At 39.5% G+C, this 235,358-nt stretch overlaps 2 protein-coding genes across 2 annotated transcripts; one reads left to right on the top strand and one right to left on the bottom strand.

The window, feature by feature from the left end:
* Positions 1-56,869: 56,869 nt before the first annotated feature.
* LOC137501899 (uncharacterized) lies at positions 56,870-58,135 on the bottom strand. The gene is made up of 4 exons (XM_068229052.1): positions 57,792-58,135; positions 57,591-57,661; positions 57,303-57,464; positions 56,870-57,088 (listed from the first exon to the last, which is right to left on the bottom strand). Exons 1-4 carry the CDS (start codon positions 58,078-58,080, stop codon positions 56,870-56,872), a joined length of 741 nt encoding a protein of 246 aa, XP_068085153.1. The 5' UTR covers positions 58,081-58,135.
* Positions 58,136-105,781: 47,646 nt separating this feature from the next.
* On the top strand, positions 105,782-213,554 carry TM9SF3 (transmembrane 9 superfamily protein member 3). Its single transcript, XM_067152358.2, has 11 exons — positions 105,782-106,249; positions 106,670-106,865; positions 141,952-142,074; positions 142,200-142,444; positions 151,833-151,964; positions 165,775-165,941; positions 184,908-185,133; positions 194,783-194,991; positions 195,094-195,240; positions 208,604-208,687; positions 212,598-213,554. The coding sequence occupies exons 1-11, from the start codon at positions 106,178-106,180 to the stop codon at positions 212,740-212,742; spliced, it is 1,746 nt and encodes a 581-aa protein (XP_067008459.1). The 5' UTR covers positions 105,782-106,177; the 3' UTR covers positions 212,743-213,554.
* Positions 213,555-235,358: the final 21,804 nt, after the last annotated feature.

Genomic DNA, 235,358 nt, shown 5'->3' with positions numbered 1-235,358 from the left:
ACGGTTTTCTTTTTCCTCTATTTTTGTAATGGTGGCTGGAAGAAATGAAAAATTTGCCTCAATATACGCAATGTCTCTCTGAACACTGGAACAATCACTTAACAGCTCTTTGCCAGACAACACACATGCAGAGTTGTCCGTTAAAGACAAATTGTCTATCACAGTCATGATTTCCTCAAGATGTTCTGCATAATACAGGCCAGCTTCCATCCAGGAACCCCAACGGGTGATGATTGGGTGTGGTGAAAGGGGAATAGAAGAGAGTTTCTCTCGAAAGATGGCTATTCTTGATGGAGCCTTACAGAACGCTTTCTTCATTGTTGAAATGAGAGAATTTACTGCAGGAAACTCGGCCCTAACTGTTTCTGTGAGTCTATGCAAGTCATGGGCCATGCAAGTAACATGAATTATAGAAGGATAGAAAGTTTTGAGGAGAGGTGCAGTGGCAATCATGTAGGAAGCAGCATCGGAGACAAGGAGGACTTTAGAATCAACAACACTCCCAGGATACAACAATTGCAACCCCTTGTTGATGAAATATGCAATGCTTTGACTATTGACTTTCTCAAGCTGCTTACAGCAAAGAAGGTGAGCGGTAGATGCCTGATTGGGTTCCAGTTTTCCTACTATAAGGTTAGCAATGTACCTGCCCACAGAGTCGGTGGTTCCGTCCACACAAAACCATATGCAAGACTCCCCAATATCCTCCCTGATTGACAGAATGATCTCATTGTAACAAATATCTAAGTAGTTTTTCTTTAACGTAGATGCTGATGGGATGTGCTGCTTGTTGTATTTCTGTAAACAATCTCTGAAAACCGGATTATGCACAGCATTCCAGGGGATATTTGCTGCAACTAGGGCTCTACACATATCAGCATATAAACCATTATGGGTTGTAGGAGATATAGTTCGTGTGTGTTGAGTCTGTCTAATGTTACTTTTCATGGCTGCTTTCGCTTTGTGACTGGCAGTATCTGCAAGCTGCTGAAGGTGGCATTTTTTTCTCCTGTCAAATCTAAAACACAATAAAGTGATGCCAATTAAAGATTAAGATGAGGAATAGAAAAGGTGAGCTATTGAATAAAATTTGTAATTTTGAACTATTTAAATTAAGCCATTATTACTCTAAAGATAATTAAGAACAAGAACACTACACTCCCCGAAGGGCCTTGTCTTTCAATAACGGTTGCTGCCCAGCTAATGGCCTGTAGATATTGGGTGGCGTGTGATCAACACGATACATCCCTCAGCCGTATTGCCTTACCTCCGTGACCCCTGCCCACTGTAGCTTCTCATTTGTCCTCACGATGCTGGGTCAACACTGTTACAGACCTCATAGATTTCTAAATTACTGCCGGTACTGGAAATCGAACCCAGGTCGCCTGGACTTGGTCTGTACAATTAATTAGAGGAGCCAATATCAAAACCTTAGTTTTAGATTAATAAGAAATTTAAGATACATGCACATACCTGTTTAATGCAGTACTGGCAAAAAATAATCTTGCCATCAAAAGTCATCCCTGGAAATTGTACAAGCCATTGTTGTATAAGCGCACTCTTAGATGATTTCGTTTTAGGCATGATGAACTATATTCACTTAAACAGATGTTCTTTCACTGGCGACTTGACACAGTATGTCCCTTCTTACTACCTGCTCCTTGTTCTTCCTAGATAATCCTCCCCCTCACCCCGTCACTCGACGCAGTACATCCTTTACTACCTGCTCGTTTTTCTGAGCTAATTCTCCACCTCCACTCTTCACTCAGCATTCCTTTGGTGACACTTGTCTGGGAAGAGCACATTTCTGTGAAAAACCCACCCTCTGCTGTTCTGCTTGTTCCAGGGATGTCCATTGTGTGATTGTAAAAATTACAGATGTTGACTTTTATTTTAAGTGTAGAAAATAGGCATTTTAGGCACTAAAATAGTAAAATAGGCTCTAAAGGTCCAAATAGGCATTTAGGGCACTATAAAACTCTATTAATGTAAGGGATTTATCATGAAATGTCGACATATTTTAAAAATATCATGTTATTTCGTAAGGAATGAAATAGGCATTTGCCTTAAAATCCCAGGTCTACTTATGACATAATCTTCATTTCGAGCAGACTTTGATATCAGGAGTCATATTTTTATTTCGTAGGTCCTGCCTACGAATCGCATGCAACCAATTTTTACGGAAAGGATCTCGCTTAGGAAATTGATGGTATGAATACGGTCGACCTTGATTTTGGGACATTGGGACACAGCAATAGTCAGGCATCACAATTTTCTTGTTGTCTTTCTTGTCGTAACGATATATTAAATCTTTAACTTCACCATTTAACTAGGTAACTTCCATTAAAAACACATACAAACAAATGACGATCGACAAGTGCATACCGGGTACTACACGTGAGACATCTATCGGTAGTGTTTCAGTACATCCCTATTATTCCTTTTCTTTCCGCCAGTTTTGAACTTAGCCAATCCCTAATTTTTCTAATTAATTTCCAACCAATTCCGTATTTCTTCTTCACCTTGTATCTGCCAATAAAAATTAAGAGGGCGTGTCCTGATTCCTCTTGAATGATCTCGAACCTTACCTGGGGGTTTATAAACTGCGGCTTTTCACGTTTCTTGGTCAACTGATCGTCATCTTACTGGGTGTGTTTGTCAAAGTAGGAGGCCACATAACTTCTTTCTTGCTTGCTTCCTCCGCAGTTTAACCCGAGGGTAAGGTCCGACTCTTTTGTTATGTAACCAGCTTTTTCTAAAATGTAACTTCTTCCGGCTAATGTAAAAACTTCATGAAATCTTTAACTGTAAATCGGGGATAGAGAGCGAATTACCTTCTCGAGCTCCCCTTCATCTTGGTTTGAGGTGACTACGTTTTTATAACTGTTTTTCATTCTGTAATGTGGTAAAGTAATTTCTATACAAGTCACCTCAGTAGTTTGGAAATAGCCCCTGTTTCATCGGCCTAGAACTCCTTAGGTTGATTTAGTGCTCATATCTAGGAGTGCAAGTATACGCCTCCATTCATTTTGTGTTTGGGCCATTAATTTAACCTGTTATACTTATTCCACGAAGATCCCGTAGGTTGGTTATTATCTACCCCTGTAAAAATAAGTCAAATTTGTAAATGGTGGTTTGAGAGACCAGAGATTGATGTAATGTTGCCCTGAGTAGGCAGTAAGAAACTAAGAGCCGGTTAGCACTTTTTCTAGTTTGTAATTGTAACAAGTGCCTTTGGAAGGCTAGATATTGTATTTTGGGTGCAAGTGCTCTATGAATTAAGGGATTTCTGCCCTTAACAAAATAATTCTTCTTCCATTTGTAAAATTGTAAAACTAGGGGATTAAAGCCCAAAAGTGTTAAGGTTCTGAATCTTGAATTTCCCCAATCTTGTTTAATGATTGCTACTTGTACCTGTAATATTGTCATGAAAAAATCGTTAAGTTTGAAGTTCTGAAAATACAACCTTCAGTTTAAGCTTTAAATTAATTTTGATGTTGTAGATATACCCATTCACCCCGGCACCTTATTTCACCTCTGCTACCTCGGTACTAGACCTCTCTCTGAAACCATATTGCCCTTTATAGAAGAAATGTTTTGTTTAGAAAAGCCAAACGTCTTTTCTTCACAACTGTTTCCATAATTTTGGAAACAGTTGATAAAATCGAGATTGGTCTATAATCACTTGGATTTAGTCTATTCCCTCCCTGAAACACTGGAATCGCTTTAGCTATCTTTAGTTTATTGGGTAGTACACCGGTAGTCACGAAGTCATTAATGATCTCTACGAGTAATCCTTTTTTAATAGTGAGGTAGTAATGGCATCTATTCCGTAGCTATTCATACTTTTAAGGTTAGATATGATGGACTTTACTTCTGCTACATCCGTTGGGTACAGGGAAAGGGATTCAAGAATAGTAAATTCACTGAAAGGTACAGTATTATGTTCAGGAATACTTAGAGCTAGGTTTTTGACAATGTTTATAAAAAGGAATTGAATGAGTCACACAGAACCTGTTTATAAGTTAGTACTTTGCCTTCAATTTCAAGTGTGGTACACGAGACATTCGTTACTTTTTTATTATGAATGATTTCGTTCATTAATTTCCATGTCTGTTTTGGATTGTTAATATGAGATTTGAAAAGGTTTGAATAGTAGTCATGTTTGAGTCTTCTTTTTAAGTTAGTTACTGTATTTCTACACCTGCAGTATTCTTGTGAGTAGGATGTTTGAGTTTTGCATGCAAGCAGTCTCGTCTCCTTATAAGTGTAAGAAGATCATTAGTAACCCAAGGAATTTTCCTGGGTTTGTTTAAGCCCTTTAATGTTGTACTTTGTTTATTAGGACAGCTCGTATAATTATCCTTATGAATCACACAATATATCTATGTGGCAACTGTTTGCATGATATGTATCTGTGTTGTGTACACAGGTGTTCATGTAGGTATTGGTCGATTCATTCTCCTTACACCTACTAGGTATTGCAGAAATATTTGTGTGAGGAGATGTTAGGTGAGTGTTTTGGTTTGGCCATAGTATGTCAAAAACTAAAATATTATGGTCACTCAAGTCATTAATATTTGATACTGTATAGCATAATTCAGAATTATTCACTGATATGTGGTCAAGTAAGGTGCTAGCAGAGTCACTTATTCGGGTTGGATATGTTCTATTGCATTGAACAATACCATAGCAAGTTTGCAATAGGTACTTTCTTTTTAATTGGACACTGGATAAAACATCAATATTGACATCACTTAGGAACAAACACAGCTTGTTAGGCCTATTAGGCTGACTGAGAAATTGTTCAAGAGAACTCAGGAATGGAACGGCACTATTCCGGTTAGGATTGTATCCGGTAATAATGTTAATGTGATTGCAACCTTTACTCAATCCACAACAAGCTATGATTCAACTTACATTTTGATATCAAGTTTACTTTCCAACTATGCGATACGTAAATAGCCACTGCACCTCCCTCTCTTTGACTTCCAGATTTTCCCGATGAATATTCCTTATCCATTTCTTCCGTAAAGATCTATCTTTAGGGAACTTAAAAGTTGAAGTATCCGCAACGGTATAATTTGATCTACAACTACGAACTCAGCACAAACGATCCATTTTGTGACATGTTACAGCACGGCAATTTAAACACTATTATACACTAGAAATATAATCACATATGTTCTAAAAATACACCATACTAATATATTGTTATAGATTACTATTTCACCAGATGTATAAGTTATTCTTCAATGACTCGATCAAAATAACACTTATTAACACAATGTAAACATAGATATGAACTACTCACATGTCTCAAACGTTCACCCACTAAGGCACCATTTAATCCAAATCGATAGTAGCATTAAGGTCAGATATATATTGAATCCTACTTTACCCAATCGATTGATCTTGTTCGATCCCACTCATATCGATCAAGACCGACTCAAATCCTCATACCAAGACCAACTACAACCTATAATATTGTAGTTGGTTGTAGTTGGTCTTGCTCAGATGAAGGGGTGTGGACAGGACGACTGCGATCACCACGACATCATGCGATGATATTTTTGTCTTCTGCTGTGTAATGGCGAAAAGGTGTGTGTGTGTCCGAACAGCTGTTTTCTAGCCAGCAGTCACTTAAGTGCGGCCAGTATTCAGTTTTCGGGAGATAGTGGGTTCGAACCCTACTGTCGGCAGCCCTGAAATTGGTTTTCCGCGGTTTCCCATTTTCACACCAGACAAATGCTGGGCTTGTACTTTAATTGAGACCATGGCCGCTTCCTTCCCAATCCTAGTCCTTTCTTATCTCATCGTCGCCATAAGACTTATCTGTGTCGATGCGACATAAGAAACGACTTGTAATTGTTTTCTAGTCAAGGTATCTCCCGTCTGTCATAAGAGGTCACCAAAAGGGGCGCAGTGGCTCTTAACTTGGGAGACTGGGGCGGTGACCACAGGCCCCTTAGCCGAATCCTGGCATTGCTTCCACTCACTTGTGATAGACTACATTGACAACTTCCTGTACAGTGTGGTGATTTCAATTAATGTGTCGATTTCAACGAGTGTTCAATGAATGTTATTCAAGACTGTACATATAACCTACTGTACATTGGCATTTATCTGCACAGGTGGTGGTTGTAGTTTTTATTTTAAGAGGAAGTACAACTAGGCAACTATCCTCTAGTAACAAAAATCAGAGAGAGAATTGGAAGGGGTCTGACACTTTGAGAAATGAAGGTATCACCTAAAGAAAGACAACGGCGTGAACATGAAAGACACCCTGGGCTTCGCGAACATAATACAGTCCGGGTTGGAAAATAACAAGAGCTGACCAAGGGAGGTGAGATACGATAAAGACCGATCTCGGTAGCTGCAGTCACTTAAGTGCGGACCAGTATCCAGTAGGTTCGAAACCCACGGTAAACAGCCCTGAAGATGGTTTTCCGTGGTTTCCCATTTTTACACCAGGCAAATCCTAGGTCTGAACCTTAATTAAAACCACGGCCGATTCCTTCCCACTCCTTTCTTATCTCATCGTCGCCATAAAGCCTATCTGTGGCAGTGTGATGTAAAGCAACTTCTCTAAAATATTTTAAAAAGTACGATAGATGAAAGTGAGGAACCTGGCACAAGTGGGTGGAAGCAATACCAGGATTCGGCCAAATTGACTGTGGTCGCCAAACCAGTCTCCCAAGTTACGAGCCACTGGCGCCCCTTTAGATGGCCTCTTATGGCAGGCAGGAGATACCGTGGGTATTAATTCTACCGCCCACCCCCCACACAGGGAGATTTTCCTGCACAGTGTTTTTATTTATATGAATGTAATTAAACACTGTGCATCTAGCTTAAATTGACATGTTTCTGTACAGTGTGCTGATTTCAATGAATGTCCGGCTCTATGGTTAAATGGTTAGCGTGCTGGCCTTTGGTGCAAGGGGTCGCGGGTTCGACTCCCGACTGGGATGGCGATTTTAAACTTCATTGTTTAATTCCGATTGTTCGGCGTTTGAGTACGTGTCCCTTGGGGCTCCATCCTCACAGACGCGCAGGTCGCCTATCAGATGTCAAATCGAAAGACCTGCACCAGGCCTCTTCGGAGGCCACCCGCCATTTTTTATTTATTTCAATGAATTGTATTATTAAATATTGTACACCTCGTTTAATTGGACATGTTTCTGTACAGTGTTCTTATGTTGATGAATGTTATTAAATACTGGTACCGGTACTGTACGTATAGCCTACTTTGACGTTTTTCTGTACAGTCTGCCGATTTCAATATGTTATTAAATACTCTGTTGGTACAAAGAAAATAACCTAAGTCGTATCCCATTTACCTAATCGCCTCCCCTCACACAAAACATGTGCTCTAATTAAAAAGACGGTACAAACAATATATTTTATACAACCAAGTGTTCCGAACACGATTTTTATAACATTTTATTATCTCACATAATTTAGACCAATTTCGTTGTGTAAATCAAAGGAATATGTGATTACACAATTTTATCACGGTGAGTTTTATACTACACGGCTTGAAAACAACTGTTCAAAGACACGTCCCTTACCGCCATTACACAGCTTAAGATAAAAAGTTAATCACAAAATGTCGCGGTGCTCGAAGCTGTCCTGTCCAGACCGCTTCGTCAATCCAATACCAACTACAACCTACCACAGTGTCCTGCGAGCATTCAACTGTAGCAGATTGTTGGTATTGTTCGCTGTTTTTGACTGGTGGTGAACTGTTCGGTGTGTTTGCAGCGGCTACGTCCTGTCACTGGCTGCCGATAGATAAGCCGTAGAGTGAATAATTTGAGGGATGTCTGTAGATAGTGGAGGTATGATTCGACCTCCAGATCCGATATCTAATGAAAATATAATCTTGGAACAAGTGTCTTTAGATGGGATGATAGTTGATAAAGAGTTACCTAATCAAGAACTTATGGGTAGAGATAGGATTAATAATAATGCATGGTCTCATATTGAGAAAATGAACACCTATACAGAAACTCATATAAGACCGTATATTTTATATGTCGAATTGGAAGATCCGGATAGAAAAATAGGATATCTACGCCCTATGGCTTTAGGCAGACCTTTTTTTATGAATGGCAGGTTTCTAACATAAAAGACATTCACGAAAAGGGCCTAAAGGTAATTCAGATTACTTTCAGCTATCGACAGGCTGCTAATAATTTCATTTCCAATCCGATTCTTCAAGAAAAATGCCTGAAAGCTTTCGTACCATCATCAAATATAAATAGAGTTGGTTTGATGAATGGGTTGATACCTGTTTATCAGGGTCAGAACTCTTACAGTATATAGATTCACCCAGGCAGTAAAGAATACAGGGAGATGGCTTGGAGCTCTGAGAGTGAAGCCCGTTGACAGTGGTCTAAATAGGCTGCGTGGTCGTAAATAGGCGCGAGAACGCATGCTATTTTTTGATAGTCAAATCTATCACAGCTCATTTAAGTGAATACGGTGTACGCAAATTGTAATTGCAGGAATTTTCTGATGCAAACACTGTACGACCCGCTAAAATGTAAAAGAGATAGTAATATTTAGTTGTAGCTGTTACAATGTCGTGTTGTGCATACGGTTGCAAGAATCGGAAATCCCAAAATATTCCTGGAATAACATCTCACAGATAGGATTCTAAGTATGGCTTGTAATATGTAGTATGCCTACAGTACATTGTATTACCTCCATTGTATTTCGTAGTCTCAGAAGCACCGTCCACTTTTTGTAAGAATTTTTAGGTTAGACTTGTTGTTTATCGTCAATTTTTCCTGAGGTTTCCTGTTCGTGAAGAAATGAGAGCAGAGTGGATTAAGGCCATTGGAAGGGAACATTGGATACCTTCTCCTTACACCAGAATATGTTCAGCACATTTCAAACCGGAATAATTTGATCGGTCCAGTGCCGGATTAAGGTGTTTGGGGGCCCTAGGCTATTTAAAAATGTGGGGCCCCTTCTTCATGATATCACGTAAGACTAGCACACTGAAGTCGTTATAGAACGACTTCCACTTAAATTGATGAATAGGGAAGTGTTGGAATAGACTACAATTTTTCTCGATTTTTCATGTTAATATTTCATAATGCCAAGACATATTTTACATTTGTCTCATCATCACTATCAAATCGACATACAAAACAGAACTTACTACGATCTCATTCCCATTATCTTATTGGCATTACATGAATTTAAAATCTAAAATTTAAAACTAAATCAACATTTAAAAAGCTAGCACAAGTGGTATTATGAGATAACGAAGGACATTGTAGTATTATCGCTTGTACTACTTTTTTACAAGTCATAATACTACATGTCCTTCGTTATATCATTGGCAAACTCATTCCTGTATGCAGTAAAGTATTGATTTTCCGAATGTCGATCAATAGAAGTATCGGCTAACAGAAAGTGTCCCAGTCAGCAAATTCAAATATCTGCGTTATGTATATCCACAAGTGCTGTGAAAAAAATAATGTTTTTCCCTTCCTACGTCAGCAGCCTCGCATCCAAAAATACAGAAATATCGTTAAAATATATTATAATGGTAATCTAGGTCCATTTCACCGAATTGCAAATCTTTTCATCCAAAGCTTACATATTTCTTACTCCGACAAAGTTAACAATACTGCCGTTGCCTTCAATGGTGCATGAGTCTTCGTTTGTGGCAGGTATTGAAATGGAATGAATGACTGTACAGTTCGCAATGACGTCTAAAGGAACACAGGTCATTTTCTGTTTTTCAGATAAATTTAAAATAGACTAGTTAAAGATGGTGTTGGCGGATCAAGATTAGTTCAAGAATTTGGAGCTGGAAGGACACAGTAACAAACATTTAAATCGAGAGTGATACCTAATCGAAAATTGTAAGTGCATTTGACAATAAGGACAGAAGCTTAAAACAGAAAAACTTCGAAAGTGGTCAGCATCACTGCATTGCTCTTATGGCGTAGGAGCAGACTTTTCGCAAATGATCGGCTGCCCGAAAACTAACTTATCTGATCTTTCCCATTCCCGAATTCTTTCAGATAATCGTTGCTGTACTGAACTGACCAAATTGGTAGTTGAATAACTTTTACATTAAACATGTATTTTTCCTTGCCTTCAGATTCGCAAATGACTGTAAAACATCATCGAATGACAACTCGTTTGTTATGTCATGTTCTAAAGACATGATAGTCAAACCGTCCAGTCTTGGTTGAAGCCTGGTTGACCGTAATTTATTTTTGATTAGTGCCAGTTTAGAGAAAGAACGCTCTGCTTCGCAATTGGTTATTGGAATTACCAAATACAATTTCAATACCACAAATACACTTGTAAATACACTAATCAAATCATTTTCGTATATGTATTTAGCTGTCTCCTGGCAAGTAACTACATCTACACTTTTAACGAAACCATAAAAATGTTTAATTTCAAGTTTCAAGGATTCATCGAGATCATCTCGGTAAAATCGTAAACAGTTATTAAGAGAAGTTTCATCCACAGTACATGAAGCCTTGCAGTCTACTAGAAACTGTAACAACGACTGAAATGTTTTGTAAGACTGGAGACGATTATTAAGTCCACTACAATAACTATCAATTATCACCAAAAATGTTACTACTTCAAATTCATTTCTTCCTTTCAAAATAGTTCCGTGAAGGGCATTACCATCATCATATCTCTTCTTTGATTGTCTTTCAGATGTGTGCTCAAAACCTGTGAGATATTTTTCAAATAAACTATTAGCTTCCCCTTCATATTTGTCAAACTTACCTCCTTCATTGCCTGTAAATGTAACCAGAGACTCCAGAAGTTCACAACCTGTTAACAAGTCTAGTATACATTTCTGTAAACTCACACTAAATATATCAAATCTTTCCAAAATTTCATGCCAAAAGACAACCATAAAAGCCGATTCAAATTTCATGAACTTATTTTTCAGTGATTTTGCTTCTCTCCCGGACTCATGTTTTTCTTCAGAATTCTCACATATAATATCTAATACACACAAAATATTGCCATAGTTTAGCAAGGCTTTCAATGCTCCATAATGACAGCACCATCTGGTTTGACTCAAACTCTTCAGGTGAAGAAGTTTGAAATTTAAGTGCGGTTCCAAATTTCTCAACAACATAGCCCATTTACGAGGAGAGTTTGAGAAATAAACATACAGTCCTTGCAAGTAGGCGAGAAACTTCAAAGCTTCACGACAGGATTCAACAGCAGTTACTCCGACTAAATTTAATGAGTGTCCTGCACAAGGCACGAACGGCATAAATTTATTTTCCTTCTTTTGTTGTGCCTGAAACCCATTGTACTGGCCAGACATAATCGCCGCGTTATCACAAGAAAGACCTCTACATTGACTCAACGGTATGCTTTTGCTATCCAAAAATGATTTTACTTCATTAAACAATGAGTTTTCTGTATGACTTTCTATAGCCTTAAAACAAAGGAAACTTTCTTTGACTTCCCCAGAATGCAGATGTCTACATACAATTGACAATTGGTCTACATGAGCACAATCCGGCGAAGAGTCTACTTTTTTTTTTTTTGCTAGTTGCCTTACGTCGCACCGACACAGATAGGTCTTACGGCGACGATGGGAGAGGAAAGGGCTAGGAGTGGGAAAGAAACGGCTGTGGCCTTAATTAAGGTACAGCCTCAGCATTTTCCTGGTGTGAAAATGGGAAACCACGGAAAACCATCTTCAGGGCTGCCAATAGTGGGGTTCAAACCTACTATCTCCCGAATACTGGATACTGGCCGCACTTAAGCGACTGCAGTATCGAGCTCGGTAAAGAGTCTACTATCAGTGAATAGTAATTTGATGATTGTATTTCACTTAGGATTGTATTTAACACATTTCCCCCCCCCCATTAAATGAATCTGTTCTTCGGCAATTGTTTTTTGATAAATACGAAGGCTTCCCTTTTCCTTCATTACCGTGTTTTGAAATGTGCTCCTTCAGAAAAGGGTCAAACTGGGAAGTTAGTTCAAGGATTCCTAAGTAATTCCCATTATTATACACTCTAAAAATCTCATTTTCTCCACAAAATGCTAGTCCTCGCACACACAGAAATTTTATGACTGCCACAATTCGTTTAAACACCTCGCCCCAGTACTGGGACTCTAAAATTGTCTGTTTATCTATCTGACTATCAACTCGTGAGAAAATTTTCTTCCTATACAGCCAAACAGCCAAGAATTTATTGCATTCCTATGTTCTATACTGTTTTCATGGCTACTGACAGCTTCGTCTGTTTTTTCCAATTACAAAACCATGTGAAGAAAATGCAGAGTTCATCTTGTCCTTTGAAAGTAATTTGCAATTTTAACAAGACACTTTTCCAGCAGATGGCAAATATTCAAGCCAAATCCTTTCAACAGAGTCTCCATTTCTGAGTTTGCTCATAAACAAACCGTCTGACAAATAACGATTTTGTGATTTTTGCACTTGTTTGGATTCAAGGTACTTTCCCGTAACTGTACGGTTTTGAAAGTATTGAGGCCCAAGCTGAATACATTGCTCTCTAAACTCGTCCATCATGCACTCAGGCCAATAACCAGGATCAGCAGAAGGAAGATTTGAAGCAGGACTGCCGTTAGCAGTGGCAGAGCTACAACCAGGCTCTATGACACACACACAGCCTCATTCTTGAGTACTAAATCTGAATCTGAAACATAAGAACACAAGTAAAATATCACTTGTGTGTTCGTATATTTAGCCAGCTCCGTGGTGTAGGGGTAATGTGTTTGCTTCTCACCCGAAAGACCCGGGATCCATTTCCGGCCAGGTCAGCGATTTTCAGCTGTACCTGAGGGCTGGTAAGTGGCCCACTCAGCCTGCGTGATTGCAATGGAGGAGTCATCTGACGGTGAGATGGCAGCCCCGGGCAAGGAAACGAAGAATACGACCGAGATGATGCGTTGTGCTGACCACACAACACCGCGGAATCTGCAGGTCCTAGAGGTTGGGCAGCGGTCACTTGGTAAGGCAAGGTCCTCCGCGGCTGTAGACCATTGGTTTTTTAATTCGTGCATTTATTAAATAAATCATTACTAAGTAAGTAAGCATGTGACCACATCGTGTCGGGTCTGGGTTTAATTCGGAGTGCTCATGCATTCCAATTCCTTAAAGACCTAATCTCTCTTAAAACAGCAGACTTAGATATCAGTATTCGCTTACCTGTAGAAGATTATAATTCACCAGTAAAAGTCTCATCAGTCGTCGATGAACTTGTAGACTTCGTGTCAAAAAATGTTGATATTTTCGGCAACTTTTCATTTTTTCCCAAAGTTGTTCTTTTAATTTATGTTTTTTGGCACCACTAGGGTATTTTCTATCCATTTTACAATAATATTACAGTTGCAACTTACGAATGGCTCAATAATAAGAGGTGAACTGGAAGTTCTCTTCCTGATGCAAAGATATAGTATAGCATGCGCATTCCACCGTGCTTCCCCTGTCCCCTCCCGCTCACTTCCTAGAACTCTTCCCCCCTTCCCCCTCTGCCCCTACTCGCAAGCTGCCAGATTAAAATTTTCGTCAACAATAACCTTTGCAATAATTACAGTGCGTAAGTAGCGAGGATTCGTGTCTGCGGACGGTAGTTGATTCTAGCAGCGATGAAATACAAACACGGACAGCTGAAAAGAAGGAAGGAAGGAAGGAAGGAAGGAAGGAAGGAAGGAAAGAAGGAAGGAAGGAAGGAAGAGTGCGTGTTCAATATTTTTCAATGCTGAGGGAATTTCAGAGAGACCATGTGGCAATAACAGCCAGAAATCGAAAAGAAATTCTAAATGTAAAAGTAAGAAAAAGTGCCAACATTGATTCAGACCATTACCTCTCGGAAATCAAAACAAGATTCTTACCGAACAGAATCAAGCTAAAAGCTAACAAGAAACCCAGAATCAATACAGAAATACTAAAGCAGAACAAAGAAAAGTACATCAAGAATCTGTCAAACCTGGACATGAATAACTGGGAAGAAATAAAAGTATCCTTGATCAAAGCATCTGAAGGTTTGGGGAACCCTCCACGAAAACGTAAGCACAGGTGGTGGACTGAAAAATGTGATGAAGCACTTGAAAAAAGATTAAAATCCTGGAAGAGGTGGAATTCCAACAAGACAGAGGAAAAGTGGGAAGAGTTCAGGAATCAAAGGAAGGAATCAGCCAAAATCATACGAGGTGAAAAGAGAAAATATGACAGAGATAGGGTGGAAAAGGCAGAAGAAGAATTTAGAAAGAACAACACCAGAAAATTTTACAGAATATTCAAAGAGGAACTACAAGGTTATCAACCACCAAGTCTCTGCTTCCAGCGAACAGACGGCAGCATTGCTACCAATAACAAAGAAAACTGCCAAATCCTAGCAGACTATTTCAAAGAGCTGCTAAACTGTGAAGAACCTCTAGATAGACTAGAGACCCAGCAACCAATCCATGAGAACCCAGATTCTAAACCTCCAAATCTAGACGAAATCAAACAGGTAATCAAAGAGCTTAAGGATAACAAGGCGCCAAGTGAAGATGACGTAGTGCCAAAAATGTGGAAGATTGGAGAAGAAATCACAGCGGAAGCAATTCATCGCTGTATAGAAGATATATGGAAAACTGGGAAGATCCCTGCAGACTGGAAATGTGCGCTTATACATCCACTTCACAAGAAAGGTAACCGAACAGACCCGAACAACTACAGAGGGATCTCTTTACTGTCAATTGCTTATAAGATATTCTCTAAAGTTCTACTAAACAGAGTTCAGGAACAGACTGACCACCTCATTGGAGAATACCAAGCTTGTTTCCGAAAAGGCAGGTCGTGCGCAGAACAAATTTTCAAACTCAAAAGTATACTGCGAACAAGAGCAATAAGGAGCCAGAACACCGTAGTCATCTGTATCGATTTCACAAAAGCATATGACTCAATAGACAGACAAACCTTATTTAAAGTCCTAGAGGAGTTTGGAATTGACAAGAAAACTAGAGAACTCATTAAACAAACCCTGACGGATACCATCTCGAAAGTCAAGTTCCTCGGTGATATATCTGACCCGTTCGAAATCAAGACAGGAGTCAGACAAGGAGATGGACTGTCCCCGATCCCCTTCAACCTAGTTTTAGAGAAAATAATGAAAACTTGGGAAGAAGCTCTGAAATCGGAAGGGATAAGAGGAATACACCTTGGAAGAGAAGGCCAGAACTTGGAAATTAAATGTCTAGCTTTTGCCGATGACCTCGCTGTCTTAGCTAAAAAAAGAGAAGACGCTATAAAGACGATAGAGAAACTGCACGAAATCGCCGGAAAAGCAGGTCTTAAAGTTTCTTACGGAAAGACGGAGTATATGGAGTATAGGCACCGAAATGAGAAGCACATGGGAAGATTAAAAGGGCAGAGAAGTTCAGATACCTGGGAGAATGGATCCAACCCAATGGGCTAGACAAAGAGGCTATCAAAGGAAGAATCAGAAAATTAGAATTGGCCTACAAACTAACCCAGATTATGTACAACAAACGGGCAATATCCTACATGGCCAAAATCCGACACTATCATTCAGTAATCAAACCAGAAGGATTGTATGCCTCAGTGTCAGAGCTACAAGTACTGGAAAAGAAAGAAAGGAAGATCCTAAGGAAGATTCTGGGACCCCTGAAAACTAATGATGGAACCTGGAAAAAAGGAAAAACAAGGATCTTTATAAACACACGGAAAAGATCTCAGACAAAATGAGGAAGCGAAGGTTGAACTTCTACGGACATCTAGTAAGAATGGATGAAAGCAGACTGACCAAAAAGATCTTTAAGTACATTGTAGGATTGAAGGCCACCACTAAGTGGGTAGAAGAGGTCAAAAGAGATGCAGAAGAAGTTGGAATTACACTAGAGGTGATCAATAAAAGGCAAGAGTTTAGAAACATAATCAACAAAATCAATTTTTTTGAGGACAAACCACCTAAAAAGAAGCCCAACCGGATAATCTCTGAGGAGGAGAGAAAAATACGAAGCGAAAGAATGAAAAGGTTCTGGGAAGAGAAGAGAAGAAAGGCCAACAAGCCTTAAGTTCTATGCGGTCCACAGTTGGCCAAATTCGGAAGAAGAAGAAGAATAAGAAATATTCATATACGTGCACGGAGGTGGAGCAGCAGGACATTTTGTACAATTTGAGGTTCGGCCAAGGGCTGGGGCCCCTTGGCACGCGGGGCCCGGGGCTGCAGCCCCTTTAGCCCCCCCGTTAATCCGGCCCTGGATCGGTCCATGAAGAAAGTTGTTCTGAAGGAGAATGTATTACCTACTATTTTTTAAGCATTCCCTTCTTACCTACATGATTAGAGTATTCGAGGTCTAGAGAGTTTTTCATTTTCACGCCCTTCGTGGCTCTTGTCTTCCTTTGGCCGGTACCTTCATTTTTCGAATTTTCGTATCCCTTCCATTTTTCCTCCTAATTAGTGTTAATAGAGGATGATTGCCCAGTTGTACTTCTTGTAGGGTAGAATAAGAGCCACGGTCGTAAAAATCCCTGGGGAGGTGGGTGTAGTAGGACAACACCCACGGTATACACTGCTTTCCGTAAGTGGAGACTTAAAGTGACCCAGGAGCTCTCAGTTTGGGAGCATGGTTTGGCAAGCACAGGGCCCTTAGCTGAGTCCTGGCATTCCTTCCACATACTTTTGCCAGGCTATTTTTAATCTATCATGTCCGACCTCCGATGGTCAACTCTTGCTCTTTTCCGACCCTGAGGCTGAACGGGGATTCGAGGGCTAGGGAGTCTTTCATTTCCTCGGCCTTCATGGCCCTTGTCTTTCTTTGGCCGATATCTTCATTTCTCTCTTATTAGTATTAATAGAGGATGGTTGCCTAGTTGTACTCCCTCTTGTAACAATAATCACCACCGCGAGTCGAAAAAGGTGATTAAGAGCCTAAGGGGCTCTTAACTTCGGAGTGCGGGTTGGCGTCCAAGGGGCCCTTAGCTGAGTACTGCATTGTTTCCACTTGTGTCAGAGGATGGTTCACTTGTTGGTTTTACTTCCTATTAAAACAATAATCACCACCACCACTCCAAAATATGTAATAAGCAATGTTGCTAAGCCCAGTTTGATGATTTATTGCGAATTCCCCTGAAGCATTCAGATTGCGGTATGCCATTATTAACAGCCTACTCCTTATCTTTACTGATATCTGGTGGAGATTTGCATCTATTTTTATTAATATACTCGGTTTATAGTACCGATAGTCAACTAGCGAGAGGGTAGATTTAAGACTGCGGGTCATGAGAAATGCTTTCTTTGAGCTCAGTAAAAAAGCATTAATAGGTCCGTTTGCCAGAAAACTTTGTTATAGTTAATCGCCGTGTTATTTTGATAACGGTTGTACTTCATTGAGCGATTCGAAGTTTCCTTACTCCCGAGAAAATGTCTTAGTTTGCATATATCCACAACGTAAGAATTGCCATGTTTTGGTAACCATGGGGGGGGGGGGGGGGCGTGACGTTGGCTTTAAGCGATAGCCACAGAGAATAGTGTAGCGGGCAGCTCCCCGTTTTCTTTACTCCCTGGATTCACCATACCTGGCGATGAAGGCTCAAAGAATGAATCGAAGATCATCCAAGGATGGTAAGATGGAATATATACCTACCGGTATATCGGTGAATCTCAAAAATTACCTAAGACAATTTCTATCTTTAACGTAATTCTGGAAGTACAAGCATTCATTTTTGCACCTATCATTTGTCGAAAATATCAAAGATATGGACATTCATCGACAAATTGTAGAGATAGGGAACGTAGATGTAAGAAGTGTGCTTTTAATCACAAAACCCAGGATTGTACACAGACACTGGTTAAATGCATCCATTGTGAAGGTAATCATCAAGCGCGGCATGAAAGGTGTACCGAACATCAGCGACAGAAGGAAATTAAAAGAATAATGAGTGTTGAGAACAAGTCCTTTTTTGAGGTAAAGAATTATTTTGGCCCTAAGGAACAGGATTTTAATCTACTAAAAATACCACAACATTTTCCCCCCTTTAGTGTAATCTTCTTCCAGTACATCTGAACCATTACCCCCTGGTAAAAGGAAGTTTACTTCGATTGTCAATAGTCCACCCAGACAACCCTGTAGACCAGGATTCGATCGAAGTAACTACCCTCCATTTGATAAGGGACCCTCCACGAGAAACACAATCTATTCCGGAAATCAGATCTCATTTACTTTCCATTTACTTCACATTTACAGAACAAGTCCGTTCTGGGAAATGTGTTATTGAGGCTCCCGTTTCTATGCCGGTCGAATCTTATAATGTAAGCAATCAGTCGGAGGGAAAGTTCAAGGAATATCTAAAAAATTGAATTCATAATGAACCAAATGGTACAAAATGTGCAGTGGCGTAATTTAACTAAACTTTTACACGACGAAGTTATCTCTCTATTAACTAACTACAATGATAATATTGCAGTAGAACTCTCGGAGTATTTTAAACAAGAAACATGAATTAATTCATATTATACAATGTTTTGATCCACAAATGATTATACTTGGTGAAATATGGCTCAGAAGAAAATATAATTTCCGAGACAATGGTTTCAATGTCCTACAATTAGATGGCAATATTGCGACTGGTGTGTGTATCCTCATTAAAAATAGTATAGATTTCCAAGTCAGTGAGTTGATATATGAGATTCCAAATGTCCAAACAATTGCAATTACAACAATTCATTTAACAATCGTTTCCTTATATCCTCCTCCTAAAATTGTGCCGACATATGAACAACGGAAGAATGTTTTTGAACAATTCAAAACGTCCGCTATCATTGGCGCAGATTACAATGGCCATAATCCGATTTGGGGAAGTGTTTATTGTTGCAAAAGGGACCGGATATAGAGAAAATCATAAGTAAGTCTCTCTTACAATATTGAATGATGGATCACCAACACGTATCACTGCGCCCAATACCGTACAAATCCCAGTGCTGTAGATCTAACTATAGCAAGTACCGGTATTGATTTGGCACATGAAATGTTGTGGCAAACAGGAAATGATACACACCAAAGTGATAATTGTTCTATTTTCATTAATATCACCTCGAATGCAGTCCGAAAGCCACAACAATTTCCGATTAGTGTTCGACAAATAAAACGTTTGGATACTTCGTTATTTCAAAGGTATATTCAGGACAAACTATCTATTTTAGACAAACAATTATAATGATCCCAGCTACATCTTGTGATATTATGGGAGTCCCTTTTCTTGAACCAAGTGTTACTCACTATCAGGTGGTTTGTCATGCATAGATCTAGCATGTATTCTCCCACTTCATTTCTGTTTCCCATTCCATGATGTCTCAGTGTGGATTCATATCCCGTTCGTTGTGAGCCAACTTGTGAATAAAAATCACCCCAGGGTTTTTCCAAGTTATTGAGGAAGTTGGCATTTTCCTCTTTTGGGCATCCTACCTGTGGAGCGTAGACTTGGATCACATTACATTTTTTCCCTCCTAAGTTCACATGTAACTTAATTATCCTTTCACTAACAAACTCAACTTCACAACAAGCATGTGTCTTTATGTATTAAAAATCCTACTCCGTTATTAGACTTTACTTCATTTCCAGACCAGTAGAGACTATAGTCCAATCTGATGTTCATTTTCCAAGTTTTTTCCACTTTGTTTCACTCAGGCCCATGATCAGAAGTTTCCTCCTTTCCATGAGGTCGACCAGCTTTTCAGTTTTGTTTGCCATTGTCAAGATATTTAATATTCCCACTCAGATACTTTGTCTTCGTTTGGTTTGGGTAGCTGGTGTAACATCGGGCTGTAAACCGTCATTCGCACCAAACTGATGTCGTCGTGAATTCCTATATCCGAGGCTCGTATTATTCTAGAAAGCAACTTCATTAGTAATCCCTCTGTTGACCTGCTGTGCCTAACACAGAGGGAGATTTTCCTTCAGGGTTTTCTCCCTTATCCTTTGGTGTCCAAGTCACCTCAACCTACAAGGCGGCAGGCTGTATTCATATTATTCCCTGAATACAGGGCTGCCTCTTCTGCCATCTCCAACGTACCGAAATCCACCTCCTCCGCTGTAGAAGTTGTTGAGGTCTTCACTCGTAACCCTGAGCTGGGACCCTTACCAGATGTTACACACCGGGTCAGTGTGCTCTGGGACTCACATAGGCAGGAACGCCACTCCTTGGGTAGGACTGCCTCCGAAAAGGGTCCCTACTTACTACCGATATGCACCATATGGCTGAAAAAGAAGGCATGAGGGCGTTTTTAAAAAGTAACTATGATCGGTGAAAATGGTAAGTAAAAATGCAAACAGACCCTGGGGTGGGTTTAGAGCAATTGTTGAGGAATGTGAAAACAGGTTGTACCTTTCGAGGTGATAAGGGATGGTATAGACCCACCTTATTATTATAGAGAAATAAAGAGACAAAGAAGGAGGTGCAGATTGGAAAGAAATGGCTGTGGAAGTAAGGAGCGTGCAGCTGTGAGCTTGCAACCGGGAGATGGTGGGTTCGAATCCCACTGTCGATAGCCCTGAAAATGGGTTTCTTTGGTTTCCCATTTTCACACCAGGCAAATGCTTTGGCTGTACCTTAATTAAGGCCACAGCCGCTTCCTTCCCATTCCTAGGCTTTTCCTATCCCATCGTCGCCATAAGACCTATCTGTGTCGGTGCGACGCAAAAAAATCCGAATCACCATCTTAATCCACACCTCTGGGTGTTGTTTGAAATTTGAATTCATATTATTATATTTTAATATAGGATTATCATTTTTAAGATTATTATTGTCATGTGGATATTCTGAGCCGTTTGGGACTACCTCCATTGGGAGGCAGTTTTGTAAACAAACAAACAAACAAACAAACAAACAAAGAGTTAAATGTGAAAGAGGAATTAGGTATTGTGAACCCAGCATTTTGTGATCAAGAGAAGCCTGAAGCTGTCCTTATTACACCTATAATTGAAGTGAAATTTGGAATGAGAAGATCAAGGCGTTATTGGATTCTGGAAGTGAGAAGTCATGTGTAAACCTAAAGTTTTATGGTGATGCTAAGAGAAAAGGCACATCGTTGAAGAAATCCGTATCAGTAACACATTCATTTTGTCTGCTATTGGCAGTAAATCACACAGAATTACCAGGTCAGTGGCGGTGATATGGGCCCTGCAGACCCTGCGGGGCGGGGAGACCCATGCCTGTTTCTTAATTCAGTAGATGAAGAGTGATTTTACATACTGATAAAGCTACAACACACAGCCCATTATTATTTGTAATACAGAGTGTTATTTAAAACTTAGGCCGTTGTAATGCAGAGCTTCATTCGTCAGTAGGAGTACGGTAGTTATTTCTGAAAGAATATGGTTTTCCCAACCTGTTCCAATAATAACCATCCCTTGCTGCCAGTCACAACAATCAACAAGGCTTTTGAAGTAATTAGCCAGTTCTGAGAACCCCGTAGACAACGAAGATGTGATGACAAAGACATCCTCCTTATCTAAATTCTAAATACTGAAGTTTCAAGCCTGTTTATAACTCTCAGCAGTCAGTGTAGCTAAGTAGGCTTACGATGAATGGTTGAATTGTAAAAAAATAATAAATTATTTGGTCCGAGGAACGAGATAATTTCTTAATATTGTGACGGTCAGCATGTTTTGGTTACTATAATTGGAATATGCAATTCTTATGTGTGTGCTCTTGCCATATTTTAATTCCTTCGGATTTGAAAACTGACTGATGTAATTATTATTATTATTATTATTATTATTATTATTATTATTATTATTATTATTATTATTATTATTATTATTATTATTATTATTATTATTATTATCGTTGTTGCATCGTTGTTGTTCATTGTAGCAATATACAATCCAGTGCTATGAAATAAACTTGTAACTTTCCTTATCAGGAAACGAGGGGCCCATTTTCAATTATTGTGGGGGTCGAGTTTCTTAGTGCCGCTGCACTACCAGGTAGCAATTTCAGTTAAGATGAATAATGAGATTGTTTTTCAGGTGTGTTTGTTAGTTCCTAAATTAGTATATCCCGTGCTTTTTGGGGGCAGATTGGTAGAGTATTCAAGGGGGCAATTTAGATGATGATAGAGTGACAGATTCTTTTGAGGTAGTTATCATGATCTCATGTAATTAGAGTACTATATAAGATTGATGAGAGAATTTTTATTCATGAGATCATGTATCCAGACTGCTTTCGATGTAGAAGTACTGTTAAATGTAAGTTGTGATGGTAAATCTATGTCATATGTTTATGGAGTCGGAGTCAGACGGACCAGCTCATCCAGAGTGTGAATAGAACTAATTTAGCGGAGGGGGTAGAAGGATTGTTTATTTTCTTTATTAGTGGAGTAAGGAGGTTTTTTAGTGGAATGCCTGGAAAGACTCATCTGTATGAATAGAAATTTGAAATCGTGCGCTCAGGTTTTGTGGGACCTTGGTATCCTATCCCACATTCTCATGCCAGAGCATTAGTAGTACGGTAGCTACAGGAGGGAAGGCATGTGGCGCGTTTAAGGTTCAGAAAAAGTTCTTCTCAGAATGCCGCATTTGTCAAGTGCTGATCAGAAGACGATGCACAATTTTTTCAGTTATATCAGGGTCAGTTACACCATGGACAGTAAAACTGGCAAGTGTATTTATCGGCTTCTAACCTCTGAGTGTAAGATCTTGGGACTTATAATATCTGTAATTTACATAGATACAAGCGATGGGATCTGCATCTAGGATATACATGTTATAAATTTGTGAGCTATTATCTTCATTAAGATGTGCGAGGTGGTGATGGTGATTATTGTTTCAAGAGAATGTACAATTAGGTCATCCTCACTGAAAAAAATAGAAACAAAAATAAAATCAATTTATTCAACAGAAAAATTTGAAATTGAATTAAAAATAAAACAAAATGTATTTAATTAAGCCAAAAAAGACACAAACACAGCAAAAGTAAACATACTGTAACATGCCTGAGTAACACTTGAAATTTATATGCCTTTGATTAATCCACTCTTGCACTAATACAAAGGGATTATATTCAAATATGTCTAAAACACCCAGAATAGTTGTGTATCTGTCTATTATGTTGTGTATCTAGAGCATAGTAAGATACAATAGTACTAATAACAGTCTGTCTACGCATTTAGCTTTGATAGTAATCTTTGAGTAGTTCTTGCAAATTTCAAACTCACAATTTACATTTCTGATTGTGCTTAGTAGTAACATATTGTAAGTAGGATACGTCTGAATGTAGTTTAAAAGTATTGTACTGTAGTATATAAGTAATATCTTATTAGAAATTAGCGTGCTGATTCTATTATTGTATAATATTTGTGTAGTACAGTAGAGGTGATACGTAGAAACTCTCTTACAAGAATTCTGTTATTGGAATTAGGATAGGCTTAACTGTAGTTTAGAATTGTGTAATTCTTGTGTATTCCTTTTGGTATTCAGTAATTAACGGCAGTTCTTATCCTGTTAGGATGTTGTAGTATAAAAATAGAGTACAACTAAGTAGTATTGTAGTGTAGTAATATATTAATTACCTTATTGTCGTGTGATCTTTGTGTACTATCCTAGACAATTTTTCTTCCCTTTCAATTTTTTGCACATAATAAGTTATTTTATTTTTTCTTTTATTTTCTTTTAATTTTTCCATAAAGAATACCTAAGAAGTGCAAGTGTAGGAACTGTGGGTGTGGCCAGGCGTTAAGGAGTATGAGGGAGGAGTTGGAGAGTTCAAGGTAGATAATTAGGAGTCTCTCAGAAGACAGGAAAGAAGGTAGGCCTCCCTCAAAAAATGTACAGGATACAGTAGGTGTAGCAGAGGGATGGGAAGGAAAGGGGGAATTGTAGAAGACAAGTGGTCCAATGTTTTAAGGGGAAGGAAATTGAAGGCTAAGGGCTCTATTCAGGATCATAAATCAGGATATGTGTCTGTGAGAAATCGGTACGAGTCACTGCAGGTAAAAGATGAGGAACGTGAGCAGTTTCTGAGAAGTGTGGAAGTACGAGGAAGGGGAAATGTAGGAAAGGGAAATGTAGAATAGAGGATAGGAAAAGGCAGGTGGAACAGGGTCATGGGAGGGAGAAAAGGGAGCAGGAAGTAGCTTCCGCAGCTGTCAGGAGAGAGATAAGGCTGACCAGGAGGGGAGGAGATCAAATGAAGTGGGTAGGGTTTAGACTCTGGTCAGGGGGATTCCATTGTTAGACATGTGGGGAAAGTGTGTGGAGGAAAGGGAATCAGGGTAGAGTGTTATCCAGGAATTAGGTTGAGGTAGATGATGAAGAAAGTAGAAGAATAAGAGGAGGGGAAGGAGAAGGTGGTAGTGTTTCACATTGGTACCAACAACGTAAAGCAAGCAAGTATAAGTACTTACAGAGTTGGGGATGTGTGGGATCTGGTAAATGCAGCAGGATGAAGTTTAAAGAAGAGGAGATTGTTATCAGTAGAATACTTTGTAGGAGGGATACTGACTGGAGGGTGATTGGAGATTTAAATGAGACTATGGAGTGGTATGTGGGAAACTAGGAGTGAGATTTCTAGATCCTAAGGGGTGGGTAGGAGGTACGGATCTGCGCACAGATGGCCTTTACTTAAGGCCGGTCTCCACTGATTAACATTTAACACCAACATGTTAAAATGAACATGTTACAATTGACATGTATACTGTGATTGTGTCTTCCAATTGACTTTGCATGTTAACTCAGAATGTTGAGGTTAACACTTTTAACATGTTGGCGTGTTTTCCGCTCCAAGTGGAAAACATGTCAAGTCAATTCATTGTTCGGCAACTTCCTTGTCGTTTCCATGTCAACAGATAGCCAAACAACGCAAACGACGTGCTTCTCGTGAAGTAGGATTATATATATATATAACACTCCGCAACACTCATTCTCTTTGTTATAAGCTACAAATACAGTACCGGTACGCGCACGTGTGTCGTTCTCTAAGCACTATACCAAAATTTATGGTCGGAAATGGAGTGGACCAAGATTACTTTGGACTTAATTAATGACATAATAGAAAGACCTTGTTTTTGGGATGTCTCATCAAAGGAATATAGAGATAAAGCGCAGAAAGCTGACAGTTTCCAGGAACTCTAAATTATCTATAATTATTTCCGCGAGTGCATCGAAAAAACTAGCGTCCCTGCGCTCTCAGTACGCTCCAGTATTGCAAAAAAATCAGAAAACTCGGAAGTCGAGGGCGGGAGCGGACGAAGTTTATACTTCAATGAGGTTTGCTTTAGAAACAATGAGCAGGATGAGGAGAGGAAGTGTGTCTAATAAAACTGCATATCTAAATCACAACAAGAAGCAACAGGGGCAGTAACAAAGGCCAAATCCTCTTCATCTGAGCTTATTGTCCTTGTCTGAAAATACTAGACACCGCCTAAATGTATTACCGCAAATTGATATAATGGACTACCTGTATATAAACAAAGAAAGTCAACTTTAACATGTTTATTAAGTGTGGACACAATGTTAAATGAAACAGTATTCAACATTTAACAGTTAACATGTTGATGGTGTCACCAGTTAACATTTAACAATTTTAACATTTAACATGTTGATGTTAAATGTTAATCAGTGGAGACCGGGCTTTAAACCGCAGTGGTTAAAAGTCAGGTTGTGAGTTTCACAAATAGGAAAAGTCCTCTCACTTTTAATTACTGCGTTGATGGGATGAAAATTCCCTTTGGGGATCATTGTAAATACCTAGGTGTTCATATAAGGAAAGATCTTCGTTGGGGTAATCACATAAATATGATTGTAAATAAAGGGTACGGATCTCTGCACATGGTTATGAGGGTATTTAGGGGCTGTAGTAAGGATGTAAAGGAGAGGGCATATAAGTCTCTGGTAAGACCCCAACTAGAGTATGGTTCCAGTGTATGGAACCCCACCAGTATTACTCAATTGAAGAACTGGAAAAATCCAAAGAAAAGCAACTCTATTTTTTCTGGGCGAATACCGACAAAAGAGTAGCGTTACAAAAATGTTGTAAAGTTTGCGCTGGGAAGATTTGGGAGGAAGGAGACGAGCCGCTCGACTAAGTGGTATGTTCCGTGCTGTCAGTGGAGAGATGGCGTGGGAGGACATCAGTAGACGAATAAGTTTGAGTGGTGTCTTTAAAAGTAGGAAAGCTCACAATATGGAGATAAAGTTGGAATTCAAGAGGACAAATTTGGGCAGGGGAGTTAGGGGTTGGAATAACTTACCAAGGGTGATGTTCAATAAATTTTCAATTTGTTTGCAATAATTTAAGAAAACGCTAGGGAAACAACAGATAGGAAATCCGCCACCTGGGCGACTGGCCTAAATGCCGATCAGTAGTGATTGATTGATTGATTGATTGATTGATTGATTGATTGATTGATTGATTGATTGATTGATTGATTGATTGATTTAACATATAACTTAGGACATTTGTTTAGAAGGGTTATAGGGAGGTACATTCAGGGAAACGGGGTGGTCTAGGGAGCGGTGATAATGCTACAGAGATCTGGAAGTAAAGTAGGAATGACATAAAAATGTTAGTGTTGAACTCTATTAGTATTGATGTATAAAAGGATAGAATTAAGTAATTTAATAGATTTATACTTACAAGATATTGTAACGGGAGTTGAATCATGGCTGAGAAATGATATAATGGATGCGGAAATTTTCTCACGGAAATGGAGTGTGTATAGTAGGGATGGATAGGAACGATGGGAAGGGGAGTATCCATTCTGGTGAAAGAAAAATTTCTAAGCTACGAAAAAGTTAAAGATTACAAACATGATATTCTAGATGTAAGGTTCTTTGGAGTGTACAGACCGGGACACGGTACTGCTGATTTTGATTCAGAATTATTTGATAAGATAATCAGCTATGTGGGAAATGACATGGAAAGGAATGTGATTTTAGCGGGGGATCTGAATTTACCAAATATCAATTGGGAAGGTAATGCGAATGACAGGAAGCATGACCAACGAATGGCAAATAAGTTAATATGGGAAGGACAGCTGATTCAGAATGTGATGGAACCAACAAGAGGGACATGGTGCTGGTAAAACCAGATGAGCTGTATAGAGAAACTGAAGTAACAGATGGTATTAGTGATCATGAAGCTGTTTTTGTCGTAGTTAAAAATAAATGTGATAGAAAGGAAGGTCGTAAAAATAGGAACATATCGATGATAAAGCAGGCTCGAGAGAGTTTAAAAAAAGTAACTATGATCGGTGGAAAACCGTAAATAAAAATGTAAACAGAACCTGGGATGGGTTTAAAGCAATTGTTGATAAATACGAAAACTGGTTTGTACAATTAAATGTTGTAAGGAATGCTTATGTTCCACCTTATTACAATAGAGAAATAAAGAGACAAAGAAGGAGGTGCAGATTGGAAAGAAATGGCCGTAGAAGTAAGTAGACATTGAGGGAACTTACTAGAAAATTGAATCTAGCAAAGAAGTCACCTAAGGATAACATGATGGCAAGCATAATTCGCAGTCATACAAATTTTAGTGAAAAATTGAAGGGTATGTATTTCTTATTTATTTATTATTGAACATAACAGGCATTCAGTCCAAATACATGTTCACAATGCAAACAACTTGCAAATAAACCTACACTCCTTGGGCATGACATGAGGGCCATCAGATACTCTGGAAACCTGACACTCCCTAGGGAGGGTGACCACAGCAGTAATCCTCAGACCCTACATGCCACTTCCAGCAACCTACTACTATTGCTGCCCGGGCGTGTCATCACCCCTGGTGAGAAAAAGGCTGCCCTCCCAGTGATGACACGACCGGCCCTATCCGTGGAGCCTACCAGATGACATTGCATCTTTCTCACCCTTCCTTTTGCGGCCGGCCGTGTGAGGCTGAAACCGCTCTCTTCCTGTACCCCGCCTCTCTCACTCCTCATTCCGCATATATCTCTCTTTTACATATATGGGGTAGGCCTGTAATACCCCGTCCTCTTACGGGTATACCCTGCTCTTCCTTCCCCATCACTCCTTACTATCTCTTACTGTTCATACATAGTAAGAAAACTGCACATGACCCAATATAAAATAATAATAATAATAATAATAATAATAATAATAATAATAATAATAATAATAATAATAAACTAAAAATCTGTATGCTCATTGGATACCTTAAATAAGACTAATCTAGCCCTTCTCTGACTCTGCATTCTACATATATCAGTTACAACAGATCGTTCTGCAAGAACCGCCGACTTCGCGTTTCAACATACTCAGCACGTGTCCTTGTTTACTCCGCTGCTTACTCTGCATTCCTTGTTTACTGACCCACTCCCACTGGATTTCAGTATACTGTTGGTCAACAATTACATACTATCCTGCCATATCACAATCAATAAGGCCTCTAGAGTTGCAAACTACCACATCATTCACCTACTCCACTAACTCACCAACTCAATACTCTTCGTCCTAACTTGGTCATACTTAACCTCCAGGCTAAAATTCTACCTTCTCAACTATGCACACATCTCCAAAACTCCTTTACCATTAAATTTACCATACAAACTCCATCCTCTAAATATCATCAAACTATTAAACAGCCCTCCCATAAACACACACCGCAATTCCAAACACATACCCCTATATCCCCTCTAATCTGTAGGGAGCGTGCACGGCCGCTCTTAGCGCCTCTAGCGGAAGAAATCGACAACGTTTCGGTGATCTTGTCTTGAACGGCCAATCCAAGCTGTGTAATTGTGGGTGTGAAATTGTGGTGGTAGTAGTAGTGTATCAAAACGCCTAAATCAAATAGAAAATGTTGTGCAGTGAACTGCCACAACACACAACGAAACACGCATGGAAAATGAATTACATTTCACACATTTCCTGTTCGTCCATGGGAATCGGACAGATGAAGGAAGTCTATTTCGGCTGTGCGAAGAATAAATTGAGTACAGTACCTTATTTCATTTGTGGCGTAAATCACACATTTCATATCACACATTTCAAACATACCAGGTATGCCAAGTCAAGACCACGTTCATTAGGTACACTTTGAAATAGTACATTTCATTTCAAGTATGCATTGCAGCAGATTCCTTTGTCTACATTCATGTCCTTCCGTGTGCACATGTCTTGACTACGCTGAATGTTTATAATAATAATAATAATAATAATAATAATAATAATAATAATAATAATAATAATAATAATAATAATAATAATAATAATAATAATAATAATAATAATAAATGTTTTCCTGCATTTCAGTGCAGATGGAACTCCATGGGAACCCATCAAATTCTCCGTCATTTGCAATAAACATTTTGTTGGAGGAATGCCAAGTAAAATTGAAAATCATTAATCATATATACCATCTGTGTTTCATGAGAGCTATAAGAAGAAAACGAAAAGAGAATGTGATGTATCACGGTTTTAAAGAGCGAGTAAAGGAATGAAATGATCAAATATACTGAACCCATAATTCTACGATGAGAAAAATATTTTTTTCTCAATATTTATTTAAAATAACAAGCTACTTTTATTTTTGAGAGCAGCCATGTTGCGTTTCCAAAGCCTCGCTGTCGCGTGGGAACAATCTCACCCGCGGTAAGCTCGTGAAATACCGTGACACCTCGGCGGACTTCGAGCACATAATAATTCTTCAAATTCACGGAATCCTGCGTAACGGGAGATTTTGGCAACACAGTAAATAAAGAAATAAATAATTTAAATTATTCTTAAACCCTACGTGAAGACAGAACCCCCAGGGTAAAATATAAATGCAGTTAAGCCTAAGTACAAATCAGCGACAGATCCGAGGACTAGCTCCACGTGCCAAGGTCAGTGGATGAAGAAAACCCGCGAAACGCCCGGGCAGAAATAATTCATTTCACCTGTTGCGAGTGTGGTAAAATTATGAGATTAACATCTAAAATAATTACAAGTCTGTCCGGAATTCCGGAACAAGTCTCATGAAAATCGGTCTATTGGACGCGAAATTAGCAGATTACGCAATCAAGCTTAGTGGTGTGTGTGGCGTCACTCGTAAGACTATAAAAGGAGCCCCCACTGCATGTTTTTCAGTGTCGATCTGGTTTTTGAAGCAGAGGAAGCTTACGCCCGTCGTCAGCAGGAAATTGTACGAGATTGATCTACGAATAACTTAGTACATGTTCGTGGCTGAGGTCCACATCTTCTGTTAGAAAGGGAAGGTGATAGAAATTTTTCTGAACTTTTGTCGACAAACTGTGAAAGCATAGGCGTCTGTTAAAGTACATAGCAGATTTTATTGTATCACCTCATGTGTGTTTGAAAGGGTTAAGAGAGTTGGGAAGCTAGTCAGAGTAGTTCTGATTTCGTTATCTGTTGAACACCTGTTGTGTTGGGGTGACAGAGAGACGACTCTGGGAAGAAGGTAGACAGTCGCAGTTGACTGCAGAACGAGGAAGGTTTGTTGTACAAATTATAACGAGGAAAGTGCGTGATTTGTGTTGTAATTTAATATAGTGTGAAAAGGCAGTGTTTGTAAGATTGATATGTTGGAGAAAATGATGTTATTTGTACCAATGTGCGGCTAAAAGCACGAGGTCAGCTGGCGACAATCTAGCCAGAATTCTGGAGATGACGTCACTTGCAGGTCTGTCTATATTTGTATTATGTTGTAGTTAGATTTTATTGTTTGTCCCTACCAATTTTTCAATATGATTGTCGTGTTGATATTTGTAATTATCAGGCAAAAGGTGTTATAATTTTGGTCAGCGTGTGAAAATTTTAGTTTGTAAAATTTCACGTCAAGAAACTGTAAAATGCGACGTTTAAATCTGGTGTTAATGTTCTATGAGATATTGTCCAAAGTGAGGAAAATTAGGAAAGCTATAATGGTAAAATAGTCGTGGCGAATGTCTTAATTTCAAATATCAGTTGAATTCAGAAATATTTGTCAATAATAATAATAATAATAATAATAATAATAATAATAATAATAATAATAATAATAATAATAATAATAATAAAATATCTACCGCGGGATAAATTTTTCTATGTTAAAAGTGCATTTAACCAGTATGTTTTACAAGGATCCCAGGCATTTAGATAATTTCAGTGAAATTCGATAGAGTTATGTTTATTCATGGGAAGTAAAATTAGTGACATCGTGTATGTCGATGATACGGAAAATCGCGGTGTGTTATTGTATCCTCGAGGTCCGAAAGTTGTAGTAACAGTAAAGTAAAGAGGTGTATTTTATAATGGTTGTTGTTTTCACCAGAGGATTGAAATAAGAAAAGGGTCGTGGAAATATAAGAAAAATGGATTGAGAGCGAAGAATTTATATATGTGGAGATGAGGGTGATAGGAATATTGAAGGTGAAAGGGAGCCTGGATTTTAAGTGATACCGCTGTGATAAGGCGAAGACAATTAGTTTGAGACAGGCTATGTTTGCCGAGGAAGTATTTGTGAGACAGGCTGTATTGTGACAGGCTGTAGTATATTCCGCTAACAATCCGAAATTTGAGACGACTACTGTGTGAGGCACCGTAGATTTCTAGTAAGATCCCAAGTGAAAACGATTCTAGTAAAGATTGAAAATGTTGGTAGTAAAAGTCAAGTGACTAGTTACATAAAGTCCGTATGAATATTAAGATAATGTGACCTCAAGGATAAAAGAGCATTTGGAATACACGGTCGCTGTTGTTTGACCGTGTAAATTTATTGAATTTCGTTTCACTGGATAGTCATAGATATAAATATTTGGAAATTAACGGTAGGCGATTTGAGGGTTTCCAATGCGGTAGTGATGATTATTATTTCTGAATACATCCACTAAATGGTAGACGTGTGTTGGGAATTATTATTTCTCCCTAAAACTTCGTTGCGCATGCTGAGATCGTGTTTGAGTTGGGGGATTGTTCGTCACGTATATTTATTTCCGAGCTCACGTTTGTAACGAAACAGAGACTTACTGCATTTTCCGACTTGCGTTTGTTTAATAGTAAGAGACGTTTTTCTGTTGTGTGTTATAAGTCTGACCAGGTTTACAATTGAAATGTCAGAGTTGGTTTGAAATTGCCAGTTCACCTGATATGCTAGGGGATGCGTAGCACGACCCATTTTTACGCCCGACCATAGATTCAGGACGTCACATGTTATCCTTGGAGTATATTGATGGTGAGACGTCCTAGTTCACGCCCGACGATAGAATTTGGAAGGTATCATGTACATAGAGATTAGTGTTAGGATGTACAGATTTTAAGTGAGCTCGACGATAGGTCTGGGATGTCAGCTGTACATACTCAAGTCTCAGATTAGATGTTTTTTGTTTTGCGAAGTGACTTGGACGAAGGTAGCATCTACAGTAAAATACGAAATATGAAGAGGGTTAGATCGGTAATAATGAGGCCAACTAGTGCCCAGCTCCAACAGCTGGAAGGTGCTCCCCAAGATATGGGACCGTTATCGGCGAATCAGGGTTGCCCAAACATTTGGATATCGACCTGATGGTGATTAAATATTTTACTGTAATTCTCCATGCATGTTGAGTTTTAATGACTTCGATATGTTATTTTATTTTACGGACTTAATTGTTTTGTCGTTCGGACGTCCGTTTCGTTTGATAGTGTGCATATTGACACTCCATGTATTAGTGTGAGACTTGAGCTGCGAATGTGGTTTCGATTCGTCAGCCAGTAATATTATTTTTATTTTCAATCTTTGTTGTTCTTTCACTTTATACGTAGTTGAATTCGATTAAGTGATCACTTTATAGGTAGTGTGTTGGGACAAACAATAAGTAGATGGATCTGTAATGGTAGTCATTGTTTTCAAAGGAAAGAATTCCTTAAAGTTGTTGTATTTTTCAATGTGGACTGGTAATTTTATTAAGCGTAACATAACCATTTCTAACCTGAAAATCGGTTTGATAATAATATTTTTCAAGTGATTTACCGCTTTTCAATTAACTTCAGTGTTTGGCATTTCTTCGAAATACGTGATGAATAAGTGTTTCCTGCATTTCGCAGTTTTGTTCCTTCAGAACGACGAAACGTAAGATCCTCGCGGATCATGTTGTTGTTGGTTCCTTCCGAACAGCTGTTTGGGTGATGCACATTTAGCATCGGGATTACCTTATCACTTAAGGGTGTCATGAATGACAAATACTTGGTGGAATTTTATTTCAATTGTGAATGATGCTCTTAACTCGTAGTGAATATTTCGCAACATATCCAAAGCAACTGACAGTCAGTTTGGTTCGATTAAGGGTCCATTCGGCGGGTGTTCCGTATCCGTAAGGGTATTCGACTGGTGGATAACCTTAATTGAGGGGAAATCAGGCGTTCTACTTGTTGAAAGTCAGATTTTCCACGGATCGTGTGGATTAATTCTCAGTTCTCGTTTGGAGTAATAGGTGCCCGGTTTTCAGGTCCTTCCTTTTTCAGTTTTCAGTTTCGCTGTCCACTAATTTATTACTTTCTCCGAAGCAACTCTTCGATATTGTGAGAAATAAATCAACGCTATGCGATGTGACTGCGTTTGAAACACTCAATAATAAATGACTTATAATTTTTTTATTTCAAGGATTTATATTAAAATAATAATGTTGTCGTGTCATTTCGATTTTAATAAAAGTTAGTAAGCACATATTTGCTCCTCATTTCAAGTAGTTAGGCTCTCTTCTGAACCCCATCGTTTGGTTAAGATCGTGACCGAATTTATTCCTGCAACGACCCATGATTTAAGAGTTCTATATTGTTCTACTGTAGCAGCCGTGGGAGACCAACGATGAAATGGTAAGTTCAAGGGTTCAATACATACGTCTTCTAATCAGGATACTCATGAATTTATTGTGAAATGTGAGTGTGAAAAACTACGTAAGTCAGTGCAAGCAGCATTTCAGATTGAAACAACGACATTCGAATTCACTTGTGTTTTTAGTGGGATTGAAGTAGGCACACAGTGCAACTCAAGCACAGTACCTCTAAGTACCGGTATTTCGGAGAAGGTGGATAAAAGTTGCGGTCCCAACAACCCCCTGGACATATGCAAAGGATTTCATGGATACAAGAGCATAAAATGTGAGGCACAGTTGAAGGATTTAACAAGTGTTTCATTTATAACATTCATTTTTTACTTTCTTTCTTTGTTTCCGAAGTATCTATAAATATGGTATTGTTTATTCTTTTTAATGAAAATGGAATTGGCGGGAAAATGTAACTGCCTTGGCAGTCATATTTGGTGTACATCGGACTACTGTTGTGCGAATACTTTTTACTGCTCTCGGAGTAGTCGAGAAACGAACTTCTAACTTTATTTTCTGGCCTATGAACTATCCGTGCAAAATACTTTGCTTCGGCTTTTAAAACATTTATCCTGACGCACGAGTTATAATAGATTGCACAGAAATGAAATCAGAAACGCCAGCAAGAATAGATGAGAGATGTTACATGTATTCTTCGTACAAGTCATGTTATACATTTAAATTATACCTTCAACCATTCATCACCTTCACTTGGAAACTGAGGTTTAAATGCTTTATCAAGTATTTCTTCTGTTGTTAGCATAATACGAGAAGTATAAAACTCGTCATTTAAGACAAACTCTCCAGAAGTGAACACTGTGGAATCGTCTTGAAGTTGAATTAACTCGTTCATGAGTTTATTTAAATTTATTCTTATGCCAATACTGACGCTACTGTTGCACAACTCTTCACACAAACGTTTAGCTACCGATTCAGACTCTGTTTTCAGCTCGGCTCTAATCATTTCAGTCCAAGGCGAATTATCTACATCTGTTTTTCCTAGTTCATCGATGGTTATAACAGCACCCTTGTCAGTTCTCGCCCTCTTCCTGGGAAATAGATCTTCAGCCTTCTTCCCTTTTGCATATTTTACGGACCCTAGAAAATATAAAATCTACACGAGCAATTAAATTTATTACATAATTAACAGCGATAATATTACATACCAGCTGTTTTCAAATTTGGTTTCCCCCATTCTGGCGGCAAATTTTTCTTACTAAATCCTGAATCAGAATTGCAGTACCGTATAATGGCACATACGTGTTTATAGTGTCCTGCGGCACCAGCCACACAGTCGCAGTTTGATTCAACACAGTTTCGTTGATTGTCAAACTGTAATAGAAATTCGAAGTATTACAGACTTCACTGAATCACAAAAATTAAAATGTAAAATATACTGTATGTTTAACCGATTGTTGTAGGTAGACTGGTCAAGAACGTTGTGAATGAAACTGTTAGCGTCTTGACTTTGGGTCTCATGTAACGTCAAGGAATTGACAAGCGTACAATATTAAACTGTTTCATAGTTTTAGGCTGATGCTTAATTGAGAAGGAACATCCTAGACACTTGATACAGTCTTGTATGAATATTGTTCCCGTTGATGTGTTGCTTGGTCTTTGGGAGGGATCTTAAGAATATCTGTAATGAAGTAGAAAAGTAATATTGAATTAAAAATTTAGAGCACGCGTTGTGATAAAATGTATTAAATTAACACCTCTTAACTGTAAAATGACTTACTTGTTCAGTTAATACTAGATGGACCTTCTGTTCCGGCAGCGCCTGTCTTATCAATATTTCTACTCCTGGTGTTGTACTGGTGCGGTATTAACTTATGTTACCCATCTTAAGAGTACATTAATGTTTGTATATATTGTATATAGTGTATATATTGGTATGTTTATATTAGTTAAAAAGGTCCCAAACCTTGACCTAATGGTTGTTTACAGGCTGAAGATGCCCAAAATAATGGGTGAAACATGTACCTGACCTAAATAAGTCTACATAAAATCATGTAGATAATAACAACATTAAACGTGGAAAGTATTGAACAGGTGGTTTTTTATTAAATTATCCTTGATATCTATGCCTAAGAATGAAGGTGGCTATGAGTTCGGAGATGCATTGTTGTTTGTGTTTGTATGATGAAATGATTGGTGATAAGTGTAATGGAGGTACGTGCAGTGAATTCAAAGATGATGAAGTATAAGGAGCGTGCACGGTACTGGTCACAGAGCGCTCTGACGGAGTTCCGAGAATGAATGCGGTGAGAGTGCGTACCGCTGAAGTGAAGACTTGTGGCATAGTTACGGCAAAAATATCGTTGCACTTTGTCGTCAAGGTATGAAGTAGTGCTTTGGAAGTTGTAATACAATATGGGTTCGAGTACATACATTTCCAAAAAAGTCGCAAATCGACAGTGAATAAAGCGCAGAAACTAGTTGACAGTGGCCATGTGTTACAAGTTTAAGAAAGATGAACACATGTACACTTACCGGCTTGGTCATAATGTTTGTATATATTGTACATAATGTATATATTGTATATAGTGTATATATTGGTATGTTTATATTGGTTAAAAAGGTCCCAAACCTTGACCTAAAGGTTGTTTACAGGTTGAAGATGCCCAAAATAATGGGTGAAACATGTACCTGACCTAAATAAGTCTACATAAAATCATGTAGATAATAACCACATTAAACGTGGAAGGTATTGAATAGGTGGTTTTTTATTAAATTATCCTTGATATTGCGCCGTTCCCGCGTCCAGGCATGGACACAAGAGATCCTGACTAGCTCTAAATTCAATTAATCCGGTGACTGAGTTCTACGGGTGTGAGTTCCGTAATAGAAGAACGTCCAGGTCGATTAATGGAAGTTTCTAACTAACGCAGAAAGACGTCTCTTACTCGTATCTAGTTAGATACCATACTCTTATTAGCTCTTAGAGAAATTGTCGTCGCTTGAAACTACTACAGTCTTACAACTAATTCTTATTCTAAGAACACAGAGAAAGAGTGTTTAGGTTTCACTATTCCATGTTTATTTTAAATATTAAGTCAAATATTCAAGAAAATTATCTCAAATTTTTACCAATGAAATAGTTCTTGAAATGAGTGACTCACTGTCAACCCTATAGTCTATATCCGTCAACAACATTTCAGAAAAATTACATCTTCCTAATTCATCCCAAATAAATGTCTTCTCGGATCATATTATTTCCTTTCATAAGCCCATTGATCTCCAAAATCATAAATTATTAGAATAAATTCTATGTAACATCTGGGAAACTTTTGAAAAAGCTATGTTTTCCTTCGTATACAACTCACTTACAAAGTTGGGCGATAATAAAATAAATTAATGTGAATACAGATAATGGTATTTACATGTGCCATACTGGCAAGAAAATAAACATTAAAATCAAGTATACTAAGAATATAGGATGCATCCTCAAAGAAGAAAAATAAAAATTGTATTAACTACTATTTACAGTATTTCTAGTGATACTCTCTTGAGAAAATAAAGAAACGCTAGTAGAATTGCCGAGTTAATGTTCAGTCAAGACATGGAGTTCAAGTTGTCTGAATCAATTATTCTTGGGATAAGCATTAGATTCTGTTAGTTACCACCTATTCCTTACTCTATAAACTGTCACATTACTTAATTTTCACTGACTGTTTGTCTAGATGCAGGTTTAGAATTCTCAATAAGGCTATCACAAAGCTCTTCTTCCTTTGATTTGACAAGTACTCTCTTGTATGTTTTACATTTTAAACATTCACTTCTGCCTACATAGTTGCCTCTTAGACGCTCATATTTCCTTGTGTCACACATCATAAGCTAAGCTACGTCCATTGTAAGTCGTAATCACCCTACAAGTAACGTTATCGCAAGATTTAATTTATGAACTTAAGGTAAAATGACCTTAGCTTATTGATTATCAGACTACGTGCGTACATGGTTGCAAAAAAAAACGTCACCACACATATCATATGTAGCTATCATAACACATACTATCAACGGAAAATCTACTTGGTCAGATGACACTATCTCCGACTAAAAAAAAAACAATAATTCTCCCTTGAAAATCTATGTCACCAGTGATCAGCCTATTAGGTTGAAATTTGTCCAGAAATAAAGTTATACATCGCGAGAGTTTTCAAGATCATCCTAAGTAAATCAGTGAAGGCTCAAATCTTATCTTGAGTACATATATGATTCTCTAGGTAATCCTAACATGGATAAAAAAAGCATTGCACTACTCGTCTCGAGATCATATCCTAAACTATGTACAATGCGTATGATCCAGAATTATTACATGGAATTGGCGAGAATTCAGTGACACTCTCCGAAACATCATTTGAAATGACTAGATCTCACTTCACACAACTATGACTACTTCTCTCTCGAAGAAAACAATAAATACCGCCATCATAAATCATTAACATCCTTATATCATATCTATGACGCGTTAATTAATACTCGTATTTCATATATAACAACTCTTTCACTTCATCATATGTAAATCACTACCTTAACTTGCACATCAACGTGCCGTGACATTCATAAAATGCCTACTTTACTTACTACTGTCATAGTGCCAAATTTAACATGAACTTGGAGTAGTCTACTGCCATATTCCTTCATAAAACACATCCTATATACGATCTCGAACTGATTGACATTGATTAAATTAGGACACACAGGTATTAATGCCAACTTCACTCTTTACTCAACACTGGTAGTAATAATAATAACTCTCGCTATCTCTCCTCACATATCACTGGAAAACATTACGATCGGAAAATCACTTGGTGACCACGCCTACAAGTGGAATTGACATACCATATGGATGAATACCTACTTCCAATCACATCAGCAAGACGTTTATCTACGCACTGTCTTCGCACAAAACAAACATCAACATGCAATAAAAGAAATAATATACTCTTACTTACGAAAACGACTTAGGTAATGGACTTAGCTTTGCTCAAGATGGTCTCGATGTTTCCTCATCTCCGGTCATCTGAGATTAGGATCTCGTCATCTGGTTCCTCCACAAGTGGTCGGGTACATCGTAGCTTCTCAACACTGATCACTGGTCATCCGGGACAGCTAACATCGTATCGCCTTGTCAGGATCCAAGCAGCATTGCCTTGCTTCCTTACAGACCCATGGTGGAGACTCGTGCGTATGAAACAGAACAATAATAGAATATTTGATTCATTGCTGACATCTTCCAATTAATATATCTCTTGCGTTGCTCAGATTGCATAGATTTCGTTAGGGTACAGTTGATCCAATAAACTAGTTCAAAATCGACTAAGACAGATGTTCTGTACGGTATATATTCCAATTTGAAAATAAATTTCATTCCGCTATCTTTTTGTTGGCGTAAATGCACTCAACAACTGATCAGTAGGTGTCCTTCAACATTAAACAGTATCGGGAAAATTTTATTGGAGCCCTGCGCCACTTCGTGACGTAGTTCTACTGTAGTCTATTTATCTCCTTTTTTTTACGTATTTAATCTTCCGCGCAACGATTTAATCTTGATATCAGCTGATTGGCGTGTAGTCGCGAATTATCTTTCGTTTCCAACTTATAATCTTTAGCTCCGCTGGATAATCCCTTTCAATCTAGTCTTGAGTCTTCTTACAGCTTCGAGTTCAGATTATATAATAAGTGATGAGCACATTTTTCTTGAATAATGGTTTTAAATAATGTCCATTTGTCATTTTTTTCAGCGCCTTCTATACGCGGTTATTTCCGTAATCGACCGACGAAAGGACTTACATTTCGGCCCGTACTGACGTTAAATGCATTTTATTTGACATTTTGATCGCAGAGACTCCATCTTTGTTCCTACAGCTCTTATGAAGAACTGTGAAACGGCACATTAACTTCCCCTACGTTGAAAGAAATATATGGCTTGCTATATATTTATTACATTCGCCTTCCTTCTTATAATGGGACTTTTCAGTGTTCTTTATAAGTTCTCATTTATATTATTACTCCTTTCTTCGGAATAATCTGTTCATTCATGATGTAAGTGGCTTCAATCTATACTTCTTTGCTTCGTCATCACATGAGATGGTCTGCCACTTCTCTATTCCTTGAAATATAACTTGATGTTTGCACTGTTATGTACTCCTTTACTGTTTCCATTTAAGTCGTGAATTTCGTATGCATTATTTCTGAATGAACGGTTGATCATAAATGGTCCTTCGAATAAATGCAAGAAATTCGCGAAGATTTTGTTCGTTACACTGGAAATTGCGGGTTTCTTTATTAATACAAGGTCGCCTTTCTTCAACTCAGGTTGGAATTTCTTATGCTGTACTCTCCTTAACCTTCTCTGTGCTTGTCTGTACATTCTCTCTCGCACCAGTTTGTTAATTTCGTTGATATCTAAGTTAGGTTCAGCAGGTAGGTGAATAATTGTGTCCCATGGTCTCTCAGGTTTAATACTATGGTGAATAACTTTAGGTATTTGTCCGCTGGATTCGTGTATTGTGTTATTCATGCTGTCTTCTATTATTCCAATTACCTCTAACCACCTCCAGTGTTGGTTCGGACAATAGATTCGACAGAACTTCGCTATTTCTTTCATGCATCTTTCAACAGGATTGGACGCTGGATGTCTCACCGAGCAAAGAATGTGTTTAATTCCTAACTCTTCCATGGTTTCTCTGAATTGAAGCGACGTAAATTGTGTCCCTCTGTCTGACAGTAATTTCTCAGGCTTTCCCATACTAGGTAAGGTGTTTCTGATTAGACGTTGTAATACCTGTTTTGTGTTGGCGCGTTGAATTGGTTGTAACGACACATATTTAGAGAACACATCCATCACTACGACTATGTACTTATGTCCCTTTCTCCCAGTTGGGAGTCTGCCAAAGATATCTATAGCATATAATTCTCGAGCTTTCTGCGGTAGTATAGCTCTGGGTTCGTGTCTTACCATACCACTGCCATGTTTGACCTTCTGGCATATGTCGCATGTTCTTACTGTATTCCTCACAGTTCTTCGAATACTCCAAGTAAATTTCTCGAGTATGACTTGGGTTACCTTTCCTACGCCACCGTGACCTGTAATCCTATGTATGTGCCAGATTACTTCCTTGTATAACATCGAAGGTAGTACTATGCGTATCCTTTTATGACCTTTACCTGTTCTAGCCATTAGTATTTCTTGCTCTAAGTTGTAGATTTCCGCAATCCTCGACCTTGTTTCCCTTTCACGGTTTCCGTCTTCCAATCTATCTATAATTTGTTTCAACCTCTCGTCTTGACGCTGCAAGTGTACTAGGTTCAGTAGTCTCTCTAATGTTTCTTCATCTTCCGGGACCAATTCTATTTTATGAATTACTTCCACTTTCTCCACAGGGTTACGACTCAAGGCGTCAGCAAGGATGTTTTCCTTTCCCTTACAATACTCGATTTTTATCTGGAATTGCTGCGTGAACAACATCCACCTTGTTATCCGCTCATTAGTCATTGCAGCTTTCAATCCAAACGTTAATGCCTTATGGTCTGATCTGACCGTTATTGGGTATCCGTAAATAGTTTTTCTCCATTGCTGCAAGGCGTAAATGATCGCTAACAGCTCCTGTTCTGTCGTGGTATAGTTAACCTCGTGGCTCCTCAATTTTCGGCTAGTGAATGCTAGATATATTCTTTTGGGAGGTGCTCCTTCTTCTTCTTGGTACAAACAAGCTCCGATGCCAACATTAGATGCGTCTGACTGTATTATAAATTCTTTTTCATAGTTCGGATAGCCTAATTTGATGCTTTTGGTTAACAAGGTCTTTAATTCTTGGAATGCTCTCTCTGCCTTCTCATCCCATTTCCACCTGTTGTTGATCTTTAACAAATCCTGTAAAGGTGCGGCGGTCTGGGTATATCCTTGACAATGGTTAGAGAAAAACTGCGCCATACCAAGAAATTGCCTGACGTGCTTTATACGCTTCGGTCGGGGAAAATCGCATATGGCCTGGATCTTAACTGGGTTTGGCCGTATACCTGTACCGTCTATCATGTGACCGACGAATAGGACCTCTTCTCGACAGAATCTTGATTTTGTAAGGTTGATCTTAAATCCAGTGGCTCTTAGGTTTCGAAACAACTTTTCAAGCTTGTCACAATGTTCTGCAAATGTTTTAGTTGCCAGAATTAGATCGTCCACGTAGTAAGTTACAAACTCCTTTACTTCCGGTGTTAAATTTCTGTCTAATGCTCTCACCAAAACTGCACAACTATTCCTCAAACCGAATGGGAGACGACAATAGATATGTCTCATTATCAAACATAAATCCGGTTAACAATCGGGATTTTTCCGCCAGAACGATGTGATGGTATGAGGACGTAAAATCCATGGTTGAAAAATACCTCATGTCACGGAATTTCTGAATAATATATTTCATCTTTGGAGTTTGATGATACTCTGGAATCAACCGACCGTTCAAAAAACGCGCGTCAAGGCACAGACGGAGTTTCCCGTTGCTTTTCACCACAATTCCCAAGGGGTTCAAATAAGGACTGGATGTCTTCATTATAATGCCATCGTCTTCCATTCCCTTTATGATCTTTTTCACTTCTGGGAAGTGTTTCTCCGGAATTCCATAAAGTTTGCCTTTATAGGGTGTCCAATCGTTCACTATTAGTTTATATTTAAAATTTGGAATCTGTCCTGGTTTATTCTTAAATAAATCCGAGTATTCCTGTAAGATCCCATGAAGTTCTGACCTTTCGCCCGAGGAAATCTTAGCATTCGCCATTGCTTCCGCGATGTTCGGCATGTCTTCTTCCTCCTCCACAGCCATTACTTTTTCTATGCTTTCTACAATGTCTTCATCTGCCAGAGATATCTCTCCTTCCTCTGATTGAAAGTTCGGATGCTCTTCCGATGGTAAGTTTTCTTCTTCCGGCGCCTCCTTGTTATCTATGATCATAAGGTCGTCATTGATCTTAATCCGTTCTTGGTTTTCCCTGGTGTGCTCGTCAGATATAGGGAATCTTATTTCTTGTTTCTCCATATCGATCGTCATTCCAGTTACCGTCATGAAGTCTATTCCTAGTATAATATTATATTTAATCTTGTTCATGACGATGAATGGATGCTCAAAGTGCCTGTTTCCAATGCTGATTTCCAAATATGTTTGTATATTGCATTCTACCGTTTTATCCGGAATTATACCTCTTATTTTAATTTTCGAAACTGGGATGGTTAATAATTTCATTCTTCTACTCATATCTTGGAATAATTCCTTTGAAAGCACACTGATGCTAGCCCCAGAATCAACTAGGCAACGTACTTTCAGCTCTCCAACTCTTGCTACGATAATAGGCAATTCATATTTTCTTTTCATATGATGTACGGTCAAATCCTTTATCAGTTCTTCCGAATCGATTTCCCATGAATCAACCTGCGTTATGAAATAACTGTGAATTTTGGAATCCAATGCGTTCTTTATATTCTCAACCTCCCCTTCTAATTCAAAATCGGCGTTTTTTTTGCTTGTTATCTTCTCATTTTCTCTTCTACATTCGAATTCTCTCGAGTTTGGATTGAGGATTTGTTCCTCCTGTTTCCTCTTTTTATATCTCTGTAACTCAAGACTCTCCGCTCCCTCTACATCAGCGTTGACGTCTTGATCTCTAATTGCTTTCTCCCACTTGACCTTCTCGTTTCGGTCCTCATTTACTTCGCGTATAGGTCTCCGATTATAAGTTTCCCTTCCTTGGTTGTCTCTCACATTTCTCTTTCCGTAACCATATCTCCCTCTGAAATTACTTCTTCCTTTGTTTTCTCTATACGGGTTCCTGTATCGCATGTTGGGTCTATATGCTCTATTTCCCATGTATGCTTCTTGGTTGCAGGACCCTTTCCTGCAATAGCATTTTTCTTCATCTCTCCTTCCACTCTCCTGGCTTCCCCATTGTCTCTTCCTGTTCATTTTTCCTCTTTCTTCAGGCGTATTCCTATCAATGCTTTCCTGTGTGAGCACATTAACCGTTTCTTCACCGTAAATATTCCTAATAATTCTTTGAGGGTGTGGTGCTGTAGTCATATCGATCTGTCTAAGTGTCGTTTCCATTTGTACTGCCGTAGTTGGGTTAGCAGTAGCCAGCAGTCTTTGTACATCTGAGGGAAATTGTCGTTGTATCGTCTTGATCGCTTCAAGCTCACTGGGCGGCGAATCAAGATCTTGAAAACGGTGAAACTGGTAAGCGAAGTAATCACTAAACCCTGTTTGACCATTAGTAGCATACTTGCGAGAATACAACTCTAGACGTAAACTCTGCTGCACCTCTGGACTCCAAAATTTTTGTAAGAACGCCGTCTTAAAGTCGCTATACTCATGGAAAGTATACTTAAATGCTTGGAACCACAAGCTTGGATTAGCATCTAAATGCTTTTCCACTATTTTCAATTTCTTCTCCTCAGCTATGCCATGTTCCTTAAAATAATCCTCCATTTCCATAAGGAAACGTTTGGGCGAAATACTGGTTGAATTATTAAATTGCTTCGGTCTATCATCGAAAGTTTTTATGACGTTAATAATCGTAGGATAACCACTGCTTCCGTTATCCACATTTGTCTCCCCCATACTGTGGTTAGAACGTGTGACTGGTATGGGTGTCACTTCTCTTTCATTTATTTGAAACTCAACTCCTCTGTTCCGCTCGCTACCAGATATCATAACAGTCTTTCCTGGTCCTTCCTCACGAATTTCTCGTAACTGAGCTTGCATTTGTCTAAGCCCTTCTTCAGATTTCGATATTCTTTGGTTTAATTCATCCTTATGTTGTCCTATTTCGTCCCTTATCTCCGTTATTCTGCTCCCAATTTGGTTTGCAGCCTGGTCGTACTTCCTTTCTAGACTTGTACTCGTGGTTTGCACGTCCTCACCTAATTTTCCTATATTTTCCTCACATAATCTCCACTTTTCTTGGGAATCTAGGCTTAACTTCTCCATGTTGTCTGATAAATCCTTTATTACATTCTCCTTTAAAGACTGGAGATAGTTATTGTTCCCTGTCATTTCTTTCCTAATTTCGTTTATTTCTTCTCGTATCTCTCGGTTCTTCTCCTCTATACTTCCACTAATTTCAGCTTTCCATTCATCTATATTGTTCTTGATCTCTTCTTTCATCTCCTCCAACATTATCTTATGTCTTTCTTCTTGTTCCCTAGTCACCTCTTCCATCTTCTCCTGGTATTTATTCATTTCTTCCTTTTGTTCTTGATGACCTCTCCTTATTTCCTCCATCATTTCTTTATGTTTCTCTTCCATAAATCTTTGGTATCGTTCCTCTTGTTCTTGCTTCTCTCTCTTAGATTCTTCATCATGTTTATCCATCCTTTCCATAATCTCCTTTAACCTTTCCTCTTGCCTTCTCATTTCTTCCTGCCTCTCTTTCTTAGCTTCCTCGTTGCGTCTTCTAGCTTCTTCCTCCCGTTTTTCATCACGCATTCTAGCTTCTTCGTCGCGCTGTCTATTCTCTTCCCATCTCTCCTTTTTAGCTTCTTCCATAATTTCTTTTATAGCCTGCAACAATCTCCGTTGCTCTTCTCTCTGTCTTCTTTCTTTCTCTTCCTGTTCTTTTTGATATTTTTCTTGTTTCTCTTCTTGGCCTTTTCGATACTGTTTTTGTTCTTCTCGTTGTTCCCTTTGATACTCCTCAAATTGAGCTTTCAAATGGCTTACCGTCGTCATATCGATATTCAATTAGTATTCTAAATTCTAAAAATCCTAATAAACTCTACATTTTCCCTAAGTTCTCCACAACTCAAGTTCTCCAGCAATGTCTCTCCCACTACTTCAATCAACAATATGTATATTCAGTAAATAAACAGGCAGGCTTCACTACTTGGATCTGACTCAGCTCACGATGTTGACCCAATCACACTAGGAAATATGAGGTACTTGTCCCTGTAATTATGACTCCAATTCTTAACTGAAAATAACTCAAATAACCTCTTACAATCTATCTCTTATATCTAAGTTACATCTATATAAATTAACATATTAGCGGTCATCTTTCCTTCTTTCCGATTTCTGACTGATACCAGCTATTTTCTGCTATTCTCTTCAGAGCAATCATCCATTTCTTCTTTCTCCTATTCCATTATCTATACTGGGCATCTACTCGTTCTCACAGTCTAATATCTTGCTGTGTCCACTTCGATCCCATAAAATAACAATGCATAACATTCCAGTAAAGAAATTACCGTGCGACATCTCCATCTCCATGCAATCATCTTGCTGTTACAATCAATAATTCCTCATCCATTAATTCCTAAAATATCTCCTTTATCTTACCCACTTCTTTTGAGTAAATTCTCCCATTTTACTCTAATATTGCACCAAAGATCCGTTATTCGACTATCATCTCTGTCATCTTCTTAACAGGTTTCCCGATGTTTTCCTCATTCTTATCGCTACATATGGTAATCAACCTCTTCACAGTTCTGTGTCGTATTCTTTCTCTTGGAATTCCCACGACGACTTTCTCTTGAATTTCCACATACATGAGTATCCCAAAAATTCTACTTGGTTTGCGACCAACAGTTCCCGTGGCGTTTTTCTCCATTCGCATCACGTTGAGGCGCCATTTTCTACTTGCGCCGTTCCCGCGTCCAGGCATGGACACAAGAGATCCTGACTAGCTCTAAATTCAATTAATCCGGTGACTGAGTTCTACGGGTGTGAGTTCCGTAATAGAAGAACGTCCAGGTCGATTAATGGAAGTTTCTAACTAACGCAGAAAGACGTCTCTTACTCGTATCTAGTTAGATACCATACTCTTATTAGCTCTTAGAGAAATTGTCGTCGCTTGAAACTACTACAGTCTTACAACTAATTCTTATTCTAAGAACACAGAGAAAGAGTGTTTAGGTTTCACTATTCCATGTTTATTTTAAATATTAAGTCAAATATTCAAGAAAATTATCTCAAATTTTTACCAATGAAATAGTTCTTGAAATGAGTGACTCACTGTCAACCCTATAGTCTATATCCGTCAACAACATTTCAGAAAAATTACATCTTCCGAATTCATCCTAAATAAATGTCTTCTCGGATCATATTATTTCCTTTCATAAACCCATTGATCTCCAAAATCATAAATTATTAGAATAAATTCTATGTAACATCTGGGAAACTTTTGAAAAAGCTATGTTTTCCTTCGTATACAACTCACTTACAAAGTTGGGCGATAATAAAATAAATTAATGTGAATACAGATAATGGTATTTACATGTGCCATACTGGCAAGAAAATAAACATTAAAATCAAGTATACTAAGAATATAGGATGCATCCTCAAAGAAGAAAAATAAAAATTGTATTAACTACTATTTACAGTATTTCTAGTGATACTCTCTTGAGAAAATAAAGAAACGCTAGTAGAATTGCCGAGTTAATGTTCAGTCAAGACATGGAGTTCAAGTTGTCTGAATCAATTATTCTTGGGATAAGCATTAGATTCTGTTAGTTACCACCTATTCCTTACTCTATAAACTGTCACATTACTTAATTTTCACTGACTGTTTGTCTAGATGCAGGTTTAGAATTCTCAATAAGGCTATCACAAAGCTCTTCTTCCTTTGATTTGACAAGTACTCTCTTGTATGTTTTACATTTTAAACATTCACTTCTGCCTACATAGTTGCCTCTTAGACGCTCATATTTCCTTGTGTCACACATCATAAGCTAAGCTACGTCCATTGTAAGTCGTAATCACCCTACAAGTAACGTTATCGCAAGATTTAATTTATGAACTTAAGGTAAAATGACCTTAGCTTATTGATTATCAGACTACGTGCGTACATGGTTGCAAAAAAAAAAAACGTCACCACACATATCATATGTAGCTATCATAACACATACTATCAACGGAAAATCTACTTGGTCAGATGACACTATCTCCGACTAAAAAAAACAATAATTCTCCCTTGAAAATCTATGTCACCAGTGATCAGCCTATTAGGTTGAAATTTGTCCAGAAATAAAGTTATACATCGCGAGAGTTTTCAAGATCATCCTAAGTAAATCAGTGAAGGCTCAAATCTTATCTTGAGTACATATATGATTCTCTAGGTAATCCTAACATGGATAAAAAAAACATTGCACTACTCGTCTCGAGATCATATCCTAAGCTATGTACAATGCGTATGATCCAGAATTATTACATGAAATTGGCGAGAATTCAGTGACACTCTCCGAAACATCATTTGAAATGACTAGATCTCACTTCACACAACTATGACTACTTCTCTCTCGAAGAAAACAATAAATACCGCCATCATAAATCATTAACATCCTTATATCATATCTATGACGCGTTAATTAATACTCGTATTTCATATATAACAACTCTTTCACTTCATCATATGTAAATCACTACCTTAACTTGCACATCAACGTGCCGTGACATTCATAAAATGCCTACTTTACTTACTACTGTCATAGTGCCAAATTTAACATGAACTTGGAGTAGTCTACTGCCATATTCCTTCATAAAACACATCCTATATACGATCTCGAACTGATTGACATTGATTAAATTAGGACACACAGGTATTAATGCCAACTTCACTCTTTACTCAACACTGGTAGTAATAATAATAACTCTCGCTATCTCTCCTCACATATCACTGGAAAACATTACGATCGGAAAATCACTTGGTGACCACGCCTACAAGTGGAATTGACATACCATATGGATGAATACCTACTTCCAATCACATCAGCAAGACGTTTATCTACGCACTGTCTTCGCACAAAACAAACATCAACATGCAATAAAAGAAATAATATACTCTTACTTACGAAAACGACTTAGGTAATGGACTTAGCTTTGCTCAAGATGGTCTCGATGTTTCCTCATCTCCGGTCATCTGAGATTAGGATGATCTCGTCATCTGGTTCCTCCACAAGTGGTCGGGTACATCGTAGCTTCTCAACACTGATCACTGGTCATCCGGGACAGCTAACATCGTATCGCCTTGTCAGGATCCAAGCAGCATTGCCTTGCTTCCTCACAGACCCATGGTGGAGACTCGTGCGTATGAAACAGAACAATAATAGAATATTTGATTCATTGCTGACATCTTCCAATTAATATATCTCTTGCGTTGCTCAGATTGCATAGATTTCGTTAGGGTACAGTTGATCCAATAAACTAGTTCAAAATCGACTAAGACAGATGTTCTGTACGGTATATATTCCAATTTGAAAATAAATTTCATTCCGCTATCTTTTTGTTGGCGTAAATGCACTCAACAACTGATCAGTAGGTGTCCTTCAACATTAAACAGTATCGGGAAAATTTTATTGGAGCCCTCCGCCACTTCGTGACGTAGTTCTACTGTAGTCTATTTATCTCCTTTTTTTACGTATTTAATCTTCCGCGCAACGATTTAATCTTGATATCAGCTGATTGGCGTGTAGTCGCGAATTATCTTTCGTTTCCAACTTATAATCTTTAGCTCCGCTGGATAATCCCTTTCAATCTAGCCTTGAGTCTTCTTACAGCTTCGAGTTCAGATTATATAATAAGTGATGAGCACATTTTTCTTGAATAATGGTTTTAAATAATGTCCATTTGTCATTTTTTTCAGCGCCTTCTATACGCGGTTATTTCCGTAATCGACCGACGAAAGGACTTACATTTCGGCCCGTACTGACGTTAAATGCATTTTATTTGACATTTTGATCGCAGAGACTCCATCTTTGTTCCTACAGCCCTTATGAAGAACTGTGAAACGGCACAATATATATGCCTATCGTCACCTTCAATACGGAACAATAATGAGAGTTGTTACTTGTAACCTTCATTTTTACCAAAAAGGCTCCAACTCCACACCAATTCTGCCTCCTTATACACACTTCTCACTTACATCCTGTACACATACACATATTTCCCCTATGCCTCTCCCTCATTCAACTTTCTCTCACAGGATTTTCTTATCGCTCATAAGTACCTGTTCAACTATCCTCCTTCTTCCCATTGCTTGATAATCCACCTTGTAATAATCTGCTCATCCCCTTTTCCTAATAGTTTCTGATGTTTGGCACTCAATAAACTATTTCTTATCTTACCTGTTTTGTCACACTTACCTATTAAGTGAAAATCGTCGTTCACTGCCCCACATAATATACATATTGTCTTATCTCTACCTTTTAACCAGACCTTATTCTTATGTAACCCCATCAGCCACAATACCAATCCACCCCTGTTTAACCTATCAACGTATCTATTATTTATCCCCATGACTTCCTCTACTTGATTAAAAACATTAAGAGAACTTCTTAGTCTACATTTTTCCAATAATTTCTGCCTATGCATATCTCTAATCCTCCTCGCAAGTACCTTCAGACCTCTGGCTCCTGTCTTCGTCCACACCTCCCCCCACATGTACCCTAAGCCTATCATCTCCAAGTATCTTTTAATTTTTTTCTAGCCAGCGTCCCTTATACATGCTCTTCAGTTGTTGTTCATACGCGGCTTGTAGCACCCTTCCACCTTCTTGTCTTTTCAAAATCATCCCATATTTAACTATTCTTTTTACAGACTCAAACTTTTTCGTTTGAAGTGAGCACATATTAATTCCACCCCTGCATTAGCTGTACACTGCGGGAGCCACATCACCGCCTTACCGAAATTAATTCTTAATTCCACTCTTTTGTCATCCAACTCTCATATTTCACCCACGTACATTACCATACAAAAAACCACCGATCTTAAAACTGACCTCAAGGCTTTATAACTGATACCCGGAAATTTAGCCAGCAAGTTTTTGACTGAGGCTAGGGCGATCATACTTTTGCTTCTAGCTCTTCTAATTTGATCGTCCCAAGTCCATTTTATGTTAGTAATGACTTCTAAATATTCCAACTTACTTACTTGTTCCAACCTTTCTCCCTGCACGACCCATTTCCCATTCTCTTTCCTTCCTTTGTGTACCTGGGCGACCAGCACTTTAGATTTATTCCCGTTAATTTTTAAGGTTCATTTCTTTGCGAAATCCGACACTGCATTTAAGCTCCTCTGCATTCCCCCTGAAGTTATAGTCATCAATATCACATCATCAGCAAAAATCAATCCCGGTATCTCCAACAATTTAATCACCAGCACGGCCCAGTTGTTTCCCCTGTGTCCATCCAAGATGTCTTAATAAATAAAATAAACAATATTGGTGATAATTTACACCCTTGCTTTAAACCCATCTTAGACTCTAAGGGTCTGCTCAACCTATCATCTCCCAATTTACACAGCACCTGACCACCTTATATATCGCCTCCATTGCCCTTATCATCTTTTCCGAAAACTCCAACCTACTCAATTTCTCTAATAGAGCCCCCCTATCAGTAGCGGCTCGTTCTAAAGGGCAGAGGGGCACGTGCCCCTCCAGCTAAGTAACTGTTAATGCATGGTTTTATATATACTGGCAATTTGAATGGTGATACATTCACTTTTGATATTAGGTGCCGCATGCAGCTAGAGCGTCAATGTTTTCATCATACACGTACTTTGCTTCCTCTGGCGGGCTCTACGCTGGCCGGTCATGCTGGGCCCTGTGCCCTTAGCTGCTGACTATTTCTTACGTAATTTTCGTTCACGCATGCGTGGAACTAACTAATTTTTAACATGCACTGAATGGGAGATTGGGTCATTACCGAAGCCAGCCCGCTACGATTACGAAAATACGCGAAGGCTTATCGCGCCGAGCAGAACATCGTGTTCCAAGTCTGTCATCTGCGGTCTGATAAACATGCTGTAATGGCTAATGAAATTAGTCAGTATCCTATCTCGTAATATTTAGTGTGGTGTCGTTAAAAGTAAATCTGTCGTGTTTTGTGTACGGACATACAGAATCCCTATGAAGAGTCTCTTAAGGTATATCACACAAGTATTATTAACATCTAGGCTAGGTACAATGAATTTTGTGAGTAATATTTTAAATAGACGTTTTTCTCAACTGTCCCTAACGGAAAAGTCTGAGATAAAGACACTCGGTCGACCAACGCCTCATTTACAACTAGAGCAAGTCGGACAATGTAAAGGGCGTGAATATCGACGTAGATTCCAGCCAGGGGTGTATACAGAATACGAGTGGTTGTATGGCTGTGATTCAAGGAATGCGTTTTTCTGTTTTCCGTGCATGTTATTCAGACATGACCAGACGTGAACGAAAACCGGAGTAACAGATCTCAAACACTTGAAAGAAAAAATTAAAAAACACGAAAGTTTTCCCAACATATCAATTCATGCATGGAATTAGCTGTACTAGGGAAAGTTAATATAGTGACTCAACTGGATTCTGGTTATCGCCAATCCATTAACAAACACAATGATCAGGTTAGGAAAAATAGGCACATATTACGCAGAATTATTCAGTGCATAAAATTCTGCGGCGTATTTGAAGTGGCACTCCGTGGCCATGATGAGACAGAAAATTCTCTAAATCCTGGAATTTTCAAAGGTCTCATTAATTTTACGGCTCAAATAGACGTTGCTATGAAAGAACACCTGGCAAAAGCTTCTGTATTTAATGGCACTTCAAAGACCATTCAGAACGAGCTTTTTGACTGTATGTTGAATGTGTGCAGGGATCAAATTTCTTCAGAAATTGGGGAATCCCAATTCGTTGCAATAGAAGCAGATGAAACAACGGATGTTTCAAACAAATGCCAATTGGTACTTGTTTTTCGATATGCATTAGAGGGTCACGTCCATGAGAGATTCCGGGGGTTCATGAATCCAACCGACAGGACAGCGGATGGATTGAGTCCATGCCTGTTGGAGCAAATTAATCCCGTGTTAAGGGGCATACCACATAAACTAATTTGCCAGAGTTATGACGGAGCCATTGTAATGAGCAGAAGGACAGGGGGTGTGCAGGCGAAATTGAACGTACACTACCCTAATGCACATTTCATTCATTGTTACGGACACCAGCTAAATTTTACAATGCAGAAAGCTTGTTCGTACAATCCACAAGTCAAAATAGTTTTCTGTAACCTGTCCGCAATTCCAACTTTTTTTCCAACTCGTCTCACAGAAGTGACCTCTTGAATGAAATAATGAAGACTAGACTCCCTCGGACAATCACTACTCGCTGGAACTACAACATTCGTACGGTGAACATAGTTTATGAGAATAGAGATAAACTGATCGAGTGCTTTCGTAGAATAGAAGAAGAAGGTAAAACGTCTGTTAGCGTAAATGAAGCCAGTGGACTGCGACGTGCTCTTGAGGATACCATATTCATGTTCTGGTTGTCTATTTTCACAAATTAATGCCGCATGTTGACATTTTGTACAATCAGCTACAAAAACGCGAAACAGATTCAGTCCAAATAAAAAAGGCTATTTCTGACTTCGCAAAGTGCGTAGCACAACAACGTGAAGAAATAGATACAATTTCATGTGATCTCACGGACTACAATAATTCCGATAAAAGACGTAGAGTAAGTGACACAAGGACCATTGCAACGAAAAAAGTATGTGACGTTGTAATGAATCAGGTGCATGATAGGTTTGCATTTACTGGGTACATTGAAGCTGCAACACTACTGTATTCCGATTCATTTGACAGATTCTCAATAACTTTTCCACAAAGTGTATTAAATTATACTGTGTTACATTATCCAATGTTGCAGAAAGAAAGGCTAAAGACGGATTTAGAAGTGATTTATAAACGGACAGATTTCAGGCAAGTCAAAGGAGCTCTACCACTTCTCGCTTTTATGTTAGAAAAGAAAGTTCAAAGAAACGCTAAAGCCGAAGCAGAGCACTGTTTTTGACACTGGCTCGTATGAAGACATTTTTACGCAACACAATGACCGAAGAACGACTATCTGCTCTGACAATGATTTTTATTGCGGAAGACCTTATTTACGATATGCCTGACTTTGACGATTAAGTCATATCTAAGTTTGTGAATTTAAGGCATAGAAGAATGGAATTCGTGTTAAATAATAATAATAATCGTATGGCCTCAGCTACCGTTTGCAGACATTTCGATTTGACGCCATCTGGCTGTCTGCTCGTCAATTTCGACGTTCCGGTTTACTCTGTCTGCCATCTAGCGGACCTAGAGTAAACCGGATCTCTCTTGGGCGTCTATGGCTGAGTTCGTGTTTAAATAAAGGGATAACACTGCGGTCGTTGAACAAGGCCCTACCGTATTCATTTGTATGGCCAGGGCAAGTAGACTGTACCTCATTCGTCCTGTAGACTCAGTAGAAGGCCTATCAGTCGGTACAGTAATTTGAATGGACTTCTGTATTACGAGGCCATCCGACGGTAGTTCCATAATGTATATAGCGCTGTGAACGTATTTCAGATAGACTTCAGTGGCAGTAGGCACACTGAAATAGTTCAAGATACATTAGTGACAGTAGGTGCTGTACATTTAAATAGTTCAAGATACTTTAGTGACAGTAGGTGCTGTACATTTAAGTAGTTCAAGATACTTAGGGTGATGAAGAGTCTGGATCGCTGCCTTCTTCGAATGGACACCAACATTTCATTCCACAGTTTCTCTTAAAATGAAGAAGATGACAGTGAAGTAGGTGAGTAATGATCAAGTATTTAACATGGTGTGATGTGTATCCGGGTATGCATTTCTTTACTCATGTGTGCTTGGTAAGAACGTGAATTTGTGAAAAAGTAGTGTGCCCCTCGCCAGTTCCCCTCAGCAGCCGCTGCTGCCCTCTATTCATCTTATCAAACGCCTTTTCAAAGTCAATTGCCGCTACATACACCTTACCTCCTGACAAGCTCATATACTTCTCCAAGACCGTCTTCACTATCATTATATTATCCACGGATCTTTTCTTTTTTCTAAATCCCCCTTGGTAATCTGACAATACTTCTTTTCTTTTGGCCCATACACTTAATCTGTTCACTAACACCCGTGTATAAATTTTACTGAAGGAATCTAACAGAAATATTCCCCTATAATTGTTCATACTGTTTTTGCTACCCTTTCCCTTATATATTGGACATACAATTCCCGCTTCCCACTCCGTAAAGTACTTCCCTTCATCAAAAATCTTATTGAATAGTTTAAGTATGCCCTCTATCATTGCCCCATTTTTGCTAATTTCTTTCCAAAGCTTATTATTGATACCATTGCAACCCCCCGCCGACCTGCCCCTGATTCTTCTTATCACTCCCAAATTTTCTTCTCTTGCAATTTCCTTGCCTAGTTCGTAAATTGCCACTCTTCTATTCCTCCAAATTGCTTCTTCCCTTGACTCACTCAACCATACCTCCCCATTCCCCCCCGAGTAATTCCCTAAGGTAGCTCACCCATGGTAAATCCTCAATACTCGTTTTTCCCCAGACTCCTTCCACACTTAATTATTCTGTTTATCCTCCCCCAAACGTTTTCAATGCTGTTCAACTTACATTCTTTATTTATGGCTTCCGTTTGTTCCTCTAACCACGTTTTTTTACCTCACAAATTTTCTTTTTGTACTCTTTCGTTAACTTATAGAAGACCTCTCTTTCTGCGCTCCCACCTTTTTTTCTATACTCCCCTAATGCCCCCAATACCCTCTTTTGCATTCCTTCACACTCTTTATTAAAACCATTCTTCTCCCTCTTTCTATTTTCTTCTCCCACTTTTTTCGTCTGCGCTATCATCTTTATTGGATGTAGCAGCAATTCCAAAGCTTTATAAATATTATTCTCCTTTAACGCTCCTTCCCATCTATATATCACTAATGCCCGAGTGCACCAACCTCGGTAAAGAGAATACCGCGGTAAACTGCACAATTTTACCAGGGTAAAGTCGTATTTCTGTTGCACCAAGCTCGGTTTCGAGTTTACCGACATTTTACCGCGGTATAATGTTTACCGCTCGTGAGCGAGCGGTTAACTAAGAAAACCGCGGTAAAGTTGTATTTGTGCTCTGTGGTTAAAGATTCCAAGATGGAGCTTAACAACTATAGGTTATATCTCCAGTATCTTAATCAGTTTGAAAGAAATGAAGGGAGAGTTATAGAAGAGAGACGCGATTTATTCGAAGAATTAAGCGATGTTTCGTTCCAGAGAAGATTTAGATTGCGTAAGGAAACAGTGAATTATATTTTAGATTTAATTGGTGAACAATTGGAATTCCCGACTGGGAGAAACTGTCCTATATCGCCTAGAAATCGCCTTTTAATAGCGCTGCGGTTCTATGCAACTGGAACATTTCAAGGAGTGATCGGTGACGTCTGTGATGTTGACAGAACAACTGTATGCCGCATAATACATAAGGTTTCTGATCTACTTGCGTCGTTATCGCCACAGTTCATTCAACTTCCACTTACGCAGCGGGAACAAAGGGAGGTTATGGAAGGGTTTCATATAATAGCTGGGTTCCCTGGTGTGTTGGGTGCACTGGACTGCACTCATGTGCGAATACAGTCTCCCGGAGGTGAAAATGGGGAGGTATTTAGAAATAGGAAAGGTTATTTCTCGCTAAACGTGCAAACTGTGAGCGATTCAAACCTCATGATACGAGATATTGTAGCAAGATGGCCAGGGTCGACTCATGATAGCACAATATTTCACAATTCTCGGCTGAGAGCGCGTCTCGAGACGAGAGAAATAGCTAATGGCTATCTTTTGGGTGATGGAGGTTACCCATGTAAACCTTTCCTCCTTACACCTGTTCAGAATCCCACCTCCCCAGCAGAACAACGATATAACAGAGCCCATATTGCCACAAGGAATGTTGTCGAGAGACAATATGGTGTGTGGAAAAGGAGGTTCCCTTCCATGTCTTTAGGACTTCGTTGCAACATTCAAAACATGTCGAACATTATTGTTGCCACGGCAGTGCTGCACAACATTGCCATTGCAGCTCGAGAAATAGATCCTCCCAATGACCCTGAAATTAATCTTCAATTACTTGATGAAGAAGAGGAAGGCAATTTACCAATACCTGCTGTGCATCTGCATCTCAGGCATGATGACAATCCAGGACAAGTTACCAGACGTGCTGTAATTAACAGACATTTTACTTAAATTCAAACAAAATTAAGGTGAGATTGTATTTTAAAAATTTATTTTACAATAATTCAGCATTTTTTGCCTTCCAGTAGGCAATTTTTTCTTTTAATAATTCCTTTTTTAATTTAAAGATTTCTAATTCCTCTTTCTGTTTTTCCTTCTTCAGCGCCATGTCCAACAAAAGTGCCTCTCGCTGCACTTCTGCAGCACTAGATATGGACTCCGTTGCTGTCAGCTTCCTCTTTTTTGTACCTCCAGGTGTCTTCCTCGATTGGTGCTGCAAAGAAAAATATACACCCATTCTTTTAGTGAAGAGAGAAAAAATGCAGTGCCATGTAAATTGAAAAAGAATATTTAATACTTTGGCCTCGATGTTATAAATATTGGTGATTTTTAAATTTATTTTAACTATCTAAACTCTACCTCCAGTGCAGTGCAGTGCAGTGCAGTGAAGTTTTTCTAAAACTAAATTAAAACAGAAAATATTTCACCTTTAGGCCTACACCACTTGAAGGTCTTGTTGGTGTATGTAGTGGAGTTTGCCCATAATCATGGGAACACTGGCCTAAGTTGTCACCCTCATCATCATCATCATCATCATCATCATCATCATCATCACCACCACCATCACCATTGTCAACACCAAAGTCCCCCTAAAACAGAATAATTATATATATATTATTACATAAACACAGTCTGTACTTCTGTGGTCTGCAGTTACTTGTGTGTAGTTTTGTGCATTGTGATATATGGTGAACATATTAACATACTGTACTCACATTAGCAATAGCTCGTAGTGTGTCCAGAGGGTTGGAAGTACTGGGAGGTCTTTTTAGATTGTCATCAGATTCTGGAAGTTATATTTACAGTTTTATTATTTTAAAGTGATCTACTATATGCTATTGTTAAATGAAATTTACAAGCAAGATATATATAAGTATATCAGTTTACTACCATATAAGTATCCTATTTAGGCCTACCTTTGTTTTCTGCATAACCCGCATCCGAGTCATGGGTGCTTGGAATACACACACTGCTTTCCGCAATAATCCCAAGCACCCTTTTATCAATGTCCTGTACTTTTGACGGTACGCTAGGTCCACCCCCTGTCTTATACATTTCCACCTTTTCATCAGCAGAGGCTCTTCTGGCCCTTCTTTTAAGGTTTTCATACACACCTTTTAAGTTAGTGTGTGACCTAGGTGTGGTACCTGAATAATATGTACAGAAAAATATAATAGAACATGTTGCAAAAGGATAATAAACCATATATACAAATGCCTGAACCCCAGAGGCAAAGTACACTACTGTATGTGCAATTACAATCTCGGGTCTGTACAGTTGTTGTTCAGTAAAATACTGAGCACATAGTACCGGTACTGTATAAGATCCTCATGGGTACACTTTTCTCAGAAACAACGGAACCTATAAGTATAATATTTGTTATGGGTATCCAGAGTATTTGTATCTATTTGGGAGCTGAATTATACTTCAATAACAATTTAAAATTACTTTAATAAAATATAATTGCAACAAACATAGAATGCCATAAATATAACATTGCAGGATGATCCTCCTATTCAATACAAGTTCAAATTAGTTAACAGTTTCTGTCTAACATATCAACAACATGAATTACACAAATCAACATCAAGCTCAACACCATAAGTGACCTTCATTGGAAGAATTGAAGCATGTGCAAACTATTTTAATGTTATCAATTTAGGCACAGATTCATCAAGCACTAATGTAACAAACTGACCAAAAATACTGAAGTAGGCTATATGCCATTTTAATGTTAACAACATAAGTACAGACTCTTTTCATCATGCACTAGTGTAACAAAGTGACAAGATTTTAAGTGTATATTACTTTCAGAAATAATTCTATGCATAAGCTAATTAGTTTTTAGGATATCTTACAGTTATATGGCTGAAGATGGCTCAAAATGTAGGGCTAAAACTAGAACCATGTATGTAATGATATAATAAAATGTGTACTAATCTGAAATTGTATTTATTAGGAGGAATATCCTTCAATATTATATTTAGGCCTCTATAATATACATACCATCAATACAGAACATGAAACTCATAGTTTACAAAGAATACAGTACTATGCGTTCATTCTTTTTCTTAGTGACTACATATGATGCTAACCTACACATTCTTGCCCTTTCTAGTGGTATGTAGTCCTATAAAAATGCTTTATGGTTCCCACATAACCTGCATCGTTGATGGCTCATTGAGCACCGTGTGACAGCTGTTATGCAGAGTCTTTCGGACTGTTTAGCAGTTTGCTGCAGTGTTCTAATAGCATGAAGTTATTGAATTCTTTGGAGAAACTGAAGTGATGAGGGCGTGCTCTCTGGAGGAAAAAAGTTATTAAGGATATTTTTGACAATAGAAATCATAACACTTGTCCAGATAAGCAATAAGGTTAAACTGGCATGAGGTCAATGCAATCTTACCATGGTGAAATCTATAAGAATTTACAGTAAGTTTCTCCATTTGTGTGATCAGCAGATCCCCATTAGTTTTTTTTAATTTATTATAGCAGAACAAGTATGTCATATGTACTCTTACAGAGCTTACCATTTGTTGGAGTTGCACATACATCACCCATAACCACATGTGAGCATACTGACATACGAAGCAAAATTACTTCAGTAGATTATAACACTAACCAATCTTGTGCTTCATTACACCACAGCAGTATGCAATATCAAAGCAGCCTTTGTATTCCACTTCAGAGAGCAAGATATTGAATGATTATTTACTATTAAGCTGCAGTGAACCTCATGACTCTGAAAATGATAAAAATTATGAGGCTTTTCTTTACGAAGAGTTCCAGAATGGAGTCAGATACTGGTCCCTACACAGACCAGTCGCACTGCTGACAGTATTTTGGATAATCCCATTAGGTTGTGAATAGTACAGCAGGCAATGAAGCCACAACTGGAAAGATTACATACAATCACAACAGTAATCAGTCAGCAAGGAAGGAAACGTGTCTTGAATCCAAGTCAGTGGGTAAGTAACAAGCCCAATGCAAGCTATGCAGCCGGGAAATCTTACACAGATAAAATGGGCCAGAATGTAAAGTACAGAGCAATGAAATCACCATGATTCTGCAGGATGCATTACCACAAAAAATAAGGGAACAGAAAGGTTTGAAATATTCTGTTCGTATTACTGGTATGCCCAACATAAAAAATAATGATACCGAAAGGCATTTTATTCGTTCGACCACAGATTTCACATTCTAGGAGCAGGTAGTTTAAATCAAAAGCCAGTTCTCTGACATGCAAACTTATAGTGAATAAACCGGTAGCAAGAGTATGTAAAGTCGTGTTTCTCACTACACTATCTAATACAGATAAAATTCACATTCTTGCTAAGTTAATTTTAATGCTTGCATATATTATTATTATTACTACCATCGCCATTAGGATGAAAAAGGGGTAACAACGAAAATGAAGATGGAGCTAACCGATACGATTGAAAGCTTTATTTTGGAAGTAATACTCATCAAGTCACTTCTAAGTTACTTTTTCAGAGGTATAGAACATTATAAATCCACTTCCGCCCATTTTCAGGAATTTAAATATATACTATGGCATTAAATTTTCACACTGGCAAATGTACACTAACCTAGCTATCCACAAAATAATTGCAATAGAACTTCAATGCAAAAGCGCAACTACCAGAGAAACTCTCCTCACAAATATTTCTCTAGCGGCATAGTGTACTTTCCCTCCCAAGGACAGATAAAGTCTATCAAATTGCTTTTTATATTTACTTACCTGGCACACAACTAAATTCTTGACTGATCCTTAACCAAGTTTTCTCCTTTTCTTTTATTGTCACGCCATCCGTCTTTTTATTTTCAATGACTGCCTTATATTTTTCAGCCAAATCCAACAGGACGAAATTTTCATGAGGACTGAAATTAGGATTTCTAGGGCGTTTCATTACTTTATTTTCCATTTTAAGGAGCTGATAACTTGTTCTGTTCTGTTCGTGAAGTTTATTTGGGCTCGTTATTTCACCCAGACACTATACCGTATGATATTTGTACTAGATCTACACACGCACACAATTTCAATAAAGTAGTACACCAATGCAGTTGACAATGTTTTCGGAGTACAAGTACTTGAAGATTGAGGGAAGTAGACCATGCAGCAGACTCACAAATGGTTTCAAAGCACTGAAAGTAGATCAAGAAAAGACGTATCACCTAGACAATTAAAAGGGAGGAATTACGTATACAAGACTAGGAGATATAGGAAAAGCACAGGGACACAAGGTATACTAATCTTCACGCTAGAGTGGCCGTCTCAGCGACTTCTACAAAACATACACACCGGGCCAACATATAAGGGACAAGCAGGAGAGGGCAGGGGAACGACGGAGGGGTGGATATATGTGAGAGTGTAGGACTTTGGACGGATGGAAGGAAAGATCTGAGCAAAGTATATGGGGGATGTAGGGAGGGGAAAGTGTCGGTGAAATCGTAAACAAAAGAGGAAGAGGGGCGATATTGTGTTGTTATGAACATCAGTGAAAAGGTACACGCGATCGGCGGAGGGGGAGATGAAAAAAAACGGTAGCTATGTGTCGTGGTTGAAGAGGAGGCGTTAGGGAGGGCAGGAGGCAATGAGAATATGATGAAATATGTAAGTTGTGTCAATGTATTGTGGGAAAGTGGGGTTAGAGTTGTAAATTAGAGTGATCTAAGAACTGGTTTAAGATACGTATGATTGTGGGAGAGGGCTTGTAGACGAGACATGCAATTGACGTGGGAAGTGGATAATTGTATTGTATTAAGTTGGAGTACAGGCATCGACGAGAAGAGTTATACAATGGGCATTGAAAAAAGAGATGATTGATATCAGCATCTACAGATCCACAATGGCATATGGGATGCGGTTGTAAGCGAAAGCGAAATTTATAGAGAGGGGTAAGGGAATGATTAAAGCGAAGACGTATGATATTGATGATATGACGACGAGTGTAGGTGTCGTGTTGATACCAGAAAGTAGTAGGTAGTATGGGTTGGAGACTATGATAGAATTTGCCCTTCTGACATGCAGATGTTGTCCAGGTGTTTTGCCATGTTTGTCGTTGTTGTGATTTGAGGAGAGATATGAAATCTGTGGCTGGAACAGAAAATGTAGCTGGGGTTGTAGATAAGAGGGAAGCCTCTTTCGCTAAGCGATCGGCTCGTTCATTGCCTGGTATGTTCTTATGTGCAGGTATCCAAATGAGGGTGATTTGGACACCTGATTGGTGTAAATTGAAGAGGATGTGTTTGACGTTATAAACATACCAGTTCAGTGTAAACTTGTTAGATTTTAGTGTTTGTAGCACAGAGAGAGAATCAGTGAATATATTAGCAGATTGTATGGATGAATGTTTGATGTAGAGTAATGTTTGGCGTATGGCAAGGAGTTCAGCCGAAAAAATAGAAAAGTGGGACGATAAGTGAAACAATTCAGCATACTGAGTCTGTTCGTAATAAAAAGCAGCGCCGACACCACAAGAATTTTTCGATCCATCAGTATAAAAATTGGGACAGGCATTAGTGGATGATATGCGAACTTTTTTAGAATGTAGAGGAAAATATGAAAGCCGGTAAGGGAGCATAGCAAAAGAAGATTCTTTAGAATGAATAATAGGAGGTGTATATTGAATCACATCGTATGCCACAGAATAGTATGGTAGCACATGACTACGAATAATAGTAGATTTAAAAGGGGAGACAAACTGAAATGCCCAAATTAAGGCAGGGGCTCGGCAAGGATGTGGGATAGGCGTTGCGAATGATTGAGCGAGTAATTGTATTTTGGGTAGAAGGTTATTGGAGAGTACGAGAAGTCGTTTGAGGAGATACTTAGCTGCTAGAAATCTGCGTCGAAGGGGAAGAGGAGGGTCACCAGTTTCAACTAATAAGGCATTAGTAGGTGTGGTAGACAACGCACCAAAACAAACTCGTAGTGCTTGATTTTGAATTGTGGTGAGGGATTGAAGGGCAGATGGTGATGCTAGATCAATTATATGTGCACAGTAGTCGAAACGAGCACGGATCGTGGAGCAATAGACTAATTTTGCTGTAGCAGGATCAGCTCCCCACGAACGACGTGTAATGGCTTTGAGGAGGTTAATATACGTGGCAGTAGAGTTACGTAGGTGTTGTATATGTTGGGAAAATTGTAATTTACGGTCAAGGATAATGCCAAGATATTTATGGTGCGAACGTATGGAAATTTCAGAAGTATCGAACAGTAAAGGCTCGGAGTTGTAAATCCGCTTGGTAGTAAAGATTACTGCAGAGCATTTATCAGGTGATAAAGAGAACCCATGAGTATGTAACCAGGACTGAACTTGAATGAGTAGCCGTGTTATACATGTGCGAGCAACATCTACGTCTTTATGGGAAAAGTAGAGAACTATGTCGTCAGCATACATAAGAATTCGGGCAGATTGGAGGGCAAGTTGCTCGAGGCCGGATAAATATAAAGCAAACAGTATTCCACTGAAGATATCACCTTGAGGGACGCCGACATTAGCTTGACGAGGGGATGGCGTAGTGAGAGGAGGTTTGAAGATTAGAGTGCGAGACGTTAAGAGATGACGTAGAAGAGTTATGAAAGTGGTTGGGATGCCTTTCTGTGATAACACATCCCATAACATATTCAGGGGGACGGAATCAAAGGCACCTCGTATATCGAGGAAGACAGCAATAGTGTGTTCTTTTCGAGATTTAGCTAATAAGATGTCTATTATAAGCATATTGATCGCATCCTGAGCATTTCGACCCTTACAGTAAGCATACTGATACTTGGGAAGGAGGGAATAATATTCCAAGTACCAGAGAAACCTTTGGAGGAGGAGTTTAAGAAATAGTTTGCGTATACAAGACGGCAAAATTATTCCTCGAATATTGTGAGGGGAGGTCATTGGACGTCGAGGCTTTGGAACCGGAACTAGGAAAAAAGTGTTCCACTCGGGAGGTGGAGTCGTAGTATGTAACACGAAATTAAAGTACTGAACAAGCACGTGTAGGGCTTTGGTCGGCAACTGTTGTAACATGGCATAAGAGATATAATCAGGACCGGGAGTGGATGATTTGCAGGAATTAAGAACGGACGTGAGCTCAGGGAGAGTGATGGGACGTGAAAGTACCGAACAATTACGAGTGGAAGCAGAGATAACTGGAGTATAAGGTGGAAGTGCATGATCTGGAGTGAGGGACCTGATAAAGTCATTCAGAATAGTCGGCAGGATTTGAGGGCGTGGAACGTGAGTGGAAGCCCGGGTGAGAGCACGTATAGCATTCCATAAGCGAGATGCAGAAATATGGTTATGGAAAGAGGATATAAAAGTTTTCCATGCCTGTCGTCGTTTTTGATTGAATACACGTTTGATATGCGCAATATGATGTTTGAGGTGAAAGTAGTGTGAAGGGGTTAGAGTTTTACGATAAATTTTGAAGAGTCTCTTGCGTTTAAGGATTAGTTGGTGACATTCACTGTCCCACCACTTTAATTGAGAGGCACCAGTGGTCATGGAGTTTGATGGTGTCGTAAAAGGATGGTAGAGGTCCAAATACTGTGTTATTATTTTGAGCAGGGAGTGATAGGATAATTCTGTTACAGGGAAGGTCTCCAATTGGGTTACCATGTAGGAGTTAAAGCACGAAGCATTGAATTGTCTCATGGAACGTAGCGGAGCGATATAATGGTCGTTAAGGGGATTTTTAGTGATATACCCGTGGCCATAAGTAATGAGGATAGGAAAGTGATCACTTGTATGAGTGTCACTGAGTACTCTCCACGTGATTATAGGGGCAATGGAGTTGCGGCAAAGTGATAGATCGACTGCACTAGGCAACGAACCAGGAGGAGTGAGCCTGGTAGGGGAACCATCGTTCAGAAGCAAAAGATTATGTTGGGTTACAGCATGTAAGAACTGTGTGCCTTTGGAGGTGTTGAGCGGAGCTCCCCACTGAGTATGATGAATGTTGACATCGCCTAAAAACAACAGTTGGGTGTCAGGTGGAAACTGATTAAAAAATTTGAACCATTGGGCAAAAGATATGTAGTTATCAGGGGGATTATACAAGTTTATAACATATGTGTTCTGATATATAAGACCTAGGGAATAGGTATTTGGTATTATGTATTGTAGATGTAATGGAGTGTACGATAACGAAGTATGTATCATAAGTGCGACACCATCAAATCCTGGTCCGTCATGGCGTTCGATAGAATATCCTGGAAAGTAAAAGTGAGTTGTATGAGAAAACCAAGTTTCTTGCAAAGCGACTATGTGAGGAGATGTTTCGTGCATGAGAATTTTGAATTCGTAGTGTTTATTTTGTAGGCTCCTAGCATTCCATTGAAGGATGCGTACTACCATTATTGAAGAAAAGGTGTAAACTTTCGCGAAGTTGACTAATAACTGGTAAGATATTGGGGTGATCGCCAATTAGTTGAGTAAGCTGCATGAGAAGATGGAGAACACACTGATGAACATGTTCTCGCTGAGGGAGTGCAGTACCTGTTTGAGAATGCTGTGCGGGTTGCAGAGGCATTGACGGGCTCGATGTTGAGGGAGGGGGCTGACTGGGTTGAATGGGGTATTGATAACTCAGAGATTGAGAGGGGTGAGAGGATGTAGTGGATTGCAGTAGCTGGAGATACGCAGCTCTATCATAGCCGGGAGAAGGTTTAGGTGGCAAATCCTTAACAACCACTTGTGTGAATTTGCGTTTGCGAGGGGCGTCTGGTAATGGAGAAGGATGTTGAGAGGGTAGGGGAGGAAATTGTTGGACGTTATGATACTCAGAATAAGTAGGTGGAAATAGTCGAGCAGAAGCTTCGGAGAACGAAATGTTATCAGTGCACATAAGTTTTTTGATTTCCACTTGCTTCTGATGAACAGCACAATCTGATGAACCCGTTTCGTGTTCCCGATTGCAATGTACACATAACTTGACATTAGCAAGGCAGTCTGAGGTAGAATGGTTCAAACCACAGTTGCGACAGCGAAAGTTAGTGGACTGGCAATTGCGTATGGTGTGTCCATAACGCTGGCATTTGGAACAAATAATGGGGTAAAATATAAAGGGATTGACTTCTAACATTACATGATAGATGGAAACATATTTGGGCAACGTTTTGGAGCAAAAAACAATCTTGACGGAGCCGGTAGGTAGATATACGGACTGACCATCTTGGAGGGATTTACGACGTAGGCGTTGAACAGAATGAACTTTGACGTCACTCTGAAGTAAAGTAAGAATATCGGATTCAGTTAGATCTTTGTCAACACCGCGTATAATGCCTACGCGGAAGATATTTGAGTGAGGAATAAAGGCATGCAACTTTTGTGTCTCAAGAAACTTATTCTGCAGAAAGTCATTAGCATGATTAGGAGAGTGAAAGTTTACCTGAATCCTGTTACGGCCTTTATACTGGATGGATTTAACAGGAAATTTCCTTTCATGGAGTAGACGCCCTATAGCCATAGGGTGTAGATTGCCAATGTTATTACCTTGTTTGGATGAAACAAAAACAAAATATGGTCCCGGGTGGTTTAATGGGTATAAATTACATGCACTAGTATTAGGAGGTTGAGCAGGAGGGGGAGGGTTAGGATTGGATTCAGTCGCGGTTTGCAACGAAGGGGTAGGCGTAGAATTATCAGTCACGGTTGTATCCATTTGCACTTCTTCTTCTCGTTCAACATTACTATTTGACGCGGGATGAAAGTCCCGAGTACCTCCACTATCAGAACTCATGCCACTGCCACTGCACAATCACACGCAAGCTAGCACCCGAACGCACGAGTAAGTTCGAGAAACGTCAAACACCGAACACGAAACCTCGAACACAACGAACCGCACAGCACGATGTCGCGGACGAGACTAGAGCTGATAACTTGAATGCGCTGTCACAAAATGTAAACACGATGGACAAGTGACTGTCGAAACGATCACTGCCGGCTGGATAAACTAAAGACAAGTGACTGTCGAAATGATCACTGCTTCCTGAATACTACTTCGAATTTCTTCCGAGGGGAATAATAGCGAGAAAATCGAGCGTCAAGAAACCGCGGTAACGAAACCGGGCGATAGTAATGGTGCACTGCTTTTACGACAATACCACGGTAAAAGTTTTACCACGGTTTCGTAAAGGCTGATAATTACCGAGCTTGGTGCACTCGGGCATAAGTGTAATTCTTCTTTTTCTACCCTATCCCAATCCCGTTCCACTTTCTCTGTCCATTTGTACTTATTATACCCCTCCCTATTTCATCCATCATCTTAACTTCTTTCCTTATATGCTTCTCCCCTCTTTTTTTAACAGAACCCACACTGGGAAATGGTGTGATTCAATCCAGACTCCTACTTCCAAACTTACAATATCCTCTAACACTCCTTCCGAGCTTAAAACTATATCACACTACCTCCCTGCTCTGAATCATAGGTCAATTTCCCGGGACTGTCACCCTCCTTCCATCCATTCAGATTATATAAATTCCCTGCTGCGCACAATTCTAAGAGATTCTCCCCATAGCGGTTTATATTTTTATCCTCACTTCTTCTACTTTTCAACATACACTTCCCTTCTTCCCTACTATATACTGGACTCTGTTCCCCTATTCTCGCGGTCCTCTTCTTCTGCAAAGTTCTCTCTTATCATACTAATATACAGCAAAAGCTCTTCAAAAAGATGATTATTTGTGTATACGGAACTACTAGGATGTCAATAAACGAACGCTAGATTTATTTTCTTCATCCTTCCCTCTACCCATCCCATATTGAACCTCATCCAGATAGCTTCTTGCATATCTGCCTCGATATCCTCTACTAGTTCACTAATTTCTTCCTTAATTAGTACAACCATTCCTCTTAAGGTGCGTCCCTTATTCCTCTCCTTTCTCTATATTTATATTTAATCACAAACCCCTTCCATTAAATCTCTTTCCCTGTTTCCAGCCACATCTCCAAAAGTGCCAGAACATCAAAACTTTCTACTACTGTAGCCTACTTCCCTAACCTCTTTATTTCCTGCTTATTGGCCCCTCAATATTCACACATCCTTTTTTCCAATATAGTTATAACTTATCCTCCCTCCATTCTAAACTTCCTCCCTTATTCTTGCTCCTTGTACCTCTCGCCCACTCATTCCCTGTTTCTATTCTTCCTTATTTAACATTCTTTGCCATTTCATTCCCTCCGTATCATCCATCCTCTTGCACACTTTATCCCACAAGTCTTTTAGGCTCCTACTTCTTCCTCTGTTTTTAGCAGCTTTACTTTTTTGTCGATCACACTTCTTATGTCTTTTCTTACTCTCTAAACCACTACACTCTGCTCTCACCGGTTCTTGCAGCTCACCCTCACTCACCCCTTCACTGCTCTGATCTTCTGTATCCACACTGCATTGTCCACTTCCACCAGGGTTGATCTCCACTCCTTCATCCACTCCACCCTTAGTTGCTTCTGCTTCCTTCCTTCTACCTTTCACTGCCATCACTCCCCCCTCGGAACTGACATGTTCGTCCATCTCTTTCAGCTTCGACACTATTCCAATCCCTAACTCCCCTTCCTTTAAGGGAATATTTGCCCCAATTTGTCCTCTCGAATTCCAACTTTATCTTCATATTGTGATCTTTCCTATTTTTAATGACACCACTCAAACTTACTCGTCTACTAATGTCATTTCATGCCATCTCTCCGCTGACAGCTCGGAAAGGCAGCTCGTCTTCTTATTCCCAAGTCTTTCCAGAAATGAAGATAAAGCACTGAAAAAAGCATTTTGAAAATTATAATTTTGTTTTGGTTGCCCGTTTTTCATTGTAATATATTGCAGATAATATATGTTCAGCCTACAACCACAGGTTTATTAAAAGTAACAGAGCTTTGCAAAATTTCATTGAAGAACTAAAAAGTTATTGAAATAACATCTAAAGACCTGAAGATAAAGGCAAACATAGTAGCAGAAAGCTGGACAGCTGAGTCTAACATTTTCATACTACTGAACATGGGAAAGTGCGTCCGACCATTGGCTGAATGGTCATTGTCAAGATCTTCGGTTCAGGGGGTCCCGGGTTCAATTCCCGAACGGGTCGGGAATTTTAATTGCGTCCGGGACTGGGCATTTGTGTTTGTCCCAACACTTTCAACCTCATATTCAGACAACACACTAAGAAAACTACCAACCACCACAGAAACACTCAATAGTGATTACACCCCTCCATATTGGGTTGGCGTCAGGAAGGACATCCGGCGACACAGTTCGCACCCACGACCCCACAGATGTGGGAAAAGAAGAAGAAGAAGTACATGGGAAAGTGCGACATCACTACAACGAGTTCAATAAAGATGAGTGATTAATGGATACTGAAAATCTCCTTTGAGTAAATGTGTTGTTGTTTTTTTGGCATGTTGGATACCGTAGTAATTCAAAAACAAAGTGCCATTTCAGTGGCTTGAGTGAAATGATACTGTACTTCAGCGTGCTGGAACCAAGGTCTTTACAAAATTTAAGTGACAATGGACTTCTGCACTAAGCATAGGAGTTTGCAGATGGGCATATACACATCAAAGGTATTTTATTAGCATTTTCATGAGAAATTTTGATCAGCACTTAAGGGCTGAGATCTCAAATCAGTGATCTGGCTTGTCTTATTGTGGTGGGAAACCACTTCCTTTCATCCATTTTTCCTGAAGTCTGTACAGCCTTGATAATGTTTGTGACAATTATTGTCACAAATGCACATGTAGGGCACATGTTTGCCAAATTTAAAATAATAAAGAATTATCTGAGGAGCACAGTGGATCAAGAAGTACTGAAAGGGTTGGCTCTTCTTTCAATCAGTCAGTGGCTAGGAAGGTGGACTTCAAAGAAGTAATAGGTGACAGACTAATGTTGTGGTCTGTGTGTTGTCTTGGTTAGTAAAATGATGATGATGATGATGATTGTTGTATAAAGGGGCCTAACATCTAGGTCCCCGGCCCCTAATGGCATAAAATGGGACAAAATGTAAGGACAATTAAAAATCCACAATCCTCCACTGACCAGAATTCAAAACATGAGGACGAAGAATGAATGGACGGATATAATTTTAAAACAATCAGTGGATCCGATCCGCAATGCCCCACATTCTCAGAAACTAGCGTAAACAATAGTATTAATGACCAAGGAACTGTTTCTGAAGCAGAATACTGAATCGAGGATGCTTGCGGTATAAACGGGTCCAAAATCCAGGTCATCGGCCCCTCATAATGGTACTTATCGCTAGGAAAGTAGAACTATGGCAATTGTCATGTTGTTGTACTAATCAAAATAGCGTAGACTCGCGGTATTCCACACATTATGGTACTACTCACAGGTAATGTAATGCGCACATGTAACACAGACCTATGCTGTTTCACACATTGTGTCGCTATTTATAGGCAACGCAAACCTATGGTATTCTTCACATAAATGGATTAACCACAGGGACTCGCACTATCCCATGGCGTTCCTCACATAGTGGATTCTAATCATAGGGAAGGCAGAACTATGGTGTCGTTCACCCATCTCCCCCGCGTGGTGGTGCTAATTACAAGTAGTATCATGGTTCCCGTGCCTGGTCTAGTCCCGGTTGGGGACTGGTTTTGAATTGAGTAGGAGCCAGTCAGTACTCTTCAGGGAACAGAATGGGATGGGGTCCTCAACCTCAACCCCGACACGGCGCGTCCCAATATCTGATAGGGGAGTTCCTGTAGATATGCAGGGCAGGTGTGAATAAGCTTGTACCAAATAAACGCCCGCAGATCAACTGAGGCAATCCGCTGCCTTGTGGATAGGGCTTTGACCCAAAGGCTATGGGAGTAAACCCAGAAAGAAAATCAAGCAAGGACAGAGGCTTTAAGGTGGTGATGGTGGTGGTGATTATTGTTTTAAGAGGAAGTACATCTAGGCAACCATCCTCTATATAACACTAATCAGAGGGAAAAATGGAAGTGTTCCGACTCTTCGAAAAATCGGCCAAAGGAAGACAAGGGCCACGAAGGGCGTGAAAATTAAAGACTTCCTACCTCTCGCAAACCTAATAGCATCGGGGTCGGAAAAGAACAAGTGTTGACCCAGAGAGGTCGGATAGAATAGATGAAAGTGGGTAACCTGGCACAAGTAAGTGGAAGCAATGCCAGGACTCAGCATAGGGCCCCGTGGTCGCCAATCCACTCTCCAAAGTTCAGAGCCCCTGAGGCCCCTTTTAGTCGCCTCTTACGACAGGCAGGGGATACCGTGGTTGTTATTCTACAGCCCCCACCGACAGGGGGAAGATTTTAAGGCAGCAGCCATCTCACTGTCCTAGCCCCATCACAGGGTTAATTGTCCTTATGGCGTGAATTTCAAAACAATTCAGGGAAATGTGAGATTTGAGCCGGATGGATCACAAGACGACGAATTGGCGAGAAACGGAATATGAGGATCGGAACCTGGAATATTACCTCTGCGATAGTATATATATCACATCCTCGCACTGTATGTAGAGACGAGAGATATCATTGTCAGTATTCTATTTCATTATTATTATTATTATTATTATTATTATTATTATTATTATTATTATTATTATTATTTGATTATTATTATTATTATTATTATTATTATTATTATTATTATTATTATTATTATTATTATTATTATTATTGTCTGTATTTCAGTTCAATCAATCAATCAATCAATCAATCAATCAATCAATATTGATCTGCATTTAGGGCAGTCGCCCAGGTGGCAGAATCCCTATCTGTTGCTTTCCTAGCCTTTTCCTGAATGATTTCAAAGAAATTGGAAAATCATTGAACGTCTCCCTTGGTAAGTTATTCCAATCCCTAACTCTCATTCCTATAAATGAATATTTGCCCCAGTTTGTCCTCTTGAATTCCAACTTGATCTTCATATTGTGATCTTTCCTACTTTTATAAACGCCACTCAAACTTATTCGTCTACTAATGTCATTCCACGCCATCTCTCCACTGACAGCTCGAAACATACCACTTAGTCAAGCAGCTTTTCTTCTTTCTCTCAATTCTTCCCAGCCCAAACTTTGCAACATTTTTGTAACGCTACTCTTTTGTCGGAGATCACCCAGAACAAATCGAGCTGCTTTTCTTTGGATTTTTTCCAGTTCTTGAATCAGGTAATCCTGGTGAGGGTCCCATACACTGGAACCATACTCTAGTTGGGGTCTTACCAGAGACTTATATGCCCTCTCCTTTACATCCTTACTACAACCCCTAAACACCCTCATAACCATGTGCAGAAATCTGTACCCTTTATTTACAATCCCATTTATGTGATTACCCCAATGAAGATCTTTCCTTATATTAACACCTAGATACTTACAATGATCCCCAAAAGGAACTTTCACCCCATCAACGCGGTAATTAAAACTGAGAGGACTTTTCCTATTTGTGAAACTCACAACCTGACTTTTAACCCCGTTTATCAACATACCATTGCCTGCTGTCCATCTCACAACATTTTCGAGGTCACGTTGCAGTTGCTCACAAACTTGTAACTTATTTATCACTCTATAGAGAATAACATAATCCGCAAAAAGCCTGACCTCCGATTTCACTCCTTTACTCATATCATTTATATATATAATAAAATATAAAGGTCCGATTATACTGCCTTGAGGAATTCCCCTCTTCATTATTACAGGGTCCGATAAAGCTTCACCTACTCTAATTTTCTGAGATCTATTTTCTAGAAATATAGCAACCCATTCAGTCATTCTTTTGTCTAGTCCAATTGCACTCATTTTTGCCAGTAGTCTCCCATGATCCACCCTATCAAATGGGTTAGACAGGTCAACCCCTATACAGTCCATTTGACCTCCAGAATCCAAGATATCTGCTATATCCTGCTGAAATCCTACAAGTTGAGCTTCAGTGGAATAACCTTTCCTAAAACCGAATTGCCTTCTATCGAACCAGTTATTAATTTCACAAACATGTTTAATATAATCAGAAAGAATGCCTTTCCAAAGCTTACATACAATGTATGTCCAACTTAGTGGCCTGTAATTTTTAGCTTTATGTCTATCACCCTTTCCTTTATACACAGGGGCTACAATAGCAACTCTCCATTCATCTGTTATAGCTCCTCCGACCAACAAAAATCAATTAAGTACTTCAGATATGGTACTATATCCCAACCCATTGTCTTTAGTATATCTCCAGAAATCTGATCAATTCCAGCCGCTTTTCTAGTTTTCAACTTTTGTATCTTATTGTAAATGTCATTTTTATCATATGTAAATAATATTGCTTCTTTGGCCTTAGTCTCCTCCTCTATCTCGACATTATCCTTGTAACCAACAATCTTTACATACTGCTGACTGAATACTTCTGCCTTTTGAAGATCCTCATAAACACACTCCCCTTGTTCATTAATTATTCCTGGAATGTCCTTCTTGGAACCTGTTTCTGCCTTAAAATACCTATACATACCCTTCCATTTTTCACTAAAATTTGTATGACTGTCAGTTATGCTTGCCATCATGTTATCCTTAGCTGCCTTCTTTGCTAGATTCAATTTTCTAGTAAGTTCCTTCAATTTCTCCTTACTTCCACAGCCATTTCTAACTCTATTTCTTTCCAGTCTGCACCTCCTTCTTAGTCTCTTTATTTCTCTATTATAATAAGGTGGGTCTTTACCATTCCTTAGCACCCTTAAAGGTACAAACCTGTTTTCGCATTCCTCAACTATTTCTTTAAACACAGCCCAGAGTCTGTTTACATTTTATATACCGTTTTCCACCGATCATAGTTACTAATTAGAAACTGCCTCATGCCTGCTTTATCAGCCATATGGTACTGCCTAATAGTCCTACTTTTAAGACCTTCCTTTCTATCACATTTATTTTTAACTACCACAAAAACAGCTTCATGATCACTAATACCATCTATTACTTCAGTTTCCCTATAGAGCTCATCTGGTTTTACCAGCACCACATCCAGGAAATTTTTCCCTCTGGTTGGTTCCATCACTTTCTGAATCAGCTGTCCTTCCCATATTAACTTATTTGCCATTTGTTGGTCATGCTTCCTGTCGTTCGCATTTCCTTCCCAATTGACATCTGGCAAATTCAGATCTCCCGCTACAATCACATTTCTTTCCATGTCGTTTCCCACATAGCTGTCTATCCTATCAAATAATTCCGAATCCGCGTCAGTGCTACCCTTTCCCGATCTGTACACTCCAAATATATCAAGTTGCCTATTATCTTTAGAAATGAGCCTTACACCTAGAATTTCATGTGTCTCATCTTTAACTTTTTCGTAGCTTACAAATTCTTCTTTCACCAGAATGAACACTGCCCCTCCCACCATTTCTATCCTATCTCAACGATACACACTCGAGTGCCGTGAGAAAATTTCTGCATCCATTATATCATTTCTCAGCCATGATTCAACTCCTATTACAATATCTGGTAAATATATATCTATTAAATTACTTAATACTATTCCTTTCTTTACAATACTTCTACAGTTCAACACTAATAATTTTATGTCATCCCTACTTGATTTCCAGTTTCCTCTTCCCTTATCACCGCTCCCTAGACCATCCCGTTTTCCTGAATGTACCTCCCTATTACCCTTCCAAACAAATTTCCTAACTTATACGTACCACTGCGGTTTAAATGAAGGCCATCTGAGCGCGGATCCCTATCTCCTACCCACCCATTAGGATCTAGAAATTTCACTCCTAGTTTCCCACATACCCACTCCATAGTCTCATTTAAATCCCCAATCACCCTCCAGTCAGTATCCCTCCTACAAAGTATTCCACTAATAACAATCTCCGCTTTCTTAAACTTCACCCGTGCTGCATTTACCAGATGCCACACATCTCCAACTATGTTGGTACTTATATCAGCTTGCCTTACGTTGTTGGTACCAACGTGTAACACTACCACCTTCTCCATCCCCTCCTCCCTCTCTTCTACTTTCCTCAACATCTGCCTCAACCTAATTCCTGGATAACATTCTACCCTGGTTCCCTTTCCTCCACACACTTTCCCCGCGTGTCTAACGATGGAATCCCCCATGACCAGAGCCTCAACCCTACGCACCTCATTTGATCCCCCCCTCCTGGTCAGCACTATCTTTCCTGATAGCTGCAGAAGCTACTTCCTCCTCCCTTTTCTCCTTCCCATGACCCTGTTCCACCTGTCTTTTCCTATCCTCTACTCTACATTTCCCTTTCCTACCTTTTCCCTTCCTCTTACTTCCACACATCTCACCAACAGTTCCCTGTCCCTCATCTTCCCTCTGTTGTTCTACCTGGAGTGACTAGTACCGATTTCTCACAGACACCTGTCCTGAATTCTGATCCTGAATAGAGCCCTTAGCTTGCAATCCCCTTCCCCTTAGAACATTAGACCACCTGTCTTCTACAACTCCCCCCTTCCTTCCCCTCCCTCTTGTACACCTACTGTAACCTGTAGATTGTTTGAGGGAGTCCTATCTTCCTTCCTGTCTTCTGCGAGAATCCTAATTATCTCCATCAAACTTTCCAATTGCTCCCTCATACCCCTCAATGCCTCGTCAGACCCACAGTTCGTACATTCGCGCTCCTTAGCCATTCTTTACGGAAAAAATGAAATTAAAAATAAAATAACTTATTCGCAAAAAATAAATGAACGGAGGGATATATTGTCTGGGATAGTACTCAAAGATCACACTACAATAAGGTAATGAATATACGACTACATTACAATACTACTTAGTCGTGCTCTATTTTTTATCCTACATCCCCTAACAGGATAAAAACTGCTGTTAATTACTGAATATCGAAAGTAATACACAAGAACTACACAGTTCCAAACTGCAATTAAGCCTATCGTAATTACAACAACAGTATTTTAGTAAGAGTTTCTACGGATACCTCTACTACACCAGTACTACACAAATATTTTACAATAATAAAATAAGCACACTAAATTCTAATAGGATATTACTTGTACACTACTGTACAGTACACTAGAGTAATTTTTAAACTACTTTCAGACGTATCCCAATTACGAAACCGGTACCGTATGTCACTACTAAACACAACAGAAATGAAATTTGCAAGAACTACTGTACTCAAAGATTACCAACGAAGCTAAATGCTTAGACAAATTATTATTGGTATTACGGTCTAATAGATACGAAAGATAACACACGAATATAGCAGGCAAGATACGGCACTATCTAAATGCACTGTATGTATACTACAATGTATCTACACTACACTACACTTACTGCGTTTGGTTAAATGCTTAAGTATCAAAAGAATTGCTGTACACGAAGAAAAACACGAATATAACTGGCAAGATACTATCTAATATATTGTACCTTATCTTCACTACAATGTTACTGAAATGTGGTTATGTGATTTTTACAGCTGGTGGATTACTATTATTTTCCCTACTCCACGGGACGAAGAATAAAAGTGTCCTTAATTGGGCCTACTGAAAAATACGAGGTTTCTCCACAATAATAATTTCTCAAATATTTCTATCATTAATATTTGTAAGCTGGGAGGTCTCCATATATGTAGTATGAGTAATTTGTTTTGATCATACGACTGGGAAAACATTGCTATATTAGAACTTGGAAACTTTGCATGAGTCATGTATATATCCCAGTTTGATGAAATGAGCTTGTTGTTGTACTAGGAAAGTTCTGTGACTCATGTGAAACACCCCAGAGAGTTTGTTTATGCCTTGGGACCAAAAAGGCGTTCACGGTGTGGTCTTGACAAGAGGATCTACCATGATTGGCTGGCGTGGATCAATCCAGACGTATCATGTGAGAGACTAGTCTCGTCCGCGACATCGTCCTGTACGGTTCGTTGTGTTCGAGGTTTCGTGTTCGGTGTCTGACATTTCTAGAACTTACTCGTGCGTTCGGGTGCTAGCTTGCGTGTGATTGTGCAGTGGTGGCATGAGTTCTGATAGTGGAGGTACTCGGGACTTTCATCCCGCGTCAAATAGTAATGTTGAACGGGAAGAAATAGTGAAAATGGATACAACCGTGCATGATAATTCCACTCCTACCCCTTCGTTGCAAACTGCGATCAATCCAATCCTAACCCTCCCCCTCCTGCTCAACCTCCTAATACTAGTGCATGTAATTTATACCCATTAAACCACCCAGGACCATATCTTGTTTTTGTTTCATCCAAACAAGGTAATAACATTGGCAATCTACACCCTATGGCTATAGGGCGTCTACTCCATGAAAGGAAATTTCCTGTTAAATCCATCCAGTATAAAGGCCGTAACAGGATTCAGGTAAACTTTAACTCTCCTACTCATGCTAATGACTTTCTGCAGAATAAGTTCCTTGAGACACAAAAGTTGCATGCCTTTATTCCTCACTCAAATATCTTCCGCGTAGGCATTATACGCGGTGTTGAGAAAGATCTAACTGAATCCGATATCCTTACTTTACTTCAGAGTGACGTCAAAGTTCATTCTGTTCATCGCCTACGACGTAAATCCCTCCAAGATGGTCAGTCAGTATATCTACCTACCGGCTCCATCAAGATTGTTTTTTGCTCCAAAACGTTGCCCAAATATGTTTCAATCTATCATGTAATGTTAGAAGTCCATCCCTTTATATTTTACCCCATTATTTGTTCCAAATGCCAGCGTTATGGACACACCCTACGCAATTGCCAGTCCACTAACTTTCGCTGTCGCAACTGTGGTTTGAACCATTCTACCTCAGACTGCCTTGCTAATGTCAAGTTATGTGTACATTGCAATCGGGAACACGAAACGGGTTCATCAGATTGTGCTGTTCATCAGAAGCAAGTGGAAATCAAAAAACTTATGTGCACTGATAACATTTCGTTCTCAGAAGCTTCTGCTCGACTATTTCCACCTACTTATTCTGAGTATCATAACGTCCAACAATTTCCTCCCCTACCCTCTCAACATCCTTCTCCATTACCAGACGCACCTCGCAAACGCAAATTCACACAAGTGGTTGTTAAGGATTTGCCACCTAAACCTTCTCCCGGCTATGATAGAGCTGCGTATCTCCAGCTAGTGCAATCCACTACATCCTCTCACCCCTCTCAATCTCTGAGTTATCAATACCCCATTCAACCCAGTCAGCCCACTCCCTCCACATCGAGCCCGTCAACGCCTCTGCAACCCGCACAGCATCCTCAAACAGGTACTACACTTCCTCAGCGAGAACATGTTCATCAGTGTGTTCTCCATCTTCTCATGCAGCTTACTCAACTAATTGGCGACCACCCCAATATCTTACCAGTTATTAGTCAACTTCGCGAAAGTTTACACCTTATCTTTAATAATGGTAGTACGCCTCCTTCAATGGAATGCTAGGAGTCTACAAAATAAACACTATTGATGTTCATATCAACACAATGTCGCCTCTCTTCCTCTTTTGTTTACGATTTCACTGACACTTTGCCCTCCCTACGTCACCCATATACGTTGCTCAGATATTTCTTTCCATCTGTCCAAAGTCCTCCACTCTCACATATATCCACCCCTCCGTCGTTCCCCTGCCCTCTCCTGCTTGTCCCTTATATGTTGGCCCGGTATGTATGTTTTGTAGAAGTCGCTGAGACGGCCACTCTAGCGTGAAGATTAGTATACCTTGTGTCCCTGTGCTTTTCCTATATCTCCTAGTCTTGTATACGTAATTCCTCACTCTTAATTGTCTAGGTGATACGTCTTTTCTTGATCTACTCTTAGTGCTTTGAACCCATTTTGTGAGTCTGCTGCATGGTCTACTTCCCTCAATCTTCAAGTACTTCGTACTCCGAAAACATTGTCAACTACATTGGTGTACTACTTTATTGAAATTGTGTGCGTGTGTCGATCTAGTACAAATATCCTACGGTATAGTGTCTGGGTGAAATAACGAGCCCAAATAAACTTCACGAACAGAACAGAACAGAACAGTATCATGTGAGAGGAAGGGGAATGGTGATGTCTATAACGGTTGATCAAACGGTGGGAACCACACACACCATGGGTATGTCACCCGCATAGATCCTACCCTTCCGAGGGCCCAGCTCAGACTGAATACTTTCGCCCTCCACTCTTGTGAGCGCGCTGTTGTACATCACGTCACTCACCCATAGCCCACGTGACGAATACGGCAGCTCCTATTGGTAGAAACATTTTCCGATTGCTATTGGTCAATTTGACTTTGACACCTTGGACCACGTGGGACGACCACGTTTTTGACGTTTGTGACATTTCGCTTCACTTTGATTTGGATGCGTATATCTATTATATTCGTTTGCGTGTTTGAAGAAAAAGTACAAGATATTTGAGGTAAGCATCCTTAAGTAAGTTAATAAGTTGATGATTGATAGTTGCTTCTGTTCCCCAAAATGTATTTTTATTATTTTTGACTGTCACCTTTTTATTACCTTTTTGCATGGTGGTTGATATGATAGTTACATAAGCCAACTTGAAACAGACACCTTAAAATTCAGTTGATGTAATGTTATATTATGTCTGATAAGCCACTATCGTTTTGATAGTATTGATATTAGCAGTAAAAATATAAGCTGATTACAGTGTCCTTAATTATTTTCTTCTATTTCTTTTCATGTCTCAGACCATGTACAAAAAGTGTCAGATCTGTGGAATGTACACAGATAGCGAAGAAGGCCGGCAACAGGGAATCTTATTTCATCATTTCCCTGTTGCTAGACCTAACATTTGCAGAGAGTGGTTGGACGTTGTGGGGGTCGAACGGTTGCGGCAGCTTCCCCCGAAGCAGCTGAGGAACCGCACTGTGTGTTCGAGGCACTTTCGTCACTCCAGCTATCCAGGACCCCTATCAAAGATGCTGTCCCAGAAAGAAGTAAGTAGTTGTTATTATTATTATTATTATTATTATTATTGTTCACAGTACCGGTACTGTGACCCATCACATTTTCCTGTGATTCATTTCAAATTGCTCTCCAGAGGTAATGATCATAAATTAATCAGTGCCAGATGAGGGGGAACCTCGCTTCTGATAATGAAATTTACTATAATGCCTGTCATACCTGAGCTTGCCTTACCTGTAAGTTGAAATGTGTACATTTCTTTGAGGCAGAGTGTAGCTGAAATACCTAACATTTATTATTCACAAAATAGTGCACACATGTGCAAATGTTATTCCTTGTTATAATCCATCAGTGGCTTTACGTTGCCTGTATTGTGAAGGCGAGGTATTTAAATGAGCTCACTATCCTAACTGCCTCTTTATCCGAAAACCATTTGTACCGTTTTGTCCAGGTTAATTTTAAGTTTGTTGTCTTCAGAATATTTTTCAAGGCTGACCATAGTTGCTTGAAGATAATCTTTGTTGTTAGAACCTATATCTAGGTCATCAGCGTATAAGTACAATTTGGTTGCGTTAAGAATTATTTCTGTAACGTCTGCTGTGGCGATATTGAATAGAAGCGGACTGATAGATCACCCTGTAATACTCCACCCCACTGTTTAATAGTATCTGAAGTTCTTTTGCCATCATGAATTCCTACTTTATTTTGTGACAAGACATTGTTTAGTATTTACCTGCTTGTTACCATCATGTTTCCCGGATCTGTGTGCATAATCTGTTGCACTCGAATCCATACAATGGCGCCTTTCACAAAAACTACGTCAGTGGTACTGTACTGTTTAGGGCTATATATATCTTTTCCATTGAGTTGTTGATTACTTTGTATCCTTCATCATTTATTAATTATAGTATAATCATTGTTTTTTGATATGGTTTATTAACTCTACAACTTAGGTCACCTCCCAGAACTACAGGCTCTTTATTTTTCACTATTTTGATGGCTTTCATTATGTGCTGAACTGCAGTGTCCACTCTTCATTTAGAGGATGGTTTGAGGTCAGGAGTTCTGGTCAGTGATCTACGTTGACTTGGTGTCTGCACAGGTGACCCTGGGGGTGCTTGGAGTGACCGGGTTGGCTAAGCAGAGGTGAACCAGGTCCATGGGGGGAGGGGATGGGGAATTTCTAACATTTGAATGTACCATTTTGAATTTATTTCCAACATCCTCTCAGCATGTAGGGGATCTTTTCTGGACTCAGTGAATATAAAATGTGCAAGTACAATTAGGTGTTCTTCCTTAAGTTCAACTGAACATGAATGGAGCAAAAACAGTTGTATGACATCTGTCAATAAAGTTACTGTTAATGTATTCATGTGCTTAATATTTAGGTGGACAATATCATATGCTCAATGTAATTTTATTGCTGTTTTGCCTACTTAAGAACCATAGAGGGACCATAAGAACCATAATACATGTTTATGAATGAATGACATTATGAGATTTGAAAATCAATACCCTGCATTCACTGTAGTAGAGGAGGAAAAAATGGTACCATTCTTATTGGTTTTTTTTTTTGTGCATGTAGGTGTGCCTGAACATGAGGCTGGTCCTCGGCCAAGGCCTTCAGCTGCTATGACTGCTGCTCCCACCACCTGCACTCCTACTGCCTCTGCTACTGCTGCTGCTACTACTACTACTACTACTACTACTACTACTACTACTACTATCACCGCTGCTGTTGCTGCCACCACCATCTCCACGCCTGCTGCTACTACGAATAAACCCAGTAGTGCTGCTGCCACGCCCTCCACTCCTGCTGCTACTGCTTGTACCATGTATAATATCATTGGTGCTGCTACTACTACTACTACTACTATTACTATTACTACTGGTAATGCTGCTGTTCCTGTGCAGTTAATATTTACCTGTCTGATATTATTGTTAACGCCCTGAGGGGAACGAATTGAAATTTATATTTATATTGAAGTTTTACGTAGTATTCCCCGTCCGGCTACTCATTCTTGCCACCCGCCTGACAAACATTTCTGGGGAGAACACTGGAGATAATGTTATTAATGTTAATTTTACATTCAAATTAAGCAATTTCAGTTTATGAATGCTAATGATTGTTTAGCAATATATTTAATTTTGTATTACAAAACACCCAACAAGTAGGCTGTGCAGTGTGATCATGTATCTATGAAATTGCGCTTGGGCAGTGGTGGGTTTGAACCCCACTGTCGGCAGCCCTGAAAATGTTTTTTTGTGGTTTTCAATTTTCACACCAGGCAAATGCTGGGGCTGTACCTTAATTAAGGCCACAGCTGCTTCCTTCCCATTCCTGGGCCATTCCTGTCCCATCGTCGCCATAAGACCTATCTGTGTCAGTGCAACGTAAAGAAACTAGCCTTATCATAATTGTCCCCCTGTGGGTAGGGGGTGGGCAACCACGCAGCCCTTAATTGAATTTTGGCATTGTTTCCGCTTACTTGTGCCAGGCTCCCCACTTGGTTGGCCGGGTGGAGTGCATGCTGTCAGACCACAGATCAGCCTACTCTGCAACCACCAACATAAATTTCCGCCTTCGATATACAGTAGGTACAAATGGCACTGTCTGCAGTGAGTTTCCACTGTCTTCAACAGGCATTTCGTCTAGATCACAGCAAAGGCCCTTGCACACCATAATGTTGTGGAAGTAGCAGCATATTGTTCATAATACTGTACTAAATTAGCATACAATTCCTTGGACATAGCTCTTAATAGGCGGAGCTATGTTGTGACTTGGCATGGTAATGTTTTGTGCTGGATCAGCTGCCATATTATTGTACGTAGATCCTGATGCTACATATTTCTGTCCATTTATTGGAACTCCTCTCCTGCGGATGGACTGAAAGGAAGCATTATTTGTACCTCCTGCATGTTGTAAGAGGGAACAATCACAGAATCTGTAAGCGCTCTCTTGTCTTTTAAACCCACAAACATATTCATGATTCCATCTTTTTCCATGTAGCAGAATAATTTAGATACGGTATATCCTACTGTCACATAAAATAGAACATTTTTAAGTATTGTAAATAGTGCAGATCAATGAATACACGGGATGCATACAATTTTGTAGCTTGACATTGTTTATCATCTAAATGCAGATGACTGATTGAATGATATGTTGTGTTTTGGTGCAGTATGTAGGAACAGAGTATGTGCTATCATGTCTTGGTTTCTTCAAACACTACTCTGCCAGAGATTTGCCATCCTCTAGTAGATGCAAAAGAAGTACAAATCTCAATATTTCTCAGTGTGTGGCCCTAGGTGCCTCTTTTGACAGACTGAAAGATTTATCATATAGTAAGTTCCTTGGGAAAATACAAATGGTGTTGCTGAAAACTTTTGCAATGTCAGTGCAACGTTAGACTGCAATAAGAGAGAAAAGTATTATGTTGTAACTTGTCAGTTCCAGTCTTTCTTTCCTAAATGAATGATTTTGTATTTGTGTTGTACCTGCATAGTTTTCTGGCTGATGAATATTAATTGATGGTTAACACTGCTGAATGTAATGTCACGAGATTATGATATACTATGATCACTAAAACTTTTGTGCAAATTTCTACACAATTTTATACCTGTAACACTGTGGATAGTAGGTAGAATATAGCTCCATAAACCGACAGATCATGTTTCATTTCAATTTATCTTTGAATCCTACAAACTCCCTCCTTATCATATGAGTTTCCTTTCATCATTGTGGTTCCTGTGTATGGTTTTCTTTCTTACATTGTATTTATATTTTATTTTCTGCATAAGTGGCATATCTTGATACTATTGACTGTTACGGTTGGCTTAAGTAGTGTTAAAGAGGACTGATGTACGAGGGGATGTTAGTGCCTATTTCTGTCATAGGTCTTAATCTGAGATAGGGATTGCCAATTCCACTCACCTTCTGGTCACTTCCTTCCTCCCTTTGTGAGTTAGCTTCCATTTTCCTCAGCAAAACAAACAAAAGCAGCACAGGCAAGGCCAGTCACTCCCATCCTTCATGGCTTTGTGAATTAGTAAAAGTAAAATATAACTCCATAAATCAAATAATTATAATAAGCAGCACAAGCTGGTAAGCTTCTTTTCTCCAGCAAAAAATTATTATTAATAATAATAATAATAATAATAATAATAATAATAATAATAATAATAATAAAGCACACGCCAACCTCCAGGTGTATTGTTGTTCAGTATGCAGTATTTCAGAAAAAGGTAACAAAGAAGGAAAGAAAGAAAAGGAAATGAAAGAAAAAATATAAGGAAAAAAAAGAACAAAAATATATTTAATATAATATTTAAGAGGGGGGGGGGGGGGGGCGAGAACCTGTGGACCCTCCGCGCGCTAAACGATTTAAATCGCCCGCCCGGTAATTTTAGTTCAGCCCTGTGCTCACTAGAGGCGCTAATGTGCAATTCCTGGCGATCTTTGCGCAGCCGTTGCGTACAGAAGTGTAAAATAACGTTGAGAGTCATCTCTTACTCATTCTCTTTGACACACACGGTACGGGAAAGAAGGAGTGCTGACACACTGTACGAGAGGGAAGTAGTGCAGACACATGGTCAGGGAAGGAAGTTGTGCTAATACACACGGAAGTGAAACTGGATATACGGTATTCAAGTGACACTGCTACAATGGACTGGACTTCAAACGTTCGTGGAACGTAGTCCTGTTATGTTCGTGGAAAGTGGCTGATTGACAAACTGTGGAGTGCTTACGCATTATGTTTTGTAGCACTTGTGGCGGCCTGGCATTATATGTTGGTGGAAGCTATCTCAGACTTTCCATAATTTATGTTCAGGATCGATAAGCGTGTGTTGCTCAAATGTATATATCTTTATAACAAGTGTTAAAGTCTGTGAACACAGTATTGCGAGGTACAGTATCTGTGTGATGTTATAACTGCCGATTATGCGAATCGGCAAGTCGTGTTGATACAGAGACAGTGAAGGGTTCTTATATACATATATGTACATTGTTCAACGAACTAACTACAAATGGTGGCTTAGTTCTCGCTTTCATTTTCCCACTGTTTTCATTGTTGTTGTTGTAAATATGGAGTCTTCCAGTAATCTTTTGTTTGTGTATTATAAGTGCATTTTGGTGTGTTGATGAGGTGCTAATGCACGGATTTTATTAAGAATATAGTTAGATATTTTAGAATCAGTGGAGTTATTGATGAACCTAGGTGCAGTTCCTATCTATTTAGTCGTTTTCAGACGGTTAGGTAAGGCCTGATGCAGATGTACCAGTACGCAGGATTATGTACACGCCCTGGGATATAAAGAATTATCATGCCTTATCTAAATTCGAGGGATCCATTCTGGTGAACTCTGGCGCCCATACTACGGACATTTCGATTACCGTAATTAAGTTTATTAATTTTATTACATTATTGAGTAATTTTATTTACTCAGTTATTTATTATTATTATTATTATTATTATTATTATTATTATTATTATTATTATTATTATTATTATTATTATTATTATTATTATTATTATTATTATTATTAACAGTAAAGTTACACCTCTCCGACAAGCAAGGAGTGGAACTGGTGGAGGAGATGAAGAAGTACAAACTTGAAATTCTCGGGATCAGCGAAGTGAAGAAAAGGGGAGATGGAACTGGACCAGAGATATGTTCTGAGATATTCAGGAGCAGATAAGAGATGTAGAGCTAAGGAAGGAGTCAGAGTTATCACAAGTGAACAATTAAGTAATAAAGTGGTGGATTGGAAGGCAGTAAGCCCAAGGATCATGAGATTAGATCTGGATCTGGAAAATAACCAAAAAGTTGCTCTCATACAAATACATGCTCGTACTGAAGATAGTGATGAGATAGAAAAGGAGATATTTTATTCAGCCCTCAGAGGACATAGGACAAGGCTAGAGATACCATAGAATCGGTGATAATAATGGGGGACTGGAATGCTAAGAGTTGGGAATAAGATGAGTTCTGGTCATGGAAGCTTGGAAAGGTATGGGGCAGAGAGAAGTCTGAACAGCAATGGGAAGAGAATGCTTGAGTTCTGCATAGATAATGAAATGCGAATAGGGGATTCTTTCTTCCGCCATAAACAGATCAACCAAAATACCTTCGAGGCAATAAGCAGAAATGTACGAAGTACAATATACTACTATATGTACAAAAAGAATACCCTCTATGAAGTAATGGATGTGAGGGTATTCCGCAGTGCCGAACTCAACAATGAACATTGTTTATTGGTAATGCAAATCCGGTTCAGATGTACCAGTATATGAGAATCAACAAAAATGAATTATGTCCAAGTGAAAGCATCTGCCTTGGAAGATATCTCCACGTGACGGGAATATGAGAATAAGTTTAACAAAAAACTCATACAGAAGGAGCAAAATCACAGAGGTACCAGTATGTGGAACATGGAAGGTGATGAAAGAGACAATTAACCAGGTAGCTACAGAAGTGTGCGGGATCAGCAGAGTAAAAGAAAATAGGAGACAGACAAGCTGGTGGATCGAAACAGTAAAGGAAGTGGTTGCAGCCAAGAAGAAAGCATGGAAAAGATATAAGAAATCCAAAAGTGAGGAAGACAAAGGAACATTAATACAACTAAGAAATGCAGCAGGGAGAGCAGTCAAGGAAGGTAAAAAGGAATCCTGGGAACAGTTCGGAAGGGAAATAGAAGAAAATTATAAGTAAAATCAAAGAAAGTTCTGGCATGTGGTGAAAAGCTTGAAGAGAAAAAGGGGAAAGAAAATCAGAAACATTAAGGATAAAAATAACAGGCTGAAAACCAACATAAATGACATCCTGGAAGTGTGGGGCGAATATTACTCAGAAACCTTCAAGGAAAGTACCGTAATAAAATGGCAGGCATGAGACCAATGGAAAAGCATAACAATGGAGAGAGGGAAAAGGAAGAAGGTATCAGTTTAAAGGAAGTGCATGAGGCAATTAAGGCAATCAAAACTGGTAAAGCAGCAGGCTGGGATAATATTCACCCGGAGTTCGTGAAATTTGGAGGAAGAGAAGTAGAGAAATGGATCTCGGATCTCTTCAAGTTGGTTTGGGACTCTGAGAAAATACCAGAAGATTGGGAGCAGAACATCATAGTTCCCATTTACAAGAAGGGAAGCTCAACTGACTGTCATAATTACAGAGTGATATGCTTAGCATCAGTTCGCCAGAAGTTATATTCAACTATAATAGAGAAGAGACTTAGAGAGCAAGTGGAGGAAGAACTGGAAGAAGAACAGGCTGGATTTAGACCCCATTGGTAAACACAAGGTTGGATCTTCTGTTTGAGAAATGCAGCAGAAGAGATCCTAAATCAGGAAGGAGAACTATTTGCAGCATTTATTGATTTGAAGTCAGTATTTGACAGAGTACCAAGAGAAGAGCTATGGATGGCTTTATAGAAGGCACATATTACCCCCAAACTGACTAGAGTGATTAAAAGTATATACAGGAGAGTTATAGGTATAGTGAGGATAAATGGTCAAACCTCAAAGGAATTTACTATGGAAAGAGGTGTCAAGCAAGGTGACGGGCTTAGTCCCCTACTCTTTATAATATTCATGGATCAAGTTATTAAACAATGTAAGAGGTGAACAAGTAAATGCAAAGTTGGAACAAAAATGAGAATATACAAATCAGTATATATCTTCCAGTGCTGACGTACAGATCTGAAAGCAGGACACTGCTGAGTAATTTAGAGAGCAGACTCATTGCCACAGAAATGACGTATTTGCATAAAACAGTTAGAAGGACAAGGAGAGATATGGTTAGAAATACTAGGATAAGGGAAGAGTGTCTTAACTAAGAACCACTGATCAGTTTAATTGAAAAGAAGGAGCTTGGATGGTTGGGGCACCTGGTGAGGATGGTGGAGGAAGCAAGGGAGCCTAAACAAATATTCCAAGCAAGATCAGAGGAGAAAAAAGGGAAGGGATGACCTAGGCTGGAGTGGGACACCTACGTCTTTGACCTGGCATGAAAGAGGGGAAAGAATCCAGCAGAATTGAGAAGATTGGTACTGGACCGGACTTCGTATGGGAAGTGGCTGAAGGACCCTGTACCATGAGGTACAACCGCCCTGTTCATTCAAATGAAGTGCCTTGAAGAATGCCATCTTCAATATAAACTTGCAACATCTTGTGCAAAAAGTTTGGACTTTTCTCTACAGGTGTCTTTACCAAGAAAAACTTATGTTATGACCTCTGGTGTAAAGAGGAGCTATTAAAATCCTAAAGTAATTTTTTTATTTTGAGTTTTACTACACTGAGTTGATTCTTATTTGCTTTTTGGGGTGTTAAAGTTGTCAACTCTTCAATCTCTTTCCGCCAGCAGTGGCTCGTGACCAGATTTTCAGGGGGTTCACAACAAAATTTGTAATTAATTAATGCTATTTGCTTTATGTCCCACTAACTACTTTTACGGTCTTCGGAAACGCCGAGGTGCCGGAATTTAGTCCGCAGGAGTTCTTTTACGTGCCAGTAAATCTACCGACATGGGGCTGCCGTATTTGAGCACCTTCGAATACCACCGGACTGAGCCAGGATCGAACCTGCCAAGTTGGGGTTAGAAGGTCAGCGCCTTAACCGCCTGAGCCACTCAGCCCGGCGAACAAAATTTGTATACACGTCTGAAATATACCAAAGTACAAAATCATTTACTTAAAATCAATTCAATAAAAGTTCCTCGTACGGTTGCTTCTCTACTCGTAATATGGTAGAACCCTTATAACCGAGGATGCATTTTCCTGAGAATAATCTGTAAGTGTCATAATCTACAATCTTCATTTCCGTATTGACGAATTACACAATTAGAAATAGGAAAGGATTTCCACCTATCAATACTTATGAAGTGTTGCTATATATATTGTATTCATCTTATATATATACATCAGTTAGTTTTAAGTAGAGATGTGTTTTATAAACTAATTTTAAGACCAAAACATATAATTTTAGACATACAATTGCATTGTCGCTCATAGTGACATACACGCCAGATCCCGTTTCGACATGCTCCATTTGGATGTGACCAAATGTTTATTGTCATATGGCATTCCATAGACAATGCAATCTTAATCACAGCTTCATGACATAGATGTGAATGTATGGTTCAGCTGAAGATGATCCTATGTAAGGGGTCGAAACCAGTCCTGTAGCATAATAAGTGCAATAAGTAAGTATTGATAGGTGGAAATCCTTTCCTATTTCTAATCTGTGAGTGTACAAGAAAAGTAAAATTACGACTGCCGGGCTGAGTCACTCAGGCTCTGGCTTTCTGATCGCATGATTACGAAAACCTATTCAGAATTAGCTACTAGCAAAATATTCCGGCGATGTAATGCAATAGTAACTTCTGGGAGCTGTGGCCAACAGTAACAGGGGAGATGGTGGACCCTTGTGGTCAACTGTAACACTATCTCTGGTTTGAGGGTGGTTGTAGACGGAAAAGCACATTCCTTAACGTGCTTCTCGCTTATGGATATATCTTTGCATAAACCGTGACGTCATCTCCATGCGCATGCATATAGTCTTAAGGTTCGTAGTAAAATCTCCAGCGTACTCCCTGGCATTGTCAGTCAAAACGAGCAGCTGTCAGTGTAACGGAGCTTCGATATAAGTCGAATGATTTCGATCAATTGACGAAATCAAGTCGAAAAAGGAAACAATTTTGAATTGCTGGTATCCATGAATGCATGAATATGCATTACAATTGGGTGTTCATGTGCTCATGTGCTCCCGAGAGCCCACCGCCACTGCTTTCCCCCAACTTCACAATTGACCAATAGGAAATTTTGTTTGTGTATTTTTCCACCAATAATCTTCATCTTCTACCTATTTGATTATTCAATAAAAATTGGGGGTGTGTTTGGCCTTATCCCAGAGTTCTCTAGAACCTTCCTCTCGGGTATAAAAGCTGGCACTTTTCTGAGCTACCTCTTCTTATTGATCGTCCAGTTTACTGAGTGTGTGCTAATAGAGGAGGCGAGGACATCTCGCCCTTCATCGAGCTTTACTGCAGATTAAGGTAATGGCAGCTATTTAATATCTATGTGATAGCCTCTGAAAGCTAGCTCAAGGGGAAGGTTTCCTATCTTTAATAATGTAACCTTAAATTTCCAATCTTCTAAAATGTTTTCTCCATCTAGTCACTTCAGTAGTATAGGATTAGCCTCTGTAACGTCGGGCAGTGAGCCCAACTAGGGTTTTAAACTTCTAAGTGTAAGTTTCAAGGAGTGCAAGTGTCCGCCTCCGCAACACTTTAATTTTGGGGCCAGTAACTTTAACCTGTGTTTTTTTTTCTTCCCACAAGGGCCCAGTAGAATGAGTATTCGATACTTCTGTAAAATTCAATCATTTATGTTTAGTGGTTAGACTGTTCAGTGTTTAAGATAGTGAATTCTGTTTGAATTGTAAATTGTAGGTTGTGCCTCGAGAGGCCTGGAAAGTGTAAATTTTAGTGAGCAAAGATGCTCTGGTTGTGAAGGTTGCCTTGATAAGGCAGTAAGGATATAAGGTTCGGAGCACAGTCTCCTAGATAAATTCATAGAGCATAGATGCTCTTTCTATTTATGTAGAGGTGTTAGTATACCTTGTAAATGAAATTGGGAGACCTGTCTCCTTGACCATTGAGTGGATGGAGCCACAGTCCTCAAGTAACATTTGATTAATGATGATTAATTGACAAATTTAGTTGATTTTCTAATTTCCCCTACTTTATATCTAAGCTAACGAGCTAGTTTTGTATCTGAAATCTTGTTCTGTCACTTAACGACGTGTTTTGTTAAAATTTGACATTAAAAAAAAAAACAGCCAAAAGAAATATAAACTTGATTTTAAAGCTTTTAATTAATCTTCTGATCATTGTAGATAGACCCATTCATGCCCGCACCTTCTTTCACCTCTGTGATCCACAAAAACATCGTAACAGACCCGACACCTGCGAGGGCATAAAGGGAAAAGAGAAAGAAGAAGAAGTATCATGGTTCTAATTTGATCATCTCTTGGTTGCCCCTTTTAGTTGCCTCTTACAGCAGGCAGGGGATAGCATGGATGTATTCTTCGTCTGCATCCCCCACTCACAGGTGGTTGTGTGTTTGGTCCGTGAGAGGTATTTTATTTCCCTCAAGTCTGCCGGCAAGCCGGTTAGGATCCCACTATCCACCACCTGGGATGTGCCACGTGGCAGTATCACCTCTCCCCCTGCTATGCCACCGTAGGAGGTTAGTGGAGTAAAAATCTGGGTATAACTATACCTTTTAATACAAGTACAATAAACACACTTAGAAAAGCATTTTATTAATTTTCAAACATATTTATCTCAGGAAAATGTAACTTGTACCATATATTTTGTAGATTTTAATTTACACAGTTTAAAAAAATATTAGGATGCAAATAAATTCAAAATAATTTGCATTTAATTTGGAATTAAAATACCTATATTTCTAATATTCAAGTAAAAATTATTTGTTACACATTAAGTATAAAATAAAATAAGTAATAATGGATGTCACTTACAGAAATTAAAAATCGGCCAGGGGCCTGCAAGTCTGTTTATGACTAGGGTCCGGATTTTTAGGTGGTATAAACCTTCATTTTAGGTTTCTTGTATTCTTAAAATAGGTTATTTTATGTTTTGCCTCCAGGATCAATACAGGCAGCAATAATTTTCTGTTTTTGTAGTTCTGTAAAATTTATGTACTTATTTCACAAAAGTTTACTTCATATTCATAAAAACACCCTTTCCTTTGTAAGATCTTTTTGGCATTGCAGTAAATAACAACATATATATCCAAATTGTCTGGCGTAAATGTTTTCCTGTTGTCCCATGACACATTGCTAGGCGGGCATTAATTCCATTGTGGAGTCTTATCTCCGATATGCAGTTATCAGACTGTGCCTAATAAAAGGCTTCTGATAAGTTCACCTGCATACACCCCAGCATCAGTGGGTAGGGTCTGACACATCCCACTCTGAAGAGTCTAGTGTCAGACCTAAGACGAAATGCTGGTTAATAGAGCAAACGCCTGAAAAGCTATACATCTAATTTTTGATCTGACATTCTTATATGACGGAAAAGTTCTTTCAACGGAACATGACGTCCTTGGAGCGTAGTACATAGATTTTCTCCCTGTAATACTGAATTGATGACTTTCATATCTTCAAAACTAGGATTTTGTTGAAGAATCTTCTGCAGCTTCGAAGAACATGCCACTCCCAATGGCCCAGGTATTTCTCTTCTGGAAACATTGCCAATGATATCCAGGGAATCTTTGAGTGGCAAGGTTGCACTTTCCAACTGGAGAATAGTTTCTGGTATAAAACAAAAATGTGTCTTAATATATGCTAGGGAAGCGACGAGGGTCAGGCACTCGAGTGATATCTTGGCCTTGGCAATGCAGGAAGCTTCTGTTTCATCCAAGTCATTGACGACATTTTAAATTCCTTCTAGGTGCTCAGCATAGTAAATAGCAGCAGACAGCCAAGTTCCCCAGCGGGTAAGTATCAGCTCAGGTGGAAGAGGTGTTGCTGGTTGTTTCTCTTTGAACAATTGTATACGTGTTGGGACTTTTAAGAAAACTTTCTTGACTGAAGAAACCACGCTATTCACGTCCCTGAAGTTGCTTCTAATCTTTTCCACAAGGTGGTGCAGGCCATGGGCCAAGCACGTAATGTGTAGCATGCTCGGGTAGAAGGACTGTGGAACCTGCCCTGCCTTCAACATGTAGGCAGCACTGTCTGTCACTAACAAAAGACTCTTACTATCTTGATTCTCTGCTGGCCACAATATGTGTAAAGCACCCCTCACTGTGCAGGCTATTGTGTTGTTAGTTTGATCTATTTATTTACAAAGAATTAGATGAGGGTTACCTGGTTCATTTTGATCCAGCTTACTTACTATCACATTCACAATGAAGCGACCGCAACTGTCAGATGTTTCATCGACAGAACACCAATATAGTGATCGCCTATATCTTCTCTTATTTCATCTAATGTCTTCTGGTAAACGGGGTCCAAATAATTCTTCCTTAAAGTGGATTCATTAGGTATACTGCAGCCACTGATGTCTCCGAAGAATGTTATCATGGTCAGATTATTTAGCACGTTCCATGGAGCATTTGCAGACACCAATGCCTGACATACGCTAAAGTTAAGGTTACCTTCAGGCCTGCCAACTGTGGAAGAAATAAACACTTACTGTTGCTGCTGGACTTATTTCTCCTTGCTATGCTAGCCATGTGAGCAGCTGCAGATTTATGCTGCTCAAGATGGGATTTCTGCTCACATTTAACCTGAAATGAAGAATCCAAATCCTAACTACTCTTCAGTAGCGAGCTAAGGTATTGCAATCCAGGTTTTAGGTCAGTTACGGGAAACTTACTTCTTTGAAGCATGCCTGACAAAAGGCTACTCGACCATCCATAGTGAAGTGTCCATCTGTGTCAATCAATTTTCTCAATAAGTGCGATTCAGGCATTTTTTGCTATACAACAATTACGGTTAGCAAATACTGCAGGAACCATTCACCACACACTCTGCCAGCTGTACTCTCCACGATACCAATATAGTTGGTCCGTTATTGGACACGAGAAATTTTCCAGCTATCAGGTTCCCTACGGGAATCAACATCTTTATCATGTACTCTCTGCGGTCGACTGGAGGCGAAACTGTTTACGCTCCTCCTGACCTTCTATCAGGTGCATCACGGAGCCACCAGGTGTTGCATGTGTAGTGGGAAGCATGGGACGTGCTGCAATTAACAATAGTAACCTGAACATCTCCGTCCTACTGCTTGTAATCATGGTGGAAATAATTTTAAAATGCATTTCAATGGGGAAATAACATTCTTTATTTGAAGAAGGTAAAACAGCTATTTAGGTTATTTTAGGTGTCAACTCCTCATTTAGGTTTTTTGGGTGCAATAAAATTCACATATTCTGTTTCAGGAAGTGTGAAACGAACAAATATATTGAAATTTGTGAATTAAATAGCGAAGAAAAAAATAGGTTAAAACCTGAAAATTCGGGCCCTAGTCATGACACTGCATGGAGCAAATGACTGAAAGAATACTAACAAGGTAAGCAATTAATTTATAGTTATAAAAATCGGTTTCATTCCATTATTTATTACTTATTGTGTAGTTATTATAGACATAGTCCAGCTCCTTGGCTGAATGGTCAGCGTTGAGGTCACAGGTCCACAGGGTCCCAGGTTTGATTCTGGGGACTGGGTGTTAGTGCTCGTCTCAATACTCTCCTCTTCTTTATACTCACAACACATTACACTATGAATCACCACAGAAAAAGTAATGCAACAAGTAGTGAATGAATCCCGCCGCATAGGGTTGACATCAGGAAGGGTATCTGACTGTTAAAAAACAAAGGGTCATGACCACATGTCCTATATACAGTTTGCAACCGTGACCCCACCAAGATGTAGGAAAAGAGGTAGAAGAAGCTGATATAGGCATGCTTTAAGAGTGATAGTGATTATTGTTTAAGAGGAAGTACAACTGGATAATCATCCTCTACTAACACTAATCAGAGCAGAAAAAAAAAAATGGAAGGGGTCTGACACTTTGAAAAATTAAGTCATTGGCCAAAGTGTGATAGTACATATATCACACCCCCGAATTATATGTAGAAGTTATAGATATTATTGTCAGTATTCGATTTATTATTATTAATATTATTATTATTAGTATTTCATTTGTATATTTTGACATTATTATTGGTAAGCTGGAAGATATCCACATATGTAGGTATGAGTAATTTGTTTTGCACCAGTGGGAAAACATTGCTGTAATAACTCTGGTAATTTGAATGAGTCATCTGGCTACCCCAGTGTCTGTTATGATGTACTTGTGTCAGGAAATTCCATTACTCGTGTATATATCCCAGCCTGATGAGATAAGCTTGTTGTTGTACCAGGAAAGTTTGGTGATTCATGAAAACTCCCCAGAGTTTGTTATTGTCTTGGGAGGAAGAAGTAGTTCAGGGCTTGGTCTTGATTTGAGATCACTCATGATTGGCTGGCATGCACCAATCCAGACGTCTCATCTGAGAGGAGGGGGATGTTGATGTCTATAAAGGTGGATGATACGGCGGCAACCTCGAGATTAGGACATTATTGTAAGGAGACATTGTAAGGTGATTGTAAAGGTGATTGTAGAGGTGATTGTAAAGGAACGAGAAGGAAGATAACTACAACTACAACTGACGCACTGTACGGGAAGGAAGTGGTGCTGATCCACGGTACTGGAGTGACACGGCAGCAATGAACTGGACTTCAAACGTTCGTGGAGCGTAGTCGTGTTATGTTCGTGGAAAGCGGCTGATTGTGGAGAGTGCTTGCGCATTAAGTATTGTAGCACTTGTGGCGGCCTAGCATTATATGTTGGTGAAAGCTATCTCAGACTTTCCATAAATTTATGTTGAGGATCGACAGACGTGTGTATATATCTTTACAACAAGTGTTAAAGTATGTGAACACAGTAGTACAAGGTACAGTATCTGTGTGATGTGATAACTGCCGATTATGAGAATCGGTAAGTCGAATTGATAGAGACAGTGAAGGGTATTTATCTTCATACATGTACATTGTTCATCGGACTATCTGCAAATGGTAGCTTAGTTCTCACTTTCGTTTTCCCACGGTTTTCATTATTGTTGTTGTTGTAAATATGGGGTCTTCCAGCAATATTTTATGTGTATATTATATGTATAATCTTGTATGTTGATGAGGTGCTCATGCACGGAATTTGTTCAGAATATAGTTAGCTATTTTAGAATCAGTGTTATTGATAAACCTAGGTGCAGTTCCTACCTAATTAGTCGTTTTCAGGAGGTTGGGTAAGGCCTGCAGCAGATGTACCAGTACGCAGCATTATGTACACGCCCTGGGATATAAAGTTTATCATGCTCTTATCTAAATTCGAGGGATCCATTCTGGTGAACTCTGGCGCCCATACTACGGACATTTCGGTTAATTATGCTTATTAATTTTATTAAGTTTTTGAGTAATTTTATTTATACATTTTTATTCATGATTTTATTTATTATTATCATCAACTTATTACAATTGGCTTCCCAACGTGTGGCTGAATGATTGGTACATCTGTTAGGCTTATAAGCGTAGGTGCACTTGTCAGGTGTGGATGGAATTCTACAAACTATGTCAGTGAAGTGTTTTATATGTACGTGATATGTATGTTGGAGTATGAAGAAATGTTGTAGCGAGTCGAGTATTATAAAGTTGAGAAGTAGAGAGGTTTTGAAAGTTGCTAGTACTATGAATCAGGATAAGAGAAGTCAAAAGAATTCCACCACATTGAGTTTATCTAATTTAAGTGAGAATAGCGAAATGGCTGATAGTAGGAAAGATCAATTGACAACGATAGGTGAGGAACCGAGTAACCCGTCTCAAACTCAGAATGTAGGGAATCAGGGGGAGGCTTCAATGCTCAGTATGCTTAAATCGCTACTTGATAGTCAGAGTAAAGAGTTGAAGAGTGAATTGAATTCCTTAAGTAATGAAATATGCAGTATTAACAGTAAAATCGATAATAATAATGTTGAATTGTCCAGTAAAATCGATAATAATAATGTTGAATTGTCCAGTAAAATTGATAATAATAGTGTTGAATTGTCTAGCAAGATTGATAGTCAGAGTAAAGAGTTGAAGAGTGAATTGAGTTTTTTAAGTAATGAAATATACAGTATTAATAGTGAATTAAATTCAGTTAGTACGGAATTGTCCAGTAAGATTGAGAATCAAAGTAAGGAGTTAAATTCAGTGAGTGTTGAATTATCTAGTAAAATTGATAGTTTAAGTAGTGCTGTGAATGGTAGAATAGATGAATTAAACCAGAAGTTTGACCATCAAAGCAGGGAAATTCAGGAAGTCAATAATAAGGTAGAATCTCAACGCTTGGAATTGACTGAGAAAATTGAATGCCGATTTAATGTAGTTAGGAAAGAATTTGTTGAAAACAGCAAGGAATGTGATAAAAGAATAAAAATAGTGGAAGATAAAGTCGAAGAAATAGACAGAATGAAAACCAGTCAGAATGTTTTAGTGAAGCGAATAGATGAGAAGAATGAGAAATTGGAGAAAGACCTTAAGTCAGTAAAAGATGACCTCAAGTCAGTAGAAGGAAATGCCAGAATGGTAGTGGAAGAAGGAATTAAATCATGTCATGTGAAATTAAGGCAGGAGATCAGTCAAATCCAATTAGGTAGCAGCATATGTAATAGGTACGTATCTTGTACGAAGGACTCTGAATTGCCCAAGTTTAATGGTCGGCAGTTTAATCCGATGGAATTCTTGAAAACAGTGGAGAAACGGTTTTCCAAGAATCTTGACGATGGTTTGATTGATTGGAGTATGGTTGATGAGCTGTTGGATGTTGCATTTGTTGGAGAAGCGAGATCCTGGTTTCAAGTTTACAGACAGGGTATTTCGAGTTTGGAGGAATTTAGGGAGAAATTTAGTTCTAAATTTTGGAGTGAAGCTATTCAGGGAAGGGAAAGAGATCGCGTGCTATTTGGCAAGTATAAACCTCAGGAAGGTGTATCTATGACGGAATATTTCTTGGCGCATGTTCTGATCAGCCAGAATATTGAAGGTCTAGCATCGGAGAGAGATACAGTCCGCCAGATGTTGAGGCATTTTCCTGAGAAGGTCGGATTAGCTGCATGTATGCAGAATATTGTTACGATTAAGGAGTTAGAGCAGCTGTTAGAGAGGTTTGATGCTTTAGAAGGGCAGGGGAGGACTAGGCAAAGTGAAGGTAGAAATTACGGGGATAATGGGAGACAAGGTAATCAGGTAGCGGGAGATAGGAATAATCAGAATTTCAGTCATTCTAGGCAAGGGAATCAGGGTGGTAATTCCGGAAGGGGAAACAGACACTCTAATCAAGGAGGTAATCACCAGGAATATTATGGCAGAAGACCTAATCAAGGGGAATCAGAAAGTAGGGGGCGTACGGATCAAAGACCTCCAGATCAAGTGCAGAGACATGATAATAGTGAACAGTCCACGTCAAGTAATTTAAACCGGAATCGGACTTCTTAGTTGGGTCAGATAGGCAGTCCGATACCGAAATTCCTATTCACGTGATGAAACAGGTAAGTTACGAGGTAGACGTGAAAGAGGAATTATTGTATGACCCTGTGTTTTGTGTTCAGGGAGATTTTGAGAATAGGGGGCGTGATGAAAGTAAGAAAGATGTGTCGGATGTCTTACTGTGTGCTAGTGGTGATGGTAACAGCGGTGTTGCGATCGATAATCTTGTGGAATTTTCTGAAATTGAAAGTGAAGTTTTTTGTGAAGTTGATGAAGGTTGTTTAGTAAGTGAAGAGTGTTTACGGAGTATACATCATGAGGATGTTTTTGTTGATTTAAGTGTACGTGAGGAGAGTAAAGTTAGGTCCATTATGTGTGAAAATGGTGACTTTGAGATTAATGAAACTTCTGATAAGAGAGTCGAAAGTAGCAGTGTTGTTGGCATGAAAGTGGTGCAAGTGGGAGCTGATATGGAAGGTGGTGAAGATGACTTCATTGTTGGGTCATTAAGTACTAATGACAGCAATTTCGATGTGTATTATGGTAAGAATTTTAGTAATAGAGTGAGCGTGTGTGAGAATGGAAGTGTGCGTGAGATGAAAGAAAGTCTATCCAAGCGAGTGCGTAATGTTTTATTTAATGCTGAGAGTTGTGTGAATGATTTGAATGACGTGTTGTGTGATAGCGATGTGGAATGTATGAAAAAGTATGTGATCTGTTTGCTTGCATTAATTATGGTTTTCTGGAAGAGTAAACATTGTGAGATTCCCGCGTATTTCAGAAATAGGGATTTCCTTTTTATGAATGTTCCGAATGAAAGTTTGTATGATTCTTGTGTGACTGGATGGTACGAATATTTGTGTGTGAGATAGATTGTATTAGAGATGTATTCGGATTTTATTACGGTACGCATTCCTCGCTTATCGATGCCAATGTTAAGTTAATGTATAGTTTTTTCATTAATATTAGGGTCCGTATACTGTGGACAGTAGAATAGGCAAGTGTGCTTATAGGCTCCTAACCGCTGAAAATAAGGTCCTTGGGACATTTAATATTGATAGCCTTCGCAGATATAAGAAATAGGATCTGCACCTTGGATGTGTATATTATCAATTATGAGTTATGTGTACAGTAGCAAGTAGGGATTGTGTTCAATGGTATATGAAACAATCAGAGTTGTGTATATATAGCCCTATTATTATTATTATTGTTTGGACAAATTGTATTTCGTGTGTGCGAATACAATGCAGTAGACGCAATGTATATATCATTATTACAGTAAATTATGTGTTCAGTTATGCCATTATAAGGTTATGTATGAAGTTCTGTTTTATGGTGAATCATAATATATGATATCATCGATTCACCAAGGGGGCGTTATGTGATAGTACATATATCACACCCCCGAATTATATGTAGAAGTTATAGATATTATTGTCAGTATTCGATTTATTATTATTAATATTATTATTATTAGTATTTCATTTGTATATTTTGACATTATTATTGGTAAGCTGGAAGATATCCACATATGTAGGTATGAGTAATTTGTTTTGCACCAGTGGGAAAACATTGCTGTAATAACTCTGGTAATTTGAATGAGTCATCTGGCTACCCCAGTGTCTGTTATGATGTACTTGTGTCAGGAAATTCCATTACTCGTGTATATATCCCAGCCTGATGAGATAAGCTTGTTGTTGTACCAGGAAAGTTTGGTGATTCATGAAAACTCCCCAGAGTTTGTTATTGTCTTGGGAGGAAGAAGTAGTTCAGGGCTTGGTCTTGATTTGAGATCACTCATGATTGGCTGGCATGCACCAATCCAGACGTCTCATCTGAGAGGAGGGGGATGTTGATGTCTATAAAGGTGGATGATACGGCGGCAACCTCGAGATTAGGACATTATTGTAAGGAGACATTGTAAGGTGATTGTAAAGGTGATTGTAGAGGTGATTGTAAAGGAACGAGAAGGAAGATAACTACAACTACAACTGACGCACTGTACGGGAAGGAAGTGGTGCTGATCCACGGTACTGGAGTGACACGGCAGCAATGAACTGGACTTCAAACGTTCGTGGAGCGTAGTCGTGTTATGTTCGTGGAAAGCGGCTGATTGTGGAGAGTGCTTGCGCATTAAGTATTGTAGCACTTGTGGCGGCCTAGCATTATATGTTGGTGAAAGCTATCTCAGACTTTCCATAAATTTATGTTGAGGATCGACAGACGTGTGTATATATCTTTACAACAAGTGTTAAAGTATGTGAACACAGTAGTACAAGGTACAGTATCTGTGTGATGTGATAACTGCCGATTATGAGAATCGGTAAGTCGAATTGATAGAGACAGTGAAGGGTATTTATCTTCATACATGTACATTGTTCATCGGACTATCTGCAAATGGTAGCTTAGTTCTCACTTTCGTTTTCCCACGGTTTTCATTATTGTTGTTGTTGTAAATATGGGGTCTTCCAGCAATATTTTATGTGTATATTATATGTATAATCTTGTATGTTGATGAGGTGCTCATGCACGGAATTTGTTCAGAATATAGTTAGCTATTTTAGAATCAGTGTTATTGATAAACCTAGGTGCAGTTCCTACCTAATTAGTCGTTTTCAGGAGGTTGGGTAAGGCCTGCAGCAGATGTACCAGTACGCAGCATTATGTACACGCCCTGGGATATAAAGTTTATCATGCTCTTATCTAAATTCGAGGGATCCATTCTGGTGAACTCTGGCGCCCATACTACGGACATTTCGGTTAATTATGCTTATTAATTTTATTAAGTTTTTGAGTAATTTTATTTATACATTTTTATTCATGATTTTATTTATTATTATCATCAACTTATTACAAAAGAATGACAAGGGCCATGAATGGCATAAAAATTAAAGATTTCCTAGGGTTCGCAAACCTAATACTGTAAGGGTTGGAAAAGAACGAGAGTTGACCAAGGGAGGTCAGATGGGATAAGTGAAAGTTAGGAGCCTGGTATAAGTAAGTGGAAGCAATGCCAGGACTCAGTTAAGGGCCCCATGATTGCCAACCCACACTCCAAAGTTAGGAGCCTCTGGGGCCCCTTGTAGTCACATCTTATGACAGACAGGGGATGCGTGGGTGTTATTCTACTGCCCCCACCCACAGAGGGACATGCTTTAAGAGATATACAGAGAGATAACAGAGAAACAATGGGCAATGAGCAAGGATTCTTGTTCGTCACAACTAAATGTCAAGGATTTCAATCCACTGCACAGCTTCTGGAGTTGGGTTATTTCATACATAATTAGCAGCAATAAGTACTAGACATCAGCTGTCAGCATTGAATAATATTGTAAGCCTGCCTCAAGAATCATACACTGACTGACAGAGCAAATGCAACACCAAGGAGGAGTGGTTCGAAAGGGATGAAAGTTGGGGAAAAAACAGAGACGGCACGGAAGAATAATTGATGTTTATTTCAAACCGATATGCAGGTTACACAATGCGCACGGCATCGACTCAGTAGGATGTAGGACCACCGCGAGCGGCGATGCACGCAGAAACACGTCGAGGTACAGAGTCAATAAGAGTGCGGATGGTGTCCTGAGGGATGGTTCTCCATTCTCAGTCAACCATTTGCCACAGTTGGTCGTCCGTACGAGGCTGGGGCAGAGTTTGCAAACGGCGTCCAATGAGATCCCACACGTGTTCGATTGGTGAGAGATCCGGAGAGTACACTGGCCACGGAAGCATCTGTACACCTCGTAGAGTCCGTTGGGAGATGCGAGCAGTGTGTGGGCGGGCATTATCCTGCTGAAACAGAGCATTGGGCAGCCCCTGAAGGTACGGGAGTGCCACCGGCCGCAGCACATGCTGCACGTAGCGGTGGGCATTTAACGTGCCTTGAATACGCACTAGAGGTGACGTGGAATCATACGCAATAGCGCCCCAAACCATGATGCCGCGTTGTCTAGCGGTAGGGCGCTCCACAGTTACTGCCGGATTTGACCTTTCTCCACGCCGACGCCACACTCGTCTGCGGTGACTATCACTGACAGAACAGAAGCGTGACTCATCGGAGAACACGACGTTCCGCCATTCCCTCATCCAAGTCGCTCTAGCCCGGCACCATGCCAGGCGTGCACGTCTATGCTGTGGAGTCAATGGTAGTCTTCTGAGCGGACGCCGGGAGTGCAGGCCTCCTTCAACCAATCGACGGGAAATTGTTCTGGTCGATATTGGAACAGCCAGGGTGTCTTGCACATGCTGAAGAATGGCGGTTGACGTGGCGTGCGGGGCTGCCACCGCTTGGCGGCGGATGCGCCGATCCTCGCGTGCTGACGTCACTCGGGCTGCGCCTGGACCCCTCGCACGTGCCACATGTCCCTGCGCCAACCATCTTCGCCACAGGCGCTGCACCGTGGACACATCCCTATGGGTATCGGCTGCGATTTGACGAAGCGACCAACCTGCCCTTCTCAGCCCGATCACCATACCCCTCGTAAAGTCGTCTGTCTGCTGGAAATGCCTCCGTTGACGGCGGCCTGGCATTCTTAGCTATACACGTGTCCTGTGGCACACGACAACACGTTCTACAATGACTGTCGGCTGAGAAATCACGGTACGAAGTGGGCCATTCGCCAACGCCGTGTCCCATTTATCGTTCGCTACGTGCGCAGCACAGCGGCGCATTTCACATCATGAGCATACCTCAGTGACGTCAGTCTACCCTGCAATTGGCATAAAGTTCTGACCACTCCTTTTTGGTGTTGCATTTGCTCTGTCAGTCAGTGTATAAAAGAAAGACTAGTCTTGTTTCTTTGAATCAGGAAGTCTAACATTAGCACTTGGTTTTACTGCTATGATATAATGCAAAGAATTTTTGTGAAATATTGCTATACAATAATCTAAGGCTAAAATTAGAATTAACTGTGAAATATTCGTCTTAAAATGTTAAACATCCCCTCGCCTCACATGATAGATTTCTTAACCTGCAATCACTCGCACCATTACAAACATCTAACAGTGGTATATTTCTTGTATTAACTGGTGCATGTTTGCAGATGCTTCCTTGATGTATTAGATATGCTTTCTTTGATCTCTATGTCAGTGTATGTTATTGTTTCAAGACACAGCAGGAAGTCATTAGGCTGTCAAGAGGCAAATTTCCGAACAACTGCGCAACTTGTTAGGTAAAATCTAACATAGAAGTGATGGCGTCAGGTTCCGCTCATGCTGCTAAGATTGCAACAATCACCATCTGGCATTAGTTGAAGTTAGTCTCTGCCGGGCTGAGTGGCTCAGACTTTTGAGGCGCTGGCTTTCTGACCCAACTTGGCAGGTTTGATCCTGGCTCTGTCCATATTTGAAGGTGCACAAATACATCAGCCTCGTGTGGGAAAAAATTCTGGCAACTCGGCGTCTCTGAAAACCGCAAAAAAAGTAGTTAGTGGAATGTAACAGAAAACATTATTATTAAGTGAGTCTGTGATGTGACGTGAACAATCGATTTTTAGTTTGTTTTTCTTTACAAGTGTGATATAAATATTTTATCAGTATGGTTGTGTTGTGTTGACTGTAGCTTCTGCTCTGTGTTGGGGGTGATTATTGTTTTAAGAGGAAGTTCAACTGGGCAACCAACCTCTATATAACACTAATCAGAGAGAAAAACTGGAAGGGGTCCGACACTTCAAAAAATGAAGGTATCGGCCAAAGGAAGACAAGGGCCACGAAGGCCGTGAAAATGAAAAACTCCCTAGGTCTCCATAAGTAATACTATTGGGGTCAGTAAGGAACAAGAGTTGACCAAGGAAGGTCAGATAGGATAGATGAAAGTGAGGAGCCCAGGTACGAGTAAGTGGAAGCAATGCCAGGACTCAGCCAAGGGCCCCGTGGTCGCCAACCCAAGCTGCAAAGTTCAGAGCCCCTGGGGCCTCTCTGTGTTGTGTGTGATAGGTTAAGTCCACATAATTTTATCTCAAATGATGTGTTGTATCCATCCTGACATAACGTTAATGATTATGATGATGGCAACCAGGGACGAACACAGAAAATAATTTGAGAGGTGGTGGTGGTGGTGGTGGTGGTGGTAATGATTATTGGGCTGAGAAAATGGAATGTGGGCGGATGTTTTCGGCACGTGTAAGATAGAAGATACAACATTGCGATTTCAGTGCCGTTTACTGTTCCTTGTTTCAATGACGATAAAATCCTGACATTCAACCCCTCGCGGTAGAGAGGGGGCAACGACTGCATATAAAATATGCAGGCGGCTAACAAATGAAGGAACCGATTATCTCCCGGTATAAGATCCTCTATACCAAGTGCCAATAGGCGTGGAAATGAAGGACTCCCTAGGCCTCGCAAACCCAATACCGTCAGGGTCGGAAAAGAATAAAAGTTGACAAAGGGAGGTCGGATAGGATAGTGATGAAAGTGAGAAGCCTGGCATCTTCAGATACCACCGGACTGAGCCAAGAACGAACCTGCCGAGTTAGAGTCATAAGGCCAGCGCTCTTCTGTCAACTACGAGATATCCGTGACGTTCAGAAGCTTAAGAACACGGTATACGGGTATACGCAGCTAAATAGTGTCATATCGCCGTACTACCGGAAGTAAAATTGAGCAATCGTCCTCAATTAACACTAAAGAGGCTAAATGGTTAGCGTGCTGGCCTTTGGTCACAGGGATCCTGGGTTCGATTCCCGGCAGGGTCGGGAATTTTAACCATAATTGATTCATTCCCCTGGCATGGAGAATGGGTGTATATGTCGTCTTCATCATCATTTCATCATCACGACGTGCAGATTGCCTAAGGGCGTCAAATAAAAAGACCTGCACCAGGCCTCTCCGGATGCCACACTGAGAGGGAAAAATGGAAGGTGATGATGGGGATTATTAAGAGGAAGTACAACTAGGCCACCATCCTCTATTCACACTCATCATAGGGAAAATTTGGAAGGGTCTGACACTTCAAAATGTGAAGGTATCGGCCAAAGAAAGCGAAGGGCCACGAAAGGCGTGGAAATGAAGGACTCCCTAGGCCTCGCAAACCCAATACCGTCAGGGTCGGAAAAGAATAAAAGTTGACAAAGGGAGGTCGGATAGGATAGTGATGAAAGTGAGAAGCCTGGCATCTTCAGATACCACCGGACTGAGGCAAGAACGAACCTGCCGAGTTAGAGTCATAAGGCCAGCGCTCTTCTGTCAACTACGAGATGTCCGTGACGTTCAGAAGCTTAAGAACACGGTATACGGGTATACGCAGCTAAATAGTGTCATATCGCCGTACTACCGGAAGTAAAACACCGGTTGCCAGTCTTCTTCTTAAGACGTCGTCTCCAAACGGAGGTAGACGATCCTCATGGCCAGCTCTAATCTTGACGTTGCAACCATGCCATGTGAATTCATTCATTCTCTCAGGATCTTTAATGCAGTGGTTTCCCATTGCCTTCTGCATCCTAATGCCGTTGATCAAACTGGTTCCTCCGCCTTTGGGAACAATTTCTTGTCTCCAGAACAATAGAGTGCCCTTACCCATACCCGCTCATCCACTCTCAGAGGTATAAAGGATCTTATACCGGGAGATAATCGGTCCCTTCATTCGTTAGCCGCCTGCATATTTTATGTGCAGTCGTTGCCCCCTCTCTACCGCGAGGGGTTGAATGTCAGGATTTTATCGTCATTGAAACAAGGAACAGTAAACGGCACTGAAATCGCAATATTGTATCTTCTATCTTACACATGCCGAAAACATCCGCCCACATTGCATTTTCTCAGCCCACAAACGAATGTTGGCGGACATTGCTACCAAATTGCGACATCTGATGTTCTAGTCCTTAACTTCTTTGTACATTGCTGAGGAAAAATGTATGACGTTAGAAACAACGTAAACCTACTGTATGCCTAACATGATCTTTTATGACTCTCACAGAACTAAGGTAGTGGGAAGGAAATGCCCTTATCTGAATGTAAATAAAGTATTATCAAACACGACTGTCACGGATTTTCGCGATTATGTTGACAACCTGGGCGATGCGAAAAATGGCTATGTCGGCAGAAGAAGAAATTTGAGAGTGTAGTTGCGTTGAGATAGAGAATTCTTTCCTAAGAATCGCTCATCACGCAGGGATTTCGTTTTAAAGCGAAATGTTCCGCATCTGCATATCGTTAGATTAGTGTGTTATAAACCGGCATGTGTAAAGGAGTGAATTTCATCTCAAGTGCTGGTTATGTTTATGCGATCTAAGAGACATCTTACGATTTGACGTGGCAGTATCTAAATACGTATTTATACCGATGTTGACAAGTCGGTAGGAAATCAATGGAGAAAAATTACATTTTATGCGGCTAAGTTAATCTGCTTTTATTTTACTTCATATTTATTTGTTTTTTTGTTAGTATGACGACTTGGTGTTTAGCACTAGCCATTGGTTTGCTCCTTGGTGTGAGAGGTGATGAGCACAATCACATAGTAAGTGTCAAAAATTGAGTTGTTATTTTATTTAAGGATGTTTACTGCTTGAAGAGCTGCATCTGTAACAGTTATCTAAATCCAAAGCTTCTTTTCAAGTAAAGAGGCCTCATACGATAGTATGAAGTGCCCAATCCTTTTTTTTATCTCTGAATTATGTAGGATGCATTATGTTGAGAATTTTAAGAAAACATTTGTTTAAATGTAGGCTACCAGTATACCAGATTGGTATGTTCCATTCCTTATAGCATAGGCCCCCTTACTAGAAAAATAATTGCTAATTTCCATTTTCTTAGTTCATTTGGAGGTTTACCCTACTAAAATGCAGTTATGTGCATTAAGCTCTTCTGTGATTTAACATTATGATATAAATATTTGATAGTTCATCTGGGATGAATAGTGGTATGATTTTACTTATAGTACAATGATCGTGATGAGGTAGTCTTATGGATGAACACTGTTGGGCCATACCATAATCGCCAGGAGACTTATGCATACTTCTCATTGCCATTTTGTACTGGAAGAAAGGAATTTATTAACCATTATCATGAAACACTTAGTGAAGCATTGCAAGGTGTGGAGCTGGAGTTCAGTGGTTTGGATATCGAATTCAAAGGTAAGTCAACGTTATCCTTTTAATATTCTAGAATCTGTTACATATATTTGCATATACTGTTCTCCAGATTCTTTTAAATTGCAGGTTTCTTGTATAATATCTGAATTTAGATGGCATAATTTATCAAAACAAAGCCACTCTTATCACCTGTTTGCAATGAGACGTGGCTTTTCAGAGCAGGGAATAACTTGTTTACCTCTACACCTTACGTCAAAAGATAATCCTTAACTGCTGACAGCCTAATAGCTTGTGAGCGAAGGAATTCATTGTAATGAATAAGTCCTGAGGTGAGACCATACTATAGGCTATGCGAACCTTTTCTTAAGCCCGATTTTTACGGGGTGAGGAGTAAGGAGGGAGCACTGACGGTTCCAGTTATACTGCCAACTGGATGGAAATGAAATCTGAATGGAATCAATAATATGATCGATTGATATGAATTTTGCTAAACCTTTGTTATCTTAAGCCAACAGCTGTGTCACACACACATTATATAACATTATATAACATTTCTCGATGCAAATCTTATTCCTAGAGTGAATTCTATAGTTTGGCTTTGCTGCGTAAATAACAACAGTACTAGTACGTAAAGGGTACGCCAGATGTCGCACAGCGATGCATAAGCGATTCATAGTTTGTGTTTCAAAGGTTGCCAGTACGAATCTTGAAGATTGCCAAGGTCGACCAATTCAGCACTAGGGTGTAAATCTATCCAGAAAAGGTGCCCAGATAATATATAGTTTGGCTTTGCTGTGTAAACAACATCAGTACTAGTTCGTAAAGTATACGCCAGATGTCGCACAGCGAGTTTGTCTTTCAAAGGTTGCCAATATGGATGTCGAAGATAACCGAGGTCTACCGATTCAGCACTAGGGAGCTCAGGGCTCAAGAAAAGGTTCGCGTATTGTACCTCTCCCTTTAGCAATTTTAGGGCCAAACTACGCAATATAAGAAAATAGTGACTCACCATGGTAAAACTCCTTTGCTCTGGAGTGTGTATGTATGGTTTTGCCACCATGGGTCTTTTTTCAGTGTGGCACTTTGTAGCCTACCCATTGTTCATGTTTAGGAAAGAGAAAATGCATGGAAAAGTGATGTGTAGCGATACCTTAAGTAGCAGAAAGGAGAGATCCTTCATTTATGCCTGCCAGGGACCCACCTTTCCACCCTAAAATGTATTCTTTTATAGGAGAATGAAAACCAAGACTGTGTAAATCTGAAAAATGCAATCATTTTCTGTGTTGCTATTGACTGGCTAAGTTTCCTAAAGTGTCCAGTAAGGCTCGCCTTGTGACTAGTCATAGGCCTGTCACATTCAGTAAAAATAAGTCTTGTGTACCGTAACTGTTTAACCTGCGGGCTTATGACCTCAGGCTCCCTTTGTTTGTGTGCTAGCATTGGTAAGCCTGCTGTATGTCTTGAGATATCAGTCAAGCTAAGCCATGTTGTATCTCTAACCTAACTTTCATCCAGCAGGTAAGGAAGCTTTACTTTGTACACTGTGTACTGTTGATCGAGTAGAGAAAGTTTGAGATGTGTCTGTACACTTAAATTTTAACATTGGTTGAGGTACTGTAGTTAGTGAATGGTAGTCTAACTATAGTTCACTACATGACCAGTGCCACTCACCTTACCCTCATCGTGTTGTACAAAAGTTGAGCCAAATAAAGTCTTGTTAGGTATGCTAGATGTATAAGCCTTTATCGGAGACTCATAAATGAGAGAGATTTTTCTCTGCCATATGCTTGATTTCCCAGAAATTCTTAAGGGATAAAATGTTACTAACAGGGGGTGCAAAAGAGTGGTTAGGAATCCTACATAGTGCAGCTATCACAACGTTGTAACACATTATATAAGGCTGCCAATTTAGGTGCGGTTAGTGACGAGACAATTGGTCTGGTTTAGTACGTTATTGGCTAGTGACAGAATCGTTCGTCTGGATAGGTTAAACCATTGGCCAGTAGTTTCTTATAATTTTTCGTGTTAGTTTAGAAAGCACAGTTCCAGGTCGTCCCTAAACTGTATATTCTAAAATTAAACATCTGTGTAGCAAATGTTAGTGATTGTTTTTTTTATTAAAATCTGGAATTTTCAGGCATAGAAATCTTTTGACGTTCGGATAGGGAATATCTCTGTTTTTGACCGGTTATAAAAATTGCACAGAAGCTGATTACAGCAAGTAAATTCTGTTCTCAAAACTGAATTAAATGTCATCGTATTTCCTATAACTGAATTTTGTAGGATGCATTATGTTGTGAATGGTAAGAAAAATTTGTTGGAAACGTATTTAAGAGTAAATTCCCATCTCAGAAAAAGCTTACTAAGCCATAGTCACGTGAAGTTTGAGAATCACTGTGTTAGACCATTGGTCTAGGGGCAACCAATGGTTAGAGCTATGAAGTGGCCCACAGCCTTCTAGTATTCCCCGTGACAGCATTGCTAGTGACAAGACCATTGGTCTGGTTTGTTTAGACTGTTGGCTAAAACAATCCGGGAATTTCACTCCTTCTGTACTTAATATATGCACGTCACGGATACATCAGGTACACACCATGACACTTTCAAACTTCATGGTTTTGTTATTTTTCACAGAATGTGAGCCCAATGTGGCCACACATGATGCATGTTCTGTGGGAGACAATAGCAAACTTCTCTGGCCAATAGAACACAGAAAATTTTTCAGGTTGATGTTTTAATTTTTCTTTGTAAGTAAAAATACTTGTAGGGGCAGGTTAGTGGGTTCCTACCGAGCATAGAGGAAGGGTCTCTACTTTCTGCCTCGTCAGGTATCGCTCCACATCACTTTTGCATGATTGTCTCATTCTTAAACATACATCCCATTAGTAAACTGCTACTGCCTAAGGCAGTAAATTACACAACCAGTTTACACTGAAGTTAAACTGCTTTGTTCCAGAGTTGGAGTCTGACAGTTGAGTGGTAAAGTGCTGAACTGCAGAAAATAAACAAACTCCATCAGACAGTGTTGCCAAGAATAAGCCATGCCACGCCCCTTTCAGGGATTTTCGTTGTTTTGAAAGTCACAATTCAGTCTCTAAAAATTTATTTTAATTTCATAATATTCATAATACTAGAGTGCACACAATTAGGCCTACATGTAAAAAAAATCTCTTAAGCTTAAAGCAAGATTAAAAACTGGGTCATAATTTCAAGTATTTCACACTTAAAGTCACTTAAAGTTTGAGAACCACTGTGTTAGACCATTGGTCTGGGGACAAGCTATGGTTAGAGCTATAAAGTGGCCCACAGCCTTCTAGTATTCTCCGTGACAGCATTGCTAGTGACAAGACCATTGGTGTGGTTTGTTTGGACTATTGGCTGAAACAATCTGGGAATTTCACTCCCTCTGTACTTACTATATCCACGACACGGATACATGAGGCACACACCATGACAATTTCAAACTTCATGGTTTTGTTATTTTTCACAGAATGTGAACGCCATGTGGCCACACACGATGCATGTTTTGTGGGAGACAATAGCAAACTTTTCTGCCCAAGAGAAACTCAGAAAATTTTCCAGGTTGATATTTTAATTTTTCTTTGCAAGTAAAAATACCTCTAGGTGCTGTTTAATAGGTTCTTGCCAAGTATAAAGGAAGGGTCTCTATTATCAGCAAACCTTTTCTGGATAGATTTACACCCTAGTGCTGAATCGGTAGACCTCGGCAACTTCGAGATTCGTACTGGTAACTTTTGAAACACAAACTATGAATCGCTTTTATGCATTGCTGTGCGACATCTGGCGTACACTTTACGTACTAGTACTATTGTTGTTTACACAGCAGAGCCAAACTCTAGAATTCATGCTAGGAACAAGATTCGCATCGAGAAATGTTATATAATGTGTGTGTGACACAGTTGTTGGCTTAAGATAATAACGGTTTAGAAACTTCATGTCGATCGATCATATTATCGATTCAGTTAAGATTTCATTTCCATTCAGTTGGCAGCACTACCGGAACTGCGAGAGCTCCCTCCGTACACAAATCTATCCAGAAAAAGTGTGCTGATAATACATTCTTCTATGTCAGGTATCGCTTTACATCACTTTTGCATGATTGTCTCATTCCTAAACATATGTCCCGTTAGTAAAGTGCTACTGCCTAAGGCACTGAATTACACAACCAGTTTCATACATCAAAATTAAACTGATTTTTTTTCCAGAGTTTGAGTCTGACAGCTGAGTGGTAAAGTGCTGAACTGCAGAAAACAAACAACTCCACCAAACAGTGTTGCCAAAAATAAGCCATGCCACACCCCTTTCATGGATTCTCGTTACTTTAAAAGTCGCAATTCAATTTCTAAAGATTTATTATAATTTCATAATATTCATAATACTAGAGTGTACACAATTACATGAAGAAAGTCTTTTAAGTTTAAAGCAAGATTAAAAACTCGGTCATAAGTTCAAATATTTCACATTGCTTTCCTCAAAGGAATATTTGATGCCTAACAATAATTCATAATACAAATCACAATAAACACCCACCAAAATAACCAGTTTGTAAATCAGTAACAGTCTGTACCACACTGCTAAGGAAATAACGGAACATTATGATGCGGAACTGAATATTTCAATGCAGGGAATCACAATACATAATTAAAAAACAACGAAAATAACCAGTTTGTAACTCAATCACAATCACTATTGTAATGTTAAGAAAATAACCAAACATTGCCCTAAATGAAAGTGAACTATTACTTGCCCATCTGGCTGCCAAGCTAATCGCCATTGAGGGGTTTGATTCCTTCCATGTCCACATCACTGCCTGCTTCCACCTCACTGGAACTGGAGCTCGTGGAGCCCCAAGCAATACTGTTATATTAGAGTAGTGTCTGTGATCCTGTCTTGTTCCTGTGCTCTAGAGATTGTGTGTTGGGCATGGCCTACCACTTTTTTCCAATACCCTTCTGTTGCATTATTGATGGCTGTGAGAATGAAGTTTTCCATTTCCCTCAGTGTGAAAGTGGTATTCACATTAAATCCACAGACGCACAATTCTATCCTGTCGTATTGTAAATTAAATTATAATCTAAAACTAATTTTCCAACTTAGAATAGACTAAGAGCTAGCTTAATCATGAATAGTAAAAACAATAACTGCACGTGTGGAATGAAATAAAGTACACACACAATGATAAAATAATATAACACAAAATGAGTACAAAATAGAATTTGCTGTGAAAGGACACAAGTAACAATTAGAAATAAGAACTCAGTTAAATGCAAAGAAACATGTCAACATTGCCTACATTACCATGGCAATAAGGCACCATTTTTCTGAACATAAGCGCCAGCATCATACTCCACTTCTCGAAAAACAAGACCTGTAGGTTCGATGGGCAGTAAAACCATTTGTCTGTCAAGGGTCCTTTGTGTACACACTTACAGGGTGGGCAAAATAAAACTGGCCCAGAAAATATTTACAATAGGACTGACGCAGGATTGACCTTTGTTAATGAACATCACAGAAGAGGCTGGAAATAGCCACTGTTGACATCGATGCAACGTTGTGCTCGATTTATCAAATTGTGAGACATGCGTAGCTGCTCTGCCTGAGAGATAGCAGCAATAGGTTTTTCAGTGTTCTGCTGTAGCTCTTCCATTGTGTGAGATTATTGGAGTACACCTGACTCTTCAATTTGCCCCACAGGTAAAAATCACAGGGAGAGAGATCAGGTGATTGAGGTGGCCATTCGATTGCACTGCCTCTGCTGATTGTCCTCTCCTCACCGAACATCTCATACACTCGTGACAAGGTTGTCAAGGTGGTGTCTGCTGTTGCTCCGTCTTGCTGAAAATATTCATACAGTCGTTCATCTTCTGTGAGTTGATCCATGCGTGGATTAAACTGTGTCTGGACATACCGGTTAACATTAACAGTTTGTTGAAAGAATCGTGTTATGATGTGGAAACCAGACATTGTACACCACACACCAATCTTGAGATTATGCAACGACTTTTCGACGTGCTGATGGGGATTCTCTGATGCATAATGGAGCTGTAAGTTCACATACCCTGACAGGCTGAACCAGGCCTCATCTGAAGAAATGAAAAACTGAGGATCCGAAACCCCGACAGACTCAACATGCGAAGGTTCGTTTGGACGCTTGAAAACGTGCAGAACAGTATGTTTGTAAGGATGCAGATGCAGGTCCTTTTTGATAATGTTTCAACACAACAATCTCTTAATTCCCACTTGCGCAGATAAACGGCATTGAGATTTTGTCGGACTTCGTTGCAGGCTTTCCCTCACTCGAGATATGTTTTCTGAGGTTCGAACTCTTTTCAGATAGATGCCATTTTTATTCGTTACAGAGCCCGTTTTCTGCCAATTTGCCGCAAAGTTTTTCATTGCAGACTTTGCTGGAGGTTTTTCCAAAACACTTCCAGTCTTAAACTCGTGCGCAAACAGTTCCACTCCGAGCTTTCATGAATCGTGCTTCGCGTAATACTCAACAATGAATGTGTGTGCTGTTTTATCCTGAGGACCATTCTGTGTTGCATTCAACTTGTCACTAAACACGTCTGCTCCTCTCACTCACTCACTGACTTGCACGTAATGACATAGCGACATTATCTGGACAGAGCATGCAGGAGATGCGCATACGCAGACATGTGACAGCAACCGATAGGTGCATCGAAATCATGGTTTCCAGCATTTCTTGTGATAGGCCGTTCTCCTGTTCATTAACAATGGTCAATTCCGAGTCAGTCTTATATTTTCCAGGCCAGTTTTATTTTGCCCACCCAGTACATAATATGTTACTATGTAGCGGTAACACAGACTACAATATTGACGATAACATCAAGCACTAATCCCTGCCTTCCACATGTTTTTATTTTTGGTCACCAGGCATTTGCTCTAGCCATTGTGGGCTGAAACTGATACACAGTAGACTCGCAGTTATTCTAGTTAAATGGGACTGAGGCTACTTGGGATAGGGTAAACTTGGATAATGTGGAGATAATGTGCTAATATTATTATTTATAAATGTGCTAATAGGCCGTAAATGATGAAAAATGCTTAAAACTATATAGTAATTGTTTATTACAACATGATTCTTTAAAATTTACGTTCGGTGCAACATAAAACAAATTGTAAAAAAAAACAAAAAACATTCAAATTACATTATTAATAGATTACAGTATTAAATGAGAAGATTACTTAAAAAAAACCTGTGGGTGGGGGACACAAATGAAGGATACACCTGCGGTATCCCCTGCCTGTCGTAAGAGGTGACTAAAAGGGGCCCCAGGGGCTCTTAACTTGGGAGTGTAGGTTGGCAACCACGGTGCCCTTAGCTGAGCCTGGCATTGCTTCCACCTGTGCCAGGATCCTCACTTTCATCTATCCTGTCCGACCTCCCTTGGTCAACTCGTGTTCTTTTCCAACCCCGATGGTATTAGAGCATTTGAGGCCTAGGGAGTCTTTCATTTTCATGCCCTTCGTGTCTTTTGCTTTTCTTTGTCCATTACTTCATTTTTCGCAGTGACGTATTCCTTCTTTTATCTCTACCCCCTGTGGGTGGGAGACGCAGATGAATATACCCGTGGTATCTCCTGCCTGTCGTAAGAGGCAACTAAAAGGGGCGACCAAGTGATAATTGAATAAGAACCATGAAACTATTTGTTATAGGTAACAGGTAGGGACCCTCTTAAAGGCAGCCCTGCCCAGCGAGTGGCGCCGCTGCCTATGTAAGTCCCAGAGCACACTGACCCCATGTGTAACATGTGGTAGAGGTCCCAGGTCAGGGTAACGAGTGAAGACCTCAACGGCAGCAAAAGCGGAGAATATGATTCGGTACGGTGGAGCTGGCGAAGGCAACCCATTCCACTGGGGGTGGTACAAATGGAACCCACTGCCTTGTGGGATGAGGAGGAATCCTCAAATGCTAAGAGAGTAAACCCTGAAAGAAAATCCTCAATTACTTTAAGTCTAACAAGCCAGTAAAAGAGCATATTTGTAGTTGCTTTCAAAACACATAAGAGCCTCGGAACGCATTTATCAACTAAATTAAGATGCCAGCATAAGCAAACTCATGTCAGGGATGATGGTTTATGGCCTGATGATAGACAGGGTCTTGCAAAAATGCAAAAATCCCAGAGAAGACTAACACGGATTGGGACCATCAGCTTACTCAATCTCACAGGAAAATGTGAAGAACTAGTGGACCTCGTGGAAAGGAGGATATTAATGATACTGGGGTTGAGTGAAACCACATGGAGAGGGAAAGGAATGAAGAAATTAAGAAAACAGTGTACACTGTATTGGCATGGAAATGACAGAGATGAGGAATGGTGTTTGTTTCATCATGAGTAAAAATCTAGGAGTTGCCGAGATTCAGTATGTTAGTGAGAGAGTAATAAAGGTGAGTGTACATTTAGGGAAAGGAAAACTAACTTTGGTGCAGGTGTATGCACCTCATACTGGATGTTGTCAAGAGGATAAGAACCAGTTTCTTCATGATTTGGAAAAAGATATTAGTAAAGAGAGAGTAATCATTATAGGAGGTCTGATGCGCAGATTGGGGCAGATAGAACAGGATATGTGAACATAATGGGACTTCCTGGATATGGCGGAAGAAATATAGAAGGTGAACATCTCCGTGACTTCTGTACGAGGAATGGGTTGGTGGTGAAAAATAGTTGGTTCAAAAAGAGACAGAGCCATAAGATAACACGATACAGTTGGGAGGGACTACAAAAGACTGTAATTGATTATGTCATCTCATATAAAGAAAGGAGCAGAATAGTAACAGGTGTCAGAGTAATACCCAGCGAGAGCCTTGACAGTGATCACAGTCTATTAGTAGCAGACCTGAGAAACTTCTATGTGCCAAAAGTACAGAACAGGAAAATGCCAAAAATCAAAGTTTGGAAACTCCAGAAAACAGATAAGAGAACTGAGTATCAGAACTGAATAAAATCCCTGTTACCAAGAGATGAAAGGAAGAATGGAGAGGCAGAATGGACCAGACTAAGGGACACATTGGTTAAGGAAGCAACTGAAGTTTGTGGAAAGACAAGTATGAAAACAAGGGAGAAGGAAACACTGTGGTGGAATGAAAGAGTGACAGCAGCAATCAGGGAAAGAAATCTCTTGCAGAAAGAAAGGGATCGGGAGAAAAATAAACTGGATCTTACTAGAGACGAGGAAAGATCAGAAACCTCGTACAATTATACTGAAACAAGAAACTTGATGTTAAAAGAAAAGTTACAGAAGAAAAGACCAAGGCATGGAATATATTCACTCAGAAACTGGAGGAAGACAGCAGAGGCAATAAGAAACTACCGTATAGTGTTATCAGAGGTAAAAGGAAACCAATGAATACCATAAAGGCACTTGAAGATGAACATTGAAATCTGGTTAGGACAGAGTGACATGAGAGAAGTCCTGAAGAACCACTTCGATCACCTACTGAATAGACCAGTTCAAGAACAAAATACAGAACTGGAAATCCAAGCCTACAATGAGGAACCTCCCATCACCTGGATAGAAACTGAGACAGCCTTAAAATCTATGCCTAAAGGAAAATCTTCAGGTGCAGATGAAGTGAATGTAGACATGATAAAGGCAGCAGGCATCCAGGTTATACAATGGCTTCACAGAGTACTAAATGCCATATGGACAGACAACAAAATACCAGCAGATTGGAGCAAGGGCCTTTTATTTGGCTGGCTCCGTGTGTCAGGGAAAGCGATAGCGCGGCTGGGTGACTCATTTGCCGAGAGATATATTGCTTCTTGACCGCCTAAGATGATCTAATGCAGTACGGTAGCGATAACCATTGCTCACAGCAATAGTTTAGTTTAACATCTGTCATATTGGTAGTGTGTTCATTGTGTTTGCTTTAAAATAGCATCGTTTCTGTAAGAGCATTAAAGTAACCATGTGTTTAATGAGTGATGTATGCAGTAGAACAGCGTGTATTCATTGTGTTGTGGTATACAAAGCACTCTTCTTATACAGTGTGCCGCTTTCGCTTCATTCACGAATTTCCTGGCATCCTCCCTCCCCATAGGAGTACTGTACATAAATTAGTAAAGAAGTTCCGCACCACCGGGTCCATTCTTAACAAGAAATCACGCAGGAGATGAACCGTTTTAACAGAGGAAAAGCTTGACAAAATAGGGGCTTTCTTGGAAAAATCTCCAACAAAATCCTTGTCGCGTCTCGCCGTACAAGCTAATGTGTCATTATCTTCTGCCCACAAAGCAACAAAACTGTTAAAAGCAAAACCGTACCAACCCACCCCTGCCCAATATTTAAGAGGACCTGACAGTTTCGCCAGGGTTCGGTATTGTAACTGGTTGCTTCAGTCAGTTCATGATGATGAAGCAGGGCTACACTTAAGTGGCTATGTAAATAGTCAAAACAGTCGCTACTGGTGTGCAGAAAATCCCCACCAGCTGCATGTCTGTCCACTTCATGATGTAAAGATAGGAGTTTGGTGCGCAATAAGTGCTCGCAGAATTGTAGAGCCTATATATTTCCGTGAAACAACAAATGCTGATCGATATATAGACCTCATTCTCAGACTATTCTTTCAAGAGCTGACGGAAGAAGAAAGGAGTAATGGTTACTTCATGCAAGATAATGCAACGGCATACACTGCTAATCGGTCTATGGAGGTAATATGGGAAGTTTTCGAAGATCGTGTGGTTAATTATCCCCCAAAATCTCCTGATTTAAATCTCTGTGATTATTACCTGTGGGGGATGCTGAAGGGAAAATTGTATGTGAACAACCCTCACACAAGAGAACATTATACAAGTTATTTCGAAAATCACACGCGCTGAGATTCGCAGAGTGTCTGCAAACCTATTTACGAGGTGTCAGTCGTGTTTGACAGCTGAGGGACAACATTTTGAACGTCAAATGTAATAATAGTTTCACTAGAAATCGATTTCTATAATTATGAATTGCCGTGAGCAGTGGGGAGGAAAAGTGTGCATTATACCGGCTGGCGACGGAGTATCATTGCGCCAGCCGTGCCGTGCTCTGAGTGGCGCTGCGAAGCGAGCCAAAAAAAAGACCCTGTAATTCCACTGTTTAAGAAAGGCAGCAGACGGAAACCCACCAACTATATAGGAATAACACTGCTGTCTCATGGAAAATTCTAGAGATCATTATAGAAAGGAGATTGAGATCCATCATTGAACCACAGTTTTTTTTTTTTTTTTTTTCTAGGGGCTTTAAGTCGCACCGACACAGATAGGTCTTATGGCGACGATGGGATCGGAAAGGCCTAGGAGTTGGAAGGAAGCGGCCGTGGCCTTAATTAAAGAACAGCCCCTGCATTTACCTGGTGTGAAAATGGGAAACCACAGAAAACCATCTTCAGGGCTGCCGATAGTCGGATTCGAACCTACTATCTCCCGGATGCAAGCTCACAGCCGCGCGCCTCTACGTGCACGGCCCACTCGCCCGGTGAACCACAGTTAGAGGAGGAGCAATATGGATTCAGAAGTAACAGATCAACAATGGATCTAATTTTAGCACCTGCATGTTGATGGAAAAGTATTGGGAGAAAGGCAAGAACCTGGTCATTGTATTCTTGGATATAGAAAAGGCCTATGATAGTGTTATAAGAGATAAGATCTGGGAGTGCCTGAGGAAAAGAAATGTGCCTGAAGGACTGGTAAGGAAAATTCAGATGTACAAAGCTGTGTATAAATTGGGAAAGTCAATCATCATGGTTTGAGACCAAGAGTGGAGTTCAAGAAGGAAGTGCACTGTCCCCACTACTGTTCATCACTGTTATGGACAATATAATGAACATCAAGGAAAAGTTAGGTGAACTGAATGCAGTGGCCTTTGCTGATGATATCATGATTTGGGGTGAAACAGAAGAGGAAGTACAGACCAGACTCAACGTATGGACGTCCCAGTTCCAGGAATATAACCACAACATCAGCGAGACAAAGACAGTGGTGATGGCAGTCAACATAGAATGGCGTCCAGCAAGTGTAAAACTAGGAGACCACCAGCTAGAGTGTATGGATAGTTTTCCTTACCTTGGAAGTGTAATCTCCAGTGATAATTTAGTCAGAAAGGAAATTACAAACAGAGTGCGAAAGGGATCATATTTCTACCAACAAGTAAAAACACTTTTATGGGATGTCATGATTCCAAAACCGGCCAAACTGATGATATTTAACAGCTATTTCATACCAATATTGACCTATGGTATTGAATCGTGCACCCTCACAAAGAGAGATTCAGGCGCGGGGCTGTGAGCTTGCATCCGGGAGATAGTAGGTTCGAATCCCACTATCGGCAGCCCTGAAAATGGTTTTCCGTGGTTTCCCATTTTCACACCAGGCAAATGCTGGGGCTGTACCTTAATTAAGGCCACGGCCGCTTCCTTCCAACTCCTAGGCCTTTCCTATCCCATCGTCGCCGTAAGACCTATCTGTGTCGGTGCGACGTAAAGCCCCTAGCAAAAAAAAAAAAAAAAAAAAAGAGAGATTCATCAAGACTGCAAGCATCAGAGACGAAATTTCTTAGATTCACCATCCAAAAGACCAAGATGGACAAGTTAAGAAGTGAGGAGGTGAGGAAAGAAGCAGGAATGAAGACATCCCTATTAGATCGAATCGGCACATCCAGACTATGGTGGTACGGGCATGTGATGAGGGTGGAGCCAACAAGAACAGCCAGAATAAGTTTGGAAAGACAGGTGGAGGGGAAAAGACCTGCAGGAAGACCTAAAACCCGATGGATGGACACGATCAAGGTTGATCTAGTTACCAGAGGATGGACAGTGGATGATGTTCTCCATGACAAGTTGTATGTGGACAGGAAGAAGTGGAAGAGGCTCATTAACAGTACCCAGGAAACTGGAACTGTACAATGATGATGATGAAAAAAATATTTGTTATTAGTACAATCACGGGGGGAAAACAATGGGTCGCGTTTACTTGCGAGTAATACGACTATGTTAGGTACAAATTAGGTTTGTGATTAGTAGCGATAGTGGGTGGGTCACTATGGGTTTACTGTACCCGTGATTAGTACCAATATATGCAGAACACCACGGGCTTACGTTGCCTGTGATTAGTACCATTGTGAGAAACACCACCACAACCACCACTACTTTTCTAGGGAGCTTTTTTCTTCTTCAGAATGTCTCAACCACAGGAACAAATTCCTTGAAAAACCTTTCATTGAAAGGTGCCCTGCCCATCCACGAGTTTTATTTTATATCTATACATGGTAGGAAGACAATTTGCATTAACATTTTAAAACGCACTTTAAGTTTTTGGCTTTCCAATCAGGAGGGACCTTAACTTACGGGAGCCGGATGCGTTGGCACAGGCTAAAATGGTCACTCTTTCTGTGCTCTGTTTCAACCCAGGAGTGTATTTTTCCGATTTTGCTGCCAAATTCTCGGTAGGTAGCATTCTGAAGTTCAGCCTGGTCTCGTCACAGTTGAAAATTTGATCCGATGTCAGTCTGTCATGCAGAATAACTCCTTTCATTTTTGATTGAAAATCAGCAACTTCAGATGATGTAACTAATAGTTTTTTCCCAGTAATATTGAGCTGTCTAATGATGTATCTCTTCTTCCATCTGTCAACCCATCCATTGCTCATGATAAAACCTTCTTCACCATCCCTAAACATTTTTGAAATTCTATTGCCATAGCTTGCACCATTAGATCACTTACTACCGAGCAAATGTCCGACTCGTTGGCTGAATGGTCAGCGTACTGGCCTTCGGTTCAGAGGGTCCCGGGTTCGATTCCCGGCCGGGTCGGGGATTTTAACCTTCATTGGTTAATTCCAATGGCCCGGGGGGCTGGCTGTTTGTGCTGTCCCTAACATCCCTGCAACTCCCACACCACACATAACACTATCCTCCACCACAATAACACGCAGTTACCTACACATGGCAGATGCCGCCCACCCTCATCGGAGGGTCTGCCTTACAAGGGCTGCACTCGGCTAGAAATAGCCACACGAAATTATAAAAAATTCTTTACCGAGCAAATTGTCCGTGCAGTTAGGAGCAGGCAGCTGTTAGCTTGCATTCAGGAGATAGTGGGTTTGAACCCCACTGTCAGCAGCCCTGTCGATGGTTTTCCATGGTTTCCCATTTACACACTGGGCAATTCCTGAGGCCACGGCTGCTTCCTTCCCACTCCTCGCTCTTTCCTATTCTATCGTTGCCATAGGACCTATCTGTGTCAGTGCGATGTAAAACATCTTGTAAAAAAAAAAAAAAAAAAAAAAAGACCACTTACTGGACATCCCACACTTTGCAGCGTGAAAATGACGAAAATAAAACCTGACGTCTGCTCTCATATTTACTTTACTTCTTCATTTTCCATGCTAAACCACTGCCCCCTGCTAACACTTTGACTCGCCCACTTTTCAATGTCCTTCAGCTTAAGTCTCCAATCTCCAGCAGTCACTTTTTTTATTAGACTTGCCTTTATCCAATGATTTTATTTCATTAATTTTGTTTCCAGAGAAACCACACATCTTTACCATTTTCCACTTATACTGTGCTGTTCACCTAGAATATGCTTATGCAGATTTAAACACCACTGTAACAATTGGTTACACTGACAATATAACAAGGACTTGACTCCGACTGACAGTAAATAAATAAATGAAGTGCAATATTAGACGAGTGACAAGGCGTGTACTGGGGTTCCATGAATTGCAAAGTGGGGAGCGGGGTGGGGCTTGCAGGTGGCGTGAATTCTTTGAACGAGGCTTGAACTAGCAGCAGAAAGGGCTGCCGCATCACTACCAGTCATCACAGCAGGCACTGTTTGACCTAATTAGTGGCCAGTGCCCGAGCATCGCTACAGTACCATTCAATTTCGTGAACACTGCACCTAGCATTGCACTGATACAAAAAAAATTTCCTTGGTTAACCTGGAGCCTTGGTTAATCAGACTCTGTTAATCGCAAGTATACTGTGCATAGAGAAGATCTTTGTTTGTATTGACTGTACACAGATACAAGGTCAAGTTTGGCAAGTGCATTGATGCTGGATTGCAGTAACACACAGTGTAATCTTGCAATGTTGTGTATCTTTCCAATAGTTTTTAAGCTGTATTTATTTAATCACAAGACAAAAGCCATTTATAGTAGCTATGCCTCAGTTGATATGGAAAGTGGGGCTGATGACCTTAGATGTTAGGCCCCTTTAAACAACAAGCGTTGTCATCATCAAGTGATATGGAAAGTTATTACCAAGTTAAACTGTTCGGGTTATGTAGCTGATTGTTAACAGTTTACTTATAAGCACTCCTAAATACTATTGGATATATTGAAGGTATGAGGAACAAATTGAGGTACATAAATACTGCATCTTGAACTTACAGTATGTTCCTGGGTATTTTAAGTAACAAACTGAAACAAATTTATAGGTAAGGGAAGCAGGGATTTGTTTTTTAAACAAGGAATAACATTTTAAGCATAGAGTTCTTGAGAAGATGATGATTTATGAAATCTGTGTACATTTTGAATGTTCACCTCTGAAATCTCTGTCATGTGGCATAGCAGACTTGATTAGGACCAACATCTCTTTGAATCACCTTAAAATTATTATCATTAGGCTTATAGCTTTAACCATACAAATATATGCTGGTCATCTATAAATCTAGACAAACGTATAAAATTTCATTTCATGACATTAACTTTGGTGGACTTACAATACATGCATCCATTTTTTATTAAATATGCCCCGGTATTGGCCATATATCACCTTGTCTTGAACAGCCGTCGTGGTTATATTTAGCAGAGAGAAGAAACTTTCACCTGGTCTCGCCTGTCAGCAACATCCTCCGTACAAGCACACCAAGTTATCTGAGAACGGATCTTAAATACATGTCAACCCCAAACTGCACAGTATACCTACAAGGTCAGAAACCTCTTCCCTACTGAGCTTCCCAATTTACCACATAAGTTATGGCAGTTCATTACACCTGCAACCATACACTCCTGGAATTCTCTTCTGCTTGTGATTAGAGACATACATAATCAAAATTTATTTTAAAAAGATATGTTGTAAATGGTACATAGACTTACAAAATTAGGATAAAATGTAATGTTTCTTATAGTAAATTTAAGAAAAGATTATTTATAACTATTATTTAAGTTTAATTTTAGAATTAATTATATGTGGTTACGAACCTTAACCCTTTAAGCGGGGAGCTTGGTATACTCTGGCTCACTTGTAGGTGGGGAGCGATTTCCCTGATTGAAGAAAATATTTAATTATTTGCTTAAAAACAATCTTGGACTAAAATGAACTAGAGAAGGGCCCTAAGAGAAATACTTTCTTGAATATAGTATATTTAATTGTTGAAAAATCCTATTATTTTAATTTTTCAATACTTTGTGCAAGAACGTACTAAGTGCTTTTGCACTGTGATACAGAGCTTGTTTCTTACTAATAGCAAAGTTCTGGTTTTCGTTTCTATAGTAACTGATACCTAAATATTTTAAGCAGTTTACAAACAATCTCTGCCTGGAAATAAATTTTTGTACATGTAAATTGTAGATTTACAAAGTTTACGTGTAGGCTAATTAAAAGATTTAAAATAGAATAAATTATTATACTCATGAAATTTTCTGTTATTCACCTTTGAGGGATCCAGTTTATATATATCTACAATTCATATATATCATTATATATTACGTCATTCTTTTCATTTCATTAACTCATTAACTTGTTGGCAAGATATGCTCTCCAATAATTAGCTGCAAATAAGCGCCCACGTATTGTATATTAATGGCAAGCAGCAGTGAATGGCGTCCAGTCAGCGTGTAAAGCACAAGTCTTCGGCCAGTGACACATCTACCTCCAGCCTGACGCTGAGTATTCTACTACCAACAGTTGCCAGCATGTCCAGCTGAATCCAGGACCGGAGGTAAATGCCAGCCTTAGCATCTACTGCCAGAATATCTGTAGACTTAAGAAACTACTTGTGGACTTTAACGTCGCTCTGAGCGACATCCATTACGACTGCGCGTGTTTAGCGGAGTTCTGGCTCGACTCTTCAATCAACAATAGTGAAATACTGCACAATAATTATGTTATTTTCCACCAAGATAGGCAGAATATCATTACTTGTAGAGCTCGGCAACTCCAACTGAGACCCCGCAAGGAATGCGAACTTGGAATAACTCTCTCCTACCCTTCTGTCCTTAGTCATGTATGACCAATAGTGTGTACAAGGGTGTGTCTCCTCACGGGCCAATAGAAATGAACATCTCCCGATGTTGCCGGTTAGCGACTGCAATTCAGTGTTCGCCTAGCTCTCAAGGGAGACGTTTCCGTTAAGTCAGCATTGAAGTGCTCTAGCTCCGTGCTTTGTCTATCACTGCGCATGGCTTGGCAACACCGAGCGTGAACCAGGCCTACCCGCTATCTTCCCTCTGTCACTCCTACTGACGAAACTAGCGCTTACATCGCTCACATTCCAGGGTCTTACTTCAACTTGTCGTGCTGTAAGAACAAGGGAGGTGGATTTTTAATAGCAGTGAACTCTGCTTATGGTTCGGTGCAACGACCCGACCTGATGGGAAACTGGGAATGCGTTGTTGTGAAAGCCACCCCACCCTCTGGCCGAGCACTGTACATTGTCTGCTGTTACCTGCCCCCGGACGAAGTGAAATACGGCTCACAGACTTCCAAGAAAGCCTAGCTCGAATCAGTTGCATAGCAAAACAAAATGACACTATTATCATGTGCGGTGATTTCAGTATAAGGCAATTAGCCTGGGCCTCAGACATTTCGGGATCTATTAATCATATCCTCACCCATGTCAGCGAGGAAGCCTGCTTTCTTTTAGAGATCACCAATGAATTTAACCTTTGCCAAGTTTGCGGTTTTCCAACACGAGGAAATAACTTCCTAGGCCTTGCTTTCTTGCCTGAAAAAGTCTCTAATAATACCCTGTTTGAAGCAATAGAACCGTTAGTACAATCAGATCATTCTGCGCTTGAGCTCAGACTTCATATTTCCCGTGTTCGTTTACCACAGACTACAAAATCATTATTCATATGGACAAAAGCAGACTTTCCTCATCTACGAAATCTCTTATCCTGCTGTTCATGGAACTTGCTCAAATTCTGTCCAACTCTTGATGCCGCAGTTGACTTGTTTTATGACTTACTGCACAGTGCTCTTAAGAACGCCATACCTTCCTGCATAATGAAGACTCGCATCTTCCTTCTTGGTATGATTCCAAACTTACAGACAAACTGCAGGCAATGGAAAGAGCAAGGAAACGAGCTACAATGTCTTAACTTCCCTCAGATTACATTGAATTCATGGTGCTAAGAAAGGAATACAAGCAAATGCAGCGGAGAAAGTACAGGGATTATGTCGGGGTCTGTAGAGGCAGATATCAGACATCCACAAAGATTTTAGAAATGTGTTAATTGCAAATCAAAATCTAGACGGCTACCCTCTATGATAATTAGTGAAGACAAGGAAATTAGCTCACTGAAAGACATTCTGGATAATTTTGCTGACACTTTCAAAAAATTTCATCCACCCACTGTTCCCTGTAATTCTCACACCGAACAGTTTGGGGAAATTAACTTATCATCAGTGGTAACTTCGGCATCGGAAGTTTGCAACATCTTGAAGTCGATGGATACAAAGAAGTCGTGTGATCCAGATCACATTTCCAGGATTTTTTTTTTTTTTTTTTTTTTTTTTTTTGCTAGTTGCTTTACGTCGCACCGACACAGATAGGTCTTATGGTGACGATGGGACAGGAAAGGCCTAGGAATGGGAAGGAAGTGGCCGTGGCCTTAATTAAGGTACAGCTCCACCATTTGCCTGGTGTGAAAATTGGAAACCATGGAAAACCATCTTCAGGGCTGCCAGCAGTGGGGTTCGAACCCACTATCTCCCGGATGCGAGCTCACAGCTGCACACTCCTAACCGCATGGCCAACTCGTCCGGTCCAGGAATTCTGTTACGTGAGTGTGCTGAGGAGCTGGCAACCCCACTAGCCACAATAATCAACTGGTCTCTTCGTTCAGGCAATTTCTCGTCCAAATTGAAGAAAGGATATGTTATTCCAGTCTTCAAAAAAGTGATAGATCTTTGTCAATTACAGACCAGTAGGTCTTCTTTCACACATTTCCAAAGTAGCAGAAAGAGTCTTGAACAAAGCCTTGTACAATGCAGTCAGTGGTTTAATTAATATTAACCAGCATGGTTTTGTCCAGAAACACTCAACTACCACCAAACTTGTGTACTCCCACTTCATATCTAGCGCACTGGACAATTACAAGCAGGTTAATGCCGTGTGCACAGGCTTTTCCAAATCTTTCGACTCATTGCAGCATAATGTTCTTCTGACTAAGTTGTCAGCACATGACATTCATGGAAGCTTGCTTGAATGGTTTAAATGCTGTCTTTACGACAGGGGTTATTCAGTAAAATACGAGGGTATCATTTCTCGTCCTTATCAGCCTATATCTGGAGTTCCACAAGGTTCACTACTGGGACCTGTGTGTTTCCTTCTATTTGTTAATGATCTGCCATCACAAATCCATTCAAGCAACTATCTGCTTTATGCTGATGACCTAAAACTCTACAGGGTAATTGAAAAGATGAGTGACTGTGAATTGTTACAGTCTGATATAAATAATATTAGTGATTGGTGCAAAAAGTGGCATTTAACCCTAAATATTTCAAAGAGCAGTGCAATATCCTTCATGAGAAAATCGCAAGTTAATGTATTAAATTTTTTTTTTTTTTGCCAATTGCTATTTGTTTGGGACGTCGACCTATTGAGATCTTTTGCCACTACTTGCACCATATGATATGATATGAACCTGCGAGTAATTGGAATTGCGGAAGTGTAGACTGTTGAATGTGAGGAAAGGAACGTTAAGGACTACAGAAACGCCCAGTTCCCAGGCCAGCGACATTAATCATTTACAATTAAAAACCCCTGACCCAGCCGGGAATCGAACTCGGGGCCACCGGGTGACAGGCGGTTGTGTTGCCCCCTACACTGCGGGGCCGGACAGTGAAGCATGTTAGTAAAATTAACGATCTTGGTATTATTTTCAGTAATCAAAAGGGTCTGTCTTTCAATGAGCATGTGTTAAATATTGTTAACAAGGCATTTAAAACGTTAGGCTTTCTCAAAAGAAATTGGAAGAGTTTTAAATCTGTTGTCCCATTGAAAACCCTGTATTTCTCGCTTATACGATCTAGTCTAGAGTATTGCTCTGAAGTGTAGATGCCATCACAGCAGTACTTAGTTAATGCCTTAGAGCGAGTACAGATGAGATTCTCAAAATGGATCAGTAAAAAGTGTTTGGGTATCAAGCTGTCATCGACAGATTATGATTTGTACAAAGATGCATATTGAGTCTCTTAGAACTAGGTGCAGGTATGTCAACACATGTTTCATACAGAAATGTATCGGTAATTTCCTTGACTGTCCCAATTTACTCCAGTTGCCACCAATTCATGATCCTTCCCGCAAAACCTGAGAGGCTTTCACCTTTCACTTACCCAGGTGCAGAACGAAATCACGCAGGAACTCTTGGTTTATGCAGTCCCTAAGATCCCTGAATGAAATTAGCGGGATGGTGGATGTTTTTCACTCGTCAACTAGTGAAATTCGCAGACATCTTACGGACGCTTCATAGAGTGTTCCTTGTATCTTGTTCTGCACATTTGGTAACTGAAAGTTATACTTGCTTCCTTTGGTCATTTCAAATGTATAAACACTTTTCTGTTTTCATGTTTTTATTCCATTCTTATGTGTTTTGTAAATATGTATATATTTTGCTTAGTTATAATTATTGTTAGTAGTAGTAAGTGCTGTTAATATTGTTATTATTTGAATATATTATATCATCTGTAATTGGAGAATTAAGAGCTCTGTTGATGATAAATAAACAAATCAAAATCAAATCCTCTGATGAGGCTGATGTCGGGAAGGGCATCCGGTCTTAAAAAACCTGCCACGATAGATTCATCTCACCTCATACCCAACTCCGTAGAGAAACAGGACAAGGGTTGGACAAACAAAACAGTTCATAGGTGGCACACACAGACTATATTACACTTCAATTCAGGTAATATTTACAGTGTTTACAGTCTTCACAGTGTTATGTCTTTTACAGGTGTTCATTATGATACACATGTAAGCAGGTCCTGGCTTTGCATAATTTGTATGATTCCATTCCGAAACACAATAATTTTCTTGGTATGTAACCTTTCCACCCTAGCCACCCTCTAATATAACAATATGTTCTCATCAATTAATACATTGCCATCAGAGGTACAAGCTTATGAAAATTTTGCTACTAGGTGGTCAAATACTTGCTTTATCTTGTATGTTTTGGGAGGAATTTGTCCATTATACGCTTCATTGTTGGAGAAATGTAAAAAGATGTAGAGAGAAAATCTCTTCTCTGTCATCAGCTCATAGAAAATAGGTGTGTTCAACAAGTGATTATGAGAAATATGATGTCCTGCGGCAGTAGTATGCCCGTAAGAAGCTTAATTTCGTCCTTATTTGTCGGGACCCAGTGTTGATCTCGACTCCTTATCATTTGACACATCCCACTCTGACGAGTCTAGTGTCAAACCTTTGACGAAACGCTGGTTAATAGAGCAAACGCCTGAAAAGCCTTACATCTGATATGTTTTTGACATGCTCTATTGGTGAAAAATATCTAATTCCCTCCATGGGAATTTAGAATTTTCCATTCGGAATTGCTAGGCGGGCAATAATTCCATTGTGGAGATTTATCTTCCGCATGCAGTTATCAGACTGTGCCGCATAAATAGGCTTCTGATAAGCTCACATGCATACACCCAGCGTCAGTGGGTAGGGTCTGACACATCCCACTTTGACGAGTCTAGTGTCAAACCTAAGACGAAACGCTGGTTAATAGAGCAAATGCCTGAAAAGCCTTACATCTGATATGTTTTTTTCCTTATCATTTTACTAAACTGGGCTTTATGTGCAATTTTCTGCTGGGTGTAAAGATTTGTCTGTTCAGGTATGTTCTGGCATATCTCGTCATCACAAAAAATTATTCAAATGTTTAGCTCGGCTCTGTTCTCCCTAAAAACTGTCCCTTTACACCATGATGGAATTTTGGATGAAAGCGGGACCTTCTTAGTTGATTTTCAGTCCAAGTTGACGAAGAAGTTGCACTGGTTGGAATATTACCACTGTCACTGTCATGATCACTATTTGAACTGGAATCGAACACATGTTGTCTCTTTCACGACTGCTGAACATTCGCATCAGCTGGGCCCAAATACTGTACATTCGAGCCTGCAGTACTTGCTCCAGGTAAATTCCCGTTACTTACGAATCTCCCTTCGGCAGAACTTACTACACTAAGATCACTATCCTCCCCTCTAAATTCCAACATTTTGTTTATTATGGCCCACAAATCATCCTCCTCTAATGGTGGGGGCTGGTAATTCCTTTCAGACATTTTAGCAGAAAAAATGTAAGAAAAAGAATCTTGTAGAACCTTGGCCTCTGAAGTTGGGAAGGAAATAATGAATTGTCAGTATTACAAAACATATGCATGTGATAATAAATGTTGTGTAACTCGCGGTAAACAATACACTCCAGTCGTGAAGGAAGAACTTTAGACTGAAGATAATAAATCAGGTCACAGTTCTAATGTGCTATCGGAGAGGTCTGTTTAATATCACAATCTCCAGAAATCCCTTCTACAGCAATATTATTGAATCCAAGGGATGATTAGGTGATGAGGTAAAGCTTCAGCACGAAGCTGTTAGGCTTTAGGTCATTCTTGCCTGAACGTACGTTGCATTCTTTATGATGCAACTTGTGGATGACACATTGTTATTGGGAGAACATAGTTGAAAATATTCACATAAGAGGGTGGACTTATCCAGAACATGCTGCTGAAAAGAAATTAAACCTCTGCAGGCAGGCAACTGAGGAAAGAAAACAAAGAATCGGCAGATATATCCGTGTTCTGTGCCGAGCAAGTGACTTGTAGCCGCATATCTTGCTGCATCACACACCGAAAGGGTTAAGACTGTAGTTTCTACAATGTAGCAGATATAAGATGGTTTGGCATAACAGCAGGTTCGTAGCCTGAGCCACACCATATAACATAAGTCAATAAGTAAAATAAAATTAAAATGGGTGTGTGGTCTGCTATTCAGATTGCATTATACTGCTTTTTTTTAAAAAAAGTAAATAAAGTAGCAAATACACAAAAAGTTTTGAATGTGCTTAACCAAGTATACAATAGGGGCAATTGCAATTACACTTAAGAAAATGGAAATTGCAACACCATGAAGGCATTGGTCGTTTATGTTGATTTTTAAGATATGGAACGATGCCATGTAGGTATGTAAACGATCAAAGTTTCAGACCCATTGGATTGTTGCTACAGGTCTCCCCACGTGATTGGTCGCGGAGGAATCAACTCCAGTATACGGACTCTAGTGTAGCATAGTTGACTTGCAGTCTGTGCAGTGAAGTGTTCCCCGTCAAACATGCCTCAAAGACAGAGAAGAGCACGCTATCAACAACTGTCGCCGTTTGAGAGGGCTTGGATAATTGGGCTGTGTGAGGCTGGATTATCGCTAAGGACTGTCGCTGCAAGTATTGGCCGACAGGCATCTATGGTACGTGTATGGCAGCAGTGGTCAAATGAAGGTACCCACACTCGTAGACCTGGCTCAGGCCCAGCTCGACAGACAACTGTGAGAGAGGATCGCCGCATCATTCAGATGGCCCGGATGGAACCCCATGCAACAGCAGCGCAAATTCGAGCAGCTGTGGCACCCCACGTTACACAACAAACAGTTGGTCATCACCTGCGTGCAGCTGGCTTACGAGCCCGTGTCCCTGCAGAAGGTGTTCCATTGACCCCACAACAGCGACGTGTAAGGCTGGCCTGGTGTTGAGAAAGATCGACGTGGGTCGACGAATGGCATAGGGTCGTCTTTAGTGATGAATCGCACTTCTGTCTTGCCCGCAGTGATCGCCGGAATTGTGTGTGTCGACGTACTGGGAAGAGGGGCCGCCCAGATCTTATTCTCGAGAGGTACACAGGGCGAACACCAAGCATTATCGTCTGGGGAGCTATTGGCTTTAATGTGAAATCACAATTAGTGCTTGTTGAGGGCACTATGACTGCTCGACAGTACGTTGATAGCGTACTCAATCCATTGGTTGTCCCTATGATGGCGAACATTGCTAATGGGATGTTTCAGCAGGACAGTGCCTGGGTTCATACTGCACGCATCTCCAGAGAAGCTCTCCACGACATCACAAGCTTAGAACGGCCCGCCAGATCCCCGGACCTCAGTCCTATTGAGCATGTGTGGGACATGATGGCTCGACAACTGGCCAACTGTCCTCAGCCACCCACAACTCTGGAACAACTGACCCGTGCAGTGCAGCAAGCATGGGCCACAGTTCGTCAGGAAGCGATCCAGGGCCATATTGACTCCATGCCTCGACGAATTCATCAGTGTATTGCAGCTCGTGGTGGGCACATCCTGTATTGATTATTGTCCAAACTTGCGGTCAGAGGGACCTGAAAGTGTAATCATCGAATTAACACTCGTCCTGCATGTTCAATTGCAGCAATGTAGCACCACTCCGTCTGGCTGTTGCAATTTCCATTTTCTTCAGTGTAATAGTGGACTCAAAACTGAGCCTTGGTCCACCTCTACTTTCATTGGAAAACCTTTGTGATACCAGCTGCACATTTAATCTTAGTTGTGCTATCCTTGTATATATTTTGTACTAATTTTTATATATTTTTCTTCCATGCTTTTCTTGTGAAGACATCTCTCTCCATAACTCTGGCCATGGTATTCTAACATGGGCCTTCACAAGATCAGTGAAAATAAATGACAAGGCTTGTTACCTTCCCTGTCTCTATAAATTGATTCATAATAAAAAATGGCATCTGTAGCTCTCCCTAGAGATTGTGTCCCCAAGGGACGGACAAAACGCCTACAGAAATGTAGGCTGGGTCGGACACCCCGGATATGAACACGTGGACCAACAGGCAGCCCAATCCTGGGGGCTCTATAATACTAGGATACCCTCCCTCCAGGAGCATAAATATAGAGAGGCCATACTCAGGGTCCTGAGTGAAGACCTCGGGAGTAGCTATGGTGGAGAAGTGAATTTCGGTATATTTTAGCTGGCAGGAGAGGCAGTATAGTACGTGGGATTAAATGAGCAAAAGGGAGTAAATGAGTAACAGGTTCTGTTTTATGTTTGGAGCATCTATCAGTGTATCCACTGAGTAATGTGTTTCCCATCTTATTAGTAGCTGTAAAAGGTGTCTGTCACCAGTTCAAGGGTGGCCTATATATCGTCCCATAGTATTGTTGGTGGCAGGAAGGGCATTTGGTTGTAAAAATATGCCATGTCAAATATGCAGAGGTGCATCTAAAAACACATATTGACAACATTGATGCACTCAAAAGACTTATACTCACCAGCGAGTGGATTCTTATTATGATAATGGTGCAGGTGGTCAGAATATTGCAGCAATTCTTTGAAGTCTTAACAGATGAAGTTAAAACTTGTTCCGTAGATGTCGTACCAGCAAGACTCTATGGTGCGTATATATAGTGCATGAAAGTAATACAGATTTATTCAAAGTTTTTGAAGACACAGATAGATAAGGAATGGGTGAGCCCTGCCTTCGCAGGGCTCCACATGTAGGTCTCTGAAGACCCTTTGTGTCCCTTAAACGGGTTTGCCTAGTCCAGCCCTAGTGCTCCTATAAAGGATACAAATGTCTGGATGTTGGCATTCCTGATGTCTTCCAGGCTCACAAAATGTGAGCCAAGATATTGATGTCTAGTGCTTGCAAGAGCCTCGCACTGACACAACACATGCGCGGAGGTCTCTTCCTCCCTATCGCATCTTCTACACTTCGGATCCTGACTGATTTTTGTGATGTGTAGGTGTGTCTGTAAGGTATTGTGGCCTGTCAACAGTCCAACTGTCATTCGCGTTCTGGTCCTATTCAAATTTATCAGGACCTTTTTATAACTTTGGCTAGGCCCTTTGATAAGTTCACGTGCCTGCCTTGCTATGGTTAACCTCTTCCAAATGTCTAAGTGAGACTGGTTTGTCCACTGGGATATTGCCAGTTTCACACTTCGGAGTGACTCTCCTAGGAAGTGTTCTGGTCCTATGAAAGGACCTTTTGAGCCTTGTTTCGCTAGTTTGTCAGCTTCTTCATTTCCACTAATTTTTTCCCAAATAGGAAAGGCTCTGACAGTCAATCTAGCTTCCTTCTCCTGGTAATTACCACGAGCTCCGTCTTGTCGGGATTAACCGACAAGTCTGTGTCGTGGCACCATCTTTCCATCCTACGTAGGGAGCTCTGTATGAGCTCTGAAGACACAGATAACATAATATATAGCTAGCCTGTAAGGAAAGTTACAAGAAAGATAGTACAGATCAAACCCACTCAATTTGTAAAGGTTAAAACAGAATACTTTTTCCATAAAATATCATTAATATCTGAAGACAAAGTGCACAGAATTAATGGAAATTAAATCTGTAGATGTTCGCATTGGATACAAGCTGTTATGTAAGAAGTAAATGCAGAATATTTAATGCTTTATTCTTTTCCATCTTTCTCGCCTGGAGCCAGTCGTGCAGAAGAGCCAGTTGGGGTTGATCCTGTTGTATTAGCTAATCTCTTATTGCTTGTGTGGACTTCAGTCTGTCCTCTATTAACACTAATTCGAATCAAGAGGGAAGAGTTCTGATCCTTCGATGAAAGGAAGATATCTGCAAAGGAAAGGAAAGGGCTATGAAGGGCATGCAAATGAAAGACTCCCCAGGCCTCAAAAACCTAATACCATCAGGGTTGGAAAAGAACAAGAGTTGAGCAAGGGAAGCTGGGCAGGAAAGATAAGAATTGAAGTAATGGCAGACTCAGCTAGGGCAACCGTGAACACCAACCCACGTTTCCCAAGTTGAGAATCCCAGGGGCCTGTTCCACGAACAAACTTTGCAACTTTGCACTTTGCACTTTTCAGTTCAGATTTTGTTCCAACATCACTTTTCAGATTTGTCTTGCAAAGTGAAAAGTTAGGAATCTTTTCACTTTTCAAGCCTGTTATGTTCCTGGATCGGTACACAAAGGCAAAGTGCAAAAAAATGAAATGAAAAGTTTTCAGAAATTTTGCAAAGAGTAGACTCCCTTTTCAGCTGTTAATTAACAAGTATCTACACTAGTTTCTTAGCGTAGAATTTGATTTAGAGATATATACGACATGTGTTACGACGGGAGCTTTTATTATCATCACGTGAGGATAGTGATGAAGAATCGAACAAAAGAATGTACAAAGACAGCATTAGTTTTCATAACCTCACTTCAATGAAATTTCGCGAGCGTTTTCGTTTTACCCCAGACTGTACAAGCTGACTATATTCTTTAAATGATTGCTCATTATTTATTGAAATCTGCAACAAAAAGAAGTCAATCCCTTTCAGAAAAAGAACAAATTCTTATATGCTTACATTGGTGAGGAAATGGTGCCCAGCTGCATGGTGTAGCAGTAATGCATGGGACATCAAAATCAACTATTCGCAGAACTATTACTGAATACCAATATAAATGGTCCGTTGTTGGACGTTATAAATTTTCCAGCTAACTCATTCCTGGTTGCCAGCGTTTCGCCCCATTGTGCTAAGTTGGGCTCATCAGTTGGTAAATAGCACACCCACCAAAACGCATGGCTAGTGCATACCGTGGAGGCCACCGCGTAGGCTACTTGGAGCCACCGGCAGTGCCAATACACTATGAGAGACTTTGTCTCATTAACAAAAATTGATACCTGCCTGGTCATCAGATGATATACTGAAGTTGTAGATGTTATGTAATAGTTCCTAACATAGTACTTGCCCTGATAATCCACATAATATAGCGAAGGAATTTCTAATGAAGGGTGGCTTTCCTTCTGTGTGTGGATGTGTTGATGATATTCTTGTAAATTTTTATGCTCCTACTGAGTACGAAGAGGTTCATGTTGATAGACTTGGCCATTATTCTCTCAATATTATTTTTAAAGTTGCCAAAAAAGGATGTTCCGTTCCTCCTTGACAACTTCTAGCACAGCCAGCTTCTCGTAATTATCCCTCTTTTCCATCATTAAAAATCAAAACTTTGAAACTACCGGTACCATATTTATATCGTCTTCAAAGTAAAAAATAAAACATTAAAATCTTGAAGTGATATGAAGTCAGTTTGTGGAATAAACTTGATTGATTCACTCTTACACAAAGACTTTTCGCTTTGCAAAGTAATTTAAAAGTAATATCTAGATCATGGTGGAACAGGAAGACTGACTGAACTTTGCAATAATTGAAAAGTGCAAAGGTGAAAAGTAGTAAAGTTCATTCATGGAACAGCTCCCTGGTCCCTCTTTTATTAATCTCTTTCAACAGGCAGGGGATACTGTGGATATTAGACGTTATTCTACCACCACCACCACCACCACCACCCACAGGGTCATCCTCCAGAGACTTGCAGCTTGTGGAGCCTTCATCTATCAAGGTCAACACCTGTTCCTTACAGATTCTGAAGATATTAGGATTGCCAACACCTTTCACAGTCTATTCTTTACTTTAATCAGCACCCTCATTAAGAATTAATGAGGCATCTCTGAAAACCATAAAAGTAGTTAATGGGATGTAAAGTTGATATCATCATTGTTATTATTATTATTCTTTCGATTTGGCCATCTAAGGACCATGTCATTTCAACTGTTTCTTGCTGCATCGAGCTTTAACATCCTCCCAGTACTTTTGCATTAGTTCTCGATGTCATTGCTTCTTTTCTTCAGTCCACTTCTTGCCTGTTGGAAGCTTAGGTTTTTCTTGGAAACATCGGTGTCTTGTTAGTTTCTGTTTAAAGGGGGCACGTTCCCAGATAACGTCTGTAATTCCCCCTTCTTGTAAATCTTTGCCCACCTTAGTGAACCAAGCTCCCTTGGTCTTCTTTTCGAGAAAGTAGGTGAAAATCCTATTTGTCAGTCGCATTGGGTTCATTCTTCTTATATGGCAGTAAAAGGTAATTCTCCGCTTCCTCATGGTGTCAGTTATTTTTTCCACATGAGTGTAAAGTTAGTGGTTGTGCCTTCTCCTATATTCCCTGTTTTCTTTTACTGGGGCCAGGATTTTTCTTAGAATTTTCCTTTCCTTCACTTCCAGTTTCTCTATTAGTCCCTTCCGATGCATTGCAAGGCACTCTGCAGCGTATAAGGCCTCTGGACGGATGACTCTCTGGTAATGTCTGAACTTGGCATTTATAGATACAGATTTCTTGTTGTAAATGGCCTTTGTTGGGTTATATGCCATTCCATTTTTCTGATTCGTGATTCAAAAGCTGCCTTATCAGAGAGATTGGGGTCTATCCATGCACCCAAATATTTGAACGCTTTCGTTTGCTTGATTTTTCCCTATCCTACATCTAGCTCTTTGGGCGCTTGCTTGATATTAGTGATAAATTCTGTTTTCTCAAAGGAAATCTTAAGGCTCTCTTTTGCTGCTTGAATCTGGAGTTCATAAATTTGCACTGCGGCTGCATCTAGGGAATGATATAGATCTTGATTCCCAAAGGGAACCTGAAACACTTGTCCCGAATGAGTAAATTTATAACACCTATATAAATGGTCCGTTGTTGGACATTATAAATTCTCCAGCCAACCCATTCCCGGTTGCCAGCACCTCGCCCCCGTGTTCTAGGTTGGGCATCTAGCACACCCACCAAGACGCATGACTAGTGCATACCGTGGAGGCCACTGCATAGGCTACTTGGAGCCACCGGCAGTGCCACTGGACTATGAGAGACTTTGTCTCGTTTCCAAAAATTGATGACTTCTTGGCCATCAGATGATATAGATGTTGATTCCTATAGGGAACCACCGAGCTCAATAGTTGCAGTCGCTTAAGTGCAGCCAGTATCCAGTATTCGGGAGATAGTAGGTTCGAACCCCACTGTCGGCAGCCCTGAAAATGTTTTTCCGTGGTTTCCCATTTTCACACCAGGCAAATGCTGGGGCTGTACCTTAATTAAGGCCACGGTCGCTTCCTTCCCACTCCTAGCCCTTTCCTGTCCCATCGTCGCCGTAAGACCTATCATCTCCAAGTAGCCTACGCAGTGGCCTCCATGGTATGCACTAGCCATGCGCCTTGGTGGGTGTGCTAGGTGCCAACTAATGAGCCCAACCTAGCATACGGGGTCAGGCGCTGGCAGCCGGGAATGGCTTGGCTGGAGAAATTATAATGTCCAATAATGGACCATTTATATTGGTATTATAAATTTACTCATTCGGGACAAGTGTTTCATGTTCCCTATGGTAATCAACATCTAGATCATCTGATGGCCAAGCAGGCATCAATTTTTGGTAATGAGACAAAGTCTCTCATAGACCATTGGCACTGCCGGTGGCTCCAAGTAGCCTTCGCAGTGGCCTCCATGGTATGCACTAGCCATGCGTCTTGGTGGGTGTGCTAGGTGCCTACTGATGAGCCTAACCTAGGGGGGCGAGGCGCTGGCAACCGGGAATGGGTTGGCTGGAGAATTTATAATGTCCAATAATGGACCATTTATATTGGTATTATGCATCTAGGGAATCCGAAAAAATTGTGAGGTCGTCTGCGAACGCTAGGCAGTCAACTGTCAAATTCTGTTTCTTGTAGCCTAATCTGAGCCCATTTTCAGTCCTGTTAACATTCATTACTTTTTGCCACTCTTGGATGACTCTTTCAAGCATGCAGTTGAAGAGCAAAGGTGATAGTCCATCTCCCTGTCTGACACCAGTCCTGATTTTGAAGGGCTCTGAAATTTCACCCCTGAATTTCTCTTTGGAAATAGTGTTGTTTAAGGTTTTCTGAATAATTGCTCTTGTTTTTTTGTTATTATTATTATTATTATTATTATTATTATTATTATTATTATTATTATTCCGAGGTATCTGTGGAACAGCAGATGTGAAAGAAGGTGCGGGCTGGAATGGGTCTAACTACAAGTCCGAAAGATGAATTAAAATTTAAATAAAGGTTATATTTTCAATAAACAACAAGATTTAACAAATTTTCAGTAGGTGAAATAACAATGAAAATTCAGGTACAATAATAATATTACAAGAGAAAACACAAGTTAAGGGGTCTTAACAAATCCTGGGCTTCAAGCCCCAATTTCACAATCCTTGAGCTCTCAGCTCACAACCACGAATTACCAAAGCGCAGAAAACCCCCTAATTACATGGAGCACTTGCTCCCACCTAGTAATGTCAAGCCTCCTAGAGGCACCTTTCAAGATACCATAGAGCTGACCCGCTCTCAATCTTTCAAGCCTATTAAAGGCAATACCAGACTTTACAATTAACTGCCATCAAGGCAGAACTTACAAATATAAACAGGGGTATCTCGTACCCAATCTACTGGGCCTTCGCAGGAAGGAAAACAAAAACGGGTTAAGTTAATGGCCCAAAATACAAAGATGAATAGAGGCAAGTACTTGCACTCCTACATGAAAGCTTGTTAAAACCTAAGTGGCGCTAGGCCAATTCAACAGGGGCTATTCCCACACTAGGGAGGTGACTCGTATAAGAAACTTTTAATACATTAGGAAAGAGAAGAAAATCGTTTATGAAAACGTAGTCACCTCAGATCAAAATGAAGGGGAGCTCGAGAGGGTAAAGCACTCTCTATCCCCGATTTACAGTTAAAGTAACATGAAAATTTTACATCGAAATGGTATAGGTTACATCAAAAACGGTTTCGGACCTTCCCCGAGGATTAAACTGCTGAGCTAGCAAGAAATTAAAGATGTTAAACGGCCATTCCTTTTTTGAAGGGCTGCTGACTGATGAAAGAGGCGCTTCCCGCCTCCTGCTATTCTTCTTTACACTAAGCTAGATGTTGTACGAGTGGCGGAGAGCCAGGAAAATCGGCAGCTTTTATACTCTCGGGAAAGATTCGAGACCTTTCATGAATGATTAAGACACACCCCAGTCGTTTATTGGGTAGCTTACAGTTACACATCGACATTGGTAAAGAAAGACGCAATTGGCTGAAAATTAATGACAGAAATTTACGATTGGCTAATTTCAAAACTGGCGGAAAGAAAGATTAATATTGCCAACCCACAAATGAAAGAACAACATTTAGTAAAGTACAAACTTATGAATACAAAATATCTTCAAGAAAAGTTCCTTCACTTCGCACCAGGGTGCATGATCATAGTTTTTGGTAGAGACATCTGTGAGAGAATGTCCACACTTCTTGATAATTAGTAAACAAAAACAATTCGAAATTAACACAGTGACATCTTCTGATAAACGGTTGAATTAATTCAGTTTCAAAGTTCAGAGTTTCAGCTGTAGAGGAGTACTTTAAGGCGGAAATTTCAAATGTGTGGCATATAGGTGTACCAACCGGTATTATTATTATTATTATTATTATTATTATTATTATTATTATTATTATTATTATTATTATTATTATTATTATTATTATTATTATTATTATTATTATTATTGTTATTATTATTATTATTATTATCATCATCATCATCAACATTATTATTAAGAATTAATGAATGCATAACAGTATAAGGTTGTGTTGTTTCTTGACTGAATGATCGGTGTAGTGGCCTCCTGTTTAATAGGCCCTGGGTTTGATTTATGGTTATGTGTATGGTTACTAGATGTTTTTATTTGTTTTGTTAAGAAATGACATTGTGGGAAATATCACTAACTTGAAATTGATCTTAGCAGGTTTGAGCAAAGACAGTTGACATTGGTGTCAGATTATATACATTTCCATTTATTTAGGAACAACTTCTGTATTTACAGGCTGCCACTAAGTACAAGGTAAAACTTATCAAATTTTCTGTACGGTTCTATGAATTGAAGAAAACTCTAAATTGTAGAAGAACAGTATAATTAGTGCGGCATTTCAGAGCTGTAGCTGTAGAGGTGATGTCTCAGGATCTTGATGGAGCCTCGGAGGATGAGAGTCGCAATTTCGGGGATGAGCTTCATTGGAAGTTGCTTACACGTGGTGACAAAGTGACGAGGTACGGTACCGCGATCCCCGACCATTATCCCTATTATTTCAATTTCCTGAAGCTGGTATTTAGATTTGTAGTAAGGAATAGTGGGTTTGTATTTTTTAAGCTTTTCTAGATTAACCTCCTCTGGCTGACTGCTGTGGTGCTCAAACCTGACAGTCGATCTAAGACGAATCCTTGAGAACTGTTGTCTTATAGGCCTTATTTTTAGATTTTAAAGGTGCAAAAGCGGTGACGTTACTGGTTTAGACACTCATTATACAAATATTCAACTTCATGTTCACGTTGCTGCCATCTGTGGAGCTTGCTTAGAACTGTTCCTGCATCTGTGAAGACCAGTGCAGTCCAATCAGTACTAATTGAAGCTAGCTACAAATTGGTACATACAGAAATATTGAAGTCAACTGCAAGGACCACAAGAAAGGTGGGCAGTTCAAGTACCTCAACATGTTGTGCAGATGGTGAGGTGACATCTTCCCCAATGCCCATGCTCTTGCACTGAAATGGAGACAGTTCACTCGATGATATAGATGTTGATTCCCATAGGGAATATGAAGTATTTGTCCTGAATGAGTAAATTAATAATACCAATTTAATGGTCCATTATTGGACATTCTAAATTTTCCAGCTAACTCATTCTTGGTTGCCTGTGTTTCGCCCCTATGTGCTAAGTTGGGATAATCAGTTGGTACTTAGCACACCCACCAAGATGCATGGCTAGTGCATACTGTGGAGGCCACTGCATAGGCTACTTGAAGACACCAGCAGTGCCAGTGCACTATGAGAGACTTTTTTCTCATTTCCAAAAATTGATGCCTGCGTGAGGGAATCAGTATCTATATCATCTGATGGCCAGACAGGCATCAATTTTTGGAAATGAGACAAAGTCTCTCATAGTCCATTGAAACTGCTGGTGGCTTCAAGTAGCCTATGCAGTGGCCTCCACGGTATGCACTAGCCATGCGTCTTGGTGGGTGTGCTAAGTACCAACTGATGAGCCCAACTTAGTACATAGGGGCGAAACGCAGGCAACCAAGAATGAGTTAGCTGGAAAATTTATAATATCCAATAACAGACCATTAAATTGGTATTATGACAGTTCACTCGGTGACTAGAAGATGCTGTTCATTCAGTCATGATTAATCTGCATTGATGACTATTGCCCAAGTGGCAGACTTCCTATCAGTTGTTTACTTAATCTTTTCCTGTTGAATTCCAACTTTTTCTTCGTGTTCTCTTGTACCCAGAATTTACACTGTATAGACCTGAATGCTGACTGACATCCATCAAGCATGGACATACCTAGCAGAGGTAGTCATATTTTCAAAGAGTAGCAGAAGTAGTCAGACTTTTGAAGAGTGGAAGAAAATCCATTTGACACTCCGTGCCATACTATGTCAGCATGTAGAAGATCTTTACCATTTGGTAGAGTAAAACAGAATATCTAAATTGACTAGCAGGCAACCTAAATGGCATCAAATCAATATGACTAGCTGAGACAATATAATTATTATTTGTTTGTTTATTTAATATTAGAATGGTTGATCTTTTTGTTTTGTTTTCACACCTGTCTCCAACTGTCTTTGAGACTAATCTCCAATGTATCAAACAATGGTGTAATATTACTGTTTGGCCTTCACATTCATCGTATTCATCCTAAAGACCAACTGGAGATATTTTGAAGAATCTAAGATAAACAAAGCAATCTAAACTGACTAGCCCACTGCCACACTGGGGTGAAATGCTGGTAACTGCATGATTGGCTTAAAGTGTTTGAATACTTTAAGAATACCCTCATTCATTATGTGAGGCTCTGCTTGCAAGCTATCATTACCAGTTTGTTCTAAAGTTATTCAGTTGTTGTCCATTCTAAAGAGAAACCAGCAAAGGCCTGTGTTAATAAATTGTTAACATGTCCTCTTTTAGATTACCAACAGTGCATGTATGTGATGGTATTCCAAAAATTGTTCTTGTTTCAGCCGACATATCAGACACTCCTTATTGCGAGATACAGTTAAATGATGAGAAACTGAAAGCCTTTACTTATGCCGTTAAAAATCATTACTGGTACCAGATGTATCTGGATGATCTTCCAGTTTGGGGTAAGTGCAAAAGCAAACTTATGTATTATAAGTATAGTGTATAGTTTTAGTGTTATGGAATGTTCCTTGATAATGTGACTAATTGGATACCTCATATTTGAAAGTTAGTGGATCCTTACTTTCAGGAATCGTTGGTGAAGTTGAAGATAATGATGGCAATCCAACATATTACATCTGGACTCACAAGAAGTTTGATATTGGGTACAATGGGAAACAAATTGTGGATGTAAATCTGACATCTGAGAATAAAGTTAAATTGCAACTAAATGCAAAAATACCATTCACATATGAAGTCAACTGGAAGAAATCTAATATCAAATTTGAAGACCGATTTGACAAGTATTTGGATCCCAACTTTTTCCAGCATCGGGTTAGTATTAAATAGGCCTGTTTATAACTACATTTTTTCTTTGTTTTATTTATTCATTTTCAAAGATTTAATAAAATAATATTTGTATAGTGCCTGAAAGTGGCCTTCTTTTTTATTCAAGTATAACATGAAAATGTCCTATTGTTATAATTATGTTATTTAAAATGATCACCTATTCTTGCTTTCAGAATGATTTGTATGAATACAATGATAAAAACAGGGCTTAAAGTATAGAGAGAACTGAATGCATAGAATATTCTACAAAATACTGGAATAGTATTCCAGTATTTTTCAGGATTCCCAACCCTTCCAGTTTTTCCTAGCACTTCTACCAAAACATTACAATGCAAATCATTGTTCTTATTGTGTAATGGCAGATCTGTGGATTCTTTCTCTTAATCATCTGACATCCTGATTCTGTCAAGTAGTTAATCGAAATATTGATACGATTTGTATTCAGTGCTGGTCCCTAATGCACTCCAACTTCAACAAGGAGATTTTCAAACACACTTGAATCATCTTTATCTTTGGTAGACGGATGCACATTGTAGGTGGCCATGATGTTAACAGTACATTTGTGAAGAAATCTGTATTAGTACTGTTATAGCAGTAGTTTTTCTGGATTAATACAGATTTGTTGTTGCTGCTGTTCTGTAACTTAGCAGTCTTTGATGCATGTACGCACTGATGTCATGATGTTTGTAACAATTTCTTGGAAAAATGTGAAAAGTATGATGCTGTGAAGGATAAGTGGTGGTTGCTATGGCTGTTTGGAGGAAGAGTGGTCACACTTGACAGACAGACAGAGATCATCAGACAGGAAGAAAGCGTAAGATACCCCTTGGTGGAATGAGAAGGTGAAGAAGACGATGAAGAAAAAGAAGGTGGCATGGGAGAAGTGAATGGCAAACGAGGAGGAGGAAAGTAGAAATCATTATAGAAAAATGAAGGAACAGAACCAAAGGATTGTTTAAAAAAAACACATAAAAGTTGCAGAAGCATCGCTGAGAGCTTAGGAGACATGAAAGTAAACAAGAAGTTGCTATAGGGGGTAGTCAGAATTAGAAGAAAAGAAATAAACAAAGTGCATTAGTAAAGGATTATTTATTTATCATATGGCATATACATGAACAGTACAATAAATTACAGATTTATATCTACATTATTTACATAGGTAATCGCCTGTGGCGTCGCCAGGAAAAATTCACTTGTACCTCCATTGAAACGTCTTAGTGGGCATTCTTGTGTGATGTGCTTCACAGTTTGCCTCTCAGCACCACAGTCGCAGCAGGATGATGACTTTTTCCTCCATTTATACAGCAGATCGCCACACACACCATGGTTAGTCCGGATCTGGTTTAACTTGGACCATACTTTCAGATGTTGTTCAAAGCCAGGTACCTTCTGTGTGATGCATGGCATATCTAAAGATTCTGCTGAAGCAAATTGTCTCCATTCATTATACCATTTCTCAGATTGAAATTACTGGCTATAAGGTTCTCTGCTGTACAGGTGGGTGGACACCTCGACTTAAGTCTGTCTATATGTGGGTGGGGGATATCCTCATGAATGGGCAATTTTTGATTATTTTTGATCTTACTGTATTCATTCATCAGAGCATCAGAGTAATGCATCTACAGAGGTGGGGCAGAGGAATATGGCTTAGTACGGGCAACCTTTGAATTGGAGTTGATCTGATCGTGCCTGTGATCATTCTCATTGTGTTATTTAACTTAACATCTATTCTCTTCACGTGAGGGCTGTTCATCCATACAGGGGCTCAATACTCCGCAGTAGAGTAAACTAGACTTAGAGCTGAGCAGTGTAGAGTAGTTACACTTGCACCATAAGAAGAACCACACAGTTTTCGAATTATGTTGTTACATGTCTGAATCTTGGCAGCGCTCTTTCTCAGATGTTCTTGGAATGACAGTGTTCTGTCGAGTGTAACACCTAGAAATCTTGGGGTGTCTATTGTGGCGGAGGAGAGTGTTATCGAAGTATACTTTGAGGTCCCTTGAAGCCATTCGGTTGTTCAGATGAAAACAAGAAACTTCTGTTTTACTCATACTTGGTTGGAGTCTCCATTTTCGAAAGTATTTTCCTAAAACAGAGAGATTTTTGTCAAAGTTTCTTCTGTATACTTGAAGCATAGGTCTTTAATTGGTAAGAGCCCAGTCATCTGCATACCCAAATTTCCTGGATCTTGTGAATGGTATGCCTGAGATTTATAAACTGAACAAGAGTGGGACAAGCACTGAACCTTGCGGGAGTCCATTATTTAGTTTGCTGGTTTACTGATTTCATCCCCCATGACTACACAAAATTTTCTGTCACTCAGCATGTTATTTATAAGATTAGCCAGACTCCTACATGGAATCACTTTAAGGAGTCTGCTGATTACACCTTCTCTTCATATTGTGTCGTAAGCTGCCTTTAAGTCAATAAATGCTACTGAAGTCTTTAGTTCTTACTGGAATCCTGCTTCAATGAAGGTAGTTAGTGACAAGACTTGGTCAGCACAGCTTCTTTGTGGCCTAAATCCTGTTTGTTCAATAGGGATCGTTTCAAACACTTTGTAGCAATTCTATTCAAGATTAGCCTTTCAAGTAATTTATACACTAAGCATTGCTATTGGTCTATAGCTCTCTGGTGCATCATTAGGCTTTCCTGGCTTTAGGATTGCAATTATCTTACTCATTTTAAATAACCGAGGTAGATTACCTGTTCTAAGAATGTAGATTAGAAACCTAGGTAACTATAATTTCGTATTTGCTCTACAATTAATTAGAAACTCAGGATGAATCCCATCAAATCCCAGTGCTTTACCAGTTTTTATGTCTTTTAAAGCTGCCTCAATATCTTACACACTAATGGTCTAGTATATTCCGAATCAGGGGGGCTTGTGTACTTAAGACTGGTTAATTGTTTTTTTGATGTTCCTTGCATGATTTCTGTCTCTCGGTGATATAGACATATCAATTATATGAGCTGCAATTTTGTTTGGAGTGACTGCAGAACTTTTACGAAAGATGGGAGTGGCCCCACCAAGCTTCCGTAACAATGACCATGCCTTTCTGCTCGATTCTCTGAAATTCACAGTTTCAGTCCATCTTTCTCTTCGAGCATTATCTAGATTATGAAGCAGTTCATCCCCGATTTCTTGTTCACCGCTGGCAAGGAATTCTTGGTATAACTTTTCAGTTCCATCAGTCCAGCCAGGAATATATTCCTTCCTATAGCCTCTAGGAATGAATTTTTTTTTTTGCTGTGGCAGTTACAGCACCCACAAATCTCTCATAATTGTTACTTGTTGGTGGTATCCATTTAACATGGAGAGATCCTTAATAATTGCAATGACATTAGGACTAGATGATCTGGTGATTGAGATGGCATTCAAGAAAATGAGAAAAGGGAAGGCCTCAGGAAAGATGGAGCAACAACAGAAATGATACAAACCTCCGGCCATGTGGGAATAATATGTAGGGCAGTATGGAAGGAGCAGGAAGCTCCAGAAAATTGGAGGAAGGGGATAATAGTTCCTCTGTTCCAAAAAGATGTGTGATAATTTCAAGAGAGCTGCTTTGATCCCTCATACTGTTAAGATCATTGAAAGAATTCTTGAAACATGGATTAGAAAAGAAATCGAGAACTTGCTAAGCGAGTTGGCCGTGCGGTTAGGGTCGCATATCTGTGATCTTGCTTTTGGGAGATCTTCGGCAGTCCTGAAGATGATTTTCTGTAGTTCCCCATTTTCACACTAGGCATTCGCTGGGGCTGTGCCTTAATTAAGGTCACAGCTGCTGCCTTCCCAATCTTAGCCCTTTCCTATCCTTATGTTGCTGAAAACCTCCAGTGTGTTAGTGCGACGTTAAACCATTAGGAAAAAAAAAAGAACTCCTTTAGGAGGAACAGTATGGCTTCAGGAGAGGGATATCTGCAGTAGAGCTGATCTCTGCCCCACGCAACAAATGATTGAGAAGAGGTGGGAGTACAGGAAAGACTTAGTACTCACATTCATAGACTTAGCAAAAAGTGATATGAGAGGCTTTAAGAAATATGAAGACCAGCCCAGAAATTGTGAACATGATAAAAGCAATGTATGAGGACTCAAAGAGCTCTGTCAAGACAAAAGTGGGCAACTCAAAATGGTTCAGAGTTGAAGCAGCCTAGTATACTGTCACTTATCCTATATGTAGATGAAATCCACAAGAAAGTGAAAGAAAGGTTGCCCTTTGGTACAATGGCATGGTTGTTTATGAATGACATAGATATGTTTGGAGATGATGATTCAACTGGATACGTGGGGGGGGGAACCAGAGGAGTGTGGCCTTAAAATAATTAGATACAAGAGCAAGACCCAGGTAATGACAAGAGGAAACACGAATGGAAAGAGGATAATCAGACTGAAAGGAGATGCCCTTAAAGTGATGGTTATCTTCAAATACTTATGAAGTATAATAATGAATCATGAAACTGTAAAAAAAAAAAAAATAAAAATAAAAAAAGTCAGAGAATGCAGCTAGCCAGTGGATTCTACCAAAGGGCAAGTTATATGGTGTGGAAAGATGATGTTCCAGTTAGTATAGGAAAACACACTATAAGCCATATTACGTGCTGCCAATATTGACCTATGCCACTGAGACAGAGACAGTAACCACTAGGGAGGAGAGTAGAGCACAGGCATTGGAAATGAATCCTCAGAAGTATGAAAGGTAAAACAAGAACGGACAAAATCAGAAATGAGGAGTTCAGGAGGAAGGTGGAGGATTGGGAGATTAGATAGGGAAGGCTAGCCTAACGTGGTTGGGGTTTGTAAAAAAAATGAAAGACTTAATTTCTTGAGTAAATCTGGAGCAGAGATGAGAGGTGGGAAACCGAGAAAGAGATGGAAGGACCAGATTAAGGAGGGTATTGGAAAACAACAGCTGGGCATGAAAACAATATACAAAGAAGAGTGGTAGAAGGAGAGGACAAAATGGAGGTCAATGTTCCGCTGCCCTACCCAGGAGCTTCCTGGACAAAGGTGATAGAAGAAGGACAAACACACGTTCTGAATCAGTCAAGGACATTTTGATGTCACAGTGCTGCCCAGATGATCTTTCTGGGAACACAGTCAAATGCTTTCTCCAGATCAATGAACACCATGTGGAATTCCTTGTGCAGTGCATAATACTCTTCCATCAAGATCTGGAGGGTTTGAATAGCATTGTTAGTTGATGCACAGATGTGAAACCACCTTTGTTCTTATGTGTATTGATGTTTTTCATGCTATTTACAATGGCACGCTCCCAAATTTTGAGGGTATATGAAGTGGGTTTGATGCCTCTGTAGTTCCCACATTCTCTGACATCTCTCTTCTGCTTGAAGTTGCGTATGAAGTAGCTTTGGCAGAACTGTTATGACTTAGGTCTGCTGGCAAGGTTTTATTAAACACCCTAATATGCCAGACATTTTCCTCTGCACCCAGAGCCTTCCATAGCTCAGCTGGGATATCATCAGACTCCACTGCTTTGCCATCTTTGACATGGCTGTTTGGACTTAATCCAGGATAATCTCGGGAACAGGTCCCTGAACAAGAAGCTGTGAAGTTGCTACGTCCTACAGGAATTCTTTATTATATGGCTCAATGAAGTACCCTCTTCAGCGGTTGTTGATTGCCTTATCCTTATTGAACAGTTTCCACATTTTGTCATGGATATATTTGGTAGTGACAATACCCCTACAAGTGGAAACTTTATAAATTGGTTTCACACTCTCTCCCACCTCCAGATCTTGGTAGAAGCCTTACATTACTACTACTCTAGCTTTTGCTACTACTGCTTTTGCATGTTTCTTTGCAGCATTGTCCCTCATCCTGAGGTGTGGCCTGTCCTGGCTGTTCCTAGACCTCCACGACTCCTTGCAAGCAGTTTACTTCTCCCTGAGCGCCTCCTGGACTCGTCTCACCACTACGTCTCTTTGTTGATCTTTGAACTTTCTTTTGAGACCTTCAGATGCTGTCTTGCTTTCTTGGTGCAGTAAATTTGGAAGCATTACCATATATGATGTGGCTGTTGGTGTTATTTGCCTCCAGATCCTAGACAATATAGAACTAGATCTGAGTTGTTTGTGTCTATTTTGATCTTCTTTGGCAAGCTGGCTTCAGTTAGCAGATATCGTTGTAGCTTTAACTCGGCAATCAGAAGCCTGTGCTGTCAGGTGAGAAACAATCAAAAATCTGTTTCAGTAAGTCACAGTTACAAAGGATTGAGTACACATAAAGCATTCTTTCACTCTGCCTTGAACCTGGTGTGAATTTTTGACATTATAGGTGATACGGTGCCTGTCTTTCTCCTGGAAGTAGCTGAAGGTCTCTTCTTCGTGGTAATTTGTTGTCCTGAAACTGAAGCCTCCATGACATTCAGTATAATCCTTGGCAGTCTGTCCAACATGGCCATTCAGGTCACCCATTATGATGATGTGCTCATTTGGTGGCAGCTGTTGCAACATGTGTCCATAGCCCTCTTAGAATTCTTCTTAATGATCCTATCGCAGCCAACTTGAACATTGATTGCTGAGGTCATATTCAGACAGGTATCATCATTTGTTGTGAACTACACTGTCATCGGTCAGTCTTTTATTCACCTGACCGAAATCACTCTTATGATGAGGTGTGGACGAATTATGTCGACACTATTCTGTAGACAGTTTTCTCTGTTGTAAAACAGTTTATATCCATGGCTGATGTTTCTGTTCTTGCTTCATCTCCATTTTATCTCCTGGACAGTTGTGATGTCCTATGTGCACCACTTCAGAACATCAGCAAGTTTAGATGTTTTGCCAGAAAGTTTGCCTACATTCCATCGTTCATACTTGTGTGCTACATTCCATGTGTCGGTTCTCATCTTTGGTACCATGCTCACTGCTTTCTTGTGTCTTCTGCATCACTTTTGCAAGGAGGTGACACCACTGTATTTCATTTTTATTGGGTGGCAAGCTATCCTGTTCCTCACTTTTGTGGGGAGGCAACCTTCCTGATATTCTTCGTTCCATGTGTTCCACTCTCATGACCAGTTTTTCTTATTGGAGTTTTAGAGCTGGGTGCCGCCTGATGCTAAACACCTTGATCTTGCTGAGATCCTGACACTGCTGTTGACTCCACTGTTGAGTTCTCCAGACTGTTTTCCCTGTTGTAAAACAGTTTGTGATAACTGTCTAACTGCTGATGCTGCCAATCAATAGATTCCCATCATCCTCTTCCTTGATCATTCCAAAGGGGCTCCATGCAACCACCCTACCCTGAGCTTGGGCTCTTCACATTATTTTTTAACCCTTGGAGGGAGCATGTCACAGCATCGTGAAGCTCACAGGAATTAAGCTATCTGTTGATCTGTGGGTTACCCCCTGCGGGTGGGGGACGCACATGTAGAATACACCCGTAGTATCCCCTGCCTGTCGTAAGAGGCGACTAACAGGGGCCCAAGGGGCTCTCAACTTGGGAGTGTGGATTGGCGACCACGGGGCCCTTAGCTGAGTCTTGGCGTTGCTTCCACTTACTTGTACCAGGCTTCTCACTTTCGTCTATCCTGTCTGACCTCCCTTGGTCAACTCTTGTTCTTTTCCGACCCCGACGGTATTAGAGCATTCGAGGCGTAGGGAGTCTTTCATTTTCACGCCCTTCGTGTCCCTTGCCTTTCTTCGTCCGTTACTTCATTTTTCGAAGTGACGGATCCCTTCTTTCTCCTTTTTTCTCTCTTTTTACCCCCTGTGGGTGGGGGACGCGGACGAATAATACACCCACGGTATCCCCTGCCTGTCGTGAGAAGCGACTAAAAGGGGCGACCAAGAGATGATTGAATTAGAACTATGAAACTACTTTTGATTCGTACCATCATGCGGGGAACACCATGGGTTGCCTGTACTTGCGAGTAGTACCACTCAGTTAGGTACGAAGTAGGTTTGTGATTAGTAGCAGTAAAGAGCCTGGCCGGGTGGTTTCCAGTACCCGTGCGTCGTGCCCATTTGAGCAACACCGCGGGTCTGGGTGTAGCCTGTGAGTTGTACCGCTATATGAGCGGCACCGTGGGTCAGCGTTGCCTGTGATTGGTACCCACTATGTTTAGGAACAGCACGGGATAGTGCGAGTTCCTGTGGTTAGTACACTCGGTGAGGAGCCTTCTCGGTTTGCGTTGGCTATGAGCGGCGCCGTGGGTCAGCGTTGCCTGCGATTGGTCCCTACTATGTTGAGGAACACCACGGGATAGTGCGAGTCCCTGTGATTAGTACACTCGGTGAGGAGCCTTCTCGGTTTGCGTTGGCTATGAGCGGCGCCGTGGGTCAGCGTTGCCTGTGATTGGTCCCCACTATGTTGAGGAACACCACGGGATAGTGCGAGTCCCTGTGGTTAGTACACTCGGTGAGGAACCTTATCGGTTTGCGTTGGCTATGAGTGGCGCCATTGTGTTAGACCCACAATAGGTCTGCGTTACTTGTACGATGTACAATACTTGTGAGTAGTACCATCTTGTGTGGAACACCGTGAGTCTTCGCTACTTTTGATTAGTACCCCAACATGACAGATACCATGGTTCTACTTTACTCGCGACATGTACCATTCTATGGGACCTTAGACGTGGATTTTGCACCCCTTTAGTCATCAAGCATCATTGTGCTTTCTAAGTGGTCCCTTGGTCTGTAATTCTATTTTTTTGCATCTGATCCACCGTTTTTCCTTTCTTTGTTTTTTTTTTGTTGTTGTTTTTTTTTGGTGGGGTTCATGTCCATCCATTCATTCTTCATGGCATTTCTTATTTTATTTTGGTCAGTGGATGCATTTGAACTTTTTGTTACTTCATTTCATACCATTAGGGGTTGATGACATCGATGTTAGGCCCCTTTAAACAACAAGCATCATCATCATCATCATCATCATCATCATCTGTGGGTTGAAATGGAGTGTATTTGGTCCAGCCCTACTTTTATTTACCGTATGGCCTTTAGTGCCGGGAGTATGTGAGGACATGTTTGGATCGCCAGTTGTGTAGCTGTTTTTTTCCGGTACAGCCCATACGGATGAACTATATCTACCACTGTATGGGGGATTTGTGTGTGGGTGTAGGTGTAATTGTATGGACTAGGAATGGGAAGGAAGTGACTGTCACCTTGAGAAAGGTATCATCCCAGCATTTGCCTGGAGTTGAAATTGGAAACCCTCAAAAACTATCCTGTCTCTCGAGTACAGAGCAAGCAACTTGTAATGGGCCATGCTGCAATGCACTGAACTAACTTGCTCGGTCAGCCCTACTTATCTCCTGGGCCCCACACCCCCCGTCTGTCCGCGAGGTGTTACAGGTTTCCCAAAATGAAGAGCAGGTATATTAATGAAGACTTTTGTTTCTCTTTTCAGATTCATTGGTTCAGTATCTTTAACAGCTTCATGATGGTTATTTTCCTTGTGGGTCTTGTTTCCATGATCCTGATGCGCACCCTCAGGAAGGATTATGCTCGGTACAGTAAAGATGAGGAACTAGATGACATGGTGAGTATAACTTCAGTAAACACATTAGGTTCAAGAGAAATGTGATGCTTATAAACATTCAATTATGCCAAGAGTTTGCTTGTGCATTGGATTTTAAATTATGTTTTGCTACAAAGTTAGACCATTAATGAAGGTTATTTTTACATGTACAAACATCCCTGATTAGTTCCAGAGCCAAGTTCTGAGGAATAAAGTAAATTGGTCTTCACTATTGTCATTACCTTGGAACAGATAAAACCTACTAGGGAAAATGGAAATCGCAATACTATGTAAGGTTGTGCATGGTGGACACGGATGGGTTAGTGATGCAATGGTAACACATTTAGGGCCTCTGTGTGCCTACACGAATTGTAATATATTGCTACATCCTGCATGGTGTGGTCAGTAAGGCCCTGGATCACGTTCTGTAGAAATGAGGCGTATGCTTACTGCTCCGCGAGGGTCAGTTTGTGCACAGTTCAGGTAGTGGAGGAGAGTTGTGCAGGTATTTAATCACTGCATTAACCACCCTGTCCACGTACTGTCGAGCACTCGTACCCTCAATAATCACTGTGAGTATAAAATTTTAAGGAACGCGCATAGCATCCAATGAAATGAGACAGCAGCTGCAAAGTTGCTACTGTTTGTCTTAGCGGTGGGCATTGGACCTGTGTTTGTTCGTTTGTTCGTTCTTTAAACAAAAATAATACAATAGTACAGCAGCAGCATGCATAATGCGTCAGCTATATTCAGGCAGTAAATCGTTACTTACCGTAAGTCTTGTTCATAGCTTCTCACTTTGTCAGTAGATATTCCGCGTGCATGTGATTTATAATGGAACTGCTTATCTCTGATGAGTTCGTTTTGGAAATCCTCCTCTTTCAATTGTTGTTCGTGTTGAACACGTGAAATCCAGTCTTCATTTGTTACTCTATCAGTTGCATCATCCATTATATTTTTCAATGTCCGCCAGTCGAAAGGTAGAATTACGTTCAGCAACTTACCTTTCACCTTATCCCATTTCAGTTCAGTAGTATTGTACTGACAGTGGTAGGGAGGTAGTTGAATGATATGATGACCCATCTCTTCTAATATTTGATAAATTTAAAAAACTTTGCCTGCCGTTTTAAAAAGTGCAACGCGCAGAAGTAATTCCAGTTTTGTTTCATTGGGGTGAAGCTCGATATTTCTTTCTTACAGTCAGTCTTTAATATCTTTTTTCAGTGATGTAGTGTTGGATATTTTGTTCAACACTACAGAATGATAACTTGCATTGTCCACTGTCTTCTAGGTGATTCATAAACCTGTTTTGAAACTAGTCTTTTAAAACTTGCTGAATTCATTTCAGAATGATAGTCTGAATCACACAAGTGTGGTTGTGAACAAAATATTCACTTATTCTCCTTAATGAAACCTGTCTTTTCTGAACCTGCATGACACACAATAAGTCTGCTTCTTTCCCTGCATGAAGTTTCAGACCTCCCTTCCCTGATGATTCCTGCCAAAAAAAATTCTTTTGTGTGTGGTTGTTTACCTATGTTTCATCCAGGTAAAATATGGGGCGTTCATATCCTGATAATCTCAAATTATGTACTGCCCTCAAGAACTTACTTTGTGCGGCAACTATATCCCCATGATCCATAGGGAACTTCCGACCATCATTTGTGTTTTTGTACTTAAACTTGATTGATTTTAGCAGTGAATACATAGAAGACACCGAGCCTGTGTAGTTAATTTTTTGCTCCATTTCTGAATTAAGCTTCTTTGCTGTAGGAAATTCCCCTTTACGAAAAAATTGCCCTATGCTAAACATCCTTTTCAAAGTCATTAAGATTAGTGACACACTTCTGCATGTTGTGTTTCTTTCCAGGGGATCTGAATACGGAAGTAATCCCCTGTTGGAGCGACTCTTTCGCCTCAGCACAAATTCTTGTCACTGTGTGCGAACTGCCCTTTCCACAAGCATCAACGGTCAGTTCTCGTGCTTTTGAAAAATTGACTGTTAAACTCTCCAATTCAGACAACAATTTCTTAAAGAGCATGTAGACATTGAAGATAATGTACTTTGTCTGATGGTGGTGGTGGTGATGATGATACATTGCACGTAATAAATTCACAAGCACTACACAATACCATAAAGGCTTCACACACTCACTGAAAGACAAACACAAAACTGTTTACAGCCAAGTGAGCACTGCATTCTTTACAACACTGAGACCTGGATTGCAGTGTTTTGTTTATCCAATCTGTCAACACTTAAATGCTCTGCTGCAGAAGGATATTTCCTTGAGATGCCTGTCCCATATAAAGCAGAGAGGAAAGGAGACAGAAGGGACAGAAGATAACACAGTTTATTTTCTTAAAAATCAACCTTTTGAAAGAAAAATTAAAATACATTGTAACTCAACAACCGCTTGGCTTAGAGGTCTGGTTCTTGGGCAGTCATTTTCAGAATAAAGTTTTCTCTCTGACTAAACTATTACCTATCTTCGAGTGTTGTAACATTTTCTAGGCGTAAATAATAAATGAAATCATGTTATCACAGCATGTCTGCTTGTTACTCTGTACTAGGAACAATATCCTTAAATACACCAACATAAGTATAAACAAAATGAGTTTATATAAACTATCTGAGCTCGATAGCTGCAGTTGCTTAAATGCAGCCAGTATCCAGTATTCGGGAGATAGTAGGTTCGAACCCCACTGTCGGCAGCCCTGAAAATGGTTTTCCGTGGTTTCCCATTTTCACACCAGGCAAATGCTGGGGCTGTACCTTAATTAAGGCCACGGTCGCTTCCTTCCCACTCCTAGCCCTTCCCTGTCCAATCGTCGCCATAAGACCTATCTGTGTCGGTGCGACGTAAAGCAACTAGCAAACAATATATATGTATATATATATAAACTATACTGAAAATTTAAAAATATCTCTTTGGTATATTAATGGAGCTTTATTACACATGTTTCTGATCAAACAGATATGAAATGTCTGAACATATAAACCAAACCAAACCCCACGGTGCAACAGCCCCGAAGGGCCATGGCCTACTAAGCGACCGCTGCGCAGTCCGAAGGCCTGCAGATTACGAGGTGTTGTGTTGCCAGCATGACGGATCCTCTCAGCCGTTATTCTTGGCTTTCTAGACCAAGGCCGCCATTTCACCATATGCTCCTCAATTGTAATCACGTAGGTTGAGTGGACCTCGAACCAGCCCTCAGATGCAGGTAAATATCCCTGACCTGGTCGGGAATCAACCCCGGGCCGGCTCTGAACATATAACTTGAGGTTAATGCACCATGCCTGCTACCTCTCCTGCTTGCATTGAGGGCAGAGTGCCATCGTTGGGCAGGCTTGCCGAAGATGACAGAATACTTGTGTTGCATAACTGAACTATTATGGTATTCAGAAATCTATCAGACTTATGTTAAAATTTTCAGTTTTTACTAAAGATATTTTACTGGTGTATATTGGCATAAGAAAATACCTAATAATAATAATAATAATAATAATAATAATAATAACTGGTAGGAAGTGGTCGACAGAACGCAAGATGCAACACAGTGCATTCATGAAGAGATTTTGGGAGGATAAGAAGGCACAAACCATCAAACCAACTATCAAGTTCAAACGCGCTCTATGAATGGGCATAACGAAGGAATAATAATAATAATAATAATAATAATAATAATAATATGCCATAATAATAATAATAACTGATCATTTCTCTTATAGTATTAATTTGACGAATACTTCTTCTTTCTTTCTTTCTTTCTTTCTTTCTTTCTTTCTTTCTTTCTTTCTTTCTTTCGTTTTGGCCAACTGTGGACCACGTTAATTCAATTTCAGCTGTTTCTGGGCTTTAATCTGTGCCCAGTAATCCTTCATTCTTTCACTCTGCAACCTTCTTCTCTCTTCCATCCATGGTGTTTGGGTCTGCGAACTAACTTTTTCTTGGAAACTCTTTGTGTTCTTTATTTTCGACTTGTAAGTTTCCCTGTTGCGTATTTCCGATCCTTGTATTCCCATTTCTGTCAGATCCTTCTTCACTTCCTGATACCAGGTATCACAGTTTTCCTGGTCTCGAAAAACCTTACTATCTGGTTGGTCAGTCTTCCCGGGTCCATTCTGTAGATGTGTCCAAAGAACATGTCCCTCCTCTTCCGAATGGTGTCTGAGATCTTTTCTATCTTGTGGGACAGGTCTTGGTTTGCTTTCTTTCTGTATGATCCATCCTCTGTTCTTTGGGCTCCCAGTATCTTCCTCAGAATTTTTTGCTCCACCAGTTCTAACTTTTTGACCAATCCTACCTTTATCAGGTTCAAACATTCAGCTGCATATAAGGCTTCTGGACAGATCACTGTCTGATATATATATATATAAACTATACTGAAAATTTAAAAATATCTCTTTGGTATATTAATGGAGCTTTATTACACATGTTTCTGATCAAACAGATATGAAATGTCTGAACATATAAACCAAACCAAACCCCACGGTGCAACAGCCCCGAAGGGCCATGGCCTACTAAGCGACCGCTGCGCAGTCCGAGATCTTCTTCTTGTTATAGGTGTTCATACTTAGCTTGTATGCCAAGTTCATATTGTTGATTCTCGATATAAGTGCCTCTTTCTCTGTCAGGTTGTTACCTATCCACTCTCGCAGATATTTAAATTTCATTAAATGTATTAATATTTTCATTAGGGGCAGCTGTTGAGGGGTAGAAGCATCACTTCACACATTATTATTTTTACCAGAATTATTTTTAAAATTTATTTTCCTTATCACTTATGTTGGTTTTAATAGAAACATATTTCTGTAATTTATACGGTGCCTGATCCTTGCTCTTCTAGCAGCGAGCGCAGTTTTGGCCACCGTGACCGCAGAAGTGAAGTAGTCTTTCTCTCACGCTGCTCATCCTCCGGGGGCTGAGCTTAGCTCAATGGTTGCTACAACAACCGTGATGTCACCCGCTACAGGTTTGTGCTGCAGAGAGGCACACAATGAAGTAATTGAGAGAGATATATATTTCTTCTTCTTCCAGTGTGGACTGGAGCGTACTTCTTTTTTAGAGCTGTGCTTTTTTAACTATGAATCCTGTATGATATAGTGTGTGTTTTATTAGAAACACCATTTCCACGTTAGAAAGGCGAAGGTAAGAAGGAATTAGGGATTGGAATAATTTATCAAGGGAAATGTTCGATAAATATCCAAGTTCTTCATCACTCTAATTTCATTATATGCCCTGACCTTAGATGCTAATGAAGATATTAAGAATGAGCTTTCTGTGGACCAATTTGTTCTTCAATAGGAACTCTGAAATCAGTCGACAATATTAACACCTTCACTTGTAACAAGGACATCTTGGATTGCTGGAAACTATTATTTGACCAAGTGAGTTGCCCATGCGGTTAGGGGTACACAGCTGTGAGCTTGTGTTTGGGAGGTAGTGGGCTTGAACCCCGCTGTCGGCAGCCTGAATATATTTTTCCGTGGTTTCCCATTTTTACACCAGGCAAATGTTGGGGCTGTATCTTAATTAAGGCCATAGCCACTTCCTTCCTACTCCTAGCTCTTTCCTATCCCATTGTCATCATAAGACCTATCTGTGTCGGTGCAATGTAAAGCCAGTTGTGAAAAAAGGAAGGAAAAAGAGCAAAACTATTATTCTTTTCCATTTTGTGAAATCATTCCAGGAATTCTGTGAAGCTCTTAACAAACTGAAACCCAGAAAGAACCTCAACCAGATGACATGACAATGGAGTTGATTCAATTTGGTGGCTTATCCTTAAAGACAAACTTCTTCACATTAACCCTGTTAATATGGGAAACTCAGAAAGTACCTGATGACCTTAAGAATGCTACTATTCAAAAATGGTAATTATAGAGTGCTACAAAAAAGACAAGTTAACAGTCACTTGCTTAGCCTCACACTCTTAGCTTCAAGTATGGAAGAAGCTATGTACCAGCTATCCTCCCTCGAATGCATAGCAGCTAAAGTAGGGCTGAAGATCGCTGACAAGAAAACAGAATTTCTGACCAACATCAGAGAAGCACCCAACTTCATTTCTTTGGGGGAAAAAATAATACACTAGGCCAACTCATTCAAATATCTTGAAGAATGGATAACCCCAAATGTTAATGAGGACCTTGCAATGAAGAGTAGATGCACTAAATTAGAAAGAGCTTATCTTTGTTAGAACATATACAAGTCTAAATCCCTCCCCTTGAATCTTAAACTTAGACACTACAACACCGTAGTAAGACCATCTGTACTGTACGCCTCAGAGTGCCTAAACATGACCCGGAAAAGACAACTCAGAAAACTGGAACTGAAAGAGCGAAAGATCCTCAGAAGGATTATGGGTCCCATTAAAGAAGGAGATGGGTACAGAATCAGGCACAACAAGGAACTATACAGTAAAATAGAGAGCATTACAACAGCTATGAGGAAGAGAAGACTAATGTTCTATGGTCACGTAGTCAGGATGGACAGCCAGAGACTCACTTCAAGGATCTTCAACACTGTATCTAGAGGGAAAGCAACAAATGCCAAATGGACGAATTTAGTTCGGAAAGACCTGCAATACCTAAACATTGATCACATTGACATTTACAACCGAGGTAAATTCAGAAAGTTAATCAAAACATCTGACCCTCTCCAGTCACTAACAGCTAAGTCACTGCATCCAGGAGTAGGCGTGAAATGGACTCAAGAAAGGAAAGACATCCATAGCGCTAGAATGAAGGAATACTGGGCTAAGAAGAAGAAAAGAGCTCACCAGAGTTAAGAACCACATGGTCCATCATAGGCCAAAACGAAGAAGAAAAAGAAGAAGAGTGCTAACTATCATGGTATATCCCTGCTGTTCATAGCTGGCAACTTCTTGCAAGGATTATTATAGCCGCACTCGAGATAATGCGACTACAATAATAATAATAATAATAATAATAATAATAATAATAATAATAATAATAATAATAATAATAATAATAATAATACCTGCTACCATACCACTGTGTAACCTCATTGTTACACATAAACACAAATTAATGCAATGAGGCATGATAATAATAACGAAGGCATACATGAAATTAAAACCATACGAACATTAAGCACAGAAAACAAACGGTAACAATCAGGTTAACCAACATGACAGCTAAGGAAGGATAGGTGGAAAGTGGCTATGGTTCATTCCTCGTTAAGAAAACAGTATTGCTCTTATGACAACAGAGTTGCCATATCGAACGGCGCTGCGCAACACTATCACGGGGGTAACGGCAGCACATACATCTGTGAAATTCAATATTTAACTTCAAGATAACAAGCGGAATAAACTAAGCTGCAAATTATTTGTATGAACTAAAGGGGACTGTGAGTTTACAGGGGCTATTTTTGGTTTGTACAGAATCAGAATTTAATTGCATTTAATAAATTTCCCCAGACGGGCTGAGTGGCTCAGACTGTTGAGGTGCTGGCCTTCTGACTCCAACCAGACAGGTTCGACCCTGGGTCAGTCCGGTGGTTTTTGAAGGTGCTCAAATTCGTTAGCCTCGTATCAGTAGATTTACTGGCACGTAAAAGAACTCCTGCGGGACTAAATTCCGGCACCTTGGCGTCTCCAAAATCCGTAAAAGTAGTTAATGGGACGTAAAGCAGCAATTATTATTAAATTTCCCCAGGCAACGCGGGGTTTGTGTTGTCGTATCGCTTAACAGAAGACAATAGTAAAAATTAAATGCGGTCTTAAAGAAAACGGTGGTAATTAAAATGTGCTTAAGAAAAAACAGCTAAATAACAAAACCAAGCACAAACTAAACAATGGTAAATTTTTGTATCGGTACAAGTTATGCCATGACATATTGCTGCACACCACAGCATCAAAATCTTCAGTAACAACTTCTGTACAGTACGAAAATAACAGAACATACACAAATACTATGCAATATACAACCAAAGTAAAATATGTGCCATTAGACAACAACTTTATGGTACTCACCGAATGTTACTTCCTTGCCGCTGCAGGCTGAAGTCCTCTATCATTCTGAATCGGACGAAGATTCACTGCCGACAGCAATGATGAAGGGCTCCATTTCGTCCTGGATCAAATCAGATTTCCACACGTCCGCTTCAATATTTTTCACGTGTTTCACGTTCCCCCAGTTTTCAGTAGATACGCGTAGGAAACCTTCTTATTACATACTATCCACTTCATTCCATATCGATATTGTAATCAAGTTAACTAATGAAAAAAGTTCCACCTGATTGATACTTTCCTTTTTTTATTATTTAGCCTTCGGCTAAATTTTTGTCATTAAAACTTACAGTACATGTTTTGATTGCTTAGCAATCATCATCAGGTGTTTCACATAATGCTTGGGTAAAAAATAGCATAAAACAATTCCATAATTAAGATTAAAAATTATGTTAGTAAGGAACAATTAGGTGGTGGGGGAGAGATACAGACAAGAAAGGTCTAGCAAAAGAAGGAACATTATACAACCAAGACAAGTTTGCAAGAGCATCATGCTAAAAACTGTCGAATTTAATAAATAACCAGTGCAGTGACATAGAATGAAACCAAAGACTTTTTAATTCAAAAAATAGTTTTTTTAATTTGTATAAGTTTTTAATCTTTAACTAACAACTGCCCCCCCACCCCCACCCCACCCTTCATGTATTCCCCCCACCACCACCACCTAATTGTTCCTTACTAACATAATTTTTAATCTTAATTATGGAATTGTTTTATGCTATTTTTTACCTAAGCATTATGTGAAACAGCTGATGATGATTGCTAAGGAGTCGAAACATGTACTGTAAGTTTTAATGACAGAAATTTAGCTGAAGGCTAAATAATAAAAAAGGAGAGTATCGATCAGGTGGAACCTTTTCCATTAGTTAACTTGATAGGAAACCTTTATCGATGTGTCTTTCCATTTCCTTTGTTTTGAACGTGGTGTTGTTCATAGCAACATAGTGCTTCACTTGCGCCCAAACAAGTTCAATAGGATTCAGCTTACAATGGTATGGTGGTAAACGTAGAACCGTGACACCACTTTCTCTTGCCATTCCATCGATTCTGTGGCGATCGTATTTCCATCACACACTGTTTACGAGGGCCATCAAGCCTGTTTTCAGCATGTTCTCATCATACACTACACCACGTTCTCAAAGCCATGACCGCAGGTTCTCTTTTTTCCATGCCTTCGTAGGCAGAGCTTCTTTCTTGGGGCTATGATAGGAGGCATTGTCAAGAACAATGACAGAGTTTGGCGGCAGGTTTGGTAGTAGATGTTCTTTAAAATACTCCTCATAACAATCACCGTCCATTTCGTCGTGAGCATCTGCGGTATTCTTCTTGCACTGAAACACGTACTTTGCCCCTGGCACGAACCCATTCTCGTTACCGGCATGAACTAAAGTGAACCGTGGACCACGACCTGTAGGTGACTTCAGACCGCAAGAGAGTCCTAACAGAAAAGCATCTCGTGGAGTTGAAATGGTCTTATCTTTCCATTCTTTCCCAACAGTGTGCCCTGTGTTAACCCATGACTCATCAGTGTAAAAGATGTTCCTTCCTTCGTCTCTATATTTCTTAAATGTTGACAGATACTTGTGACGCCTCTCTTTCCGTCAAACTAGCTGAATTTCCTTTCTTTTCGTACTGGAAACCCATGTCTCTCAACAAACGATACAAAGTTGTTCTTTTGAACTCGGGAAGGTCTTTATCATTCTTCACAGTCTGTAGGACTTGCTGCAAGGTTGGAGGTTGGTTTTTAAGGAAAAACCCGTGCACCTTACGCCTTATACCACTGTGAACAAAATCATTGAACTTGGCTGACCTGCTGTCTTTCCGTGGTGCTTTACGTTCTCTTGTTTTAATCGGAGAAGCCAAAGGTCCTCTAGTGGCTGCTGATCGCACTTTATAAATAGTCCTCTCAGAAATGCCTGTTGCTTCAGCAGTTTCTTTAACCACCCAGCTGAGACTTTTATCTGGATTCTTTCGAGAAAGGTAATTAAGTACGTTAAGCACAGTTTGCTTTTGTTTCTTCCTAAGTATCTCTCCCTGTTTATTTTTATGGACGTTCTCACCCATAACGCAAATAAATCACTATTAATGTTAAAAGAAAGAAATCACACACGTAGGCTAATCACATAACACTCACTCAACAGATTACAACTGGGCCTCTACACTGATATAAAGGCTGAAAAACACACGCAACAAATAAATACTGTAAACAACATCTATACAAAAGAAATCACGGTATTAATGTTAAAAGAAAGAAATCGCACAAGCAGGCTAATTAATCACATAACACTCACTCAACATAAGACAAGTACGCACTGAATAAAGGCCAGAAAACAGACACAACAAATGAATACTGTAGATGACTCTACAAAAGACCACAGTATTAATGTTAAAGAAAGAAATCACACACATAGGCTTATCCCATAACTATCACTCAACACAAGACAAGTACGCACTGATTTATAGCCTAAAAACACACACTGTACGTGACTTCACTACAGAAGTGAGCTGCCCGCGGTTCACAGATGCTTGTACCAGAACAACATAGAAGGGAAATGAAGCAAGGCAATGAAGTGATGGCTGTTCCCGCCATTGTACTTCCTCCCTACGAATGTATTTATAAAAAATAAATGTTATATAGTTATTTTAATATCTCACGGGCAAAAATGCCTCATCCTTTTTATCTATCTTTCATAATACATTACAAAGTACAGTATACTATCCTTTAATATTACGGGGAATTATGGGTGTTTCAGAGGGGGTATGTTCACTTGTTGTAGGTCCGTAAGAGCAATACTGTTTTCTTAACGTGGAATGAGCCATAGGAACCATATCCAGGCGGTGAAAGGTATTGGCAGTGCTGAAGAAGCGAAATCAGTGGTGATTCCAATTCAATAAGTTTACTTAACAATTTAGATGGAAATTAAAGCGCAAATAATCAACAAAATTACACCTCTAAAAATCAAAAATAGTTTCCAAAAATAATTACAAATTTACCCAGAGGGTACAATTTCAGTTATATAAGCTTAGGCCGGAACATCTCGCACAATGTTCCACTGTTCATGGCGAAACATTTAAATCATGTAATACTGTCGGAAAGAAAAAAGGAAAGTAACATTATACAGTCATGAGAATGTACATGTAAGAAAGGAGAACAACATTTAAGATATTTATCCTAGTGCAGGGCACCTTTAGGAGGCAGCCCCCTCAAAAACACTTCTGAGAAAGGGTGCCTGTCATAAATGTGAATACTCTAAGATGATGCAGAATAACATTATACAGTCATAAAGATATACATGTAAAAAAAGGAAAATACAACTTTAAAATGATAATCTTGGCGCAGGGCACCTTCAGGAGGCAGCCCCCTCAAAAACACTTCTGAGAAAGGTGCCCGTCCTAAATGTGAATACTTGAAAATGACGCAGAATAAATGAGGCAGCCCCAAGGGGAAAGTTACACTTTACGATTACGTACATCGAGAGGCATTGAATATCTAATTTACAAAACACAAAAAATGGGAACTGTCTCTCAACATAAATATGATACGACTTGCCGGAAGGCTAAGTCATTTTAAGAAAAATTTGGCGACTGAAGGAAAAACGGGTAAGCTCCGGCAAAAGAAATGAAATGGAACACTACATTTGAAGATAACTACCAGAAAGATGAAAAACAACTAAGTGCTTACCTGTTGGAGAGGCCAAGATGGCGTCACCTGAAGAAGGCACCCTCTCCCTTCAATGGTCACAATTCAAAGACGGCTCAGCAAAGCTTGGCGCTAGCCACGAGCTCCTCTCCGGAAATGAGAAAATCTTAAAACAACCAATGAGCACCTGTATTTTCCTTCATCCGCCAATCACAACTACTGTTATTCTATCCAATGAGGGCCCAGCAAAAAGTGCTGATAAAGAACACCGAGTAGCTTCGAGAAATTTTGAAACTAATGCAATATGATGAAACCGGAAACTCCTGGAAGCATTCCATCCCGGTCTAGCGCGTGTACTACAATATGTTTCATAATTATTACATCTTACTTCAATTTTTCACGACAACCAAACATTCTTGAAGCCATGTCAAAATCAAATAATTCCAAAATTCACACACAGAAAATATAAATCAACACAGAAAATATATTCATGATATAAAATTCCCCAGTCTTTCAATTTCAAATAATCACTACAATTATACTTACTGTAGCTGCCTCTAGTGATTCTTCCTGAATCTCAGCGTGATTTCCTTGCCTGCAGAGGCACAATGGACATGATCTTCTGCGCTCTGTATTTCCAAGAAAAATGCAGAGAACAGCAGCAACCTCTCTACTTAGTGTCCCGAGGTCTGTTATGCAGGAAGTGTTCATTTTGGTTGCCTTGAACATGTAGTTGGCCTGGTTTGGGCACTCTGTGATTGTATGTCTGGTCAGGTTCTCCATCAGTAAAACATCTCTGGTGGTTTTTCTATCACACATGGATTGAAGCAAGGGTGTGTACTTGCCCCAATACTCTTTCCTGTGAACATGGCTGCTATGCTTTGTGATACATAATAACCAACGCCTCTGGAATTGATTTAAGGCATTGCCTTAATGCAAGTCTTTTCAACCAGACAATACTTTTTTCATGTCACTTAACTCGTGGGACCAGGATAACCAAACTACAGTATGCAGATGACACTGCATTACCTCCTCTTACACCTAGAAGCTGCAGCAGTCAATCAATAGTTTCAAGAGTACATATGATAGTTTTGGCCTCACCATCAAATAACATAAACCAAGATTCTTTCCCAACCTGCCCCAGGGACTACCCTTGCAGAGCTTAAACTTGCTCGTCCTGCCCATCCATTGAGTGCAGTCTGTGTGAACAAATGTTTTACGCTAGAATTGGCTTGTTCAGATATCAGAAGTACAAGCTTGACCAGCATTGAGTGCTAGTGGATTACAAGCAGGACACAATAAATACTTGAAATTGATTAACATATACAACTGGAGGCACATGTTTTCCCTAGTGCACAGTCACTGCACTGTCCTACATAAGAGGCTGGCAGAGGTGTCTCAACGGCACACTAGCTGCCAGTGTCTTGGAAAGGTGTAGCAATCCAATCCAACTGATGAGCCCACTGCTACACTCGGGAGAAACACTGGTAATTTCACGATTGAAAAAGCCTAAAGAGCTTAAATGTTTTTTATATTTAAAGAGTTTGGCCAGTAAGAATTGTGAAGTGTATGTGTAAAATTAAAAAAAAAATGCTTCAGTACGGATGTCTGTTTATTTAAATCTGCGTTGTTCAATCTTTATTTTGCTTCAGTATTTTTATCTTAGTTTTTTAATTGAAATGCATGGGAATGTAGAGCATTTTTGTGTAAATATCCTTGCCTCAAGCTCTGATTTATTATTGTGTAGGATGAAAATTGTTATGCTCTGTTGAAATGAGATTATACTGAAGGAAAATGTGCTAAGTAGGATATGAACACTCATCAAGGATAAAGTGAATGATGGTAGTATTGGTGGGGAAGAAAATATCCAAATCTTCACACATACATACTTGGGCTTTGTGTTGATCTCATAGACTATTAAATAGTTATGAATTATTTTGTACTCTTCATTCGTATTTTAATTAAATGTACTGACTCTCACTGGCTCAGATTATAAATGTTTCCAGCATAATTCATGATTTGTAATGTTCCATAAGTACTGGATGTAGTCCATTACCAATTTCGCTAAAATGTCTTTTTTAAGTAATTGCAACTTGTTTAACTGAACTTTACTTTGCTTTAAAGTAAGATGCTCCAGAATGAGAAATTGTATGTTTGTAGGAACGTGACCTGGGTGATGAATATGGCTGGAAACAAGTTCATGGAGATGTATTCCGTCCTGCCTCTCACGCTATGCTATTCTCGGCCCTGGTTGGAGCTGGTTACCAAGTGACTGTAGTGGTTCTCAGTGTCATCATTTTTGCTATACTGGGAGAGCTATACACAGAGTGAGTTATTGTTTTGGTAATTGCTTTTATTAGAGATCATTTTTATTCTTAAACCACTGACGCTCAAAGAGTGGTGGAGAGGTTATTTTTTTTTTTTTTTTTTTTTTTTTTTTTTTGCTAGGGGCTTTACGTCGCACCGAGGTGGAGAGGTTAAGATCCTAAGTAGTGCATTTGTGTTAGTAATAGTACCATATTACTGTACAAATGTCCGACTTGTTGGCCGAATGGTTAGCGTACTGGCCTTCGGTTCAGCGGGTCCCGGGTTCGATTCCCGGCCGGGTCGGGGATTTTAACCTTCATTGGTTAATTCCAGTGGCCTGGGGCCTGGGTGTTTGTCCTGTCCCCAACATCCCTGCAACTCACACACCACACATAACACTATCCTCCACCACAATAACACGCAGTTACCTACACATAGCAGATGCCACCCACCCTCATCGGAGGGTCTGCCTTACAAGGGCTGCATAATTTTTCTTGTCATTTTCCTTAAGTACAGTCAAGTCTCAATGATTTTGGGGGGATTTGACTTAGGCTGTGTAAACTCAAAAGGAGACAAAATGTGAAAATTCACATAAATTTTAGCTACATTTAATATTTAGTAAACAGCAAAGCATTGCTTGTTTTAAAAGAAGCTTTTAGTGACCTGCTTTTTAAAAGTCTGGTATAACTGCGATGTCTTGCTGATTTTTAATGTAGGGGTTTGTTTCATCATGCCATCTCACCACAGTTCTGAAACACAACTTTACTTTCAAATTTCTTAACTTCCCTCTCCCTACCATTCATCCAGCTTTTCAGAGACCTGAAGCTGTTCATCTACCCTTGAACTACAGCTGAATCGCAAATTTCACATTCTGATAGTAATTTCACTAAATTTGCCAATAGTAAGTTTTCTTCATGATCAGTTTGATTTAAAATGTTATAATTTTGGGCTGTTCTTCTTTTCAGCATTCAGAAAATATGTCACTTTTTAAAAATGTTCTTGAATGGTTGCATCCTCTTCTGCAGTGTGCATAGGCAGTATACCTTTTAGAGGTTCTCAGGAATACCCTGATCCAAACTAGAATGTTTAGGGGATAAGAATTATCTTCATCATGAAAGTGACTTCAGTTGTCCCTCCAGCTATAGTCTGCTGATAGACTTTCTCTTCTGGGATCTGTTGTTACTCGAATTCTCTTTAGAAATAAAGACCTAACAGTTCACACCAAACTCATGGTGTATAAAGCTGTCATCATTCACACTGTTATTCTATAGATGTGAAACCTGGCTCTGTTTTATTTGGTCAACTCTTAGGTCTATTGCCCTCAAAGTTCCTTCTCCAACCACTCCTTGGCTGTTCTGTTGTGGGCCATCCTCTTCTCAGTCTAGCTTTGGCTCTAGTTTCAGACACCTTATTTCTGATTTTATCCTTTCTACTCCAGAACTAAGAGCTTTCTGATGTCTGTGCAGGGTTCAAGGATGTATGTTGTGGATGGCTAAAAGAAACTTCTAATTTTAATTTAATGGGGCTTCACTGTCACAGAGTTTTCTGACTAGGTCATGAAAATGTGCTCCTTTCTGTACTCTGAGTGTAATCTTCTGTTACCTTGCAACCTAGATATAGAAAATGACCTACTCTCTCCAGTATTGTGGGACATAGGTTTGTGTAATTTGTCAAGACTGGTAGGCTACAGAACTGTTTTGGAGTGACTGATTTTATGATCAGATTTTTTAAAACGAATTATTCCACTTGTTCACTGCTTGTTCAGTATTTCCACATCAACTATGAAGGTCAAGAGCTTTTAACTCTTATGTTGCCGTTTTCTCTGTTTCATCCTGTACACCTTGTCTTGTCTCGTCTCAAACCATTCTACGTATCCATCACCTATTTAGAGGACAAAGTATATCACCACACTGAAGTTCTTCCATCTTAGGATATGAAGGTGCATTATAGATGAGCAAAATGGCCTTGAGCAAATTATTTTCTGTTTGGAACAACATTTTCAAAAACCATCTCTTAGAAATTTTCTGATCCATTCAATCATTTTTCTGGCTCTTGTAGATGGTAGTTAGAACTGACAAGGATGTGTGTTTTATAGCCCTTCACTGGGTAGATTTTTCCTACACAATTACTTTCATCATTTTCTTGTGGCCAGGAGCTGATTCTTCCTCTTGGATGGTGTCTCTGAAGAGAACCTGTAGTAATTTAGACCAGCTTTATCACTGTTATGCGTTAATCAGTCATGAGGAGGCCTTTGTTCTTAATTATGGCTTGTATGTACTGTATTCTTTATTCACTATTTGACTTTGTTATTGGTCTGTACGGAAGGAAAATTTCTCATTACCTCAAGTATAAATTTTGAATATGTTCAGGGTGAATTTCAAGTGAAGCAGCGATGGTCCTGTGGTAAGGTGTTCATCTCATACTATCCAAATATGCCTAATTTACTGTAATCTTCCTTTAGTGACACTATTTAATACTTATTGTCCAAGGATAATTAAGTTAAAAATATGAAAGTAAGTTTGCATCCTTTTTCAAAGCCAAATGGACCTATTTAGCTCTGACATAACAATAATAAAGTTCCTAATAACTCAGCATCTTTATTGTTCAGCTTGTCCATGTACTTGTATGTATCTGTTTCATTATACAGTAACTTGAGAACTATTGGACATATTTCTATCCAGTTTTCGCTCTTGCGTAGAGGATTTCCGAAGGTAGGTTTCGATGTAGTAAATGTTGAATTGTGATGAAAGGTAGCCAAGTAGCAATGTTTGTGCGATATAGTTTGAAGAAAATGATTCCACACAACCATTTCCTCAGCTTGGAGTGTCTGAACTGTTAAAGATATCTACAAACTATGCACATAAAAGTTGTAGAACATAAAAAAAGTTCTTCAGAAGAGTCCCTGGGACTACATACCTACCTTAAAAGGTCACCCATAATGACAGTTTTTATATTTAGCAGTATAAATTCTGCACTTGGTCCAGAAAGAGCATTCCTGAGGTTTGATGTGGCATGATGGTGATCATAATCATCATCATCATATCCAAGTATCCTTAAATGTTGGAAGTGTCCAGTGGGAAGCACCCATCATTATAGCTGTATCACTGACTGTAATGAAGTCCTCAAGTTGAGTTTCCACAGGGCAATTTGGACAGTGAAATAGATGCTCAAGATCTTGAATTGCACCACAGCTACAATCAGCAATCTGTGAATTACCCCATCTTTTGAGTGTAGCCTTGGTTCTCGGCATTCCAGTTCTTATCTGCTATTAAGGATCTTTCAGACATGTGGCTTATTCCATTTGGGTAGTGAGGACTGTTACTGTCAAATTTGATTTGTAAGAATGCTTGATGTGGCTGCAGCTGCCTTGGTGTTATTAACTAAACTGCTCGACCTGAGATGCTGTTGTACTATTTCATATCAGTGGAAAGGTTGATGGTCCACATTTTGTCTGATTTTCTCAGTTTCAGCTGTTACTTGCTGTTGGATTGAAATTGGAGCTATGCCACAGGTTTGGTATAGCTTTTCGATATTTGTTGGTTTCAGGCAGCCAGAAACTGCACACCATGTATCATTCAAAGCAGTAGTCACTTTCTTGGAATGGCCAGTCACTTACACTGGACAGGCACATTCAGATGTAGTGAAAGATATTGCAAGTTTGTTCATTTGCTGAATGTGCTCCTGAGCTCGACTCTGTTAGCATGCATAGTAAACTATTCATGGCTCTGACATTCATACTGACTGAATGGCAATGTGCTCTAAAAGTAAGAGACTGATCAAGCTGAACTCCAAGGTATTTGACAACAAGGGTAAACTTAAGTTACCTTCCTTCCCAATTGATGTTAATTTTGTGATTTGCAGCACGATTACATAGATGGAAAGGTATAACCTGCGTTTTCCCAGGATTCGGCCTAAGGTAGTTGTTTCTGTTATGCTTGGATGATTCGTTGAGGTAGTTCTGCAATCTGGATTCTGCTTCCCAAAATGATCTGGACTGAGTTCCAATACATGAGAAATTCTTTGTCATAGTGTAACCTGGGCAATGTTCTTTTGTTGTATGGTTAACTGTCTTGATACTGAGCATCCCAAAGTCTCATAATCTTCAAACTAAATCTGTAAGAATTATCAAATATAAAAATTTCCACAGTATAGTCTGCGAGGGCATATGTGTATATACAGTAGAAAACTACTAAATAGCTACTTTTTCCACATCTTCACCTCTGTGAACCAAATTAGTTTGCAAATTACTGTTTTGAAACTATAAAGATGGCAGAATCATTATTTCATTGTAAGTGGAGACTTGGACAAAAGCTAACATTAATAAACTGCAAATAATACCATTCCATTTTCTATATTTTTAGAAATATAATTTGTTGTTGAGCAACAGATAAATAAACTCAAACAAAAACAGAAGCTTATTTCTAACATTACCTCCCATGAAATGAAATGGCTTATGGCTTTTAGTGCCAGGAGTGTCCGAGGACAAGTTCGGCTTGCCAGGTGCAGGTCTTTTGAATTGACGCCCTGTAGATGACCTGTATGTTATGATGAGGATGAAATGGTGTTGAAGACTACTGATGGGACATTCGATTCATTTGATTGTGTTCACGTTGCTGAATCGATACAGTGATCCAATTCACGACACATTAGAGTCACCGCTGCTACTGCACCTGTGTAGTATGTACTGGTAAGACAGCAGCAACAGCATTCAGTGCTCACTGCTGCCATCTGGTCTTTATACTATGAACTCCTTTCGTATGCGTTGTCTAGCTTTGAGGTTCAGGTTGCTCCTGCAGCCACGTCTTCGTATCGAGTGTTGATGTTACAAGGCCTTTCCCCCACAGTGACAACTTCATTAAATAAAAAACATCTGTACACACAATAATCAATGATCTGCATTTAGAGCTGTCACCCAGGTGGGAGATTCCCTATTAATTGCTTGCCTAGTCATTTCTTATATGATTTCAAAGAACTTGGAAATTTCATTGTATCCACGGTAAGTACAAAACAAGTAAGTTAAAAAAAGAAATGCAGGAAAAAATAGGTAGTTGTGCAGTACTATATTGTAATACTACAGTAAAAAACTCACGTAGTTGTTAATGATAATAATAATTAAAAAAAATAATAATGTCATAACTCAAATTTTAAACACTAACTTTTGGTTTTCTACAGTTCTCTGAAAATCACAGCTCTATTATATATACAGTGACACTTACTGTCCACATATGATTGAAATCTTATGCAACGATGTGACATACGAACTGAGAGAATACTGAGCCATTCTTCCCAATATAAAACAGGTACTTTTGATTGGTCATGAGCATGGCTCATAGCCATAGGGCAGGCTGGAGTCGAGTTTAATTGTCAAATGTCAACTAAGTTATAATACTAAGATTCATTAAACTAATAAATAGTATAACCTACTTACTAGCTACTTTAGAATTATGTTTTATCTACCTTTTTAACACTGCAAATAAATCTATCTGTTATTTAAACCTCCCTGTAAGAAGAGGACAGTGATTGCAAGTGGGTATTATTTTCAAATGAGCTGAGCTCGAGAGTCCATTATAGCATACGATTCCTTCAGTATACTATGGCTCTTTATGTTTTGCTTCAGAAGAAGTTCGTCTCCCCGTCAATGTCCAGTATACCGGTAATGAACCGTGTGTGTGTTTTGTGTCTCACTGATACGTGACTGCGTACGGTTCTTTCGGTGTGCCATGGCTCACTGTATGTCTCGCTGCAGCAGAAGCTCGGCTCTCCGCCAATGTCCAGTGTGCCGATAAGGAGCAGTGTGTATCTTGTGTCTCACTGAGCCATGTTTGCGCACAGTTCTTTCGGTGTGCCGTGATTCATTGTCTCGCTGCAGCGGAAGCTCGGCTCCCCGCCAAAGTCCAGTGTCCCGCCAGTGAGCCTTGAGTGCGCCACTCAGCACTGTCCGCTGGGAGTAAGCTGAATCTTGTGCCGTGAGCTCGCCGTTCCTGTGAATCGATTCACTCGGACACTTGAATGCATCGATACACTGCTTTGAATCGTGCATTCAGTAGCCAACACTAATGAAGACGACATACACCCAGCCCCTGTGCCAGAAAAATTAACCAATTATGGTTAAAATTTCTTACCTTGCCGGGAATCAAACCCAGGACCCCTGTGACCAAAGGCCAGCACACTAACCATTTAGCCATGGTGCTGGACTTACCTCCCATAAGTTTTCATCTAACCTCTGACAGTCAAGGTTTTCCCAAGGTTTATTCAAATCCATTTCACTACAGTAGCCACAACTGGTACATTTTTCTGTTCCACTCAGTGACTTTTACAAAACTCATAGTTGACAATCGCATGGATTAGCAAGCAAAAAACACACCCCAGGTGTAAAGAGAGAAAAGTTTCTTATGCAACATACTATACAAGTCAACAATGCAGGTTTGTGTAATCTGGCTGTTTGCTGTAGTGGAACAGATTTACTCAAGCATGTCAAATATGAATTAGCTTAGTTGTAACCTTTCTCCCTAATAATAAGCAGATGATGCAATGATGCTTAAACCCATCAGAATGTTTTGCGACAGAGATTACTCCCTCAGTAATCTGTGCTAATCGTACACTGTTATCTCAGATCTGTTTGTCATTGAGGAGCCCTTTTTGAGCCCAAATTCTGGCACACTGGTATCACATAAGATTAAGGGACACAGCTTTGTTATCAGTCCATGGACGATTTAATCCATTAACGCCAGATTTTTCTAAACATTACCACCCATAAATGAGTTGCACTTCGTAATTAGTTCAGGGCTTGAAACCATGACATGCTGCCTTTTATCTTGGGATTATCTCGTTACTTGACATGACTGATTTTCTTTGTGCCACATGAAGATAAAATCCTAGTTACAACTCCATTGTCTTACCTACCTCACATATAGATGTCTCTCGTTCATCTCCATCGCTGTCTCAAAATATCTGTTATCCTTCTTAGAGAACTTTTGTTCAGCAGTGGATATCCCTTGAAATTTTATTCTCTCTGATAGTCCCAGTGTTTGAATGACCAAAGAATGTATGGCAGGAGAATAGTTCAGGGCAGGAAAATAAATTGTCCATTTAAAAACTATAATTGTGGTTCCTTTCCTCATCTGAAAGCTCATCCAATAGCACAAATAATGGGGCAGCTGTGTTGTTGAATGACTTCTCATAATCTGCCGTAAAGACCTTTGCCATGATGTAATTGAAAATCCACAGCCTGTTTCCAGTCATTTGAGTGGGTCAGGAATGGAATGAACGAAACCCGTATCTAACGGCAAGGATAGGAATTGGGCCGGCTACTGAAGTTCGTTGCACTCCTCTGGGGCAGTGATTAATGACTGACAGATGAAACGATATTGGGGAGTGTTTTTGGAATGAAAGATGAAAGGGAAAACTGGAGTACCCAGAGAAAAAAATTTCCCTGTCTCATTTTTGCCCAGCACAAATCTCACATGGAGTGATCAGGATTTTAACCACGGAACCCAGCGGTGAGAGGCCGGTGTGGTGCCGCCTGAACCACAGAGGCTCTACCTTCAATCAATCACGCACCACTGATCTGCATATAGGGCAGTCACCCAGGTGGCAGGTTCCGTATCTGTTGTTTACCTAGTTTTTCCTTAAATAATTATAAAGAATTTGGAAATTTATTGAACATTGGTAAATAATTTCAATCCCTAACTCACGTTCCCTATAAACAAATATTAGCCCCAATTTGTCCTCCTGAAATCCAGCTGTATCTTCATATTGTGATCTTTCCTTCTTTTACCACACCATTCAAACTTATTCACCTGCTAATGTCATTCCACACCATTTCTCCATTTACAGCTTAGAACATACCACTTGGGGCCAGTTCTACCACCTACTTGTAAAATATCACGTTACTTGCCCTCCGCGTAAAAGGATGTCTCCGTTCGACCCCTCCCAGGTAGCACTATCAGCAGCATAAATCGTAGTCATCCGGTGTGTAATTTATCTGCCACTTCGAGGGCCCGATAGGACTTTACCTCAGTATTCGGGAGATAGTAGGTTCGAACCCCACTGTCGGCAGCCCTGAAGATGGTTTTCCGTGGTTTCCCATTTTCACACCAGGCAAATGCTGGGGCTGTACCTTAATTAAGGCCACAGCCGCTTCCTTCCCACTCCTAAACTTTCCCTGTCCCATCGTCGCAATAAGACCTATCTGTGTCGGTGCGACGTAAAGCAAAAAAAAAGACTTTACCTGCCGGGCAAGTTTTGAGAGCTGAACATTATATTAGCTGTATTTCTGGTGACATACAACTTAAATTAGCTTAGTATACTGATAAAAGCATGATACTGTGACAGTGATCGATATTGCATTGCAGGATTTTGAACTTTAATGCTTCCCTTGGGTTGCAACAGTCACACCAGCCTCTTGCATCGGCAGCTGCGGAGACATATTTTGTATGTCAAGCTTTCTCAAAGGAAATCTACAAGGATATAAAATCAAAACCTATTTGGAAATCATCTCAAATGGGCTTTAAATTTATAATGATAATTTTTTCGGTTTTCAGACACCATTTATAAGTTAATATAGGCCTATGTACAGTAGAACCTCGATTATTATGTTCCCGGAGACTACGTTTTCCTGTATTATTCATTCAAATTACGGAGTCCCGCGAGCATCGTAATTAAATCACGTTGTAAAAATCCTGCATTATCTGTTCCTCGAAGAAACGATTTCCTGTACCAGCCGTCCAGAAATGTCAGTCCCATCAACGCCAAATCCTCGATCACGCGTTTTTTCAAGAAACTGTATCTCATGAAAGGACGGTATCGGCATACTTACGGATCTTGGTGTTAACATCCCGTCATTGCGGTAATTCGAGGAAGTACCGTACTGTACCGGAAACTTGCATAAGGGACCATTCGGGTGGTATTGTTTAGAGAATCGAAATCATAAAGCAGAGAGTGTCCACAACAATTGGAAGGAGACAAGAGTGCATTTCGACAGCTCTACTTGAAGACGGAACGAGTTTTGTCAAATGTTCATACTTGCAAAATGTCTACGTTATGTCCAGTGTTAGATGTATATTTTTTTACCTTTCTCGAGTGTATCCCCGAACAGGTTTTCGGCACTTCTCTCAGGGCACTGTATAGTCACTGAGATTTCAGTCAGGAATCGAAACTGCTCCTTAAGTAACACAAATTTAGTATTTTAATATTATTGTATACGATTATGTTGTAATCTATAATCTTAATTTCCCTATTGACGAATTGCACGATTAAAAATAGGAGAGGATTTCCACCAATCAATACTTATTTATTGCATATATTAAGCTACAGGACCGGTTTCGACCTCATATACTAGGTCATTATGTTATCGAGACCAGAACAGCTAGTGGCTTTACATCGCACTGACACAGATAGGTCTTATGGCGACGATGGGATAGGAAAGGCCTTGGAGTTGGAAGGAAGCGGCCGTGGCCTTAATTAAGGTACAGCCCCAGCATTTGCCTGGTGTGAAAATGGGAAACCACGAAAAACCATCTTCAGGGCTGCCGACAGTGGGATTCGAACCCACTATCTACCGGATGCAAACTCACAGCTGCGTGCCTCTAGCCGCACGGCCAACTTGCTCGGTAGAGACCAGAACAGATGTTGCACCTTACTTACATAAAGCCATGGGAGATTGTGGGATTGTCTATTTCTGTTTTGGTCCTGATATAAGACTGGGAATTTCACGTTTTTGTGTTAAAATTTTATAAAAACTGGTTGTTTTATCTGCGCATGTTACATTTAAAAACGTTGTTTAATTTCGCACTCGTACCGACTTGTACAGCGAGCGCGCTTTCCAACTGTTTACCCCAGTGCTGATCTATCCTTGTACTAACACCTAGGTACTTCCAGTGATACCCAGAAGGAACTTTCACCCCATCAACGCAGTAATTAAAACTGAGAGGACTTCCTATTTCCTGACTTTTAACCCCATTTATCATCATATCATTGCCTGCTGTCCATCTTACAACATTGTTGAGGTCTTTTAACTTATTTATTACTCTGAACAGTATAACATCATCCACAAAAAGCCTTGTCTCTGATTCCATTTCTTAGTCACATCATTTGTGTATATAAGAAAACATAAGGTCTAGTGATATTGTCTTAAGGCGACACTCCTGAGATAAACATGTACTTTTACCTAATGCATGGATTTTCACGAAACTTTGTGGGAATGTCACCTATATAAAAATATCACGAACATTTCTTTTAAATACAATTAATAGTTTTTCCAAAATTATCTTTTTATTGAATTAAAAAAATAATTATATTATTTCATGAAATGTAATTAACATGTTAATGAAACTTTGTAATTAGGTAGATAATACTTCTTTATAAAGCACGACGTACTACTACTCCCACATTCAAATCATAAATCAATTAAGGTGAAGAATAAAGAGCCAACAGCTCCCAACTTAATGCCACGCTCATCACAAATTAATCATCATCATCATCATCACTGGCACAATAGCCCTTTGTGGGCCTTGGCCTTCTGAAGAAGTTTTCCCCATTCTTTCCTGTTAAGTGCAGAGCTCCTCCAATATTTGACTCCAATTATCTTTACATCCTCTCTCACCCCTTCTTTCCACCTTAACTTTGGTCTGCCAACTTTCCTGGTTCCTTCTGGTACAGCATTAAATATCTTCTTTATCATTCTGTCATTAGCACGCAACACATGTCCTGCCCACTCTAACCTTCTGATCTTTATACAGTAAACAATGTTTGGTTCGTTGTATAAATTAAACAATTCATGATTATATCTTCTTCTCCAGACACCATTTTCTTCCACTGGCCCAAAAATTTGCCTCAAAACACTTCTTTCAAATATACTGAGCTGTCTTTCATCAGATTTTGAGTGTGTCCAGGTCTCACCACCATATGTTAATACAGGCTTTACTAAAACTTTATACATCAGGACTTTAGTTTTCCTAAACAGTAACTTAGACTTCAGATGTTTTCTGAGGCCATAATAGCACTTGTTAGCAGACAGTATACGTTTTTGGATTTCAGAACTAACATTGTTCTTGGAATTAACTTCTGATCCAAGGTAGGTAAAGCTATGCACAACATCAAACTTATACGAGCCAATTTCTATGAATGTAGACCTACTCAGGTAGTCTTTCTTGGTTACGGGCATATACTTAGTTTTCCCTTCATTCATCTGTAAATTGATCTTTCTTGCTGCTTTTTTGAGGCTTGTGAAAGCTTCTTTCAATGCTCTTGGTGTTCTTGCGATTAAATCAATATCATCTGCATATGCCAAAATTTGAACTGATTTATATAAGATGGTTCCCCTTGTGTTGATACTTGCATCTCTAACAACTTTCTCCAGAGCTATGTTGAACAAAAGCCATGATAATGAATCTCCTTGCCTAATTCTGTTCTTGGTCGTTACAGCACTTGAAAACATATTCTGGATCTTAATTTGATTCCGAGTATTTTCCATGGTAGCTTTCACAAGGGCGATCAATTTCTTAGGAATCTCAAACTCCTCCGTTGCTACATAGAGGTTACTCCTATCAATGCTGTCATAGGCTGATCTGAAGTCAATGAAGAGATGGTGTGTATCAATTCCAAATTCTTTACATTTTTCAAGTAGGCGAATTGTGAAGATCTCATCAATAGTAGATCTTCCTTGGCGAAATCCGCATTGATAGTCACCAACCGCATTTTTCACATAAGGCACCAATCTGCTAAAGAGAATATTGGAAAATATTTTATAAGCAATGGATAATAAGCAGATACCTCTATAGTTAGAACGCATCATATCACCTTTCTTATGTATCGGGCAGGTGATACCTACGTTCCATTCATCAGGGATTGTTTCAGTTACCCAGCTAACTAGTTTGTGAACGTGTTTAATAAATTGTTTTCCAGCATTTTTTACAAGCTCTGATTGTATTAAATCCATTCCTGGCGCTTTGTTATTCTTTAACTTCTTAATGTCAAGCTCAACTTCCTCAACAGTAGGTATCGGTACTTCTATGTCTGGTTTTCTTGTATGTACAGGAGGTAAGGTTACTTGGTTATCACCTGGACTTTCATTCAACAGTTCGTCAAAATATTGGGTCCATCTTTCTAGTATTGCTTCCTCGCTGCCCAGTATTATACCATCTTTATCTTTACACAAACTTGTTCTAGGTTGGAAATCCTAACGACTTTTATTTAACTTCTGATAGAAAGCTCTCACATCATTCATCCCTTTCAACCATTCCATTTCTTTTAATTCTTTCCTCTCATACTGTCTCTTTTTCTTCTTGTGCAATCTCTTTTCTTCTCTTCTGGAAGTTCTATACTCTTTCACTGCTTTTCGAGTGTGGTTCCTCTGTTGCATTCTCTTGTACGCTTCATTTTTTAAGGTTGTTGCTCGTGCACACTCTTCATCAAACCAATCGTTGTGCCAGACTTTCTCCTCCCTTCCTAAAACTTCATTTGCAGTTTTTGATAGTGCGTTTTTAAGATTCTTCCAGATTTCATCAATACTCTCACTATTAGGCATATCGGTCAGGGCCTCATTAAGCAAGCTAGCATATCTGAGAGCAGTTTCGGGCTCCTTCAGCCAAGCACTGTTGAACTTTTTTTGCATTGGATCCATGTACCTTTCTTACATTAGATATTTGGCTTCTAATAGCTGCTACCACAAGGTAGTGGTCAGAGTCAATATTGGCCCCCCTATAACTTCTAACATCCATCAAGTTAGAGAAGTGTCTTGCATCTATTAGGAGGTGGTCAGTTTGGTTAAAAATACTTCCATCTGGAGACTTCCATGTCATTTTATGTATATCCTTGTGATTAAAAGTTGTACTACCATATTTCTCGAGGATGCAAAATGTATAAGCCTGATTCCATTATCATTAGAAATCATGCAAGCTATATTTTCCAATACAAGGTCTGTATTCGTCTTCCTTTCCTATCTTTGCATTCAAATCACCGAAGATTATTTTACAGTCTGCTCGTTGGCACTCATTATAAATTTCATCCAATTCATCGTAAAATGAATCTTTATCTTCGTCGCTCTTCTCTTCAGTTGGAGCATGTGCACAGATAAGGCTGTAATTGGAGAACTTCCCTCTAATTCTAAGTCTGCACAATCTATGCGATTTTGCCTGAAAATCCATGATAAGGAGTTTTATCTGCTTATTGACAATAAAACCAGTACCAAACATGTGATCCTTCATGTGGCAACTATTGAATACCATGTGATTTTTCCTCTGTATCACTCCTTCACCAATCCATCTCACTTCTTGAATAGCAGTAATATTTAGTCGATACTCATCCAGCTGATCGAGCAACTTTCTGAGGTTTCCATCTTGGTAAAGAGTTAAAACATTCCACGAACCAGTTCTCAAGTCCTTTACACGTTTGCGAGGTCGTCGTAAGGTCAGGCCGGCTGTTTCTTCTTCAGATTTCGTAACGAGATTTTTTTTACAGATTGGGTTCTCAGCCCAACACCATCCCCCAGCAATCCTGGAGGGCCAATGTTTTCTTTCGGAGTTGTCTCCCTTAGCTGGTGGGTCCCCATTTTGAAGCGTCGGGAACTCACTTTTTCGCCCTTACATGACTTAGCCGTGTACACGTGGTGTACCCATTGCCCAGGAGTCACGGCGTGGACATGCGTGTATCGGACTTGGTAGGAATAAATGGCATTTCCTGTGTTTTATTAGTAAACTTCCACCAGCAAGAAGTGAACCCACAGGACCCCATACTACCCCTTCGGCCCCCACAAATTAATTCTCTATAATAAAAATTCTTTCTTTCAATTATCCAAAACAATAGTTCCCATAGGCGACGGTTGCCATGGAGTCGACAACAAGAGTGTTACCGAAGCATGAAAGAAAAAAAAAATACATTAAGAAAAGAAAGGAAAGATAAAATTTCAAGAATGAAATAGATTCCGATCCACGGAGGTAATCTTGCGATCTCAGTCCTTTTAAAGGATGACTTTTAGTGCCAAGAACATCTCGCCGGAAAGGTTTTCTTCCACTCATCGTAGGTTTAAACATGTTACAAAATTTTAAAGTTTATCAGAACAGAAGAACCATCAAATTGGTATTTCTCTGACAGCATGTAACTGCTAATTTAAATAAGCATCCAAGACGAGGTCATCCAGCTCCAGGAGCGAAGGAAAATAACGATAATCTTGAAGGCAACTTACATAGTCCGTAATCCATGGGCAGGAGTTAAAGTTTGGCGTCGGCTGGGATCACCAATACTTACAATTACATAGAGATAAAATTAGGTAGAATAAGCAGCGGATGTCCACTCCAGGTAAGAAAGTAAGAAGAAAAGAACACTTCAGGGCGTTAGCCTGATCCTTTACATGCTATCCAAGCATGTTGAGGTAGATAGATTCTCTTACAAGGAGCCACCACAACAAGCTTCCAACATTCATGGTGCTCGACAATGAACTAAGACTCCGCCGGCAAGGCGATGTACAGCAAAAGATAGTGGGAAGGCGAGCAGGCCCACTAGTGAGACTCGCTCTCCGGCTGGTCTGACAGCAGACCAGAATAACAGGAAATAGTAGTGAAACACATAGTATATAAACGATGGAATATTATTCCGTGGGCGGAGAAGATGCAATTAAATTAGCAACATAAGCCGCACAGAAAATAAAAGGAAAACAAGAAGGAATAAAATGCCAAAGCAATACAGATTTCAATGGCAAGTTATCAAGGCTAAAAATGTGGTGGAAAGAGGCTTAAAAACGTGTCCCCTCTGGGGCAAACATCATTGTTAGATTGGGTCAGCATGTCCAGATTGAGGTGGTTTGGGCATGTAATGAGGATGGAGCCAACAAGGACAGCAATATGTTAACTTGGAGAGACATGTGGCAGGAAAATGGATGGTAGGAAGACCAAGAACCTACTGGATGAACATCGTAAAGATGGACATTTCAGATCGGGGAAGGACACTGGAGGACGTCGTTAACAACAGAACATATCTCAATAAGACAGAATGGAAGAGGCTCGCCAACAGTACCTGGGAAACTGGAACTGTAAAATGATGATGAATGATTACAGTTACGTATTCTAATTCTCTTAGTTCTGTTTTCTTGAAATATAGCCACCCATTCTGTCAGTCTTTTGTCCAGACCAATTGTACTCATTGTTGCAAGTAGTCGCCCATGATCTACACTGTCAAATGCCTTAGATAGGTCAATCACATGCAATCCATTTGACTCCTGAATCTAAGAGATGTACTATATCTTGCTGGAATCTTAGAAGTTGATCTTCATTAGAATAACATTTCGCCGGGCTGAGTGGCTCAGACGGTTAAGGCGCTGGCCTTCTAACCCCAACTTGGCAGGTTCGATCCTGGCTCAGTCCGGTGGTATTGGAAGGTGCTCAAATACGACAGCCCCGTGTCGGTAGATTTACTGGCACGTAAAAGAACTCCTGCAGAACTAAATTCCGGCACCTCGGCGTCTCCGAAGACCGTAAAAGTAGTTAGTGGGACGTAAAGCAAATAGCATTATTAGAATAACATTTCCTTAACCCAAACTGCCTTCTGTCAAATTTTGCAAACATCTAATATAATTAGAAAGAATGCTTTCCAACAGCTTACACGCAACACATGTCTGATTGGCCTGTAATTTTCAGCTTTATATTTATGATGACCCTTTCCTTTATACACTGGGGCTACTATAGCAACTCATTTGGTATAGCTCCTTCATGCAAATGGTAATCAGATAAGTAATTCAGATATGGTACTATATTCCAACCCATTGTCTTTAGTATATCCCCAAAAATCTTATCAGTTCCAGCTGCTTTTCTAGTTTTCAATTTTTGTATCGCATTGTTATCGTAGGTACATTTCAATACTTCTTTAGTATTAGTCACCTCCTCTATCTGGACATTATCCTTGTAACCAACAATCTTTGAATATTGCTGACTGAATACTTCTGCCTTTTGAAGATCTTCGCATACACTCTCCCCTTGTTCATTAATGATTCCTGGAATATCCTTCTTGGAACCTGTTTCTGCCTCAAAGTATCTATACATACCCTTCCATTCTTCACCAAAAATTGACATGATTGCCAGTTATGCTTGCCATCATATTATCCTTAACTAATTTCGTCAGATTTAATTTCCTAATAAGTTCCTTCAATTTCTCCTTACTTCCACAGCCATCTCTAACTCTTTTTCTTTCCAACCTGCACCTCTTTCTTAGTCTCTCTGCACAGAAGCGACCAGCTGGATACAACAGGAGAACATTTCAACACAACTCAGTGCCAGATTACAATTTATGTGAACCAAATCAAAGGGATGTTCTCACCATTTTAGTTTGAAACATTGAACAATTACAGTAAACTCACAAGACAAATCTGATGTCGAAAAGCACTCAATTATAGTGATTACCTCTTTTTACCAAAGTTTGCATCACTTAAAACATGTTAAAAAAAAGTGCATACCTGTTTTAATATAGAACTGTATAATTCACCAAGTGTTTGTAACTAGAGCATCAAGGCCATACCAGTGACACTTCATACTATCATATTAGAGATCATGAGCAGTATACACATTATTCGATAGAATAGATATAATGTATTAGAGAACAGTGCAAATGAACTTTTAGACATAATTTTAGACCTGAAACTATAACTATAATCTGATTCAAGTTTATTACAAACTGTATTATATAGACTTAGAAAATGTAGTGTTTTAAATGTTACTGTATATGTTGTTTTATCAAATAAGTTTCTTCAGCAGCTGAACGTAGCTTCTAATAGAGACCGAAACCAGTTCTGCTAAATGTATTTGTAATGTAAATATATCAGAAATAAATCAAGTATTGATTAGGTGGGAAATCTAAGTTCATACTTCTGATTGTTGGAACTATCAATATGGGCTCATGAAGCTAATAAACTATGACCCACAGTAATTTCACCTCAGTTTTTCACCCTGTTATTTTCACCCACTGCTGTTCGTTACCATCGTTTCTAATAAAATTTTCAGTGGTACATTACTTAAACTCTGCAGTGTGATGGCAGTAGTGCTAGACCTGTAGCTTAGATCTTTTACAACAGAGCAAATATTACTTAGGCCACCATAGCTCAATGGTAAAGCAACCGACGTGAAATCAGGACGTTGTGGGTTTGGACCCCACTGGTGTCCGATTGGTCATTTTTGATATGTACTGAACATCTCTTCAGTATGTACTGTATGTACTGAACATGCCATAATACGTTGTATTTCGAGTTGGTCCCATTCAGCTTACACGCCGTGAAATAAAATGGTGTATGGCTTTTTTTAATGCAGGGAGTGTCCGAGGACATGTTTGGCTCGCCAGGTGCAGGTTTTTTGATTTGACTCCTGTAGGCGACCTGCGCGTCGTGATGAGGATGAAATGATGATGAAGACGTCACATACACACAGCCCCCGTGCCAGCGAAATTAACCAATGATGGTTAAAATTCCCGACCCTGCTGGGAATCTAACCTGGGACCCCTGTGACCAAAAGGCAGCACGCTAACCATTTAGCAATGGAGCCAGCTGTATATTACCTGAATACAAGGCCACCCGCTCTTATATGCACTTTTACTAAATTTTCAAATACTTTCCCGCTTCACAAAGCACAAAGCAGTGACTAAAATCTGACTCACCTGGATAAATCCAACCTCAGCAACTTCCCAATACTGAAATACATCTCTTGGACAATTATTTCACAATTACCTAAACCCTCACATATATACTGGCTGTCTGATCTCAAATATTATTCACTAAATATTCATATTATACTCTCCACTTTTGAATTAAATCTAGTTATAAACTGAAAATAATTTGCCAGGCTGAGTGGCTCAGACGGTTGAGGCGCTGGCGTTCTGATCTGAACTTGGCAGATTCGATCTTGACTCAGTCTGGTGGTTTTTGAAGGTGTTCAAATTCGTCAGCTTCGTGTCGGTAGATTTACTGGCACTTAAAATAACTCCTGCAGAACAAAATTCTGGCACCTCGGTGTCTCCGAAAATCGTAAAAGTAGTCAGTTGGACGTAAAGCAAATAACATCATTATTCAAATTAATTTTGAGTAGTTGCATACATTTAGAGGATATAATATGATACATACTATGTAGTATATATTACATTTTTTATTGTGTATAATAATACTATGGTGGTTTTGGCAGCAACAGAAATCATAATGTGATTAATGTGCTGTATATTTTCAATAAGTATTTTTTTTTTTTAAAGACTCAATAGTTGCCATTTCCGTTATATGTGTATATTTGTTTTTCTTGTTGATAGTCCTGATTATCATAAATATATTTTGTAGCCATTTATAACATTAGTAACTTTTTCTTGGATTATTTAAATACCCTGCCCTTCTTTTATATACTAGTGGTTCCCGAACTGGCAGGCAGTGTATGAGAGATTTACAAGGAGGGCACAGTCAATTACCAGGAAGAAAAAAAGGAACATGTGACCTAATAAATAGAGAAATTAATGTATATACAACTTTTAAACTTGAGATTGAGAGAGTTGGCACGTTTGAGGTAAAATAATATGAGTGGAAATAATATATTAAATGAATTTAGTTACATGTTTTTCATTTTCTGTTCATGTCAGCACCTTGGATTTGGCTTGATTTCGACATTGTGTTGACGTATGGTATTTCAGTTTAGATTCTTCTTTCAGCCATACATCCTAGTTTTGATTAAAATTAGTAATTATACCCATTGTGAATTTTGAAATCATCTTATTATTCTGAAATATAATTGTTTAGAAAAAGGAATGTTTATAATAATGGTAGTGGTAGGGGAGCATACGATTTGCAGAGCTTGCAGAGGTTGTTTTCCAGTTTGGGAACCACTGTTTTATATAGACATCTTTTGCCACTCCCACAACTTTTTTTTCAATACTCAAGGAGGTGAAATGTTGAAGACTTTTGAACCTCTTTCCATATATTATTTTGTATCTTACTAGAGTTGTTGTTTAAGTTACCCTCTGTTCTTTTGCTTCAGGCGAGGCTCTTTACTCAGCACTGCCATATTTGTGTACGCAGCCACATCACCTGTGAATGGCTATTTTGGAGGTAGTTTGTATGCTCGAATGGGTGGCAAGATTTGGATCAAACAGATGCTTCTGTCGGCATTCATGCTTCCAGCCCTTGTGTGTGGTACAGCCTTCTTTATTAACTTCATAGCCATCTACTACCATGCTTCACGGGCTATTCCTTTTGGAACCATGGTAAGGACTTTCATTTGTTGATGTTATTCTATTGTAGATCACAGTGCTGAGTTCAAGTTAGTTGGTTATATCCTAGCTCAGTCCAGTTGAATTCAAAGATTTGCAGCCTTGTGTCAGTAGGTTTACTGGCACATAAAATAACTCACGTAAGTCGATATTCCAGCGCCTTAGCATCTTTGAACACAGTAACAGTAGTTAATGGAGTGTAAAACCAATAACATGTATAGTATTACCCCTCTTATACACTTTTCAAGGGATCCAAAGAATACCGGTGTAAATAATGGGAAAGTGTAAATGATGGGAACAACTCACATATTTAAATGCTCTGGAAAAGGAGTGAAATGTTACACAAATGCATATTATTAATTTATAGAGTATTTCAATGTTAATCCTATTATGTATTCAAATAAAGGTCCGTGTAAATTAATTGTTAATACTACACTGCCTTAATTCTGCTCATACACTGACCAAGAGAAAGATGCCGATAAGTAGTTAAAATATTCTTTTAATCTGGTTATCTTTCTGAGAATAGCCATCAGCTTTTACAGCAAGCATTGCAGTACATCATTGTTTTTTGCTTCCGGTAGCATGTACGATAACACTCGATGTTCCTTTCTTATCGATTGTTCGACTTTGTGGCATACGGAAACTGATAGGCGCCTGATCTGTTTCCTATTTGGGAGATCAAATATTCCTTTTCTTTATGCTTCTCAATGACAAAGCTATGAAAATCAATTACTTTTCGGTTGAAATCATTCGATATTTTTTGGCATAATGTTGTTCTTCGTTGAAGAGAAAGTCTATTTCTCTTCATAAAATTATTCATCCAGCCACGGCTAACCTTCAAATCCGAGACACTGATTCCATGTGCAGCGGCTATTTCTCGTCCTTTAAAATACAGCATTTCATGAGAAACGGCATTCCAACGCTGCGTAACGAAATCATATATTTAAGCAGATCCTCTTGTACTTGCGGAAACTTGTCACGTTTTGGTCCGCAAAATGCTTTGCGAGACTTGCTGTCCGCTTCAAGCAAATACAGTAGAGATACTGTATTTGCTTCAAGTACACTTCTCTGTTACCGCGGTAGCGCATGTTGCTTTCGGACACTGAATACTTACAGCCTGCTGCTCTATTCCCTATGTTTCTGGTATAACTGACCACCACGAGTTTATATGATGCAGTATTATTCGAATACTTGCTCACTGTGGACTAACAAACAATTTTGAGATCACAGAAAACGCACGTCGCGTACTCAAAACACCCGTGAAATATGTTTGTACCAGACTGGAATAGAGCACCACTAGTCACTTCTGCGCTGATTCTCTCACTAAACTAGTGAAGTGGTATTTCCTACTGGCTGATTACAGCACGTTGCCCAGTGTTTGGAATGCCCGGTTTCGCAATATAAAGGCTGCTACTTAAGTAGCTGGCATCTTTATTTCGAAACACATCCGGAGCTGTGTAATGGATGTTTGAAGAATTGGGTGCGTCAAATACATGAACATTTCTTTTTCTCCACTTTGGACCCAAAAATATTGGGATGCGTAAATTATGTGTGAAAATACGGTAATATTGATGGCACCCGATCAAATTCCATTTCGTTGAGGAGTGTTCACAGACTTGAATGAAAAACTGCTTGTTAAATACTCTTCAGAAATGTCAATCCTGAAGTATCCTTTTGTAATAAACTCCCTTATATATCCAATAAATAGTATTTTCTGTTGTTACTGTGATGTAGATAGAGAATTGTCTATAGAGGAAATAAATTGGCAAATCGAATAATATAGGATCCATGAACAAATCATGGGAAGATTTTGGAAATAACCTGGGAAGGTTGGGTCAGGCAGCAAGATAACCTTTCTGAAGTGTAATATAAAAAATCTTGGAAGGTAAATAAAAAAAATCAATAGCATTTGGGTAAATCAGAAGAATTCATTGTTAATTTCATTAACATAGCACACAAGTTTGTTCATGTTTGGGGATCTCACGGTTTGAATTTCCTATTGTCAGGAAGATAGAAAGTTACGAATATAAATGGAAGCTACTTTCAATTTTTTCTCTTAAACAAAGATGTTTGTCAATCGAAATCCCAACAATTTTCTGAACAACTCTGTATTCATACATAGAATATTGTTTATGTATGTTTCATGTCTCTGTCTGTCTGTCTGTCTGTCTGTCGTTCCCTCAATCCTGAGGATTGTGATCTCTGAGAATATTCCTTTGAGTCAGTCACCCTCCTTTGCGGTCTTATGCCAGGAAGTGGTTTGCTTGCGTTTTATGCAGTCCAGTGTGTAAGAGCTCTTCTGCATTCTCTCTTTCGTGGCACATTTCCTAATATTATGTGCCTTTCGATGCTCCCTTCACCGTGTCACATGGCGTGACCAATAAATTGGAGAATCATTTGCTCACACACTGCTGATAACCTGCTGCTGGTGCTCCTTCAGTATAGACTCTTTAGAGCAAAATGCTGTCCATGGTATTTGAAGTATTCATCTCCAGTTGAGAGTTTCAAAGGGGTTGATCTTTCCCGAATTTCCAGCTTGCCAGGTCCAGGTTTGAGCACCACAGATGAAAACTGTAACCTTTCCAGTGTACACAAACACAAAATTAAAACATGATAATATTTAAAATAATGAGGTAGACTAATAATTTTCAGACGCCATCAAATAATATTGAAAACATACGCACGATTAATACAGGAAAACAACAGGATGTAACTATCAGGTTGGGTAACATGACAACTAAGGAACGGAGATGGGAAGCGGTTGGGACCATACTCAGGCAGTGTGAAGGTATTGGCATTGCTGGTGAAACGTAATTTGCGGTGATTCAATTTGAATACAATTTACTGAAATAATAATAATAATAATAATAATAATAATAATAATAATAATAATAATAATAATAATAATAATAGACAATAAGACAACAACCTTGATTCATCAAACACTAAAAAACACACGATCGCAGGTAAAATTTTTAGGAGAACTGTCAGAGCCCTTTGAAATCAAAACAGGTTTGAGACAAAGAGATGGCCTCTCTCCAATTTTGTTCAACTGTGTTTTAGAGAAAGTTATCAGGGAATGGCGAAGAGAAATGAGCGAATTCAACTTTCCAAATGGAATTAGATTAGGTCACAAGAGAACTGGGCTTAAATTTGAATGCCTCGCATTTGCAGATGATATAGTCTTTTTTGCAGAGAATTTGCAGATTTCAATTAAGCAGATTGAAGTCCTCAAAGAAACAGCAGACAAAACAGGATTGCAAATATCTTTTGAGAAAGCGGAGTACATGAACATAAATACCACTGACCCAACCGGGACAATGAGGACGAAGTATGGTGACATCAAAAGAGCTACAAAATTCAAATACCTAGGAGAGATTTTGACTCCAAACATGAATGAGAAAGCGGCAATTCAAGAACGTGCAAGAAAGATGGAAACTGCGTTTAGATTATGTCAGAACACCTACAAATCTAAGTCACTCTCCTACCAGGCGAAATTCAAGCACTACAGCACGATAGTCAAACCTGAATGTTCATACGCAGCTGAGACAATAGCCACAAAGGGACTCTCAGATTTGGAAAAGAAAGAAAGGAAGTTCCTTAGAAAGATTCTTGGACCCATAAAATCATCAGACAAGTTTACGTTTCGCATGAGACCAAACCGAGAACTATACCAACAATTTGAAAACATCACCACCACAATGAAAAAGAGGAGATTGACGTTCTACGGACATATTAAAAGGATGGGATCGGAGAGACTCGCCAACAGGATCCTCGCCTTCCAAGAGAACAGGAAGACACAAGTCCCATGGGTAAAAGAAGTCCACCGAGATTTAGAAAAATGTGGGATCACGGCAGAAGATATAACAAACAGAAAAATCTTCAGGCACAGAGTTGCGGAGGTGAAGGACCTAACTGATGAGAAAACGAGGAAGAATAGAGTATTCTCGGCAGAAGAACGAGCACGAGCAAGCCAACGGATGAAGGAATACTGGTGAAAGAGGAAGGAGAAAGAACTTGAGAAAGCAATGAAGTTGCGTAATCGTAGCCCATAGATGGCTGAAACGAAAATAATAATAATAATAATAATAATAATAATAATAATAATAATAATAACAACATTACAATCAGAACTTACAAAAATAATATTAATAAAAGGAAATTACAATTGGAGCCATCAGTGACGCAAGTTAATATTAACATAAATTTAAGAAGAAACATCACACTGAACGTACAAACTTCACAGTGCTAATTTTAAAATAACATACAGAATTAATTACTGAATTTGACAACCTAACTGCATTGAAAAGTAAGAGTTCATGCTCACAAATAAGATGTAAGGAAGGAAGGAAAAGCTGAAAATAATGAACATCTTAGCACAGAGCCCATTCAGGAAGTAACCTTTTCAAAAACACTTCTGAATAAGGAGCTCGTCCTGAATGAGAATATGCTAAGAGGAAACTGGATTATGAGAGGCAGCCCCGGGGAAAATTAAAATTTACATACTTAAATAGTTTAAAACCAAAGAAAAAGGAAATTGAAATTTTACATATTTAAAACAATTTATGAAACCAAAAGGAAAAGGGAACTGCCTCTAAAATAAAATGATATGACTAGCCGCAAGGGAAGTAATGTGAAATTAAATTTGGTGAATGGGAGAAAACCAGGTAAGCTCCAGAGGTTAAAGAGAATTAAATTGAAAACTACATTTGAAAATTACTATTCGAAAAAAGAAATAGATAATGCTTACCTTGGAGGGGGGCCAAGAGACCCATCAGATGGAGGAGACAACTTCTCCCGTTGCCGGTCAAAACTACAAAACAGAGGGAATGAGCTTGGCTCTGGCCAAGAGCTCAGCGGCCGGAAATGGTGAAATCGCAAAACAACCCATTAGCGCACCCGGGTTTCTAGTATTCATCAATAGGGAATGATTTTTATTTTGGCCAATAAGGGCCCAGAGAAAAACTGCTGACCAAAAACCGAGCATAGCTTCGAGAAATTTCCATTCTAATGCAACCGGAAATTTCTCGAAGCATCCTACCAGACCTGGCACGTGCAAAAACACCCTGCCTCGAAAGTTTTTTTCCTTACCTTCAGATGCTTGTAAGACCTAATAAAATTTTTCACAATAACCAAATAAATTTGGAAAAGTAGCAGAGTAGTTAAATAACCCTAGATATCTTTATATACAGGAAACATAAAAAAACAACCAAGTTTAATATTACACAAGTCAATCTTTCAATCTAAAGAGCAAAAACCAATTTAACCATTTTACACACACAGTCACTTTCTTTTTAGAATCCAACAAATAAACATATGAACATACAAAGGTGACATACGATTCTTCTTCTTTTCCCACAGTCCAATTTTCCAAGGTCAGATAAATATTTTACAATCACTACAAAAACTGAGAATACTAGTATCTGGACAAGTCTCATATTAAGCATTACAGAAATGGAGCAATTCTTCCAAATATGAGACCGTTGAGCCATGATGTTCTTGGCCGTGACAATCCTCCTGATATCTATATCACAATGCTAGTGTTAGCTCCCTCTATGGATCAGTGGTAGAGTGCCAGGCTCTGGATCCCAATATAGCAGGTTCAAACCCTGTGGAGATAGGGCGGAAAAAAGGCCATTTGACACTCCATGTTGTACAGTGCTTCATGTAAAAAGATCTCTGGTAACACATTTGGTGTTTACCTGATAAAATTAATTAAAACTCAACCATAGACACCCAAGAGAATTTTGGTTTACTCTGCATGTAGTAGGCCTAGAGTAAAACAGAATCTCAGAATTGACGAGCAGGCAACCATATGGCATCAAATTAAAATTCTTGCACATGGTAGGTGAGGCTATACGATTATTATTATTATTATTATTATTATTATTATTATTAAGGAATTTAGAGTGTGGGCGCTTAGGGCTAAAGTGAGAGGGCTTACGTACATATCCGACCACGGTGGTTTTAGTGCAGTAGAAGTCTTCTATAGCGAGAAACTTGTTGTAATGACAATATTTTTATGCCCCTCATAAATTCTTGTGCAGTATCCTTTGGTTATAATGAGAATGTTTTCACTGATTCATCCGTTATTACGAGTAACGTTTGCCAGAGAAGCCTCTGGAATGATGCTTTGCAATTGTTTTAAAGAATGAAACTGAACATGCGTGTTCGCAGAGTATCGGAATTAGGAAATACAGTACTAATGAGTAGGCCACTGTACAGAACTCATCCATGAAAACTTTTGAACAAACTGATTGCTGTTTGCCGGCCCCGTGGCATAGGAGTAGCGTGCCTACCTATTACCCGGAGGCCCCGGGTTCGATTCCCGGCCAGGTTAGGTTTTTTTACCTGGATCTGAGGGCTGGTTTGAGGTCCACTCAACCTACGTGATTAGAATTGAGGAGCTATCAGACGGTGAGATAGCGGCTCCGGTCTGAAAGCCAAGAATAATGGCCAAGAGGATTCGTCGCGCTGACCACACAACACCTCATAATCTTCAGGCCTTCGGGCTGAGCAGTGGTCGCTTGGTAGACCAGGGCCCTTCAAGGGCTGTAGTGCCATGGGGGGATTGCTGTTTCATATTGATTTTAACGTGTGTGTGTGCGTGTGTGCGTGCGTGCGTGTACTTTTACGGAAAACTGGATATTACCTAAGAACAACCGTTAACCAAAACAGTTTTGCATTCAACAGCAAAATGTATTGTCGAAATTTAGGGTTAACCATGGGCTCACCCATTAGCAGTGATAATAGCAAACCTATTCCTAAATAACATTGAAAACAATTTCTTAGTGAACTAAGAAACATGGAATGGGGCAAAGATGATCAGTTTTAAGAGGTTTGGATCTAAAACAGGCTACAGAGTTCGTTACAAATAGAGGATTGGGGAAGCACTTACTTATTTCAGAGAGGCTTGCAGACTGAATTTTTAAAGGCATATCAGTGAATAATGAAGATAATGATCCATCATCTAGTAACCACAATTCCCTGAATATATTCTGAGGATCATCATCCATAGCCGTCGGCAATTATTCATTTGGGATCTGCAAATAGCATAGGCCTGTTAATCTGATGATAGTGCATACCTGCTAGCTTTTACAGTTCGTCCATAGAATTTACGGAAAGTCAGTGTGTTTTACGATTTTATGGATGAACTATAATATTTTTTGATTTTATGTACCACGATCTTCTTTTTAAAATTTGCTCCAGAACAAGCTTCCACAATCTGCCAATACATGCTGTATGACCAGCAAATATTTGATACATTGCTCTGATTTATATTCTTCCGATTGTTACACTCTTCGACTGGGAATACGAGATGGGTCCTGCATCTCCATCGATCGATATCGATTTGTTTGTGTTGGAAGAGACTGACTCTTGAATAACCATTTGCTTGTTCTTTGCATTGATTTGTTCAATAATAACATTTTCTGCCCTGTATAAAAAATATTTATTTTGTTCTTCACCACGAATTACAAAGCGTAAGTCATGTTGTACTTACAAAAAACATTTGAATTATGTTTGTCGCATAATTTGCTTCATATTGATTGCTACGTATTGTAAAGCTGAGGTTATGTAGTCGTGGAGTAACGTGAATTGTCTTTGTTACTTATTTTGTCTTATGATCATTGTTTATCGGTAATCGATGAAAAATCATCATCAGGTGTTTAGAGAAACCTGTTCTGTCAATTTCCCATGTATATTGAAATCGAGAAAAGGTGACAAATTAAATTTGCCTTTTGTACTGTATGCTCTTTTGATATCAACATAACACATGGCGGCAAAAGGAACCTGACTAATCATGTGATGTGTGTTAAACATTTTAGTAATTTTAAATCTAAGGAAGAAAATGAGAAAATAAACAGTTTTTTTTTTTTTCCCCCAAGGCTGACAATAATGTTTACGATGTAATAAAGGCAGTGTGTTTACTTTTTTTAAATGGAATGTAACATTCCGTTGAGTGCAGCTGATCATGCAGGAGCTTTGTTCAGAGAGATGTTTCCTATGTCGGAAATCGCAAAATAAGTATGGTTGTGGTTGCACAAAAACAAACGTGTGTCCTAAACGATATGGTGTGTATTGCAATACAGGACATTGTTACTTGTTTACAAAATAGTCCATTTTCATTGTCAACAGGTGGAAGCAATGATACTGATTCCAAGTTTTATCCCATAGTGGTTACTTTTTATGATGCTGCTTGAGAAAGTATTATGATTAGGACTATTTTGTCAGTACTAGCATTGGAAGTGGATTCGACAAGGCGCAACATATAAAGATAAAAATTTCATTGTTCTGTATTGAAAAGTATCACAGTTAAATTGAAATAATAAATATGGTAGTTCAACCTATTCAATACAAGTAAATAAGAGATGTAGAGATTACATTCTTATTTAATTAAAAGTGGAAATGGTACCGGTTTCGACCCCAGTCTGGGTCATCATCAGCCGATTATAACTCGAAAAACAATGCATAAGTAAGAAAGAAGATAACGGTCAAGTCCACACAATATCAGTTGAAGAGGCGATGTAAAAATGACGGGGGTAGGCACTGTAAAATTCAGACGAAGTCACTTAAAGAGTAAGAGTAAGTCACTTAAAAGAAGTAATACGTAATCTTCCGAGCATCAGCACGGCACACGCAATGTTTGGCACTGTCTCACAATGTTCACGAAAAGCAGAGAACAGTTAAATGAGCCAGACTGCATACACCGTCAGGCACAAAGTCACAACACAATCCAAGTATGAAGATCTAAAGTCATGAAGAAGCCGAAGACGAGCACCTCAACCGAAGTAACTTGCAAGCTCCAGAAGATCGGCGCGGTGTTTACAACGTCAAGTGCTGTAGTTTCATACGCTGACGGAGATTGAAGGATAGATTAATGATCAAGTATTTGCTTAGTTCACGAAAATGTACCTATATATATATATATACATACTTATAATACGATTCAATTATAATTCAATTAATGTGTAATGTACTTCATTTAGGTAGAAAAAATAGTGTAAAACAATATAGTACGCCCTTCGTATGTCGAAGAGCACTTGTGATAGTATACAGCCTTGATGTACACCCTCTTCTGTCTTGAAGACTTCAGATATCTTACCACGTATCCTGATAGCTGGTGTGTTCGATTTATAGAGACTTTTTTATCAGCCAGACAGGATGTTTTGGAACTCCCATTTCTAATAATATTTGCCACATTTTATCCATTGAGCACAGTTGAAGGCTTTTCTGTAATCTAGAAAGCAGATTATTGTAGGAAGCTGAAATTCTCTGCTCTTTTCTATTATCTGTCTGATTTTCAGCAGTTGTTCTCTGGTCCCTTTCCCTTTGACTAAGCCAGCTTGTTGAGGGGTAATCTGTGAAGCTAAGTAATGTTGGAGTCACTCTCGCAAGATTTGTAACGTGATCTTGCTGGCATGTGAAATAAGAGATAAGGTTCTGTAGTTATCACATTTTGTTGTGGAGGCCCTTTTGTGCAGAGGGATAGAGATGGGTATAACCCAGTCTGATAGTCATTTGCTGTTTCTCCATAGTTTCTTGCAAATGTGTGCTAATTTGAGCACCAGTCCCACTAGTCTCTTCCAATAATTCAACTGTTATGTTGCATGTATACATTTATTTTTTATGTTTATGTTGGCAGGTTGCTGTAACTTGCATTTGTATCTTTGTGATCCTTCCTTTGACCCTTGTGGGCACGGTATTGGGCCGTAATTTGGCCGGTCAACCTGATTTCCCATGCCGCATCAATGCCGTTCCTCGGCCCATTCCTGAGAAGAAGTGGTTCATGGAGCCAGCTGTGATTGTGGTGCTTGGAGGAGTGCTCCCATTTGGTTCTATCTTCATTGAAATGTAAGTATTAACCAGTTTCCAAATTCAAGGTCAAATTGCTGAAACTGACTTACGTTACTTAGCTAGAGTACCATCAGCCTGACTTGATGTGTTAAATTTTAGGTACTTCATCTTTACATCGTTCTGGGCATACAAGATCTACTATGTGTATGGCTTCATGCTGTTGGTCTTCATAATCTTGATGATTGTAACTGTATGTGTCACCATTGTATGCACCTACTTCCTGTTGAATGCTGAGGATTACCGGTGGTAAGTATAATGTAACAGTGAACTGATGTATACATGAAAGTGCATTTAACTTCTCTTTAACCCTTTGAAGTCCAGTTATATTTCCACTTGGATCCCCTGCAGGTTCAGTTTAAAATCAGGTGTGAATATGGGAGGAGGCAGGGTAGATCAGGCAGTTGAGCACTGGCCTCCAGAGCTCAAGTTGGCAGGTTCAATCCCGGCTCAGTCCGGTGGTATTTGAAGGTGCAGTACCAAGCTATTTTCAAACCACAAGCTACCAAAAGTGGAGTATTTTGTGACCACCAGACTAAATTTCTTTTGTGTGATTTGTATTACTCTTTAATCAACATATCATATATTTTGAACCTCAAAGGGTAATAATAACTTAATTAACAACAGTTGTAAACAAAATCATACATTTTTTTCTGTATCATGGAAAAAGAAGTTTAGACAAGAAATTATTCATCTCACTCATCACTGATCACTGTCTTCAGCACACTTAGAGCATACGATAGTTTTCATACTGTGTTTTCCGCATGCAACTGAAACAAAGGTGGGAACACCCTCTTCTACCATCAGCTTTCTTGGCTTTCGCTGTCTGATTTAATTTACAGTCTAATGTATCTCTTCCGGCCAAAATTTCTGATTTCCTCAATCCCTTAGTATTTTGAACATACTCCTCAATGCAGGGTTTGATGAATTGAATAGCCAAAAAACCAAACCAAACCCCATGGCACTACAGCCCTTGAAGGGCCATGGCTTACCAAGTGACCGCTCCTCAGCCCGAAGGACTGCAGATTACGAGGTGTCGTGTGGTCAGCACAACGAATCCTCTCGGCCGCTATTCTTGGCTTTCTAGACTGGGGCCGCCATCTCACCATCAGATAGCTCCTCAATTCTAATCACGTAGGCTGAGCGGACCTCGAACCAGCCCTCAGGTCCAGGTAAAAATCCCTGACCTGGCCGGGAATCGAACCCAGGGCCTCCGGGTAAGAGGTAGGCATGCTACCCCTACACCACGGGGGAATTGAATAGCCAGTTCTCGTAAATACAGTCTTGGCTTATTAGGCTTTTCTTTGTTTCATTTTGGAAAATTCAGCAATAATATTGTGAAACTATTCATTGCCACAATGTCTAAAAGAGTGTACAAAGCTGGTTGTGACCCTCTTTAAGTCCCGTTCTTTGTGGAATATTTCTGCAGCATCTTATCAACAGTGTCCACTCCATCCCTTGTCTTCTTGTAATACACATGAACTACTTCTGTTCCCACCAAAAGAAAATTGTTAATATCTTGTACTAGAATTAAAAGTGTAAATAAGTAATTATCTGTATGTGGTTAGGTAGCTGGATTCAAAAGAGACAGTACATTTCTCTATAGTAAACTTAGAAAAAAATACCATGACTAAACCATAACCAATTGAAGTGGCGGGCACAAAATTACCTCTCCACCTCCCTGTTGGTATTGCTAGGGTTAGAGAACTCCTACAAGACAAAATGTTGGCACCTTGCCATCTCCATAAACTGTATAATATGGGAAGATCAATTCTGAACATCCAATATAGGCTCCTGACACTAAAAAGTTTAAATAACATACTGAATGGTATTCATATCTGCTACTTGTGTAGAATATTTTGCATGCATTTCAACATTTTCAGTCTTTGAATTAATATATAGATCTGTTGAAATGCTTCCATAATGGGAAAAGGTTCAATTTTAATTAAATATATCTCCTTTCATCCCCATATTTATAACAAAAACATATTTTGTCCTCACATTGCAGAAGTGAAAGATTTGTCAAGTTTTTGCTTCCTAAATTCCAAAATGTTTGTCTCACAGGGAGAGGACAGGGAAATAAAATTACAGAAAATATACAGGGAAAACACAGGGAAATGACTTACCACATCAAAATTAAGTTTTTCGATCTATGACTGGACCCAAACAAAATGATCGAACGAGACTGATTTGTAGACACTACGAGAGTCATGTGCAGCGAGCAGTACTTTAGGAGAAAAATATAGACAGATTAAGTGAGCACGTGTGGTAGTGAAGGAGAGTGAATGCAAAAGATAGACATACTTGCGTTAAGGTGGCAGTACACAAGGCCTGCAACGTATCTAGTATTGCATTAATTAATGTGGTGTAGCTTACAATTCATTGCTATGATAATGTAATTCCAGATCTTTACTTTGTTAGTAAAATTAAATGTTCATTGATAGAAACTCCCCCCCATTCATTTGTAATTGCTTTGTTCTCATTAAACCAAAACTTAAATTATAATACACACCTCAAAAAACCTTTTGCATCACTTGGAGTTCCAGGTTTCTAGGTTGCTGATGGTCCCAGGGAATGTATGGGATTCAACAGCAACAGCAAAAAAATTTCTACCTCTGGAATATACAAATTAAAATGCCAATCATGTCCTTCAACGTATATTGGACAAACAGGCCGCAGTTTCAATGTAAGATACTCCGAACATCTTAATGCCCTAAAGTATAATCGCTACTCAGCCATGAGCGAACATGGTAGAGAGAAAAATCAAAATACACAACAATTGATCAAGATTTAAAGATCCTGCATTACGAACAGAAAGGTCCCTTACTTAATGTACTAGAGAATATATATATAGATATCGACCAATATAACAATCCCGTCTATAACTTAAATGAAATCAACGAAAAGAAAAATATTTTATTGGAAACCTTTGTCCCGCTCATCTGCGAACAGTTCATTAATAAAAATAAAAAAGAGTTTCACTACCGACATTCTAGAACAAGACCCGCCCTTCCATCAACACCCTCCTTCCGCGAATCACAACGTCCCTCCCTCCCTGCCCCTCCCCCTCCATTACTTTTAACTTGTTCTTCATCCACTCATATATTCCTTTTTTCTCATTACAGATGTTATGCACGTTTTATTCGTAGTATTGACGGTCTCACTACACTCCTCGGCATAGTGTTTTTATTTAACAGTCAGCAAGATCTATTAGACGAGAGGACTTTGTACCTCAATGTGTTTTTAACTCACTAATCATGATCACTGTCACTTCACATCATTACAATTTTTAATTTGTTTGTATATTATGTAATCATTGTTATACTACTGAAGATGGCCTTGAGATTAGGCTGAAACATGTATAGACTTTGCTTCATCTAACAGATGACTTGACTTGTATTGATAGGAGGATTTTATAAATATTTTATTTTGTATATTTATTTTGTACACATTTTGTGAAGCATAACATGATTGGTATAAAGAAAAAGCAACTACAGACACAACACAAACACTATTCTTCGGCAACGTGCTTCCGCCTATTGAACATGGGAATCTGATTCTGCCTTTCAGTATGGTGTTGTCCCACCCCATGCAGTGAAGCCTGATTGGACCCATTGTTGCACGCTGTCCATAAGGCGATTGAGGCTCTCCTGGTCGATCCTGTCCCACTCTTTGACAGCAGCCCTTTGGCTAGGTCAGAAGTCGATTCATTCGCCGTTGCATTGCCTGTTTCAGCGTATCCCAGGCGCATTCAATGGGATTCATGTCCAGAGACACCGCAGACCTGTCCATCCAATGGATGTGGGCCTCTCTGAGGAAGAGATTCAAAAGATTGGAGCGGTGTGGGTGCGCATTGTCATTTATCAGAACAAACATGTCTCCAAAATGTTGTCAGTATGGGCCTGAGGATTCTGTTCCGATATTGTGTACCAGTCATATTGTCCTGTACGACAATGAGTGGCATCTGGCATCCATACATAATGCCCTGCCAAATCATGATAGATCCGTCTCTCTGATGGGCATGTTTTGGTTGGTGTACAGGACTCATCTGGCATAACCTGACTCTCTGCAAACACTCCTCCAGCGATTATCCAGCGTCAGGCTCATTCGGCACTCGTCTGTGAAGAGGTCCTGCCGCCATTCTTCCTGAGTCCAGTCCAAATGCTCCCTTGTCCACCTGTACGTTGCGCTGCGGTGTTGGAATGTATGTACAGGTGTTCACTAAGGAACTCGTGTGTGTAGGTGGTCGCTATGGAGGCTATTTCTGATTGTTTGCGTAGACACAGCCATACCAGTTGCCTGCCATACATAAGGCATTACGCAGTTCTGTTGTGGTGTCTTCTGGATTCCTGCGAGCCAGGATTTGCACCCAATGATCATCAGCTCCTGTTGTTAACTGCGGACGATCACTGTGAGGATGATCTTCAATATTTTGTGTCACACAATAGCAGCTGTATATCCTGACATCATTGCTATGGTGTACACCAAACAGGTCGGCAATTGCCCTCACAGACAGGCCTTGCTGACGCAATGTCACTATGTGCTTATGGTCAAAAGCGGTAACGACTTGTCGAGGCATGTCTGTATATTGCACAGAACACAAATGTGGTTTTGTCATTTGTCCACAGGTGACAGTAACAGTGGACTCTGCTGGACTGTTCTGAGACAGCTAGCGTTACAAGTCATTCAGATGTCTTGCAACAACTTTTAGAGTAAATGTCCTTCACAAACACTGAAGAATACAGGTGGTGCAAAACTTCTTTTGAGGTGTGTATTATAAATTAAAAAGGCAATAACTGTAATCTTCATGTTCTTTTTAAAATGCCCAATGTTTTAAAAGTTACCTGTGTAATTTACATAACATAGAGGTGCTAAGTATTGTGGACTGCCCGTAATTATTACGGATTTCACCTCAGTATTAAGGATAAATTATTATGGAAAAGCATAATTATCACAGAAAAGCATTCTACAAAGAATGGAATGTGCCAGTGGTGCTTGTTTCTGTTCACACTAGTTGACCAACATACGTATTTGAACGACACTTCCATTTGCTAAAGAAACTGGGAACTAATTCCTGAGTTTATGTTTGTGTTACGGGTATCTTTAGAAACTGGCAACTTGCCAGTTTCAAGAATAAGGCCCCTGACGAATGCAGGCATTAGTTTGAAGAGTGAATGACTGATGGCTTGCTACGAGCAATGTACTGTAGTTCATTTTCATTGGTTGTAGTGGTTCTTGTAGTGTACTGTGTACTATGGGATTACTGATAATCCACTTCACAGATTGGCATTTTATGATAAGTTCTAGCTTGTTTGACATATGATACATTTATTTCAAGTTCTTTATGTCATTATAAGTGTTTGTGCAAAATGTGTTTCAAGATTATGATTCCAGACTGTGATAAAAATGCTCAAGCATTACTCTTATGTACCATGCCCCACTAAATTTAATGCAGGGAAAATGGGAATATCCCAGAGAAAACACAGGGAAAATATAGGGAAAAAAGATTTAGGTTACTAGTGGGAACCCTGTCTCAGTTCATAATTCTTATAATAATTTTTCTTCAATTTTGGGTGAGTAACATCACCAGGCATGCCACTGCCAATTGCTTCAAACTTCTCCATCATACCTGGGATCTTAGATGCTCGTATGTACACGTGGGGATAAGAATTTCCTTCAAGCACCTAAATTAAATCCACTATTGGTTTGCAATGCTCTACAAGAAAGCATGCCAATGTTGTGATCAGATTTACATTATTTTCTGTTTAAATGTATAAAATATTTAACAGTACAGCTTTGTTCTTCCAGTAATGAAGAAAATTCTTTCATGTCTTGAATGTGATCCATCACATATTCCACAGACTTGAAGCAAGTGTTCCATCGAGTCAGGACAGGCATCGGAAACAATTTACTCTAACTCCCGTCGGTGGGGTATTTTTATCTCGGAAAAGAACGGTAGCATTTCTTCTGCTTCCTCGTATTAGAAATAATATTTTAGATTGAGCAATGTCTGTTGAGGTCTGGTAAAGGATCTGACCTAATGCGTGCAGTGATATTGAATGTGTGTGCACACCATATCACCCAAGAAAGGGATGCACAGAGAATCAACACAAGCACCCATATATCATGCTCATACAATGTTGTTGATTTCAACACACATGAAACCACAACATTTAAAATGGCATATGAACAGTCTGCTCTTGCATTGTACATCACTCACATCTACTTTTTTTTATTATTTTTATTTTCTGCATCTCAGATTGGGTCAGAGGACATATTAATACTGTGAACACATACTGATCCTGCCATCATAAAGTTTTGTCTCAAAGAATCCCTATTAGTTTGTATTTCACTGCCTCCTTGCAGTGTTGGAACTGTACTTCCCTTGGAGCAGGCACATACTTGCTCCAAAGTCTTTTGCCATTTGGTAAATTTTCAACATCTAAAATACAAACATTAAAGAAAACATACTATTTTCAATTTGAGAAAATAATTTGATTTCAAAAATTACAGGAATAGAACCAGCTTTTGGGACGTTAGGCCGTGTGCATTTGCAGAGTTTCGCCCAGACGTATCATTTGGGCTCATCAGATGGATTGGCACGCCTCTCCAAGACTCCGCTTAGCAGTGGCAGACCAACTGCATGGTCCTGTCATGTTAGCAAAATAGGGATTGCTAACCTGCTAAAGGAGAAGTGAATTCTCCATTTCCAAACTTTGTATACTCCCCATGGAGATGCAGCCGTAAAAGCCATTTTTGTATCTCCATGCGGAGAGTCTTGGAGGGGTGTATCAATCCAACTAAAGAGTCCAAATGGCATATCTTGGCAAAACTCTGCAAACGCAGATGGCCAATCTACCCAAAAGCTGGATCTATTCCTGTGATTTTTAGATTTGATTTCAGTTTACCTCGAATGTATTTGTTTAAAAGACTCCTTAATTTACATTATCTGTTTTCTCGCATGGAAATTTGCACGTATGCGAACCATGTGACCTTCCGTGGTGGGGAGGCTTGCACTTCCCAATGAAGCAGATTGCCGAGCCGCAGGTGCAACCATATCGGATGGGTATCTGTTGAGAGACCAGACTAACGAATGGTTCCAATATAAATGGTCCGTTATTGGACTTTATAAATTTTCCAGCTAACTCATTCCTGGTTGTCAGCGTTTCGCCCCCGTGTGCTAGGCTGGGCTCATCAGTTGGTACCTAGCACACCTACCAAGACGCATGGCTAGTGCATACCGTGGAGGCCACTGCGTAGGCTAATTGTAGCCACCGGCAGTGCCAATGCACTATGAAACACTGTCTCACTACTAAAACTTGATGCCTGCTTGGCCATCAGATGATACAGGTGTTGACTCCCATAGGGAATCTGTAATATTTGTTCCGAATGAGCAAATTTATAATACCAATATAAATGGTCCGTTATTGGACATTATAAATTTTCCAGCTAACTCGTTCCTGGTTGTCAGCGTTGTCTGATGGCCAAGCAGGGATCAATTTTTTAGTAGTGAGACAGTGTCTCATAGTGCATTGGCACTGCCGGTGGCTACAATTAGCCTACGCAGTGGCCTCCACGGTATGCACTAGCCATGCGTCTTGGTAGGTGTGCTAGGTACCAACTGATGAGCCCAGCCTAGCACACGGGGGCGAAATGCTGGCAACCAGGAATGAGTTAGCTGGAAAATTTATAATGTCCAATAACGGACCATTTATATTGGTATTATAAATTTGCTCATTCGGAACAAATATTACATATTCCCTATGGGAGTCAACACCTGTATCATCTGATGGCCAAGCAGGCATCAATTTTTAGTAGTGAGACAGTGTCTCATAGTGCATTGGCACTGCCGGTGGCTACAATTAGCCTACGCAGTGGCCTCCACGGTATGCACTAGCCATGCGTCTTGGTAGGTGTGCTAGGTACCAACTGATGAGCCCAGCCTAGCACACGGGGGCGAACGCTGACAACCAGGAATGAGTTAACTGGAAAATTTATAATGTCCAATAACGGACCATTTATATTGGTATTATGAATTTGCTCATTCGGAACAAATATTACATATTCCCTATGGGAGTCAACACCTGTATCATCTGATGGCCAAGCAGGCATCAAATTTTAGTAGTGAGACAGTGTCTCATAGTGCATTGGCACTGCCGGTGGCTACAATTAGCCTACGCAGGTGGCCTCCACGGTATGCACTAGCCATGCGTCTTGGTAGGTGTGCTAGGTACCAACTGATGAGCCCAGCCTAGCACACGGGGGCGAAACGCTGATAACCAGGAATGAGTTAGCTGGAAAATTTATAATATCCAATAACGGACCATTTATATTGGTATTATAAATTTGCTCATTCGGAACAAATATTACAGATTCCCTATGGGAGTCAACACCTGTATCATAACGAATGGTTCATCGAAAGGTGGGTAGCAGCCTTTCAGAAGTTGCAAGGGCGGCAGTCTAGATGATTGACTGATACAGCCTTGTAATAATACTCAACATGGCTTAGCAGTGTTGATACTGCTACACGGCTGAAAGCAATTGGAAACTACAGCCGTAACTAACTCCCGAGGACATGCAGCTCTCTCTCTATGAATGATGTAATGATGATGGCTTCCTCCCGGGTAAAATATTCCAGAGGTGTCCGCCATTCGGATCTCCAGGTGGGGACTCCACGAGAGGGGGCAATCATCAGGAAGATGGATACTGACATTCTGTGAGTCGGAGCGTGGAATGTTAAAAGTTTGAATCGCTGTGGTAGGTTAGAGAATTTGAAAAGGGAGATGGATAGACTAAAGTTAGATCTAGTTGGTATAAGTCAAAGTACGTTGGCAGGAAGAACAGGATTTTTGGTCAGGCGACTACCGAATTATCAACACAAAATCAAACCGGGGAAATGCAGGAGTTGGTTTAATAATGAACGAGAAAATAGGGCAGCAGGTAAGTTACTACGACCAGCATAGTGAAAGAATTATTGTCATCAAAATAGACACCAAACCAATGCCCACTACAATAGTGTAGGTCTATATGCCTACTGCAGCAGATGATGAGAAAATCGAAAGTATATATGAGGAGATAGAAGATTTAATACAATATATAAAAGGTGACGATAGTCTGATTGTGATGGGAGACTGGAATGCAGGGATAGGCGAAGGAAGAGAAGGTAATACAGTAGGAGAATTTGGATTGGGACAAAGGAACGAAAGAGGAAGTTGGCTGGTTGACTTTTGCACTGATCATAATTTAGTCCTTGCCAATACTTGGTTCAAACACGACAAACAACGGCTGTATATGTGGACGAGACCTAGAGACACTGCAAGGTATCAAATATACTTCATTATGTATTGAATAAGGTGGACCCAAATTATAATAAAAGTTGTAGTGTTTATGATTAGGCAGAGATTCAGAAACCAGGTGTTGGATTGCAAAACTTTCCCAGGAGCAGATGTGGACTCTGACCACAACTTGTTGGTCATGAAATGCCACCTGAAGTGGAAGAAATTGAAGAAAGGAAGGAATGCAAGGAGATGGGATCTAGCCAAGTTGTCTGACCACAACTTGTTGGTCATGAAATGCCACCTGAAGTGGAAGAAATTGAAGAAAGGAAGGAATGCAAGGAGATGGGATCTAGACAAGTTGAACGAAAAGAGTGTGATGGATTGTTTCAAGAAAAATGTTGCACAAGGACTAAATGAAAAGGCTGAAGGAAAAACAATAGAGGAAGAGTGGATAATCATGAAAAATTAAATCAGTAGGGCTGCTGCAGAAATGTTAAGAAGGAAGAAAAGATCAACTAAGAATCGGTGGATAACTCAGGAGATACTAGACCTGATTGATGAATGACGAAAATACAAGAATGCTTAGAAATGAAGAGGGCAGAAAAGAATACAGAAGATTAAAGAATGAAGTAGATAGAAAGTGCAAGATAGCTAAGGAAAAATGGCTGAAGGTGAGGTGCAAGGATGTCGAAGGTTGTATGGTCCTAGGAAAAGTAGATGCTACATACATGAAAATCAAGGAAGGGAAAGAAGACAAAGCAGAAAGATGGCAGGAACATATCCAACAGTTGTACCAAGGTAAATATGTAGATGATTTCGTTTTGGAATAAGAAGAGGCTGTTGATGCTGATGAAATGGGAGATCTAATTTTGAGGTCAGAGTTTGACAGAGCTGTGAGAGACCTAAATAGGAACAAGGCATCTGGAATTGATGATATTCCCTCTGAATTAATGACTGACTTAGGAGAAACCAGCATGGCAAGGTTATTCCATTTAGTATGTAAAATGTATGAGACAGGAGAAGTGCCATCTGATTTTTGGCAGAATGTTGTTATACCTATTCCCAAGGAAGCCGGTGCTGACAAGCGTGAAAACTACTACACCATTAGTTTAGTATATCATGCTTGCAAACACGAATTATTTACAGAAGAATGGAAAGACAAGTTGAAGCTGAGTTGGGAGAAGATCCATTTGGCTTCAGAAGAAATGTAGGAACTTGTGAAGCAATCCTGGCTTTACGTCGGATCTTAGAGGATCGAATTAAGAAGGACAAGGCCACGTACATGGCGTTCATAGATCTAGAAAAGGCATTTGTTAATGTTGATTGGACCAAACTACGAGGGTTGGAACTTTAATAGTGGCAACACTGCTGTGGAGATGCTATGCAAGACTCACCCATCCCACATCACCTGCGTGCACACAAGCAAGAGAAACACAGTCACTTGTGAACTAGCAGTCTAACATAACGTCACTATGTTTTCCAAACAGGAACAACAGAGTTGGATCAAGATTGAATGTGCCATAGGTCGTAAGGTCGTACAGCACGACAGTGTCATCAGGGTCTTCAAGAGGCTTGGGAGGAATCTGCATTGCCTTACAGAACAGTGGCACGTTGGACAAAAGCCTTCAACGATGGTCGGCAAACTGTGGCGGACATTCATCGGGCAGGTCGTCCTACGAGCGTCAGTGAAGCCTTACTGGACAGTGATCGAAACCAGACGATTCGTGAGCTCGCATTCGCTTCAGAACTGTTGCAGAGATTCGACAGGCAGTAGACAGCTCCATTCGCACCATCAATAGAACAGGTTCTGCTAAAGGTATACTATGACTTCCACATCGCTGGCAACGAGTTATACACAACACTGGTGACTACTTTGAAGGGCAGTGAAGGTTGCTAACATGTAACTCTTTTGTATCTGTTGTAAATAAATAGTTGCCACTATTTAAGTTCCACCCTTCGTATTTAAGATTCTGAAGGTGATTGGGATCAGATACCGAGAACGAAGAATTATCTACAATCTGTATAAAAATCAGTCTGCAGTGATAAGAATCGAGGGCTTTGAAAAAGAAGCAGCAATCCAGAAAGGAGTGAGGCCAGGCTGCAGTTTGTCCTCCCTCCTTTTCAGTGTTTACATAGAACAGGCAGTAAAGGAAATCAAAGAAGAATTTGGAAAGGGAATCACAATCCAAGAAGAGGAAATCAAAACTTTGAGATTTGCCGATGATATTGTTATTTTTTCTGAGACTGCAGAAGATCTCAAGAAGTTGCTGAATGGTATGGACGAAGTCGTAAAATATGTTTGTACCAGACTGGAATAGAGCGCCACCAGTCACTCCTGCGCTGATTCTCTCACTGACTTAGTGCAGTGATATTTCCTATCGACTGATAACAGCACATTGCCCAGTATTTGGAATGCCCGATTTCGCAATAGGAAGGCTGCTACTTGAGCAGTTGACATCTTTATTTCGAAATGCATCCGGAGCTGCGTGATGGATGTTTGAAGAAGTGGGTGCGTCAAATACATGAACATTTCGTTTTCTCCACTTTGGACCCAAAAATATTGGGATGCGTAAATTATGCAAGGGCAAATTTAGCCAAATCGATCTCCTCTCACCAATTTGATTCAGTATCTCCTAATTCGTGATTCAATCTATCCATCTCACCTTGAGCATTCTTCTGTAACACCACATTTCAAAAGCTTCTATTCTTTTCCTTTCTGAGCTAGTTATCATCCATGTTTCACTTCCATACAATGCCACGCTCCAGATGAAAGTCTTCAGAAACATCTTTCTAATTCCTATATCAATGTTTGAAATGAGCAAATTTTTCTTAAGAAAGCTCTTCCTTGCTTGTGTTAGTCTGCATTTTATGTCCTCCTTACTTCTGCCATCGTTAGTTATTTTACTACCCAAGTAACAATATTCATCTACTTCAAGACTTCATTTCCTAATCTAATATTTCCTGCATCACCTGCCTTCGTTTGACTGCACTTTACTTTTGTTTTAGACTTATTTATTTTCATTTTGTACTCCTTATCCAAGTACAAGAGGATCTGCTTAAATATATGATTTTGTTACACTGCGTTGGTTATGCCGTTTCTCACAAAATGCTGTATTTTAAAGGATGAGTAATAGCTGGTGCACATGGAATCAGTGTCTCAGGTTTGAAGGTTAGCCATGGCTGGATGATTAATTTTATGAAGAGAAATGGACTTTCTCTTTGACGAAGAACAACATTATGCCAAAAAATGCCGAATGATTCCAACCAAAAAGTAATTGATTTTTATCGCTTTGTGATTGAGAAGCGTAAAAGTAAAGGAATATTTGATCTCCCAAATAGGAACCGCAGGTCAGACGCCTATCGGTTTCCATATGCCACAAATAATAAACTTAACCATGATAGGTTTATATTGTGTTTGGTCCGTATTGACTGGTCTGAATGTATAATATAACTATTTATAATAGTTTATTTAAATCCGGCTTGATCAATACACTCATTAAATGAAAGAAACATTATTAATTAAACCATACATGTTTCGGGAAATCTCAACCATTCCCTTCATCAGTGATTATATTATACATATGCCACAAAGTCGAACAATCGATAAGAAAGGGACATTGAGTGTTATCGTACGCACTAACGGAAGCGAAAAATAACAATGTACTGCAATGCTTGCTGTAACAGCTGATGGCAGAAAGCTTCCTCCTTACGTTAGTCTTTTTTTTTTTTTTTGCTAGTTGCTTTACGTTGCACCGACACAGATAGGTCTTATGGCGACGTTGTTCTAAAACGAATAACAGTGCCTAAAGTAAAATTTCTGTGTTCATATCCAAGAAAAAGGGTGGATAGACACGTCACTCATACAAAATTAGATACGAACGGTTTGGGGAAATCTAGCAGGGTCCCTCCTTCGATGCCTGGCCCTTCTTGTGTTGGACAGTTTTTTTTTTTTTCTCCGGTATGTCATTATGTATTTGCATGAATTGTACTTTTATTAGTTTATTTCACTTCAGGTCGTATTTCCAGTGTCAGTACTTCAAACCCACGTGTCCAATTTACCTGATGTACCTTATTCGACTTTTCAGAAAATATCTCACACTGGAATTTTACGCCAAGTGACGATAATCAGAAATGAGTTGAACCAATTGTTTATCTGTTAAATGTTAATCAATTGTAAATAATTTTTAAATATCTGAATTCCTTGAATAATTTATGCATCCAAAGTTTTCGCCTGTATTTTTTGTCAGTAAAATGCGTTAATTACGTGAGAAAATACGGTATATGCTGCGTAGTGTAGAACTATCTGTGAAATGTTTTATTCTTCTTACTTTCAGGCAGTGGACAAGTTTCCTTGCTGCTGCTTCAACGGCAGGCTATGTCTACATGTATTCTTTTTACTACTTTTTCTTTAAAACCAAGTGAGTATTCTTTCTAGAAGTAATAAATCATTAAATATGTTTCATGCAAAATGAATGCTGGGTTGGTTAGTGTGGTCCGTACATGAAGCAGCATACTTTCTTCTCTTTGGATAGCTACCAATGAAGTGTTCTGCTGGGCAAGGATGAAACCGCTTTGCTCATCAGTGCCAACACCTTAGTATAAGCTGTCAAATCAGGATCACCATATTTTGGTCTCTGTTCAGCAGAACACTTCTTATACAGCCATTCAGCATTTAAGACAGGGAATATACATTCCTTTAATATAGACCATCGTAGCCAATTTAGTTAATCCGGGGAGTTGTTCAAGTATTTTGGGTGGCTGTATTTTTAAGTCTACTGCCATAAGACTGACTGCCCTAAGATAAATTCTTCTCTAAAACTAAATCCAAGGTGTTTACCACAGGAGTATTTTTCATGCTTTATTTACAAACAACTGTCACACTGGGCATGCACGGTTCACCTGCCGACACTCCATCACTTTGGCGGGCCACTTCTCCACTTCTTTATACTCAGCTGACTTTGTATTCCAAGCTTACTGCTATTTATTCATTAGTGGGCAAGCGAGCTGTCTGTGCCCACAAGACTGTGTCACTCAACAGCAGATCTGTGGGTTTAAGGGCAGGTGAGCGGTGCATGCCCGTGGCCACAGTGTGGGTGCAAACGGGCCCGAGTAAAATGATGAACATGTATTGGAGATGAAAATGGAACAACCAAGTGTATAACAGATGTTAAACTCATTGTTATTTTGTCCTGTATTTCTTACCTTTTGGTATGTTTATCCTGCTTTTTGAGCCATCAAAGTCTAGCACAAAGTGTGTTTTCTTAAAGAATCCTAAGAATTCCAAATGTATGCTCTGAGAGCTATAGAATAAAGAAAGCCACTGAGGCATCGCTTGTTAATAAGATGTTCCTCCAAACCAGTTTATGTACCAAATGTACTGGACAAGTTAGAGGTTTTTGTGGTATTAACTCAGTCTGTACGAGCATTTCTCTGCTCAGAGCTCTAGCTTTGCTCTGTAAGGAAACTCCTTAACATGTCTTAAAGTCTATGACAAGTGAAGAGACACTATCTTATTGTTCCCTCAGTAATCTTAGGATTGTGTTCTCCAAGGAGGGTTATTGTTCAGTTTCTCCATCTCTTGCCGTTCTTGGCCAGACATACTGTACGAAAGACTTTCTATCAGGGAACATTTCTAAGGATCAGTTTTACTATGCTGTCAGTCGCACATTGCATAGTGTGTCCAAAGGATTGTAAAACTCTTTGTTTACACATCAGTGATAATATGGTTCTATGGTTGAGCTGGTTAATGGGGTCACTAGTAGGAAAAGATGTTCAAGATATGCATAACATTTTTTGCCATGATGATGTCATATTTCAAAAGAATCTTCTTGAAGTCTGTAGCATGGAGAGTCCACTTCTCAGCTCCATAGAGGAAATCTGTAAATAGCCAGACTGGATACTACTCTCATTTTCAGTGATAGCAAGATAGAGCAATCCTGCCACAAATATGAGAAATTCAGCATTACATTTTTGGTTACAGCTGTTCATCTCTTAATCTTGGTAGTACTGCTACCTGAACTGGAAACGAGTGAATCAAGGTATAACATTTCCGAGCCTTTTTGCAATTCCTAGATTTTGTCTGCTGGCTGCTTTCTTGGCCCTATCAGCAATCATCATCATCATCATCATCATCATCATCATCATCATCATCATCATCATCATTATTATTATTATTATTATTATTATTATTATTATTATTATTATTATTATTATTATTATTATATGCCTTTGCTGGCGAGATGTAGTGTTTACAGTGCACTATGTCTTCTGGTATGGGCTAGAATAAATTTGTTACTTTCATTGACCTGTCTCAGTCTCATCCTTGGCTTTGACAATATGAAAGTGACTGAGGTATGAGTGATGCTAGTAATACCATTCCTTATGCAGCCAGTCCCTGTTATGAATGGTGTGAAAATATAGCTCATAGGGTCGGTTGGTGCATGCATTTCAGTGGGCTTGGCAGGCTGATATGTAGTAGCAACGGCTGGCTTGGTGAGGAAAGCAATCGGAAACTACCTCACTCCTCATCTCCCTAGTACGCCTTTTCAGTGACGCCTAGGCTATTTATGACAGCTGTTGGGGGAGCTGCAGAGGATCAAACCAGCCTTTGGGCTGAATACCCAACAACATATGTTGTTGTTGTTGTTGTTGTTGTTGTTGTTGTTGTTGTTGTTGTTATTCAGAGCACATTATGCAGAAGGTACTAGAAGGCTGGGAAGGTGACATTAGAGTAGGGGGAAAGGTGATCAGCAATGTGAGGTATACAGAGCATTGAGCACAAGAGAGCTGGAGGTCGTCATGAACCGGCTCACGAGAGTGAGTGGGGAATGTGAACTGGAGATCAACGTTGGCAAAACAGAGGTCGTGTTCATGGACCGTACTAACAGCATCTTGTCACACCTAAGACAAGTAGCGGGCTTTGAGGTGGTGGACTGATTTGGTTATCTCAGCAATTGGGCCTACTTGGATGAGTTCGAGATGTGTCTTGCAGTGGGTTGCAATGTGATGGCGAAGCTGACTAAGATCTGGAAGGACAGCCATCACTAGCAACAGCAGATGTAGGCTGGCAAATGCTTTGGGACCTCTTCCAAGTGGACATGGGCAGGAGTACACTCTTGGATTAGCTGCTTGTCTTTGTACACGCTTTACATGTCGGTGATTAATAGAAAATCTCTGTCTGCCATAGTGGGGAAAAATGCTTCTTTCAGAAAGTTTTTCTAACTTGTCTTATTCATATTTGCACTTAGATAAGCAAAAGATTTGATGTTGTTAGAAACAACTTAGATTCAGAGAAGGATGCAGGAAATTTTCCATCCATCTCTTGCTCCGAGACATACATCGGTGACCATAGAGTACCATCTACTGAAATCAGAAGTATTACTGTATCCAAGTGTGTAGTGGCTGTAGTCGATTCTCTAGTGGTGGGGACCTATTTGATATCAGCTGGCCTTAACATCCTCCCACTGTGGGCCTTTTTATCAAAGCAACTTCAATCACAGTTCAGGACCTGCGAAGCCAAAATATTCTCTCTGATTCTTTGAATAAACTCCTCGGATTGTAGTCGTAAGTTCATTGTTTGGGGCACTTCATCTTGTCCTACTTGACGAATAATCTTGTGGGACACAATTCAGTTTCTTTGTTTGAACAATTGCACACATTGAAAGGACATCTTGAAGTTGATGTCAGGCGCAACTTCTCTCTTGTGAAGCAGTACTATCTAATAGTTCTGTGATGAATAATTCTGTTCGATGCAACAGTCTTGTAAAAGTGTTCGAAGGTCCTTTTGTTAATGGTTGTCATTTTTATTTGAAACATTCATCATCAGTGTACTGTATTTTGTGTGCTTTGGCAGCCTTTTCTCATATCTGTATAAGAGCATGATGTTGGAAAGTTTCTTGAACTTGTTTTTTATTTCACATTCCTCATTTGTCCGATCTTCTTTGTATTACCTGGGAAATACCTTTGCCGGAAAAGAGAGAGAGAACAGCTTTTGGATCAGTTTGTCTCATCTATGGACAAGAAAGAAACAATCTAATAGCGTGCTGCTGATTTTGTCTCTATCTCCTATGCCTCTTTGACTATGGCAGAAAGACTGCACCAGAGTTTCTTTCCACTCTCCCTGGCTCTGCTTGTCAAATTTCATCAACAAACATTTCTGACAAGGTCGTGCACTTTCCTTGCAAGATAGAGTGAGAACACACTCGTACACTTGTACGTTCAATTTCCCTTACTTTTAAGTTTTAATTTTATTAGATGCAGTGACAAATTTTTCATGTTCATGTATACTGTTTTCTTTGTAATAATCTACATTTTTTGGTTTTATTTCAGAATGTATGGGCTCTTTCAGACAGCTTTCTACTTTGGTTACATGGCTTTATTCAGCCTAGCGCTCGGTGTAATGTGTGGAACTGTGGGTTATGTTGGTACTAGTGTATTTGTGAGAAAAATATATTCCACAGTGAAAATAGACTAATACAAGCGAACAGCAGTCCGAGTTTTAATTCTGTGATGACACAATACGGAGCGCTCTACTTGTATATGTGTGTTTCGAGCTGAGCAGACCGGTGAAAGTGGATAAATGTTGTGTGTGTGTTATTGGGACATAGCACCTTGTTCTGAAGAGTGTCAAGAAACTGAACTCAATGAAAAATCAGCCTGCAATGTTTTTTTTTCTAAGAAGTTCACTAATAACTCTTTACTTCTTAACAAACAGTACATATTTTTTGCCTTCTCAGTTAAGAAGGATTCTTGTATTGAAACACTTTTTAAAATGTAGAACCAGTATTTTACTAAGGTGGTGATCTATGCCATTACAGTATGTGTGTATAGAAGTTACTTTTGCTTATCTGTCGTAAAATGTTTACAGTGGAATCTTTGTTTTCATTTTCTTTTCTTTTTATTTTATTGCACATATGATTATAGTGACCGTTATATATTCTTCACATGTGAATATGGTTAGACTGATGTATAACAATTCCAAGAAAATTTTATAGACTTTCACAGTATCTGTTCATAGTTCAGAAATTATGTATTTATTCTGGCATTCCAATTTTGTAATTGCATTGAATTTTGGAAAAATTTGAAGTTGAATGGACAGTTGAGAAGTGTTAAAGCATACCTTAATGATTGTAGATAATTTAGGTGATAGCAATAGTGACCTCTCTCCACATGCATATCGAACTGTGAGCGTGCTTTGTGGACCACTTTTTATGTTGCAGTTTGTATTTAAAGCTATCTTGTTTCAAAATACAGTGTTTCATTCAATAAGGGGGACTTCACTGATCACATCTTGTAATGTTAATCTGTGTAGTAAAGCCCTGACCTGCATGCTGCTTTTCCCTTTTGCATGTTTTCCTAACTTCAGTTTTCTGTTCCCACTTGCACATTTGCTACAGGGTGTTAAGAAAATCATTGTGCAATTATTTTTAAAATGTTGAAAATTATGTCCACAAGCGACTATGCAAGCCCAAATCTGCTTAACTTTACTGAAAAATACTGTCAGCAGATCTGCTTGTATTTTTTATGTACATCTTTATTGCAATTAAATTAATAATATATTATGGTTCCACCTATTCGATACAATAACACTTAGTAATGCGAGGTTACATCACAAGTCGATCACAAATGGTACCGGTTCGACCCCAGATCTGGGTCATCATCGGCTGATCATTCAAAAGGTACTAGATAAAAGCATTGCACAGATGAATAACAAGTAACGTAGAAGATATAAAGAATTTTCAAGATGAAAGTTCGAAGTTCATGTGGAGCTATATAACACGAGTATAAAGCACTAGGTTTTAAATGTCTTTAAAATCTTGATGTGAAGATGAATAAATAGCTCGATGTTAAATCTTATAATCATATCTTGTACCTTTTGAACAATCGGCTGATGATGACCCAGATCAGGGGTCGAAACCGGTACCATTTGTGATCGACTTGTGATGTAACCTCGCATTACTAAGTGTTATTGTATTGAATAGGTGCAACCATAATATATTATTAATTGTAATCTCAATTCAATATACACCAAAATGAAATTCTTATCTTTCAATCGCTATTGCAGTTTTTAATTCACTAAGTAAGGTCTGGTGAGCAAGGGGGCTGTAAGCCCCTAGAGATGACACGTTCCCCATACAACTCGTCTAGAAGTTGCATGGTATTGTTTACTGTGTGCACAGTAGAGGTACCTTGTTGAAACCAATAGTACTTGATCTCGTCATCGTCTAGTTGACCCGTGAAATCTTGGAGCATCGGACAGTTCATGTTTTGTTTTTGTTTTTTTTTTTTTTAAGAAGAAAGGGCCAACAATGTGCTGCGTGGATATTACAACTCACACCCCAATTTTCTGATCTTACTAGAGTGTATCATGCACATCGCACTAGTGTATGTTAACCAGAGAGGTGGAACCAGGCCTCGTCAAGTAATAAACAATATTCCTTTCAATAAAAATTGTAAATCATTCACAGTAACAAATTTACTCTGTATGATCTGCATCTTCCCATATTTTTAAGTGTAAGGCATTTCTCTTTAGTTTTGACTTACACACTATTAATTAAAATCTGTTTCAGGTATAATTGCTGTTTCTTTTGTTTTTTTGTTTTTTTTCAAGGTATTTTCTACATTTATTTTATCTTGAATTAGTTTTCGTCAGCTGAAGAACCTCATAGTTATAGATCTTCTAATTCTTGCACTGCCCTTACTTTGTACAGAAACATTTCCGTTGTGCTGTTACAATGATTTTGAGGGGACTCCTCTGTTGGTGATGCAGCTGCAGTCTTCACTTCAGCTGAGAAGACTCCTTATAATATCAGGGTTAAAAGTGACTTCACTGGCATGTTATTGAGGGAAGTAACATAAGTTACATATTCTATAGAAATCGACATACCTAAACATAGAGGTCAGAACTTCAGTGTGGCTCACTATTGTAGCTGTATCCTGTGAAAGGATTATAAATCTGTCAGAAAATCAAGACAAAACTGCTAGAAAAGTTGACATTTCATAAATACTTTCTATATTGAGTTTCCTCAGTTTTTTCCCTGTTTCACATGGCATAAACCTTAATTAAAATTAGCATTTCAGGGCATGAAAATATAAACAAAAACTGTTAGGGATTTTTTCCAATTGTGAACCTAAGAAGATTGAATTTTCTCACAGAGTTAATGCTTCATATAAAGTGACCACAGGTTTCCAGTTTTTTTATGTTGAATCATAGCACATTTCAAGATTCAGATTCCCATGTGCAACATCTGAAAATATCCTTCTAGGAGCTTCTGACTGATTACATATAACTGATTTGAGAAGAGAAACCACATTGTCATCCTAGTAGTTATCAGTGGCAAGCTGGACAGGCCACATTCACTTCCTTTGGGCCTGTTGGAATTAGACTCATGCATATTTCTCCACACATATTTTATTGATCTTGATAAGGCTTTTGACTGTGTCAGATGGGACAAATTGAAAACAATCCTCAAGAAACATGGAGTTGATTGGAGGGATAGAAGGCTAATAAAGAATTTGTATTTAAACCAGAGAGCAAGAGTGAGAATAGGAGGTGAGTTGAGTGAAGAAATTGAAATAGGTGTCGGTGCGACGTAAAACAACTAGCAAAAAAAGGAAGAGGTGTAAGACAGGGCTGCTGTTTATTACCGACACTGTTCGACATCTATCTCAAAGAAATAATCAATGAAAGTTTTAATGGAAAAAGTGGAGTTTGTGTTGGAAGTAGGAGAGTAGAATGTATAAGATTTGCAGATGATATGGGTGTGATGGGAGAAAGCAAACGTGAAATGATACAAATGTTAGATAAACTCAACATGAAACTAGAAGAATATGGAATGAGAATTAATAAGAAGAAGACCAAAAGTATGATAATTGGAGGAAAAGGTAGAAGTTGTCATATTAGTGTAGGGGGAGAAGAAATAGAGCAAGCCAGTAACTTTTAAGTATTTGGGAAGTATGATCAGAGATGATGTGTATTGCACGACAGAAAGAATTGCCATAGCAAAAGAAGGCTTTAAGAAAAAATCAAAATTACTTTGCGGACCACTAAACAAAGATTTGAGGAAAAGACTTGCTAAGTATTACATTTGGAGCATAGCGCTGTATGGCGCAGAGACTTGGACATTGAGAAAGGGAGATGAGAGAAGATTGGAGGCACTAGAGATGTGGGTATGGAGGAGAATAGAACGAGTGAAATGGGAAGACCGGGTAAGGAATGAGGAGGCATTACGAAGAGTTGGAGAAGAACGAAGTATGTTGCAAATCATTAAAAGGAGAAAAATGAACTGGGTGGACATTGTTTACTGAAAGAAGGAATAGAAGGAATGGGGAAAGGAAAATGAGGAAGAGGAAGGAAAAAATATCAAATGTTGGACAATATCCAAGGAAATAAATATTCGGACATGAAAAACTTGGCGCAGGACAGGCATCAGTGGAAGACGTTCCTCCCATGACAAGACCTGCCATAAGGCAGAATACCTAGATGATGGAGCAGTATTCTATGGTTGGTACCCTACTATGGTAGGAGACATTGTCATCACCAAAATGTCCTTGTACCCCTGTACGTTTTGATTTCAGTGCAGTATTATAAGTACTCCCACATGCTGGAAGGTTTTGATCTCCAAACTTCCCATTGATTATCACTCCAAATCATTACTGCTATAGATGTAACTCAATTACAGGTGTAATGCTGGCAATATGGAACTCTCAGATGGTAGGTGATATTCATAAACCATCTTTAATGTTAAAAGATGCTTGACTATTTCATAATCACATCATCAGTATTTGAGAAAGATTGAAATGTCCCTATATTAATTTGACAACTTTCCCCATCTGTTGTAATCACACCAGAAAAATGATCATTTTACCATTATAAAGGTACTTCTGATTAGATAGTGAGCAGATCAAATGGAAATAACTAGCCAAGTCAGAAGGATATTTAGCCATTAGGTACTCTCTTATAGTCACTTATAGGATCGAGACAGGGTCAGTACGCAAAATTCAGGTAATCCGAGGAACAAATAGGAACCTTTATTGTGACACAGAAAGCAATATAATATAGTAATAATAATAAACATAATTAAGAGGGGAATTCCTCAAGCAGTATTATTGGATCTTTGTTTCCTTATATAATTATATAAATGATATGAGTAAAGAAGTGGGTGATTCGAACATGACTATCTCAAAGAATATTATTCTGTATAGAGTAATAAATAAGTTACAAGATTGTGAGCAACTGCAAAGTGACCTCAATAATGTTGTGAGATGGACTGTAGGCAATGCTATGATGATAAACGGGGTTAAAAGTCAGGTTGTGAGTTTCACAAATTGGAAAAGTTCTCTCAGTTTTAATTACTGCGTTGATGGGGTGAAAGTTCCTTATGGGAATCATTGTAAGTACCTCGGTGTTAATATAAGGAAAGATCTCCATTGGGGTAATCACATAAATGGGATTGTAAATAAAGGGTACAGATCTCTGCACATAGTTATGAAGGTGTTTAGGGGTTGTAGTAAGGGTGTAAAGAAGAGGGCATATAAGTCTCGGGTAAGATGCCAAATAGAATATGGTTACAGTGTATGGGACCCTCACCAGGATTACTTAATTCAAGAACTGGAAGAAATCCAAAGAAAAGCAGCTTGATTTGTTCTGGGTGATATCCGACAAAAGAGTAGAGTTACAAAAATGTTGCAAAGTTTGGGCTGGGAAGACTTGGGAGAAAGGAGACGAGCTGCTCGTCTGCGTGGTATGTTATAGATGTTGATTCCCATAGGAAATATCCAATAACAGACCATTTATATTGGTATTACGTGGTATGTCTGAGGTATCAATAGAGAAATAGCGTGGAATGACATTAGTAGACGAATAAGTTTGAAGAGTGTCTTTAAAAGTAGGAAAGATCACAAGATAAAGTTGGAGGACAAACTGGGGGCAAATGTTTGTTTATAGGAAGGGGAATTAGGGATTGTAATAACTTGCCAAGGGAAATGTTCAATAAATTTCCAGTTTCCTTGAAATCATGTAAGAAAAGACTAGGAAAACAACAGATAGGGAATCTGCCACCTGGGTGACTGCCCTAAATGCAGATTAGTAGTGATTGATCGAGTTTTACAGTAACATCTACTGTAATAACAGTTGAGTTGCATACTTAAATTGTTTTTGAATATAAGTATGATGTCAACCTCCTGCTGTGGAACTTTTCATCCTGCATCCTTTCTATCATAGTACCTATTCCTACAAGTGTCCATTTCCCAAATTAGGGGTAGGCCTGTACATTTTTCTAAATGTAATGAGTACTCCTTCTATACAGAATTCCCTACATTTATTATACACTTGTTATTGTCACTGAAGATCATTTTTAGTAGTATTAAGTAATGCAAAATGTGGAATATTTTTGTATGAACTCTCAATGTTTCCTTGTGTTTATAATTGCACATGAAGTTGGTTGTGACATTCTGTCTCGAACATTTGTTTATACAGATATGAGTTCAAGTGTTTGTACGATCCACTGCAGCTTCAGTTTGCATTTTGTTGTTGTGGTTTAATATTTTGGTCAGTCTTAACTAATCTTGTTATGAAGTGATGGTTATTCCTATAGTCTGTGACTGCCATGATATTGTTGGAAGTAGAGCAGAGTCCCTGATGTTCTAGTGAAGAGAGGGCATATCTGAAACTAAATTGTTGCAGATATACATTTTGGTGAGTTTAAAAGACATACTATATGTGACAGTGTCTAGCATTGAAGTCAGAAGACTCTATTTCTGCTGAGAAGTAAAATAGATATGTATTGATAAGCAATTTTTTCTCAGAATAAAGAAAGTCCTTAACAGTTCTTGAAGCAGTATTAAACATGGTCTCTTCTGACTCGCTGCAGTTTCTTCTACATATATTTCTGTACCTATCATATTTCCCATATTTCCTATCTCCCAAATCTCAGCTTGCACTGAAAATTATAAAATGGCTATACCACTCTGTTTATAATAGAAGTTACAAAGAGTTTTTCAACTTTGAATTGGTACAAGATATTGTTAATCTCTGAAATTTTGAACCTTACATATAAAATATTAATACTACTGAAGTAGGCTTATGATTCTCATTAAAACCAATGTATTCTTTCTCTCAGTTTATGAATCTTGTTAAAACCAATGTGTACTTTCTCTCAATTTTATGAATCTTGTTTCTTCAAATATCTCCCAGACAGAACCCAGACACGATGGACTTGTGTGGGAATGTCAGGTTTGTGTTTTAACTTCTGTGCCGGAAAGTTGAGGTTAAGTTTATTAGTCATAAGTACCAGTGCTTGAAGAAAGAGAGAACAATACACAATCCCATTTTACTTGCTCCCTTGGAAGGAGTTTTATTTAGAGGACAATTGTTTTGAGAATAGAAGATACATGTAACTTACAAGCTTTTCAGTCTGTCGAACACACTCGGTACAAATATTACACTAAAACATACCTGTAAAAAAACACCCTGTTGAATCCAACGGACTGAAAAGATTTTAAATTACATTTAACTGAGTCGACATTGGAAAGTATGGCTTTCTTCGTAACAGAACAGAAGATACACTCGGGGAAAGTGAAACAAGATATCTTCATTGTAGCCACGAGAGAGGAATGAAAGCTCTGAGATATCTGGAATGCAGCCATGAGAGATGAATGAAACTACTTTCTGTATTTAGAGGGCAAGTGTTCAGAGAATTGTCAACATACTCTGGGAAAGTGAAGAGAGATGATTGGATTGGAGCCATGAGAGATAAAATGAAAATTGTACTTTGTGTATTTAGAGGGCGAGTGTTCTGAGAATAGAAGACATGTGAGAGATGAAAACTATATTCTGAGCACCCCCTCTAGTCTAGGGGTTTAGAGTTGTGGTTCGCAACATTTTTATGCCCCCTCCCCCTTCTGAAACAAAATTTCCTTCACCCCCACCACCCCGCCCCCTCCTCTTTTCTTCCCTCCTTTCTTTGCACTACTCTTACTTCGAACAAAGAATTGGCTTGAAATCTTTAAGGTCAAGGTTGCTTCCTCCTCAGTCCTAGCCCTTTCTTATCCCATTGTTGCCATAAGACAAGTGTTGGTGGAATATAAAACAAATAGTAAAAAAATAATAAATTGAGACATGTGACAGTACAATGGCTTTGTTGCAGACTTCCCACCCATACAGCCAGGCTTCAAGTATCTATGTGTGACACAAGGTTGGGATTTTCATGTGAAAAATCCCACTTAAATCCAAACTGAGTAAGGGTGGCTGCCTCGGCCTATGTATATTTATGCATGATCTTAAAACAAAATGATGCAGTCAACAAAGAAAATAGCAAATTCGGAATTTTCAGTTGGTTAAAACTAAATAATATCCGTAAAGCACACCAAATATCAACATTTTTATGAAATACAATCCTGTGTATTACACTAAAGGTACCAAAAATTTAATTGTACAACTAACTCGGAAAGGGTAAGTTTCATAGGTTTCATGCTGTTGTTGGCTAAAATATGCAAGCACTGTATCATTCCTGATTATTCACAAGTATGTTGGTATAGTTTGATATTCATCTTGATATTTATGCTCCTTGGATTTTGTTTCACATTTAAAATTGCTAGCGAGAGCGGAAGCAGATATAGATGATGATCATACTTTGACTAAAAGAACATCTTGTTTTTTAATTTATTTGGTATTTTTAAGGGAGGATAGGCACTCAATAAATCACTTTAATGGGATCACTTGTTACCACTGTGAATCAGCCGCTTATCAATTACTATGACAATAGATCGCTAGGAAATGTTAACTCTTCTCACTCAGTAGGCACAATAATTCTACTGCACACTGTTCTATTCACTGTCTTTGTACTGACTGACAGGCTGAGAAAGAGAACGTCCCACTTGAGTTCACTGCACTGAGAATCTGACGACGGTAATAATTCACAATAGAGATGAAATTTGTAACATTAACTGCCAATCATAGCCACACCCCTGGGGGAGTGGGGGTCAGCCCACTTTTTGGACAACTGATTTAGAGGGCCACAAATGTATCCAGAAGTATAGTCTGCCGTAATCGTTATTTTTCTTAACTCTGAAGTGATAGGCATTTTCTAGCTATATTTCAAACACATTAATTTTTTAAAACACAATGGACAAAGAAAACTATAACATATCTTATATAATTTTACTCAGAATATTACTAGCAATCTATCTATCTATCTATCTATCTATCTATCAATCAATCAATCAATCAATCAAAAATTCACTTGTATTTGTATTCCAGTGATAGCACTCAAAAGAATAGCAAAAAGTAAAAAATAAAAATGTTTCAAATTCCAACTTAACACATTCACTGCCACTAACGCTTTAAAGCATCAAGGTGATATATGCAGCAGTGCCGCTGCCGTTTTAAAGCACCCAGGGTCCTAGTTTCTAAAGCTACATAGGAACGTGCCGGCTTGGTGATTGATGCTTGTGGTTATGCCGACACTGCAGGAAGGTTACCTTTAGAACAATTTGCCATGCGCTATTCCATTGTTGACCAATTAGGTGACAGTCAGTATTGCTTCGAAATGGACAAGAACAGGTCAGAGCCCGGTCTGTCTCATCCTAAGAAGAAGAAGAAGAAGAAGAAGAAGAAGAAGTATGAGAGAGAATTTTATACTAGTTAATATTTAATTAAAATATTAGAGGATTCTGACAGTGAATCTGATATATTGTCAGGCAGTGAGGACAATGAGTGGAGGAATTCTCAGAGTGAAAGTGACAACAGTGTGTTGAATGAAGACGGCAGCGTTCATGAAAATGTGCAATCAACATCCGCAAATGAAGAGGAATTTAATTGGGTAGGTGATCCAATAGGAATGACTTGTTTACCAAGAAGGAAAGCCTTCTTATTTGCCCAGATGGTAACCAGCCTATTGACTATTTCTGTCTTTTATTTGAAGATTTATCCAAGAAGTTGTAGACGAAACTAATTACAATGCCATACTGATATTTCGGGTAGAGAAACTAAAGACAAATCTAGAATCTGTCAGTGGAAAGACGTAACTTTAGAAGAGCTGCTGCTATTTTTGGGTGTGTTTCTCCACATGGCTAACGTGAAAATGAATAGGTTACAGGATTATTGGAAGAAAGATGTTTTATTCCATAATGAAGGCATTTGAGCGAGTATGAGTAGCAATAGGTTTCTTCTGATATTGCACGCTCTTCATTTTTCAAGTAATCCTGGTGAAGGTGAACCAAAACCAAGTGACCGCTTGTACAAAATAAGACCAGTGATCACATATTTCAACAACAGGATGTCGGAAGTGTACTATCCAGGTCGTGAACTATCACTAGATGAAAGCGTGGTTCTTTGGCGAGGTGGTATGTCATTTCATCAATATATCCAGAACAAGCGGCATAAATATGGGGTGAAATTTTACATGCTGACAACACTCAAAAGATTCACCCAGAAAGTTGCGATATATACTGGTTCGTCAGATAATTTTAGTGATAAAGGTCATGCACAGAAGGTAGTTATCCATTTATTAGCTGATAAATTAAATGTTGATCACCACATTGTTATGGACAACTATCACAACAATTTTGATTTGGCTAAGAAACTCTTGGATGAAGGAACACACTGTACTGGAACGCTAAGGTTGGATAGAAGAAATTCACCCAAGGAAGTGAAGTTGCAAGAGTGAAAAAATGGAGAGGCAGTTGCTAAATATGCTAATGGAGTTATGATAGGCAAGTGGAAAGACATCTTGATTAATAAATTTCATGATGTTCCGTATTGATATCTATAGTATGTCATAGAAAGAAAGAGCCTTATCAATACTGTTCTGTTTTAAAAAAAACATTAATAAATTTAGTATTGATAGGGTGGATCTCTTTCTTTCTATGACATAAGTGGAAAGACAAACGAGATGTAAGTTACATCTCAACAGAGTATGAGAATAGACTTGTGGAAGTGGAAAACAGACGGAAAGAAACAGTAAAAAGGCCTTTGCCAGTTGTTAGTTACAACAAATTCATGCCAGGAGTGGATAAACAAGATCAGATGCTATCCTATTATTCATCCCAAAGGAAAACGGTTCGTTGGCCTAAGAAACTTTTTATACACTTTGTTGAAATGATTCTATTGAATTCGTATTACTTGTTCAATAAGTACACTCGTGGCGCTATGACACTTTATGATTTCAGGCTAAATGTCATCAAGCAGCTGTTGCCTTCAATAAGTGAAAAGAACCGCCCATCACATGATGTGCCACAGCAGCACGTTCTTGTAAAGCGTGAACCAACACCAGGGAAGAAACAGATTATGAGGAACAGATGTACATTCTGTGCTCAAGAAGGAAGATGAAAAGATACAATTTACGAATACCTGACATGTCCAGGTCAACCAGGATACTCCCTACGGTGCGGTGTCATGTCACAAATAGATGTACAATCAAAGCTCTCAGCACTTCTGCCATGTGTACATAATTCGCATGTTTGTGTTTCTATTGTTTCTTTAACAATTAGTTTAACAATAAAACAGGATTTCGTCACAATTTGGGACATACGGATGTTTATTTACAATAATGTGCGCTCTGATCCATCACGTTGTGCATTGTTATAAAAATAATTAGTACAAATGAAAAGTATTGCTTGACGCTTTAAAACATCATATGGCACTCTCATCCAAAACATGGCCGGAAGTGCCACGGACGCTTTAAAGCGTCAATAAATAAACATTGTTTTAAATCTGTAACATTTACTTTTTTAACTCGATGGACACATTTTTGATAAAATTTAATGCCATTTATTAGGATTGACTGATACAGCCAAAACAGCTCCTGTGAAAGATATTTTAGAAAATGATGGCAACGAATGTGTTAAAAAAACCACTGAAAAATTGAGTAGACACCAAGCCCCTGCTCACCACAATAGAGTATGCCTACTAGTTCAGTGGATGATGACAAAATTGAAAGAATATATGAAGAGCTAGAAGATTTAATACAATAAGAAAAACAAAATGAGAACCTAACTGTAATGGGAGACTGGAATACGGTGGTACACCAAGGAAGAGAAGTAATGTGGGAAAATTTAGATTGGAACAAACAAATGAAAGAGGCAGTCGGCTGGTAGAATTCTGCCCAGATCATAATTTAGTCCTTACTAATATAAATGACGGCTGCATATGTGGACAAGACCTGGAGACACTGGAAGGTATCAAAATACTGTAATAGACTTCATTGTGATTAGGTAGAGGTTCAGAAACCAGGTGTCGGATTGAAACACTTTCCCACAAACAGACTTGGATTCTGACCTATGCAGCCGCCTCCAGTATATGCACTCGGCATGTGTCGTGCTAGGTGTGCTAGTTACCAGCTGATGAGCCCAAAATTAGCACACACGGGTGAAATGCTGGCAACTATGTTTGAGTCAGCTTGAAAATTTATAATTTCATTTATATTGGAATTATGCACTCACTCTCTTGGGACAAATATTTCAGGTTCTCTATGGAAATCGAGATCTAGATCACGTGATCTTGGTCTTGTTAATCAACTGAAGGATGAGGGCTCATACCTTGTCATCTCTGCCTATTCTCCTTTTAGTGATATGTATAGGTCCTGAAGCAGCACAATGTCTCCTACTCTGCACTTCCTCGTCTGTCCATTGGGGCATTGAACTTTGTGGTAGCTCCCGAGGTAAAGAAGATACTCATTCCTCCATCTTTTTAGTAAGTCGTCCTGAATTTTCTCCTTTAGTCTGCCCTGCTTCCTCAGGTCTATCAGGGTCATGGGTTTGGAACCGGTGGGCAGGGCAGTCAGTCATGTGCCATTTAAGAAATTACATGAAGTCAGTATTTCATACTTGTCTTGAACTGTTGGTCTTGAGTTAATGGCGGCTTCTACTTCCACCAATAGAGTTCTGAGTGCCTCCTCACTAGTTAGGGTCTCCCCCTGCACCTGTCTTTGACATCTTGTAGTCTTTCCTAGCAAGCCGCTCGTGGTGCTATAACCTTGCAATGGATTCCATTGTGGGTGAAGTGCTTTCTCGTTTGCAGATCAGTGAGGATTTTACTGAGCTGTTGCAGTTCCTTGTATGCAGCCTGAAATGTTCTGGCATTATCCAAGTAGATTGTGTATGGGAGTCCTCTTCTTCCCAAGAATTGTCAGAAACCATCAGAAACTAGCTCAAATGCTCTGATGCTAGTTTGAGGTGAAAAGCCCTTGAAGATGTGCATGTGAAGCACACAGTATACAACTTCTGCACAAGACATGTAGTGATCCTGCAAAATCCACACCTGTGACTCTAAATGGTGCAGTATTTTAGATATGGTCTGCTGGTAAAGGAGCTGTGCTGGCTCCACACAATTTTACACAATAGGCACGTGTGGATGACCTCCTTCACAATCATGATTTAAAAAATTTCATGTAGTACTGAGAGAACAGTTCTGACTCCAAGGAGGTGTAGCCATTCGTAGGTCTGCAGGATCACCAAGTTAGTGAAATGGTGTGTGCCACTGAGTAGTGGGGGATTTTTCTGCTGCATTGAAAGATTTGCATGCTGGAGGTGTCCTCCGTGGCGAATAAGATCATCCTGTGAGAACGAGGTTGTAATGTGCAATCTTGGACCTTCCAGGGCACCGTACTCTTCAGCAAAGGTCTCTTGTTGAACTTCACTTGACTAGGTGCCATCAAGTCGACGTCAACTCCTGGCGACTGCATGGATAGAGTGTCTCCAGATGCTTCTGTTTCCTACAAGTGCACTATGAGTTGAGTGTATTTTCTGTTTCAACATTGGTTGTTCTCCCTCCTGTTCCTTCCCCTTCCCTTCTCAAGCGTAGTTAGTCTTGGTGACTGTGTCTCATTATTTGTTTGTCGCTCTACCAGAGCATCTTCTTTGGGGTTCCTTTTGAACCAGAGGCTGCTGGGTTGCGATCATTGGAGCATAAGTCGTGAGTGAATGTTGCATGTGTATATTGAGTGAAAGATTATTGCTTGTGGCCGCGAATGGATGTGTAATTGGGTTAGAGTTGTGCTTCTGTGTGTGCAGTGCTGTGTGGATATACCGGGTTCGTGGCAGCAGAGCGTGGTTACCCTGAGAAGGTGCTAGCATTAGGGCCTAGGAAAACAGGAACATACCCAGAGAGGAAGCGAGGTTGACCGAGGTTAGGGAGTTTTCCCTCCGTAAATTCATCCGTCATTTATTCAAAGGTAACAAAATGTTTACAATATCACAACTGAAGCACCCTTTCAAAAGTAAAGCAATAAACTTCTATTGGCCTCGTTCATACAACAGAGAACAGAAGATCTATTACCCACTGGTAATATAACAGAAATACAAGTAGTACTAGAATGTAACATTAAAGAAATACATATTACGAAAAAGAAACGGCCTTCAACTGGCCATAGGCACAACTCTAACCCAATTACACACCCATTCGCGGCCACAAGCATTAATCGTTCACTCAGTATACACATGCAACATTCACTCACGACTTACGCTCCGATGTTCGCAGCCCAGCAGCCTCGGGTTTGAAAAGAACCTCAAAGAAGATGCTCTGGTAGAGTGACAAATAATGAGACACAAATGCTGGACACAACCAGCCACCAAGACTACGCTTGAGAAGGGAAGGGGAAGGGGAAGGAATATGAGGGGCAACAACCAATGTTGAAACAGAAAATACACTCAACTCATAGCGCAGGCGCACTTCAAGTGTCTGTAAGCGTCTTTTGAGTCTGAGAGCGTAATTAGAAGTTTCTTGTTATACCATTTTTTAAATACATGATAAACATCTGCGATACAGATCTTTCAGATCTTGCAAGGACATTCTCATTGCACATTTGATCTATCCATCTCAATGCCGGCCGTCCTTGTCTTCGAGTCCTTTCCACTATTCTAAGCATGATAGCCTTTTCCAAGAATTCAGACTGCCTCATAGTAAGCTGAAAATAAGATAGCTGTAACCTTGTAATGAGTGCCTCAATAGATACACTTGGATTGACGTCCTGAATGACCCACGTGTTTGTCTTCTTGGCTGTCTAAGGTATACGCAGAATCCTTCTCCAGCACCAGAGCTCAAATGCATCAATGTGGTTTCTATCATGCTTTTTATGGTCCAGCTTTCACATCCATATGTTACTATAGGAAAGATTAATGCCTTAACCATTCTGACTGAAGTATGCACAATTACATCTGATGACCTGCCGTTCTGCTAGCAATTTCTGAAATGCTAGAGCTATTATTACTCATGGTTGAACCCAACAAACTAAAATTATCTACCACTTTGATGACTTCATCATATATCTTGATATCTGAAGGTGTACCTGTTGTAAGAATCTTCGTCTTACCAAGATTTAGATGGAGTGTCATTTTCTCACTTTGCTCTTCCATTATAAGGGCCTCCAGGTCATCCTTACTTTCAGCTATCAAAGTGGTGTCATCTGCATAACGTAGGTGCCCATGGCCATACGGTGCGTGAAGTTGCTGGATTTGTTAATGTGTCACAGCAGAATGTTCAATGTGTCTACAAGCAGTGGTGTACTAACGTGGCCACGAAACATGATGTCAGAATTGTGGTCGGAAAAAAGATCATGACTGAGAGAGACCAGAAACACGTTCACAGCTTGTGAATCAAAATCGCTCCCAAACCTGACAGGAATTTGCTACAGTCAGTGAAGGACGGTCCATCCCAACCCATTAGCAAGAGAACATTGCGATGGGAACTGCATGCAATGAACATTTGGAGTCGGACACCTCGCAAGAGGCCATTGCTCACATAAAGCTGCACATCTTCAATGGGCTAGAAATCATCAAACGTGGACAGTAGCTGACTAGTGGAACGTAATGTGGTCTGATGAATCACGTTTTTGCCTGTATTCCAGTGATGCACGTTACCGAGTGCACCATAGGCCAAAGGAAGCATTTCATCCTGGATGTGTGCAAGGTCAGGTTCAAGCAGAAGGTGGGTCTGTGATGTTTTAAGGGTGTTTTTCATATCATGGATTAGGCCTGCTCACTGAGGTGACCACTAACATGAACCAGCATTTCAGTCAACATCAGCATGATGAGTATGCTATTGTTACCCCAATTTTTCAAGGTGACAACAGCAAAGTTCGTCGGGCTGGACGCATGTATGACAGGTTTTGTGAACACTCCCCCACCCTATTACATCTTGATTGGCCTGCAAAATCACCTGACTTGAACCCCACGGAAAATCTGCAGGACATTGGAACAGCGGGTAAAACGCCGACATCAGCATCCCTGCAATTTGGTGGAACTGTGTGATCACATTTTCAGTGAGTGGCTTAACCTGGATGCGACATATCTGCACAACCTTGTAGATTCGCTTCCTAACCAAATCCAGGTGGTTTCTCCAGGGGTGACTAATTTTTTGTTGGATGAGTTTAGTTCTCTTCTTTATCTGTCAAACACTTCTCTGGAACTCCCTGTTCAGCATTGACGTGAGTTCTCTGTCCTTGCAAATTTTAGCTTCTTTTCTCCTTTTAGCTATCTGTATTGCTCCATATGACATCCCTTTTGATTTCTTCTTCACTGTAACACTCGGTAAATTAATGTCACGCTCCTTAATTTCACACCACAGTTCATCCGGTTCCCAGTGGAGAAGATTTAAGGCTTCAAAACAATTTGTAAGTGATATTTTAAAACTTGCTGGAACGTTTTCTAGGTCGTATCATGGGAGGTGGTTACTCTTAGGTCTCTGTCTAAGTTTGACTTATAATTTACATATCAGCAATTCATAATCCGATCCACAATCTGCACCTGGTGAAGTTAATGCTGCTGTAATGGCACTCCATCTTCTAGAATGAATGACATAGTCAACCTGCTTCCTATATTTTCCATCAGGTGATATTCAGGTGTATAAGCAATGATTTGGCTGCTTGAAACATATATTGGCAATGAATAGATTGTTGGAATCACAGAAGCTAAAAAGCCGTTCACCTGTTTCATTTCGGATGCCTAATCCATATGAACCAACAACACTTTGCCCTTTCCAATTTTTGCATTTCAGTCTCCAGTCAGGAGTAACACATCTTGTCTGCAAGTTGTATTCATTACTGCATGTACTTGTTCATAAAACTCATCAGTATATTCTTCTTCAGCATCAGTTGTTGGGGTATATTATACCAGTATTATAGTTAAGAGGTTGACCTTTAAACCTTATGGACATCACTCGATCATACAACAATGTAACCTAGTACAGTTCTCACAGCCTTTGTGTTAATCACAAAAGCCACACTATGCTCTTCTACTGCTCATGCCCTGAGTAATATCTTGTGTGTTCTTTTGATTGAAAATGGCAAGCTCCAGCCCATCTTAACTCTCTGTCACCTAGGATATCTATATTTGATCGTGTCATCTCATTTTTAACAATTTCTAATTTACCTAGATTCATACTCCACACTTTCCATGTGCCCACAGTCAGTTTGTCCTTACAGCTTCGGGTTTTTTTTCTGTGTGGTAGCATCGGCAGCTGGTGGCGCGTCACTAGCATCACTAGTACTCTGAAAGATCCTAGGCTCTTCCTAAGTAGCACATTGAGTGACATCCAACCAGCTCCCCCCTCCTGCCATTCCCATCCTGTCTTCTCTATGATAAACACCCCAGTTCTATAAAAAAAATCTGCATCCATAACATCATTTTCAATCATACTGAGGTAAGGCTCTTGTTACTGGACACATTGGTCTTTCTAATGTAAAACAAGAGCTAAAAGGTTTCTGTCTATTCAATACTCAATACCAACAGCTGCTGATGGTACCATTCAGAAAAATTCTTTACTTGTCTTACACTGAATTTTAAAAATTTTATGTATTAAAATGTATATCTTGCCTCAACTTTATGACTTTGACTGATGATGGTCTCTAGCAAGACCAAAGCTAGTTTCAAATATATGTAACATTGTTTAGGTTACAGTAAATGAGAATTGAATAGGTGGAAACCTTATAGTTCTTGTTTTACATTATATTGTTCTTTAATATGGAATAATATGAAATTTATTACCTATGACGTTGGTCTTTCCTCTCTTTAAAATGAGATACCGAACAGTGTCTGGAAGTTATTTTGATTTTAAAATTTTCATATTGCTGTAATGCTCACTGGCCCAAGTATGGTTCTGAAACTATAGATGTATTCTATGTCCAATTGTCAACTCTATTTATTAAGGTGTAAGAATTTTATTAGAACTTTTGATTTCATTACACTCCCTTGATAGAATCAACCATCGAGCGAGTGGCTGCTCACTTTAGGTCACATAGTTGTTAGCTTGCATTTGAGAGATAGCGGGCATGAACCCTACTGTCGGCAGTCCTGAATATGGTTTTCCGCAGTTTCCCATTTTCACATTAGGCAAATGCTAAGGCTGTATCTTAGTTAAGGCCACGGTTGCTTTCACCCCACTCCCAGCCCTTTCTTATCCCAACATCGTCATATGACCTGCCTGTGTCGTTGCAACATAAAGCAAAAAGAATATTAAATAGAATAACCCTAACTGAGTTAAGGAGGAATATTTCTAAGTTTCCACAAGGGCTGTTGTCTATAATAGGTGTACTCTACTTACCAGGTCAGTATCAGTGGTTGATGTTTCCAATTTGATCATCTCTAGCTGAAGCTGTTTATTGCACAACAACAGCTGGTACCTTCACTGAACTAAATGAGCTTCAGTATTTTTCATAATGAACTGTGTGTGACAGATTTCTATTTTTAACTAATAGGAGCATCTCATCTGCCAAAATTTCTTTTCTAGGAGATGTTCAAGTCATTTCTCACACACGGGGACCAAATAGCAAGGGTGTAGCAATAACGCATTGGTTTCTTAAGTAATGGAAAGAAACAATCAAATGCCAAATTACATCATGTATAGAAAGATACGAGTATGGAAAGGAACGTATAATGGGATAAAAACAATGAAGGTGAGTGTGGGAGGAGGAAACAACGATAAACATGTAAACGCAAAGAGTCAAGAACAATCTCCACATCTTTAAATAGATAGGCTCCTTCATCAATACCAGCTCTTCTATCTCAGCCCTTGACAAGCTCATTTCTGCCCTCACTGAGGCCATCTTGAAAGACCTTCACTTTTAATGTGGGAAGTGTGGGATAAGAAGAAAGCTGGATAAACACAGGAAAAAGAAATAGATAAAAGGCTAAAGATGCATACAGACTGTGGTTTAAAAAAAAAAAAATTAGGAACAAAGGACAAATTAAATTGAAATAAGAAATTAAGTGGTTCAACCTATTCAATACAAGTAAATAAGAAATGTAATGTTACATTCTTATTTGGTTAAAAGCGGTACCGGTTTCGACCACCAATCTGGGTCATCATCAGCCGATTGAAAATACAAAAACAATGCATAGGAAAACAAAGGCCAGGCGCGAAGTTGACGTCAACTGTTGTGCACCTCTAAAGAATCTACAAGATCCTATTAACATTGATATATACTTCAATTATATTAACTTGTACTATATATTTTTGTGACTGAAGCATTTGCAGGCTTGTTCTTTAAGCTATTCAGCGAGTTTCATCGGCATTTAAAAGCACAGTGCCGGACATTGCATATGTTGCGCTGATCTTCAGAAGCTAGCATCTTACTTTATTTAAGCGACTTGTCTTCGACTTCTACACAATTTTGGGACTTCAAATTTATTAAATCGTGTTGTGACTTCACGCCTGGCAGTGTTTGCAAACTTGTTTAATGAACTGTTCACGTGTGTTGTGCTACTCTTCAGGGACTTGTGCCTTGCTACATATAAGTGACTGATCTTAGACTTCTTCTGGATTTTATGATTTAAAATCGTGCAGTGCTAATCCCTATTGTCTTCTTGAACTGCTTTTGTGAAAGACTTATCCTTTAATTCTTTGTTTTCCTACACATTGTTTTTGTATTTTTAATTGGCTGATGATGACCCAGATTGGTGGTCGAAACCGGTACCGCTTTTAACCAAATAAGAATGTAACACATTTCTTATTTACTTGTACTGAATAGGTTGAACCACTTAATTTCTTATTTTAATTGTGATACAGTTCATTATGGAACATTATGAAATTTTTATCTTTAAGCAAAGGACAAACACAAAATGAAATGAAATACATGTAGAAGAACTGGAATTGATGAGGACAGGACATGTTAACAGGAAGGAAGATGGAAGAATACTAAAACAGATAATGGAGGGTTGGAGGTTAATAATAATAAAAATAATATTGATTTAATGTCCCACTAACTACTTTAATGGTTTTTGGAGACGCCAAGGTGCTGGAAGTTTGTCCCGCCGGAGTTCTGCCGACTAGCCGAGATCGAGTTCAGGAGGACAGCGCTCTACCGCCTGAGCTACTGAGCCCGGCTGTAAGCTAAGACTGAAGGAAGGAGAACGAGAGGTAGACCCAGAGTAAGGAGGTTGGACCCAATCAAGAACAGCATAATAAGAAGGAACCTAGACTGGAACACACATGAGCAGCAGGGTTCCGGTGACATCCTGACCTGACTGTAATGATGGTGAGCAGTATAGCCAAGAGATGAGGAAAAGAAATAAATGTCTATTATTTCAAGTGTGTTTTTATTTTTTCAGATTTAATTTTGTTTTTTAATACTTGACATTTTAAAAGTATTATATTTTTTATTTGGTGGAAAGAGTTTTTTACCCTAAACAGTTAACATACATTTTGTTGATATGGTCACTTCAAATATCACAGCTAATCTATTTGGTGAGGTCTGCTACAAAGCAGGGATTTACAAAAATACAGACATTTCTTATTTTCTGGAGTATGTACAACTGAACAGGTGTAGGCCTTTTTATCTAATCTTGTGTAAGATACCTAGTTTTCAAGTTGACAATCTCCACATTTTTATGATACTTGGAGGTGAATCATTTTTATTTACAATTCTAGATCTCTTAATCTCCTACATTGACAATGAAAATGTATTTGTCAGAGTACAATAACTGAGGAATCCAACCCAGCAGTTTTGCCTTATATTTTTTAAACATTCTGAATAGCAGTATATATAACAAAAAAACAACCAATCCAGCAACCTTTACTGGAAATACAACAATATCAAATATCACATTTATGAATACAGACTGATTTTCACTGATTTTATTACAGAGCATTTTCAGCTGGTCGCTGTGGAGCCATCTTCAGAAATGGTGAAAGGTGGTCTCATTCTGTGAACTTTACCTCATCACTACATAATAAACTTCAACATGAAATTATAACTTTGAATGCTTTTTGAACAAAAAAAGGTAACACACGTGTTTTATATATATGTGCTTTACAAAAGTGTTATCATCTATTCATATTACCTTAAGAGGATCAAAGACAGGGTAAGAAATCCTTTCTTATTGTTTGTCAATTTCCTGATAAATTAGAGCTTCTGACAAGTAGACCTTTGGGGTCATTTTTTAGCTGTCTCCAGTCCATATAATAAGAAATATTTTTCTAGTAAAACACCATTCTGCTAAAGAAGAATGCTGTAAATGTGATGACAGGAGATTGCCAATTTCAGAACTAGGTTCCATATGTGCTAATACAAAAGTTTTTTCTCATGCCTGGTGCTGCTTACATTTAGTGAAATACAGTACTGGTACTAAAATTATGTCATATCCTTATCATATGGGAAGAAACTCTTACTGGTAGGTAAGGTTTGATGAAGAATTTGTGTGACTTGGCCCTCAACCTTCTTGTTTGATACCTGCCCAGTGTATTCAGAGAATGTAACATTATCAGTTCTGAATTGTAAAGAGGCATAATTTCCACACTTAAAACATCATTTGAGGACTATTAGGTAAGGATTCCAATATTAAAAAGTTGCAAATCACAAGCAAATTCTCTCTAACACTCCAAGGCCTAAATTTTGAAACACAGACAGGAAGTATCATATGAACAGTAATATTAAGATTTATGAAAGAATGTTGTTGGATCTCTAACATCTTGTCATCAGCTGTCACAAAGAGAAAGGAAATGAGGAATGAGGTAGTTTCCTACTTTATATCAGTCTGCAGTGTCATGAAGCAATAGCAACAGATAGTATAGAGCACACTGTGTGACCTACATGGCTACTGTACCTCAGACCAAACATATACAACATTGATATGTAACACCCAAAAGTACGAGTATAATAGCCACGAGGGATCATCATCAGTTTCTAAGCGAGGCAGTCACAGTCTGAATCCCAGTCAATGCACACAGGATGTTTTAAAACATAAAGTTATGATGTAAGACTGGAAGTCCAATGGCTATCAACAAGCTAGCTTGCTATTGCAGAAGTAGGAATGGGCAGTGATCTCTCTTGAGAAGGATGTCATGGATTTCAAGAAGGTCTTGAGACCAATTTGCCCTGCTGTGATCTGCACAATGTCCAGGTAACTACATGTGTACTGTAGGTGGCACCTGAAGCTTGGTAGTTGATATATCATTGGTGGTTATTGTATGAATAGAAACATGATCATAATGTGAATGCTGATAAATGTCAAAAACACTGCTTGTGTTCTGATTTGTTATTCAGTGATATATAACTATGCACAATGATTAGAACTGCACGCTAACTGTTCATTACGGTTATGTAGCGCAAACATATCTACGAAATGTCACTGTAATATTTGTCCCAAATAGAACATAATAATTGCCTTTACACAAATGAGGTGAAAAATCTGTGGTAAATTAAGAAATGGCGGCTGGAGGAGACACGCGCAAGCTTAGTGCTCCTGCAGTTTGTGTTGTTTGTGTGGTAATAATCAGAGCTGTTGCGCTTTACGGTTCTCTGCACGGGTCTATTCGAGTTAAGGAATCGGTGTGTGCAAGTGAAAAAGTGAGTTCTCCTTTTGCATGGCTACTAGCAGAGAGAAACTACTACATTCCGGCGTTCTCTCTGACTGGATGCGCCATTTTCCAGACTTATAGGCGCCTCCCTACTAGCTCGGAGCGGAACAAGCCTAGGCCTGGTCGCTCAGCGATTAGGGGCTTGCTTTGCCTCCTACTACTGGCTGGAGATGTCCGCTTAAATCCCGGTCCCACCACTTGTGAAATGAAAACAGACATAAACATCTATTGTCAGAATGTGCAAAGCCTAAACAATAAGTTGTCTGATTGTGAACTATCCCTGCCAGACTTAAGAGAAGTTG

The sequence above is a fragment of the Anabrus simplex genome, chromosome 8 (assembly GCF_040414725.1).
Source record: "Anabrus simplex isolate iqAnaSimp1 chromosome 8, ASM4041472v1, whole genome shotgun sequence".
Classification (NCBI taxonomy): domain Eukaryota; kingdom Metazoa; phylum Arthropoda; class Insecta; order Orthoptera; family Tettigoniidae; genus Anabrus; species Anabrus simplex.
This window is presented reverse-complemented; position numbering and strand designations above follow the sequence as displayed.

Excerpts from the sequence above, each read along its gene's own strand:
- TM9SF3 (XM_067152358.2), top strand. The coding sequence starts at position 106,178 with ATGACGACTTGGTGTTTAGCACTAGCCATTGGTTTGCTCCTTGGTGTG. Across the intron at positions 151,965-165,774 it reads ATGAGGAACTAGATGACATG|GAACGTGACCTGGGTGATGA; the intron begins GTGAGTATAACT and ends GTATGTTTGTAG. Across the intron at positions 185,134-194,782 it reads CTATTCCTTTTGGAACCATG|GTTGCTGTAACTTGCATTTG; the intron begins GTAAGGACTTTC and ends TTATGTTGGCAG.
- LOC137501899 (XM_068229052.1), bottom strand. The coding sequence starts at position 58,080 with ATGGTTTATTATCCTTTTGCAACATGTTCTATTATATTTTTCTGTACA. Across the intron at positions 57,662-57,791 it reads GGGTTATGCAGAAAACAAAG|AATCTGATGACAATCTAAAA; the intron begins GTAGGCCTAAAT and ends TATAACTTCCAG. Across the intron at positions 57,465-57,590 it reads CACTACGAGCTATTGCTAAT|GGGGACTTTGGTGTTGACAA; the intron begins GTGAGTACAGTA and ends ATTCTGTTTTAG.